This window comes from Anomaloglossus baeobatrachus, chromosome 3, assembly GCF_048569485.1.
Source record: "Anomaloglossus baeobatrachus isolate aAnoBae1 chromosome 3, aAnoBae1.hap1, whole genome shotgun sequence".
NCBI classification, from domain to species: Eukaryota; Metazoa; Chordata; class Amphibia; order Anura; family Aromobatidae; genus Anomaloglossus; species Anomaloglossus baeobatrachus.
The window spans coordinates 135938917-136213251 of NC_134355.1; the positions used below are offsets into that span (position 1 = coordinate 135938917).

Consider the following 274335-nt stretch of genomic DNA (forward strand, 5'->3'; position numbering starts at 1 on the left):
TTAATGTGGTAAATGACTATTCTAGTTTCAAACGTCTGGTTTTGAATGCAATATCTACATAGGTGTATAGAGGCCCATTTCCAACAACCACCACTCCAGTTTTCTAATGGTACATTGTATTTGCTAACTGTGATAGAAGGCTAATGGATGTTTAGAAATCACTTGAAAACCCTCGTGCAAGTATGTTAGCACAGCTGAAAACAGTTTTGCTGATTAGAGAAGCTAAAAACTAACCTTCCTTTGAGCTAGTTGAGAATCTGGAGCATTACATTTGTTGGTTCCATTAAATTCTCAAAATGGCCAGAAAAAGAGAACTTTCATGTGAAATTCGACAGTCTATTCTTGTTCTTGGAAATTAAGGATATTCCATGCGAGAAATTGCCAAGAAACTGAAGATTTCCTACAATGGTGTGTTCTACTCCCTTCGGAGCAGAGCACAAACAGAGTCAGAGTAGAAAGAGAAGTGGGAGGCCCGGCTACACAACTGAGCAACAAGACAAGTACATTAGAGTCTCTAGTTTGAGAAATCGACGCCTCACAGGTCCTCAACTGGCAGCTTCTTTAAATAGTACCATCAAAACGCCAGTGTCAACGTCTACAGTGAAGAGGTGACTCCAGGATGCTGGCCTTCAGGGCAGAGTGGCAAAGAAAAAGCCATATCTGAGACTGGCTAATAAAAGGAAAAGATTAACATGAGCAAAAGAACACAGACATTGGACAGAGGAAGATTGGAAAAATGTGTTATGGACAGATGAATCAAAGTTTGAGGTGTTTGGATCACACAGAAGAACATTTGTGAGACGCAGAACTACCGAAAAGGTGCTGGAAGAGTGCCTGACACCATTTTTCAAGCATGGTGGAGGTAATGTGATGGTCTGGGGTTGCTATGCTGCTGGTAAAGTAGGTGATTTGTACAATGTAAAAGGGATTTTGAATAAGGAAGGCTACCACTCCATTTTGCAACGCCATGCCATACCTTGTGGACAGCGCTTGATCCTACAACAGGACAATGACCCAAAGCACACCTCCAAATTCTGCATGAACTATTTAGGGAAGAAACAGGCAGCTGGTATTCTATCTGTAATGGAGTGGCCAGCCCAGTCATCAGATCTCAACCCTATTGAGCTGTTGTGGGAGCAGCTTGACCATATGATACGCAAAAAGTGCCCATCAAGCCAATCCAACTTGTGGGAGGGGCTTCTGGAAGCATGGGGTGAAATATCTCCAGATTACCTCCGCAAATTAACAGCTAGAATGCCAAAGGTCTGCGAAGCTGGAATTGCTATAAAGGGAGCATTCTTTGACAAAAGCAAAGTTTGAAGGAGAAAATTATTATTTCAAGTAAAAATCATTATTTCTAATCTAGTCAATGTCTGGACTATATTTTCTATTCATTATGCAACTCATTTGATAAAAAAAGTATGATTTTTCATGGAAAAGACAATTGTCGGGGAGACCCCAAACTTTTGAACTGTAGTGTAAGTAAAAAAGAAATGACACAAAACAGAGAAAAATCCTTTATTTTAAAAAAAAACAAAAAAACACTTTTTCTCAAATTTATTAGCCCCCACAACATCCCTGCAGGTCCGACGTAATCCACACAAGGACATCCCATGATGATCTCAACTCTGCTACATCCTGAGGTCACAATGCGTGCTCATATTAGAAAATATGACCAATCACTGCGGTGTCCAGGAAACACTGACCAAGCTGCAGCTGTGTGAGAGCAGTGATGTCAGTGAGTTCACTTGAGGTCTCAGCTTGTAGTTCCCATGGTACCCCAGCTGTTATCTCATGTGAACTCTTTGAACTCTGTTCTAGGTTACCAGATTAGGCTATGTGCGCACATTTACTATTTGATTGTAGAAATGTCTGCACCAAATCTGCATCTGGCATAAAAACTCATTAAAAGCAATGCATTTTTTACCTGTTTTCGATGCCTTTTTCAGCCAAGAAATGCAGATTTGGTGGAGAAATTTCTGTGACCAGTTACTCAATGTGCACATAGCCTTATTCGGTAATCCGGTTTTGAGTTAACCGGAGGTCACAGCTGATGGTTCCTACAGTACCCAAGCTGTGACCTCAACTTAACTTGCCTTAGTTGAACTTAGTTGAACTCCATGCCGGATTACCGGATTAGGCTATGTTGAGTATTTGGTTGGAGAAATTTCTGCACCAAATCTCCATCTCCTGGATGAAAACCACACTGGAAACGAGATGCATTTGTGAAATGTGCTCAGCGCGTTTTTCTGCCAGGAGATGCAGATATTTCTGCAACCAAATACTCAAATACTCACATAGCCTAATCTGGTAATCGGGCATTGAATCCAATTTGCTGCCCCGTCAATGTGTCCCAGATGCCACAGTGATCGGTCACATTTTTTAATGTGACCACGCACTACGACCTCAGGATGTAGAAGAGACGTGATCGTTGTGGGACGTCATTGCATGGATTAAATCGGACCTGCAGAGGGTGTTTTGGGGGTTAAAAAATTGGAGAAAGAGGGTGTTTGTTTTTCTAAATAAAGGATTTTTCTATGTGTTTTGTGTTTATTGTTACTTACATGATTAGTAATCCAGGGCTTCTTGGTAGCGATGATTTTTTTTTTTTGACAAATCACAGCTGTCATTAAACCCTTATTTTACCCTGATTACCAGATCAATTGGGATGTGCCGGGCAAAGTGTCAGGATTGGCACATCTAATGGCTGCGGATTGCTATTTTTAGGCTGTAGAGGGCCTAATAAACATGGGCTTCCCCATCCTGAGAATACCAGCTCACAACTGTTTGCTTTATCTTGGCTAGGTGTCAAAATTGAGAGAGGGACTGCATGCCGTTTTTCTACAAATTATTTAATAAATAATTAAAAAAAACTCTTAAGTGGAGTTCCTCGAATTTTGATACGCAGCCAAGCACACAGCTGGGGGCTGCAACCTCCAGCTGTCTGCTTTATCTGCACTGGGTATCAAAATACGGGGGACCCTACGTCATTTTTTTCCAATTATTTATTTATTTTTACACTCCATTTTGGAGACCGAGACAGCTAGTATGAAGGCAATCAATCATAGACGCTGTCACAGATGGTGGGTGAGGGACGCAGTGAATATTCATAAATGTTGTGTGACAGCCGCACGGAAACTCAGTAAGTATAATTGTCCTGCTTTAATCCCCGTTTTGCTTCCTTTTTTTTGGGTTTTCTTTTATTTATTTTTATCCAGGCATCTGATCCCGAATCTCTTAAGAAAAATCCAGCATTTCTAAAAAGTTAACTTTTATTACTCCAATTAAAAAACGGGGTACATTACAAATAGTGGTTTACGTGTTTCGAAGCTAAGTGGCTCTTAATTATAAACGTTATCATTAAGAGGCACTTATACTAGAAATGCATAAACCTCTATTTGTAATGTCCTTTTTTACCTTATTTATTAACTTGGAGTAATAAAAGTTCACTTTTTAGAAGTGCTGAATTTTTTCTTGTGGATTATCTATCTGGAACTTTTCATCCGGCACACTCTCATGGACAGGTGACCTGGACTTTTCCTTATTGTTTTAGACTTCATCTTTCCCCAACCACACAGGTTGACACTGCTGGATTGACAGGGAAGAGAGAATGTTGTCTGCAGATAATGTCACAGATAATAGCCTCTGTCACAGCTGGCAGTGAAGTAGCTGAGGGCAGCACAAAGTGGGGAGATCTGTAAAGGAGAAGAAAATAGACTGCAGGGGCACTTGCATTCTAATTAACAAATTAATATAAATAAGCATTTGTCTATAATGAATTGGGTCGATATCGGTATTGTTTTAATTGCTGTACAATGACCTTATACATAACTACTGCTCGTTGCTATTAAAAATATATGTCATCAATGTGAATCCTGGAAAACCTTTATAGCCTTCTTACACACACACTTTTATATCCATACTTTATTCACAATAGAAAACGCATCAGAAGCTGAACATCAGACATTTTCCATTTTATTTTAAAAAATTAACTCATTTAAAAACTGATGGCAGCAACACCGCAAAAAGTTTAGACAGGGCCATGTTTACCATTATGTAGCATTCCTTCTTATTTTTACAACAGTTTAAAAATGTCTGGAAAGTGAGGAGACGAATAGGCAGAGTTTAGGGAGAAGATTGTCTCATTCTTGTCTAATGTAATATTCTATCTGCTCAACAGTCCTGATTCGTCTTTGCTGGATTTTTAATTTTATAATGTGCTTACCCGATCTATTCTTTGAAGCCATGTTAAAGTGATAGAAGCCCTTCCCTGAAATAGACATTGTCTGCATGGGAGCATATGATGTTCTAAAACAACCTCTATATAATGATCACCATTGGTAAAGTTTTCAAAATGTGTAAGCTGACCATGCCGTTGGCACTAATGCAACCAAACACCATCAGAGATTCAGGATTTTGAACTGTGCTCTGATAACAAGCTGGATGGTCCCTGTCCTCTTCAGTCTCCAGGCAAAGGTCTGTGGTTTCTATAAACAATTTCAAATTTTGATTTATCTCACCACAGATGTGATTTTCCGGTTTTTATCAGTTCATTTAAAATGAGCTTTGGGAAGGGAAGACGACAGCATTTGTGGATTGTGTTGATTTATGGCTTCTTCTTTGCTTAATACAGTTCTAACTTTCATTTGTGGATTATATGGAAAATGGTGTTCACAGACCTTGATTTCTGGAGGTGTTCCTGAGCCAATGCAGTGATTAGTATAATTGAATCATTCCTGTTTTAATACAGCACCACCTGAGGGCCCAGAGATCATGAGCATCGACTATAGACCGTTGGCCTCGTACACGTGGATTTTTTCAGAATCTCGGAGTACAAGGTCTTGGCAATTTTTATGTTGAGGAACATTTTTCTGAAATTATTCCACAATTTTTAGATGCAGTTGTCCACAGATTGGTGAACCTCTGACCATCTTTGCTGCTGAAAGACTCTGCCTCTCTAATATGTTCTTTTTGTAGTCATGAGACTTAGTTGAAAATTTACCCTCCAGCGGTCTGTCATTAGTACTTCTTAATTTGCCAGCCTTTTGTTAACCTTGTCCCAACTTAGCTGCCATCAATTTCTAAATGTGTTCATTTTTTCAAATGAAATAGAAAAATGTCTAAATATTCAACTTCTGATCTATGTTCTGTTGTGAATAAAATATGGTTGTAAGAGAATTAAGAATCTTTGCATTCTTGTTTTTACATTTTATACAGTTTGTCAACGTTTTTGGAATTGTGGTTTTGTGTGCGTATATGTAACATTCATATTTTCCATAGAGAGGTCATTGGGGGAAAAAATACATACTAAAAAGTCAATTACAGAACACTATATAATAGTTTATGTTACACTACAGACTTTAGTGTAAAAACTGTCTAATATTTTAAGAACTCGGAAAAAAAACGCCATGCAAACAAAAATGCTTTGTAAAACAGGACAATTTTTGGGGAAAAACTGTGTGAAACCAGCTTTGAGGCACAATATTCCTAGACAACTAATAATAACCTAATTGATAACATGCAAAGGCGAGTTCTGCGTGTGGTATTCATACTTGATACTGAATAGATCAAGATGTTTTTGAAATTTTGTTCCCATTTTTTCGTCAAAAGCAGTAATGGAAGATACTATATCAGCATTTAAAAAAGGACTGGATGCTCTTTTCACAAAAAATTCACTTTGAGTTGTACATTCATCCATAGATCACCATGTACCAAATGGAGGACAAAAGATTATCCTTGTGATCTTATTCAAGCCACTATTCATCGCCATACCTTTTTTCTTTCCAACTGTATAAGAAAGTGTAGCATACTTAACTTGTCCATGACAAAAAAAAACCCAAAAACAAAAACTTGTAATATGTGTGGTTTTTTTTTTTTTTTTACTCTTTTTACAATGGAACTTTTTGGGTAATGTATATCTATAATGTGGCACATGGAAGGAAAGAGAGCTTCAACTAGCTCAAAAACTGCATAAAGTTTAAAAGGTTATTCCCATCTTCAAGATCCTATCCCAATACGAAGTAAGTGAAATAATATTAACAAATACTTCCAATTAGAAATATAGTATATTTCTTCTGATATAGCCATGCTTCTTACCTCATGTGCAGGGCATTGCAGCTTAGTTGCGCGTGGTCATAACCATTGATGCCTAACTGTCACTATATGAATGGATGTAACTATGGATACCTAAGCTGCAATGCCTTAAGGGGGCTTTACACCCTACGCTAGTGAGCGTACCCATCCCAGTCGTTTGTGCGTCATGGGCAAATCGCTGCCCGTGGCGCACAATATCGTTAGGAGCCGTCACACGGACTTACCTGCCTAGCGACGTTGCTGTGGCCGGCGAACCGCCTCTTTTCTAAGGGGGAGGTTCGTGCGGCGTCACTAAGCGGCCGCCCAATAGAAGCGGAGGGGCGGAGATGAGCGGCTGTAACATCCCGCCCACCTCCTTCTTCATTGCCGGCGGCCGCAAGTAAGCTGTAGTTCATCGTTCCCGAGGTGTCACACATAGCGATGTGTGCTGCCTCGGGAACAATGAACAACCTGCGTCCTCAACAATCAACGATTTTTTGAAAATGAACGACGTGTCAACGAAGGACGATTTGGTATTTTCCATCGTTAATGGCCGCTCGTTGGTGTCACACGCAACGACCTTGCTAAAGATGCCGGATGGGCGTCACAGAATCCGTGACCCCGGCAATATATCGTTAGATATGTCATTGCGTGTAACGGGGCCTTTAGATATGAGGTAAGATACATATCAGGAAAACTATATTAAATTTATAATTAGAAGTATTTGCTATTATTATTATTATTATTATTATTATTAGACCTACTACATATTGGGATAGGATCTTGTCACTGGGAATTCCCCTTTAAGGGTGGTCGTAACAAGTTATACCCATTTCAGTAGTAAATCCATTATTCTGACTTAAAGGAATAAATATTTTTATAAAGCAGCAGTGTTGACAGCATATTTCACTGTGGTTCATCATGCCAACCATATGTCTTAGAATGTAGAATTTGAAAAATGTTGCAGTAACTGTTTAATTGCAGTGTTTGATGACAAGTGTGATGTATTAAATGCCTAATCATGATAAATGTGATCAAAATTAATTGTTAATAAAAGCATTCTATAAAATGTGTGTCATTTTTGCTTATAAAAAAGGAAAACCCTGCTAAAAGAGAAACTTTCAGCACATTTTTTTTAATGTAAGGACATGGCTGTAATGGCTTTGGTATATTAATCAAATGGATACCTTTGATGAAGAAATTTACTTTCTTGCTCTTTTTTAACCCCTTCCGAGATATGATGTTACTGTATGTCATGATTGGCAAATTGTCATGATCCTGCAAATTGACATATACGGTATGGTGATTGCGCGGGCACATGAGCTCTGCCCACACAATCTGTGCTGAGAGCTTAGCGTAAGCGATAGCAGTGCTCTGCCTTTTCTAGTCAGGACTTTTTCCTGTACTACCTCTAGCTGTTTAACCCTCTAAATGTTACAATCCATAGTGATCGCATAGCAAGCTTCCTCTCTCACCAGATAGGCCCCCTTGCAACGCAATCAGGTGGACCCGATCGCTGTCATGGCAGACTGAGGTCAAATAATGACCTCCCAGTATGCCACCCACAGTAGCCTGTTAGACTATGCCAGGAACAAGGTCTAAAAGGCATTCCATCAGTGTTAGTGTCACTTCTCATTTGCGCAGCCTTCTTATCCGGGCGTTCACTTGCCGACTTTAGACGCGCACTGCGCATGGTCGGAACCGCAGAAGTCTTCTAATCATACACAGTGCGCTTGTGAAACTGACAAGCAAACACCCGGATAAGAAGGCTGCGCAAATGGCAAGCTAGCACGTTCGGGATCTCCAGGAGTTGACGGTGACGTCTCATGTAAATCCACAGGGGCGTGATACCACGGAAAGCATGCAAACACTCACGGGGTGAAGCGACGCTCACGGGCCTAGACCCTCTGCTCATTTACATAGGGAACATGTAAGTTATAAAAATTTTTTTATAAATTCATATTACACAATATTACAACATAGGGCTTGGTAGGAAGGGGTTTCTAGGCCACACAGCACCCTGCTTGTAGGTTCGAACGCATATGGGACCTGACAGGTTCCCTTTAATAGAATATGTGGAGATACTGTTTCCAAAATTATTGGGAATTTTGGAGGAGGCCGCATAGGTAAGAACATTACCCATATCTATGAATGAAGCAACTTTTGTTCTAATCTTGAAAGCGGGAAAACCCCCTGAGTACCCAGACTCGTATTAGCCAAAATCCCTACTCCCTGTAGATATTAGCAAAAGTACTTGCCAATAGGTTAAATAAAATGTGGGGCCAATTACGGAAGAACAATGGAAGGAGGTGTTTGAACTCAGCTCTAGACTGTCCCCATGTGAATCACAGATGCTGTCACAGATATACCTCATTCATAGAGTATAGAGAACATTGAGCGTTCTCTTTGGAGTTGGGGGTATGTCCAAATGTAGAGTGCCTAAGACGTGGAACAGGAGAAACGAATTTATTATATGTGTGTTTGGGGCGCAATAGATTGTTCTCTTATTTGAAAAACACTTTCTTTAATAAAATGTGTATTCGATGTGCAAATCCCCGGTGGCTATAGGTATTTTGCGAACATTGTATCAGGCACGCAAACCTATTGCACACCATTGGTTAGACACTCAACCTTCAACAGTTAATGAGTAGTGATGGGCAAACGGGCAGGTACTCGTGATCAGTCAGTCCAACCGGATTTCTTTAATTCTAGATATCAGGCTGGCTCTGATTCCCATATAAGTCTAAGGTAACCCAAATCAGGAGCTTTAAAATGGTTGTAGAAGAGATCGGGGGAATAGAGCAGGCACACTACTTACCAGTCTCACTTGTGGCTGTAACACTACTTCCAGGGCTACTCATTAACCTCGTAGGTATGCACTTCTTCCTCATTGGCAGTCCTGGTGTCTGTGATTGGTTGCAGTCACATTGCTCCTCCACTCTGTATGAGTGTGTCTGACTGCTTGCAATTGCACACGCTGTGCGTTCTTATTGTGCCGCCCCCGTGTCAGCAGCCGGGCTGCTCGGATCCGGATCCGCAGTGACTCGAGGGGCGTCCGGACCCGGGAGTCATGCAGCCACTCAAATGAAGGGGGGTATTTACAGGGGATTATATTTAGAGTTCGTGACGCCACCCGTGGTGTGTGGTAAGGTGGAGTACCACCGCTGCATTTGGGAGTACCCGGGGGCGATGGAGTGGGGCAGCTATGTGTTGGAACCCTCCACGGGTACCAGGAATGCCCCGGGCCTCGGTGATGATGCGTGGGGAGTGCCGTTGGGAGTGAAGGGGTTACTTGCGTACTCAGTCCATAAAGCTGACACCGACAACTGTATAAACCAAAGTTCTGGACACCGCTGCTGCTGAGGGGAGCTAGATTGGGTCCCGTCCCCACTGGTGTTGCCTGGTGATCTATGACCTTCTTCCTGGCACTAAGTTCTCTTGTCAGTTGGTCCCGGTAGTATAGAACTAGTCGGGTCCCGCTCCCCAGTGTGGCTAACGGAGGAAGCTAGCTCTCAAGGTTCACGTTTGGGATTTTCTGGACCGTTTTAGTGGAAAGTCCTATCCCCCCTCTTTGCGCTAGTACCCCGATTTTGGAGCGGGTGGAGAGTGGATCTTGAAGGCTCCGTTCTCGTCGGGTCAATTGTCAGGTTGCCTGAAGCTACTCCCTGACCTAGGGTCCACGTACCCAGTCGTGCCCTGGTCCCAGCCCGGTGATGGTACAAGGCCACCGGCTTTCCTCCTCGACAGTTCTGTGCCCCTTGTCACGATCCCCTGAGACCGGGGGTCCAGCTCCTACTAGGCCCAGACCACCGTCTGCTACCTAGTTGCTTCCAAGGAGCCCGGTCCTGACCTCTCTCCTTCACTTCCTACACTTCACTCTCCTACTGACCTACTCCTGACACTCCTGACCTCCCCTTACCAACCCAAGTGGGTGACCCTTTTCCACTCAGGCTGTCCACTGGTGGGTGTGGTGCAGAGTGCTCCTAGGATTTTAATTGGCTGATGTTGGCAACACCATAAGTTGTGGACCCGTAACCAAGGAGGAGGTGGATATTGCACAGAAGGTCAGATTGCACAATGCCCAGTGACGACCTGATAGGCCAGGGCGTCACACTACCATGGTGTAAAAATTAATTTAAAAAAATTCCCCCATATTATGATACCCAGCACAGATAAAGCATACAGCTACAGGCTGTAGCCCTTCAGCCGTGTGCTTATCTTGATAGTGTATCAAAATAAGAGAGACCCCATGTGGCTTTTTTAAAATAACTAATTTAAAAAAAATGGTGTGTGGTCCCCCCCCAATTTCGATACCCAGCCAATATAAAGCCAACATCTGGGGTCTGGTATTCTCAGGCTGGGACAGGTATACTGCCTATGTAGACAGGTATATAGACAGGTATACTGCCTATGTAATCTGACAGTTCTAATGCATTGCAATACATGTGTATTGCAATGAATTAGACCAGTGATCAGACAAATAAAAGTTCAAGTCCCATAGAGGTACTAAGTTATAAAGTAAGGAAAGTTAAGAAAAAAGTGAACACACACCCCCCAAAAAAATAAAATAAAAATAAAGGTACAAAAATGTTACACCAATAGCTGTACAGTACAGACCAAAAGTTTGGACACACCTTTTCATTCAAAGAGTTTTCTTTATTTTCATGACTCTAAAAATTGTAGATTCACATTAAAGGCATTAAAACTATGAATTAAAACATGTGGAATGAAATACTTAAAAAATGTGCAACAACTGAAAATATGTCTTATATTCTAGGTTCTTCAAAGTAGCCACCTTTTGCTTTCATTACTACTTTGAACACTCTTGGCATTCTCTTGATGAGCTTCAAGAGGTAGTCACCGGAAATGGTTTTCCAACAGTCTTGAAGGCGTTGCCAGAGATGCTTAGCACTTGTTGGCCCTTTTGCCTTCACTCTGCGGTCCAGCTCACCCCAAACAATCTCGATTAGGTTCAGGTCTGGTGACTGTGGAGACCAGGTCATCTGGCGTAGCACCCCATCACTCTTCTTAGTCAAAGAGCCCTTACACAGCCTGGAGGTCTGTTTGGGGTCAATGTCCGGTTGAAAAATACATTATTGTCCAACTAAACACAAACCGGATGGAATAGCACACCGCTGCAAGATGCTGTGGTAGGCATGCTGGTTCTGTATGCTTTCAATTTTGAATAAATCCCCAACAGTGTCAGCAGCAAAGCACCCCCACACCATCACACCTCCTCCTCCATGCTTCACAGTGGGAACCAGGCATGTAGAGTCCATCCGTTCACCTTTTCTACAAAGACACGGTGGTTGGATCCAAAGATCTCAAATTTGGACTCATCAGACCAAAGCACAGATTTCCACTGGTCTAATGTCCATTCCTTGTGTTCTTTAGCCCAAAGAAGTCTCTTCTGCTTGTTGCCTGTCCTTAGCAGTGGTGTCCTAGCAGCTATTTTACCATGAAGGTCTGCTGCACAAAGTCTCCTCTTAACAGTTGTTCTAGAGATGAGGTGTGTCCAAACGTTTGGTCTGTACTGTATATGTATACAGTGTGTCCACCCATATCCTGTCCACCGCCAATAACTTGAGAATGGCAGCAGCTATAGGCATAGAAGTGGTGTCTTGGTTATAGTAAAGCAATGAAACCACCTATATCGCCACCTGGTGGAAAACAACGGAGTTAGCATTTTTATCTCTAAAACCACCTCATGGAGACCTTCCTACAAGTCATTGGGTATGGTGGCTGCGTGGAGTGGCCTCCATGCTCACCTGACCTGACCCCATTGGACTTCTTTCTGTGAGGTCACATCAAACAGCAGGTGTATGCAACCCCTCCACCAACATTTCAGGACCTACGACGACGTATCACAGATGCTTGTGCAAATGTGTCACCTACCATATTGCACAACGTGCAGCAAGATACAGTATGCTGTCCAGAGTCCAGATGTGCATTGCAGCTGACGGTGACCACTTTGAGCATCAAAGTTAAATGAGCGCCATATGCGTCACCAGCATTCAATGTTTTGGGGAGTCATGGGTTTTATTTCATGGCATTTCTGTATGGAAGGTGTTGATTCGTATTGAATTGATGATGCCCTACAATTTTTTAATTCACTTTTTTTGTCTATCTCATTCCGTTATGGAGATAAAAATGCTAACTCCGTTGTTTTCCACTAGGTGGCGCTATAGGTGGTTTCATTGCGTAGCGCATGGCTACTTTACTATACCTAGACACCACTTCTATGCTGTTCTCAAGTTAATGGCGGTTGACAGGATATGGATGGACACACTGTATTTATGTAAAAGCACACATAAAAAATGTTTTTTAGTATTGCTACATTTGGAACAACCTGCTCTATAAACTGTCACACTATATAACTCCTATAATGAAGGCTGCAAAAAAATAAAAATTGGCAAAATGTTTTTGCATTATTCTGCAGAACAAAAAGTGAAATAAAATACGATCAAAAAGTCATATGTGAATAGGAATGGGAATTGTGAAGTTATCATCTTGTCCTGCAAAAAATACAACCCCAACTCTGCTCAGTCAATGGAAAAATACAAAAGTGATAGCGATTTCTTTTTCTATAAAATTTTTGTGTACAAGCAGCAAAACCTAAAACCAACATAGATGTTGTATAATAAAGCGCTCATTTTTACCTCATTGTGAACAGCATAAAAAAAAAGAAAATACAAAAATATTCCCGACTTGCTGTTTTTTGTTTATGTTGTCTCCAAAAATCAGATCAGAAATTTATCAAAAGTGTTAGGCATCCCAAAATGGTAATAAAAACTCACCCAGGAAAAAAAGAAGCCTTCACATGACTCAGGAAAATGGAAAAATTATAGCTCTCAAAATTTGGTCATTTAAAAAAACAAAAAAAAAAGGCATTTTTTTAGTGTGAGATAGTATCAAAACCTAAAAATAACTATATAAATGCAGTATCGTAATCATATTGACCTGAGACAAATAGCCATCTTATCACTTACCGTATATCACACAGGAAATTACATAAAAAATCAGATAAAAGCAATTCTTGAACTCCTATTGATTTTGGCTCACATTTATCTTGTGCTCTATACTAAGCACTCACATTGGTATTTATATGTAAATTTCTGAAATACATGATTCAGACAAAACCCTCGACGGAACATAGTGAGGCTGATGGAGTCACTTTGGTGAATCATCTGACAGTCTCCGTTTTTTTGGGCCAGCACAAAAGTAGGGTTAGTCATAGTTTTGTGCACCATTGAAAGAAGGGAATTTTGTTACTTACCGTAAATTCCTTTTCTTCTAGCTCTTATTGGGAGACCCAGACGATTGGGGTATAGCTACTGCCCTCTGGAGGCCACACAAAGCACTACATCAAAAGTGCAAGGCCCCTCCCCCTCTGGCTATACCCCCCCCGTGATATCACGGGTTCTCCAGTTTTAGTGCCAAAGCAAGAAGGAGGAAGCCAATAACTGGTTTAAACAAATTAACTCCGAATAACATCGGAGAACTGAAAAACCGTTCAACATGAACAACATGTGTACCCGCAAACAACAAAAAAAAACATCCCGAAGGACAACAGGGCGGGTGCTGGGTCTCCCAATAAGAGCTAGAAGAAAAGGAATTTACGGTAACAAAATTCCCTTCTTCTTCAGCGCTCTATTGGGAGACCCAGACGATTGGGACGTCCAAAAGCTGTCCCTGGGTGGGTAAAGAAATACCTCATGTTAGAGCTGCAAAACAGCCCTCCCCTACGGGGGTGTCACTGCCGCCTGCAGGACTCTTCTACCTAAGCTGGCATCCGCCGAAGCATAGGTATGCACCTGATAATGCTTGGTGAAAGTGTGCAGACTGGACCAGGTAGCTGCCTGGCACACCTGTTGAGCCGAAGCCTGGTGACGAAATGCCCAGGACGCACCCACGGCTCTGGTTGAGTGGGCTTTTAGCCCTGAAGGAACCGGAAGCCCCGCAGAACGGTAGGCCTCTAGAATTGGTTCTTTGATCCATCGAGCCAGGGTGGCTTTAGAAGCCTGCAACCCCTTGCGCGGACCAGCGACAAGGACAAAAAGTGCATCGGCACGGCGCATGGGCGCCGTGCGGGAAATGTAGATTCTGAGTGCTCTCACCAGATCTAGCAAACGTAAGTCCTTTTCATACCGGTGAACCGGATGAGGACAAAAAGAAGGCAAGGATATATCCTGATTAAGATGAAAAGAGGATACGACCTTAGGGAGAAACTCCGGAATAGGGCGCAGCACTACCTTGTCCTGGTGGAACACCAGGAAGGGAGCCTTGGATGACAGAGCTGCCAGCTCAGACACTCGCCGAAGCGATGTGATCGCAACAAGAAACGCCACTTTCTGTGACAGCCGAGAAAAGGAAACTTCCTTCAGAGGCTCGAAGGGCGGCTTCTGGAGAGCAACTAGTACCCTGTTCAGATCCCATGGATCTAACGGCCGCTTGTACGGGGGCACAATATGACAGACCCCCTGCAGGAACGTGCGCACCTTAGAAAGACGTGCTAGACGCTTCTGAAAAAACACGGATAGTGCCGAAACTTGCCCTTTAAGGGAGCTGAGCGACAAGCCCTTTTCTAACCCCGATTGCAGGAAGGAAAGAAACTTGGGCAATGCAAATGGCCAGGGAGACACTCCCTGAGCAGAGCACCAGGATAAGAAAATCTTCCACGTTCTGTGGTAGATCTTAGCCGAATTCGACTTTCTAGCTTGTCTCATTGTGGCAACGACTCCTTGAGATAATCCTGCAGATGCTAGGATCCAGGACTCAATGGCCACACAGTCAGGTTCAGGGCCGCAGAATTCTGATGGAAAAACGGCCCTTGGGACAGTAAGTCTGGTCGGTCTGGCAGTGACCACGGTCGACCGATCGTGAGATGCCACAGATCCGGATACCACGACCTCCTCGGCCAGTCTGGAGCGACGAGTATGATGCGGCTGCACTCGGATCTGATCTTGCGTAGCACTCTGGGCAAGAGCGCCAGAGGCGGAAACACGTATGGGAGCTGAAACTGCGACCAATCTTGAACCAAGGCGTCTGCCGCCAGAGCTCTTTGATCGCGCGACCTCGCCATGAATGCCGGGACCTTGTTGTTGTGCCGGGATGCCATTAGGTCGACGTCCGGCACTCCCCAGCGGCGACAGATTTCCTGAAACACGTCCGGGTGAAGGGACCATTCCCCTGCGTCCATGCCCTGGGCGACTGAGGAAGTCTGCTTCCCAGTTTTCTACGCCTGGGATGTGAACCGCGGATATGGTGGATGCTGTGTCCTCCACCCACATTAGAATGCGCCGGACTTCTTGGAAGGCTTGCCGACTGCGCGTCCCTCCTTGGTGGTTGATGTATGCCACCGCTGTGGAGTTGTCCGATTGGATTCGGATCTGCTTCCCTTCCAGCCACTGTTGGAAGGCCAGTAGAGCAAGATACACTGCTCTGATCTCCAGAACATTGATCTGAAGGGTGGACTCCTGCGGAGTCCACGTCCCCTGAGCCCTGTGGTGGAGAAATACCGCTCCCCACCCTGACAGACTCGCATCTGTCGTGACTACTGCCCAGGATGGGGGCAGGAAGGATCTTCCCTGAGACAATGAGGTGGGAAGGAGCCACCATTGTAGGGAGTCCTTGGCCGTCTGGGAAAGCGAGACTTTCCTGTCCAGTGACGTTGACTTCCCGTCCCATTGGCGGAGAATGTCCCATTGAAGTGGGCGCAGATGAAATTGCGCAAAGGGAACTGCTTCCATGGCTGCCACCATCTTCCCTAGGAAATGCATGAGGCGCCGCAAGGGATGCAACTGGCCCTGCAGAAGAGATTGCACCCCTGTCTGTAGTGACCGCTGCTTGTTCAGCGGAAGCTTCACTATCGCTGCTAGAGTATGAAACTCCATGCCAAGATACGTTAGTGATTGAGTCGGTGATAGGATCGACTTTGGAAAGTTGATGATCCATCCGAAAGACTGTAGGGTCTCCAGCGTAGCATTCAGGCTGTGCTGACATGCCTCTTGAGAGGGAGCTTTGACCAATAAATCGTCTAGGTAAGGGATCACCGAGTGTCCCTGAGAGTGCAAGACTGCTACCACCGCCGCCATGACCTTGGTGAAGACCCGTGGGGCTGTCGCCAGACCAAATGGCAGAGCTACGAACTGAAAATGGTCGTCTCCTATCACAAAACGTAGAAAACGTTGATGTTCTGTAGCAATTGGCACGTGGAGATAAGCATCTTTGATGTCTATTGAGGCAAGGAAGTCTCCTCTGGACATTGAGGCAATGACAGAACGCAGGGTTTCCATCCGGAACTTCCTGGCGTGCACATGTTTGTTGAGCCGTTTTAGGTCCAGAACAGGACGGAACGAGCCGTCCTTTTTTGGAACCACAAAGAGATTGGAGTAAAACCCTTGCCCTTGTTCCTGAGGAGGGACTGGGATCACCACTCCTTCCGCTCTTAGGGAGTCCACCGCCTGCAGCAGAGCATCTGCTCGGTCTGGATGTGGGGAGGTTCTGAAGAACCGAGCTGGAGGACGAGAATTGAACTCGATTCTGTACCCGCGAGACAAAATGTCCGTCACCCACCGGTCTTTGACCTGTGACATCCAAATGCCGGAAAAGCGGGAGAGCCTGCCCCCGACCGGCGATGCGGAGGGAGGGGGCTGGAAGTCATGAGGTAGCCGCTTTGGAAGCGGTACCTCCATTTGCTTTCTTGGGGCGCGTGTGAGCCCGCCACGAATCTGAGTTTCTTTGCGTCCTCTGAGTCCCTTTGGACGAGGTAAATGGTGTCTTGCCCGAACCTCGAAAGGACTGAAACCTCTGCTGCCACTTTTTCTGCTGAGGTTTGGTTGTTCTGGGTTGTGGTAAAGAGGAGTCTTTACCCTTGGACTGCTTAATGATATCAGCCAATGGCTCGCCAAACAGTCTATCTCTAGATAAAGGCAAACTGGTTAAACATTTTTTGGAACCAGCATCTGCTTTCCAGTCCTTTAACCACAAGGCTCTGCGCAAAACTACCGAATTGGCGGACGCCATTGAGGTGCGACTGGTAGATTCTAGGACCGCATTGATAGCGTAAGACGCAAACGCCGACATCTGCGTGGTAAGATGCGCCACTTGCGGCACTGCTGGATGTATGATAGCATCCACTTTTGCTAAGCCAGCTGAAATAGCCTGGAGTGCCCATACGGCTGCGAATGCCGGAGCAAACGACGCGCCGATAGCTTCATAGACAGATTTTAACCAAAGGTCCATCTGTCTGTCATTGGCATCTTTAAGTGAAGCGCCATCCTCCACTGCCACTATGGACCTAGCTGCGAGTTTGGAAATCGGGGGGTCTACCTTTGGACACTGTGTCCAGCGCTTGACCACCTCAGGGGGGAAAGGGAAACGCGTATCTTTAGATCGTTTAGAGAAACGCCTTTCTGGGTGAGCGTCGTGCTTCTGGATTGATTCTCTGAAGTCAGAGTGATCCAAGAAAGCACTCAATTTACGCTTGGGATAAAGGAAACGAAACTTCTCCTGCTCTGCCGCTGCCTCTTCTGCTGAAGGGGCTGGGGGAGAAATATCCAACAGCCTATTGATGGCTGAGATAAGGTCGTTTACCATGGCATCCCCATCAGGGGTATCCAGGTTGAGAGGGGTTCCAGGAATGGATTCCTGATCACTCTCATCAGACACATCACAGGGAGACTGATTGCGCTGAGACCCTGAGCAGTGTGATGACGTCGAGGGTCTTTCCCAGCGAGCTCGCTTAGGGTGGCTGGGGCTATCATCTGAGTCATAATCCTCGGCCTGTGAAGCCGGGGACCCCCCTGTGTGCTGGATTAATTCCAAGTGAGGGGGACCTGAGGACAGAGGCCTCGCCGTGCCCAAAGACTGAGCCCCATGCATAGATTGCAAGGTTTCAAGGATTTTTGCCATAGACAGAGACATATTATCAGCAAAAACTGCAAAGTCTGTCCCTGTCACCGGGGCAGAACTTACAAGCGTCTCAGCCTGGGTCACTACCTCTCCTGACTCCGGCTGGCGAAGCAGCACAGGGTCGGAGCATTGCACACAATGGGAGCCTGCTGGTAGATCAGCCCCACATGCAGCACACGCAGTATACACAGCCCTGGCCTTGGCAGCCTTGCGTTTTGAGGATGGCATGTTGCTGCTTCCACAGAGTGATCTGGGAGAGCAGCCAGAAGCGACCTCACAGTGCAAGAAAAACAATATCTATATATCTGTACACAGTACACCGATACACCGTGAGGCACTAGAGGGACCAGCACAGAAAAATCGCTTACCGCCCGCTTAAAAAGCGGGTGTGTGGTCGCCAGATAGCCCCTAGTCCAGGTCTCCCAGAGCCTTGCGTCCTTCCTCCAGCCAGACTGTATGTAATGGCTGCCGGCGTCCTGAGAGGAAGGGGGGCGGGCCCTGGGCGTTCCTGGCTAAGAGCGGGAAGCCTGCTTCCCTCTGTGCCTAGTGTGAGGGCTGGAGCATGTAAATCAGGCTCCAGCCCTCGTCGCTGCTAGCGAACAGCGTCTCTCCCCTACCCTGAATGACAGGGTGGGGGCGGGAACAAATCGGAGCTGCCGGCGTCCTAGGCCCAAAAAGCCGGGGACTCAATTTATAACCGCCGCCGCCGTAAAAGCGCGGACGGCGGATCCCCGGCGCACCACAAGTCACAGCAGCGCCGCCCGGTCCAGAGGGGGTCGGCGCTGCGTTCCCATACACAAAAAATCCCCCAGTAATCTGTAGGGACACTAACTCCAACGTTGCGGTCCCCGGCGCACTACAACACCCAGCCAGCCCGGAGTGTGTCTGTGCCTGCCGGGGACACAGAGTACCTGTATGATGCAGGGCCTGTCCCTGATCGTACTCCTGCTCCGTCTCCATCAGGTTCTAATGGGTCTGTGGATGGAGCCCGGCGTCAGAGCTGAGAGGCCGGCAGGATCCCACTTCCACAGAGCCCTACCAGGGGATGTGGAAGGAAAACAGCATGTCAGGCTCCAGCCCCTGTACCAGCAATAGGTACCTCAACCTTACAACACCATCCAGGGGTGAGAAGGGAGCATGCTGGGGACACTATATGTGTCCTCTTTTCTTCCATCCGAAATAGTCAGCAGCTACTGCTGACTAAAATCTGTGGAGCTATGCATGGAATGTCTGACCTCCTTCGCACACAAAGCTAAAACTGGAGAACCCGTGATATCACGGGGGGGGTATAGCCAGAGGGGGAGGGGCCTTGCACTTTTGATGTAGTGCTTTGTGTGGCCTCCAGAGGGCAGTAGCTATACCCCAATCGTCTGGGTCTCCCAATAGAGCGCTGAAGAAATACATACTGTATGTAGTGTGCTTTGGATCATGAGCTGTTACAAGCCTTCTCCATACTTTCTTCGCATTATGTTGGTACAGATTCTTCATCAACATTAATTTAAATATAACATTTCCTTTTCACCACACAGTAGATAAATTCCTTGAGGGGTGTAGTTTCTAAAATGATATAACTTATGAAGGGGGAGTTCTGCTGTAATGGCAAGTCTATTTCAGGCAATTTTGCAATCCAAAAAAATCAAATAGCGCTCCTTCCGTTCTGAGCGCTGCCATATTCCCAAACAGTAGATTGCAACCACATTATTGAACTAAGAAAAATTACACAACAAATTGTTGGGTACATTTTCTCCTGCTACCCTTGTCAGGATGAGAAATTTGGAGCTAAAACAGCATTTTCATAAAAAAACCCAAAAACAAACCAAAAAAACAATGGCTCATTCCCAAGGTTCAATGTTATAGAATTATGTGAATCACCTGTTTGTTTACATAAACAAAGTGTTTGCCAAAATGTAGTTACTTGTAGGGTTTTCTACTATTTTGGCACCTCAGGGTAGAGATGAGTGAACCCGAGGTTCAGTTTTCGAACCGAACACAGACATAAAAAACAGAGTTCTGGTTCGGAGTTCGGATGCTTTACTTGCGAACTCCACTCACGCGAGCAATGCTGTGCTCAGGTACGCTTGGTGCTCAGCCCTGAGCGAGCCTCTTACAGAGTTTGAATGATGCACACTGGGGTAACAACAGCGTGATGACATGTGGTATGCGACAAAAAATTTTTTTTTTAAAAAGCCCACCCACGTCTACCCCAGAAGTAATCTGCTTATGGTTGGCTATATGTGGGCGGAGACTTAAACTGACAGTCAGTGTTTTTGAACCGGGCTCGGGCCATGTTCGAACCAGTGGAAGTTCGGTTCGGTAGCTGCTAGCGAACCGAATCTCCAAAGGTTCACTCACCTCTACTCAGGGGCTCTCTAAATGAAATGCGACATGGCGTCCAGAATCTGTTCCAGCAAGAATAGTACTCCAAAAGTTAAGTGGTGCTCATTTTTTCCTTCCATGCGCCCAAACAGTAGTTTCCAACCACATGTGAGGTATTGTTGTATTCAGGAGAAAATGGATCTACTAATCTATTGTGCAATCCCTTTGCTACCCTTTTGAAAATGGGAATTTGAGGGCTAAAGCAACATTTTCGTGGAAGGAAAAAATCATAGTTAATTTTTACACATTATTATAAAATTCTGTGAATCACCTAGAGATTCAAGATGGACATCATAACCCTCTATGACTTTCTTGAGAGGTGGAGTTTCCAAATTGGGGTCACATGTGACGGGTGTCTGCTGTTTTGACACCTGTGGGGCTCTGTAAATGCAACATGGCATTTGCAATCTATTCTAGTCACATTTACTCTCCAAATATCATACAGTGCTACTGTAGTTTTCTAACACATATAGGGTATTCGTGAACTCAGGAAAACTTGCACAGCAGACTGTGGTGTCCACTTTCCCCTTTTACCCTTGTAAAAATGAAAATTGTGGTGAAATACTTTGAAAGGTGCAGATTTTAAAATTGGGTTTTGTTTGCTGGTTTTCTGATATATAGCCCCCTCAGCATCTCTAGTCCCTGAAAATATAGATTTTGTAAATTTTTGAAAAAAATTGCTGATAAACATTTTAATCCTTCTAACAATTTCGTTTCCAGGTAATTGATCATGTGGACACAATTCGTAGAGGGGGTGATAGAATTAAACGCTTACGAGAGTTGGAAGCTAGGTGGATTTTTACATTAGATACGATGGAACCCCATGGGTTGAATCGTAGGTATGAGTCAGGACTGTATTAGGGGTGATTCTATAGTATTTGCTCAGTTTGAAAAAAACCTGTTTAAAATATGAAATAAACCTTTTTGTATAACTCGTGTTGACACCCCTCATCAACCGATAGGTATTCGTTGTATCTCTCTATGTTAAACCATTGTCATTGCCTCCGTAGCATGTTCTATTAACTTCGGAGTTCTATTTACACTTCTTATGGAATGCTTGAGGCTATCTGGATAACTGTCTATTTGTTGTTCTAACTAACTATCCTTATTGTTCACATCAGTTATATCACTTTTGGGACAAGTGATATGGATTTAAATAGGTTTTACTAGTACAGTGTCAATTATTAATAGATTAATGATTACGCTATTTTTCTTTTTTCCAGAACTATTGAACACATATTGCACTTGAGCACTATCACTTATCCAGGAACCACGAAAATCACTGGAATATCACTGGTATAGCAATGTAATATTCACTTTACATATACATCAGGAGCACCGATACAGGAATTGTGCTTTCTTCATATAGCTATGTCTTCAGGATAATTGGAGGTGGTGGTGTTACGGCTTGCTATCATTACGCACACTTGCGGTCACATGACATCTAGAACGGGGATCTCCTCATAGTTACGTAACGGAGTTTGCATTCTGAATACGTCACTTCCTCTGTTACTGTGACGCTCACAGGAAGTGACGCTACGCGAGATATCCCCGAGCATCTCATTGGATTACGAGGACGTCACTCCAATGATGTACTTCCTACATTCAATTAGGGCGGCACTTATGTGATTGGCCAGTGGTTAAAAACTCCCTCTGCAGCCATATGCTCTCAGTGGAGTCCCACGGAGCGTTCCCCTACACACACGTCTACCTTGGTAAGTGCCTTTGGAGATGCAGCGAGTTAACTAGAGTTTCTTAGACTTTGAATTGTATTTCTTTTCTTTTCTTTCACATGCAGCGATATAACCGTGAGGGATTTCCTTTTTTTGATTAATATTGCCTAATCCGACCTCACTGCAGGTAGGCAATGATTTTGAAGTGTCCTACACTTAGAGACACTGGTGATTCTCTCTGTAATAGTTTCTTTTCCACATTGTTCCTTTATAGACATCCAATTCTGGCTAACTATAGGATGGCATTCTGAATATATATCATTGAATGACCTCATAGACAATTGATCTTTATATCTATGACGATACCGTGGCGGTAGGTTATATTGTTATTTTGACAACGGTCTTTGATCACTTTCATACTATAATTTTCCCTCTTTATAATAGATGAGCTGATTGATCTAAAGACTTGGTGTAGTCATTTCCTTGTGAGGCCATTAAGACGTCCGATAGAAATAATTAATAAAACCTTCATTGAATTTTTTTCCACATAACAGGTAATTTATCCATATTAGTGACTTGATGTTTTATATTGATTGAGTCAATTTTTCATACAGAATTATAGTCCGTCCGTTGTAAAATATTTCTTGTATAGACATGGATTTTTTTCTGTGATATCAGGTCTATTTGATACAGTGGATCCAGATAGGAGGATCTTATCCAGGAGGACCATAGTTTTGTCCTGCATCTCCATCGGTACATAGGGTAATCATACGTATTATTCCATCTAGTCACTTATCCCTTTGGTTTTTGGATTCTTATTTACACAATTCTTCACGTTCTTCCACAACACTAGTCTCCCTTACCAAATGATCGTAAGGGTATTTCATGTTATTATATGACAATCTCTATGTATATGATAATTTATGTTTTGCTTTCCTGTTTGTATCTCGGATATAGATAAGTCCTTTCAGAAGAAGACCGAATTAGGTCGAAACGTTTTATTTATGGACTTTTTTTGCAATTGAATAAAAAATCACTTTTTTGAACATTCTATACTTTTGAGTCTCTTATTGGGGTAACTAAGAGTGCCGGAGTTCTCTCCTACCTATAATTATTTTTCTCCAGAGCACCAGGTTGGTGAAGCAGGGTCCTACTCTAGTTGACTTTAATGTAAAAAGTGGCTGAGTTCTTATGAGGACAATAGTGTGCATTGTGTGTATTGAAAATCCTGTGATAAATCCACATTAAGTTAAAATCAATTTGAATGATGAGTTTTCAATTGCTGAGAGTTTTGAGGGAGCGTGCAATTGGCATGTGACTGCAGGAAGATCCACCAGAGCTGTTTCTCGCGAACTGAATGTTCATTTCTCTACCATAAGATGTCTCCAAAGATTTTTCCGAGTATTTGGCAGTACATGCAACCGGCCTCACAACCGCAGACCACGTGTAACCACACCAGCCCAGGACCTCCACATCCAGTATCTTCACCTCCAAGATCATCTGAGACCGGCCACCTGGACAGCTGCTACAACAATTGGTTTGCATAAGTCTCAGGGAGTCTGGTTGTGTGCTGTTCATGGATAAATCCCAGGTTTCACTCTAGAGGGCAGACTGGTGAATCGTGGTCACACCAGATACAGACTAGTTTACCAATTTGCTCCTGCACCCTCTCAATACTGTAAAACTGCACATTTTAGAGTGGCCTTTTATTGTGGCCAGCCTAAAGGTACCGTCACACTAAGCAACATCGCTAGCAACATCGCTGCTGAGGCACAACTTGCTAGTGATGTTGCTGTGTGTGACATCCAGCAACAACCTGGCCCCTGGTGTGAGGTCGCTGGTTGTTGCTGAATGTCCTGGACCATTTTTTAGTTGTTGCTCTCCCGCTGTGAAGCACAGATCGCTGTGTGTGACAGCGACAGAGCAACAACTGAATGTGCAGTGAGCAGGGAGCCGGCTTCTGCTGACGCTGGTAACCAATGTAAATATCGGGTAACCAAGAAGCCCTTCCCTTGGTTACCCGATATTTACCTTCGTTACCAGCATCCGCCGCTCTCAGCTGTCAGTGCCGGCTCCCTGCACACGTAGCTGGAGTACACATCGGGTAATTAACCCGATGTGTACTGTGGCTAGGAGTGCAGGGAACAGGGAGCCGGCACTGGCAGTGTGAGAGTGGCGGACGCTGGCAACGAAGGTAAATATCGGGTAACCAAGGGAAGGGCTTCTTGGTTACCCGATGTTTACCGTGGTTACCAGCGTCCGCAGAAGCCGGCTCCCTGCTGCCTGCACACGTAGTAGCAGAGTATACATCGGGTAATTAACCCGATGTGTACTGTGGCTAGGTGTGCAGGGAGCCAGCGCTAAGCGGTGTGCGCTGGTAACCAAGGTAAATATCGGGTTGGTTACCCGATATTTACCTTAGTTACCAAGCGCAGCATGCTTCCATGTGTAGCGACGCTCCAGCGATCCCTGCCAGGTCAGGTTGCTGGTGGGATCGCTGGAGCGTCGCTTAGTGTGACATCTCACCAGCGACCTCCTAGCAACTTACCAGCGATCCCTATCAGGTTGTATCGTTGTTGGGATCGCTGGTAAGTTGTTTAGTGTGACTGGGCCTTAAGGCACACCTGTGCAATAATCATGCTGTCTAATCAGCATCTTGATATGCCACACCTGTGAGGTGGATGGATTATCTTGGAAATGGAGAAGCGCTCACCAACACAGATTTAGCCAAATTTATAAACAATATTTAAGAGAAAAAGGCCTTTTGTACATAATAAAAATCTTAGATATTTGACTTTAGCTCATGAAAAATGGGAGCAAAAACAAAAGTGTGGTGTTTATATTTTTGTTCATTAAATTTAGATCTTTTTCAGTGAACGATATTCCATGTGAATGAGCTGGCAGCAAGACTCTCTATAGACAGTGATCTGCATTTCTAGATGTATAAAAGTAAAAGAAAACACTTGTAATTTTTGCTTGTTATTATTCATTTTTGCTTGAGTAAATTCAGCTAAATACAAAAAGCCATAGAAGTGTGTTAAAATAAAAGTACAAAAAAAAAATGCCACACAGGCCTGACAGCTTACTTATTTCCCTGTCCGTGGTACAATAGCAAATAATGATCGCACTTGGGAATCTCACTTATGTTTTACAATATCAGCAATTTCTAGATTCCATTATAGAGTTCATATGGTGAAACACCATTCAAAATAGAACTGCATGATACGTATTTTGATGTCCGTGGCGGCAGAGCATATCTAGAAGAAAAAAAAAACAAAGATACATTTTTAAACGTGGACATTTCTCTAGCATTTAGCTACATGAAATTTAAACAAAACAACAAAAAAGTGTGCGTGTGTAATATTATATATACAGCTCTGGCAAAAAAAAAAAAATTAAGAGACCACTGCAAAATGTTAAGTTTTTCTGATCTTTCTCTTTATAGGTACAGTGGGGAAAAATAAGTATTTAGTCAGCCACCAATTGTGCAAGTTCTCCCACTTAAAAAGATGAGAGAGGCCTGTAATTAACATCATAGGTAGACCACAACCATGAGAGACAAAATGAGATAAAAATTCCAAAAAAATCACCTTGTCTGATTTGGCAAGATTTTTGTTTTGCAAATTATGGTGAGAAATAAGTATTGATTCACCTAAAAACATGCAAGATTTCTGGCTCTCACAGACCTGTAACTTCTTCTTTAAGAAGCTCCTCTGTCCTCCACTCATAACCTGTAGTAAATGGCACCTGTTTGAACTTATGAGTATAACAGACACCTGTCCACAACCTGTCACACTCCAAACTCCACTACAGTTAAGACCAAAAAGCTGTCAAAGGACACCAGAAACAAAATTGTAGCCCTGCACCAGGCTGGGAAGACTATATCTGCAATATGCAAGCAGCTTAGTGTGATGAAACTGTGGGAGCAATAATAAGAAAATGGAAGACATACAAGTCCACTGATAATCTCCCTCGATCTGGGGCTCCACGTAAGATCTCACCCTGTGGGGTCAAAATGATCCCAAGAACAGTGAGCAAAAATTCCAGAACCATATAGGAGGACCTAGTAGATAACCTGCATATAGCAGACGTGTTCCCCTGTTTAAGCCAGCACATGTCCGGTCCCGTCTGAAGTTTGCTAGAGAGCATTTGGATTATCCAGAAGAGTATTGGGAGAATGTCATATGGTCTGATGAAACCAAAGTAGAACTGTTTGGTAGAAACGCAACTCATCATGTTTGAAGGAGACAGAATACTGAGTTGCATCCAGAGAGCACCATACCTACTGTGAAGAAAGTGGGTGGCAACATCATGCTTTGGGGCTGTTTCTCTGGAAAGGGACCAGGACGACTGATCCGTGTACACAAACGAATAAATGGGCCATGTATCGTGAGATTTTGAGTGCAAACCTCCTTCCATCAGCAAGTGCATTGAAGATGAAACGTGGCTGGGTCTTTCAGCATGATAATGATCCCAAGCACACCACCAGGGCAACAAAGGAGTGGCTTCGTAAGAAGCATATGAAGGTCCTGGAGTGGCCTAGCCAGTCTCTAGATCTCAACCCTATAGAAAACCTTTGGAGGGAGTTGAAAGTCCGTGTTGCCCAACGACTGGCCCAAAACATCACTGCTCTAGAGGAGATCTGCATGGAGGAATGGCCCAACATACCACCAACAGTGTGTGTCAACCTGATGAAGACTTACAGAAAAAGTTTGACCTCTGTCATTGCCAACAAAGGATATATAACAAAATATTGAGATGAACTTTTGTTATTGACCTAATACTTATTTTCCACCATAACGTGCAAAAAAATCTTGCCAAATCAGACAAAGTGATTTTCTGGATTTGTGTTCTCATATTTTCTCTCATAGTTGTGGTCTACCTATGATATCAATTACTGGAAAATCTCATCTTTTTAAGTGGGAGAACTTGCACAATTGGTGGCTGACTAAACTTTTTTTCCCCGCTGTATATTTTTGAGTAAAACGTAAATTGTTCTTTTCGATAAACTACTGACAACATGAGTCCAAATTTCCAAGCAATACATTTTGTATTTATTTTCTGAAAATGGGAAATGGTCAAGATAACAAAAAAAATGCATTGCTTTCAGACCTCAAATAATGCAAAGAAAACAAGTTCATAATCATAAAATCATAATTTTAACTCAGGAAGAGTTCAGAAATCAATATTTTGTGGAATAGCCATGATTTTTAATCACAGCTTTCATGCATCTTGGCATGCTTTCCACCAGTCTTTCACACAGCTTTGGGTGACCTTATGCCACTCCTGGCTCAAAAATTTAAGCAGTTCTTTGTTTGATAGCTTGTGACTATCCATCTTCCTCTTGATTACATTCCAGAGGTTTTCAATGGGGTTCAGGTCTGGAGATTGGGCTGGCCATGATAGGGTTTTGATGTGGTGGTCCTTCATCCACACATTGATTGACTATGCTGTGTGGCATGGCGCATTGTCCTGCTGGAAAAAAACAGTCCTCAGAGTGAGCAGAAGGAAGCAACTGCCTGAGCAGAAGGAAGCAACGGTTTTTTCCAGGATAATCTTGTATGCGGCTCTGGAATGTAATCAAGAGGAAAATGGATAGTCACATAGAATAAAAAACAATTTACATTTTACTCAAAGAGAAAAAACAGAAAACTAACAATTTTGCAGTCATCTCTTAATTTTTGCCAGAGTTGTATATATACACACATTTTTTAAATGCAGCAACATCAAGTATCCAAATTCTAAAACTCTCAATCAATTCATAATTAAAGATATTGTCATGAAAAAACATCTCTGCCAATATACAGGTGCATCTCAATAACTTAGAATATCATCAAAAAGTTAATTTCAGTAATTCAGTACAAAAAGGGAAACGCATATATTATAGAGTCATTACACACAGAGGGATCTATTTCAAGTGTTTATTTCTGTTAATGTTGATGGTTATAGCTTACAGCCAATGAAAACCCAAAATTCATTATCTCAGAAAATTAGAATAATGACCACAAAACACCTGCAAAGGCTTCCTGAGTGTTTAAAATGCTCCCTTAGTCTGGTTCAGTAGGCTACACAATCATGGCGAAGACCGCTAACTTGACAGTGTGAAATTTCCACAATCAGTGATGGTTTGGGGAGCCATGTCATCTGCTGGTGTAGGTCCACTGTGTTTTATCAAGACCAAAGTCAGCGCAGCTGTCTACTAGGACATTTTAGAGCACTTCATGCCTCTCTCTGCCAACAAGCTTTTTGGAGATGGAAATTTCATTTTCCAGCAGGGCTTGGCACTTGTCCACACTGCCAAAAGTACCAATACCTGGTATAATAACCACAGTATCACTGTGCTTGATTGGTCACCAAACTCACCTGACCTAAACCCCATAGAAAATCTATGGGGTATTGTCAAGAGGAAGATGATTGACACCAGACCCAACAATGCAGATGAGCTGAAGGCTGCTACCAATGCTATCAAAGCAACCTGGGCTTCCATAACACCTCAGCAGTGTCACAGGCTGATCGCCTCCGTGCCACGCCGCATTGATGCAGTAATTAATGCAAAAGGAGCCCCGACCAGGTATTGAGGCATTTGCTGTACAGACTTTTCAGTAGGCGCCAACATTTATGAGTTTAAAATATTTTTTTCAGTCAGTCTTATATAATATTCTAATTTTCTGAGATAATGACTTTTGGGTTTTCATTGGCTGTAAGCCATAATCATCAACATTAACAGAAATAAACACTTGAAATAGATCACTGTGTAATGACTCTATATAATATATGCATTTCCCTTTTTGTACTGCATTACTGAAATAAAATAACTTTTTGATGATATTCTAATTTATTGAAATGCACTTGTATTAGTTGAAGGTTTTATCCCGCTGCACAGGAAGATCAGACAATGAAGTATATCCATAAGGGTTACTACAATGGTCCTTGAGTTTTTGTGAACCCTTCAGAATATTCCCTATTTCTGCATAAATTTGACTCTATCGGATAACTAATGAGCCAAAAATAAAAATAATTTGACTTTATAATTTCTTGTGTTGTAATAACTGCACGTCAGCTTGGAACAATTATAGCCCATTCCTCCTTATAAAATAGCTTCATCTTATGTTGATGGTCATTACAGAACATTTCTATAGTATTAGGCAGGGGTCACACTATTGTATAACATCTGATGCAAGAAAATCGGATCTGATATGTTAACGACACTTGGCTCTGACTCTGCTGCCAGCGTGACCGAACGTCATTCACTGTGATTCAATTCTCTCACATGTGAGAATAGGGAGAAGATGTAGAGATTAATTTCTCCATCTTCTCCACTGCCTCTCTCTGCATATATCACACTGCGCTTCGATGGCATCAGTGCACTACGATGTTTCGTTTGCACCCATAGACTTGTGTGGGAGCACGCGACACATTACCAATTGCAGCATGCTTCCATTTTTTCCTAAGTCCGATTCAAGTTGAAGAAATACTCTTAGATTAGATCGGCATTGAGTGCAATACGAGAATTTCTCACATTGAGGTTGTCCAATTTATACGCTCATGTGAGTGAGCCCTTAGGGTCAGGACATTGACTTGGCTATATGCCAACTTTAACTTTATTTTTGTTTGAAGGGAATCTGTCACCAGATTTTTGCTACCCAATGTGAAAGCAGAATGACTTAGGCGCAGAGAGTGTCCTTGATTTTGTCACTTGCTGGGCTACTTGCTGCAGTTTGGATAAAAAAGTGATTTTATCTGCTCCAGACTTACCAGTTCTTGTAATGTTGAACTCTGTATAACCCTGCTAACACCACTGATTGGCAGCTTGCTTTGTACACTGTGCATAGGCAGAAAGCTGCCAATCAGAGGTGGCGGCGGGGCTATATAAAGCTTATGAATATGGAGGACTACATGGCAGCAGATTGAGGAGTCCTCTCATAATAATTTCCTGCTGACAAAACAATGATTTTATCAAAACTATAGCAAGCAGTCCAGAAAGTGACACATCGCTGGAATCAGGGTCTTTATCTCTACTTTATGCTTCTCTTGGATTAGGGAGCAAAAATATGGTAACAAATTTTCTTTTACCATGCCTTGCTGCATGACCCACATTGTTTTGAGATTTAGTATATGGACAGATGTCCTGAAATTTTCCTTTAGATTTTTCTATTAAAATTCAGAATTCATTAATGAATGCAAGTTGTCCTGGCTTGCAGCCCCTGCACCTGCCGCGATCACCAAGGGGTCTATTGTGCCTGCGATCGGTTCACAAGAAGCAGGTAAGAAGGCACCACGGGAAAGGAGGACAGGCGAGAATAATTTTTCGTGGGTCATGCCTTAAGGCCCTGTCACACACAGATAAATCTGCGGCAGATCTGTGGTTGCAGTGAAATTGTGGACAATCAGTGCCAGGTTTGTGGCTGTGTACAAATGGAACAATATGTCCATGATTTCACTGCAACCACAGATCTGCCAAAGATTTATCTCTGTGTGTGACGGGGCCTTTAGTTGCAGATACCTAAAGAGAAATTATGTCTGGGGACTTGATAAAGTTGTTGACATTGATAAAGGGAAATAAGAATACCCTGGATATAAACCTGTGCCAGTGCATTGACCCCTAAGTATGACTAAAACTGAGCATCTTTGGAATATAGCAATTTGTGAAGAGCACAGTTAGGCTATGTGCGCACAGTGCGTTTTTCGCGTCGTTTTTGCGCGTTTTTCGGGTGCGTTTTTGGCCTCAAAACTGCAGGACTTTGCTTCCCCAGCAAAGTCTATGAGTTTTCATTTTTGCTGTCCGCACACATCTGTTTTTTTTACCTGCGTTTTTGAGTTAAAAAAAAAATGGACATGTCAATTCTTTCCTGCGTTTTTCTGCGTTTTCCGCCCATGCAATGCATTTGAAAAACGCAGAGATCAAAAACGCAGCAAAACGCAGCTAAAAATGCACCAAATCGCAGCAAAAACTCATGCGTTTTTTTTATGTGTTTTTTCGACGCAGGTGCGTTTTTAGCGGCCAAAAACGCACAAAAACGCAGCGTCAAAAAGACGCAGTGTGCGCACAGAGCCTTATGCCATAAGGAGGACTTGGATGCTGTGTGTTTGAATTGAAAAATCTTTTTGGTGGCTCTCCACACTTGAACCGCAAGTCTGTGAATTAGCAAGAAGTGGTTTGAGTATTGCTCTGGAGCTTCCAAGAACCTCCATAGACTTGGAAGACTCAAATAAGGTGGTGTTCAGAATTAGGCAAATAATTATCTGCTATATGCATCTGTTGCAGAAAGCAAAGATGGCCAGCTAAGTAGTATAAGAAGTCTGGGATTTCCGGACTTGCCTCATCCTGGGCCTCTGAAGAGTGGTCAGTGTCAGTTTGTGGCAGTTTGAAGGATGCTAAATGGGAGATGATCATGGCAAAGATGTTTTTGGGACTATGGACGCAATATGTTCTAGAACAGTCATGGCGAACCTTTTACAGGCCGAGGGCCCAAACTATATCCCTAAACCCATTTTTTTTTCTGAAGTGCCAACCAATCCTATTATGTAAATAATTGATGTTAATCTTACCTTTGCCGTCTTCTCTTCTCTTCAGCAGGGGGCATCACCCTCATTCGTGCTTACCACACACTGAAGCTGAGCCCCTGCCCTTTCCAGACACAGCAGTTGGATTGATCTTTCTGGAAAAAAATTGCAGCATATTAGACACAAGGGATTTTAGCACGGAATGCAATCAGATGTCACCCTGTAATCCACATCTACATTTCAAAGTCTGAATATCCTGAAAACCCATACAAACGTACGAGTTGCTACCCTCCCCTTCATTGTGTAGTTATGTCCCCCTTCCTGGCCACTTCCTGGTAAACATGTCCCCCATCCTGATATATATTTCCTACATTCTGGTATATTTGTCCCCATCCTGGTAAATATTCCTCATCCTGGTAAATGTACCCCATCCTGGTAAATGTACCCCATCCTGGTAAATGTACCCCATCCAGGCAAATGTACCCCATCCAGGCAAATGTACCCCATCCAGGCAAATGTACCCCATCCAGGCAAATGTACCCCATCCAGGCAAATGTACCCCATCCAGGCATGTACCTCATTCCTGGTAAATGTACCTCATCCAGGCATGTTCCCTTATCCTGGTAAATGTCCCCTTTCCTGGTAAATGTACCCCATCCTGGAAAAATATACCCCATCCTGATAAATGTCACCCTTCCTGCTAAATGTTCCCCATCCTGGCAATTTTCCTCATCCTGGCATGTTCATGTACCCCCATCCTTTCATGTTTCCCCCCATCCTGGTAAATGTGTACCCCATCCTGGCATGTTCCCCTTCCTGCTAAATGTACCCTATCCTGGCATGTCTCCCTCCATCCTTGCAGTCATGTTTCCCCCCATTCTTGCAGTCATGTTTCCCCCCATTCTTGCAGTCATGTTTCCCCCCATCTTTGCAGTCATGTTTCCCCCCCATCATTGCAGTCATGTTTCCCCCCCATCTTTGCAGCCATGTTTGCCCCGTGCTCTGTATGCCCCCGTGCTCTCTGTATGCCCCCGTGCTTTCTGTATGCCCCCGTGCTCTTTGCCCCCGTGCTCTGAAGGTTTGCCCCCGTCCTGGCACAGCCGCACACAGCTTGAAAATCAAAATAAAGAAAAAAAAACTCACCTTGCAGCCCCTGCTCCTCCGCTGCGCGCCGCCCTCAGTCAGTTCAGAAAGATCCCGCGCGCCCACAGGACGCCGGCGCCGCCTACTGACACCCCTCCGTCTCCTAGGCAACAGGCCTGCGGCTCAGGAGAGGAGGCGTGTCAGAGGCAGGAGAAATGTCTCCTCCGCTCCAACACCAGTTTGTACTGTCGGCGCGACCACACCGACAGTACAAAGTGGCTCAGTGTGGCGACAGTGCGCGTGCCAACACAAAAGGCTCTGCGTGCCCAGTGTGGCATGCAGGGCCATAGGTTCGCCATCACTGTTCTAGAACATGACATGGATTCTCCCAGCTATTGACAGGGAGGGCACCCCATATTCTAATTTCCTACCGCAGGTATGACAAAAGGGAGGATATATATTAAAATAACAGAGTAGCCTTCAGAAATCATGCCCTATTTTCCATCCCATAGTGCTTACAGGTAACAACATGGATTTCTGCCATTTTATTTTTAGACTAGAGAACTCAGATCCTTTACCAAAGGCAGTATAACTCTTGGACTGATCACTATCATAATGAAATCATCGTCATATAACACCAAGGGGTCCTCACAGGAGCTCACTTTAATCCCTTCATACCCTGCAGGCTGAAGTTTACCAACAGCCAGTGGTTTCATGGCAATGGCTAAAGCTGGTGTCACACATAGCGACAACGACGTCGCTGCTACGTCACCATTTTCTGTGACGTTGCAGCGACGTCCCGTCGCTGTCGCTGTGTGTGACATCCAGCAACGACCTGGCCCCTGCTGTGAGGTCGCCGGTCGTTGCTGAATGTCCAGCTTCATTTTTTGGTCGTCACTCTCCCGCTGTGACACACACATCGCTGTGTGTGACAGCGAGAGAGCGACGAAATGAAGCGATCAGGAGCCGGCACTGGCAGCTGCGGTAAGCTGTAACCAGCGTAAACATCGGGTAACCAAGGGAAGACCTTTCCCTGGTTACCCGATGTTTACGCTGGTTACCAGCCTCCGCTCTTGCTGCCAGCGCCGGCTCCTGCACTGGGACATGTGGCTGCAGTACGCATCGGGTAATTAACCCGATGTATACTGTAGCAAGGAGAGCAAGGAGCCAGCGCTAAGCAGTGTGCGCGGCTCCTTGCTCTCTGCACTGTGACATGTAGCTGCAGCACACATCGGGTTAATTAACCCGATGTGTGCTGCAGGAGAGCAAGGAGCCAGCGCTAAGCGCGGCTCCCTGCTCTCTGAACTGTGACATGTAGCTGCAGCACACATCGGGTTAATTAACCCGATGTGTGCTGCAGGAGAGCAAAGAGCCAGCGCTAAGCGTGGCTCCCTGCTCTCTGAACATGTAGCACAGCGACCTTATGATCGCTGCTTCTGCTGTGTTTGACAGCTAAGCAGCGATCATAACAGCGACTTACAAGGTCGCTGTTACGTCACCGAAAATGGTGACGTAACAGCGACGTCGTTGTCGCTGTCGTTTAGTGTGACACCAGCTTAACAAAAGGAAGGACAGAGGGCACCCCTGTCTGGTCCCTGTCTCCAAGGGAATCAACGAGGACATAAAACCATTAATCATTACCTTGGCGTTTGGAGATCGATACAAGACAGCAATCGATCTACTGAAGCCTGGCCCAATGCCAAATTGTCAAATATCCTTCAGAAGGTAGGCCCACTCAACTGAATCCAATGCCTCAGCAGCAACTGGAGACATCAAGGCTCAATCTTCCTTTATTTTCCAACCCAACTGTGCAATTACCTGTGCTCTCCTTATATTATTGGATGTAGACTGACTCAGAATAAATCTGCACTAGTCTGGTTAAATAATTTTATGAATTACTTTATTTAGTCTATTTGCTAGAAATTTGCTTAATATTTTATAATCTATATGATGCACAATTTTCAAGAGGCTTATTGTCATGGGTGTGTCACAATTGACAGACGACCTTGCAGAAGGTCAATGCGTTTGGCTGCACACCCTGCTCCTTGATATTCCATCCTTTCCTCTGTGGTGTGAATGGAATCTTGTGTGTCTTCTCTGTTAGTGTTTACTTTTTTTTCCCCCCTTTAGGACCCTGCTGAGATCTTTTCCTTTTAGCTGCTAATCATTATTCCTCACCCTCTGTGTCTTTATATACCTGCATTTCCCCTTGGTATGTTGCTGGTGATACAGTTAAGTTTCTATACGGTCTTGATTGCAAGAAGTTGGCATGTAATCATCTGGTAAAACATTGTATGTTGCTGTTCCTTTCACCAAGTCATCTTGGAGATAAGGCATTTGTTTACTTCCCCTGTTTTTTCTTTAGGACTTAGTAGGGTTTACTAGTGCTCATCCCACCAGTTCATTACTTAGGGCCCTGTTCAGGGTGAGGAAGGGCCAGGAATCCTGTTCGATGCATAAGTGCAGAACCTATCTAGGGATATTAGGGGAGTCAGCTGAAGTTTTTATCAGGGGTCACCATCTCCCCCTCCCATGGACACAGGGTTTCTCTATTCCCTCACATCCCTTTGCCCATACTTAGCGTGACCCTTATCTGGATTAGTATTACTAAAATAAATGGCATCACAGAAAGATTTCGGAAGAAAGCCCTTTTTCCAGTGAGGAATTATATACTTTAAGAAAAAGAGGAGCCAGTTGGTCGAAATATCCTAGATAGAGTTCTAAAGGGAGTCCATCTAGACCAAAGTCTAATATTTTTTTTACTAATTTATTGGATTTGGTTCTGTACAGTCCATTGTGCAAACAGTCTTATGCCTGCTTTACACGCTTCAATAAATCTTTCAATCCGTCGTCGGGGTCAAGTTGTAAGTGACGCACATCCTGCATCGTTCGTGACGTATTTGCGTGTGACACCTACGTGCAATCAAGATTGAACGCAAATACGTTGATCGCATACACGTCGTTTATTCCTCATACATTGGACGTTTTGTTGTATGAACCTAGTCAATTGTAACGTGTGACATCCCTCATACGATTTTTGGTGTCTGAAGCTATGTGCGCAGGTGTGCGCTCTGCACCGCAGCTTAAAAAAGGTCCGCTTCAGAGCGCAGCTGAAAAGCTGCGTTCTGAAGCGCCTCACAATGTCTGTCATTCACTAATCTCTGTCAGTCGGTCACTATCTCTGTCCCTCTCTCTCTGTCCATGTCAGTCTATCCCTCTTACCCCCTCTCTCATACTCACCGATCCCCGACTCTGCACGGCATTCACACTGCTCCGGCGGCTTTTACTGTTTTGAAAAAGCCGGCCGCCCATTAAACAATCTCGTATTCCCTGCTTTCCCCGCCCACCGGCGCCTATGATTGGTTACAGTGTGACACCTGTCACTCAGCGTGGGGGCGTGTCTCACTGTAACCAATCATAGGCGCCGGTGGGCGGGGAAAGCAGGGAATACGAGATTGTTTAATGGCTATAGTATTCTCTACATTTGTCCTGAGAAAGAGGACGGATATGTCCTTGAAACGCGTAGACCTGTGAAAATAAAGAAAAGAGATTTACTAATTTCATCTTGATTCCTGTGGTTTGGCGCGGTATTTAAACCTGCTTCTCCCCCATCATCTGAAATTACTCTGTTTTGCGGGACTGCTGCCTTCCACGTTCCTTTCATGCTGTCAAAGGGGTTGTGACTGGCACAACCTCATCAGGTGAGTGTTCCTATTGCACATTCACTTCCCATTGTTATACCGGGTAAGACCCTATTTGCGCCTTTCTTCCCACAGTTTATTTCGAGATTGTTTAATGGGCGGCCGGCTTTTTCAAAACAGTAAAAGCCGCCGGAGCAGTGTGAATGCCGTGCAGAGCCGGGGATCGGGGATCGGTGAGTATGAGAGAGGGCTGCTCAATTCAGTTACTCAGGAGTTTAGCGGTCACCGGTGAGTCCTTCACTGGTGACCGCTAATCAGGACGCGATACAGACAGAGCCGCAGCATGACAATGAAGTCGGGTGAGGTTCACCCGAGTTCATTCTGACAGTGCGGCTCTGTCTGTGTCTGCTGTCATCTGCCATTCAGCGCTGCTACATGGCTGTCTGTGGCTGCTGTCAGCGACCATGTAGCAGAGCTGAATGGCAGATGACATAGTAAAACCGCATCCCTACACATTACACACGCTTGGCAAGTCAATAAATAAAAAAAAAAAAAAAGGGTGCCCAATGCATACGTCACAGAACACATGATCTAAAGGATCGCACACAAAATTGATCAATTTAACATAGACTACTAACGCACGTGTGACAGCAAATGAACGACCTATGTGCAATCTCATTCAATCGCATATGCGACCTGGGCGTGTCACATCGCATACGAGATCGCACACCTAATTGTAAGGTGTAAAGCTGGCTTTAATCTAAGTCCTAATTTTGTCACTATGAATCCAAACGCTTAATGTAGCACCCAAATGTATGCAACTATTTGTTATGCAGCTGTATATAGAGCCCCGCAAAAAGAGGCACACTAAGAGCCCGATTTATCAAGGTGTTCATGGCAGTTTTCTGAAAAGTTGCAACGTTTTTGCATAACTTGGAGTTGTGAAATTTTTTTGCGACTCTTAGTATTTTTATTTCAATCTTGTGCCAGCTCCACCAAAGCGGGCGACATACTCAAAAGGATAGGGAGTGGCTAAGCCCACCCACCACTTTAGTGGCGCACATTTTACTAGTATCTGACTAGAGTAACATTTCTGACAGAAGTGCATCCCAATTGTAAAGATGTGTTTTATCATTAATCAGAGTTTGCCTCTAAATTAAGTAAACTTCACTCCAACGTTCACTTCAATAAGAATAACGTGCAACAAGACAGTTTTAAGGAACTGGGCAGTAGGTCTTTAAAAAGAAATTGAATGGGAAAAATGTCTACAAAGACACTGTGTAGGACCAATGCCAACATGGTTAGGACAAGTTTGTTCCTTCTGACCTTTTTAAAATATTTGTCAGGGCAGTATGTAAAGAAACCCATAGTGAAGCAGTGAGTTGTGTAGCGCCGGCGTCTCACCAACGGGTTGCATCCTTCCCCGCAGCTCCACAATCACGCAGGATGTGTCTTCCTCTCCCCCGGGGCGTGTGGATGCTGCACAGGCTCCTTGGGAATGCACTTAGGACGCATGTGCGCGCACCGGACTTCATCTTAAAAGGGCTGGAGTGCCATTTCCCAGAAATGGCTGAGAGACACCATTTATTTAAAGGGAACCTGTCAGCAGAAATTTCGACTTAAACCTAACAGATTCCCCCTCTGCAGCTCCTGGGCTGCATTCTAGCAAGGTCCCTGTTAGTATTGTGGCCCCTTTCTGACCCAAAAAAGAGTTTATATCGAGGTACCTTTTTGGCTTCTGAATCTCTAAATCTGTCACGGGGGCGGGCTGCCTGATGGCCGTTATTCTGCCCCCTGTTCCTGTATGCCGCCCCATCGCCGATTTCTATACTTCTGAACGCCGCCCACTGCTCCAGCCATCCCCGCGCATGCCCAGTGCTCATCTCTCGTGGATGAGCACTGTGCCCAGTGTCACCGGTGGTGACGTGCGCGCAGGGTTTAGATTATGGGCGGTGCTGTGATGTTAATTACCAAGCAACCGCCCATAATCGCGGGACCGCGCATTCCCCCTCGGCCTGCTTTCTGCGCAAGCGCGCTGCAGCTGAACTCACGTCACCTCCTTCCCATCTTGCCCTGAGGCAGGAAATAGATGGGAGGAGCGCGGAGCAGTGACTACACTGATCAGGAGGAGTTCAGCTGCAGCGCGCTTGCGCAGAAAGAAGCAGGCCGAGGGGGAATGCGCGGTCCCGCGATTATGGGCGGTTGCTTGGTAATTAACATCACAGCACCGCCCATAATCTAAACCCTGCGCGCACGTCACCACCGGTGACACTGGGCACAGTGCTCATCCACGAGAGATGAGCACTGGGCATGCGCGGGGATGGCTGGAGCAGTGGGCGGCGTCCAGAAGTATAGAAATCGGCGATGGGGGCGGCATACAGGAACAGGGGGCAGAATAACGGCCATCAGGCAGCCCGCCCCCGTGACAGATTTAGAGATTCAGAAGCCAAAAAGGTACCTCGATATAAACTCTTTTTTTGGGTCAGAAAGGGGCCACAATACTAACAGGGACCTTGCTAGAATGCAGCCCAGGAGCTGCAGAGGGGGAATCTGTTAGGTTTAAGTCGAAATTTCTGCTGACAGGTTCCCTTTAAGGCACCCTTTTATTGTGGGAGGTGCCTGCACAACACCTTCAGTTAGTCAGTGTCTTGTCTGTCTAGCTAGTTGTCAGGTCCCGTTATCCGTCACCTGTACCTGAGTCTGCCATCCCTTACCTATCTGTTCCAGCCGTGCCCACCATAACCTGTCTGTACCCACCTGCCGGTCTGCATTGGTCATTCCACCTGTACCTGCCTGCATTTGTATCCGTACCAGAATTCTTCTCCTGTCCTGGGGGTCAGCTGCCGCAGTCCCAGTCACTGCCTTGTGAGTGGTACCTAATGTCCGCCTTGCGGTGGTTGCTTATTTAAGCCCCTCCCACTACAGGGTAAGCCTGGGTCCACTAATCCAACTCGCTGCCCCTACACCAGCCTCGAGCATTACAAGTTGTACTTTCAGACACAATGTAAGTGATCACCTTTTACAGCCATTGTTTTTCATCAGATGATATTATGAGATGGGAAGACTCTCAATGTTCCAGTTATCCATGTACAGATGGCAGGATGACCATGACTGATGAGCACGGTTACACTGCCGTACTGGTGTCCGATATTCAGATCTGACCAAAAAGCAACACCTGCGAGGAGTTTATGGTCTCCCCGTTTTTGTGTGGGTTTGACGATGGTACAAGCCTTGGAACATAAATACATAGATTTACACACATCTGTACACTGTAAAAAGGTATAGAAAATACAAAACTTACTATTTCCTATTTGTCTCCCATATTAAAGCATCTCGTTCCCGGATTCCTTGTACACCGGCCCATTCATTGGACTTATAGTAAACTGTTCACAAACCAAATAAGAAAGATGCAGAAAATCTGTTACTATTACCATGCTGATCTGCATCAATAAAAATCTAGCATAGCAGGGAAAAATTCAGTGCTTAGGTATAGACAATAGCATTTTTTTTTTTTTACACCCCTTCACTCCTGAATGATTTTCAGTTGCCGTTCTTCTGTTTTTTTCTCACCTTCCTCCAAGATCCATAACATTTTTGTTTCCCCCACCATAACCATATGAGAACTTGTAGGACGAGTTATAGGTTTAAAGAACACCGTTCATTTTATTATATAATGAATGTACTGGAAAATGGGGGAAAAAATTGAAGTGTGATGAAATGGTGATAAAAATTCCCCTTGATTCCAGCAGATTTTTTATTTTTCATTGATCAACATGATTCTCCATGTTAGTATGATTATCTTGACACCACATTTTTAAAATAACACTTTTTAATTTTTCATTGGAGTTATTTTATGGATTTTTCTTTTTACGTGGCAAGATGACATTTTTGTTATGTTTTTATTGAGACATTATTTTGATTAGTTTTTGTTGCAATTTCTTTTAGTGGTGTATCTACACCTAAGAGCGGCGACTGGCACTAGGGCCGATGGCTCATGTTAATCCTTTAAAGGGGTACTCCAGGGACATTAAAAAATTTTCTACTGTCCCTGCCCTCAAACTATAAAAGGTAAGTGCACCATATTGTTCCTGTACCTCATAGACAAATCAAAAAGGTCCGTGGAGCCTCTGTTAGGAGTCTCAACACAGAAACCAGCCAGATATCCCTCCGGGAAGGGCCCAGCCAAGGGGTGACTCTTTTTAGGAGACCACCATAACCACCATATTAAGTGGCCCTTTTAGTCAATATCCAACTTTTTGACAAGTTTAAAGATATGACAAGGGAAATACCAAGGCCAGGTATCCATCCACAGACAGCTGTTTCAGGGTATTGCCCCTCATCAGTGTGGAGTAGGATTCTGGCTAGGTGGGAGCAATGCCTAGTAGACCAACAAAACAAAACAATCAATGATCTCGGGGAGACCAGCCAGAGAAAACACTGCCGGCAGCCAGCGAGGGCGTTCAAGACAGTGAAATCCTAGGTACCTCATAGAATCATAGAATGGTAGAGTTGGAAGGGACCTCAAATTGCCATCGGGTGCAAACCCCTGTGAGTGCAGGCTTTAATTCAATGTTATGCTGGAGATGTCAATATAAAAAATTATGGCTTTTGAAAAGAAGGGAATTTTGTTTACTTACCGTAAATTCCTTTTCTTCTAGCTCCAATTGGGAGACCCAGACAATTGGGTGTATAGCTTCTGCCTCCGGAGGCCACACAAAGTATTACACTTAAAAGTGTAAAGCCCCTCCCCTTCTGCCTATACACCCCCCGTGCCTCACGGGCTCCTCAGTTTTGGTGCAAAAGCAAGAAGGAGGAAAAGTTATAAATTGGTTTAAAGTAAATTCAATCCGAAGAAATTTCGGAGAACTGAAACCATTCAACATGAACAACATGTGTACACAAAGAACAACAGCCCGAAGGGAACAGGGGCGGGTGCTGGGTCTCCCAATTGGAGCTAGAAGAAAAGGAATTTACGGTAAGTAAACAAAATTCCCTTCTTCTTTGTCGCTCCATTGGGAGACCCAGACAATTGGGACGTCCAAAAGCAGTCCCTGGGTGGGTAAAGTAAAACCTCGTAATAGAGCCGTAAAACGGCCCCTTCCTACAGGTGGGCAACCGCCGCCTGAAGGACTCGCCTACCTAGGCTGGCATCTGCCGAAGCATAGGTATGCACCTGATAGTGTTTCGTGAAAGTGTGCAGGCTCGACCAGGTAGCTGCCTGACACACCTGCTGAGCCGTAGCCTGGTGCCGCAAAGCCCAGGACGCACCCACGGCTCTGGTAGAATGGGCCCTCAGCCCTGAGGGAACCGGAAGCCCAGAAGATCGGTAAGCTTCGAGAATTGGTTCCTTGATCCACCGAGCCAGGGTTGATTTGGAAGCCTGTGACCCTTTACGCTGGCCAGCGACAAGGACAAAGAGTGCATCCGAGCAGCGCAGGGGCGCCGTACGAGAAATGTAGAGTCTGAGTGCTCTCACCAGATCTAACAAGTGCAAATCCCTTTCACATTGGTGAACTGGATGAGGACAAAAAGAGGGTAAGGAGATATCCTGATTGAGATGAAAGGGGGATACCACCTTAGGGAGAAATTCCGGAACCGGACGCAGAACCACCTTGTCCTGGTGAAACACCAGGAAAGGGGCTTTGCATGACCGCGCTGCTAGCTCAGACACTCTCCGAAGTGATGTGACTGCTACTAGGAAGGCCACTTTCTGCGAAAGGCGTGAGAGAGAAATATCCCTCATTGGCTCGAAAGGTGGTTTCTGAAGAGCCATCAGCACCCTGTTCAGATCCCAGGGTTCTAACGGCCGCTTGTAAGGAGGGACTATGTGACAAACCCCCTGCAGGAACGTGCGTACCTGTGGAAGTCTGGCTAGGCGCTTCTGAAAGAACACAGAGAGCGCTGAGACTTGTCCCTTAAGGGAGCCGAGCGACAAACCTTTTTCCAATCCGGATTGAAGGAAGGAAAGAAAAGTGGGCAAGGCAAATGGCCAGGGAGAAAAACCCTGATCAGAGCACCAAGATAAGAATATCCTCCACGTCCTGTGGTAGATCTTGGCGGACGTTGGTTTCCTAGCCTGTCTCATAGTGGCAATGACCTCTTGAGATAACCCTGAAGACGCTAGGATCCAGGACTCAATGGCCACACAGTCAGGTTGAGGGCCACAGAATTCAGATGGAAAAACGGTCCTTGAGACAGCAAGTCTGGTCGGTCTGGTAGTGCCCACGGTTGGCCCACCGTGAGATGCCACAGATCCGGGTACCACGACCTCCTCGGCCAGTCTGGAGCGACGAGGATGGCGCGGCGACAGTCGGACCTGATCTTGCGTAACACTCTGGGCAACAGTGCCAGAGGAGGAAACACATAAGGGAGTTGAAACTGCGACCAATCCTGAACTAAGGCGTCTGCCGCCAGAGCTCTGTGATCTTGAGACCGTGCCATGAATGTCGGGACCTTGTTGTTGTGCCGGGACGCCATTAGGTCGACGTCCGGCATCCCCCAGCGGCAACAGATCTCCTGAAACACGTCCGGGTGAAGGGACCATTCCCCTGCGTCCATGCCCTGGCGACTGAGAAAGTCTGCTTCCCAGTTTTCTACGCCCGGGATGTGAACTGCGGATATGGTGGAGGCTGTGGCTTCCACCCATAGCAGAATCCGCCGGACTTCCTGGAAGGCTTGCCGACTGCGTGTTCCGCCATGGTGGTTGATGTATGCCACCGCTGTGGAGTTGTCCGACTGAATTCGGATCTGCTTGCCTTCCAGCCACGGCTGGAACGCCTTTAGGGCAAGATACACTGCCCTTATCTCCAGAACATTGATCTGAAGGGAGGACTCTGGCTGAGTCCAAGTACCCTGAGCCCTGTGGTGGAGAAAGACCGCTCCCCACCCTGACAGGCTCGCGTCCGTCGTGACCACAGCCCAGGATGGGGGCAGGAAGGATTTCCCCTTCGACAGAGAAGTGGGAAGAAGCCACCACTGAAGGGAAGCCTTGGCTGCCCGAGAAAGGGAGACGTTCCTGTCGAGGGACGTCGACTTCCTGTCCCATTTGCGGAGAATGTCCCATTGAAGTGGACGCAGATGAAACTGCGCAAAAGGAACTGCCTCCATTGCTGCTACCATCTTCCCTAGGAAGTGCATGAGGCGCCTCAAGGGGTGTGACTGGCCTTGAAGGAGAGATTGCACCCCTGTCTGTAGTGAACGCTGTTTGTCCAGCGGAAGCTTCACTATCGCTGAGAGAGTATGAAACTCCATGCCAAGATATGTCAGTGATTGGGCCGGTGTCAGATTTGACTTTGGAAAATTGATGATCCACCCGAAACTCTGGAGAGTCTCCAGAGCAATGTTCAGGCTGTGTTGGCATGCCACTTGAGAGGGTGCCTTGACAAGCAGATCGTCTAAGTAAGGGATCACCGAGTGTCCCTGAGAGTGCAGAACTGCTACTACTGTTGCCATGACCTTGGTGAAGACCCGTGGGGCTGTCGCCAGGCCGAAAGGCAGTGCCACGAACTGAAGGTGTTCGTCCCCTATGGCGAAACGCAGGAAGCGCTGATGCTCTGGAGCAATCGGTACGTGGAGATAAGCATCTTTGATGTCGATTGATGCTAGGAAATCTCCTTGGGACATTGAGGCGATGACGGAGCGGAGCGATTCCATCCGGAACCGCCTGGTTTTTACGTGTTTGTTGAGCAGTTTTAGGTCCAGAACAGGACGGAAGGATCCGTCCTTTTTCGGCACCACGAACAAGTTGGAGTAAAAACCGTGACCCTGTTGCTGAAAAGGAACAGGGATCACCACTCCTTCTGCCTTCAGAGTGCACACCGCCTGAAGAAGAGCATCGGCTCGCTCGGGGGGCGGAGATGTTCTGAAGAATCGAGTCGGAGGACGAGAGCTGAACTCTATCCTGTAACCGTGAGACAGAATGTCTCTCACCCAACGGTCTTTTACCTGTGGCAGCCAGGCGTCGCAAAAGCGGGAAAGCCTGCCACCGACCGAGGATGCGGTGTGAGGAGGCCGAAAGTCATGAGGAGGCCGCTTTGGGAGCGGTTCCTCCGGCAGTCTTTTTAGGACGTGACTTAGACCGCCATGAATCGGAGTTCCTCTGATCCTTCTGAGGCCTTTTGGACGAGGAGAATTGAGACCTGCCAGCGGACCGAAAGGACCGAAACCTCGATTGTACCTTCCGTGGTTGAGGTCTGTTTGGTTTGGACTGGGGTAAGGATGAGTCCTTTCCCTTGGATTGTTTAATGATTTCATCCAATCGCTCACCAAACAGGCGGTCGCCAGAAAATGGCAAACCGGTTAAGAACTTTTTGGAAGCAGAGTCTGCCTTCCATTCACGTAGCCACATGGCCCTGCGGACTGCCACCGAATTGGCGGATGCTACCGCCGTACGGCTCGCAGAGTCCAGGACAGCATTAATGGCGTAGGACGCAAACGCCGACGCCTGAGAGGTTAAGGACACCACTTGCGGAGCAGACGTACGTGTGACTGCATTAATCTGCGCATGACAAGCTGAGATAGCTTGGAGTGCCCATACGGCTGCGAATGCTGGAGCAAAAGACGCGCCGATAGCTTCATAGATGGATTTCAACCAGAGCTCCATCTGTCTGTCAGTGGCATCTTTGAGTGAAGCCCCATCTTCCACTGCAACTATGGATCTAGCCGCCAGTCTGGAGACTGGAGGATCCACCTTGGGACACTGAGCCCAGCCCTTGACAACGTCAGGGGGGAAGGGATAACGTGTATCCTTAAGGCGCTTGGAAAAACGCTTATCTGGACAAGCTCGGTGTTTCTGGACTGCCTCTCTGAAGTCAGAGTGATCCAGAAACGTACTCAATGTACGCTTGGGAAACCTGAAACGGAATTTCTCCTGCTGAGAAGCTGACTCCTCAATTGGAGGAGCTGGGGGAGAAATATCCAACACCTGATTGATGGTCGCTATAAGGTCATTCACTATGGCGTCACCTTCAGGTGTATCTAGGTTGAGAGCGGCCTCAGGATCAGAATCCTGATCTGCTACCTCCGCTTCATCATCCAGAGAGTCCTCCTGCTGAGACCCTGAACAGTGTGATGAAGTCGAGGGAATTTCCCAGCGAGCCCACTTAGGCGGCCTGGGACTGCGGTCCGTGTCAGAGACCTCACCCTGGGACCTATGGGTCACCCCAGGAGCACTTTGCTGCTCCAACTGAGGGGGGCCTGGGGTCAATGATTCAACAGTGCCCGGGGCCTGAGTCACCGGTCTGGACTGTAAGGCTTCTAGTATCTTAGCAGACCATTTATCCATACTCTCAGACAGTTTGTCAGCAAATACTGCAAACTCCGTCCCTGTCACCTGGACAGTGGTAGCAGGTGGTTCCACCTGGGCCACCAGTAGCAGAGGCTCCGGCTGAGTAAGTGCCACAGGGGCCGAGCATTGCACACAATGAGGATCGGTGGAACCTGCCGGTAGTATAGCCGCACATGAGGTACAGGTTGCAAAGTAAGCCTGTGCTTTGGCACCCTTGCTTTTTGCGGACGACATGCTGTTGTCTCCTCTGAGTACAATCCAGGAGGGTATATAGCCAAAAATCAACAGTGCGACCGTACAGTGTAAATGTATAGCATATATATATATATATATATATATATATATATATATATATATATATATATATATATATATATATATATATATATATATATATATATATATATATATATATATATATATATATATATATATATATGTACACTTCGGCACTCAGTGGGGCCAGCACCACAGGTGCTGCTTACCGACCGCTCAAAGCGGTTGTGTGATCACCAGATTCCCTGCCTGGGCCTCCCAGAGCTGTGTTGTCTCTCCTCTCCAGCGTCAGAAGTGCTGACAGGAATGGCTGCCGGCGTTCTGTGGGGAGGAGGGGGCCGTGGGCGTGCCCTAGAAAGTGCGGGAATCTGATGCCCCACTGTGCTGAGTGAGGGGGGAGGAGGATACAAAGTATGCTCCAGCCCTCAGCGCTGACGTCCTGTGCAGCGTCCCGCCCTTCCCCTGACTGGCAGGCCTGGGGGCGGGAATATGCGATACTAGGCCGCAAAAGCCGGGGACTAAAGTTATAAGCGCGGCCGGCAAATAAGCGCGGTCGGCGCGGTAGTCCCCGGCGCACTAACACACCCAGCAGTGCTGCAGTGTGTATGGCACAAGCGCTCCATGCGCGGTCCCCCAAGGGGACACAGAGTACCTCACAGTAGCAGGGCCTTGTCCCTGACGATACCCGGCTCCTGTCCAGCAGATTCCCCAGGGGCTGCGGAGGGAGCACGGTCCCAGTGCCTGGAGACCGATTAGGATCCCACTTCACCCAGAGCCCATTAAGGGATGGGGAAGGAAAACAGCATGTGGCTCCTGCCTATGTACCCGCAATGGGTACCTCAACCTTAACAGCACCGCCGACCAGAGTGGGGTGAGAAGGGAGCATGCTGGGGGCCCTGTTATGGGCCCTCTTTTCTTCCATCCGACATAGTCAGCAGCTGCTGCTGACTAAGATGTGGAGCTATGCGTGCATGTGTGCCTCCTTCGCACAAAGCATAAAAACTGAGGAGCCCGTGAGGCACGGGGGGTGTATAGGCAGAAGGGGAGGGGCTTTACACTTTTAAGTGTAATACTTTGTGTGGCCTCCGGAGGCAGAAGCTATACACCCAATTGTCTGGGTCTCCCAATGGAGCGACAAAGAAAATAGGAAAAACTAAAGGGCAAAAACAACAATTGGCAGTGCCCTTAACGGGTAACCATCATTTTAATTTTTATTTCATAAATGAATAGTACACTTGAAAATAAGCAACTGTGTAATATATCTGATCAGAGACTTAGGGGTACTTTGCACGCTGCGACATCGCTAGCCGATGATAGCGATGCCAAGCGCGATAGTACCCGCCCCCGTCGCACATGCGATATCTTGTGATAGCTGCCGTAGCGAACACTATTGCTACGGCAGCTTCACACGCACTTACCAGCCCTGCGATGTCGCTCTGGCCGGCGACCCGCTTCCTTCCTAAGGGGGCGGGCGTGCGGCTTCACAGCGACGTCACACAGCAGGCGGCCAATAGAAGCGGAGGGGCGGATATGAGTGGGACGTAAACTTCCCGCCCACCTCCTTCCTTCCGCATAGCCGGTGGAGGCAGGTAAGGAGATGTTCCTCGCTCCTGCGGCTTCATACACAGCGATGTGTGCTGCCACAGGAACGAGGAACAACATCGTACCTGTCGCTGCAGCGAAATTATGAAAATGACCGACACTACACAGATCACTGATTTCCGACGCTTTTGCGATCATTTATCGGTGCTTCTAGGCTTTACACGTTGCGACGTCGTTATTGGCGCCGGATGTGCGTCACTTTCGGAGTAGCGATGTCGCAACGTGCAAAGTACCCCATATCCTTCTTTCTCTGACAGAATTGATCAGTTGTTATCAAAGTTCTAAATTCTGAGGTAAAATCTGTATTCAGTGAAGACTTTCCCATTACTGAGATAGATGGCAGCTGTTACTGGTGAGATACTATGTAGATAGAAGAGGGAGGAAGTGGTGGAGCTCTGCATCTATCTCCTACCTCTTGCTCCCTCCCTCTTTCCTTTGCCTCCCTCCCTCCCTTGCCTCTGGCTCCCTCCCTCTGCCTCCGGATCCCTCACTCCCTCAGCCTCTGTCTCCCTCTGCCTCCGGGCTCCCTCTCTACTGCTTGCTCCTCCGCTTTGCCGCTTGCTCCCTCCCTCAGCTGCTTGCTCCATCCCTCAGCCGCCAACTCCTCCCTCTGCCTCTAGCTTCTCCCTCTGCTACATAAAATCTCATCAGTAACAGCGGCCATCTCCTATCTCAGTAATGGGAAAGTCTTCACTGAATACAGATTTTACCTCAGAATTGAGAATGTTGATAATGACTGATCAATTCTGCCAGAGACAGAAGGAAATGTGTCTGAAAAAGATATATTACAATGTTTCTTATTTTCATGTGCACTATTGATTTATGGACTAAAAATTAAAATGACAGTTACTGTTTAAAGGGATTGATTTTATATTGTGATAGATGAGATGATGCCATAAATGTTTTTATATTATTTCTATTATTACAGGAGAAAGAAGCATTGGGGATTCAAAATGTTATTGTCTTCATTTTATTAAAAACCTTTTCATTTTACCTTATTTTTATTCCCCTTGGGGGACTTAAGCCTGTGATCACTTGCCTGCATGTTCTACATACTGCAATGCAACAATATATGATCAGAATTATGTTCTTCTATGAAGCGCAGCTCCATGCTGAGCTTCACAGAATGATAAATATAACAGTGATAACCATTGGTATCTGGTGCAATGGCGATTGGTGAGGAGACTGAATGGGGAAAGCAGAGTGGAATTGCTGGGGTCTGACAGGTATGTTTTTATTTTTGCTTTTAAGACAACCATTGGTCCGTTTTTTTAACTAAAAATGGGGGTCCAACCTCTTTAACATTATTTAGTATATCTCTGGATAGTACTTGATCAGAAGAAATAAATTATAATTATTACCTTCTAAAACGGAAGGAAATCTTCTGTTCATTGTATGCCGGAAATCTGACAGGCAAGCACAAGATTAATCAGATAGTATACAGACTGCAGAAGTATATAAAGACTTTTAATCATATAGTAAGCATGTAAATAAAATGGAATTAACTATGTCATTGTATGGCGTATACTATTTTTCTTTAAATGTATATTTCATCTACACAGTGCTTTCCATGGACAGCCCAGTGGCTCAGTGGTTAGCAATGTATACACCCTACAGTGATCAATGGTCCTGGATTCTAATCCCACTAAGAACATCTGTATGTTCTCCTGATGTTTGCATGGGATTCAACCTGGTCTCTTCCTACATGCCAAAGACATTAATAGGGAATTTATATAGCGAGTCCCAATGGGGACAGTGGTGGTAATATCTGTAAAGTACTACGGAATATGATGGTGATATATAAGTGAGTATAATAGGTGCAATTAAGGAATGCATCATGGTAGACGATGAGTTCATTGTATGCAGGAGATGAATGGATGTACAGCACATAAAAGAAGAAGTATTGAACATGTCACATTTTTTAAATATATTTCTAAAGGTGCTATTGACATGAATTTCTCACCAGTTGTCGGTAACAACCCATCCAATCCACACAGACAAAGGAATCAAATTATAGATGTCCATAAATTTGATGATGTGTAATTATGGGAAATGACACAGGGAAACATTTAAAACCCTCTGTTGATTATGACAGTTTCAAGACGCCTCCTGTATGGACACACTAGTTGCCTGCATTGCTCAGGTGTTATTTTAGACCATTCTCCCACACAAACACTCCATAACGTATCTGTGGGCTGCTTCTATGAACTCTGAGCTTTAGTTTCTTCCATAAATTTTCTATTGGATTCAGGTCAGATGATTGGCTGGACCGTTATAGTAGCTTTATTTTCTTTTTCTGGAACCAATTGAGAGTTTCCTTGGCTGTGTGTTTGGGATTATTGTCTTGCTGAAATGGCCATCCTTTCTTCATCTTCATCATCCTGGTAGATGGCAGCAGAGATTTATCAAGAATGACTTATTACATTTTTCCATTCCTCCTTCTTTCAATTACATGAAGTTTGCCAGTGCTATACACTGTGTGCAGAATTATTAGGCAAATTAGTATTTTGATCACGTCATACTTTGTATACATGTTGTGCTACTCCAAGCTGTATAGGCTTGAGAGCCAACTACCAATTAAGTAAATCAGGTGATGTGCATCTCTGTAATGAGGAGGGGTGTGGTGTAATGACATCAACACCGTATATAAGGTGTGCTTAATTATTAGGCAACTTCCTTTCCTTTGGCAAAATGGGTCAGAAGAGAGATTTGACGGGTTCTGAAAAGTCCAAAATTGTGAGATGTCCTGCAGAGGGATGCAGAAGTCTTGAAATTGCCACAATTTGAAGCGTGATCACCGAACAATCAAGCATTGGCAAATAGCCAACAGGGTCGCAAGAACCGTGTTGGTCAAAAAAGGCGCAAAATAACTGCCCATGAATTGAGGAAAATCAAGCGTGAAGCTACCAAGATGCCATATGCCACCAGTTTGGCCACATTTCAGAGCTGCAACGTTACTGGAGTATCAAAAAGCACAAGGTGTGCCATACTCAGGGACATGGCCAAGGTAAGGAAGGCTGAAAAACGACCACCTTTGAACAAGAAATATAAGATAAGACGTCAAGACTGGGCCAAGAAATATCTTAAGACTAATTTTTCAAAGGTTTTATGGACTGATGAAATGAGAGCGACTCTTGATGGACCAGATGGATGGGCCAGAGGCTGGATCAGTAAAGGGCAGAGAGCTCCACTCCGGCTCAGACGCCAGCAAGGTGGAGGTGGGGTACTGGTATGGGCTGGTATCATCAAAGATGAACTTGTGGGACATTTTCGGGTTGAGGATGGAGTGAAGCTCAACTCCCAGACCTACTGCCAGTTTCTGGAAGACAACTTCTTCAAGCAGCGGTACAGGAAGAAGTCGGTATTGTTCAAGAAAAACATGATTTTCATGCAGGACAATGCTCCATCACATGCATCCAACTACTCCACAGCCTGGCTAGCCAGTAAAGGTCTAAAAGATGAAAAAATAATGACATGGCCCCCTTGTTCACCTGATCTGAACCCCATAGAGAACCTGTGGTCCCTCATAAAATGTGAGATCTACAGGGAGGGAAAACAGTACACCTCTTGGAACAGTGTCTGGAGGCTGTGGTGGCTGCTGCACGCAATGTTGATCGTAAACAGATCAAGCAACTGACAGAATCTATGGATGGTAGGCTGTTGAGTGTCATCATAAAGCAAGGTGGCTATATCGGTCACTAATTGGGGTTTTGTTTTTGCATGTTAGAAATGTTTATTTCTAAATTTTGTGCAGTTATATTGGTTTACCTGGTGAAAATAAACAAGTAAGATGGGAATATATTTGTTTTTTATTAAGTTGTCTAATAATTCTGCACAGTAATAGTAACTTGCATAGACAGATATCCTCCTAAGATATCCAAATCTAAAAAAAAAAACCACTCCAACTTCCAAAAATATTAAGCTTTGACATTTATGAGTCTTTTGGGTTGATTGAGAACATAGTTGTTGATCAATAATAAAAAAATCCTCTAAAATACAACTTTCCTATTAATTCAGCACACAGTGTATATCTAAAAACAGCCCTACACCATGTTGTTCCCACCTCCAAAACGTCACTTTTGGTATGCTGTGTTGGGGTGATATGCAGTTCCTTTTGGCCTCCAAACATGGGGTGTATTATGGCATCTAAACAGTTCAATTTTGGTGTCATATGACCAGACTATATTTTCCCAGTATTTCACAGACTTGTCTAAATGTTGCGGAGCAAACTTTAATAGTACTTGAACATGCTTTTTGTTCAGCAATAAAATCTTCATGGTGATCGTGCATACCGGTCATGGAGGTTAAGTGCATTACTTATTGTTTTGTTTGAAACTATTGTACCTGCTGATTCCAGTGCTCACTGGAACCTTCAGTAGTTTAGAAATTCTTCTGTAACCAATACCATCACAATATGTTTGCAACAATAAGGTCGTGAAGATCTTGATCACTGGTTTTACCCACCATGAGATGTTTCTTGTGTGGAACTTTGGTAATGAGACACCTTTTTATATGCCATGAGTTGAGCCAGCTGATATTTTTCATTAAGTGGCAGGATTGCTTTCTAATTACTGATAGATTTCAGCTGGTCTCATGACATCCATGGCTTTTGCAAAAAGGTATTTCTAAAGATCGTTTCTTATATGATAATGAGGCAAGCGACTAGTCGCAAGGGCGTTAATTTCCTTGCGTAGTCGGCCCACATAGCATGTTAGCACGCCCCTGTGGGCGTACCAAGATGCTAATGAATGCGCAGCGACGCCACACATACCTCACTACTGATGGCGGCCGGCAGAGGCTGAATGCGTACTGCACATGATTTGGAGTCCTCAGCACTTCCGGTCATGCGCACTATACCTCACTGAATCCGGGAAACTTACACCCAGCATCAGTTTAGTGCGCATGATCGGAAGTCCTGGGGTCTCTGGATCATGCCCAGTGCGCATCCATCCTCCTCCGGCTGCCGTCAATAGTAAGGTATGTGCGGCGTCGCTGCGCATTCATTAGCATGTTAGTACACCCACAGGGGCATGCTAACATGCTACGTGGGCCGACTAGCCAAGGGAAGTAACGCCCTTGCGACTAGTCGCTGGCCTCATAAGCATACCATATGTGATCTTTAGAAATAATTTTTCTAAAGCTCTCTTTATCTAGTGTATACAGGGACGGTTAGGCAGGGATTAGCAATATACACCCAGAACTGCTTGTGGTTCTGCCTGCATATTGCACCTGACAGGTTCCCTTTTAATGCTTTTTCACTGTGTCATTTCTCATTATTACACTTGACTAAATTTATGGACATTTATGGTTTGACTTCTTTGCCTGTGTGGTGTGGATTGGATGGATTCTTTCCAACATCTGATGATGAATTCATGGCAATGGCACATTTAGGCCTCTTTCACATGTCCGTGCAAAATACTAACTTTTTGCATGGTCAGTGTTAAAGGTGCGTATGTGTGTATTTTACATGTGCTGTCCTTTTTGCTATCAGGGTGGTATCTGGATAGCACACGGACAGTATGAGCTGGTATACTTACCTGTCGCCGGTGCTGCTGTTACTTCTGAGTCAGCGGTGAGTACAGTGAATATGCAATGAGCATAATGAGCGGGACCCGGAAGCAAGTGACAGCAGCGCCAGAGACCGCAGCAGCGGAGAGAGGTACGTATAAAAATGCTTTACTTTTATGTCACTTGTGTTTTCTCTGGTACGTGTCACACTGATGTCACATGGATCACATCAATGTGCAGTCTGTGTGACATCCGTGCTAATGGAGAAAAACGGACATGTCGCCATGTAGATAACAAGGACATACATTGCTCCACACGGACCATGTCACAACATGGACGTGTGCGCAGACCCATTGATTTTAATTGGTCTACGTGAGTCTGTGTCGGAAACACGGATGTATGAAGGAAACGTTAGAAATATATTTAGTTACCAACCTGGTGACGTGTTCAATACTTATTTCACCCGTTGTACATGCATCAGTCTATCAGTCCCTGCAGAATAAGGAGGCGAGAGGAAGGAACACAAAAATCCACCCGACACACAGGTATGGGCAGATTGTATTCTCTCATCACTCGTTAGCTTATAGCGTAAAATGTTTTAGTACAGTTTTGGTCCATTGGTGAGTGCACTTATGCGCCTTGTAAGCTGCCTTTGCTGACAGATCCATTTCAAATACTGTCGAAACACCCATATGACAGCTAAAATACACCCGGAAATTCTGGCTGACATAACGCAGTTGTACTATCATGAACAAAGCAAAACAGAGTGTCCAGGCGCAGGCGCAGTGGGTTCTGTGTAGGACTTAGAAAATATAAGAGTCAGTGGAATCGCGCAGGCGCAGTGGGTTCTGTATCAGACTTAAAGAATATATGAGTCTGACACAGAACCCACTGCGTCTGCGCGATTCCACGACTTATATTTTTTCTAAGTCACACACAGAACACAGTGCGCATGCGCCGGTTTCCGTCGTATAGGTTGTGTGACGTTTGCTCACCATGAGACCACGTTTGCGCGGCTCTTACAATAATCCCCATGCCTGCGCACACTGCATTGCCAGGTGTCCATCCCCCCCTCTCATCCAGGAGGCCAGCTATTTAAACTCCAATTTCACGCTGTATACAGCTCACAGACAGATCAGCTGGGACACAGGCGCGGGAGCCCCCTTGCTACAACACACCAGAGGTAAACCTTTATATTCACAGCATACTTCTCTCTTGGCACCATATATAATCTTATAGTATATTGACTCTAACCCTTACATAGATCTATGGGTTACCATGATTAGATGCTTGCTCCTATTTATTATTGTTCAATTATTTTGCGTATACATCTGTTTATATATGTATATATGTACCGTATATATATCAACTCTAATGCTTGCACAGTGTCTATATTAATGTTTATATTTTTTTTTACTTTCAGCGACTTTTTTGGAAAAAGACCAAATAGATGGAAACGTCCCTGTGTCTCTATTTCCTGTACCCTCAACTATCCATCACCTGTCTATGTAACTAAATAAATACTATTGCATGAAGTCCTTTGAAGAGTGCGGTGAACTTTATAATTGAGTAGTATTGGGGATTCAACATCCCGTCTACCAGCACCTACATACAGGGCTGTGTGCACACTAACTATTCCTGAAACTAGTGTTCATCAGTCACTTTGAAATATGGAAAAATAAATATAAATTCTAAAGCTTTTCCTATATATTGCAATGTTCATCACGGACTGCATATGGATGACGTGTGCTGCCAGTGATTTTTCAGGGACCCATAGATGTGAATGAGTTATTTTGATCCATGACTCATTAAAATCTATGGATTCATTTTGATCCATGATCCATTACATAAGGATATGTGAACAGCCCCATAGATTATAATGGGTGCACGTTCTATTTGTGAGAAGCAGGTACATAAAAAACAGACGTCTGAATGAGGCCTATGGACGTATAATGAGACAGGAGGCCTCAGTATTTGACCAGTTTAGCATCATCTTGATATCCTTTGGATTTATGCGTACCGCCCCTGCAGCAGTCGAACTGCTCAGATCCGGGGTTGCTGTGGCTCAAGGGTCTCCGAACCCGGGGGCTTGTGGCCACTTCGAAAAGTAAAAGGGGAATATTTACAAAAGAGAGTTTGTGAAGCCACCCGTGGTTCGTGGTAAGGGGAGTACTGCGGCTGCCCAGGGGAGATGGAGCGGGGCAGCCAGATGATGTTCCCTCCACGGGCAGGGGAGACCCCAAGACTCTACAGAATAGGTAAGAGGATGGCGTGGTGCGGGCTGTGTGGGCAGGCAGGACGCAGGGGAGAGCAGCGTACTCACGCAGGCCGTGTGGATGTTGATGCAATTATTAAGCAGACCCTGACACAGGAGTAAACCAAGTCTCTGGGTGCCGCTGCCACTCTGGGGAGCTCGTCCGGGAATCCGTCCCCGTTGGTATTGCTGATGGTTCTGGACCTACCTCCATGAACTATGTTTAGATGTTTCTGAGTGACCCCTTGTTAGGGCCAGATGGACGGGTAGACCCTGGAGGTGGATCCACTGGGCCGAACTCCCGGATGAGGGAAAGGAGTCCGGTAGCCGGAGCACTGTAGGTATTAGGACAGTCCGTGCACTGGGAGAAAACGGAGAAGTCCCTGGGATCACGAGGTCACTGATGGTGGTCCGGGTGACGGAGCTCTGGTTCGGAAGCCGTGATGGTGTCAGGCGGGGTCCGGAACCGATGGAGCGAGATGACAGGTCACCGCAGGGATCCGAGATGGTACGGACTGTCAGGATGGCAGATGGGCAGCGTTCGGGGTTCGAGGTACCGCAGGACCGGATGGCGATGCAGGATCGGCTCTAGGAGACAGAGAGGTAAGTATCTCACAGAACACAAGGAGACCTGACTCCTCGCTTGGGAAAACACGAAGAACAGGCCCCGCTCCCTTGGACATTAACCCCCTATATACCCTGTACCTGTGTGCATCATTTCCTGTTAATTGACACTGGCCCTTTAAGAAAGTGTCAGTGACCGCGCGCGCGCCCTAATGCGCATGCGCGCGGCCCGGGTGCCAGAAGCCAGGGCAGGAAGCTGAGAAGAGGACGCAGGGAAGCCGGCCAGGGACTGGGAAGCCGTCGGGCGCCGGGAGCGGAGACCAGGGGGCCTGGGAAGTACGGGCACCGGAGGCTGGAGAGCGGGGAGCGTGGCAGGTGAGCCGGGGAACGGAGCAGAGGACCCGGGGAGCGTGACAGTACCCCCCCACCCCACGCCCCCCTCCCCGCAACCGGGACAGGAAGGCACGGATCAGAGGAGTGCCCACGTTCTCCTTGGGCTCCCAGGACCTATCCTCAGGACCATACCCTTCCCAGTCCACCAGGAAGAACTGCCGACCACGTACGGTCTTCATGGCCACGATATCTCTTACCGCATAGATGTCGTCCTCAGCAATAGGAGGAGGAGCCGGACTGGCGGCAGCGGAGAAGGGACCAAGGACAACCGGCTTGAGCAGAGAGACGTGGAAGGAGTTGGGTATTCTCATCGTGGCCGGGAGCTGCAGTTTGTAGGAGACCTCATTGATCTTGCCGAGGACTTTAAACGGTCCGATGTAGCGATGTCCCAGCTTGTAGGATGGTATCTTCAGTCGGATGTACTTGGAAGCAAGCCAGACGAGATCTCCCGGAGAGAAACACGGAGGATCCAGGCGTCTCTTGTCCGCGTGTCTCTTCATCCGCAGGGTTGCCCGTGCAAGGGACGCCTTAACTGAGTCCCAAATGGTTGTAAAGTCACGGAGTACTGCATCAGCAGCAGGGATGTCCGAGGATGAGGATACAGGCAATGGGACAGACGGCTGAAGTCCGTAGACGACATGGAAGGGAGAACTGGAGGAGGACTCACTGACGTGGTGATTATGGGAGAATTCAGCCCAAGGAAGAAGCGTGGACCAATCGTCATGATGGGCGTTGACGTAGTGTCGTAAGAAAGAGGTCAATATCTGATTGACCCGTTCCACTTGGCCGTTCGACTGAGGGTGGTAGGCCGAAGAAAAGTCCAGAGTCACTCCCAGATGTTTGCAGAGAGCCCTCCAGAAGCGGGAGGTGAACTGAGTTCCTCTGTCGGACACAATGTGTGATGGAAAGCCATGCAAGCGGAAGATGTGTTGTATATATGCGTCCGCGAGTTCCTGAGCAGAGGGCAGTCCAGCCATAGGAACGAAATGGGCCATTTTAGAGAACCGATCCACCACGACCCATATGACTGTGTGTCCGGAGGACAATGGCAAGTCTGTAATAAAGTCCATCGCTATGTGTTGCCAGGGAACTGAGGGTATGGGCAGAGGCAGAAGACGGCCGTATGGCAGGTGTTTGGGTGTCTTGTTCCGGGCACAGGAGGAGCAGGCAGAGACAAAAGAGGCGACGTCCGTGCGAAGGGATGGCCACCAGTAATGACGTACAATAGCAGTCCATGTTTTCTTCTGACCTGCATGACCGGCTGTTTTCGAGGCATGGCCCCAGTGTAACACTTTTTGCCTATCAGTCTCAGAGACATAGGTCTTCCCGGGCGGTATCTGGGCCAGGGTGACAGGAGCCACCGGAATAATCTTACTTGGACAGATGATAGGTTGAGATGTCTCTTCCTCCTGTTCCACGGGCACGAAAGACCTAGACAAGGCATCAGCGCGTACATTCTTGTTCGCGGGTCGGAAATGAAGCTGGAAGTCGAACAGGGCAAAGAACAAGGACCACCTGGCTTGCCGTGGGTTCAGTCGCTGAGCAGTCCGCAGGTATTCCAGGTTTTTGTGGTCCGTGTACACAATGACAGGGTACACTGCCCCTTCCAGAAGATAGCGCCATTCCTCCAGAGCCAGTTTGACTGCCAATAGCTCTCGGTCACTGATGGTGTAATTGCGTTCAGGCGCGGAGAAGCTCTTGGAGAAGAAACCGCACGTCACCATCTTCCCGGAGGAGGACTTCTGCATGAGCACTGCTCCGGCTCCCGAGGAGGAGGCATCCACCTCCAAGATGAACTGGCGGTTTAACTCTGGACGGTGGAGTACAGGAGAGGAGGCAAAGGCTTGCTTAAGAGCGCCAAACGCGGCGTCGGCCGCAGGTGACCAGTCCTTTGGATTAGCCCCCTTCTTGGTCAAGGCGGAGAGAGGAGCAGTCAGAGCCGAGAAGTGAGGAATGAACTGGCGGTAATAGTTAGCGAATCCCAGAAAGCGTTGGATTGCCTTCAGTCCAGAAGGGGGAGGCCAGTTGAGAATGGAGGAGACCTTCTTTGGATCCATCTGTAGTCCGGTATCGGTGATGAGGTACCCCAGGAAGGGGAGAGAAGACTGTTCGAAGACGCACTTCTCGTACTTGGCGTACAGACGATTCTCTCTCAGTCTTTGTAGAACCAGTTGCACGTTCTCTCGGTGGGTCTGGAGGTCCGGAGAGAAGACAAGGATGTCATCCAGATATACCACCACACAGACGTAGAGAAGGTCTCGAAACACATCGTTCACTAATTCTTGGAAGACTGCTGGTGCGTTACACAGGCCGAAGGGCATCACGCAGTATTCATAGTGCCCATCGCGAGTGTTGAACGCGGTCTTCCATTCATCCCCTGAGCGGATACGGACCAGGTTGTAGGCACCCCGAAGATCCAACTTGGTGAACACACGAGCTCCTCTGAGCCAATCAAACAATTCGGGGATGAGCGGCAGGGGGTACTTGTTTTTCACGGTGATTAGGTTCAATCCCCGGTAGTCTATACATGGGCGTAGGTCACCCTCTTTCTTCTTTACGAAGAAAAAGCCTGCTCCAGCAGGAGAGGAGGATCTCCGGATGAATCCCTTAGCCAGGCTCTCTGTGATGTACGTAGACATGGCCCTTGTTTCGGCTGGAGACAGTGGATATATCCGTCCTCGAGGTGGTGTAGTTCCCGGGAGCAGGTCAATGGCACAATCATAAGGACGATGTGGCGGAAGTACTTCGGACTCCTTCTTATCAAATACGTCCACGAAGGACCAATAGGCTGAGGGCAGTCCCGGTAGGGACTCGGGAACCGGAGGTCGCCGGATGGGTTGTATGGTCTTCAGACATCTCTCATGGCAAGAAGACCCCCATCGAGTGATATCGCCAGTGCCCCAGCTGACTGAAGGCTCGTGTGTCCGCAACCAGGGAAGGCCCAGAAGGATTGGATGTGACATATGTGGGAGGACATAGAGAGCGATGTTCTCGGTGTGCAGAGCACCGATACGCAGTTCAAGCGGCTTGGTGATCCAGGAGATGGTGTCAGAGAGGGGTCTCCCATCCACAGAGGCTATCACGAGGGGTTTGTCAAGTGGAGTAACAGGCACCTGGTACTTGTCCACCGTGGCCTGCTGGATGAAATTGCCTGCTGCCCCAGAATCGAGGTACGCCTCAGCCGTAAACCGCGTCTCTCCCGTTGTCACTTGCACAGTCCATGTAACTGGGTCTGAGAGAGTCCCAGCACCTAGGGTGGCCTCTCCTACCAACCCTAGGCTTTGGAGTTTCCCGGTCTCTCTGGACAGGCGCGTAGCAGGTGTGTGCCCTCTCCGCAGTAAAAGCAAAGACCCTTGGCGAGCCGCTCTGCTCGACGTTGTTCAGACTGTCGCACACGGTCGATCTGCATGGGCTCATGGACGGAGACACCAGAGGCCGTTGACTGGAGTACGGCGGGCTTCTGAGGAGGAGAGGAATGCCGAACCGGACGTCTCTCACGGGATACCTCTTTAGACCGCTCCTGAAAGCGTATGTCTACTCGAGTCGCTAGGGTAATCAGGGCGTCCAGGGTGGACGGTACATCACGTCCAGCCAGCTCATCTTTGATTCGACCTGATAGTCCTTCCCAGAAGGCGGCGGTTAGGGCCTCGTTATTCCACCCGAGTTCTGAAGCCAAGGTGCGGAAACGGATGGCGTATTGACCCACCGTCAGTGTTCCCTGACGTAACCGGAGAAGTGATGACGCAGACGCGGAGGCGCGTCCGGGTTCGTCAAAGGTGCTGCGAAAGGCCTGCAGGAACTCCTGGAGGTTCTTGGTCATAGGTTCCTCCTTCTCCCACAAGGGGTTCATCCACGCCAGTGCCTCGCCCTCTAGGTGAGACATGATGAAGGCGACCTTGGCTTGGTCGGAGGCAAACAGATGTGGCAGCTGCGTGAAATGGAGGGAGCATTGGTTTATAAACCCCCTGAAGGTCTTGGGATCTCCAGCGTACCGGGGTGGTGAGGCCAGACGCAGTCTGGAAGCATCCGAAGAGGCAGCCACGGGAGCGGGGGTCGTGGCTTGACTAGTGGAGGCTCGGGATGTTGAAGACGTGACTGCCGCTTGTAGCGTGGTCAGGCGGGTGTCCACGGAAGTCATAAAGTTCAGCATGCGGGTCTGGACTTCACGCTGGCGTTGGAGTTCCTCTTGCAAGGCCGCTAGTGCTTCGGCGGGATCCATGGCCTGTTCTTACTGTTAGGGCCAGATGGACGGGTAGACCCTGGAGGTGGATCCACTGGGCCGAAATCCCGGATGAGGGAAAGGAGTCCGGTAGCCGGAGCACTGTAGGTATTAGGACAGTCCGTGCACTGGGAGAAAACGGAGAAGTCCCTGGGATCACGAGGTCACTGATGGTGGTCCGGGTGACGGAGCTCTGGTTCGGAAGCCGTGATGGTGTCAGGCGGGGTCCGGAACCGATGGAGCGAGATGACAGGTCACCGCAGGGATCCGAGATGGTACAGACTGTCAGGATGGCAGATGGGCAGCGTTCGGGGTTCGAGGTACCGCAGGACCGGATGGCGATGCAGGATCGGCTCTAGGAGACAGAGAGGTAAGTATCTCACAGAACACAAGGAGACCTGACTCCTAGCTTGGGAAAACACGAAGAACAGGCCCTGCTCCCTTGGACATTAACCCCCTATATACCCTGTACCTGTGTGCATCATTTCCTGTTAATTGACACTGGCCCTTTAAGAAAGTGTCAGTGACCGCGCGCGCGCCCTAATGCGCATGCGCGCGGCCCGGGTGCCAGAAGCCAGGGCAGGAAGCTGAGAAGAGGACGCAGGGGAGCCGGCCAGGGACTGGGAAGCCGTCGGGCGCCGGGAGCGGAGACCAGGGGGCCTGGGAAGTACGGGCACCGGAGGCTGGAGAGCGGGGAGCGTGGCAGGTGAGCCGGGGAACGGAGCAGAGGACCCGGGGAGCGTGACACCCCTCAGCCTGAAGCTTTCGGGGTCTCGCTCCCTACAATTAAATAAAGGAGCTGTGCTCTCGATGGCTGACACTTGGGATTTCAGTGGGCCGTATAAGCTGGAAAGCCCTAGCCCCCTCGTTGTGTTGGTGCCTTCAATCTAGGAGCTCTTGGGGAAAGTTCATAAAGAGACTATCCTCCACAGGTTAAATATCAGGTGGGGTAAAGCTACTCCCTGATCTAGCGTTCAGTACCTTGCCGTGCTCGGTACCGGTCCAGTTACTGGACTTTCAGGTGCCAACCGTTCTCCAAAACTAAGTCTGGGCACCCTCTTTCAATACCCTGCGACCGGGTCTCTGACTCCTCCAGTCCCAGACCACCTTCTGCGACCTAACCAAAGTCTCCCAGGGAGCTACAACTCCCCCAGCTCCTCACTCTCTGAGGGCTCCTACTCAACTGACTATGTCCCTCCCACCAGTCTGCCTGACCCCTGGGCGGGTGGCCTTTTTCCAGCTAGACCACCCACTTTTGTGCCTGAGAGGGTGTGGTGTGAGGTGTGTCTAGGATTTGTGTGCTGATGGGAACAATACCAGAGTTAGGATCCCGGAACCATGGAGGATGAGTTCTGCACCATAAGAAAAAGGAGTGCAGTTCCCTGTGACACCCAGATAAGGTCAGGGGCGTCACATATGCAATAACTAAGATCTATTTTTTGGTTCTGTGTAATAAATATATTTAAGTATCAAGTAATCCATATCTATCTATCTATCTATCTATCTATCTATATATATACACACATATACATACATACACACACACACATCTCTCTATCCATCTATGTCTAATATAATATATATATTATATATATATATATATATATATATATATATATATATATATAATATAAATATATATATATTTTTTTTTCAAACAAACCTTAACTAATTGTATTTTTTGCACAACAGTGACCTCTAGTGGTAGATTCTACAAACTTCCATTTCTGGAATCTTTCACTTCAGTTAATGATTTCAGTGAATATTCTTCCCTGCCTTTTGCATTTTTCAGTATATGTGGTATACACACACGTATTTACTATGTGGATGGCATGTTGAAGAGCAATGTTCTTAGCTTATCCCCTAATTATTTTCTTAATGTATTATCTGCTTACTTATTGTAATTGTTCTCAAATAAAAATATATTTTTAATCAAAATTGATGTTTTGGCTATTAACGCTATACACGTTCTGTAGGTGTTATCAGTATTTGCACCTGTGTTTTCATTCATTATATGTTTGTTAGGAAAAATTGATCAATTTTTACACTTTAGAAAATAATAGCAATAAATGTAAATATAAATGCAAAACAAATGCATTTCTATTTAAAGCATTGCACATAGACACGGGCGCATTCTATGTGTAAAATGGATGGAAAAAGCGCATGCTGTATTTTAAAAAATGGATTTGAGAAAATGTTTATAAGAACAGCCCTGTATTTCAATCTGGGTAAAATGAATGAGATGTGGATGACAAATGTGCTTGTGTGAAACAAGTCTTAGGCTGCTTTCACACATCCGTTTTTTGCCGTCGGGCACAACCCGGCGAAAAAACTGATGTGACGAAAAAACGGATCCGTCACATCAGTTCTTTCCATGTGTTCCTTCCGTTTTTCGACGTTGGATTCAGTCATATGCCGGATGACGACGGATCCGGTGCACATAGGCTTCCATTATAGAACATGCCGGACGTCACAGAATCCGGCGTGGTACGTTTTTTTGCCGGAGACAAAAAATGTTGCATGCTGGACGGCAACTGGACGAAAAAATTACGCCGGATGACGCATGCAACGCAAGGCTATCCGGCACAATCTGGCGCTCATATAAGTCTATGGGGAATAAAACGGATCTGACGCCGGATCCGTTTTATCCACAATTTGCCGGATTGTGCCTGATGGCAAAAAACGGATGTGTGAAAGCAGCCTTAGGCTTTGTTCACATGTCCGTTTATTTTTTTTTCATTTGTCTGTTCCCTTTAGAAATGACAAATGGAATTAGCGTCCTGTGCACTCCTGCTTGAAACGGAAGCAGAGGGTCCATAGATTTCTATTAGGGATCAGTCTGTTTTTCGTTTATTTTTAGAACAAAGAAAAAAAAAAGTTCTGTTTGTAGGATTTTTTTTTCCCAGAAAAAAACCCTAAGAACACAACAACAAACAGAAACTAGATTGAGCCGCATAGAAATAAATGGGCCCCTCTGCTTCCACTTGAAACAGAAATGTACATGACGTTAATTCTGTTTATGTTTTCTAAAAAGAAAAGACAAATGGAAAACATAAATGGACATGTGAACAGATATTAAATTATATATTTGTAAATTGAGAAAACCTGTAATCAGCCGAACCTTGGCTTGAATCCATTTTGAAGTACAGCAGATATGCGCCAATGACACCAGCAAGTTCAAGGGCCAGCACCCCCTTCACAAGGTTGGTATTAAGCTTCACCTGTTAGCAAGAAAATAGTAGAAGTGACCATTTTTGTTTTTTATCATTCTTTTGAAAAGCACAAGTATGGGGGCATCTGTGGTGGGCAGACACTGCTACGGGGGCATCAATGGTGGGCAGACACTGCTACGGGGGACCTGAGGTGGGCAGACACTGCTACGGGGGACCTGAGGTGGGCAGACACTGCTACGGGGGACCTGAGGTGGGCAGACACTGCTACGGGGGACCTGAGGTGGGCAGACACTGCTATGGGGGACCTGCGGTGGGCAGACACTGCTACGGGGGACCTGCGGTGGGCAGACACTGCTACGGGGGACCTGCGGTGGGCAGACACTGCTACATGGGGACCTGCGGTGGGCAGACACTGCTACGGGGGACCTGCGGTGGGCAGACACTGCTACGGGGGACCTGAGGTGGGCAGACACTGCTACGGGGGACCTGAGGTGGGCAGACACTGCTACGGGGGACCTGAGGTGGGCAGACACTGCTACGGTTGACCTGCGGTGGGCAGACACTGCTACGGGGGACCTGCGGTGGGCAGACACTGCTACGGGAGACCTGTGATGGGCAGACACTGCTACGGGGAACCTGCGGTGGGCAGACACTGCTACGGGGGACCTGCGGTGGGCAGACACTGCTACGGGGGACCTGCGGTGGGCAGACACTGCTACGGGGGTCCTGCGGTGGGCAGACACTGCTACGGGGGTCCTGCGGTGGGCAGACACTGCTACGGGGGTCTTGCGGTGGGCAGACACTGCTACGGGGGACCTGCGGTGGGCAGACACTGCTACGGGGGACCTGCGGTGGGCAGACACTGCTACGGGGGACCTGCGGTGGGCAGACACTGCTACGGGGGTCCTGCGGTGGGCAGACACTGCTACGGGGGTCCTGCGGTGGGCAGACACTACTACAGGGGTCTTGCGGTGGGCAGACACTGCTACGGGGGACCTGCGGTGGGCAGACACTGCTACGGGGGACCTGCAGTGGGCAGACACTGCTACGGGGGACCTGCGGTGAGCAGACACTGCTACGGCAGACCTGTGATGGATAGACACTGCTACAGGGGAGCTGTGGTGGGCACACACTAATACGGGGGACCTGTGGCAGCCATAATGCCTGCTGGTATATTTCTTTGTAATTGACAAGAGATTATTGAAATTGTTCAGTTTAAGTGAGAAGTCTTTGGTCCTGGATCTCATTACTCTTCTATGCCCTGGGAGCAGCTACAAGGGGTAGAGGAGAAGGGGAGAGCTTCCTTTTTATTTGGAGTATGCAAAAAGGCGCATTTTCCCGGTGATCAGACCCTGCACACTCACCATTATACACCAGTGACTCCCTCTAGATGGTGCATCTCGGTCACATTAGTACATGTTGCCTCCTGCAACCACCATTACAGTTACTGGCAATTAAATTGCTCTTCAGAACTTGCTAGGGGATCCATAGCTACAGCGCAGGAAGGTGAAGTTGAGCTGTCGTCAGGATGTGCTTTACTTATAGTTACACTTCGTAGTTTTCAACCAGACAGCTACAGTCTCCAGCCTTGCCCATATCTAAGATGGCTACTTGGAGCACGGACGCAGAGGTTACGGCTGCTTGTCGCGATCTATTGACGTCATCAAATGCTTGGAAACGCTGCTTCCGGGAGGAGGGGGCTATGTGTGACAGCAGAAGTGTAAGCAGAGGCTGAGGGGCTTATTGCTGTGCACCCAGGTAATGACTGCCTGAGGGAGGGCAGTGAGGGGACATACGGGGACGGGAGTGTGGGCTCCAGGTCTGCCATGTCACTGCCCTAGGATATAATGACACTGAGACCTGGTGACATGGCTGCTCCATTGTACAAGCTCCACTGTCATTACACGGGTGAATGAGAAATGAGCTGGGACGGATTATGAGAGCCGAGGTCCTAAAGGCCCCGTGAGAATGAAGTGGTATTGGCCGTGTGTGACCCCGCTCCATTCACTGCTATAGGTGACACCAGCTCCATTCACTGCTATAGGTGACACCAGCTCCATTCACTTCTATAGATGACACCAGCTCCATTCACGTCTATAGGTGACACCAGCTCCATTCAGTTCTATAGGTGACACCAGCTCCATTCACTGCTATAGGTGACACCAGCTCCATTCACTGCTATAGGTGACACCAGCTCCATTCACGTCTATAGATGACACCAGCTCCATTCACTGCTATAGGTGACACCAGCTCCATTCACTGCTATAGGTGACACCAGCTCCATTCACGTCTATAGGTGACACCAGCTCCATTCAGTTCTATAGGTGACACCAGCTCCATTCACTGCTATAGGTGACACCAGTTCCATTCACGTCTATAGGTGACACCAGCTCCATTCACTGCTATGGGTGACACCAGCTCCATTCACTGCTATGGGTGACACCAGCTCCATTCACTGCTATGGGTGACACCAGCTCCATTCACTGCTATGGGTGACACCAGCTCCATTCACTGCTGTGGGTGACACCGGCTCCATTCACTGCTGTGGGTGACACCGGCTCCATTCACTGCTGTGGGTGACACCGGCTCCATTCACTGCTGTGGGTGACACCGGCTCCACTCACTGCTATAGGTGACACCGGCTCCACTCACTGCTGTAGGTGACACCGGCTCCATTCACCGCTATAGGTGACACCGGCTCCATTCACCGCTATAGGTGACACCGGCTCCATTCAGTTCTATAGGTGACCCCCTGCTCCATTCAGTTCTATAGGTGACCCCCTGCTCCATTCACTGCTATAGGTGACACCGGCTCCATTCACTGCTATAGGTGACACCGGCTCCATTCACTGCTATAGGTGACACCGGCTCCATTCACTGCTATAGGTGACACCGGCTCCATTCACTGCTATAGGTGACACTGGCTCCATTCACTGCTATAGGTGACACCGGCTCCATCCACTGCTATAGGTGACACCGGCTCCATTCACTGCTATAAGTGACCCCCCTGCTCCATTCACTGCTATAGGTGACACCGGCTCCATTCACTGCTATAAGTGACCCCCCTGCTCCATTCACTGCTATAGGTGACACCGGCTCCATTCACTGCTATAGGTGACCCCCTGCTCCATTCACTTTTATAGGTGACTGCACAATTTTTTCTATAGGTGACCTCACACGTCATTCACTTTTATAGATAACCCCTGCTCCATTCACTCCACTATATCCATTTCTATAGGTGACCCTTCCATTTAGTTATATAGGTGACCCCACACGTCATTCACTTCTATAGGCCACTCAGCTCCATTCACTTCTGTAGGTGACCGCAGCTCCATCGGTGGGTTTGGTCAACTGTAGTATAATGCCTTTACTACCATTAATGCTCTGATTTTCCCCATGCTTTACACTGCAGCTTTGCTAGTTTGGCTGCTGGCTATAAATACTAGCCCACCAGAAAGCCAGTACATAGAAAGGTGAAAGAAAATATCTACATTAGGAGCTGTCAGTCTAGCATTGTCCGCAGACCTGCGCTAAAAGCTTCTCATAGCACACAAAGGTATGATTTATTGTTAGGAAATGCTGACTCTGTGATTATTGGGGATGTCTGCCAGAAATCCCACCGATCCGGAGGGTGAAGGGGCTACGACTGTTACATAATGTGTGGTTTTAGTTTAATTGAATCTCAATTTGCATATACTTATGCAGAAAGCACTCATGTGAGAAGAATTATTTGTTTTTAAAGGACTGAGTGCTGACAGTTATAGGTATAGGGTCACGGTGCGGAGAGCTATTGGTATAGGGTCACGGTGCAGAGAGCTATTGGTATAGGGTCATAGTGCGGAGAGTTATCACTATAAGGGCACTGGGCAGTGTGGTTTCTATATTGGTGCATGTAATATGGCACTTTTGGGTTACTACTCCGGGCCTCTGTGATGTTTTTTCTATGGCAATCTTCTTGGGCAGTGTCCTACCCTGGGCTATAGGTCACTAATGACTGTGTTTTGTGCCCAGGTTGTGCATTTATATGTATGGGTCTATCTGTATACATTTCTAATGGCCCTTATGTATAATATATCCATCTCTATCCATGACACTGTGTAATGTTTTGTATAATTGTACATGCTGCCATCATGTTATATGCCGATAGCATCCACACTGCCTTGTTTTATGGGTTGTTGGGTGATTTTATGGGATATCTAGGCAGGGTTGTGTTGTTTGTCTGATTACGAATAAAGTATTTATATTTTTGAATTCATTATTGTTGACTTGATTTACTGGAAGTTCATAGGTTTTTCAAAGTAATCACTATAGGGTCACGGTGCGGAGAGTTATTAGTATAGGGTCAGGGTGTGGACAGTTATCGGTATAGGGTCAGTTATCGGTATAGGGTCAGGATGGGGTCAGTTATCGGTATAGGGTCAGGATGGGGACAGTTATCGGTATAGGGTCAGGGTGGGGACAGTTATCGGTATAGGGTCAGGGTGGGGACAGTTATCGGTATAGGGTCAGGGTGGGGACAGTTATCGGTATAGGGTCAGGATGGGGACAGTTATCGGTATAGGGTCAGGGTGGGGACAGTTATCGGTATAGGGTTCTGGACACCCGGGAGCAGAGATCGCCATTATTCTGCACACCTGGGAGCATAGATGGCCATTATTCTGCACACCTGGGAGCATAGATGGCCATTATTCTGCACACCCGGAGCATAGATGATGGCCATTATTCTGCATACCCGGAGCATAGATGATGGCCATTATTCTGCATACCCGGAGCATAGATGATGGCCATTATTCTGCACACCCGGGAACATAGATGATGGCCATTATTCTGCACACCCGGGAACATAGATGATGGCCATTATTCTGCACACCCGGGAACATAGATGGCCATTATTCTGCACACCCGGGAACATAGATGGCCATTATTCTGCACACCCGGAGCAGAGATCTCATGAGAATCCTAATAATTCTCCTATTTCTCCTTACAGTGGTTTTCCGCACCTACTATTCCACGGACATGGAGCTCGCACACAGTTTGCTACTGAAGGAGGATGCTCTGGCTCAGGTTACAGAGGCTAAAAAATCAGTCTTTATTTTTGAATGGCTTCGCTTCCTGGACAAAGTGCTCATCGCAGCAAACAAGGTAACAGTGCGATTCAGCAGTAGACAGTTCCATTTTTGTATGTCATAAAGGGTGTATGTGCGGAGGGTGAAGTGAAAAACCATCAGTATACTGATAAGTGGAGATGTTTTATCAATTTATGTTGCCTCATTTTATATAGAAAAATCCCTCTAATGGCCGCTTTACACGCAGCGACATCGCTAACGAGATATCGTTGGGGTCATGGAATTCGTGACGCACATCCGGTGTCGTTAGCGACGTAGTTGCGTGTGACACCTACGAGCGACCGCTAACGATCCGAAAAACGGCAAAAAAACGTTGATTGTTGACACTTCGTTCCTTTCCCAAATATCGTTGCTCATTTTGGACGCAGGTTGTTTGTTGTTCCTGAGGCAGCACACATTGCTACGTGTGACACCCCGGGAACGACGAACAACAGCGTTCCTGCGTCCTCCGGCAACGAGGTTGGAGTGACGTTAATGCGGCTGCTCTCCGCTCCTCCGCTTCTATTGGTGGCCCGCTGTGGGACATCGCTGTGACGCCGCACGAACTGCCCCCTTAAAAAAGAGTTTGTTCGCCGGCCACAGCGGCGTCGCTAGGAAGGTATGTGCGTGTGACGCGTACTAGCGATATTGTTCGCCATGGGCAGCGATTTTCCTATGACGCACACACGACGGGGGCGTGTGCAATCGCTAGCGATGTCGCAGCGTGTAAAGCGGCCTTAACACTCACATGTTGCATCTAGGGTTAGTAGCTTTACAACAGTTTTTGTTTTTAATCATCCTTGTAGGAATAGAAGGGAACAGGACCACTGATTTTATGCAGCTTATTTTTTTTTTATAAATCTGTCAACAACCACAAAATGTCTCATCATTGTATTTACCCCTCATGTATAAGTCTGATGGCATAAAGTCATGTGATGTGGAACTATTCTTTTCATTATTATTTTCAAGGCTCTGTTCACTTCTGAGCTATTGATGGTCTATCCTTAGACCATTGGTATGAGATTGATTGGGCTCTGACCCCCTGCACCTTCACCGACCAGCTGTTTGCAGAGCCGGTGGCAATAGCGGCTCGATATACACTGAATACCTCAGAAAAATCAATGTCCTTTTAAGGACAAGGACAATTTTTGGGGCCTCTTTCTCTAGAGCCGAGGTCTCAAACACGCGGGTCGCATTCGGCCCATGAAGCTGCTTCTTATGGCCCACAGGTCCGTGGCTCCCTTGACATTCACAGGCGCTGCAGTCCAGCGCTTTATTTCGGGATGCATGTTTTGCGGGTTCTGCGCAAAGTCTAGCTTTTTGAGCAGCTGCTGCTGGCCTCTGATTGGCCAGCGGCTATCATAGGAATAGCTTTGCAAAGAGGTTGATTCTGCGCAGAACTGGAAATCATTCATCTGAAATAAAGTGCATCAGATGCGATCAACAAAGGGGCTATGGGCGCCTGCAGCGGAGAGGAAACCGTGGGAACGGAGGACGTGTGTGTGTGTGTGTGTGTGTGTGTGTGTGTGTGTGTGTGTGCGCGTGTGCGTGTAGAATGGCACAATAGGGGACATTACTACAGGATGGACCAGCATGAACATATTAGTGAAAGGGGACAAGGATGGGAACATTCCTACAAGAAGGAGAACTATAGAATGGACACCAGGATGTGCACATTACTATAGAATGGTGACCAGGATGGGGTACATTACTACAGAATGGGGACCATGATGGGCACATTACTACAAAGGGACAACGATGGGCACATTACTACTAAAAAAATGAGGACCAGCATGGGAATATGGTGCTAATTGCAATACAATATTACTTATAATAAGAGAATAAAATGAAAAAAAAAAATAAAAATAAAGCATACATTTTTTTTCACTACTAAAAATGTTTCTTTGTCGCTCCATTGGGAGACCCAGACAATTGGGTGTATAGCTTCTGCCTCTGGAGGCCACACAAAGTATTACACTTTAAAAAGTGTAACCCCTCCCCTCTGCCTATACACCCTCCCGTGGACCACGGGCTCCTCAGTTTTATGCTTTGTGTGGAAGGAGGCACACATCCACTCATGCATTCTCATACATAGTTATGTCGGATGGAAGAAAAGAGGACCCCGATGGGGCCCCCGGCATGTTCCCTTCTCACCCCACTATGTCGGCGGTGCTGTTAAGGTTGAGGTACCCATTGCGGGTACGGAGGCTGGAGCCACATGCCGTCTCCTTCACCATCCCTTATGCGGCTCTGGGAGAAGTGGGATCCTGAGCGGTCATCCATTTGCTGGGACCGTGCTCCATCCGCAGCCCCTGGTGGAACCTGTCGGACCGGAGCCTCTTCAACCCCAGGGACCGGGCCCTGCAACTTGAAGGTACTCTGTGTCCCCATGGGGGGACTGTACAGGGAGCGCACCTTCTTCCCGGAAGCCGCGGTAGTTGTAAAACTGAGGAGCCCGGCGGACTTCCGCGCCGACCGTGCCTGCTTGTCGGGCGCGGCCTCAAATTTAGTCCCCGGCTTCGCCGCGGCCTAGTCGCAAAAATCCCGCCCCCGGGCCTGCCTGTCAGGGGTAAGGGCGGGATTACCGACATGACGTCGGATGTGAGGGCTGGAGCATACTGCATGTCTCCCTCCCCCCTCATTGACCACTGTGGGGACCCCAGATTCCCGCTCTTTGCTGGCGCCGCCCTCGGCCCCACTCCTCCCCTGAGAGCTCCGGCGGCCATTTTTTGGCATTCTGCCGGTGGATGCTTCTCAGTGACACAGCTCTGCAGCTCCGGGGGATCCACGACAGGGAATCTGGAGGACACACTCCGCTCGTTAGCGGTCGGTAAGCCACACCGGTCACCCGGTGCTGGTCCCCCTAGGGTGCCGGAATAGATACATATATATATATATATAATAGATATATATATCTGTTCGGTCAGGCTGTATACCCTTTTCCCATATACCCTCAGTGGTCACTCTCCTAGGAGACAACAGCATGTCGTCCACAAGGAGCAAAGCTACTAAGGCACAGGTTTTTTTTTCGCGGCCTGTACCTCTTGTGGGGCTATGTTGCCTGCGGGTTCCACCTACCCTCACTGTGAGCAATGCTCGACTCCTGCCACGCTTGCTCAGCCGGAGCCTCGGGCACTTGTGGGCCCCTCGGCTCATGTAGATCCCCCTGCTCCCCCTGAGCAGGCTGCAGGGACAGAGTCACCGGTGTTGGCCTCTTTCGCTGAGAAACTCTCTCAGTCACTGTCTCAATCCATTGCACAGTCTATGGACAAATGGTCAACTAAGCTCCTTGAGGCATTGCAGTCCAGACCGGGCCCTTCACAGGCCCCGGCCCCGGTTAGCGTGTCTCCTCCAGGCCCCTCTCGGTCCGCGCCGCAGCGCGCTCCCAGAGCCCCTAGGTCTCAGGCGGAAGACTCCTGCCCGGACCGCAGTCCCAGACCGGCTAAGCGGTCTCGCTGGGACTCTTCCCCGGCCTCCTCACGCTGCTCGGGATCCCAGCTTGAGGACTCTCAGGAAGACGAGGCGGACGTGGGAGCTCAGGGCTCTGACCCTGACTTCGCCCTTAACCTTGATACACCTGAGGGGGACGCCTTAGTAAACGATCTTATCTCGTCCATCAACCAGGTGTTGGATCTCTCACCCCCGCCTCCTCCTGTAGAAGAGTCGGCTTCTCAGCAGGAGAAACACCAATTTCGGTTCCCCAAACGTACGCGCAATACGTTTTTTGATCACTCTAACTTCAGGGATGCTGTCCAGAAGCCCAGAGCGGTCCCGGACAAGCGCTTTGCTAAAAGGCACACTGACACGCGTTATCCCTTTCCATCTGAAGTCGTTAAGGGCTGGGCACACTCTCCCAAGGTGGATCCTCCAGTCTCCAGATTGGCTGCTAGGTCCGTTGTGTCTGTTGCCGATGGCTCATCCCTGAAGGATGCCACTGACAGACAGAGCTCTTGGTGAAGTCTATTTATGAGGCTACGGGCGCGTCTTTCGCCCCGGCCTTTGCGGCTGTGTGGGCTCTCCAAGCAATCTCGGCTTGTCTGACTGAGATTAATGCTGTCACACGGAATTCTGCTCCGCATGTTTCCTCTTTGACCTCTCAGGCATCAGCCTTTTCGTCCTACGCCATGAACGCCGTCCTGGACTCCACTAGCCGTACGGCTGTAGCATCTGCTAACTCCGTGGCAGTCCGCAGGGCCATGTGGCTGCTCGAATGGAAAGCAGACTCGGCTTCCAAAAGGTTCTTAACTGGTTTGCCTTTTTCTGGCGACCGTTTATTTGGCGAACGATTGGATGAGATTATTAAGGAATCCAAGGGAAAGGACTCCTCCTTACCCCAGTCCAAACCTAAGAGACCTCAGCAGAGAAAAATCCAATCGAGGTTTCGGTCCTTTCGTCCCTCCGCCAAGCCCCAATCCTCTTCCTCCAACAGGCCGGAGAAAGGCCAGAGGAACTCCTATGCAAGGCGGTCCAAGTCACGCCCCCAAAAGGCCGCGGGAGGCACTGCCTCCAAGACGGCCTCCTCATGACTCTCGGCCTCCCCTAGCCACATCCTCGGTCGGTGGCAGGCTCTCCCGCTTTGGCAACGCCTGGTGGCCACATGTTCAAGACCGATGGGTGAGAGACATTCTGTCTCATGGTTACAGGATAGAGTTCAGCTCTCGTCCTGCGGCTCGTTTCTTCAAAACCTCTCCGCCCCCCGCACAGGCTGACACACTTTTTCAGGCAGTGGACGCTCTGAAGATGGAAGGAGTTGTGATTCCCGTTCCCCTTCAGGAACGTGGTCGCGGATTTTACTCCAACTTGTTCGTGGTGCCAAAAAAGGACTGGTCATTCCGTCCCGTTCTGGACCTCAAGCTACTCAACAGACATGTGAGAACCAGACGGTTTCGAATGGAATCTCTCCGCTCGGTCATCGCCTCGATGTCACAAGGAGACTTTCTAGCATCGATCGACATCAAGGATGCTTATCTCCATGTGCCGATCGCACCCGAACATCGTTTCCTGCGTTTCGCCATCGGAGACGAACACCTCCAGTTCGTGGCATTGCCTTTCGGCCTGGCGACAGCCCCACGGGTTTTCACCAAAGTCATGGCATCCGTCGTGGCGGTCCTGCACTCTCAGGGCCACTCGGTGATCCCCTACTTAGACGATCTCCTAGTCAGGGCCCCTTCTCGGGTGGTGTGTCAACAAAGCCTTACCGTCGCTCTGGCGACTCTCCAGCAGTTCAAGTGGATCATCAATTTCCCGAAATCCAAGTTGACACCGACCCAATCACTGACTTACCTCTGGATGGAGTTTCATACCCAGCCAGCGTTAGTCAAGCTACCGCGGGACAAACAGCTTTCTCTGCAGGCGGGGGTGCAATCACTTCTTCGGAGTCATTCACACCCCTTAAGGTGCCTCATGCACTTCCTGGGGAAGATGGTTGCAGCTATGGAGGCAGTGCCGTTCGCGCAATTCCATCTACGGCCACTCCAATGGGACATTCTTCGCAAATAGGACAAGAGTGCGGCTTCCCTCGACAAGAACATCTCTCTTTCCCTTGCAACCAAAACATCACTTCAGTGGTGGCTCCTACCCACATCTCTGTCTCGGGGAAAATCCTTCCTACCCCCAACCTGGGCCGTGGTCACCACGGACGCGAGCCTGTCAGGTTGGGGAGCGGTTTTTCTCCACCACAGGGCTCAAGGAACCTGGACTCCGATAGATCGTCCCTTCAGATCAATATCCTGGAGATAAGGGCAGTATATCTAGCCCTATTGGCTTTCCATCGGTGGCTGGAGGGCAGGCAGATCCGAATACAGTCGGACAACGCCACTGCCGTCACCTACATCAACCACCAAGGCGGCACTCGCAGTCGTCAAGCCTTCCAGGAAGTCCGGCGGATTCTGCAGTGGGTGGAAGCCACAGGCTCCACCATCTCCGCAGTTCACATCCCGGGCGTAGAAAACTGGGAAGCAGATTTTCTCAGTCGTCAGGGCATGGACGCGGGGGAATGGTCTCTGCACCCAGACGTGTTTCGAGAGATCTGTCGCCGCTGGGGAACGCCGGACGTCGATCTCATGGCGTCACGGCACAACAACAAGGTCCCGGCCTTCATGGCACGGTCTTAGGATCACAGAGCTCTGGCAGTGGACGCTTTAGTCCAGGATTGGTCGCAGTTTCGACTGCCTTATGTGTTTCCCCCTCTGGCGATGCTGCCCAGAGTACTACGCAAGATCAGGTCCGACTGCCGTCGCGCCATTCTAGTCGCTCCAGACTGGCCAAGGCGGTCGTGGTATCCGGATCTGTGGCATCTCACGGTGGGTCAACCGTGGGCACTTCCAGACCGCCAAGACTTGCTGTCTCAAGGCCCGTTTTTCCATCTGAATTCTGTGGCCCTCAACCTGACTGTGTGGCCATTGAGTCCTGGCTCCTAGCGTCTTCAGGGTTATCTCAGGATGTCATTGCTACCATGAGACAAGCCAGGAAGCCAACGTCCGCCAAGATCTATTACAGGTCTTGGCAAATCTTCCTATCCTGGTGCGCTGATAACGTTTTTCCTCCATGGCCGTTTGCCTTACCCACTTTTCTTTCATTCCTACAATCTGGAATGGACAAGGGTTTGTCCCTCGGCTCTCTCAAGGGCCAAGTATCGGCGCTCTCCGTGTTTTTTCAAAAGCGTCTAGCCAGGCTTCTGCAGGTCCGCACGTTCCTGCAGGGGGTCTGCCACATGGTCCCACCTTACAAACGTCCGTTGGAACCCTGGGATCTTAACAGGGTCCTGACGGCTCTTCAAAAACCACCTTTTGAGCCGCTGCGGGATGTTTCTCTCTCACGTCTTTCGCAGAAGGTGGCCTTCCTGGTGGCAGTCACATCACTTCGGAGAGTGTCTGAGCTTGCAGCGCTGTCATGCAAAGCCCCCTTCCTGGTTTTTCACCAGGATAAGGTGGTTCTGCGTCCTGTCCCGGAATTTCTCCCTAAGGTGGTATCCCCTTTTCATCTAAATCAGGATATCTCCTTGCCTTCCTTTTGCCCTAATCCAATTCACCAGTGTGAAAAGGATTTGCACTCTTTGGATCTAGTGAGAGCACTCCGGTTCTACGTGTCTCGCACGGCGCCCCTGCGCCGTTCAGATGCGCTCTTTGTCCTTGTCGCTGGCCAGCGTAAGGGCTCTCAGGCCTCCAAGTCAACCTTGGCTCGGTGGATCAAGGAACCGATTCTCGAGGCCTACCGTTCTTCCGGGCTTCCGCTCCCTTCAGGGCTGAAAGCCCATTCTACCAGAGCCGTAGGTGCGTCCTGGGCATTGCGGCATCGGGCGACGGCTCAGCAGGTGTGTCAGGCAGCTACATGGTCTAGTCTGCACACTTTCATGAAACACTATCAAGTGCATACCTATGCTTCGGCAGACGCCAGTCTAGGTAGGCGAGTCCTTCAGGCGGCGGTTGCCCACCTGTAAGAGGGGGCCGTTTTCGGCTCTTTCTATTGAGGTATTCTTTTACCCACCCAGGGACTGCTCTTGGACGTCCCAATTGTCTGGGTCTCCCAATGGAGCGACAAAGAAAAAGGGAATTTTGTTTACTTACCGTAAATTCCTTTTCTTCTAGCTCCTATTGGGAGACCCAGCACCCGCCCCTGTGCCCTTTGGGCTGGTTGTTCTTTTGTGTACACATGTTGTTCATGTTGAATTGTTCTTTTGGTTCATGGTCTTCAGTTCTCCGAACATCCTTCGGATTGAATTTACCCTAGACCAATTTATAAGTTTTCTCCTTCCTGCTTTTGCACCAAAACTGAGGAGCCCGTGGTCCACGGGAGGGTGTATAGGCAGAGGGGAGGGGTTACACTTTTTAAAGTGTAATACTTAGTGTGGCCTCCAGAGGCAGAAGCTATACACCCAATTGTATGGGTCTCCCAATAGGAGCTAGAAGAAAAGGAATTTACGGTAAGTAAACAAAATTCCCTTTTTTGTTTTTTATATATATACAGTATATATTTATTTAAACAAAAAAGAGCACATTTGTTATAATAAACAAGCAAAAAATGTTTAAAAATAGTGATCAAAAGTGTCTAAAAAAAATAAATGGTATCAATAAAAACGTCACTTGGTCCTGCAAAGAATGCAGCCTCCCAAATTATTTTTTTTCTGTGTGGCCCGTACACCCAGCCGCGTTTGAGACCCCTTCTCTAGAGACACATATTGGTGCCCATGTATTGCATTGTACACTGAATTTTTTAGGGTATTTTGCGCTGCAGTTAGACTATTCATGGTATTCTTGTATAGTCAGTGTCTGTCCCCTTTAAATATGTTTTTTTTTCTCTATCAAAAGTAATTAAAAAAAGAAAAGTATTGTGAAAATCGGATAAATCTATGAATATCAATGAATTAAGTTGAAAATAACTAACTACTTTCATAGCACAAGAATGATGGCCGAAAAACGGATTTTTGTGTACTCACCGTAAAATCGTTTTCTCTTAGCCATCATTGGAGGACACAGGACCATGGGTGTTATGCTGCTTATCCATAGGAGGACACTAAATAGATGCAAAGATGTTAGCTCCTCCCCTGCAGTATACACCCCCTGGCCCAGCCAGGCTACTTCAGTTTTAGTACACAAGCAGTAGGAGAACAAGTAACAAAAAAACGTGAGTGAATACTCATAACAAAAAAGTACTGAGACAGAAAAAAGCTAAGGCCCAACAGGGCAAAAGGGAGGGTGCTGTGTCCCCCAATGATGGCTAAGAGAAAACGATTTTACGGTGAGTACACAAAAATCCGTTTTTCTTTGACGCCTCATTGGGGGACACAGGACCATGGGACGTCCTAAAGCAGTCCATGGGTGGGTAAACAATAAACAACGCAACCCAAGGACTAGGAACCAGTCCCAGATAGCCAGGAGCGCCTACTGAGATAGGTACTCCACTATCGTTTGCAGAATTTTCCTACCTAGGTTCGACTAAGCCGAAGCCTGGGTATGGACTCAGTAATGCTTTGAAACAGTATGTAGGCAAGACCAGGTCGCAGTCTTACACCTCTGTTCCACTGAAGCCTGATGCCTAATGGCCCAAGAGGCGCCAACTGCTCGCGTGGAATGAGTCCGCAGCCCACTAGGAATGGGCTTGAGTTGCAAGTGGTAGACCACCTGGATCGCAGAGCGAATCCAGCGAGCCAGCATTGCCTATGAAGCTGCCTCTGCTTTCTTAGGCCTTTCAAGAATGACGAACAAAGAGTCTATGTTCCTAAAGGGGCTGTCCTGGGTACGTAATATCTGAGAGCCCTCACAAGGTCTAGCGAATATAGAACCCTTTCCACCCTATGGACTGGGTGTGGACAAAAGGAAGGCAGAACAATGTCCTCGTTCATATGAAACGGGGAAGTAACCTTCGGAAGAAAATCCGGAAGGGGGCGTAGAACCACCTTGTCCTGATGAAAGATCAGAAAGGGTTCGCGGCAAGAGAGTGCTGCCAGTTCCGAAACGTATCTGATGGACGTAATCGCCACTAAGAATGTTACCTTCCAGGAGAGAAGAGCAGGAGAAGATTCCTTAAGAGGTTCAAAAGGAGACCTCTGGATACCGTCCAAAACTAGATTGAGGTCCCATGGGTCCAGCGATCGTTTATACAGGGAAACTAGATGGGAAACACCCTTGAGGAAGGTCTTGACTTGCGGATTGCAAGCTAGGCGGTATTGATAGAATATTGAGAGAGATGAAACCTGCCCCTTAAGGGAGCTGAGGGCCAACCCCTTTTGCAACCTGACTGCAAAAAAAAACCAAAACAAGAATTCTGGGGATCGCCAGAGGCATAGGTTGGACATTAGATTCCCTGCACTGGGAAAGGAAAGTTTTCCACGTACGGTGGTAAATACGGGATGAAGGCCGGCTTTCGGGCACTGTACATGGTGGAGATGACCGCGGGAGACAATCTCGCTCTTGTTAAAGTCCAGGTCTCAATGGCCAGGCCGTCAGCTTCAGGGCTTTGGAGTTCTGATGGGAAATGGGCCCTTGGGTCAGCAGGTCTGGGATGCTTACGAGGCACCATGAGCAATTGTACTAATTCATCATACCAGGCGCACCTGGGCTAGTCCGGTGCTAGTAGTATCACCGGGACTCCTTCTGCCTTGATCTTCCTGATTACTCGCGGCAGCAGGGGCAGAGGCGAAAAACATGTAAGGCAGACAGAAACGACTTCAGGAGACTAGAGCATCCGCGCCAATGGACTGTGGATCACGTGACCTGGCTAAGATCGCGGTTACCTTTGCGTTCAACCTTGAGGCTATTAGATCCACGTCTGGTGTACTCCAGAGAGTGCAGATGTGTGGGAACACTTCTGGGTGGAGAAACCACTCTCCGGCGGCCAGGCCTTGACGACTTAGAAGGTCCGCCGCCCAGTTCTCTACTCCCGGTATGTGTAACACTGAAAAACACGGTCCCCCGTCGATTAGGCCCAGGTGAGGATCCTGAGGACCTCGAGATAAGCTGTCTTGCTGCTGGTACCTCCTTGCCGATTGACATAGGCCACAGCTGTTGCATTGTCCAATTGGACCCGAATCAAACGACCTGTTAGCAGAAGGGGGGAATGACCTGAGCGCGAGAAGATCGCGCTGATTTTCAGGATGATTTATGGGAAGGGAAGACTCCTGAGGTGTCCAACATCCCGAAGCAGTGTGGAGCCAGTACGCTGCTCCCCAGACTAAGAGGCTGGCGTCCATGGTCACGAGTAGCCAGTCCACTTGGGGGAAAAAAACTCCTTCTCGATATGGAAGAGGACTGAAGCCACCAGCAAAGCGCATACCTGACTGAAGGTGTCAGGTGAAAAGTTCGTCCAAGGAAAAAGGGGCTCTTGTCCCAGGCAGCTAGAAGCGCAAGCTGCAGTGGGCGGTGGTGTGGCTAAGCGAGCAGCACTGCCTCTATAGCCGCCGCTATCCTACCTAGCACTCTCATACTGAATCGTATGGAGCGAGAGGAGTATGTAGAGGGCAGTGTACTGCTTGTTGTAGAGAGGTCGCCTTGTCTTGAGGGGAAAATATCAAGCCCCGAAGAGTGTCCAGGGACATGCCCAGGGAGGTGACGGATTTTGATGGGACCGGGGATGATTTGACTGGAGTGAGAAGCCGCCCTAAGTGGGATAGGGATAGCTGCACGCTGGTTGAGCCCTTGATGAAGAGGTCATCCAAACAAGGCAGAACAGCCACTCTTCTGGTGTGAAGGACACTCATGGCGGCCGCCATGACCTTAGTTAAGACCCTTGGTGCTGTGACAGAGCCGAGGGTAGGGCCACAAATGAAAAAAAGGAAGTCCTGAACAGCGAAGTGGAGGAACGTTTGGTGAGCTGGAGCGATGGGTATGTGCAGGTACGCGTCCCTAATTGCTAGGGAGGCAAGGAATTCTCCTTCGACCATAAAGGTAATAATGGACCCTAGGAAGTCCATTCTGAATCTCCTTACGTGCACATGTTTGCTCAGGTGTTAGAGGTCCAGGATGGGACGAACTGACCCGTCCTTTTTTGGGGACTACGAGAGGTTAGAATAGAAGGCCTTGAACCTCTCGCCGTCCGGAACAGGTACCATCACCCCTGCCGTTTAGAGGGAGTGGATTGCTGAGGAGAAGGCCTCGTGGTGTTTTGGAGCCTTTGGGGGGGGTGAGAGAAAAGACTGACCAGGGGATCGGGTCCAGAATTCAATGTGGTAACCGGAAGACACAAGGTATCACACCCATTTGTGGTCTGAGGCGGCGGCCCAGATGGAGGAGGACGAGACTCCTCGGTCTTTGTCTAGACTGCCAGGACGAGGACTCGGGGAGGGCTGAGAAGGTCGGGCCCTGCGTGTCTAGTAAAAAAACATCCTGGCCTAGAGTTGGGGGAGGGAGGTACTCTTTTCCTCCCGTGGCGTCAGACAAAAAAAAAAAAGAGCCTGTCTAGACGATCGGCAAACCATCGGTCTGGAAAAAGAGTACTGTGAGAGGCTTCTTAGAGACCGAGTCTGCTCTCCATTATCGGAACCAGAGGGCCTTACAGATGGCTATTGTATTTGAGGCGGGAATAACTGCGCAGGTAGCAGCGCCGAGGGAGGCCTGCATGAGGTACTCTGCCGCAGCAGCAAAGTGAACTGTTACATCTGTGAGGGTCTGAGGGAAACTGGTAGTCCCGGTGCCTGTGCGACCCACACGGAAGGGGAGAGGGACCCGCGGCCTCGAGGCAGAGCGATCAAGCTGCTCCACTTGTCTATCTGTCGGGTCCTTGAAGGAGGATTCATCAAGTAAAAGACAGGAGTGGTCCTTCAGGCAGGCGGAAGCCGGGTGAGGGTCCACCGAGGCCGGATCGGCCCAGCCCTTAGAGACAGCTAAGCCAAAGGGGTACCGGGACTCCATGAGTTTACGGATACCGAAGCGGCATCAAAATTTTTTTTTTTTTTTTTGTTTGTTTGAGGTTTCTTCACCCTTTTAAAGGAGACCGCAGGGTCAGTAGTAGTGGATGAGAGATCTTCCACATGCAGAGTTTTGGTTGATTGCTGCAATAAGGGAGTCCATCGCAGCTTGATCGCTCAGGGAGGTTGAAACCAAGGAATCATACCGATACAAACATCATTCCCCTTCCTCCGGCTCTTGAGAGACCGCGGAACATGTGGGAGAACTCCATCTGTGTACCCCAGAGGGAGAACCATGGGGGTCCTGCCCTTTTTCTGATCTGCAACCGGTGAAGCAGAGGGCTGATGCTTATCAGAAGGACCCTCTATAGAGGTGTCATCAGGCTGCGTTCTGTCCAGGGGCCCCGAGGGGTGTGAGGACGATGTTGCATAGCCAGCACCAGGTTCTGGGAACTGTGCCTATTCCGGGGGACTGGGAGCCATAGGCTCTGGGCTGGCAGCGGTTGCTGCGGTGGTGGCGGGGGGAAGCTACAGGGGCACCGGACTCGCAGAAGGAAGAGGTGCTATCATCCCCTAGTAGCTCAGCGTCTTATAGTTGTTGCTGTAGTTGTGCAGGGCATAAAACATGTGACTGCAGCCCCTGTCTGATGAGCCACAAACTGATTGTAATGAGGGAGCAATGCTCTGCACAGCTAATGTGCAAGTGAGGCTATAACTCACCCAGAACCCTGATGACCCCTCCCCCCCTCCTCCTGTGTCCCAGTTCTGGGAAGGAGGAAGCCAGCTCTGAGAGACGCCCACAGGCTCTGATCACAACAAGAGGGAGCAATGCTCTGCAGATCCTATGTGCGGAGGGTTACGTGCGCTTTCTTATCGAGTGTCGGAGGGGACGGGGCTTAGCTCTGACAAGACGGCATGAGAAAATATAATAAACAAAAAAAAAAAATGGTGGGAAGGGACTCTCCTTTCCCCCCCCCTCCAGTCCTGCACAATAATGGTGGACAGAAAAAACTCTATAAGTGTACCGCAGCTGCGGGTGCACTGAGTCCTGGGGGCTCTCCCCCTCCCCCCGCCACAGGTGGAATGCTATGCAGGAGTCTGCAATCACAGCTCATGTGCATCCAGTCAGTGTGACCTTTGCTCCAAATCAGTGTGGAGAGTCTGACGCTTACTGGCAGAACTTGTATCAACTCAGAGCCTGCCAGAGGGACTGAGAAAGTTTTCATCTGCTGTGAAAAAATCGGAATGATCTCACCTCAGCTCCTGTGGAGATGGCAGTCTCTGCCTGGTCACACTTGGTGCAGAACGTGTATCAACTCAGAGCCTGCAAGAGGGGCTGAGAAAGTTTTCATCTGCTCTGGGCTCTGGAAAATCAGTGCCATGAGACCTGTCGTCCAGTGAGTAACAGCCCAGGATCCAGCGTCGCAGGAGGGGGTACGGGGAGGCAATATCCGCGTTCCTGCCTGTTGATGGTTTTGGGAAATCGGTCCCCGAAGGAAACTGTCGCCCTCTAAAAACAAAAAATTCTTGCTGCAGTAGTCTGCAGAGATGTGCCTCCTATAGACACTAAGCTAAAACTGAAGTAGCCTGGCTGGGCCAGGGGGTGTATACTGCAGGGGAGGAGCTAACATCTTTGCATCTACTTAGTGTCCTCCTATGGATAAGCAGCATAACACCCATGGTCCTGTGTCCCCCCAATGAGGCGTCAGAGAAATGGTGTTTTAATCAAAACACAAAATATTGAAACTTCTCGATACAGATGAAGTGCTGAGCATTGTGTAAGGCTGCTTTCACACATCCGGTTTTAGCAGTGCGTCTCAATCCGGCTCAAAAACCTATGCAACGGATGCGGCGAAAAAAATGGATCCGTTGCATAAGTTTTTCCATGTGGCCCATCCATTTTTTGACGGATATGGCTTGATACTGAGCATGCGCAGTGCAAAAAAACACATCCGGCGGCCGGATGCGGTTTTTGCCGCAGGACGCCGCATCCGGCGTCCACAGGCTTGCATTGTAAATCGCGTCGCATCGCGCCGGATCTGACGCGATGCGTTTTTTTTCGGCGCCCAAAAAAAGTGCCAGGCAACGTTCCATCCGGCCGCTGCATGGACTAAATATGCCGCATCTGGCAAAAACTGGACGCAACGCAAGGCCATGCGGCACAATACGGCGCTAATGCAAGTCTATTCAGAAAAAACCTCAACCAGCGGCAAAAAAAACGGTTGCGTTTTTTCTGCAAAGCGCCCTATTGTGCCGCTCAGCATAAGCTGGATGTGTGAAAGCAGCCTTAGAGGGATCTGGAGACAGGATCCATAGAGGACCCATAGCACATACTGTAGCAAAAGGACTTATTCAGCCTGATTGTATGTTTCGGTTCTGCATTTACTTACAATGTGTTCTCTATAATGTTTCTTTTTCTTACAGACCGACATCAAGGAAAACCAGAAAAAACTTGTGGAGCAGCTGACTGGGCTCATAAGTAGTTCCCCTGGGCCACCTACACGCAAACTACTAGCCAAGAATCTTGCCACTCTCTACAGCATTGGAGACACCTACACTGTGTTTCAGACACTAGACAAGTGCAATGAAATGATCAAGAGCAAGGATGACACTGCTGCCTATCTGCCAACCAAACTGTAAGGCTTCCAGCATTGGCTGTGACTTGTGAAATCCATATAGTGTCAGTGGTGGTCATTTTGGGGGATTGTTTTCTTTTTCCATCTTTGGTTCGTGTCTGCTATTGTAGGACAATTCTATCGATGTGTAGGAGACTCCGCTGCAGTACCACACATAACCCGTGGACAGGTGTGGCGTTGGGCTGCTTTAACACCTCCGGTTTTAGCAGAGCCGGCCAATCCGGCTCTAAAACCTATGCAACAGATGCGGCGACAATACCGCATCCTTTGCATACGTTTTTTACATGCGGCCCGTCCGGTTTTTGCCGTTTGCGGCAGGCTACTGAGCATGCGCAGTGGAAATAACCGCATGCGGCGGCCGGATGCGGTATTTGCCGCAAGACGCTGCATGCGGCGTCCATAGGCATTCATTGCAAATCGCGCTGCATTGGCCGGATGCGGTGCGATGCGTTTTTTTTTTTTTTGCCAGACAAAAAAACGTGCCAGGCAACGTTCCATCCGGCCGCCGCATCGGCTAAATCTGCCGCATGCGGCAAAAAACGGATGGAGCGCAAGGCCATGCGGCACAATACGGCACTAATGTAAGTCTATGCAAAAAAAAACGCAACCGGCGGCAAAAAAAAGGTTGCAGTTTTTCTGCAAAGCGCCGGATTGTGCCGCACAGGAAAAAACGGATGTGTGAAAGCAGCCTTAGTTTTCAAGGAAAGAAAACCTCTTTTCTAACCCAATCTCATCCTTTTAACCCCTTCAGCCCCCAGCCTGTTTTCACCTTAAAGACCCGGCCATTTTTTGCAATTTTGACCAGTGTCACTTTGACAGGTTATAACTCTGGAACACTTCAACGGATCCTGGCGATTCTGAGATTGTTTTTTCGTGACATATTGTACTTCATGTCAGTGGTAAATTTAGGCCGATATGTTTTGCGTTTATTTGTGAAAATTTCGGAAATTTGGCGAAAATTTTGAAAATTTTGCAATTTTGAAAATTTGAAATTTTATGCCCATAAATCTGAGAGATATGTCACACAAAAAAGTTACTAAATAACATTTCCCACATGTCTACTTTACACCAGCGCAATTTTTGAAAAAAAAAAAATTTCCGTTAGGAAGTTAGAAGGGTTCAAAGTTCATCACCAATTTCTCATTTTTCCAACAAAATTTACAAAAAAAAATTTTTTAGGTACCACATCACATTTGGAGTGATTTGAGAAACCTAGGCGACAGAAAATACCCAAAAGTGACCCAATTCTAAAATCTGCACCCCTCACTCTGCTCAAAACCACATCCAAGAAGTTTATTAACCCTTTAGGAGCTTCACAGCAACCAAAGTAATGTAGACGAAAAAATGAAAATTTTACTTTTTTAACACAAAAATGTTACTTTAGCCATAAAAATTAGTATTTTCACAAGGGTATCAGGAAAATTGCATCATAAAATGTATTGTGCATTTTCTCCTGAGTACGCAGATACCCCATATGTGGTGGTAATCAAATGTTTGGGCACACAGCAGGACTCGGAAGGCAAGGATCGCCATTTGAATTTTTGAGTGCAAAATTAGCTGCACTCATTAGCGGACGCCATGTCGGGTTTGAAGACCCCCTGAGGTGCCTAAACAATGGAGCTCCCCCATAAGTGACCCCATTTTGGAAACTAGAGCCCTCAAATATTTTTTCTAGATGTTTGATGTGCACTTTGAACCCCTGGGGGCTTCACAGAAGTTTATAATGTTGAGCCGTGAAAAGAAAAAATTTTTTTTTTACCACAAAACGGTTGCTTCAACCAGGTAGCTTTTTTTATCACAAGGGTATCAGGAAAAAATGCACCATAAAATGTATTGTGCATTTTCTCCTGAGTACGCAGATACCCCATATGTGGTGGTAATCAAATGTTTGGACACACGGCAGGGCTCGGAAGGCAAGGAGCGCCATTTGAAATTTGAGTCCAAAATTAGCTGCACTCATTAGCGGACGCCATGTCGGGTTTGAAGACTCCCCGAGGTGCCTAAAAAATGGAGCTCCCCCATAAGTGACCCCATTTTGGAAACTAGAGCCCTCAAATATTTTTTCTAGATGTTTGATGTGCACTTTGAACCCCTGGGGGCTTCACAGAAGTTTATAACGTTGAGCCATGAAAAGAAAAAAAAAATTTTTTACCACAAAACTGTTGCTTCAACCAGGTAGCTTTTTTTATCACAAGGGTATCAGGAAAAAATGCACCATAAAATGTATTGTGCATTTTCTCCTGAGTACGCAGATACCTCATATGTGGTGGAAATCAAATGTTTGGGCGCACGGCAGGACTCGGAAGGCAAGGAGCGCCATTTCACAGCAAAATTGGTTGGAATTATTAGCGGACGCCATGTTGCGTTTGGAGACCCCCCTGAAGTGCCTAAACAATGGAGCTCCCCCACAATTGACCCCATTTTGGAAACTAGACCCCTCATGGAATTTATCTAGCTGTTTAGTGAGCACTTTGAACCCCTGGAGGCTTCACAAACGTTTGTAATGTTCAGCCGTGAAAATATTTTATTCTTTTTTTTACCACAAAATTGTTTTTTCAAACAGGTAGCTTTTTTTTCCACAAGGGTATCAGGAAAAAGTGCACCATAAAATGTATTGTGCAATTTCTCCTGAGTACGACGATACCTCATATGTGGTGGAAATCAATTGTTTGGGCGTACGGCGGGGCTCAAGAGAAGGAGCGCCATTTCACAGTAAAATTGATTGGAATTATTAGCAGACGCCATGTTTCATTTGGAGACCCCCTGAGGTGCCTAAACAATAGAGCTCCCCCACATGTGATCCCATTTTGGAAATTAGACCCCCCCCATACAAAAAAAATTAGTTTGGCGAAATAAAAAATACAGACATCAGTAAAAAAAAAAAAAAAAAGGAGCGCCTGCCACTAAGACCAGTGCCAAACGTGAGAGCAATGCACGAGTCTCGCATCGCATCATCCACTGCAGTCTGGAAGCGAGCAACTGTGCTGGATAATGCGATGCGAGAGGGCGGGGTGGCAGATGAGAAAGGGCGCAGCGGATGGAAGATGGGAAAGGGCGCAGCGGGTGGAGGAGCGGCAGAGGATGGGAAAGGGCGCAGCGGATGGATGATGGGAAATGGCGCAGCGGATGGATGGGAAATGGCGCAGCGGATGGATGGGAAATGGCGCAGCGGATGGAGGAGCGGCAGAGGATGGGGGGGGGAGGTGAGATGGGGATACCTACCTTACAGGATGGATCTAGGCAGCAGGATCACAGCAGACAGAAGAGGCAGCAGATGAAGGAGGCAACAGATCGAGGAGGGTGAGAGGGGGCAGTAGATGGAAAATGGGAGAGAGCAGGCAGCAGATCGGGGAGGGGGGCAGAGTCTGATGGGAGAGAGAGATGGCACATGGAGGAGGGGGGGCCCCGGGGGGAGGGTGGCTTGCAGCACATGTAGGGGGAGGGTGGCTTGCAGCACATGTGGGGGGAGGGTGGCTTGCAGCACATGTGGAGGGAGGGTGGCTTGCAGCACATGTGGGGGGAGGGTGGCTTGCAGCACATGTAGGGGGAGGGTGGCTTGCAGCACATGTAGGGGGAGGGTGGCTTGCAGCACATGTGGGGGGAGGGTGGCTTGCAGCACATGTGGGGGGAGGGTGGCTTGCAGCACATGTGGGGGGAGGGTGGCTTGCAGCACATGTGCTGCAAGCCAGCCACCCTCCCCCCACATGTGCTGCAAGCCAGCCACCCTCCCCCCACATGTGCTGCAAGCCAGCCACCCTCCCCCCACATGTGCTGCAAGCCACCCTCCCCCCACATGTGCTGCAAGCCAGCCACCCTCCCCCCACATGTGCTGCAAGCCAGCCACCCTCCCCCCACATGTGCTGCAAGCCACCCTCCCCCCACGTGGGGGGAGGGTGGCTTGCAGCACATGGAGGGATAGGAGGTGTGGCGATGGAGAAGGGGCAGCCGATGAAGGAGGCGGCGGCGGCCGCCGATCGGGAACAGTGGGGGCCGATTCGGGGGCAGCAGCGGCTGAAAAAGGTGGGTGCGACGGCGGCGGGGACAGTGGCGAGCATGGCGGCGGGGACAGCGGTGGATCGGGAGCGGCGGCGGGGACAGCGGTGGATCGGGAGCATGGCGCCGGGGACAGCGGTGCATCGGGAGCAGCGGCGGGGACAGCGGTGGAGCGCGTGCAGCGGCGGGGCGATCGGAGACAGCGGCGGGGACAGCGGTGCATCGGGAGCAGCGGCGGGGACAGCGGTGGAGCGCGTGCAGCGGCGGGGCGATCGGAGACAGCGGCGGGGACAGCGGTGCATCGGGAGCAGCGGCGGGGACAGCGGTGGAGCGCGTGCAGCGGCGGGGCGATCGGAGACAGCGGCGGGGACAGCGGTGCATCGGGAGCAGCGGCGGGGACAGCGGTGGAGCGGGAGCATGGCGCCGGGGACAGCGGTGGAGCGGGAGCATGGCGCCGGGGACAGCGGTGGAGCGGGAGCATGGCGGGGGGGACAGCGGTGCATCGGGAGCATGGCGCCGGGGACAGCGGTGGAGCGGGAGCATGGCGCCGGGGACAGCGGTGGAGCGGGAGCATGGCGCCGGGGACAGCGGTGGAGCGGGAGCAGCGGCGGGGCGATCGGACACAGCGGCGGGGACAGCGGTGGTTTGGGAGCAGCGGCGGGGCGATCGGGGACAGGGGCGGGCGGCGGGGACAGCAACTTACCGCTCTCCTCGGCTTCCAGGGACGGTCACAGGCCGCAGATCCACATTGATTGGAGAGAGCGGTCACAAGACCGGTCTCTCCAATCAGAGCTGGGGGCGGGTGAAGCATCGATCACCCAGCTCCAGCCAATGGCCAGTGCTACAGCAGCACTGATCAGGGCTGGATTTCAATGTTCCAGCCATTTTCAATGGCTGGAACATTACAGTGGCTGTAATTGGCTGAGCGGCGTTCGTCAGCCAATCACAGCCTCTGTAGGTTCGGGGAGGAGGCACCACCCCTCCTGAGGTCAGGCAGAGGTCCCCTCCTTCCCGAATCTACCGTTTAATAAAACAACTTTCACTCCCCGGGGCTCCGGGACCGCGATTTCGCCATGACGTACTGAGTACGTCATGGGTCGTTTAGCACCATGTCACCATGACGTACTCAGTACGTCAAAGGTCGTTAAGGGGTTAAAGGGGTTGTCTAGAATTATCAGAGAGTGGTTTAAGGGCAGGACATGATATTAACTGTTAAATGTCCCACCAGTCCTTCTTGATGACATTACAGTTATCATTCGATTCTGCAGCCACTTGATGGCCTCAGTGGTAATGATTGCTTGTTCAACACTTGGCCATATTGTCATGTAATTGATGTACATGCCATGATAGCTGCTAAATTCTCAGGGGCCATCAGAGTAGTGGTGGTACAGCAGGGGATTTCATAACTTTGTTATAGTGGTTATCACTTAAAGGGAACCCATCACGTAGGAAAAATACTATAACCCTATATCTGAATGTATAATGTGCAGGCATATAGCGTTACAATGCTGCCTGGACTTGGTTAAAGTGTGGCTATCAGAAGAAAATTACCTTATTTCCTCCTGGCAGCCGCCGGCTCTCAGTCATGGGAGCATCCATGGAGTGGCTACAGTCACAGCTCACAATGGCTCACTATACTGTGAGTAGCAGCTGAAAACACGTCCTGGCACATTGATAGCTCTTTGCACAGATGCTCTGCAGGGCCAGCTGTCAATCAAAGTGCTGGATGTATTTACAGTCGCCACTCACAGTATAGGGATTAGTCCTGTGAGTGACTGTAACCGTGCTTCATGCATGACCCCATGACTGAAAGCTGGCAGCTCATAGGGGAAATAAGTTTATTTACTCTCAGTAGCTGCACTTTTAGTGTGGCGGCTGGGCAGTATTGTAACCCTGCTTTCCAAGGTGACAGGTTCCCTTTAATTTTGTTACATTTTTTTTGTTGCTAGGCCACTTTCTTACCATCCCATCACTTTTAGTCCTGTAGTAAAGTTAAAACAAGCCCTCTAATATTAATAGGTCTATTTTTGTTTTTATTTAAATTGGGACAGCCTGGTTTTAAGTAGAAGGATGATGTGCCTTGATGAGAAGCTGATTACACTGCATTGTCTTGCCCGGAGCTCTGTAAGAAACCTGCATCACTTTAGGGGAATTATAGTATTGCACAGTTCCTATTGAAATCGGAGTGCTGCCTTTAAAGGGAATCTGTCACCAGGTTTTTGCCACCTAATCTGAGAGCAGTTTATCGTAGTTGTCAGAGACCCTGATTCCAGCGATGTGTCACTTACTGGGCTGCTTAGTGTAGTTATGATAAAATCACTGTTTAATCAGCAGTAGATTATCAGTAGAGGACTACTTGTCGTGCTGCAGATAGTCCAACATATTTAGGTGCTCTGTGTAACTGCTAGATCTGCAGCAGAGAAAACATTGATTTTATTAAAATGACAGCAAACTGTTTAGTAAGTGACACATCGCTGGAATCAGGGTCTCGGTCTCTACATTATGCTGCTCTCAGATGAGGTAGAAAAAAACCTGGTGACAGATTCCCTTTAATGCATGGACATGCCGCGTCCTTCACAGAATATTTACAACCTCCTCCATCCCCCAGAGGATAACATTCACTATGTGTGCCATTTTGTAAGGAGTCTCATTTTAGATCCAGCTTCTTCTAGTGACCTAAAAGCTTTGAAAGTTGATAACTTTCCAAAGAAAGGATAAAGTGTCCACTGAAAACAATCTGCCATATCAGGTTTGTCAATCGGCAGCCAAGAGAATTTCCATTTGAGAAAAGGGAACAAAAACAATCTTAAGCAATGAAGAATCTTTAACCCATTAAAGATGCAAAAATGATTATGCCCTAAAACAGCACAGACACATGTGAGCTGAAGCTGCGCTGGTTACGTATTTCTGTCTTTGTACTTGCTCACCATTTACTGTACATTATTAGCTATTTAGTATGTGAATCTGATCAGGCAACTGCCAATAAGGTAGGATGTCCCAAAGCTTTATCAACATAAAACCAAAAAAATGAAATGTAGGACAAATGTTTATTGAAAATCTAAAACCATGTTTAATTAAAACATTTAAAAAGCATCCATGAGTACATCAGACACACAGAGAGCACACGGTGGGTGCGACATGAACAGACTAGTCATAGCGAATAGAATAAGTATTCCCATCCAAAGCAAACCCGATGTGTGTTTTGGAAATACTTTATCTGGGGCCTTATTCCTTATGACATTTTGAGCTATACAGTCATGGTGTTGGCACCTTGAAATTGTTCCTGAAAATGAAGTATTTCTTCGGAAAAAGTATTTCAGTTACACGTTTTGTCATACACAAGATTATTTCCTTTGTGTGTATTGAAACAATACAAAAAAACCTCGGAAAAATGGCAAATTGGACATAATTGCACACAAAACCCCCAAAATGGTCAGACAAAGTTGTTGGCACCCTCAACTTAATATTTGATTGCACACCCTTTGGATTAAAGAAATAAAATCAATCGCTTCCTATAACCATCAGTAAACTTCTTATACTTCTCAGCTGGAGTTCAGACCACTCTTTTACAAACTTCTCCAGGTCTCTCATATTTGAAGGCGCCTTCTCCCAACAGCGATTTTAATATATCTCCACAGATCTTCAATGGGATTTAGCTCCAGACTCATTGTTGCCACTTCAGGACTCTCTAATGCATTGTTTCCATCCATTTCTGGGGGCTTCTTTAAGTATGTTTGGGGTCATTTTCCTGCTGGAAGACCCCTGACCTAGGCCACAAACCCACCTTTCTAACACTGGGCACTACATTGCCACCCAAAATCCTTTGGTAATACTCAGATTTCATGATGCCTTACACACACAGTCAAGGCACCTAGTGCCAGAGAAAGCAAAGCAACCCTAAATCTTCAACCATATTTGACTGGTACTGTGTTTTTTTTCTTTGTAGGCCCTATTGTATTTTCGGTAAACAGTAGAATGATGTGCTTTACCAAAAAGCTGTATTTTGGTCTCATCAGTCCACAAGACCCTTTCCCAGAACGATTTTGGCTTACTTACATACATTTTGGCAAATTGCAGTCTAACTTTTTTATGTGTGTATCAGCAGTGAGGTCCTCCTGGGTCTCCTGCGATAGCGTTTCATTTCATTCAAATGTCGACAGTTCGTGCTGACACTGTTGCACTCTGAGCCTGCAGAACAGCTTGAATTTCTTTGGAATTTGATTGGGGCAGCTCATCCACCATCCGGACTATTCTATGTTGCAATCTTTCATCAGTTTTTCTTTGCTGTCCACATCCAGGGAGATTAGCTACAGTGCCATGGGTTGTAAACTTCTTATGTTGCGCACTGTGAACAAAAGAACATCATGAGCTCTAGATATGGACTTGTAACCTTAAAATTGTTGATATTGTTGATATTTCTCAACTACTTTGGTTCTTAAAGGCCCCGTTACACTCAACGACGTAAGATATATCGCCGGGGTCACGGATTCAGTGACGCACATCCGGCATCGTTGGCGACGTCGTTGCATGTGACACCAACAAGCGGCCGTTAACGATGGAAAATACTCACCAAATCGTCCATCGTTGACACATCGTTTATTTTCAAAAAATCGGTTGTTGAGGACGCAGGTTGTTCGTCGTTCCCGTGGCAGCACACATCGCTATGTGTGACACCTCGGGAACGACAAACTACAGCGTACCTGTGTCCTCAACGAGCACCGAGGTGGGAGTGACAGAGATGCGGCTGCTCTCTGCCTCTCCGCTTCTATTGGCTGCCCGCTCTGTGACGTCGCTGTGACGCCGAACGAACCTGCCCCTTTCAGGGAAGGTTGTTCACCGCCCACAGTGTCGTCGTTAGGGAGGGCTGTACGTGTGACACGGACAAGCGAGATTGTGCGCCACGGGCAGAACAGCGATGTCACTCCGTGTAAAGCCCCCTTAAGCCTTTTTCTCCTCTTTCTCTTCTGCATGCTTAGTGTGGCACACACAGACAGACAATGCAAACATTGAGTCAACGTCTCCCCTTTTTATCTTGTTTCAGGTGTGATTTTCATATTTCCCCTGCCTGTTACTTGCCACGGGTTAGTTTGGATGAACATCACACTCTTGAAACAAAGTTGTTTACCCAGAATTTCGCAAATGTGCCAACAATTTTGGGCTTTTGTGTGAAATTATGTCCAATTTGCCTGTTGTTTTCCTGTTTTTGTTTTTTTTTGTTTTTTTTCCGGTTATTCCAATACACACAAAGGAAATAAATTTGTATGAAAAAATCATGTGTAACTGCAATAATTTTCTTGGAGAAATATTTCATTTTCCAGAACAATTTCAAAGGTGCCAGCACTTTCGGCCATGACTGTATTTTTATATGTTAGATTAATATTTGTTCTGCATTTCCATTTTTTTTATTTAGTATATCATAATCTTGGGTTGCGCAGCATGACACTAATGGCAACTGATCAGGGAAGTAAAATGCTGATTCCTAGCAGTCTGTTACATCCAGTGGAGATGTAGTCCTCATTTTTACATCATGTAAACTTTTTGGCAATGTTTCATGTCTACTTTAGGGCTGCAGTTGCTTGTGTGGGAGCATTTTATGAAAAGATGGGACGGATGTTGGGAAGCTCCTTTCATGAAACTGTGAATAATCTTCTAAAATCTCTAAAGAGTGCAGAGGTAAGTGCTATGCACCTGTTTAGCGGTATAGTGTCCTAACTTATAAAGGCGCAAGCTCCATACTTTGCCATGTGTGGTCAATGCCTCAGTATGCTATTGTGAATGCACCAGCCCAGCAGTGACGGCTGGTGCATGAGATTTCAGACGGCAGGAGGGATGGCAACCGGGGATATGAAGCTAGTACTAAAGATCAGGGTTGCTGATTGCGCCTTATTTTTTTTTTCAGTTGGTTTATTCTAGTTTTCCAAAGTGTTCCTAAAAAATAGTTGGCTGTCCATATTTTTTTGGGTAAGTTGCCCAGAAAAAATGAAAACTCAAGTTGACCTTTGGGTGAAGTGCATCCACACACCTCCAATACACTCGTTATCTAATTAGCTCATGGAGGCAAGGCTTGATTTCTTTGCAGCTATACATAAAGGCCCTGTCACACACAGAGTTAAATCTGCGGCAGATCTGTGGTTGCAGTGAAATTGTGGACAATCAGTGCCAGGTTTGTGGCTGTGTACAAATGGAACAATATGTCCATGATCTCACTGCAACCACAGATCTGCCAAAGATTTATCTCTGCGTGTGACGGGGCCTTAAGACCTCTATAAAAGAGATATCATTTTAAAGAAAACCCATCACCTCGCAAAATGCTATGTATCTGCAGATATAGGGTTAATCTGCAGGTAAATATCATTACAATGCTGCTTGGCTGCCTTTCTGAAAGAGCGCCTATTGGGGGATAATTAACCTATTTCTTCCTGAAGCTGCTGGCTTCTGGTCTCTGGAGTGTGCATAGAGTGGCTAGTCACCATTTACTATACTGTGAGTGGCACTTTGATTGACAGCTTGCTCTGCACAGAGGCGTTGCATTTTTTTTTATTTTTATTTATAAGGGTCTATATTCGTTCTAGTCTAGTACATTTTCACTGACTTTTGGTTGAAACCATACAGTGCAGCAGACCGTACTGCCGGAACTACCCATCAGCAGGGACCAAAAGCATCACCATTTTGGTCCAAATCTGTGCGACCATTGGCCACCGCATGCAGTGAGCATAGTGACCTCTATGTGTGATCTGCCCCACCGTGTGATCTCACCTTTGGAAACGGCTAAAAAATAGATTTCCTTCTACTTGTTGTTCAGAACCTGATGTTAATTATCAGTGTTTAACCTTTATTTTGGCAAATTCCAGGGGCGAAGTGAAATCCTAATGAGTCTTCAAAAAGTTCTCAATGGTCTTGGAGGGGCTGCAGCTTCCAGTCACAGAGACATTTACAAAAATTCACGGTCCCTTTTGACAGACAGATCGATGGCTGTTAGATGTGCAGTCGCCAAGGTAAGTCAGTGTATATTCTTTTCTTGTGATGCCAAATACAGTCCTGGGTTTTCCCATCTAAATACAAGTGAATAGCGATATTAGGAGCACTCTTTGGTGACTGTGGCACTAAATTGCCTCGGAACCAACAGTATAATTCTATCCGACCGTAGTCAAGTGAAGGGGGTGAAGTACAAAATGGGACTCAGACAGTTTGCGGATACTGGCAGATAAGTCCTTGCTGGAAATTAACATTCTAATATCCGTATATATGATAATATTCATCTGATGTTTTTCTCTTTGAGCAATTGTCTAATCTGTTAATTTAGGCAGTCTGAGTTTGAGTTCCCAATAATTAGGAGGACTTAACCTTTTGCCTTTTCTGACCTCTGACAGATTTTTGGGCACAAACGATCTTAACATTATTATTTCTTTGTCGCTCCATTGGGAGACCCAGACAATTGGGTGTATAGCTTCTGCCTCCGGAGGCCACACAAAGTATTACACTTTAAAAAGTGTAACCCCTCCCCTCTGCCTATACACCCTCCCGTGGATCACGGGCTCCTCAGTTTTATGCTTTGTGTGGAAGGAGGCACACATCCACTCATGCATTCTCATATTAGTTATGTCGGTTGGAAGAAAAGAGGGCTCCCACGGGGCCCCCGGCATGTTCCCTTCTCACCCCACTACGTCGGCGGTGTTGTTATTGTTATTATTTTTGGTAAATATCAAACTAGGGTAAGATAGGCTACAGCCGACGAGGAGCGGGGGGGCACCCTAAACATTATGGTGCAACTCTGCTGGTAGGCAGGTGACAGTGAGGGCTAATTGACAGCAGATATATTGCCCCTGATTACTAGTATTATCTCTATAGGTATCAGTGAACACTGTCACCCCTTCTTTATCACTTTATCATACCCTATCTTGCATTTTGTACTTCACCCCCTTCACTTGACTACGGTCGGATAGAATTATACTGTTGGTTCTGAGGCATACCGTTTTAATCTGTTGAAATAAAGTATTGTTTTAGGGGATTTTTTTCTTTGGTCTTTATATTATTTATTCCTCTTTTTGATTATTGATTTGATTTTGACTGTGGCACTAAGTAAAAATTATATACAGTGGGAAAAATAAGCATTTGATGAACTGTTGATTTTGCAAGTTTTCCCACCTACGAAGAAGGAAGGGGTCTGTAATTTTTGTAGGTACACTTCAACTGTGACAGGCAGAAAATCACATTGGATGATTTTTAAATAATTTTAATTTTATTGCATGAAATAAGTATTTGATCACCAACCAACCAGCAAGAATTCTGGCTCACAGACCTGATATTTTTTTCTTAAGAAGCTTCTACTCTGCACTCCTTATCTGTATTAATTGCACCTGTTTGAACTCGTTACCTGTATAATAGACACAGATCCACATAATCAATCACACTCCAACCTCTCCACCATGACCAAAACCAAAGAACTGTCTGAGGACACCAGGAACAAAATTGTAGACCTGCACAAGGTTGGGATAGGCTACAGGACAATAGACAAGCAGCTCGGTGAGAAGGCAAGAACTGTTGGCATAATTATGAGCAAATGGAAGAAATACAAGATCTTGCTTGGTCTTGGGCTCCATGCGAGATCTCGCCTTGTTGGGTAGGAGGATTCTGAGAAAGGTCAGTGATCAGACCAGAATTGCACAGGAGGACCTGTTCAATGACCTGAATAGAGCTAGGACCACAGTCTCAAAGATTACCGTTGGTAACGCACTATATCGTCATGAATTAAAATTCTGCAGGACATGCAAGGTCCCCCTGCTCACACAAACACACGTCCTGGCCCGTTTGAAGTTTGCTATTGATTATCCAGAGGACACATGGGCGAAGGCTATATGGTCAGATGAGGCAAAATAGAACTTTTTGGTATTGACTCCAATTGCTGTGTTTGGAGGAAGAAGGATGAGTACAATCCCAAGCATACCATAGCACCATGAAGCATGGGGTGGAAGCATAATACTTTGGGGGTGCTTTTCTGCAATAGAGACAAGATGACTGCACCGTATTGAAGGGAAGATGGATGGGGGGTCATATATTGCGAGATTTTGGCCAACAACTGCCTTCCCTCAGTAAGAACATTGAAGCTGGGTCGTGGCTGTGTCTTCCGGCATGACAATGACCCGAAACACACAGCCAGGACAACTAAGGAGTGGCTCTGTAGGAAGCATTTCATGGTCCTGGAGTGGCCTAGCCAGTTTCCACACCTGAACCCAATAGAAAATCTTTGAAGGTTGCTGAAAATCAATGTTGCCCAGTAACCGCCTCGAAACCTGAAAGATCTGGAAAAGATCTTTATGGAGGAGTGGGCCAAAATCCCTGCTACAGTGTGTTCAAACTTGGCAAAGGACTACAGAAATTGTGTGACGTCTGTACTTGCAAACAAAGGTTTCTGTACCAAATATTTAGTATTCTATCAAATACTTATTTCTTGCAGTAAAATGCAAATTAATTATTTAAAAATCATAGTGTCTTTTTCTGGATTTATTTTTTTTTTTGGTAGGATTATGTATGTCACAGTTGAAGCGTACCTACGATAAATATTACAGACCTCTCCATTCTTTGTGGGTGAGAAAAATCGGCAGTGTATCAAATACTTATTTTCCCCACTGTATACAGTAGAAGACCCAGAAATACACTAGCGCTGTGCATACATGAATAATAGGCAAGTTTACTGAGATACAAAAAGCCCCAAAAAATTATTAAAAACATTAAAAATGACTCATAAGTCAATACTGACCTCTACCAATTGCACTATAATAGAGAACAGGAGAAAAACACACGACCATTATCCAAGGTGCAAAAGGTGAAGTCTTTATTGACGAGGAGTAGGTGCAGGGCGGCACAGAACAAGTGAGGGCACGGACATAAATCAATGACCAATAAAAACAGACAATTATCAGAAGTGATAGATAGTCACATTGATCAGGTCATAATATAGTGTAACTATATGATATCAACCATTTATTATACCCACAAACATATCAGAGTAGTGGATATATGGGCAAAGATGTCAGCAAACCAATGTAAAAAGTCCCATTAAGTAGGGAACAAGATCTATACCTATTCCATTAGTCTCATTCACCAATACTGGCTGGGAATTACTGGGAATATTGGTGGTCAGGGAGTGATGTCCGTGTCCCTCGGGAAGGACACGGACATCACTCCCTGACCACCAATATTCCCAGGTTAGTGTAACACTATAACAATTAGCTACATAGCTTTGGAGTTCCCTCTCCTTATTTTCCTATGGGCCACTACGGCTATACACCCGATATGAGATTGGCTATGGTTTGTTAATCTATGGACCCATATGGAGGGAATATGAGGAAAAATTTCCTCTTGCATCATTTAGTATTATAGTTGACCTGACAGACATTTATATCTTCTCTACCACAGCAGAATGTGATTGCTATTATATGACTTGGATGTCAGCTTGCAAATGTGTGATAATATTCACTTTTTGTGCTACCAGACCTAGTCATTGTTACTTAGGCCTGAATTCTTTCCAACCCCCATATGTTATCTATAAACTCCTCTGGTTTTGGTAATTCCCAGCCAGTATTGGTGAATGAGACTAATGGAATAGGTATAGATCTTGTTCCCTACTTAATGGGACTTTTTACATTGGTTTGCTGACATCTTTGCCCATATATCCACTACTCTGATATGTTTGTGGGTATAATAAATGGTTGATATCATATAGTTACACTATATTATGACCTGATCAATGTGACTATCTATCACTTCTGATAATTGTCTGTTTTTATTGGTCATTGATTTATGTCCGTGCCCTCACTTGTTCTGTGCCGCCCTGCACCTACTCCTCGTCAATAAAGACTTCACCTTTTGCACCTTGGATAATGGTCGTGTGTTTTTCTCCTGTTCTGCATTAATTACGACCCATCCTCAGTCCCCATCCAGCTCCCTATACATAATATGAAGGTTTATGTTCATATATGTGTCTGGTAAATCATGGTGTGGCTGCGGCTCTCTTTGTACAATTGCACTATAATAGCATATGAGAAATGACATGTATCATCAGCATAGTACTACAGTGGAACCTTGGTTTACAAGAACAATCCTTTCTGGGAGTGTGCTTGTAAGCAAAGTTACTCTTCTAGCAAAGCAAAATTTCCCAAAGGAAATAATGCAAGCTCAGACAATTCGTTCCACAACTTATGCAATATCCCATCTGGTCCCCCTATTGTGCCATTGCACACACGAACACACACATACACACACATTATGCTCACCTTACCTTCCGTTCCATCGCCGGCCTCCCGGTTCTTGTAGTTCACCGATGCAGGATGTGTATCGGGTAACCATCGCGACCAATGCTGGAGCTTCCACTACCAGAGTGCTGACGTCAAAGGCATGAGCATCTTGCCTCTGATTGGCCAGCGCGCTGCCTTTGAGAAGCAGCTAACAGCGGAAGTTCCTCCATCGTCGCGACTGTTACCCAATACACATCCTGTACCGGCGAACTACAAGAACCAGGAGGCCGGCGATGGAACGGAAGGTAAGGTGAGCATAATGTGTGTGTGTGTTTGTGCGGACTGCAAGAGCAGGTTAGAGCGAGGTTAAAGTATGGAACCGGAAGTGTGTGCGGTGAGTATTTGCTCATACAGCAAAGCTTGCTCGTAAACTGAGTTACAAATTTACAGCAAGCTTTGCTCGTATAGCGAAATACTCGCACACCAGATTACTTGTAAACCGAGGTTCCACTGTATATCAATCAAGACTAAATGCTAATATGTATTATATAATGCCAGACAATAAAACCCTTAAGTGACAATATATGGGGTACAAAAAATACAAGACATAGTCATCAGACTAGTTGCAGAATTAGAAAGAAAGCGTAAGTAATCCATGAATATTGATAAAGCCAAAAGAGTTAAAGTAATCCCCAGGGCAAGTTAAATGTAGCTGGCATGAAGCACAGTCTGAACATGCTGAAGGTACAAGAGTAAACCCTGGGTGTCGGGAAGCATGAACTCCATGCATGTTGCTGTTCATAACAGCTTCATCAGGGAAAGTAAAGAGACTGAGACACGTGATCATTAAATGCATATGTAATTAAAATAATACATTACTGGTGGTTGTGGCACTTTAGTGGAATGAGAAGTGACCTTCAAACATATGAAGCACATCCGGTATATCAATCGATGTGTGCACACGCATAAGCATGATTAGTCATGACAACATATCTCATAAGTGCACATGTGTGAGGCGGCCATGATCAGACCAGAAAAGCATAGAAGTATAGTCTGCAAAGCGTGTGTGTAGGGAAAAAGTGTAGGTACGCATGCACTGTGGTCACAGAGGAATAAACACGCGTTGTTATATTGTAGCGGATTGACACATGTCTGTATAGCAAAGAGAATGAGCGGCGAATACGCACTTGCACAGGCCGACCGACCGGCCTTATGACAATCTGAATATCCATAAACCAGGAAATTAAAACTATGCAGTATAATCAGAATCAACATGAAGAAGACAGAATAATAAGAAAGCTATGAATAATACCATCTCTTATATCATTGTAATGTTTTCCCCTAGCTCCCTTTGCCTTGGGAAGGGGGGGAGGGTGTTGCATAGGGTAGTATGGCACTTATTTTGAGTCTATATTGTCTATTTTGTGTACCTGTTGTAATTTTCACTATGGACTGTGTGAGTGACATACACTCCTCCTCTGCCTCTTGATCTCCAAATTAATAAGATTTGATTTAGGAGTGCTCAGGAAATCAATACAGCACACACAGCTTAATATGGTGTACCCGAAGAAATCTCCTTTATTAGTACATGTGACTAGTTTATATAGGGTCACAGAAAATGGACGAGGTCCCTCTGAACTATGCACCAATAAAAGCAGTAGGGGCGTGAACAGAAATGTGTAACTTCCCCGCCCTTCAGTGCTAGCTGATCCCTTTGACATCATTAGTTAAGATGGGATGGACACATTAACACTAGAAGTCCCAGAGAGGGGTCATTTAACATTTCTACCTTTGGAACCCGGAGAACGGTCGAATGACCTGAAGGATTTTAGCTAACATCCTATAACTATTCTGTTCTCCAGTCCCGTTGTGACACCGCGCGTGCTCCCACGGTCACAACAGATCTGAAGAAGTGAGGGCGCATGCGCTGCCCTCTCATGCACAATAATACTGTGGGCTTCAGAAACACGGCGCCGGAGATGAGCGCTATGCGCAGGCGCGAACGCCGACGCCGTGTAACAGAAGAGTAGAAATTTACATACATCCAGAGGAAGGGAGGAACAGGCGGCGGGGGGGGCGGGAATCCACATGCATAACCCGCCCGGACATTAGCAGCAGAGGTTCATACGTCAATCAAAAACATGATGAATTTTCAAACTTTATAAACTTGGATTTCACAGCCTACATATCCGAGCTGCCCACTAATGGTATGTACACAATGTGCCTGATAGTACCAGTACTGCACTGGCTGCACCTTATACACCAAAATCCTGATGTTTGGTTCCCATTAAGGACTTGGAATTGAGACTTTCAAAATTTGCTCACACTCAGATGATACCAACTTTCTAGGCCAAGCTCAAAGAGACTTTGGATAAATGTGAACAGGAAATCATCCAGGGCAAAATGAAAAAAATTCACAGGGATTGACAAGATTTTGGCAACAAAACTGCATTTAAATAGAAGCATAGGGATAATTTCCGTCATACATACAACCATAGATGTGTCACATGCCCTTCTCAGGTGTCCTCGATTTCCAGGGACATAAGTGTTAGTGAATTTTTTAAGCTCAGCCAGTAGCTACATAGGCATCGGACCAGAAAAATAATACAGGAAAAGAGAAGTACCAGATACGAGGCCATGTCACCATTGTACCTTATAAAGAGCTGGACAGATGTACATAATGCTTAATGTTCCCCTATTGGACACTCAGGATCAAGGCACCTCACCTACTGATACCTTACAGGTCATTACTGTGTCCCACCATGTTTTGACCCCATCTGAAATCTGTTCTTAAAAACCTCTGTAGAAGAGGAGGATCGGTCTAGTAGAAATAACCACTAATACTGTGTGATCGGTCACGTGTATGTGTTGTCTGTATCCTGTTTCTGCAGTGTTTGCTGGAGCTTCAGAGTGAGGCCGTGTTCATGTGGACAGCGGAGCTGGAGAACGTAGCCACACTGTGCTTCAAGGCTCTGGAAGGCTCGAACTATGGGGTCCGGGTCGCAGTATCAAAACTCCTGGGAACAGTAATGGCTACTGCTTTAATGCCAAAACAGGCAGCAGGTAGGTTTTGCATTAAATTGTTATTCCTATCCCATTATGTAGATGTAGTAGGTGCAATAATAATATTAGCAAATACCCCCAATTAGAAATGTAGTTTAGTTTTCCTGATATAGCCATGTCACTTACCTCATGTGCAGGGCATTGCAGCTTATGTATCTATGGTTACGACCACTCAGATAGTGACAGGTAGTTAATCGTGGTCCTAACATAGATCCCTGCCCTGCTCAGGGCAGATCAAAGTGCGCCTGCAAGACCTCAATGCCAGCGCGTCTGCATGACATAGGACGCTTCATGCACCCCGGCTTCAGAAGAAGGAGGATAAAGATGGCCGAAAGAGGAGGCGCCACACCTGGAGAACAAAGACACCCATCTGCACCCTACCAACCGTTTAGGTAAGTATAATAGTCATTTTTATGTTCGACACAGAGGCCTGGGCTCTTATATTCAGCATGTAGGCCGCAGCTTTTAGTCACCAAATCTGGTGACAGGTTCCCTTTAATTAATAGCTGAAGACATTTCTGTTATCTTGATTATTTTGTTTAATAAAATAGTACATTTTTTTTCTATTGATATAATTAAAACAAAAGTTTGTGTCTGTAGCTTGCATGAATTACATTACACTACAAGCTGCTTCATTCAGTCTCAACCCAAAAAACTGTTTCCCTTTCGACCCAAACCTTTCTCCTATACATTTGATAAGAGAACCATATGAAAACCAGTTGTAGTTATATGTTATAGAATACATACAATACACTATATAATATATATGGGAAGCTTTTTAGCCTTTACAAACTTATGATGAATATATAAATATAGCCACTGCCCCCCGAGGAAGAAACACGAAACTTGCGCGTCGGGGAACGTTACACAGGGTGTCTAACCTGACATTGGTGAGTTATTGCAGATGTTTACTCAGTTGATTAGAGGTTTCACTTCCTGATTGTGCTTTATTAATGGGCTTATTGCTACAGTATACTGGGTGATATCTTTAATAATATATTCTTGTGGGATGACGTTTACACACTGTGTGGTCATTTAATCATAATATGATTTGGGTTTTGGACCATATACAGGATTCATCTTGTTGTATTGGATCATATGTGATTCTCTGTGATCCAGCATATGATGCACCCACTTTATGCCAACTGATGAAATATCGCTCACACCTGTCATGTTTTACACCTAGTGTCTTTCCTAGGGACTCGCTATGTAAACCTGATCCTTAGTGAGTGGATTTTACTTATTGTATTTTACCTCTTGCTGTGAAAAATATTTTCTCTAAAAACTTTTTCTATTTTATGCAAGAAGGTTTGGTGTGAATTAATCATTTGAGTCATGTTTATGGCTCTGAATACTTTAACCCATATTTCGCTCATTTTCAAACAAACTTATGATGGCAGATTTTATGTTGCATATGATATATTTGTAGATTTGCTTACCATTTACATCTAAGGTTATGTGCCCACGGGGAAAGTGTCTTGTGGATATATCCGCAGGACATTCCGCAGGAGCTCCCAGAAAACCGCAGCACAACTTTGTCTGTTTACATGCTGCGGTTGTAATGTGGAATGCCCTGCGGATATGCTGCGGGCATTCTGCATTGAGGATACAGTACCATGGCTTCGGCACGGCATCCTCAATGCAGAACAAGTGCTGGAGTGATCGGTGAGTTCATACTTACCTCCATCATGCAGCACTTCACTTTCCGGCCGTGTCTGCACTGTGCAGGAGAAGGTGGGTAGGCCTGAACTAGCTCCGGCTGTCACATGTCCGGAGCTTGTGCAGGCCCCGCCCACCTCCCGCTTCCTGTTATTGGCTCCACTGCGCTCCTCTGCACCGGAGGAAGTGACTCCGGTGTCTTCTATCAAGACAGGTAAGTAAGGGATCCTGCGGGAAAATTCGCAGGAATAATTCACATGCTGCAGATTTTTCCGCAGGGAAATCCGCATTATTTCCGCTGCGGAAAAAACCGCAGCATGGGCACAGCAGTTCCAAAATGCCATAGAAATGGCTGGGGACTCGCTGTACTGCGGATTTTTGAAAAATCTACGGAATTTCCACAAAAAAATCGCGGCAAATTGCACAAATTTTCCGCAAAGTGGGCACATAGCCTCAGGCTATGTGCCCATGCTGCAGAAAATTTGTGGAATTTGCCGCTATTTTTTCGCGAAAATTCAGCGGATTTTTCAAAAATCCGCAGTACAGCGAGTCCCCAGCCATTTCTATGGCATTTAGGGAGTGCTGTGCCCATGCTGCGTTTTTTTACGCAGTGGAAATAATGCGGATTTCCCTGCGGAAAAATCTGCAGCATGTAAATTATTCCTGCGGATTTCTCCGCAGGATCCCATACTTACCTGCCTTGATAGAAGACACCGGAGTCACTTTCCTCCGGTGCAGAGGAGCGCAGTGGAGCCAGGAGCGGGCAGCAGGAGGTGGGCGGGGCCTGCACAAGCTCCGGTCATGTGACAGCCGGAGCTAGTTCAGGCTCGCTGACTTTCTCCTGCACAGTGCAGACATGGCCGGAAAGTGAAGTGCTGCGTGATGGAGGCAAGTATGAACTCACCGATCACTCCAGCACTTGTTCTGCATTGAGGATGCAGTGCTGAAGCCATGGTACTGTATCCTCAATGCAGAATGCCCGCAGCATATCCGCAGGGCATTCCACATTACAACCGCAGCATGTAAACAGACAAAGTTGTGCTGCGGTTTTCTGGGAGCTCCTGCAGAATGTCCTGCGGATATATCCACAAGACACTTTCCCCGTGGGCACATAGCCTAAGTGTGCAGGTGTAATCCAGTTTTTAAGATTATCAAAATAATATTTTCTTTATCGTTCCTTTGGGAGACCCAGACCATGGGTGTTTAGCTTCTGCCTCCGGAGGACACACAAAGTACTACACTTAAAAGTGTAGCTCCTCCCTCTGAGCTTATACACCCCCCGGTAGCCAGTCCTAGCCAGTTTATCGCTTTGTGTTCAGGAGGCATACATCCACACATGCATTCTCATCTGATTTGTTTGACTTTTGGAAAGAGTTTGAAGAAAAGCGGGTCCATGTCTGGACTCCCGGCATGTCCCTTCTCACCCCACTGTGTCGGTGGTGTTGTTGAGGTTGATTTACAAGGCTGAAGCCTTACATGCCGCGCTCCTTCACCATGCCTTCTGGGCTCTGGCTTGAAGTGGGAGCCAGCACGGTCTCCATGCCTGGCAGGAGTCCAGTCTCCATCCACAGCCCCTTGAGGATTCTGTTGGACCGGAGCACTCATCCCCAGGGACATGGCCCTGCGTCTCAGCAGCGAAGTACCTGAGACGTTTATGTTGGGGGTCCCGGTTCTTTATTGTAAGGGGAGAGTATGCTGTATGTGATTGTTTTTAACTTTTCCGGCGGGTTCTCTAGCTTTTGCCCGAGAACCGCGCCGATGGTGCCTGCTTGTCGGCCTCGCCGCTTAAATTTAGGCCCCGGCTTCGCCGAAGGCCTAGTTTCGTTTTCTTGCCCTCGCATGTCACTCATGCAGAGGGACAGGTTTGGCTCCTCCCGGCGGCCGTTCTACACAGGGGAGGGACACTCCCCACTGCTGGGGTGTCTCTCCTTCCCTGCAGGTCTCTATAGCCCTCCAGTTCCCGCTCTTTTATAGGAACGCCCCCTAGTCCCGCCCCCTCTCCGCTCCGGCGGCCATTTCTCAGGCAGAGTTCACTCTGCTCTGGGACATCCTGCATTCTGCATCTCTGCTGAGGTGCTGCGCACTGGGGGACCGGGCTTCGGGATCTGGAGGGCACACAACACCGCGCTCAGCGGTCTGGTAAGCCACAGCCGGTCTCCGGTTGTGGACTTCTGTATATTCTCCCTGGGGTTCATTCTCTGCAAAGCCCCCACTCCAGCAGCATGTCTCACACAAGGAGCAAGGCTCCAAAGCTTTATTCTGCATGCACTGCATGTAAGCTCCTGCTGCCTGAGCCGAGCATTTATCCACACTGTGATGGTTGCTCTAATTTGGCGGTGCCACAGCCTGGAGTCTCACCCCCAGTGGTCTCTCAGGCTGCTGCTGCACCTGTGACTGAACCCCCGGCCTGGGTAGAGTCCTTTTCTAGGTCCATATCCCAGTCATTTGCTGAGTCCATGGGACTTTTGTCCAGGACTTTGATGAATATGCATCAGCCGCCCTTACAGGGTGCCTCTAATACTCTTGACAGAGGACTCCTATCCTCTGACCTCCGTCCATCGGAGCTCACGGAGGATTCATCATCTGATCCCAGACCCCGTCCTTCTAAGAGAAGGCGCAGGGTTTCCTCCCCCTCCCCATCCCACGGCTCTGTCTCAAGAGCTGACTCTCAAGATGAGGAGGATGCCCTCACTGGGGGCTCGGAGGCTATGTATCCCATCGATTTCTCTTGAGGATGACTCAGATCTTAGTGATTTGATTGCTTCTATTAATTCTGTGCTGGATCTCAACCCGCCAGTGTCAGAGGAGCAACTCTCTTTGGCAGAAAAACATCAGTTTACCTCGCCTAAGAGAGTGAAGAGTGTGTTCTTTAACCACTCCAGTTTTCAGACCGCTGTGATCAAACCCAGGGCCTGCCCTGACAAACTCTTTTCAAAGCGTGGTTCTGATGACCGGTTTCCATTTCCACCTGAGGTGGTCAAGGAGTGGTCTCACTCCCCAAAGGTAGACCCTCCGGTGTCTAGGCTATCAGCCCGGACCGTTGTGTCGGTGGCTGACGGCACCTCACTTAAGGATTCCACTGACTGTCAGATTGACCTTCTGGCCAAATCTGTGTATGAAGCTGCGGGGGCCGCGTTTTCCCCGACTTTTGCAGCAGTGTGGGCTCTCAAAGCCATCTCTGCTTCTCTAGAGGAGATGCATTCCCTCACCAAGGAATCTATGCCTGAGATGGTTACCTTAACTGCTCAGGCTTCAGCTTTTTCATCTTATGCCATGTCTGCCATGCTTTAGGCTGCTCACCGCACTGCGGTAGCTTCAGCTAATTCTCTTGTTATCCGCAGGATTTTGTGGCTTCGAGAGTGGAAGGCAGATGCTTCTTCCAAGAAGTTTCTTGCTGGGCTCCCTTTTGCTGGTTCACGGCTGTTTGGTGAACAGCTGAATGAAATCATTAAAGAAGCTACTGGCGGGAAGAGTACTTCCATGCCACAAACCAAGACCAGGAAACCCGCCCAGGGTAGGAATCAATCGAGGTTTCGTTCCTTTCGTTCCTCCAACTGGTCATCCTCTAAGCCTTCCGCCTCGTCCGCTAACTCAGCCAAGGATCAGAAATCCAACTGGCGCCCAAAAGCGCGTCCGCAGAAGACCGCAGGAGGTTCTGCCACTAAGGCAGCTTCCTCATGACTCTCGGCCCGCTCCAGCCACGTCCTTAGTCGGTGGCAGGCTCTCCCACTTTGGCGACGCTTGGTTAAAGCAAGTCTCCGATCAGTGGGTGAGAGACATCATATCTCACGGCTACAGGATAGAATTCTCTTCCAGCCCTCCAAACAGATTTTTTCTCTCAACTCCCCCCTGCTCCAAGGCCGCCGCCTTCTCGCAGGCCGTGGCGTCCTTGCAGGCAAATGGAGTGATTGTCCCAGTTCCCGCTCAGGAACGGTTCAGAGGTTTTTACTCAAATCTCTTCCTAGTTCCAAAAAAGGACGGTACCTTCCGGCCCATGCTGGATCTCAAGCTTCTCAACAAGCATGTCCGGGTGCGGCATTTTCGCATGGAGTCTCTGCGATCAGTCATTGCCTTTATGACCCAAGGGGAGTTTCTGGCGTCCATCGACATCAGAGATGCCTATCTACATGTGCCAATCGCAGTGTCACATCAGCGTTGGTTACGTTTTGCGATAGGAGAGGATCATTTCCAATTCGTGGCTCTCCCCTTCGGGTTAGCCACGGCCCCTCGGGTATTCACCAAGGTCATGGCGGCAGTGATTGCGGTCCTGCACCTCCAGGGGTTAGCAGTGCTTCCTTATCTGGACGACCTTCTGGTCAAGGGTCCATCCAGCGCAGACTGTCAGCGGAGTGTTTCGCTCACTCTCGCCACCTTAGCCCAATTCGGGTGGATTGTCAATCTTCCCAAATCCACTCTGACTCCGACCCAGAGTCTCACGTACCTAGGGATGCAGTTCGAGACTTTGCCGGCACTTGTGAAGTTGCCCTTAATCAAACAGCAGTCTCTCCGGCTAGCGGTGCGCTCTCTCCTGAGGCCCCGCCGTTATTCCCTCAGGCGCCTTATGCAGGTGCTGGGTCAAATGGTGGCTTCCATGGAGGCGGTTCCCTTTGCCCAGTTCCATCTGCGTCCTCTGCAGCTGGACATTCTCCGCTGTTGGGACAAGCGGCCTTCCTCCTTACAGAGGTTAGTAGCTCTGTCGCCACGGACCAGGAGCTCTCTTCAGTGGTGGCTTCGACCCCTCTCCCTGTCCCAAGGGCGCTCCTTCCTGACTCCGTCCTGGATGATTCTCACCACGGATGCCAGCCTATCCGGCTGTGGAGCGGTACATCTCCACCACAGAGCACAGGGCACTTGCACTCCGTCCGAGTCAGCCCTTTCAATCAATGTGCTGGAAACCAGAGCTGTGCTTCTAGCTCTCCTAGCCTTTCACCACCTGTTGGCGGGCAGGCACATTCGAGTCCAGTCAGACAACGCGACAGCGGTTGCCTACATCAATCACCAAGGCGGGACACGCAGCCGCCTGGCAATGTTGGAGGTCCAATGCATTCTTCAATGGGCGGAGGACTCCAAGTCCACCATATCCGCAGTCCACATCCCAGGCGTAGAAAACTGGGAGGCAGATTATCTCAGCCGTCAATCCGTGGACGGTGGCGAGTGGTCCCTGCACCCGGCAGTGTTTCAGTCAATCTGCCGCAAGTGGGGCACTCCGGACGTGGACCTAATGGCATCCCGTCACAAGAACAAGGTTCCGGTTTACGTGGCTCGCTCCCACGATCCTCAGGCCTTCGCCGCGGACGCTCTGGTTCAAGACTGGTCCCAGTTTCGTCTGTCCTACGTGTTTCCCCCTCTAGCTCTCTTGCCCAGAGTCCTGCGCAAGATCAGAATGGAGGGCCGTCGAGTCATCCTCATTGCACCGGACTGGCCCAGGCGAGCTTGGTATCCGGACCTGCTCCAACTGTCCGTGGAGATGCTGTGGCATCTTCCGGACCGTCCAGACCTGCTATCGCAAGGTCTGTTTTTCCGCCCTAATTCTGCGGCACTCAAATTGACGGCGTGGCTCTTGAGTCCTGGATTTTGACGGCTTCTGGTATTCCTCCTGAAGTCATCTCCACTATGACTCGGGCCCGTAAGTCTTCCTCCGTCAAGATCTATCACAGGACTTGGAAAATTTTCCTGTCCTGGTGTCGCTCTTCCGGCCATTCTCCTTGGCCATTCTCGTTGCCGACCCTTCTGTCTTTTTTACAGTCCGGTCTGCAGCTAGGACTGTCCCTCAACTCTCTCAAGGGACAAGTCTCAGCTCTATCAGTGCTGTTCCAGCGGCGTCTCGCCCGGCTGGCTCAGGTCCGCACCTTCATGCAAGGTGCGTCTCACATCATTCCGCCTTATCAGCGGCCCTTGGATCCCTGGGACCTTAACTTGGTCCTCACGGTATTGCAGAAACCCCCCTTTGAGCCTCTTAGGGAGGTTTCTTTGTATCGTCTTTCTCAAAAGGTGGCCTTTCTAGTTGCCATAACTTCTCTCAGGAGAGTCTCTGATTTGGCTGCGCTCTCCTCGGAGTTACCTTTTTTGGTTTTTCACCAAGACAAGGTAGTTCTCCATCCGACCCCGGACTTTCTTCCTAAGGTGGTCTCTCCCTTCCACCTTAACCAGGATATTTCCTTGCCTTTCTTCTGTCCGGCCCCTGTTCATCGCTTTGAGAAAGCGCTGCATACTCTAGATCTGGTGCGTGCTCTTCGGATTTATGTGGCTCGCACCGCTGCGCTTAGGCGGTGCACCTCTCTTTTTGTGCTAACCACAGGGCGGCGCAAGGGTCTCTCTGCTTCTAAGCCGACCTTGGCCCGTTGGATTAGATCGACCATTTCGGACGCCTACCAGAGTACTCAGGTGCCTCCCCCGCCGGGGATCAAAGCACACTCGACCAGAGCTGTCGGTGCCTCTTGGGCTTTTAGGCACCAGGCTACGGCTCAACAAGTCTGTCAGGCTGCCACTTGGACTAGCCTTCATACCTTTTCGAAGCACTACCAAGTGCATGCTCATGCTTCGGCAGACGCGAGCTTGGGCAGACGCATCCTTCAGGCGGCTGTCGCCCACTTGTGAAGTTAGGCTCCGCCTACTTCTTAGTTTTTTCTGTTTATTCCCACCCAGGGACAGCTTTGGAACGTCCCATGGTCTGGGTCTCCCAAAGGAACGATAAAGAAAAAGAGAATTTTGTTACTTACCGTAAATTCTTTTTCTTATAGTTCCGTATTGGGAGACCCAGCTCCCTCCCTGTTGCCTGTTGGCAATTTTCTTGTTCCGTGTGTTATCACCGGCTGTTGTCGTGGACAGAGTCTCCGGTTGTTCCGGTTCTTACTCGGTTCTACTTGTGGGTGGCTATTCTCCTTCAGCTTTTGCACTAAACTGGCTAGGACTGGCTACCAGGGGGTGTATAAGCTCAGAGGGAGGAGCTACACTTTTAAGTGTAGTACTTTGTGTGTCCTCCGGAGGCAGAAGCTAAACACCCATGGTCTGGGTCTCCCAATACGGAACTATAAGAAAAAGAATTTACGGTAAGTAACAAAATTCTCTTTTTTGCTACAAAAATATAGTTTTTGTTTGAGTTATTTTTTTTTAGCCTTCTTGGTTGTGCATCTTGGTTAAATTATCACATTGTGACTGCTTAGGAGAGCTAACAATTACCATTATAGAGAAACATTTTTTTTTTTTTAAGTTTCATGTTGTTAGGTCAGGTCAGGTCTGTGTCATGATGGCCCATGCCGTCTTCTAAGGTTTTGTGTAAAATTTTACCAGTGATCACTCTTCATCTGTCTGTTGCCTCCACCCTATATTTCTTTATTGTTTTGTTTCATTACTAAAGTCATGCGCCAGAATGTGAAGAAAGCCACATTAGAGGAGGTGCTGGAGCTTATGGCAACCGGATTTCTGCGTGGAGGTTCTGGATTTCTTAAAAGTGGCGGAGAAATGCTGAAGGGTGGAGGATCTATTAGTAGAGAAGTCCGAGTTGGCGTTACACAGGTTAGAATTTCTGTGTTAGGAACCAGAAGCACATATCTGTACGATTGGTCAATATTTGACCTCTAAGGGCACATTACACGCTACAATAAATCTTACGATGTGTCGGCGGGGTCACGTCGGAAGTGACACACATCCGGCATCGTAAGTATGATTGTAGCGTGTAAAACCTCCGTGCAATTGCAATTGAACGAAAATCCGTTCATCGCATGCACGTCGTTCATTCCTGAAAAATTGAACGTGCGGTTGTGCAATGTTCCTGAGGCAGCACACATCGCAGTGTGTGACACCCCGGGAACATTGAACGACAGCTTACCTCCGTCCGCGGCTCCCGCCAACAATGCGGAAGGAAGGAGGTGGGCGGGATGTTTAAGTCTCACTCATCTCCGCCCCTCCGCTTCTATTGGCCGGCTGCCGCGTGATGTCACTGTGACGCCGAACGTCCCTCCCACTCCAGGAAGTGGATGTTCGCCGCCCACAGCGAGGTCGTATGGACGGGTAAGTACGTGTGACAGCTTTTAATCGATTGTGCGGCACGGTCAACAAATTGAACGTGCCGCACATACGATGGGGGCGGGTCACATCACATACGATATCGTATACGAAATTGAAAGGTGTAATGCAGGCTTTAGACCAGGGATGCACAATCTTTTTCAGCTCAGATGGCCACATTGTCATATGAATCTTTTCCAAAGGCCACAAAAATCGAAATGGCTAATATCACTTGAGATATTTATATCATATCAAATGTACAAGCTATACATGTTTAATAGGTGGGAGTTCTTTAATGGAACCTGTACGTGTCAGGAGAATTGGAGTCATCTTCAACACCAATCATTACTCTAGAGATGAGGGGGCAATGCAAGTATGTCTTTCCATTAAAGCTTTCAACCAAAAAGCTATGGTGCAGACTACCACCTCTAACCTGTATACCTCTTTTTGGAGAGCAAAAACTGGGTCCGAGAACTTCACCCTCCCAATATACCGGCTGCCCAGAGATGACAGCACAGTGCACCATTAATGCCTGCTCCGACTTCTGGGCTATGTGTCTCTCCTCATGTCTCTAACATGGAAACTACAAATAAAGTATCGCACACACAAGCATTCTATGCCGAGATTGGTGGGGGTCAAATTAAATGGCGCCCCTAGGCTGTGGGATGTGCACATTTGAGTTTGGCAAACTTTCCAACTCTCGGACTATTATGTCACATCCACTAGGTGTGTACATTAAAGGAAGACTGAAATGATAAGAGTATGCCCTATTATTGCTGATGTTCTCTTCTCCTTTATTCATAGGCATATGTGGTGTTTGTCACCGCATTAGGAGGGCAATGGCTGGAGCGCAATTTTGCCACGTTCCTCTCTCATGTACTTGACCTTGTGTCACATCCTCGGGCTACACAGACACATGTGGAGGCAGTCTACTCCAGGAGATGCGTGTCCTTTATCCTAAGAGCCACGGTTGGCAGTTTGCTGGGAGAGAAAGCTCAAAATGCAGCAGCTAAAGAAATCTGTCAGGCTATCGCCAAGCAAATGAAATCTGTGGGTAAGAAATCTAATTATCTTTGTCTAAAGATGGCTTTTTTTATTAAGGGATCAAAAAGGTCAACTCTTTTAGTACAGTGTTTCATCCACCATACCTAATAAAACTACACAGTAAACATAGAATATTGATTTATTTGTATATTTACCTTTCTTTGCAGAGGCTGTAGTAAATGATGCCAACAATGAGAATAAAGTTGGTACTGCAGATGTGTCTGCCAGCCAGCATGTTATGGTATGTGCCCTTCAGGAGCTGGGAAGCCTTGTGCAAAGTCTGAATTCTACAGCATCTCCTCTGATACAGGAGCCGTCCATAGGTAACTGATCAGCCCCGTTTCATACATATGTCCTTTGTATCATGCATGCATAACCATGTTTGCTATATCTCTGTTTTATACATAGGGCTCCTGGATACTGTCACCTCTGTGCTGCTTCACCCAAGCATGGCGGCAAGGCTGGCAGCAGCATGGTGCTTACGTTGTGTTGCTGTGGCACTGCCCTTTCAGCTCACTCCACTCTTGGACAGATGTGCAGAGAGACTTAATAACCTTAAAAATTCACCAGAAGCCGTTAGTGGGTACAGCTTTGCCATGGCTGCTCTGCTTGGAGGGGTGCATCAGTGCCCCTTGGGCATTCCTCACTCCAAAGGAAAGGTAAGAAAACTGCATCTTACCCATTACATCGGTTTAGGTCCTAAATTCTTGTTGGTATAATTAGTAGAATAATTTCAATTTATAGATCCTAGAAGTTGTTGTATGGTCCCTGATAATGGTATGAGAGCAAGAAGAACATCTTTACTCCTATTAGTGACCCTATTTGCCAATAACCCTCAGCCCTATTGAATAACCAAGCATTTTTGATTTTGCCGATTGTGCCTGGCTATGGCATGGCACATTCAGCCAATAGCATTTTGTTGTGTAACCTGTTTATCAAAATAGTCATTAAAGGAAATCTGTCAGCAGGTTTTTGCTAAGATAAGGTGAAGCAAACATATTGTTGGTGTTAAAAAAACAAAAATAAACTGTACCTCACTTATCAGGTGCTGTGCTGTTGTTTACTTACATTAAAGGCTTTATCACGTGGTGATTATCATTGTTAGGTCTAGTTGGCAAGTATGTAAGTCTGGCATGTCCCCTCCTCTGAATTACACCTCACTGTCAATGTACAATCTCTATAGAGAGCTCTGCTACATGACTAAAGCTAAAACAGATATCAGCAAGGCTGCAGCAAGTAATCCAAGTGATACATTAGATTCATGGTTTCTTTGCCTACATCATACTGCTCTCAGATGAGGTCGCAAAAACCTGCTGACAGATTCCCTTTATCAATGCTTACGATGTATGGACTGATTGCTTTTTTTGACTACTTAATGCAAGGATCATCATGGTCCTTATGAAAGGATAGAAAACTGCTACCATCTGAGGTTATTCTACATGACGGGATCGGGTGGATTCATTGAAATTAGTGGAGGGTAAAGGAGATTTAATCTAATTGATTTGGACAATTGCTCGTATGTTCTTTGCTCTAGCTAGGACATCTCCAACATTGTACCTCAAATTGTTAACAGTTTAATGTATATTCTTTATATATGTGTTTTTTTTATACAGAATGTGTCAATACATGGCTGTATATGGGATGTAACAATGATCTAATATAGGAGTATGCCTTTCTTTATCGTTCCTATGGGAGACCCAGACCATGGGTGTATAGCTACTGCCCCCGGAGGACACACAAAGTTACTACACTCAAAAACGTGTAGCTCCTCCCTCCTAGCATATACACCCCCTGCTAGCCAGATCTAGCCAGTTTCTTGCTTTGTGTCAGGAGGATCCACACACACACATGCATCCTTTTTTGATTTTTTATTTTTTCTAAAGATTTGGAAGAAAAGCGGGTCCACTGGACTCCCGGCATGTCCCTTCACACTCCCCTGGCGGCAGTGCTGTTAAGGTTGACTTCAGGGCAGGAGCCCTTCATGCCGCGCTCCTTCAACATCCCTTAGGGGCTCTGGTTTGAAGTGGGAGCCAACTCGGTTCTCACTGCCTTGCAGGAGACCGGCCTCCATCCGCAGCCCTTGTGCAGGACCCTGCTGGACGGAGCACTGACCCCCACCCCACAGGGAATGGACCCTGCGTCTCAAAGCTAAGTATAGAGACGCTTATTCAGAGGGTCTTTCTGCAATGTGGGGCACTTTTATTGGGGGGGACAGTGATTGCTTGATAATGCTGCTTGTTTACTGTGTTTCCGGCCGGTTCCACAGTTTTTACTGAGAACCGCGCCGACGATGCCTGATTTTCGGCCGCATGCATAACTCTAGGCCCCGGCTTCAGCCGCGGCCTAGTTTCGTTTCGTTCCCCTGCATGTCAGGCATGCAGGGGGACGCTGCAGAGCCGCCCGCCGGCCGCTCTGCACAGGGGAGGACGCTCCTCTTTGAGGAGATGATTCCCTCCCCTGTACATCTCCCTCGCCCTCCGATTCCCGCTCCTGGGTTAACCCCCGCCTCCCCCCCTCACTCTGGCGCCATTTTCTCAGCGTCTTAGACACTGGTCGGCGTTGGCTGCTCTGCAGCAGAGGGAGGGAATACTAGCTGAGGGTCCAGGCTTGGAATCCGGAGGGCACTCATAATATGGCCTGATAAGTCACAACCTCTGGTTGTGCACTTTTTATACACTCTCAGGCATTCTGAAGGAGTTAATTCTTTATCATAGAATCTCCTCCTCAGCAGCATGTCTCACTCTAGCAGCAAAGCTCCAAGGCTGTACACTACATGTTCTGCATGTAACCTCATATTGCCTGAACCGGCACACTGTAATGGTTCTTAGGTGGGAGTCTCCCCAGGCTGAACCCCTGTCTTGGGTATTCTAGGCATTCTAGACAGAGCCCCCACCTCTGCAGCATGTCTCACAGAGCGAGCCTGCAGGCTGTTTTTTATTATCCACTGCAGGTAGTCTCGTACGGCTATACCGAGCTCCTAACCACTGTGGCCCCTCAGCATGGGGGCTCATTAATGGTCCCTCCAGCTGCTCCGGTTTCGGTGGCTGACCCCCATGGGAATCCTATTTCCAGGGGTCGGCTGTCCCGGCATCTGCTGAGCATGCCAGCCCCCTTCTCAGGGCGTTCTCTGCTCGCTCGGCTAAGCTCACAAGGGACTCTCCTTCGGGGCTCAGACCCCGTTCTCCTGACAGGGAGACGCAGGGTCCCCTGTCCTCCCCGTCCCGCAGCTCCGATTACGAGCTGATTCACCGGACGAGGAAGATGTCTCTACCACGGACACGGTCGCTACTTTATGTACATTGATCCGTCCGTAGGTGACGCAGATGCGAATGATGGCTTGCGTCCATTATTCTTGTGTCCGCCTGATCAGGGGAGTATTCCCCGCTGGCAGAAAGGCACAGTTTACCTTTAGCAGGTCAAGGAGTGTGTTACTTAACCACTCCAGTTTTCAGCCCGCTGCGTCCAAGCCCACAGCCTATCCTGCAGACCCCACAGCGGGGTTTTGTGCCTGTCTCCCCCTCCCATCGAGAGGGTAGCCACTCCGGTCTAGACTGCCCGGTTAGTTGTATCAGTGGCTGACGGCACCTCTATAGGATTCTACCGTACATTAATTTTGTACTGGACCTCAATCCGCTCTGAGCTTCCCCGAAGCGTGTTTCTGAGGACTGTGTTTCCCCTGTCCACCAATGGTGGTCAAGAAGTGGGCTCATTCACTTCAGGTGGCTCAGCCCGGACCGTTATGTCAGTGGCTGATGGCTCCTCACTTAAGGTTCTGCGGTCCGCCCGGTTGTCCTTTGGGCCAAGTCGGTATGGGAACGGCAGGAGCTTCTTTCTCCTCAGCTTACAGCAGTGCGGTTTTTTTGTACCTTCTCTGCTTCTCTGGAGGAGATGCATTCTCTCACATGCCCAAAACGGTTCCCTGAACTTCCAGACTTCAGTCTTTTCATCCTCTGCCAGGTCTGCCATGCTGGACGCCGCACGGCGGTGGTCTGGGCTACCTTCCTCGCTATCCGCAGGCTCCTGTGGCTTCGGAATTGGAAGGCAGATGCCTCTATGGAGGTTCCTGGCTGGGCTCCCCCTTGGTGGGACCAGTTTCCCCGGAACCAAGCTAAGTGAAATTATGGAGCTCTTGGCGGGGAGTGTTCTTCCTCGCCACAAACCTAAACCAGGGAACCTGTCCAGGGCAGGAATCAGTTGAGGTTTCGATGGTTTCCGTTCCTCCATCTGATCGTCCTCTAGCTCAGCCTAGGTTCATGGAACCAAATGGCTCGAAGCTGCGTCTTCAGAAGACCGCAGGAGATGCTGTCACTGAGTCAGCTTCCTCCGAGCTATTTAGCCACGCCAACAACCTCCTTGGTCGGTGGCAGGCTCTCTCCACTTGGCGACGTAGGGTTCTAACACGTCTCCGTTAAGTGGGGGCGAGATTATATCTCCCTTGGCTACAGGATGGACTTCTGTCCACCCGCCAAACAGATTTTTTCTGTCAACTCCTCCCGGCTCCAAGGCCGCCGCCTTCTCACAGGCTGTGGCATTTCTTGCTGGCCAATGGAGTAATTGTACCGCTTCCCGACTGGGAACGGTTCTGAGATTTTTGCTTAAATCTATTCCTAGTCCCCGAAGAGGGCGGTGCCTTCCGACCTGGATCCTTAGCTTTTCAAGCATAGCCAGGTGGGGCGTTTTCACAGGAGTCTCGGTTTTGTTCCGTGTGTTTTTCTCACCGGATCAATCAAGAGCCCAAGGAGATTCCTTAGCAGCCATCGGCATCAGAGCTGCCTATCGGCAGGAGTCAATCGCAGTTTCTCACCAGCGTTGACTACGTTTTGACAATCGGAGTGGTCCAATTCGTGGCTCTTCCCTTGGGATTAGCCAAGGCCCCTCAAGTATTATCATCCAGGCAGCTGTGATTACGGTCCTGCCCCCCTAGGGTTTGGCAGTGATCTTTTGCCCTGGTCAGCCTTCTTGTTGGGGCTTCATCCAGTGCTCACCCTTAGCAGAGTGCTTCGCTCACTCTCGCCACTCTGGCCTATGCGGGTGGCTTGTCTTTCTGTCAAAGTCCACTCTGACTTCGAACCAGGGACGTCAATGGAAGCGGTTCCTTGCCCAGTTTCCCCTGCGTCCTCTGAGACTGGATGTTTTCCGCTGTACAAGCGAACTCAATCCTCCCACGGGGTGGTGGCTTCGCCACTGACCAGAGGCTCGTTTCAGTGGTGGCTTCGGCCACTCTGTCTCAGGGGCGCTCCTCTCTGGCCCGTCCCGGGTGATCCTCACCAGGATACTAGCCTATCCGCCTGGGGAGCAGGATATCTCCACCGTGGAGCGCAGGGCGCTTGGACTCTGTCCGAATCAGCCCTCTGGATCAATGTGCTGGAATTCACTGCTGTATTTCTGGCTCTCCAAGCCTTCACCATCTGTGGGCGGCTAGGCACATTCGAGTCCAGTCAGACAACGAGACAGCGTTTTCCTATTTCAGCTTCCAGGGCGGGACGCTCAGCCGCCTGGCAATCTTGGCGGCTCAACATTCTTCAGTGGACAAGGGACTCCTAGTCCACTGTATCCGCAGTCCACATCCTAGATGTGAAAACTACGAGGCAGGCTATTTCAGCTGTCCAACCGCGGTCCACAATCCCCCCTCTACCCCTTGTCCAGAGTCCTGCGCAGGATCGGTAAAGGGGGCCGTCGAGTCATTCTTCCAGACTGACTCAAGCGGGCTTGGTCCTCTGACCTGCTCCTTCTGTCCGTTGGGTTGCCATGGCATCTTCCGGACCGTTCAGACCTTTTCCCAAAAGGTCCGTTTTTCCCGTCAGAATTCTGGATCTCAGAATAACGGCATAGCTCTTGAGTCCTGGATCTTAGTGACTTCTGATATCCTTCCCGAAGTCATCTCTGCCTTGACTCGAGCTCCAAAGTGTCCTTTGACCTTTTTGGCCTAGCCGACCCTCCTGTCCCTTCCACAGTCCGGTCTACAGCTAGGACTATCCCTCATTAAGGGACAGGTCTCGGCCCTGTCAGTATGTGCCAGCGGCGTATCGTCCGGCTGGCTTCGGTGCGCTCCTTTAAGGGCGCATCTCACATCATTCCGCTTTTCCGGCGGCCTATGGAGACCTGGGACCTTAATCCGGTCCTCCCGGTTCCCGGAAACCCCCCTTTGCGCCTCTTGGGGAGGTTCCGTTGTTTCATCTTTCACAGAAAGGTACACCTTCTAGTGGCTATAATTTCCCGCCTGAGAGTTCTGGCTGCACTCTCTCGGAGTCGTCCCCCTTTTTTGGTCTTTTGCATCAAGACAAGGTGGTCTTCGTCCGACTCCGGACTTTTTTCCCTAGGTGGTTTCTGCCTCCACCTTATCCGGGGCAATTTTCCTGCCTTCCTTTTGTCCGGCTCCTGTTCATCGCTTGAGGAAGCGTTGCATATCCTGGATCTGGTGCGGGCGCTCCGGATCTATGTGTCTCGCACCGCCGTTATTAGGCGGTGCACCTCTCTAGTGCTGACTGGTCGTCAGCGTAATGGTCTCTCGGCATCTAAGCTGACCCTGATGTTGGCCTAGGTCGGCCATTTCCGAGACCTATGAGTGTACTCAGGTGCCTTCCCCGCTGGGGATCGGGGCACATTTGGTCAGACCTGTCGGCGCCTTTATTTTTGGGCTTTCAGGCACCAGGTTGCGGCTCAGTAGGTCTGTCAGACTGCAGCTCAAATTAGTCTGCATGCTTTTTCGAAGCACTCCCAAGGCATGCCCATGCTTTGGCAGACGTGGGCTTGGACAGACGCATTTTTCCGGTGTCTGTCGCCCATTTGTGAAGTTAGGTTTGCCTGCTTCTCAGTTGTCTGTTTATTCCCACCCATGGACTGCTTTGGAACGTCCCATGGTCTGGGTCTCCCATAGGAACGATAAAGAAAAAGAGAATTTTGTTTACTTACCGTAAATTCTTTTTCTTATAGTTCCGTCATGGGAGACCCAGCACCCTCCCTATGCCTATTGGCAGGTTTCTTGTTCCGAGTGTCTTCACCGGCTGTTATTGTTGTAGACAGAGGTTCCGGTTCTTCCGGGTTTTACTCTGTCTCTTCTTGTGGGTGGATGTCCTCCTTCAGCTTTTGCACTAAACTGGCTAGATCTGGCTAGCAGGGGGTGTATATGCTAGGAGGGAGGAGCTACACGTTTTTGAGTGTAGTAACTTTGTGTGTCCTCCGGGGGCAGTAGCTATACACCCATGGTCTGGGTCTCCCATGACGGAACTATAAGAAAAAGAATTTACGGTAAGTAAACAAAATTCTCTTTTTCTCCTTCTTTTTTTACAGATGGTAGTGAGTATAGCTGAGGACCTGCTCCGCACAGCATCACAGAACAGCCGGCTCTCTCTGCAGCGGACGCAGGCCGGCTGGTTGCTCCTTGGCTCTCTGATGACCTTAGGTAAATGCACTTCGGCTTCTATGCTATCATCACTTGTATTTTAACTAAAGTGACCCTCCACCCTTTGACTAGGAAAGGACTATACATCACTTGTGTATAATCATCCTCCCGCTGTTTCCTTTGCCCAGTTTGATGTTCCTAACCTGCTACCTCCAAGGTGGCCACAATAGTGGTAAGAGTAAACCACGACTTCAATGTCTTTTTCTATCCCACATCATAGGAAAGGCAGTAATTACCACTTCACTTAATGACCCTACCGGCAGCCATTAGGCCAACGGATATTGAGGAAGCAGGAGCAATGGAGTGCTAAACTGAGTGATGAAGGCAGTGGGAGGCAAATGGAGGTCATCAGATACTGCGACTACACATCAGACATATAAAGTCACTCCTCAGTGCCAGGATATGTGGTGTCTTTACTACTACTTAGCAGATTTTAAAATGAGCTAATTCGGGTTATGTAGTTTCTATTTTTGTGAACTGAAAAGGGCCGCAAGGCTATGTGCGCACGTGTGCGTATTACATGCAGTTACGCTGCGCTTTGTAGTGCAGCGTAACTGCTTGCGTCCTGCGTCCCCTGCATAATCTATGGAGATTGTGCAGGGGCCTTGCGCACGTGGCGTCTTAGAGCGCAGCGCTTCGGCTGCTGCCCGAAGCGCGAGTTCTAAGAAGTGACATGTCACTTCTTCCGTGCGCTTTGCCGGCAGCCCCTGCTCTGTCTATGGCAGGAGCTGCATGCAGAGCGCACGTTCTTTGCCGGCACCATGCGCTTCAGAACGGAGCTTTTTAGCTGCCTAAGCCTAAGCACATAGCCTAAGTGTTCGTGTCCTATATGTTTGTGTCACACAACTTTACAAAGGTTTCCTTAATTTTTAGCCAAAATGTATATTTTATTATATTGGCATCTATTTTGTATATCTGTAGCATGCAATAACAGAACCCGTTATTCTCCAGGTCCATCTGTTGTACGATATCATCTCCCTAAAATGCTTCTGCTGTGGAGGAATGTCTTCCCTCGTTCCTTGAAAGAGTTGGAGGCTGAAAAAGCACGAGGAGACTCTTTTACTTGGCAGGTGACCCTGGAAGGCCGTGCTGGAGCACTTTGTGGTAGGAATCTCTGCTTAAATGGCCGATTGCTTTATTACCACTAAGAACAACATTTTCTGAGGATTGATTACTGTAAATGTTTCCCTGATATACCCAGTTCATATCTCAATACCCTCTGCTGCTTCACCCTTTTGGGTTGCTGATTGACGGGAGTGCTGGGAGTCAGACCCATGCCAATCTGATATTAATGGTCTATTGAAATCATATGTATAGATCTATCCTTCTTTTTCTCTGGCTATCTGTCTGTATATCTTGTGTGTACAGTAACTTGTGAACACTGTTTTTCTCATCAGCTATGCGCAGTTTTGTTGCTCATTGCCCGGAGCTGCTTACAGAGGACGTGATTAGGAAGCTGATGACCCCCATTGAGTGCGCTATGACCATGATGTCTCAGTAAGTAAAGTATTGAATAGTGGCATGTTCATTATTGTTACATATTTTGTGTACAGGACATCTTTAAATTTTGGTTTCTTTGACCCAGACAATTGGGTGTATAGCTTCTGCCTCCGGAGGCCACACAAAGTATTACACTTTAAAAAGTGTAACCCCTCCCCTCTGCCTATACACCCTCCCGTGGATCACGGGCTCCTCAGTTTTATGCTTTGTGTGGAAGGAGGCACACATCCACTCATGCATTCTCATTTTAGTTATATCGGTTGGAAGAAAAGTGGGCCCCCACGGGGCCCCCGGCATGTTCCCTTCTCACCCCACTACGTCGGCGGTGCTGTTAAGGTTGAGGTACCCATTGCGGGTACAAAGGCCGGAGCCTCATGCCGTTTCCTTCACCATCCCTTAGCGGCTCTGGGAGAAGTGGGATCCTGAGCGGTCATCCATTCACTGGGACCGTGCTCCCTCCGCAGCCCCTGTGGGAATCTGTCGGACAGGAGTCTATTTATCCTCAGGGACCGGGCCCTGCATCACTAAGGTACTCTGTGTCCCCATGGGGGCTGTGCATGGAGCGCCTTCATCCCGGACGCTGCAGCAGCTGCTTATTTGTGACGGCCGGCGGACTTCCGCGCCGACCGCGCCTGCTTGTCGGCCGCGGTCTTAAATTTAGTCCCCGGCTTCAATTGCGGCCTAGTAGCAAAACTCCCGCCCCCGGGCCTGTCTATCAGGGGTAAGGGCGGGACTGCCGACCTGACGTCGGATGTGAGGGCCGGAGCATCCTGTATGTTTCCTCCCCCCTCACTGATCACTGTGGGGACTCCAGATTCCCGCACTTTTCTAGCGCCGCCCACGGCCCCACTCCTCCCCAGAGAGCTCCGGCAGCCATTTTTTTGGCATTCTGCCGGTGGAGGATTTCCAGGAAAGAGCTCTGCAACGCTGGGAGACCTAAGGCAGGGAATCTGGAGGACACACGCTCCGCTTTTTAGCGGTCGGTAAGCCACACCGGTCACCCGGTGCTGGTCCCCTTTGGGTGCCGGAATAGATACTATATATTTATATATTTCTGTTCGGTCGGGCTGTATACCCTTTCCCATATACCCTCAGTGATCACTCTTCTAGGAGACAACAGCATGTCGTCCACAAGGAGCAAGGGTGCCAAGGCACAGGGTTATTTTGCGACCTGTACCTGTACCTGTACCTCTTGTGCGGCTAAGTTACCTGCGGGTTCCACCTACCCTCACTGTGAGCAATGCTCAACCCCTGTTTTGCTTGCTCAGCCGGAGCCTCGGTCACTAGTGGGCCCCTCGGCTCAGGTAGACCCCCCTGCTCTCCCTGTCCAGGCGGCAGGGACAGAGTTTGCCGTTTTTGCTGAAAAACTCTCTGAGTCACTCTCACAATCCATGGCTCAGTCTATGGACAAATGGTCTGCCAAGCTGCTTGAAGCTTTGCAGTCCAGACCGGTCCTTACACAGGCCCCGGGCCCTGTTGGATCGTCGCCTCCAGGCCCCTCTCTGTCCGCGCCGCAGCGCGTTCCCAGGGGGGGCCCTAGGTCTCATCCTGCCCGGACCACAGTCCCAGACCGGCTAAGCGGGCCCGCTGGGAATCTTCCCCGACTTCTTCACGCTGCTCGGGTTCCCAGCTTGAGGACTCTCTGGAGGACGAGGCGGACGTCGCAGCTCAGGGCTCTGACCCTGACGTTGCTCTCAATCTTGATACACCTGAAGGGGACGCCATAGTAAATGACCTTATCTCGTCCATCAACCAGGTGTTAGATATATCTCCCCCGCCGCCACCTGTAGAGGAGTCGACTTCTCAGCAGGAGAAACACCAGTTTCGGTTCCCTAAACGTACACGGAGTGCGTTTTTCGATCACTCTAACTTCAGAGATGCTGTCCAGAAGCCCAGAGCGGTTCCGGACAAGCGCTTTACTAAGCGCCTTACTGACACACGTTACCCCTTCCCCTCTGACGTAATTAAGGGTTGGGCTCAATGTCCCAAGGTGGATCCCCCAGTCTCCAGATTGGCGGCTAGATCTGTGGTATCGGTTGCAGATGGCTCATCGCTAAAGGATGCCACTGACAGGCAGATAGAGCTCCTGGTGAAATCCATCTATGAAGCCACGGGCGCATCTTTTGCCCCGGCTTTTGCAGCCGTGTGGGCACTCCAAGCTATCTCAGCTTGTCTGGCTGAGATTAATGCGGTCACACGTAATTCTGCTCCGCAGGTTGCGTCTTTGACTTCTCAGGCGTCAGCTTTTTCTTCCTACGCCATGAACGCAGTTCTAGACTCTGCTAGCCGTACAGCGGTGGCATCCGCTAACTCTGTGGCAGTCCGCAGGGCCATGTGGCTGCGCGAATGGAAGGCAGAAGACCGATGGGTGAGAGACATTCTGTCTCACGGTTACAGGATAGAGTTCAGCTCTCGTCCCCCGACTCGTTTCTTCAGAACCTCTCCGCCCCCCGAGCGAGCCGATGCACTTTTTCAGGCGGTGAACGCTCTGAAGACAGAAGGAGTTGTGATCCCTGTTCCCCCCCCAGGAACATGGTCGCGGCTTTTACTCCAACTTGTTCGTGGTGCCAAAGAAGGACGGCTCGTTCCGTCCCGTTCTGGACCTCAAACTGCTCAACAGACATGTGAGCACCAGACAGTTTCGGATGGAATCTCTCCGCTCGGTCATCGCTTCGATGTCACAAGGAGACTTCCTAGCATCGATCGACATCAAGGATGCTTATCTCCATGTGCCGATCGCATCCGAACATCAACGCTTTTTGCGTTTCGCCTTCGGGGACGAACACCTTCAGTTCGTGGCATTGCCTTTCGGCCTGGCGACAGCCCCACGGGTGTTCACCAAGGTCATGGCATCTGTTGTGGCGGTCTTACACTCTCAGGGCCACTCGGTGATTCCCTACTTAGACGATCTTCTGGTCAGGGCACCCTCTCAGATGGCGTGTCAAAACAGCCTTTCCGTCGCTCTGGCGACTCTCCAGCAGTTCGGGTGGATCATCAACTTCCCAAAATCCAAGTTGACACCGACCCAATCACTGACGTACCTTGGGATGGAGTTTCATACTCAGTCAGCGGTAGTCATGCTACCGCTGGACAAACAGCTTCGCTGCAGGCAGGGGTGCAATCTCTTCTTCGGGGTCAGTCACACCCCTTGAGGCGCCTCATGCACTTCCTGGGGAAGATGGTGGCAGCGATGGAGGCAGTGCCCTTCGCGCAATTCCATCTGCGGCCACTCCAGTGGGACATTCTCCGCAAATGGGACAGGAGGTCGACTTCCCTCGACAGGAACGTCTCTCTTTCCCTTGCAACCAAGACGTCACTTCAGTGGTGGCTCCTTCCAATCTCTCTGTCGCAGGGAAAATCCTTCCTACCCCCCACCTGGGCTGTGGTCACCACGGACGCGAGCCTGTCAGGGTGGGGAGCGGTTTTTCTCCACCACAGGGCTCAGGGAACCTGGACTCCGATAGAGTCATCCCTTCAGATCAATATTCTGGAGATACAGAGTACTACGCAAGATCAGGTCCGACTGCCGTCGCGCCATTCTCGTCGCCCCAGACTGGCCGAGGCAGTCATGGTACCCGGATCTGTGGCATCTCACGGTGGGTCAGCCGTGGGCGCTGCCAGACCGCCCAGACTTGCTGTCGCAAGGGCCGTTTTTCCATCTGAATTCTGCGGCCCTCAACCTGACTGTGTGGCCATTGAGTCCTGGCTCCTAGCGTCTTCAGGGTTGTCTCAGGATGTCATTGCCACTATGAGACAGGCCAGGAAACCGACGTCCGCCAAGATCTATCACAGGACTTGGCGGATTTTCTTGTCCTGGTGTTCTGATAAGGGTTTTACTCCCTGGCCTTTTGCCTTACCCACTTTTCTTTCCTTCCTTCAATCCGGAATGGATAAGGGGTTGTCACTTAGTTCTCTCAAGGGGCAAGTTTCAGCACTCTCAATATTCTTTCAAAAGCGCCTGGCCAGGCTTCCGCAGGTCCGCACGTTCCTGCAGGGAGTTTGCCACATAGTCCCACCTTACAGGCGCCCGCTTGAACCCTGGGACCTTAACAGGGTGCTAACGGCTCTTCAGAAACCGCCTTTTGAACCGCTGCGGGATGTCTCCTTATCACGTCTTTCGCAGAAAGTGGCATTTCTAGTAGCAGTTACTTCACTCCGTAGAGTGTCGGAGCTTGCAGCACTGTCATGCAAAGCCCCCTTCCTGGTTTTTCACCAGGATAAGGTGGTTCTCCGTCCTGTTCCGGAATTTCTCCCTAAGGTGGTATCGCCTTTTCGTCTCAATCAGGATATCACCTTACCTTCATTTTGCCCTAATCCAATTCACCGCTTTGAAAAGGATTTGCACTCATTAGATCTAGTGAGAGCACTCCGTTTCTACGTGTCTCGCACAGCGCCCCTGCGCCGTTCAGATGCGCTTTTTGTCCTTGTGGCTGGTCAGCGTAAGGGTTCGCAAGCTTCCAGGTCAACCTTGGCTCGGTGGATCAAGGAACCGATTCTTGAAGCTTACCGTTCTTCGGGGCTTCCGATTCCTTCGGGGCTGAAAGCCCATTCTACCAGAGCCGTGGGGGCGTCCTGGGCATTGCGGCACCAGGCAACGGCTCTACAAGTGTGTCAGGCAGCTACGTGGTCTAGTCTGCACACTTTCACAAAGCACTATCAAGTGCATGCCTATGCTTCGGCAGATGCCAGTCTAGGTAGGCAAGTCCTTCAGGCGGCGGTGGCCCACCTGTAAGAGGGAGTCGTGTCGGCTCTTGTTATCGAGGTATTCTTTTACCCACCCAGGGACTGCTTTTGGACGTCCCAATTGTCTGGGTCTCCCAATGGAGCGACAAAGAAGAAGGGAATTTTGTTTACTTACCGTAAATTCCTTTTCTTCTAGCTCCTATTGGGAGACCCAGCACCCGCCCCTGTTTTCCTTCGGGCTAGTTGTTCTTTTGTGTACACATGTTGTTCATGTTCAATTGTTTCATGGTTTTCAGTTCTCCGAACATCCTTCGGATTGAATTTACCTTAAACCAATTTATAAGTTTCCTCCTTCCTGCTTTTGCACCAAAACTGAGGAGCCCGTGATGCACGGGGGGGTGTATAGGCAGAGGGGAGGGGTTACACTTTTGAGTGTAATACTTTGTGTGGCCTCCGGAGGCAGAAGCTATACACCCAATTGTCTGGGTCTCCCAATAGGAGCTAGAAGAAAAGGAATTTACGGTAAGTAAACAAAATTCCCTTCTTTTGCTCCGCATGCAATGACATAGCATTGGATCACACTCAGATCAATGTTATTCATTGACTCAGTGTAAATGTTAGATTTTCGCTTCGAATTGAGTGGTCCAAGGTAAATAAAATTGTAACATGCACGATTTGCCTCTGAAAATTGGATCACATTCGGCGATTCAAGTTTATTGGTCCATGAAAAAAACAGGACCGCGCTCAGACGACATCCAAGTGCCGTCTGATTTTCATAGATTGACAGCATGGAGAAGATGGAGATTTATTTCTTTATTCTTCTCCATATCTGAGAAAAATGGATCCCACTCAGATCAATCTCTGATCAGAGTCTGATTAGCACATTCTGGCCATTTTTCTCTGTGTGACCATAGCCTAAAGATCACCACAAGGAGTTAAGGATGAGAATTCTTAGATGAGCTCCATTACAGTGGGTAATGTATGTGCATTTTACCAGCCAATCTGCTGCAGAAATTCAAGTTTCCCCTGTAGATTTTTTTTTTTTTATTTTTTTTTTTAACCCCTTCAGCCCCCAGCCTGTTTTCACCTTAAAGACCCGGCCATTTTTTGCAATTTTGACCAGTGTCACTTTGACAGGTTATAACTCTGGAACACTTCAACGGATCCTGGCGATTCTGACATTGTTTTTTCGTGACATATTGTACTTCATGTCAGTGGTAAATTTAGGCCAATATGTTTTGCGTTTATTTGTGAAAATTTCGGAAATTTAGCGAAAATTTTGAAAATTTTGCAATTTTCAAAATTTGAAATTTTATGCCCATAAATCTGAGAGAAATGTCACACAAAAAAGTTACTAAATAACATTTCCCACATGTCTACTTTACACCAGCGCAATTTTTGAAAAAAAAAAAATTTCCGTTAGGAAGTTAGAAGGGTTCAAAGTTCATCACCAATTTCTCATTTTTCCAACAAAATTTACAAAAAAAAATTGTTTAGGTACCACATCACATTTGGAGTGATTTGAGAAACCTAGGCGACAGAAAATACCCAAAAGTGACCCAATTCTAAAATCTGCACCCCTCACTCTGCTCAAAACCACATCCAAGAAGTTTATTAACCCTTTAGGAGCTTCACAGCAACCAAAGCAATGTAGACGAAAAAATGAAAATTTTACTTTTTTAACACAAAAATGTTACTTTAGCCATAAAAATTAGTATTTTCACAAGGGTATCAGGAAAAATGCATCATAAAATGTATCGTGCATTTTCTCCTGAGTACGCAGATACTCCATATGTGGTGGTAATCAAATGTTTGGGCGCACGGCAGGACTCGGAAGGCAAGGAGCGCAATTTGAATTTTTGAGTGCAAAATTAGCTGCACTCATTAGCGGATGCCATGTCGGGTTTGAAGACCCCCTGAGGTGCCTAAACAATGGAGCTCCCCCACAAATGACCCCATTTTGGAAACTAGAGCCCTCAAATATTTTTTCTAGATGTTTGATGTGCACTTTGAACCCCTGGGGGCTTCACAGAAGTTTATAACGTTGAGCCGTGAAAAGAAAAAAAAAATTTTTTACCACAAAACTGTTGCTTCAACCAGGTAGCTTTTTTTATCACAAGGGTATCAGGAAAAAATGCACCATAAAATTTATGGTGCATTTTCTCCTGAGTACGCAGATACCCCATATGTGGTGGAAATCAAATGTTTGGGCGCACGGCAGGACTCGGAAGGCAAGGAGCGCCATTTCACAGCAAAATTGGTTGGAATTATTAGCGGACGCCATGTTTCATTTGGAGACCCCCCTGAAGTGCCTAAACAATGGAGCTCCCCCACAATTGACCCCATTTTGGAAACTAGACCCCTCATGGAATTTATCTAGCTGTTTAGTGAGCACTTTGAACCCCTGGAGGCTTCACAAACGTTTGTAATGTTCAGCCGTGAAAATATTTTATTCTTTTTTTTTACCACAAAATTGTTTTTTCAAACAGGTAGCTTTTTTTTCCACAAGGGTATCAGGAAAAAATGCACCATAAAATGTATTGTGCAATTTCTCCTGAGTACGACGATACCTCATATGTGGTGGAAATCAATTGTTTGGGCGTACGGCGGGGCTCAGAAGAGAAGGAGCGCCATTTCACAGTAAAATTGATTGGAATTATTAGCAGACGCCATGTTTCATTTGGAGACCCCCCTGAGGTGCCTAAACAATGGCGCTCCCCCACATGTGATCCCATTTTGGAAACTAGCCCCCCCCCCCCATACAAAAAAAATTAGTTTGGCAAAATAAAAAATACAGACATCAGTAAAAAAAAAAAAAAAGGAGCGCCTGCCACTAAGACCAGTGCCAAACGTGAGAGCAATGCACGAGTCTCGCATCGCATCATCCACTGCAGTCTGGAAGCGAGCAACTGCGCTGGATAATGCGATGCGAGAGGGCGGGGCGGCAGATGAGAAAGAGCGCAGCGGATGGAAGATGGGAAAGGGCGCAGCGGGTGGAGGAGCGGCAGAGGATGGGAAAGGGCGCAGCGGATGGATGATGGGAAATGGCGCAGCGGATGGAGGAGCGGCAGAGGATGGGGGGGTGAGATGGGGATACCTACCTTACAGGATGGATCTAGGCAGCAGAATCACAGCAGACAGAAGAGGCAGCAGATGAAGGAGGGTGAAAAGGATGGGAGAGAGCAGGCAGCAGATCAGGGAGGGGGGCAGAGTCTGATGGGAGGGGGAGGCAGCACATGGAGTGGAGGCAGCACATGGAGGGAGGGGGGAGGCAGCACATGGGGGGGAGGCAGCACATGGGGGGGAGGCAGCACATGGGGGGGAAGCAGCACATGGGGGGGAAGCAGCACATGGGGGGGAAGCAGCACATGGAGGGAGGGGGGAGGCAGCACATGGGGGGGGAGGCAGCACATGGGGGGGAGGCAGCACATGGGGGGGGAGGCAGCACATGGGGGGGAGGCAGCACATGGGGGGGAGGCAGCACATGGGGGGGGAGGCAGCACATGGGGGGGGAGGCAGCACATGGGGGGGGAGGCAGCACATGGGGGGGAGGCAGCACATGGGGGGGAGGCAGCACATGGGGGGGAGGCAGCACATGGGGGGGGGAGGCAGCACATGGGGGGGAGAGGCAGCACATGGGGGGGAGGCAGCACATGGGGGGGGAGGCAGCACATGGGGGGGGAGGCAGCACATGGGGGGGAGGCAGCACATGGGGGGGGAGGCAGCACATGGGGGGGGAGGCAGCACATGGGAGGAGGCAGCACATGGGGGGGAGGCAGCACATGGGGGGAGGCAGCACATGGAGGGAGGCAGCACATGGAGGGGGGGGAAGGCAGCACATGGGAGGAGGCAGCACATGGGGGGAGGCAGCACATGGGGGAGCAGCACATGGAGGGGGGGGGGAGGCAGCACATGGAGGGGGGGGAAGGCAGCACATGGAGGGGGGGAAGGCAGCACATGGAGGGGGGGAGGGAGGGGGGAAGGGGAGGGGGGGGAGGGGGGGGGAGCACATGGAGGGGGGGAGGGGAGGGAGTCACATGGAGGGGGGGGCAGCACATGGAGGGGGGAGGCAGCACATGGAGGGGGGGAGGCAGCACATGGAGGGGGGGGAGGCAGCACATGGAGGGGGGGAGCCGATTAGGTGCAGTGGCAGCCGATGGAGGCGGCGGCCGATCGGGGTGCAGCGGCGGCTGAAAAAGGTGGGTGCGACTGAAAGGGGACGGTGGCGACCAGGGACAGCGGCGTGGCGGGCAGCAGAGGTGGATCGGCGGGCAGGGACAGCGGCGGGAACAGCGGCGTGGCGGGCAGGGACAGCAGCGTGGATCTCGGCGGGGAGCGGCGGTGGATCTCGGCGGGGAGCGGCGGTGGATCTCGGCTGGGAGCGGCGGTGGATCTCGGCGGGGAGCGGCGGTGGATCTTGGCGGGGAGCGGCGGTGGATCTCGGGCGGGGAGCGGCGGTGGATCTCGGCGGGGAGCGGCGGTGGATCTCGGCGGGGAGCGGCGGTGGATCTCGGCGGTGGATCTCGGCGGGGAGCGGCGGTGGATCTCGGCGGGGGAGCGGCGGTGGATCTCGGCGGGGAGCGGCGGTGGATCTCGGCGGGGAGGCGGCGGTGGATCTCGGCGGGGGAGCGCGGGGGGGGCGGTGGATCTCGGCGGGGAGCGGCGGTGGATCTCGGCGGGGAGCGGCGGTGGATCTCGGCGGGGAGCGGCGGTGGATCTCGGCGGGGAGCGGCGGTGGATCTCGGCGGGGAGCGGCGGTGGATCTCGGCGGGGAGCGGCGGTGGATCTCGGCGGGGAGCGGCGGGGGATCTCGGCGGGGAGCGGCGGGGGATCTCGGCGGGGAGCGGCGGGGGATCTCGGCGGGGAGCGGCGGGGGATCTCGGCGGGGGATCTCGGCGGGGAGCGGCGGGGGATCTCGGCGGGGAGCGGCGGGGGATCGGGGGGGGGGGGGTGCTATAACTTACCGATGGGCACCTGCAGCGACCGCTCTCATCAGCTTTCACGGACGGAGTGAAGCTGAGGGTAGCGGTGACGGCACAAGATCCACAGTGATTGGGAGAGATCGGTCACAAGGCCGGTCTCTCCAATCAGAGCTGGGGGCGGGTGAAACAAAGTTCACCCAGCTCCAGCCAGTCATCAGTGCTACAGCAGCACTGATTATGGCTGGATTGCAATGTGTTAGCCATTTTCAATGGCTGACACATTACAGTGACTGTAATTGGCTGAGCGGCGTTCGTCAGCCAATCACAGCCTCTGTAGGTTCGGGGGAGGAGGCACCACCCCTCCTGAGGTCAGGCAGAGGTCCCCTCCTTCCCGAATCCACCGTTTAGGTAAACAAATTTCACTCCCCGGGGCTCCGGGACCGCGATTTCGCCAGGACGTACTGAGTACGTCATGGGTCGTTTAGCACCATGTGACCATGACGTACTCAGTACGTCCAAGGTCGTTAAGGGGTTAAATCCACTCTTAGGCATATCCAAATGCTTTGTTCTTATTCGATTGTGACATGTTTTTGATATTGTACCACTTTTCTCCCGACTTGCAGCATCCTGACTGTGATTAAAGCTCACGGCGCCCACCTAAAGGCGAGTGCTGCTATGGTCCGGCTCCGACTGTATGACATTTTGGCTCTGTTACCCCCAAAGACATATGAAGGTAAGGATACTTGAATGCTTCTTTTGGCCTGTTTGTAGGCAAAGGCCCAAATTCATGACAATGTTTTGTGATAACAAATAAAATTCATCAATGTGTTTTTGGCATTGAACATTTTTGGTTTGCAGCATCTTAAAAATGAGAAAATGTATTCATAGGAAAATGGCACAAATTATATGTACAGCAGAAAGCTTCTTTTGCCCATGTAAGATAGATTGTTTTGCCTGTTACAATAAAGAATATTTTAGACAGAAGGACATCGAATCAGAGTGCCTTTGCTTTTCTGCACTAGTAGTTTGTGATGAAAAATTCTGTTTCTCTGTCGCTCCATTGGGAGACCCAGACAATTGGGTGTATAGCTTCTGCCTCCGGAGGCCACACAAAGTATTACACTTTAAAAAGTGTAACCCCTCCCCTCTGCCTATACACCCTCCCGTGGACCACGGGCTCCTCAGTTTTAAGCTTTGTGTGGAAGGAGGCACACATCCACTCATGCATTCTCATAACTTAGTTGTCAGTTGGAAGAAAAGAGGACACCCATGGGTCCCCGGCATGTTCCCTTCTCACCCCACTATGTCGGCGGTGTTGTTAAGGTTGAGGTACCCATTGCGGGTACAAAGGCTGGAGCCACATGCCGTCTCCTTCACCATCCCTTAGCGGCTCTGGGGGAAGTGGGATCCTGAGCGGTCATCCATTTACTGGGACCGTGCTCCATCCGCAGCCCCTGCTGGAACCTGCCGGACCGGAGCCTCTTCAACCCCAGGGACTGGGCCCTGCTACTTAAAGGTACTCTGTGTCCCCATTGGGGACTGTACAGGGAGCGCACCTTCTTCCCGGAAGCCGCGGTAGTTGTAAAACTGAGGAGGCAGGTGGACTTCCGCGCCGACCGGGCCTGCTGGTCGGGCGCGGCCTCAAATTTAGTCCCCGGCTTCACCGCGGCCTAGTCGCGAAAATCCCGCCCCCGGGCCTGCCTGTCAGGGGTAAGGACGGGATTACCGACATGATGTCGGATGTGACGGCTGGAGCATCCTGCATGTCTTCCTCCCCCCTCACTGACCACTGTGGAGACCCCAGACGGTACCCATTGAGGGTACGGAGGCTGGGCCCACAGGCCGTCTCCTTCACCATCCCTTATGCGGCTGGGAGAAGTGGGATCCTGAGCGGTCATCCATTTGCTGGGACCGTGCTCCATCCGCAGCCCCTGGTGGACCCTGCCGGACCGGAGCCTCTTCAACCCCAGGGACCCGGGCCCTGCTACTTAAAGGTACTCTGTGTCCCCATTGGGGACTGTACAGGGAGCGCACCTTCTTCCCGGAAGCCGCGGTAGTTGTAAAACTGAGGAGGCAGGTGGACTTCCGCGCCGACCGGGCCTGCTGGTCGGGCGCGGCCTCAAATTTAGTCCCCAGCTTCACCGCGGCCTAGTCGCGAAAATCCCGCCCCCGGGCCTGCCTGTCAGGGGTAAGGGCGGGATTACCGACATGACGTCGGATGTGAGGGCTGGACCATCCTGCATGTCTTCCTCCCCCCTCACTGACCACTATGGGGAACCCAGACTCCCGCTCTTTGCTGGCGCCGCCCTCGTCCCCACTCCTCCCCTGAGAGCTCCGGCGGCCATTTTCTGGCATTCTGCCGGTGGGTGCTTCTCAGGGTAGCTCAGGGTGAACACAGCACCCGGTGCTGGTCCCCCTAGGGTGCCGGATACACATGTATATATTATATATATTTCTGTTCGAACATTTACCTTCAGTGGTCACTCTCCTAGGAGACAACAGCATGTCGTCCCAAGGAGCTAAGCTACTAAGGCACAGGTTTTTCTTGCGGTCTATACCTCTTGTGGGGCTATGTTATCTGCGGGATCCACTACCCTCACTGTGAGCAATGCTCAACTCCTGCCTCGCTTGCTCAGCCGGAGCCTCGGGCACTGGTGGGCCCCTCGGCTCATGTAGACCCCCCTGCTCCCCCTGAGCAGGCTGCAGGGACAGAGTCACCGGTGTTGGCCCTCAGTCATTTTCATATGAACAAATGGTCTTCTAAGCCCCTTGAGGCATTGCAGTCCAGACCGGACCTTTCACAGGCCCTGGCCCTGTTAGCTTGTCTCATCCAGGCCCCGCTTGGTTAGCGCCGCAGCGCACTCCCAGGTTGAGCCCTAGGTCTCAGGCGGAGGACTCCTGCCCGGACCGCAGTCCCAGACCGGCTAAGCGGTCTCGCTGGGACTCTTCCCCGACTTCCTCACGCTGCTAGGGATCCCAGCTTGAGGACTCTCAGGAAGACGATGAGCTCAGGGCTCTGGCCCTGACTTCACCCTTAACCTTGATACTCCCGAGGGGGATGCCTTAGTAAATGATCTTATCTCGTCCATCAACCAGGTGCTGGATCGCTCTCCTCCGCCTCCTCCTGTGGAGGAGTCGGCTTCTCAGCAGGAGAAACACCAGTTTCGGTTTCCCAAACGTACACTCAATACGTTTTTTGATCACTCTACCTTCAGGGATGCTGTCCAGAAACCCGAAGCGGTCCCGGACAAGCGCTGGGTTAAACGTCACACTGACACGCGTTACCCCTTTCCATCTGAAGTCGTTGGGCTCATTCTCCCAAGATGGATCCTCCAGTCTCCAAATTGGCTGCTAGGTCCGTTGTGTCTGTTGCAAATGGCTCATCCCTGAAGGATGCCACTGACAGACAGATAGAGCTCTTGGTGAAGTCCATCTATGAGGCCACGGCCGCGTCTTTCGCCCCGGCCTTTGCAGCCGTGTGGGCTCTCCAAGCAATCTCGGCTTGTCTGAAGGAATTTAATGCTGTCACATGGAATTTTGCTCCGCATCTTCCGTCTTCGACTCTCGGGCATCAGCCTTTTCGTCCTACGCCATGAACGCCGTCCTAGACTCCACTAGCCGCACAGCTGTAGCATATGGTTACTCCGTGGCAGTTCGCAGGGCCATGTGGCTGCGCGAATGGGAACCAGATTCGGCTTCAAAAAGGTTCTTAACTGGTTTGCCCTTTTCTGGTGACCGTTTATTTGACGAACGATTGGATGATATTATTAAGGAATCCAAGGGAAAGGACTCCTCCTTACCCCAGTCTAAACCTAAGAGACCTCAGCAAAGAAAAATGTCCAATCGAGGTTTCGGTCCTTTAGTCCCTCCGCCAAGCCACATTCTTCTTCGTCCAACAGGCCGGAGAAAGGCCAGAGGAACTCATATGCGTGGCGGCCCACGTCACGACCCCAAAAGGCCGCAGGGGGCACTGCCTCCAAAACGGCCTCCTCATGACTCTCGGCCTTCCCTAGCCGCATCCTCGGTCGGTGGCAGGCTCTCCCGCTTTGGCGGCGCCTGGTGGCCACAAGTTCAAGACCGATGGGTGAGAGACATTCTGTCTCATGGTTACAGGATAGAGTTCAGTTCTCGTCTTGCGGCTCGTTTCTTTAGAACCTCTGGGTCCCTTCTCAGGTGGCGTGTCAACAAAGCCTTGCCGTCGCTCTGGCGACTCTCCAGGGACAAATAGTTTTCTCTGTAGGCGGGGGTGCAATCACTTCTTCGGAGTCAGTCACACCCCTTAAGGCGCCTCATGCACTTCCTGGGGAAGATGGCTGCAGCTATGGAGGCTGTGCCGTTCGTGAACCAAGGCGGCACTCGCAGTCGTCAAGCCTTCCAGGAAGTCCGGCGGATTCTGCAGTGGGTGGAAACCACAGGCTCCACCATCTCCGCAGTTCACATCCCGGGCGTAGAAAACTGGGAAGCAGATTTTTTCAGTCGTCAGCGCATGGACGCGGGGGAATGGTCTCTGCACCCAGAAGTGCTTCGAGAGATCCATCGCCGCTGGGGAACGCCGGACGTCGATCTCTCAAGGTCCCGGCTTTCATGGCACGGTCTCAGTACCACAGACCTCTGGCAGCGGACGCTTTAGTCCAGGATTGGTCGCAGTTTCGACTTCCTTGTGTGTTTCCCCCTCTGGCGATGCTGTCCAGGGTACTACGCAGGATCAGGTCCGACTGCCGTCGCGCCATTCTCGTCGCTCCAGACGGGCCGAGACGGTCGTGGTATCCGGATCTGTGGCATCTCACGGTGGGTCAACCGTGGGCACTTCCAGACCGCCCAGATTTGCTGTCACAAGGCCCGTTTTTTCCATCTGAATTCGGTGGCCCTCAACTTGACTAGGTGGTCATTGGTCCCTGACTCCTTCAGTCTTCAGGGTTATCTCAGGATGTCATTGCCACCATGAGACAGGCCAGGAAGCCAACGGCCGCCAAGATCTATTACAGGTCTTGGCAAGGCTTTCTATCCTGGTGCGCTAATAACGGCTTACTCCATGGCCGTTTGCCTTACCCACATTCCTTTCATTCCTACAATTTGGAATGCACAAGGGTTTGTCCCTCGGCTCTCTCTCTAGGGCCAAGTATCCACGCTCTCCGTGTTTTTCTTTCAAAAGCGTCTAGCCAGGCTTCCGCAGGTCCGCACGTTCCTGCAGGGGGTCTGCCACATGGTCCCACCTTAGAAACGTCCGTTGGAACCCTGGGATCTTAGCAGAGTCCTGACGGCTCTTCAAAAGCCGCCTTTTGAGCTGCTGCAGGAGTTCTCTCTCTCCCGTCTTTCGCAGAAGGTGGCCTTCCTGGTGGCAGTCACATCACTTCAGAGAGTGTCTGACCGGGCAGCGCTGTCATGCAAGGCTCCCTTCCTGGTTTTCCCCCAGGATAAGGTGGTTCTTCGTCCTGTCCCGGAATTTCTCTCTAAGGTGGTATCTCCTTTTCATCTAAATCAGGATATCTCCTTGCCTTCTTGTTGCCCTAATCCAATTCACCAGTGGGAAAAGGTTTTGAACTCTTTGGATCTAGTGAGAGCACTCCGGTTCTATGTGTCTCGCATGGCGCCCCTGCGCCGTTCAGATGCGCTTTTTTGTCCTTGTCGCTGGCCAGCGTATGGACTCTCAGGCCTCCAAGTCAACCTTGGCTCGGTGGATCAAGGAACCGATTCTCGAGGCCTACCGTTCTTCCGGGCTTCCGCTCCCTTCAGGGCTGAAAGCCCATTCTACCAGAGCTGTAGGTGCGTCCTGGGCTTTGCGGCACCGGGCGACGGCTCAGCAGGTGTGTCAGGCAGCTACGTGGTCTAGTCTGCACACTTTCACGAAGCACTATCAAGTGCATACCTATGCTTTGGCAGACTCCAGTCTAGGTAGGCGTGTCCTTCAGACGGCGGTTGCCCACCTGTAAGAAGGGGCCGTTTTCGGCTCTTTTTATTGAGGTATTCTTTTACCCACCCAGGGACTGCTTTTGGACGTCCCAATTGTCTGGGTCTCCCAATGGAGCGACAAAGAAGAAGGGAATTTTGTTTACTTACCGTAAATTCCTTTTCTTCTAGCTCCTATTGGGAGACCCAGCACCCACCCCTGTGCCCTTTGGGCTGGTTGTTCTTTTGGGTTATGGTCTTAGGTTCTCCGAACATCCTTCGGATTGAATTTACCCTAGACCAATTTATAAGTTTCCTCCTTCCTGCTTTTGCACCAAAACTGAGGAGCCCGTGGTCCACGGGAGGGTGTATAGGCAGAGGGGAGGGGTTACACTTTTTAAAGTGTAATACTTTGTGTGGCCTCCGGAGGCAGAAGCTATACACCCAATTGTCTGGGTCTCCCAATAGGAGCTAGAAGAAAAGGAATTAACGGTAAGTAAACAAAATTCCCTTCTTCTTTGTCGCTCCATTGGGAGACCCAGACAATTGGGTGTATAGCTTCTGCCTCTGGAGGCCACACAAAGTATTACACTTTAAAAAGTGTAACCACTCCCCTCTGCCTATACACCCTCCCGTGGATCACGGGCTCCTCAGTTTTATTCTTTGTGTGGAAGGAGGCACACATCCACTCATGCATTCTCATACTTAGTTATGTCGGTTGGAAGAAAAGAGGGGCCCCCGGCATGTTCCCTTCTCACCCCACTATGTCGGCGGTGTTGTTAAGGTTGAGGTACCCATTGCGGGTACAGAGGCTGGAGCCACATGCTGTCTCCTTCACCATCCCTTATGCGGCTCTGGGAGAAGTGGGATCCTGAGCGGTCATCCATTTGCTGGGACCGTGCTCCATCTGCAGCCCCTGGTGGAACCTGTCGGACCGGAGCCTCTTCAACCTCAGGGACCGGGCCCTGCAACTTAAAGGTACTCTGTGTCCCCATAGGGGACTGTGCAGGGAGCGCACCTTCTTCCCGGAAGCCGCGGTAGTTGTGAAATTGAGGAGGCCGGTGGACTTCCGCGCCGACCGTGCCTGCTTGTCGGGCGCGGCCTCAAATTTAGTCCTCGGCTTCACCGCGGCCTAGTCGCGAAAATCCCGCCCCCGGGCCTGCCTGTCAGGTGTAAGGGCGGGATTACCGACATGACGTCGGATGTGAGGGCTGGAGCATCCTGCATGTCTTCCTCCCCCCTCACTGACCACTGTGGGGACCCCAGATTCCCGCTCTTTGCTGGCGCCGCCCTCGGCCCCACTCCTCCCCTGAGAGCTCCGGCGGCCATTTTCTATCATTCTGCCGGTGGATGCTTCTCAGTGAACAGCTCTGCAGCTCCGGGGGATCCACGGCAGGGAATCTGGAGGACACACTCCGCTCGTTAGCGGTCGGTAAGCCACACATCATGGTTATATATATATATAAAATAGATATATATATATATATATATATAATATATATATATAATAGATATATATATCTGGTCGGTCAGGCTGTATACCCTTTTCCCATATACCCTCAGTGGTCACTCTCCTAGGAGACAACAGCATGTCGTCCACAAGGAGCAAAGCTACTAAGGCACAGGTTTTTTTCGCGGCCTGTACCTCTTGTGGGGCTATGTTACCTGCGTGTTCCACCTACCCTCACTGTGAGCAATGCTCGACTCCTGCCTCGCTTGCTCAGCCGGAGCCTCGGGCACTGGTGGGCCCCTCGGCTCATGTAGACCCCCCTGCTCCCCCTGAGCAGGCTGCAGGGACAGAGTCACCGGTGTTGGCCTCTTTTGCTGAGAAACTCTCTCAGTCACTTTCTCAATCCATTGCACTGTCTATGGACAAATGGTCTTCTAAACTCCTTGAGGCATTGCAGTCCAGACCGGACCTTCCACAGGCCCCGGCCCCTGTTAGCTCGTCTCCTCCAGGCCCCTCTCGGTCCGCGCCGCAGCGCGCTCCCAGGTTGGCCCCTAGGTCTCAGGCGGAGGACTCCTGCCCGGACCGCAGTCCCAGACCGGCTAAGCGGTCTCGCTGGGACTCTTCCCCGACTTCCTCACGCTGCTCGGCATCCCAGCTTGAGGACTCTCTGGAAGACGAGGCGGACGTGGGAGCTCAGGGCTCTGACCCTGACTTCGCCCTTAACCTTGATACACCTGAGGGGGACGCCTTAGTAAATGATCTTATCTCGTCCATCAACCAGGTGTTGGATCTCTCACCCCCGCCTCCTCCTGTAGAGGAGTCGGCGTCTCAGCAGGAGAAACACCAGTTTCGGTTCCCCAAACGTACGCGCAATACGTTTTTTGATCACTCTAACTTCAGGGATGCTGTCCAGAAGCCCAGAGCGGTCCCGGACAAGCGCTTTGCTAAACGGCACACTGACACGCGTTACCCCTTTCCATCTGAAGTCGTTAAGGGTTGGGCTCACTGTCCCAAGGTAGATCCTCCAGTCTCCAGATTGGCTGCTAGGTCCGTTGTGTCTGTTGCAGATGGCTCATCCCTGAAGGATGCCACTGACAGACAGACAGCGCTCTTGGTGAAGTCCATCTATGAGGCCACGGGCGCGTCTTTCACCCCGGCCTTTGCAGCCGTGTGGGCTCTCCAAGCAATCTCTGCTTGTCTGACTGAGATTAATGCTGTCACACGGAATTCTGCTCCGCATGTTTTGTCTTTGACCTCTCAGGCGTCAGCCTTTTCGTCCTACGCCATGAACGCCGTCCTGGACTCCACTAGCCGTACGGCGGTAGCCTCTGCTAACTCCGTGGCAGTCCGCAGGGCCATGTGGCTGCGCGAATGGAAAGCAGACTCGGCTTCCAAGAGGTTCCTAACCGGCTTGCCCTTTTCTGGCGACCGTTTGTTTGGCGAACGATTGGATGAGATTATTAAGGAATCCAAGGGAAAGGACTCCTCCTTACCCCAGTCCAAACCTAAGAGACCTCAGCAGAGAAAAATCCAATCGAGGTTTCGGTCCTTTCGTCCCTCCGCCAAGCCCCAATCCTCTTCGTCCAACAGGCCGGAGAAAGGCCAGAGGAACTCCTATGCGTGGCGGTCCAAGTCACGCCCCCAAAAGGCCGCAGGAGGCACTGCCTCCAAGACGGCCTCCTCATGACTCTCGGCTTCCCCTAGCCGCATCCTCGGTCGGTGGCAGGCTCTCCCGCTATGGCGACGCCTGGTGGCCACATGTTCAAGACCGATGGGTGAGCGACATTCTGTCTCATGGTTACAGGATAGAGTTCAGCTCTCGTCCTGCGGCTCGTTTCTTCAGAACCTCTCCGCCCCCCGCTCAGGCCGACGCACTTTTTCAGGCAGTGGACGCTCTAAAGATAGAAGGAGTTGTGATCCCCGTTCCCCTTCAGGAACGTGGTCGCGGATTTTACTCCAACTTGTTCGTGGTGCCAAAAAAGGACGGGTCATTCCGTCCCGTTCTGGACCTCAAGCTACTCAACAGACATGTGAGAATCAGACGGTTTCGGATGGAATCTCTCCGCTCGGTCATCGCCTCGATGTCACAAGGAGACTTCCTAGCATTGATCGAACGGCCACTCCAATGGGACATTCTCCGCAAATGGGACAAGAGTGCGGCTTCCCTCGACAAGAACGTCTCTCTTTCCCTTGCAACCAAAACATCACTTCAGTGGTGGCTCCTACCCTCTTCTCTGTCGCGGGGAAAATCCTTCCTACCCCCAACCTGGGCTGTGGTCACCACGGACGCGAGCCTGTCAGGTTGGGGAGCGGTTTTTCTCCACCACAGGGCTCAGGGAACCTGGACTCCGATAGAATCATCCCTTCAGATCAATATCCTGGAGATAAGAGCAGTATATCTAGCCCTATTGGCTTTCCATCGGTGGCTGGAGGGCAGGCAGATCCGTATCCAGTCGGACAACGCCACTGCCGTCGCCTACATCAACCACCAAGGCGGCACTCGCAGTCGTCAAGCCTTCCAGGAAGTCCGACGGATTCTGCAGTGGGTGGAAGCCACAGGCTCCACCATCTCCGCAGTTCACATCCCCGGCGTAGAAAACTGGGAAGCAGATTTTCTCAGTCGTCAGGGCATGGACGCGGGGGAATGGTCTCTGCACCCAGACGTGCTTCGAGAGATCTGTCGCCGCTGGGGAACGCCGGACGTCGATCTCATGGCGTCACGGCACAACAACAAGGTCCCGGCCTTCATGGCACGGTCTCAGGATCACAGAGCTCTGGCGGCGGACGCGTTAGTCCAGGATTGGTCGCAGTTTCGACTACCTTATGTGTTTCCTCCTCTGGCGATGCTGCCCAGAGTACTACGCAAGATCAGGTCCGACTGCCGTCGCGCCATTCTCGTCGCTCCAGACTGGCCAAGGCGGTCGTGGTATCCGGATCTGTGGCATCTCACGGTGGGTCAACCGTGGGCGCTTCCAGACCGCCCAGACTTGCTGTCACAAGGCCCGTTTTTCCATCTGAATTCTGTGGCCCTCAACCTGACTGTGTGGCCATTGAGTCCTGGCTCCTAGCATCTTCAGGGTTATCTCAGGATGTCATTGCCACCATGAGACAGGCCAGGAAGCCAACGTCCGCCAAGATCTATTACAGGTCTTGGCAAATCTTCCTATCCTGGTGCGCTAATAACGGTTTTCCTCCATGGCCGTTTGCCTTACCCACTTTTCTTTCATTCCTTCAATCTGGAATGGACAAGGGTTTGTCCCTCGGCTCTCTCAAGGGCCAAGTATTGGCGCTCTCCGTGTTTTTTCAAAAGCGTCTAGTCAGGCTTCCGCAGGTCCGCACGTTCCTGCAGGGGGTTTGCCACATGGTCCCACCTTACAAACGTCCGCTGGAACCCTGGGATCTTAACAGGGTTCTGACGGCTCTTCAAAAACCACCTTTCGAGCCGCTGCGGGATGTCTCTCTCTCACGTCTTTCGCAGAAGGTGGCCTTCCTAGTGGCAGTCTCATCACTTCGGAGAGTGTCTGAGCTCGCAGCGCTGTCATGCAAAGCCCCCTTTTTGGTTTTTCACCAGGATAAGGTGGTTCTGCGTCCTGTCCCGGAATTCCTCCCTAAGGTGGTATCCCCTTTTCATCTCAATCAGGATATCTCCTTGCCTTCCTTTTGCCCTAATCCAATTCACCAGTGTGAAAAGGATTTGAACTCTTTGGATCTAGTGAGAGCACTCCGGTTCTACGTGTCTCGCACGGCGCCCCTGCGCCGTTCAGATGCGCGCTTTGTCCTTGTCGCTGGCCAGCGTAAGGGCTCTCAGGCCTCCAAGTCAACCTTGGCTCGGTGGATCAAGGAACCGATTCTCGAGGCCTACCGTTCTTCCGGGCTTCCGCTCCCTTCAGGGCTGAAAGCCCATTCTACCAGAGCCGTAGGTGCGTCCTGGGCATTGCGGCACCGGGCTATGGCTCAGCAGGTGTGTCAGGCAGCTACGTGGTCTAGTCTGCACACTTTCACGAAACACTATCAAGTGCATACCTATGCTTCGGCAGACGCCAGTCTAGGTAGGCGAGTCCTTCAGGCGGCGGTTGCCCACCTGTAAGAGGGGGCCGTTTTCGGCTCTTTTTATCGAGGTATTCTTTTACCCACCCAGGGACTGCTCTTGGACGTCCCAATTGTCTGGGTCTCCCAATGGAGCGACAAAGAAGAAGGGAATTTTGTTTACTTACCGTAAATTCCTTTTCTTCTAGCTCCTATTGGGAGACCCAGCACCCGCCCCTGTGCCCTTCGGGCTGGTTGTTCTTTTGTGTACACATGTTGTTCATGTTGAATTGTTCTTATGGTTCATGGTCTTCAGTTCTCCGAACATCCTTCGGATTGAATTTACCCTAGACCAATTTATAAGTTTTCTCCTTCCTGCTTTTGCACCAAAACTGAGGAGCCCGTGATCCACGGGAGGGTGTATAGGCAGAGGGGAGGGGTTACACTTTTTAAAGTGTAATACTTTGTGTGGCTTCCAGAGGCAGAAGCTATACACCCAATTGTCTGGGTCTCCCAATAGGAGCTAGAAGAAAAGGAATTTACGGTAAGTAAACAAAATTCCCTTTTTGTGATGCCATTAGATTGTATGGGGTGTAAATGCTGGTCCTGGAGTGTTCAGCTCTAACATGGTAAATCCAGACCCTAAGATTTTCTCTATCCTTTCTGATTTTTCAGATTTATTTTAGACAATCATTATTATGTAACTAAACTTTGCAATTTTTCCAACCTACTGCTTCACCTTTAAAAGCCCTGATAATCTAATCAGAATCATGAGATCCTCACCACTCACACAGTGCACAAGCAGTCAGCTCCTGCATGAGCATCTACACAGTGGCCCATACACTTTCTACTAAGTCCATCCACTGCTGTGTCCATGCTTATGCAGGATCAAAGCACTTGGCCTGTTACTTAAAGAGGACCAACCACCAGGATTTTCCTATATAAACTAAATCCAGTGCTATACTGGCACTATCATGCTGATTCTAAACATACCTTTAGTTGTGAGATCGAATGTATACTTTCTGAAATACAAGCAAGTAAAGTTTGTGAAATGCACTATTATTTGATTGATAGGTGCTGCAGAATATCCAGTAGGTGGGTTGGGTTTTGCTAGTTATTCCCAACCCTGTCTGTCTGCCTGTCCTTCCTCCCCACTGTCTGTGTTATTACAGGGTGAGGAAGGAAAGGCAGGCAGACCGGGGTGGGAATAGCTAGCAAAACTCGACTCACCTGTTAGATATTCTGTACATCTATAATAAAATAACAGTGCATTTTACAAACTTTACTTGCCTGTATTTCAGAAACTATACATCTGATTTCACAACTAAAGGTTTGTATAGAATCGGCATGATAGCACCAGTATAGCCCTGGCTTTAGTTTAAATAGGAAAATCCTCCTTTTAAGTGAGCAGTGAAGGTCTTGGGAGCCAGATACCCACCAATTTGAATTTTATTTTTTTAAAGTGAAGCAATCTATAAACTATGAAGAAAAGTCTAGTTCCCATTGAAATTATGAGACTTATTCTGCGACAGTAGGAATCATTTGGGCATTGGTTTTTGTTTAATGCTGTAATACATAGAATTCCAAATAAGACTTGTAGTATGATTTTCTACTGCTTTATTTCAATCTAATGTCAAAGACTTTCTGATTGTAACGTTTAGGAAACTTTAATGTGCTTCTGCGTGAACTTGTGGCTGAATTTACCCTGACGGACAACTCTTCTAACACCACCACGTCCTTACTGCGCTCCCTGTGTCATTACGATGACAGTGTTCTGCTGGGCTCTTGGCTGCAGGAGACAGATCACAAGTCAATTGAAGATCAGGTAAGGGAATTAATCTTTTTTTAATAGTTGTAAATAATTCTGAAAACCAAGAAAACTGTATACAGATTCTTAACTAAAAAGTTCAATACATGACAATACTTACCCACTACATATTGTGTCTGGGAACCCTTGATCAGCACATAGAGTACCTGTACAGGACTTGGTGTGGGGCCACTATCATATAGGGATGATCATATTATAATAGATTCATAGTGTTTATAAGTACATTATGTTTGAAATTCTGAAGTTTCTGGAATCTCTTTGTGCAGCTTCAACCCAACAGTGCATCTGGAAGTGGTGCTCTTGAGCATGACCCCTCCTCCATCTACCTCCGTATCCCAGCCGGCGAGGCGGTGCCAGGACCGCTGCCTCTTGGTGTTTCGGTCATTGACGCCTCAGTAGCTCTCTTTGGTGTTGTTTTCCCTCATGTTTCATTTAAGCATAGGTTAGTATGGCAGTAGAAGTCTCTATACCATTAATGTCTGACATCTGTAGGAGGTTTATGTAAATCCTGTGGTCTGTAATGTCTATTAGAGGGGTCAGTCCAGCACCTAAAATGTGTTTTCTAAATATCTATTCTTACATTTTAAGATCTCTTGTAGCTATCTTTATTACATAATACCATACGCTTATCTCTAACTGCTAATCTCTAAATGTGTGTTTTGCTTTTTTTTTACTGCACTTTTGTGATGTTTCATTTGAGAGACGTCTCAAACATGATTTCACAGAAGACTAGGGCTACATTCACTCCTCGCAGCATATATCTTCCCTCCAGTAACAGGACGTCAGCGGAGCGCGGTGCTACAACTACTTAGAAGTTTCATACATCTCTGTTCCCGTCTGAAGACATCCTCCTGCATCCATTATGATAAATGCTATGGGGGGAGGGTAGGTGCAGCATTCGCTCTTGGCTTTATCTCCGCCACCATTTCTTCTGAGGAAGTAGTTGTCAGGGGGTGGAGATAGAAACCGAGAGTTATGTCAACGCCACCCCACAGCTTCTAGCACTGCCCTCAAACAAATCGTCATAAGTGCTGGGTTCACACTAAGCGACAACGACGTCGCTGTTACGTCACCATTTTCTGTGACGTAACAGCGACCTTGTAAGTCGCTGTTATGATCGCTGCTTAGCTGTCAAACACAGCAGAAGCAGCGATCATAACGTCGCTGTGCTACATGTGCAGAGAGCAGGGAGCCGCGCTTAGCGCTGGCTCCTTGCTCTCCTAGGTACAGTACACATCGGGTTAATTAACCCGATGTGTACTGCAGCTACATGTCACAGTGCAGAGAGCAGGGAGCTGCGCACACTGCTTAGCGCTGGCTCCTTGCTCTCCTTGCTACAGTACACATCGGGTTAATTACCCGATGTGTACTGCAGACACATGTGCACAGAGCAGGAGCCGGCACTGGCAGCAAGGGCGGAGGCTGGTAACGAAGGTAAATATCGGGTAACCAGGGAAAGGCCTTCCCTTGGTTACCCGATGTTTACGCTGGTTACAGCTTACCGCAGCTGCCAGACGCCGGCTCCTGCTCCCTGCTCGCTTCATTTCTTTGTCGCTCCATTGGGAGACCCAGACAATTGGGTGTATAGCTTCTGCCTCCGGAGGCCACACAAAGTATTACACTTAAAAGTGTAAACCCCTCCCCTCTGCCTATACACCCCCCCGTGCATCACGGGCTCCTCAGTTTTTATGCTTTGTGTTGAAGGAGGCACACATGCACGCAAGCTCCACAATTTAGTCAGCAGCAGCTGCTGATTTTATCGGATGGAAGAAAAGAGGGCCCATAACAGGGCCCCCGGCATGCTCCCTTCTCACCCCACTCTGGTCGGCGGTGCTGTTAAGGTTGAGGTACCCATTGCGGGTACACAGGCAGGAGACACATGCCGTTTTTCCTTCCCCATCCCTTAGGGGCTCTGGGTGAAGTGGGATCCTAACCGGTCACCAGGCACTGGGACCGTGCTCCCTCCGCAGCCCCTGGGGGAATCTGCTGGACAGGAGACCGGGTATCGTCAGGGACAGGCCCTGCTCCTCTGAGGTACTCTGTGTCCCCTTGGGGACGGCGCATAGAGCGCCTGTCTAATGGACGCTGCAGCAGCTGCTGGTTGTGTTTGTGCGCCGGGACTACCGCGCTGACCGCGCTTGTTTGCCGGCCGCGCTTATAACTTTAGTCCCCGGCTTTTTCGGCCTAGTACCGCATATTCCCGCCCCCAGGCCTGCCAGTCAGGGGTAAGGGCGGGACGCTGCACTGGACGTCAGCGCTGAGGGCTGGAGCATACTTTGTATCCTCCTCCCCCCTCACTGAGCACCGTGGGGCACCAGATTCCCACACTTTCTAAGGCACGCCCACGGCTCCCTCCTCCTCTCAGAACGCTGGCAGCCATTCCTATCAGCACTTCTGACGCTGGAGAACTTCAGAGACGAGCTCCAACAGCTCTGGGAGGCCCAGGCAGGGAATCTGGTGATCACACAAACGCTGAGGGCGGTCGGTAAGTAGCACCTGTTACTAGGTGCTTGCCCCCCTGGGTGCCGAAGTGTATATTTATATGCTTATATTGTATACATTTACGCTGTACGGCCGCACTATTGCTTTGGCTATATACCCTCTCTGATTGCTCTAAGAGGAGACAACAGCATGTCGTCCGCAAAAAGCAAGGGTGCCAAGGCACAGGCTTACTTTGCAACCTGTACCTCATGTGCGGCTATGCTACCTGCAGGTTTCACCTACCCTCATTGTGTGCAATGCTCGGCCCCTGTGACACTCACTCAGCCGGAGCCTCTGCCACTGGTGGGGCCCTCGGCCCAGGTGGAACCACCTGCTGCCACTGTCCAGGTGACAGGGACAGAGTTTGCAGTATTCGCTGACAAACTTTCTGAGTCTATGGATAAATGGTCTGCTAAGATACTAGAAGCTTTGCAGTCCAGACCTGTAACACAAGCCCCGGGCACTGTTGAACCTTTTCCCTCAGACCCCCCTCGGTCGGCGCAGCAAAGTGCTCCTGGGGCGACTCATAGGTCCCACGGTGAGGACTCCGACACGGACCGCAGTCCCAGACCGGCTAAGCGGGCTCGCAGGGAGCTTCCCTCGACTTCATCACACTGTTCAGGGTCTCAGCAGGAGGACTCTCTGGATGATGAAACGGAGGTGGCAGATCAGGGCTCTGATTCTGACGCCGCTCTCAACCTTGATACACCTGAAGGGGATGCCATAGTGAACGACCTTATAGCGTCCATCAATCAGGTGTTGGATCTTTCTCCTCCAACTCCTCAGATTGAGGAGTCAGCTTCTCAGCAGGAGAAGTTCCATTTTAGGTTTCCCAAACGTACACGGAGTGCGTTTCTTGATCACTCCGACTTCAGAGATACAGTCCAGAAACACCGTGCTTATCCAGATAAGCGCTTTACTAAGCGCCTTAATGACACACGTTATCCCTTCCCCCCTGACGTAGTCAAGGGTTGGGCTCAGTGTCCCAAGGTGGATCCTCCAATCTCTAGACTGGCGGCTAGATCCATAGTTGCAGTGGCAGACGGTGCATCACTCAAGGATGCCACTGACAGGCAGATAGAGCTCCTGATGAAATCCATCTATGAAGCTATCGGCGCGTCCTTTGCTCCGGCATTCGCAGCCGTATGGGCACTCCAAGCTATCTCAACCTGTCAGTCTGAGATTAATGCAGTCACACGTGCCTCTACTTCGCAGGTTGTGTCCTTAACCTCTCAGGCGTCGGCATTTGCGTCCTACGCCATGAATGCTGTCCTGGACTCTGCGAGCCGTACGGCGGTAGCATCCGCCAATTCGGTGGCAGTCCGCAGGGCCATGTGGCTACGTGAATGGAAGGCAGACTCTGCTTCCAAAAAGTTCTTAACCGGTTTGCCATTTTCTGGCGACCGCCTGTTTGGCGAGCAATTGGATGAAATCATTAAACAATCCAAGGGAAAGGACTCGTCCTTACCCCAGTCCAAACCAAACAGACCTCAACAACGGAAGGTACAATCGAGGTTTCGGTCCTTTCGGCCCGCAGCCAGGTCTCAATTCTCCTCGTCCAACAGGCCACAGAAGGGTCAGAAGAACTCTGATTCATGGCGGTCTAAGTCACGTCCTAAAAAGACCGCCGGAGGAACCGCTCCCAAAGCGGCCTCCTCATGACTTTCGGCCTCCCTAAACTGCATCCTCGGTCGGTGGCAGGCTCTCCCGCTTTTGCGACGCCTGGTTGCCACATGTCCAAGACCGATGGGTGAGAGACATTCTGTCTCACGGTTACAGGATAGAGTTCCGCTCTCGTCCTCCGACTCGTTTCTTCAGAACATCTCCGCCCCCCGAGCGAGCCGATGCTCTTCTTCAGGCGGTGAGCACTCTGAAGGCAGAAGGAGTGGTGATCCCTGTTCCCCTTCAGCAATGGGATCACGGTTTTTACTCCAACTTGTTTGTGGTGCCAAAAAAGGACGGATCTTTCCGTCCCGTTCTGGACCTCAAACTGCTCAACAGACACGTAAAAACCAGGCGGTTCCGGATGGAATCCCTCCGCTCCGTCATCGCCTCGATGTCCCAAGGAGACTTCCTAGCATCAATCGACATCAGGGATGCTTATCTCCACGTGCCGATTGCACCAGAGCATCAGCGCTTCCTGCGTTTCGCCATCGGGGACGAACACCTTCAGTTCGTGGCACTGCCTTTCGGCCTGGCGACAGCCCCACGGGTCTTCACCAAGGTCATGGCATCCGTGGTGGCGGTCCTACACTCTCAGGGACACTCGGTGATCCCTTACTTAGACGATCTCCTTGTCAAGGCCCCCTCTCGGGTGGCATGCCAACACAGCCTGAACATTGCTCTGGAGACTCTCCAGAGATTCGGGTGGATCATCAATTTCCAAAAGTCAAAATTGACACCGACCCAATCGCTGACATATCTCGGGATGGAGTTTCATACTCTCTCAGCGATAGTGAAACTTCCGCTGGACAAACAGCGTTCACTACGGACAGGGGTGCAATCTCTCCTTCGAGCCCAGTCGCACCCCTTGAGGCGCCTCATGCACTTCCTAGGGAAGATGGTGGCAGCAATGGAGGCAGTTCCATTTGCGCAGTTTCATCTGCGTCCACTTCAATGGGACATTCTCCGCAAATGGGACAGGAAGTCGACGTCCCTCGACAGGAACGTCTCCCTTTCTCGGGCAGCCAAGGCCTCCCTTCAGTGGTGGCTTCTTCCCACTTCTTTGTCGAAGGGGAAATCATTCCTACCCCCATCCTGGGCTGTGGTCACGACGGACGCGAGTCTGTCAGGGTGGGGAGCGGTGTTCCTCCACCACAGGGCTCAGGGTACCTGGACTCAGCCAGAGTCCTCCCTTCAGATCAATGTTCTGGAGATAAGGGCAGTGTATCTAGCCCTAAAGGCGTTCCAGCCGTGGCTGGAAGGCAGGCAGATCCGAATTCAGTCGGACAACGCCACGGCGGTGGCATACATCAACCACCAAGGCGGCACACGCAGTCGGCAAGCCTTCCAGGAAGTTCGGCGGATTCTGCTGTGGGTGGAAACCACAGCCTCCACCATCTCCGCAGTTCACATCCCGGGCGTAGAAAACTGGGAAGCAGACTTTCTCAGTCGCCAGGGCATGGACGCAGGGGAATGGTCTCTTCACCCGGACGTGTTTCAAGAGATCTGTTGCCGCTGGGGGAAGCCGGACGTCGACCTAATGGCGTCCCGGCACAACAACAAGGTCCCGGCATTCATGGCACGGTCTCAAGATCACAGAGCTCTGGCGGCAGACGCATTAGTTCAGGATTGGTCGCAGTTTCGGCTGCCTTATGTATTTCCTCCTCTGGCACTGCTACCCAGAGTATTACGCAAGATCAGGTCCGAATGCCGCCGCGCCATCCTCATCGCCCCAGACTGGCCGAGGAGGTCGTGGTACCCGGATCTGTGGCATCTCACGGTGGGTCAACCGTGGGCACTACCAGACCGTCCAGACTTACTGTCTCAAGGGCCATTTTTCCATCTGAATTCTGCGGCCCTCAACCTGACTGTGTGGCCATTGAGTCCTGGATCCTAGTGTCTTCAGGGTTATCTCAAGAGGTCATTGCCACTATGAGACAGGCCAGGAAACCAACGTCCGCCAAGATCCACCACAGGAAGTGGAGGATCTTCTTATCCTGGTGCTCTGATCAGGGTTTTACTCCCTGGCCATTTGCCTTGCCCACTTTTCTGTCCTTCCTTCAATCCGGAATGGAAAAGGGTTTGTCTCTCGGCTCTCTTAAGGGACAAGTCTCGGCGCTCTCTGTGTTTTTTCAAAAGCGTCTAGCCAGGCTTCCGCAGGTACGCACGTTCCTGCAGGGGGTTTGCCACATTGTCCCTCCTTACAAGCGCCCGTTAGAACCCTGGGATCTGAACAAGGTGCTAACGGCTCTTCAGAAACCACCTTTCGAGCCAATGAGAGATATTTCTCTTTCACGCCTTTCACAGAAGGTGGTCTTCCTAGTGGCAGTCACATCACTTCGGAGAGTGTCTGAGCTAGCTGCACTGTCATGCAAAGCCCCCTTCCTGGTGTTTCACCAGGACAAGGTGGTTCTGCGTCCGGTTCCGGAATTTCTCCCTAAGGTGGTATCCCCTTTTCATCTCAATCAGGATATCTCCTTACCTTCTTTTTGCCCTCATCCAGTTCACCAATGTGAAAAGGATTTGCACTTGTTAGATCTTGTGAGAGCACTTAGACTCTACATTTCTCGTACGGCGCCCCTGCGCCGCTCGGATGCGCTCTTTGTCCTTGTCGCTGGCCAGCGTAAAGGGTCGCAGGCTTCCAAGTGAACCTTGGCTCGGTGGATCAAGGAACCAATTCTTGAAGCTTACCGTTCTTCGGGACTTCCGGTTCCTTCAGGGCTGAAAGCCCATTCTACCAGAGCCGTGGGTGCGTCCTGGGCATTGCGGCACCAGGCTACGGCTCAGCAGGTGTGTCAGGCGGCTACCTGGTCGAGTCTGCACACTTTCACGAAACACTATCAGGTGCATACCTACGCTTCGGCAGATGCCAGCCTAGGTAGGCGAGTCCTTCAGGCGGCGGTAGCCCACCTGTAGGAAGGGGCCGTTTTACGGCTCTATTACCGAGGTATTCTTTTACCCACCCAGGGACTGCTTTTGGACGTCCCAATTGTCTGGGTCTCCCAATGGAGCGACAAAGAAGAAGGGAATTTTGTTTACTTACCGTAAATTCCTTTTCTTCTAGCTCCTATTGGGAGACCCAGCACCCGCCCCTGTTCCCTTCGGGCTGTTGTTCTTTTGTGTACACATGTTGTTCATGTTGAATTGTTCTGGGTTCATGGTTTTCAGTTCTCCGAACATCCTTCGGATTGAATTTACCTTAGACCAATTTATAAGTTTCCTCCTTCCTGCTTTTGCACCAAAACTGAGGAGCCCGTGATGCACGGGGGGGTGTATAGGCAGAGGGGAGGGGTTTACACTTTTAAGTGTAATACTTTGTGTGGCCTCCGGAGGCAGAAGCTATACACCCAATTGTCTGGGTCTCCCAATAGGAGCTAGAAGAAAAGGAATTTACGGTAAGTAAACAAAATTCCCTTCTTCGTCGCTCTCTCGCTGTCACACACAGCGATGTGTGTGTCACAGCGGGAGAGTGACGACCAAAAAATGAAGCTGGACATTCAGCAACGACCGGCGACCTCACAGCAGGGGCCAGGTCGTTGCTGGATGTCACACACAGCGACAGCGACGGGACGTCGCTGCAACGTCACAGAAAATGGTGACGTACCAGCGACGTCGTTGTCGTTGTCGCTGTGTGTGACACCAGCTTAAGGCTTTCACTGATATCACTTACTGCTTTTAGCACTGCCCCCTGGCGATGTGTTCTTTCACTGAAGCAACGGCGCCGGATATAGTGGCATGGAGCAGGCGCTGCACTCACCTCTCCCACAGCGTCTATCTTCATGGATGCAGCATGTCATCAGTGGGGGCGGCAATGCAAGAAACTAGTAAGTAATTGCATTGCTGTCCCCTGGTGATGTCCTGTTCCAGGAGGGGAGACTCCTTTCAAATAAAACGTCACAGAAAGTGCAGTAAATAAAACACATTTAGGGTTTACAATAACAAAAAAAAGACAGTTGCACTCTATAATGCTAAAGCATGCAAACCGTGAGTGTAAGAATATACTCATGCATTACTGCTAAAGGAAATCTAAGAATCAATTGAGATATTTAGTATAAAAAATGGCTATTTCTATATCATCCCAGTAACCACGTCAAGACAATCTCATATTACCCATTACACCTAAATACAGAAGTACGAGACTTGGTCTCTTTTATTTTTTATTTTTTTAAAACCACTCTTCACGACATCACAACTTATCTGTTGTTTTCCGTAGTTTGCAGGTAAAATTATTCTCTCACTGTGGTGTAGCATTAACACAGCCTTAGGTGAGCATAGATACAGAGCCATACATTGAGGTATTGTTCAGTCAGCTGTAATACCGCGCTGTGCAGAAATGGTATATTTAATGTAAGGAATGAGATTAGATCTTGTCCAAACAAAGCAGGAGAACCTAATCTAACAAAATATTTGAGAAAGGTTTTCATATTCTGGACTTCATGCTTTTTTTTGGTATCTGGAAGAAGTGAATTATGTGCATGTGAATGCAGCGTTAGACCAAGGTCACAGTGGTAAATAGCCTCCCATGTGAGAGAATCGGATGTGATATGCTAATAACACTTGGCTCAAACTCTGCTGCAGGCGTGACTGAGTGTCCTTCACTGTGCTCCGATTCTCTCATATGATAGAATCATATCACAGGTGTCAAGAAGATGGAGATATTAATCTCTCCATCTTCTCCTTTACCTTTCTCTGCATATACCAGACTGAAGTCTAATGAAATCCGAGGGCAGTCTGATTTTTCACTTGCAGCCAGTCACAATGTGCAGCAGTTTTGCTTCTTATGCTGAATCGCCATGAGCAAAAAAATTGCTGATTGGCACTGCTCCATAGTATAACATTGGAGCCAGTGCTCTCCAAGAAAACATTGGATAGCACTCATCCATGCTTTATGGTGGTGTGTGCGAACCCTTACCCAAACACTCTTTATTTCCTGAAAGCATCAGGGATTTTGGATATTTAAAAATACAATGTGGTAATTTCTGTACCAGGATTCTGATTTATAAGAAAACTATTGGCTTTAATTTTTAGATTACAAATGCTGGACCATTTTGCAGAGTGTGTGAAGCAGGCGAAGGGCGTCCGCCAGCAGTCCGTGCAGCTCAACATCTTCACAGCAGTGCTCAGCGCTCTCAAGGTATAGACTTGTGTAGTAGTGACATGAAATATCCTAATTATCTACCATAAAACTATTCTGTTTGATTTGCCGTGTTATAATTGGGCTTGAAAGGGACTTTTCATACCAAGCAGCACAGTTGCTCGGTGCACCCTTGATGTGGCCAAACAATCCAGTGCACCTTCCCACCTACTTGTTTGACATCTTTTGGGAGATAGAATACAAGTAGGTGGAAGAAACAGTTAACTGTTTGGCCAGAGAAGGCTGCACCTAGTACCTGTGCTTGGTATGAACAGTCATTTAGTGCTGACAGAATCCCTTTAACCTCTTCACCCTGGCGATTTTCGTTTTTTCGGGGGGTTTTTTGCTACCCTTTTTCTGAGAGCCGTAACTTTTTTTTATTTTTGTGTCAATATTGCCATATGAGGGCTTATTTTTTGCGGGACGAGTTGTACTTTTAAATGAAACCAAAAGTTTTACCATACTTTTGATTTGGAACATAAAAAAACATGCCAAAAAAGTATTGCGGAAAAATTGCAAAAATAGTGCGATTGCACAATTGTTTTGGGGTATTTTATGCATTGTGTTTACTATTTGGTAAAACTGATGTGTCAGTGTGATGCCTTCAGGTCTGTATGAGCTCGTAGACACCAAACATGAATAGGTTTTCTTTTATATAAGGGGTTAAAACAAATTCAAATGTTTGTACATAAAAAGTGGCGTACTTTTTGGGCTCAGTGACTGATTATTGTTTGCGTCTTGCGTCTCGAGCTGACGTTTTTGCCATTTTTGCACAGATGCTACTTTTTGATCGCATGTTATTGCATTTTGCACAAAATTTGCGATGACCAAAAAATGTAATTTCTTTAGCGCTCCATTGGGAGACCCAGACAATTGGGTGTATAGCTATGCCTCCGGAGGCCACACAAAGTATTACACTAAAAGTGTAAAGCCCCTCCCCTTCAGCCTATACACCCCCCGTGCTGCCACGGGCTCCTCGGTTTTTATGCTTTGTGCGAAGGAGGCAGACATCCACGCATAGCTCCACAGCTTAGTCAGCAGCAGCTGCTGACTATGTCGGATGGAAGAAAAGAGGGCCCATAACAGGGCCCCCAGCATGCTCCCTTCTCACCCCACTCTTGTCGGCGGTGTTGTTAAGGTTGAGGTATCCATTGCGGGTACGGAGGCTGGAGCCCACATGCTGTTTTCCTTCCCCATCCCCCTTAGGGCTCTGGGTGAAGTGGGATCCTATCGGTCTCCAGGCACATGAGACCGTGCTCCATCCACAGCTCCCGAGGACTCTGCTGGATAGGAGCCGAGTATCGTTCAGGGACATGGCCCTGCTACTTTGAGGTACTCTGTGTCCCCGTGGGGACCGCGCACAGCAACACTCCAGCATTGCTGGGTGTGCTAGTGCAACGGGGACCGCGGCGCTGACTGCGTTTGTGCCTTTACACACTGCAGCGTCGCTGCGTGTGTTAGTGTATGGGGACTGCCGCGCTGACCGCCGCTGCCATTGTTGTCACTGCGGCGCGGCTGGGACTGTTAGTGCGCCGGGGACTTCCGCGCCGACCGCGCTTATACGGCGGCCGCGCTTATAACTTTAGTCCCCGGCTTTTGCGGCCTAGTCTCATTCTTTTCCCGCCCCCAGGCCTGCCAGTCAGGGGAAGGGCGGGACGCTGTAAAGGACGTCAGCAACTGAGGCTGGAGCATGCTTTGCATACTCCACCCCCCTCACTGTGCACAGTGGGGCACCAGATTCCCGCACTTTCTAGGGCACGCCCACGGCCCCCTCCTCTCCTCAGGACGCCGGCAGCCATTCCTGTCAGCTCTGCTAACGCTGGAGAGGGGAGACAAGCTCAGGGAGACCCAGGCAGGAATTCTGGTGACCACACAACCGCCTTGCGCGGGCGGTAAGCAGCACCTGAGGTGCTGGCCCCACTAGTGCAGAAGTGTACTTATAGATTATATGATTATAGGCTATACTTTACACTGTATGGTGCACGGTTGTTTTTTTGGCTATATACCCTCCTGTATTGCTCAGAGGAGACAACAGCATGTCGTCCACAAATGGCAAGGGTGCCAAAGCACAGACTTACTATGCTGCCTGTGCAGCATGTACGGCTATACTGCCGGCAGGTTCCACTGACCCTCATTGTGTGCAATGCTCGGCCCCTGTGGCACTTACTCAGCCGGAGCCTCTGCTAAGCGTGGCCCAGGGAGAACCACCTGTTAACACTGTCCAGGTGACAGGGACGGAGTTTTCAGTTTTTACTGAAAGACTTTCTGAGACTATGGCTAAGATATTAGAAGCCTTGCAGTCCAGGCCGGCATCTCAAGCCATGGGCACTGTGGTATCATTGCCCCCTGGTCCCCCTCAGTTGGAACAACATTGTTCTCCCGGGGTGTCTCATGGATCCCAGGGTGAGGTCTCTGACATGGAACGCAGTCCCAGACAGACTAAGCGAGCTCGCTATGAAATCCCCTCGACATCATCACATTGTTCAGGGTCTCAGCGAGAGGACTCTCTGTATGATGAAGCGGAGCTAGCTGATCAGGATTCTGATCCTGAAGCCGCTCTCAACCTTGATACTCCTGATGGGGACGCCATAGTGAATGATCTTATTGCGTCCATCAATCAAATGTTGGATATTTCTCCCTCAGCTCCTCCAGTGGAGGAGTCAGCTTCTCAGCAGGAGAAATTCCGTTTCAGGTTTCCTAAGCGTACAACGAGTATGTTTCTGGACCACTCTGACTTCAGAGAGGCAGTCCAGAAACACCGAGCTTGTCCAGATAAGCGTTTTTCCAAGCGCCTTAAGGATACACGTTACCCCTTCCCCCCTGACGTGGTCAAGGGCTGGACTCAGTGTCCCAAGGTGGATCCTCCAATCTCCAGACTGGCGGCTAGATCCATAGTTGCAGTGGAAGATGGAGCTTCACTCAAGGATGCCACTGACAGACAGATGGAGCTCTGGTTGAAATCCATCTATGAAGCTATCGGCGCGTCTTTTGCTCCAGCATTCGCAGCCGTATGGGCACTCCAAGCTATCTGAGCTGGTCAGGCGCAAATTGACGCACTCACACGTACGTCTGCGCCGCAGGTGGCGTCCATAACCTCTCAAACGTCGGCATTTGCGTCCTACGCTATTAATGCTGTCCTGGACTCTGCGAGCCGTACGGCGGTTGCAGCCGCCAATTCAGTGGCAATACGCAGGGCCTTGTGGCTACGGGAATGGAAGGCAGATTCGGCTTCCAAAAAGTGCTTAACTGGTTTGCCATTTTCTGGCGACCGTTTGTTTGGTGAGAGATTGGATGAAATCATCAAACAATCCAAGGGAAAGGAAAGATCCTTACCCCAGGCCAAACCAAAAACACCCCAACAGAGGAGGGGACAGTCGAGGTTTCGGTCCTTTCGGGGGGCGGGCAGGTCCCAATTCTCCTCGTCCAAAAGGCCTCAGAAGGATCAGAGGAACTCTGACGCATGGCGGTCTAAATCACGCCCTAAAAAGACCGCCGGAGGTGCCGCTACCAAGGCGGCTTCCTCATGACTTACGGCCTCCTCACACCGCATCCTCGGTCGGTGGCAGGCTCTCCCGCTTTTGCGACACCTGGCTGCCACAAGTAAAAGACCGTTGGGTGAGAGACATTTTGTCTCACGGTTACAGGATAGAGTTCAGCTCTCGTCCTCCGACTCGATTCTTCAGAACATCTCCGCCTCCCGAGCGAGCCGAGGCTCTTCTGCAGGCGGTGGGCATTCTGAAGGCAGAAGGAGTGGTGGTCCCGGTTCCTCTTCAGCAACAGGGTCACGGTTTCTACTCCAACCTGTTTGTGGTTCCAAAGAAGGACGGGTCTTTCCGTCCTGTTTTGGATCTAAAACTGCTCAACAAACACGTAATGACCAGGCGGTTCCGGATGGAATCCCTCCGCTCCGTCATCGCCTCAATGTCCCAAGGAGATTTCCTAGCATCGATCGATATCAAAGATGCTTATCTCCACGTACCGATTGCTCCAGAGCATCAGCGCTTCCTGCGCTTCGCCATAGGAGACGAACACCTTCAGTTCGCGGCACTGCCGTTCGGCCTGGCGACAGCCCCAAGGGTTTTCACCAAGGTCATGGCTACAGTAGTTGCGGTCCTCCACTCTCAGGGTCACTCGGTGATACCTTACTTAGACGATCTGCTGGTCAAGGCACCCTCTCAAGAGGCATGCCAACACAGCCTCAACGTTACTCTGGAGACTCTCCAGAGTTTCGGGTGGATCATCAATTTTCCAAAGTCAAATCTGACACCGGTCCAATCGCTGACATATCTTGGCATGGAGTTTCATACTCTTCCAGCGATAGTGAAGCTTCCGCTGGACAAACAGCGTTCACTACAGACAGGGGTGCAATCTCTCCTTCAAGGTCGGTCACACCCCTTGAGGCGCCTCATGCACTTCCTGGGGAAGATGGTGGCAGCAATGGAGGCAGTCCCTTTCGCGCAGTTTCACCTGCGTCCTCTTCAATGGGACATCCTACGCAAATGGGACAGGATGCCGACGTCCCTAGACAGGAACGTCTCCCTCTCTCAGGCAACCAAAGCTTCCCTTCGGTGGTGGCTTCTTCCCACCTCATTATCGAAGGGGAAATCCTTCCTACCCCCATCCTGGGCGGTGGTCACGACGGACGCGAGTCTGTCAGGGTGGGGAGCAGTCTTTCTGCACCACAGGGCTCAGGGTACGTGGACTCAGCAAGAGTCCTCACTTCAGATCAATGTTCTGGAGATCAGGGCAGTGTATCTTGCCCTAAAAGCGTTCCAGCAGTGGCTGGAAGGCAAGCAGATCCGAATTCAGTCGGACAACTCCACAGCGGTGGCTTACATCAACCACCAAGGTGGAACACGCAGTCGGCAAGCCTTCCAAGAAGTCCGGCGGATTTTGATGTGGGTGGAAGCCACGGCCTCCACCATCTCCGCAGTTCACATCCCGGGCGTGGAAAACTGGGAAGCAGACTTTCTCAGTCGCCAGGGCATGGACGCAGGGGAATGGTCCCTTCACCCGGACGTGTTTCAGGAGATCTGTTGCCGCTGGGGGATGCCGGACGTCGACCTAATGGCGTCACGGCACAACAACAAGGTCCCAACATTCATGGCTCGATCTCAAGATCACAGAGCTCTGGCGGCAGACGCCTTGGTTCAGGATTGGTCGCAGTTTCAGCTTCCTTATGTGTTTCCTCCTCTGGCACTGTTGCCCAGAGTGTTACGCAAGAATAGGGCCGACTGCCGCCGCGCCATCCTCGTCGCTCCAGACTGGCCGAGGAGGTCGTGGTACCCGGATCTGTGGCATCTCACGGTCGGCCAACCGTGGGCACTGCCAGACCGACCAGACTTGCTGTCTCAAGGGCCGTTTTTCCATCTGAATTCTGCGGCCCTCAACCTGACTGTGTGGCCATTGAGTCCTGGATCTTAGCGTCTTCAGGATTATCTCAAGAGGTCATTGCCACTATGAGACAGGCTAGGAAACCAACGTCCGCCAAGATCTACCACAGGACGTGGAAAATATTCCTGTCGTGGTGCTCTGCTCAGGGTTTCTCTCCCTGGCCATTTGCCTTGCCCACTTTTCTGTCCTTTCTTCAATCCGGATTGGAAAAGGGTTTGTCGCTAGGCTCCCTTAAGGGACAAGTCTCTGCGCTCTCTGTGTTTTTTCAGAAGCGCCTGGCCAGACTCCCACAGGTACGCACGTTCCTGCAAGGGGTTTGTCACATCGTCCCTCCTTACAAGCGTCCGTTAGAACCCTGGGATCTGAACAGGGTGCTGATGGTTCTTCAGAAACCACCGTTCGAGCCAATGAGGGATATTTCGCTCGAACGCCTTTCGCAGAAAGTGGTTTTTCTAGTAGCAGTCACTTCACTTCGGAGAGTGTCTGAGCTAGCAGCGTTGTCATGCAAAGCCCCTTTCCTGGTGTTTCACCAGGACAAGGTGGTTCTGCGTCCGGTTCCGGAATTCCTCCCTAAGGTGGTATCCTCCTTTCATCTCAATCAGGATATCTCCTTACCTTCTTTTTGCCCTCATCCAGTTCACCAGTGTGAAAAGGATTTGCACTTGTTAGATCTGGTGAGAGCACTCAGACTCTACATTTCTCGTACGGCGCCCCTGCGCCGCTCGGATGCACTCTTTGTCCTTGTCGCTGGCCAGCGTAAAGGGACACAAGCTTCCAAATCAACCCTGGCTCGGTGGATCAAGGAACCAATTCTCGAAGCTTATCGTTCCTCGGGGCTTCCGGTTCCCTCAGGGCTGAAGGCCCATTCTACCAGGGCCGTGGGAGCGTCCTGGGCCTTGCGACACCAGGCTACGGCTCAGCAGGTGTGTCAGGCAGCTACCTGGTCGAGCCTGCACACTTTCACGAAACACTATCAGGTGCATACCTATGCTTCGGCAGATGCCAGCCTAGGTAGGCAAGTCCTTCAGGCGGCGGTTGCCCACCTGTAGGACGGAGCCGTTACGGCTCTATTATGAGGTATTATTTACCCACCCAGGGACTGCTTTTGGACGTCCCAATTGTCTGGGTCTCCCAATGGAGCGCCAAAGAAGAAGGGAATTTTGTTTACTTACCGTAAATTCCTTTTCTTCTAGCTCCAATTGGGAGACCCAGCACCCGCCCCTGTTTTTGTGTGCACATGTTGTTCACGTTGAATGGTTTCAGTTCTCCGATATTCCTTCGGATTGAATTTACTTTAAACCAGTTTATAATTTTTTCCTCCTTCTTGCTTTTGCACCAAAACTGAGGAGCCCGTGGCAGCACGGGGGTGTATAGGCTGAAGGGGAGGGGCTTTACACTTTTAGTGTAATACTTTGTGTGGCCTCCGGAGGCATAGCTATACACCCAATTGTCTGGGTCTCCCAATTGGAGCTAGAAGAAAAGGAATTTACGGTAAGTAAACAAAATTCCCTTCTTCTCTGACGCCTCATTGGAGGACACAGGACCATGGGTGTTATGCTGCCTATCCATAGGAGGACACTAAGTAGATGCAAAAGCATAGCTCCTCCTCTACAGTATACACCCCCTGGCCTGGCCAGGCAAGCTCAGTTTTAGCTTAGTGTTTGTAGGAGGCACTTCCTTTCAAGGTTTGTTATTTTTTGAGGGCGACTGTTTCCTTTTGGGACCGATCTCCCACTACCATCAATGGGCGGGAACGTGAAGCGTTGCCTACACGTACCCCTTCCCGCGACGCTGGATCCTGGGCTGGACGACGGGTTCCACAGACACCGATTTTCCAAAGCCCAGGGTAGAGGCCTGTGCCCTATAGCCCAATTCCTCAGCCCCTCTGTGCAGGCTCTGAGATGAAGATGGCACTGATTCCTCAGCCCCTCTGTGCAGGCTCTGAGTTGAATATGACAACGACACAACAAGCTGGCTCTGCTATTTTCACTGCCTGGAAAGCAGCGTTTTAAGGTGAGATCCCCCCTGACTGGTTTCCCAGACAAAGGGAGAAAGGACGCTGCAGAAGGCTCCCAGGCTATTTACAGTATTTATGTGCAAGGAGCAAGGATCCTGCACACACAGTGTTAACTTTCTCTAGCTTGCTGGCTGGAGGAGGGGGAAGTTCTGCTGTTTGCAGAAAGTATTGCAGATAACTTCCCCGTGGCAGGGGGAGGGCCCAGGGCTCAGGGACTCACTGTGTATTATCTGCTCTGTTTATTTGCTCCAGCAAAAGCTGGCTGATAACCACCGCTGACAAGCTGTGTGCTGACTGTAGAGAGAGGGAGGATAACTATCAGAAGCTCCCTTCCCGTCGTTTTTTTTTTTTACTACCTACAGCAGGGGGGCGCACTGACTCATCTTCCTGCTCTTTTAGCGCTAAGCCCCGCCCCCCCCAGGGAAGTGTGCAAGATCTTCATAGAGCTTAAGCCTTCCTGAGGACAGGGTCATCGGCTGATTCTGGTGAGGTGCTTGCTATCAATTGTAGCTCTGCTGAGCATTGCTCCCCCTCCTAGCATACTCCTATTAGGAACATGCAGAATTCAAAAGGCACTAAGAGGGCTAAGGCTCACATAGTCTATTATTCAGCCTGCACTGCCTGCCACGTTGAGTTACCACGTAAACACACCTCTTCTCTCTGTGCGTCCTGTGCCCCTATAGGCCCCCCAAGACCCACCTGCCACCACCGCCGCAACCGGCAGCCCAGAGCCTAGGGCCTCCAGCCCACCGGAATGGGCACAGTTTCTGTCCCAATCCATGGAAAAACTGTCACAGAACCTGGTTCTGGCTATGCAATGTCGTCCTCCACACCCTTCTGGGTCCCTGGACGGAACGCAGCCCGAGTATACCCCTATGGAGGATCCTTCTGAGGTAATCCGGGCACATGCTTCACCGGTTGCAGGGATCAGGAAAAGGGCACACGACCGGGTGTCTCCAGCGGGCTCTCACTCGGGAGCACACAGGGCAGGCTCTCCCACACGCTCCACGGCTTCTGAAGAGCTGGAGGAGGGAGAATGCTGTTTGTGCCAGGAGGATTCCTGGGTTTCATCACCCCCAGATGATCAAACTGCAATAGACTCCCTTATAGCAGCAATCAACCAAACTCTGCATGTGGAGGATCCCCCATCCACTACCACTGACCATGCGGTCTCCTTTTAAGAGGGCAAGGAAACCCCAAAAGGTTTTCGCTGATCACCCAGATTTGCAGGACATCCTCACAAATCAAAGGGAGAAGCCTGACAGATGCTTCGGTAACCGAAAACTCATGGAGTCTAGATACCCTTTTGCCTTACCTGCCCCTAAGGGCTGGGCCGATCCGCCCTCGGTCGACCCCGGTCTCTCGCCTTACCACAAAGACACTCCTGTCTTTATCCGATGGTTCTTCCATTAAGGACCCGACAGACAGACAGGTGGAGCACCTCGCCCGCTCTGCTTTTGAGGCTGCGGGTTCCTCCCTCTCGCCCTCCTTTGCCTCTGTGTGGGTTGCAAAGGCGATCTCGGTCTGGGTAGAATCCCTTAACACTTCGCTTGAGGAATCCCAGTTCACTCAGACCTTCACAGAGGTAACAGCTCAAATTGCCGCTGCGGCGGAGTACCTCATCCAGGCCTCCATGGACGCTGCTACCTGCGCAGCGTTTGCCGCCTCAAATACCATAGCCATCCGTAGAGCTCTCTGGCTCCGACAATGGCGAGCGGACTCTGCCTCCAAGAAGTCATTTGGTTGGTCGACATCCCGTGCTGTCCCCGCCACCAGCCGCGGACTACGCAGGGACCGACCTTCTCAGCCCTCCCCAAAACCCACTTTGTCATGGCAACCTAGACCGAAACAGTCCAGGACTAGGGAGACTCGGCCACGATGTTTTCCCCCCTCATGACTCCTTCGGCGCCCTGGAAGACACACTCATTGTAGGAGGTCGACTGCGGCTCTTTCAACACATCTGGGCTGCTGCCTCAGACGACAAATGGGTGCGAGACCTTGTGTCTTCCGGTTACCACATAGAATTTCGGACCCGACCCCCGAGTCAGTTCTTTCTCTCAAACCCCCCAAAGATTCGAAAACGACGCGAAGATTTTTTCTCAGCAATCCACTCGCTCCAAACAGCAGGAGTGATAATGCCTGTCCCAGACGACGAGAAGTTCGGGGGTTTTTATTCCAACCTCTTTGTGGTCCCCAAAAAGGATGGGTCAGTTCGACCCATCCTGGACCTCAAACACTAAACAAACATGTGCACGTACGGAGATTCAGAATGGCGTCCCTAAGGTCCTGTGAGACTCATGTGGGATTAGTGGATGAGGGCAGGTATATCTCACCCCGGTATCGGTCCTATGTGACTTAGCCTGGCCAGGATCACCTGGCTACTAATGGATTAATGGGAGGTGAAGGACGGAGGTAAAAGGAATCTGGGAAGTTGGGGGAGGGTCTCCATCTGGGAACACAGTAAGCCTGGCTGTGTGGGAGACACTTGTGAGGAGCAGTGCCTGATGTTTGTAAGGTTTAGCTGGAAGGGAGAAGCCCTCCAGTTGGTAGTTAGGATAACACTGTGTATAGTTAGTGCCGGACAGGCAAGGATTTATTTTGTTGGTGTTTTTTTTCTTTTTGTTTATGCTTCACTGCAATAAACCTGACCAAGCGTCAGTTACACCTTGAATTCGGCTGTCTGCCTGAGGTGAATACGTGCCCTTTGAACCCAGCAAAGGCGATCCCGGAGCGTGTTATCACATTGTGGTGGAGAACGCGGGCAGCACGTTACAGCGCATCATAATGGATGACGTGGTGAAAGCGCTGGTACAATCCGCAGCTGTGCAGCAGGAGGCTAATCGCTTGATGTCGGCACAGTTGAAGGAACTGGTGGAATCGACGGTTAAAGACCGCCAACTTTTGCAGCAGGTGGCGCAGCGTCTGGCGACCGTACCGGAGAATAATGCGGAGGCTGACCAGAGGGTGATTCATGTGAGTCGGTGCTGGCAGAAATTAACCACAGAGGACGATGTGGAAGCTTACCTGACCACGTTTGAACGGACGGCGGAGCGGGAAAAGTGGCCAAAGGAGCGATGGGCCGACTTGCTTGCACCGTTTCTGGCAGGTGAGGCCCAAAAAGCCTACTTTGATCTTGAGCCTGAAGCAGCGCATGACTTTGATAAACTAAAAGCCGAGATCCTTGCCCGGCTGGGAGTGACGACGGCCGTGCGAGCACAGAGAGTTCATCAATGGACTTATCAGCCCGATAAACCACCGCGGTCACAGATGTTTGACCTCATTCACTTGACCAAGAAATGGCTACAGCCCGAGGTTTTGACGGCGCCAGAGATGGTACAAAGAATCGTTCTGGATAAATACCTAAGAGCTCTACCGCCATCTCTGAAGAGGTGGGTAAGCCATGGAAACCCCACGACAGCGGATCAGCTAGTGGATCTAGTGGAGCGTTATTCCTTGGCAGAAGGACTTATGGACGATGCTACACATCCTCGCTCTTCCCCTTCTCGACGAGGATCTGGTAAGACTGTTCCAGGGTCATGGGGAGGAGGAAAATATCCTAAGGCAGTGGAGGAGGAAAACAGGACTGCTGGCCCTGTGAGGGCTAAGGTGCCAAACTATGGTCTCAGCAAGGGGCCCGTGAGGTGTTTCCGCTGCCAGGAGTTGGGCCACATTGCTGCAAACTGTCCAGTAACTGCAGAACCGATGCAGTGTGATGTCACGGACTTTGAAAAACGCAGGGCTATGGTTGCACGGGTAGTGTGTGTTGCTGCATGTCAAGGCGATATGAAAAAACACCTGTGTGAAGTGTCCATTGATGGCAATACTGTTGTTGCGCTGTTGGACTCGGGGAGTGTGGTGACTCTGGTAAAGGCCAGTCTGGTAACAGTCCCGATGGGACCGTCAGATAAATTTTCTGTGACATGTGTGCATGGAGACACCTGCTCGTACCTCACAACGGTCTCCTGCATTACTACGCCCTATGGGTCTGTGCATCATAAGGTGGGACTAGTACCAGCACTATTGCATGATATCATTTTGGGCAGGGATTTTCCCCACTTCTGGCAGTTGTGGGAGAACCAATTAGTACCCCAGGGTAGCCGCACGGATGATCCTTCTCCCACACCTTGTGTGGGCCCGGAGCCACTAGAGGATGCCCCACAAGAGGGTTCAGAGGAGGAATCCGCTGAAAACAACCCCCAGTTCCCCTTTTCAGTTCTGGCGGGTGATTCCGATGAACCCGGGGCAGAGGCGGACACGGGTGGCTGTCCCCCTTCCTCTTGGCTGAATTTGGAAGTCCAGAAAGATGACTTCCAAAGTGAGCAGATGAGAGATCCTACCCTTACTCAGGCTATAAAAAATGTTAAAATGATAAACGGGGTGCAGGTGGATGCAGGTACTAGGCTGGCTTACCCCTACATGGCCCTGGAGAATGACTTTCTCTATCAGATAGAGAAGAAGGGGGATGACACAGTACAACGATTGGTTGTGCCGAGAGCCTACAGGCGGAGAGTGCTGGACCTGGCACACGGACACATGATGGGGGGACACCTGGGGGTCCAGAAAACTACCGAAAGGATATTACACTGTTTTGTTTGGCCCGGCATGCATCACGATATTCGCACCTATTGCGAGTCTTGTCCCGACTGCCAAATGTCTGCGCCTAGGCCCCGTTTCTGTAGCCCCTTAGTACCTCTGCCTATCATCGAGATCCCATTTGAGAGAATTGGGATGGATTTAGTTGGACCCCTCCCCAAGTCTGCACGAGGACACCAGCACATCCTTGTCATCTTGGATTATGCCACTCGTTACCCCGAGGCCATCCCTTTGCGTAACACGGCCACCAAGACCATTGCCAAGGAGCTGGTCCATGTGTTTAGTCGGGTTGGTGTCCCAAAACAAATACTCACAGACCAAGGAACCCCCTTTATGTCTAAAGTAATGAAAGAACTCTGCAGGCTGTTACAAATAGCACAGTTACGCACCTCCGTGTATCACCCTCAAACGGACGGACTGGTCGAACGGTTTAACAAAACTTTGAAACAGATGCTCCGTAAGGCGATAGACAAGGACGGGAAGAACTGGGACTACTTACTCCCGTATTTGCTTTTTGCCATCCGGGAGGTGCCCCAGTCTTCCACCGGGTTCTCTCCTTTCGAGCTTCTGTACGCCCGACGTCCCCGTGGACTGTTAGATGTCGCTAAAGAAACCTGGGAGGGACAGGTCACCCCGTTCAAAAGCGTAATAGACCATGTAACCCAAATGCAGGACCGTATTGCGGCGGTGATGCCCATCGTTAAAGAGCATATGATACAGGCTCAAGGAGCACAGAAAAGGATTTATGATAGGGGGGCCAAGATCCGTACTTTTGCACCCGGAGATAGGGTGTTGATCCTGGTCCCCACGGCAGAAAGCAAATTTCTGGCAAAGTGGCAAGGCCCCTTTGAAATTAAGGAACGGGTGGGTGAGGTAAACTACAAAGTGTACCAGGCTGGTAAAAGGAAGCCTGAACAGATTTATCACGTGAATCTGATAAAACCCTGGAAGGACCGTCCAGCTCTGTCAGCAGGTCTGGCCCTTCCGGTCTGCAAGCAGACCATACCGGATGTCGGGACGGCGGAGACTCTGTCGGAGCGGCAAAAGACCGACGTCAAGCAGTTTGTAATCAACAATCACGAGTTTTTCTCGGAAAAGCCCGGGCAGACCACTCTCATTAAACATGACATCATAACAGAGCCTGGGGTAACAGTTCAGGTAAAGCCCTACCGAATACCGGAGGCTCGGCGGGAAGCTGTCTCCCGAGAAGTGAAGACCATGTTAGAGTTAGGTGTAATCGAGGAATCGCATAGCGCCTGGTCGAGTCCGATTGTGTTAATACCGAAACCAGACGGCTCCATTAGATTCTGCAATGACTTCAGGAGATTAAATGCGGTCTCCAAATTTGATGCATACCCTATGCCACGGGTCGACGAATTAATAGATCGGCTTGGAAAAGCCCGGTATATCACGACCCTAGACTTAACGAAGGGCTATTGGCAGATCCCGCTAACAGAGGCCGCTAAAGAGAAAACCGCGTTTTCTACACCGGAAGGTTTATACCAGTATGTGTATATGCCGTTTGGACTACACGGGGCACCGGCAACCTTTCAAAGGTTGATGGACCGAGTCCTGAGGCCCCATAGGCACTATGCTTCTGCGTATTTGGATGACATAGTCATATACAGCCTGGACTGGGAGACGCACCTCCAGAAACTAGAGGCTGTGATTGAGGACCTGCGGGAGGCGGGTCTAACAGCAAACCCCAAGAAATGTCATATCGGGCTGGAAGAAGCCCGGTATTTGGGATACGTAATTGGGAGGGGAATTGTTAAACCCCAGATTGACAAGATACAAGCCATTCAGAAATGGCCGCAACCAGTCAACAAGAAGCAGGTGAGAGCGTTTTTGGGAATAGCCGGCTACTACCGACGGTTCATTCCCAATTTTGCGGCTACCGCTGTTCCCCTGACGGACCTTACCAAAGGGAAAGACTCTGTCATGATCAAATGGACCACGGCAGCCGAAGAAGCCTTCCATAACTTAAAACTAGCTCTTTGCTCTCAACCTGTGCTAATGACTCCTGACTTCCGCAGCGAGTTCGTGGTCCAAACGGACGCTTCTGATGCCGGTATCGGGGCTGTATTGTCACAACTGAAGGACGGAGAGGAACATCCGGTCCTTTATCTTAGTCGGAAACTTAATAAGCATGAACGCAACTATGCCATTGTGGAAAAAGAATGCTTAGCCATTAAGTGGGCTCTAGAGTCCCTTAAATATTACTTGATTGGAAGGAAGTTCCGGCTGATCACTGACCATGCCCCTCTCAAGTGGATGCACTTGAATAGGGAACGGAATGGCCGAGTGACCCGGTGGTTCCTTGCACTTCAGGCCTACCGTTTTACAGTGGAGCACCGCCCGGGGGTGCGGATGGGGAATGCTGATGCCCTGTCTCGTGTGCACTGTTTTGTGGGTGCCGTTGCTCAGCCGCGGTGGTCTGAGCAGAGGGGGGGGATATGTGAGACTCATGTGGGATTAGTGGATGAGGGCAGGTATATCTCACCCCGGTATCGGTCCTATGTGACTTAGCCTGGCCAGGATCACCTGGCTACTAATGGATTAATGGGAGGTGAAGGACGGAGGTAAAAGGAATCTGGGAAGTTGGGGGAGGGTCTCCATCTGGGAACACAGTAAGCCTGGCTGTGTGGGAGACACTTGTGAGGAGCAGTGCCTGATGTTTGTAAGGTTTAGCTGGAAGGGAGAAGCCCTCCAGTTGGTAGTTAGGATAACACTGTGTATAGTTAGTGCCGGACAGGCAAGGATTTATTTTGTTGGTGTTTTTTTTCTTTTTGTTTATGCTTCACTGCAATAAACCTGACCAAGCGTCAGTTACACCTTGAATTCGGCTGTCTGCCTGAGGTGAATACGTGCCCTTTGAACCCAGCAAAGGCGATCCCGGAGCGTGTTATCACAGGTCCATTATTGCATCCATGGTCGAAGGGGAATTCCTCGCCTCCATAGACATCAAGGACGCGTACCTGCACATACCCATCGCCCCAGATCACCAAAAGTTCCTACGCTTCGCAATTCAGGACTCCCACTTTCAATTCGTAGCTCTACCCTTCGGCCTTGCCACCGCACCAAGGGTCTTCACCAAAGTCATGGCGGCCGCCATGAGCGTCCTTCTCGCCAGGGGAGTAGTCGTTCTCCCTTACTTGGACGACCTCCTCATCAAGGCCCCCTCCTTCCGCGACTGCTCAACCAGCGTACAGATCACTGTGGACACCCTATCCCGCTTAGGGTGGCTAGTGAATCTGGACAAATCATCCCCGATCCCATCACGATCCATCACCTTCCTGGGCATGTCCCTGGACACCCGTCGGAGCTTGATCCTTCTCCCTCAGGACAAGGCGTTCGCTCTTCAACGAGCGGTACGCTGCCTTCTACGTCCTCCGTCTCGCTCCATTCGATTCAGCATGAAAGTGCTCGGCAGGATGGTGGCGGCTATGGAAGCAGTACCCTTTGCTCAACTTCACCTCCGCCCACTGCAGCTAGCCCTTCTAGCGGCCTGAGACAAGAGCCCCTTCTCCCTGGACAGACATCTTCACCTGACGCCTTCAGTCAGGTACGCACTCCGCTGGTGGCTTCGGTCCTCATCCCTATCGAAGGGGAGATCTTTTCTCCCAGTGAACTGGCTGGTCCTGACCACGGACGCCAGCCTCCTAGGCTGGGGAGCAGTGTACCTGCACCACACTGCTCAAGGACGTTGGACGCCCCAGGAGTCTTTCCTCCCCATCAACATCCTGGAACTCCGCGCGATCTTCCTCGCGCTCAGAGCGTTCAGCCCTCTGCTAGCTTGTCGTCAGATTCGAGTCCAATCGGACAATTCGACAGCTTTAGCCTATATCAATCGGCAGGGGGGCACCCGCAGCAAAGCGGCTTATCTCGAGGCCCACAAGATCCTCAGCTGGGCCGAATCGACGGGATCATTGATATCAGCGGTACACATACCGGTGGTAGAGAACTGGGCAGCAGACTTTCTGAGTCGCCAAGGCCTGGCTGCCGGAGAATGGTCCCTCCACCCAGATGTGTTTCTACACATCTGCACTTGCTGGGGCACACCAGACGTGGACCTAATGGCCTCAAGGTTGAATGCAAAGGTACCCGCGTTCATAGCCAGGTCACGCGACCCGCAGTCCATCGGCGCGGATGCTCTAGTCTGCTCCTGGCACCACTTCCGCCTGCCTTACATATTTCCACCTCTACCCCTGCTGCCGCGGGTAATCAGGAAGATCAAGGCAGGGGGAGTCCCGGTGATACTGATAGCAACGGACTGGCCCAGGCGCGCCTGGTACGCCGAATTAGTACAAATGCTCACAGACGCACCGTGGCGCCTTCCAGACATCCCAGACTTGCTGACTCAAGGGCCCATTTCCCATCAGAACTCCAGAGCCCTGAAGCTGACGGCATGGCCATTGAGACCTGAATATTAACAAGAGCGGGATTCTCCCCCGCGGTTATTGCCACCATGATCAGCGCCCGAAAGCCTGCTTCAGCCCGCATTTACCACCGTACGTGGAAAATCTTCCTTTCATGGTGCAGGGAAACTAACGTCCAGCTTATGCCTCTGGCCATCCCCAGAATTCTCGATTTTATACAGTCTGGCTTGCAAGCGGGGTTGGCTCTCAGTTCCCTTAAAGGGCAGGTCTCAGCGCTCTCAATCTTCTACCAATGCCGCCTGGCTCAAAAACCGCAAGTCAAGACCTTCCTCCAGGGCATTTCCCATCTAGTTCCCCCGTACAAACGGCCGCTGGAACCATGGGACCTCAACCTCGTTCTGGACGGTCTCCAGAGGTCTCCCACTTGAACCTCTCAAGGAATCCTCCCTTGCTCTTCTGTCCTGGAAGGTAACATTCTTAGTGGCAATTACGTCCATCAGACGGGTTTCGGAGCTGGCAGCACTCTCTTGCCGCGAGCCTTTTCTGATCTTTCACCAGGACAAGGTGGTTCTGCGCCCTCTCCCGGATTTCCTTCCAAAGGTTCTTACCCCGTTTCATTTGAACGAGGACATTGTCCTGCCTTCCTTTTGTCCACACCCAGTTCATAGGGTGGAAAGGTCTCTGAATTCGTTAGACCTCGTCAGAGCTCTCAGATATTACATATCCAGGACAGCCCCATTTAGGAAAACGGACTCTTTGTTTGTCATTCCTGAGGGGCCTAAGAAGGGACAGGCAGCTTCAAAGGCGACGCTGGCTCGCTGGATTCGCTCTGCGATCCAGGAAGTCTACCGCTTGCAACTCAAGCCCATTCCTAGTGGGCTGTGGGCTCATTCCACGCGAGCAGTTGGCGCTTCGTGGGCCATTCGGCATCAGGCTTCAGTGGAACAGGTGTGTAAGGCTGCGACCTGGTCTAGCCTACATACGTTTTCAAAGCATTACAGTGTCCATACCCAGGCTTCAGCTGAGTCAAATCTGGGTAGGAAAATTCTGCAAACGGCAGTAGAGCACCTCTCTCAGTAGGTGCTCCAGGCTGTCCGGGACTGGTTCCTAGTCCTTGGGTTGTGTTGTCTTCTTTTATGTTTCCCACCCAATGGACTGCTTTAGGACGTCCCATGGTCCTGTGTCCCCCAATGAGGCGTCAGAGAAAAATGGATTTTTGTGTACTCACCGTAAAATCGTTTTCTCTTAGCCATCATTGGGGGGCACAGCACCCACCCTGTTGCCCTGTTGGGCCTTGGTTCTCTCAGTACCTTATTTGGTTATGACTCTTCTTTTCTCATGTTCCTCTGTTGAGAAGTTTTTACTGTTTTTTTCTCTTACTGCTTGTGTACTAAAACTGAGGTTGCCTGGCCCGGCCAGGGGGTGTATACTGCAGAGGAGGAGCTATGCTTTTGCATCTACTTAGTGTCCTCCTATGGATAGGCAACATAACACCCATGGTCCTGTGTCCCCCAATGATGGCTAAGAGAAAACGATTTTACGATGAGTACACAAAAATCCGTTTTTTTGACGCTATGCCATTTATCGATCAGAATAATTGATTTTATATTTTGATAGATCAGGTATTTCTGAACGCGGCAACACCAAATGTGTATATATTTTTTAAACCCTTTACTTTTCAATGGGGCAGATGGGAGTGATTTGAACTTTTAGATTCTTTTTTTTTTTTTTTTTTTAAATTTTTAAACCTTTTTTTTTACTTATTTTATTAGTCCCCGTAGTGGCCTATGAGGATCAGCTCTCTGATCGCTCGTTCATTTCTCCTGGTCAGAGATGCACAGCTCAGGTCAGCAGAAATGCTCATCTTCTGTTACAGCCAGCGCTCTGCCCGTTGTAACAAGAAGTGAGTCATGATAGTGACAGGAGTTATCACATGACCCAGTGCTACCATGGCAACCTCCAATAGCGTTGGGTAAGTGCACATTACCCGCTCTAGGTATTTAAATTGCGCTGTTAGGTTTTGACAGCGCGATTTAAGGGTGTTAACAGGTGCGGTGGATTGTGGATCCACCTGTGCCTATGAGGCACATGTGTGTGCTGTATAAATCAGCAGACGTGTGGGATCACCACTGGCTCATTGCAGCAGCCAGCGGTGATCACCCCTTCATGATTTAGGACATACTGTTACGTCCTTGGTAGTGAAGGGGTTAATGATGGAGAATCTTTGTAGTGGGCCATTTAACCTCTTTCTGACATGGCCATTTTCTGTTTTTGCAGTTTAATTTTTTTCTTAATCTTCTTGTAAGAAGCATAATTTTTTCATTTTCCGTCCACATAGGTGTATGAGGCTTGTTTTTAGGAGTGTGAATTTCACTTTTGAATAACGCCATTTGTTTTACCCCACAGTGTACTGGAAAATGTGCCAAAAAAAATAATATAAAAATAAATAAAAAAATCCAAATCTTATTCTCTTATAATTAGGGTCTGGCAGAAAATAAAAGCTCATTAGGTCCAGAAGAAGTCCGAAAATCTGCTTTGACTTTGGTGATGGGTGCCTTGGATAATCCTAACCCTATCCTGAGATGTGCTGCCGGAGAGGCTTTAGGCCGAATGGCTCAAGTGGTTGGAGAAGGAACATTTATTGCCAGAATGGCCCAATACAGCTTTGATAAGTGAGTCTATGACCATACAGCTTTGATAAGTGAGTCTATGACCATACGGCTTTGATAAGTGAGTCTATGACCATACAGCTTAGATAAGTGAGTCTATGACCATACGGCTTTAATAGTGAGTCTATGACATCTGTGGGATCTGCAGTGAGCAATAGAACCAATTTTAGGAACTATTGAAGTAATTATTGACCCTGTGTTGCCTTTCATTTTCTTAAAGGTACTAAATATATTTAATATTACAACTACCCGCACCACCCCATTATTTATGGCTTAATGGTATTATGTAAATTGACGTGTTCAGCAGTTTATATTTTATACTAAATGTCTTCGATTTATTTTAGTGTTCTCAAAGTGTTAATATTAATACTTACTATAGGATTTGTCCTGTTTTTTATTTTTTTTCTCACTAATCTAGGCTGAAGTCTGCTCGGGATGTGGTATCCAGAACAGGCCACTCACTTGCGCTTGGCTGCTTGCACCGGTATGTTGGAGGAATTGGGTCAGGGCAACATCTGAAGACCAGCGTCAGCATTCTCCTGGCACTAGCTCAGGACGGCACTTCGCCAGAAGTCCAGGTAAGAAAATATATTAAAGTAGTATAAAAAAACAACTTGGTGTCCATTGTTTAGGAATGTGTTAATAATATGAGAGTTGCAGCTCTTCAGAGTAGATCTTTTTTCTTTCTAATTGCTTCTCAGACTTGGTCTCTCCATTCACTTGCACTCATCGTGGATTCTAGTGGCCCAATGTACCGAGGATATGTGGAGCCAACACTTTCCTTAGTGCTCACATTGCTGCTGACGGTTCCTCCATCACATACAGAAGTGCATCAATGTCTGGGTCGGTGTTTGGGTGCAATCATAACAACTGTTGGTCCGGAGCTGCAAGGCAAGTATAGTGTAGGAGGCCTGCAAATCAACGAGGCACATAGGGTTAATTCCATTTTAAAAAGTGATGCATTTCTCCATGATTGCTGAGTGTACAAGATCTGGGACCCCAAAACTCCAGAGAATTAAAGGGCCACAGCATTGGTGTAGTGCTGCGTCCAATTATGTTCCCCCATTATAGTTGTTTAGGGATATTTTAAAATGGGATGTGATGCTACACCACACTGCGGCCTCCTTATTCTTTGGATCAGTGGGGTCCTTGGGTCCCTCATCCTAGCAATAAGCTATCACTTTACAAGATGACAATACTCCTTGGGATGGCATGACCGTGGCATCTAATGGGATGTAAATGAAGAGGAATCACTTTACTGTTTATAGCTTTTTTTTTTTCCCCCCCATGCAGAATCCAACCATAGCGTGATAATTGGTTGTATTTTATCCAGTAACTGTATCATTGTATAGAATAATAAGCAATATTACTTTACAGGCAATGGACCAACAATATCTACTATCCGATCCTCATGTCTTGTGGGCTGTGCAATCATGCAGGATCACTCCGACTCACTAGTCCAGGCTGCTGCCATCTCCTGCCTGCAGCAGCTTCACATGTTTGCCCCTCGTCACGTCAATTTGTCCAGTCTGGTCCCTTGTCTCTGTGTAAGTTTACATCTTCAGAGCATGAAAACTGCATGATGGGTGAATTCTAGAGATAAAAGTTGTTCTTATATCTAATCTAAGTTCCATTACTTAAAATAGAGGGAACAATGTATTAAAGCTTTTTAGGGGAAAAGACTTTATTGTAAAGGTATATGAATGTATTGCAGTTAAATTGGGAATTTGCAAAACAAATGCATTTCTGGTTCAGTTTTTCAAAAAGATCTGTGAACGCAGTCTTAGATATAACAATTTGTGTTTCAGGTTCACTTGGGCAGTTCTCATCTTCTCCTGAGACGTGCGGCTGTAGCTTGTCTCAGGCAGCTGGCCCAGAGAGAAGCAGCAGAAGTGTGTGAATATGCTATGAATCTTGCCAAAAATGCCGGAGACAAGGAAAGCAGTGGCATCAGTAAGTAGAAATGTGCTAAATTATCAGTGTCTGTATTACTTTCATTCAAATGTGTGTTTAAAGGGCTATGCCAATCTCCGAGATCCTATCCCAATATGTAGTAGGCGTAATAATATTATATTATTAGCAAATGCCTTAAATTGGAAATGGAGCATAGTTTTCTTTGTCGCTCCATTGGGAGACCCAGACAATTGGGTGTATAGCTTCTGCCTCCGGAGGCCACACAAAGTATTACACTTAAAAGTGTAAAGCCCCTCCCCTACTGCCTATACACCCCCCCGTGTATCACGGGCTCCTCAGTTTTTATGCTTTGTGCGAAGGAGGCACACATGCACGCATAGCTCCACAATTTAGTCAGCAGCAGCTGCTGACTATTTCGGATGGAAGAAAAGTGGGCCCATATAGGGCCCCCAGCATGCTCCCTTCTCACCCCACTCTGGTCGGCGGTGCGGTTAAGGTTGAGGTACCCATTGCGGGTACATAGGCAGGAGCCAACATGCTGTTTTCCTTCCCCATCCCTGCAGGGCTCTGGGTGAAGTGGGATCCTAATCGGTCTCCAGACACTGGGACCGTGCTCCCTCCGCAGCCCCTGGGGAATCTGCTGGACAGGAGCTGGGTATCGTCAGGGACAAGGCCCTGCTACTGTGAGGTACTCTGTGTCCCCTTGGGGACAGCGCATGGAGCGCTTGTGTCATACACGCTGCAGCACTGCTGGGTGTGTTAGTGCGCCGGGACTACCGTGCTGACCGCGCTTGTTTGCCGGCCGCGCTTATAACTTTAGTCCCCGGCTTTTGCGGCCTAGTACTGCATATTCCCGCCCCCGGGCCTGTCAGTCAGGGGAAGGGAGGGACGCTGCACTGGACGTCAGCGCTGAGGGCTGGAGCATACTTTGTATCCTCCTCCCCCCTCACTGAGCACAGTGGGACACCAGATTCCCGCACTTTCTTGGGCACGCCCACGGCCCCCTCCTCCTCACAGAACGCTGGCAGCCATTCCTGTCAGCACTTCTGAAGCTAGAGAGGAGAGACAAACGGCTCTGGGAGATCCAGGCAGGGAATCTGGTGGTCACACAACCGCTTTGGGCGGTCGGTAAGCCGCACCTGTTTCTAGGTGCTGGCCCCCCTGGGTGCCGAAGTGTATATATATAGGTTTATATGCTATACATTTACTCTGTACGGTCGCACTGGTTTTTGGCTATATACCCTCCCAGATTGTACTCAGAGGAGACAACAGCATGTCGTCTGCAAATAGCAAGGGTGCCAAAGCACAGGCTTACTTTGCAACCTGTACCTCATGTGCGGCTATGCTACCTGCAGGTTCCACCTACCCTCATTGTGTGCAATGCTCGGCACCTATGGTACTTACTCAGCCGGAGCCTCAGCCACTAGTGGGACCCTCGGCCCAGGTAGAAACACCGGCTGCCACTGTCCAGGTGACAGGGACGGAGTTTGCAGTATTCGCTGACAAACTTTCTGAGACTATGGATAAATGGTCTGCTAAGATACTAGAAGCTTTGCAGTCCAGACCTGTAACACAGGCCCCGGGCACTGTTGAATCATTGACCCCAGGCCCCCCTCGGTTGGAGCAGCAAAGTGCTCCTGGGGTGACTCATAGGTCTCAAGGTGAGGTCTCTGACACAGACCGCAGTCCCAGACCACCTAAGCGGCGTCGCTGGGAGCTTCCCTCGACTTCATCACACTGCTCAGGGTCTCAGCAGGAGGACTCTCTAGAGGATGAAGCGGAGGGGGCAGATCAGGACTCTGATCCTGAAGCCGCTCTCAACCTAGATACACCAGAAGGGGACGCCATAGTGAACGACCTTATAGCGTCCATCAATCAGGTGTTGGATCTTTCTCCCCCAGCTCCTCCAATTGAGGAGTCAGCTTCTCAGCAGGAGAAATTCCGTTTTAGGTTTCCCAAGCGTACAATGAGTATGTTCCTGGATCACTCCGATTTCAGAGAGGCAGTCCAGAAACACCGAGCTTGTCCAGATAAGCGCTTTTCTAAGCGCCTTAAGGACACACGTTATCCCTTCCCCCCTGACGTTGTCAAGGGTTGGGCTCAGTGTCCCAAGGTGGATCCTCCAGTCTCCAGACTGGCGGCTAGATCCATAGTTGCAGTGGAAGATGGGGCTTCACTCAAAGATGCCACTGACAGACAGATGGAGCTCTGGTTGAAATCCATCTATGAGGCTATCGGCGCGTCCTTTGCTCCGGCATTCGCAGCCGTATGGTCGCTCCAAGCTATCTCAGCTTGTCACTCGCAGATTAATGCAGTCACACGTGCCTCTGCTCCGCAGGTGGTGTCATTAACCTCTCAGGCGTCGGCGTTTGCGTCCTACGCCATTAATGCTGTCCTGGACTCTACGAGCCGTACGGCGGTAGCATCCGCCAATTCGGTGGCAGTCCGCAGGGCCATGTGGCTACGTGAATGGAAGGCAGACTCTGCTTCCAAAAAGTTCTTAACCGGGTTGCCATTTTCTGGCGACCGCCTGTTTGGTGAGCGATTGGATGAAATCATTAAACAATCCAAGGGAAAGGACTCATCCTTACCCCAGTCCAAACCAAAAAGACCTCAACAACGGAAGGTACAATCGAGGTTTCGGTCCTTTCGGCCCGCGGGCAGGTCTCAATTCTCCTCGTCCAACAGGCCACAGAAGGGTCAGACGAACTCCGATTCATGGCGGTCTAAGTCACGTCCTAAAAAGACCGCCGGAGGAACCGCTCCCAAAGCGACCTCCTCATGACTTTCGGCCTCTTCACGCCGCATCCTCGGTGGGTGGCAGGCTCTCCCGCTTTTGCGACGCCTGGTTGCCACAGGTACAAGACCGTTGGGTGAGAGACATTCTGTCTCACGGTTACAGGATAGAGCTCAGCTCTCGTCCTCCGACTCGTTTCTTCAGAACATCTCCGCCCTCCGAGCGAGCCGATGCTCTTCTTCAGGCGGTGTGCACTCTGAAGGCAGAAGGAGTTGTGATCCCTGTTCCTCTTCAGCAACAGGGTCACGGTTTTTACTCCAACTTGTTTGTGGTGCCAAAAAAGGACGGATCTTTCCGTCCTGTTCTGGACCTAAAACTGCTCAACAAACACGTGAAAACCAGGCGGTTCCGGATGGAATCGCTCCGCTCCGTCATCGCCTCAATGTCCCAAGGAGATTTCCTAGCATCAATCGACATCAAAGATGCTTATCTCCACGTACCGATTGCACCAGAGCATCAGCGCTTCCTGCGTTTCGCCATAGGGGACGAACACCTTCAGTTCGTGGCACTGCCTTTCGGCCTGGCGACAGCACCACGGGTCTTCACCAAGGTCATGGCAGCAGTTGTAGCAGTCCTACACTCTCAGGGACACTCGGTGATCCCTTACTTAGACGATCTGCTTGTCAAGGCACCCTCCCGAGTGGCATGCCAACACAGCCTGGACATTGCTCTGGAGACTCTTCAGAGATTCGGGTGGATCATCAATTTCACAAAGTCAAATCTGACACCGGCCCAATCACTGACATATCTTGGCATGGAGTTTCATACTCTTCCAGCGATAGTGAAGCTTCCGCTGGACAAACAGCGTTCACTACAGACAGGGGTGCAATCTCTCCTTCAAGGCCAGTCACACCCCTTGAGGCGCCTCATGCACTTCCTAGGGAAGATGGTGGCAGCAATGGAGGCAGTTCCTTTTGCGCAGTTTCATCTGCGTCCACTTCAATGGGACATTCTCCGCAAGTGGGACAGGAAGTCGACGTCCCTCGACAGGAACGTCTCCCTTTCTCAGGCAGCCAAAGCCTCTCTTCGGTGGTGGCTTCTTCCCACTTCATTGTCGAAGGGGAAATCCTTCCTACCACCATCCTGGGAGGTGGTCACGACGGACGCGAGCCTGTCAGGGTGGGGAGCGGTCTTTCTCCACCACAGGGCCCAGGGTACCTGGACTCAGCCAGAGTCCTCCCTGCAGATCAATGTTCTGGAGATAAGGGCAGTGTATCTTGCCCTAAAAGCGTTCCAGCCGTGGCTGGAAGGCAAACAGATCCGAATTCAGTCGGACAACTCCACAGCGGTGGCATACATCAACCACCAAGGCGGCACATGCAGTCGGCAAGCCTTCCAGGAAGTCCGGCGGATTCTGCTGTGGGCGGAAGCCACAGCATCCGCCATATCCGCAGTTCACATCCCGGGCGTAGAAAACTGGGAAGCAGACTTTCTCAGTCACCAGGGCATGGACGCAGGGGAATGGTCCCTTCACCCGGACGTATTTCAAGAGATCTGTTGCCGCTGGGGGATGCCGGACGTCGACCTAATGGCGTCCCGGCACAACAACAAGGTCCCGGCATTCATGGCACGGTCTCAAGATCACAGAGCTCTGGCGGCAGACGCATTAGTTCAGGATTGGTCGCAGTTTCAACTGCCTTATGTGTTTCCCCCTCTGGCACTGTTGCCCAGAGTGTTACGCAAGATCAGGTCAGACTGCCGCCGCGCCATCCTCGTCGCTCCAGACTGGCCGAGGAGGTCGTGGTACCCGGATCTGTGGCATCTCACGGTGGGTCAACCGTGGGCACTACCAGACCGACCAGACTTGCTGTCTCAAGGGCCGTTTTTCCATCTGAATTCTGCGGCCCTCAACCTGACTGTGTGGCCATTGAGTCCTGGATCCTAGCATCTTCAGGGTTATCTCAAGAGGTCATTGCCACTATGAGACAGGCCAGGAAACCAACGTCCGCCAAGATCTACCACAGGACGTGGAGAATATTCTTTTTTTTTTAAACTCGTTTTATTGAAAGTTAAGTAAAACATTACATAAAGAATAAATCAGCAAATTGTTCAGTGAGACAGTGTACATGTAAACTGGTTGGTCATCAGGATAATAAAGTAACAACAATCAAATCAGCGTCCATTATTTTCAGCATATCCAAAGAGCATCAAACATAGCAAAGGTGTTAGCTCGCGAGACACATCCAACTTAAGGCAAAAGAACCCATATCGTCAAGGAGAGTGCAACCCAAGCTTCGGGGAACTCGTGGTATCCCTAATATAGTGTATCACGAATCACATGTGTCTCTCTTCTGCCTACCAGGGCACTACTGGCTATTATTGCGATAATACCGATTGTAGGTTATAAGCAAGAGAACCAGGAGATCCGCCAGTCAAGGGCGACCTCATCCATCTACCCCAGATTTTGTCAAATTTAGTTGAAGAGCCTCTTGACTTGTAAACAAATTGTTCTGACGGGATTATTGCATTTACCAATGCAATCCAAGAGGCTCTAGTTGGGGAATGAGTGCTCATCCAATTTAGTATAATGCCCTTCCGGGCCAGAAAAAGGACCTTCTTTATTAATAGATTCTCATCTTGGGACCAGGAGTGTGCATCTACCACCCCAAATAGACAGAGGACTGGGCACATAGCAACCGCTTTTTGAAATATGGCGGAAAGAGTCATTACAATCTCACTCCAATAGGAGAGAATGACCCGGCAATCCCATATCATGTGCCAGAAATCAGCACCATCTCTCCCGCATCTCGGACAGCCCATCCCCACCGAATTATTCAGCTTTTTCATTTTGTTCAATCTCTGGGGAGTAATATAACTTTGGTGTATTATATATAATTGGATCAATCTATTGTTAACAGCAGGAGAGACCAATGTGTGGGATTCGACAATGTCGTCCCACACTACATCATCAATTTCAGGGATCCTGGCACTCCACCTCTCACGGACAGAAAGAGGATTATTCATGGCCTTGGCCCGAATGAGGGAGGAGTATAGTTTAGAAATAAGACCACCAGGGCCCTGTAATCTAATAATTCCAATGACTGGGAAGGAAGAGAATCTAACCCCACGACCAGAGAACTGAGCTCGAAAGGCGTGCCTAATCTGGAGATACTGAAACCCATGAGATTCCGGCAAGTCGAATTCTGTCCGCAGTTGTGCAAAGGGGCGGAGTTCACCATCCCGGACCAGTGATCCCAGGGAGATTATTCCGCGATTCCTCCATTCACCAAACCCCGGCAACCCACAAAAATGTGGAAGGTCCAAGTTATCCCATAAGGGCATCTCAGTTGGTACATCATAAAATCCAAATACGGCTTTAGCCTCTTTCCAGATCCTGGCCCCCAATTTGTGTATCGGGAGGACACGACCCTCAGGGGACCTCCTGTGATCCGTCAGTAACGGCCACAGGAGATCCACACCTGTGAACTCTGCCAGGAGCCCCTCTGGAGAACCCCCAACTCGGGGAAGTGTCCATGGACCCAAATATTTCAATTGTCCGGCCAGATAGTAAATATAAAGATAAGGAAGGGCCATACCCCCCATATCCATGGGTCTTTGTAATTTGGCCAATTGGACCCTTGATCTGGACGAGCCCCAGACAAAGGTAATCATTAGAGATTCCAGGGACCGGAAGAAAGAGCGAGGAATCTGCACGAATACATGCTGGGTAATATAGAGACACTTTGGTTGCACTATCATTTTAAGGAGGTTAATCCTTCCCGCCACTGACAGTGGGAGTTGGCTCCATCTATTAAATTTCTCCCCGAAGTACGCTAGTAAGGGGGCTATATTTCTCGCTATCATCTCCGCAGGGCTTCCCGCCAGTATAATTCCGAGATATTTGAAATGATCCACCACCGGAACCCTGCATATGTGGTCGTACACCAGATCCTCTCTGTTCCGAGACAGAAAGAGGAGGTACGATTTTGACCAGTTTATTGACAGACCTGAGAACTCCCCAAATCGATCAATCAATTGCACGGCTCTGGGAATGGAGGAATCCGGATCAGATGCAAACAGTAACAAATCGTCTGCGTACAAAGATAAACGTTCATCTCCCTTACTATGTCTCACCCCCCGGTAGACTGGGTCCGCCCGAATGCGCACCGCCAGCGGTTCCATGGCAAGAGCGAACAGGAGAGGGGATAGGTGACATCCCTGTCTGGTTCCCCTCCCCAAAGAGAAAGTTTCCGACACACCACCGCCCACCTGAATATTAGCAGACGGAGCTTTATATATGATCTCAATCCATCTGATAAATTCGTTGCCGAAACCAAATGCCCGCAGCACCTCCAGCAGGTATGGCCATTCTATAGAGTCGAAGGCTTTGGCTGCATCCCGGGAGACCAGAGCCCAATCCTCCTCTAACTTGGTGCCCATCTGTAAGACCACCTGCGCCCTCCTCAGATTATCCGAGGTACTCCTACCCGGGATGAATCCTGACTGATCCTCATGTACTATAGAGGAGACCACTTTTTTGAGTCTATTTGCTAGAATTTTGGTGAGAATTTTGTAATCGGAGTTCAACAAAGAGATCGGTCTGTACGAGCCACAATCCAATGGGTCCTTATCTGGTTTCAATAGCAGGACAATGGTTGCCTCATAGAAGGAATCAGGCAACCGTCCCCTGCTGAACGAGGCTTCAACCGTTTCCAGGAGGGCTGGGGCCAGCTCCCCCTGATATTTGTCAAAGATCTCAATCGGGAGTCCGTCTGGCCCAGACGCCTTACCCTTATTGAGGGTCTTCATCGCCTCCACCATCTCTTCCATACTAATGGGCTCATCCAAGGCCGATCTCTGAGCCAAAGTCAACCTGGGAAACTCCAGATCTCGTAAGTACTCGGCAATCTCCTCCCTTGACACGGTCAGCCTGGACTCATACAGGTTCCTATAGAAGTCCAAAAATACCTCCAATATACCATTGACGGAAGTAACTGTTCCTCCACGGGGGTCTCTAATCTTAAGGACAGCAGGTGAGCTATTGGATTGACGCACCAGGAACGCCAGTAAGCTACTGGATTGGTTCCCTTGCTCAAAATACCTCTGGCTCATGAAGAATACATGTCTCTTAGCCTTGTCTTGCAAATACAAGAGATATTTCCTCCCAGCCTGAAGCCAATGAGATCTATTTTCCTCAGAGGGGTCCGAGGTGAATCTATGTTCACGCACTCTATTTTGGGTGGCCAATTCCTCCTCCTCTCTGGCCGCCTGTTTCTTGAGATAGGAAATAGAGGAGTGACAGCATCCCCTCAGATACGCCTTAAGCGCGTCCCAATAAGCCGAGTGATTCTCTTCCACGGAGTTCATTTCCGTGTATGCCCCAAGCTGATCAGGAATCCTGTCATTGGCTCCAAAGAGTGACAGCCACCAAGGGTTAATTTTCCTTGACAATTTATGAGATTTACATCCTTCCTATTTAATGCCTACAGATACCGGAGAGTGATCTGATACTGATCTGGGCAAATGACATACCGATTGTATATGGGCACAGACTCTTTCATTTCCACAGATATAATCAATTCGAGATAATGAGTTTTTCCCCGGAGTATAACATGTATATTCTCTCAGTGCTGGGTTAAAAAACCGCCACATATCGTACCATCCCACTTCCTGTAAGAATATACTCAATCTAGTTTGTATCGTAGGGGAGATCGGGACCTGTCGGGTGCTGAATCTATCCAGTCCCGTGTTATTAATCAAATTGAAGTCCCCCAAGCAGAGCACCAAGGCTTGTGGGAATTGTGAGGCGAACTTAGCCGCCTCATATAGAATCGAGATTCCCGTTGCAGGGGGAATGTATATGGCCAAGACCACTATCATGACCCCATCGATGTGAGCCTGGATAAACACATACCTCCCATCAGTGTCCTTTAAAATTTTACCCGGGTCCCACCGCAGAGCTTTGTGGACCAGTACCGATACTCCCCTAGAATATGATGAATAAACAGAGTGAGCTGACCATTGAACCCAAGGCTTCTGAAGCACTCTAGTGGTCTCCAACAATAAATGGGTCTCTTGTAAACATACAATCTGAGCTTTGGATCTTTTGATATGAGCAAATACTGCCGCCCGTTTCCTGGATGTGCCCAGTCCCCTAACATTCCATGTCATCAAGCTTAAAGCCATTGAGAGATGCCACTTGCTGAATTGCTAGAAAAATATCAAAAACTTAACCTACAGTAGAACTTGGGTAAACGTACCCTTAAATACAAAATGTCGGTTGCGCACACACAATCGACAAGAACTGGTCCAGTAGTGCGACCAGGAAAGATTTTCCCTAGCAACGACTAGGGTGAACCAACGTGGCTAGATGGTGTACTTGGTGTGGGGGTGTCCTCAAACAAGGACTTGAGCTTCTCCTGCAGTCCAATAAATGAATTACCCTGCAGCTTAGCCTTTAATCATGCATAAGTGAGGGGACCAAGAATAGATGGGAAGGAAGTGAGAGAGAGAGAGGGAGAAGAGAATAGAGGGAGAAGCAGAGAAGGGAGAGAAAAGGAGAGAGAAGAAGAGAAGAAGAGAGAAAGAAAGAGAAAAAAAAAAAAAAAAAAAGGGGGGGAGGGGGGGGAAGAGATGGTAAGAAGGGGGAAAGAGAAATAAGGTAGAAGAGAGAAAGAGAAAGGGGAGGGATTAGAATAGAAGATAAAGCGGGGACAAGAGAAAGAGTATAGAGATATGAGAGGTAGAAAAAGTGGGGGACTGAAGGGAGAGGAGAAAAGAGCAATGAAGAAGTAAGGGGGCGAGGTGAAGAGGGATGAGGAATAAGCTGATAGGGGTTAGAGGGGGAGAAGAGGTGGGAGTGTAAAGAAGATAGAAGAAGGAATGGCAGGAAATCTTAGACTGTAGAATATTATGACATATGGTAACCTCAGAACTTAATATAGCACTAATAGAGCAAAATACAACATTATGAACTGAAGTGCGTTGCCAAATACTGCGAGCCCACAGTAGAGTTCCAATTTGGATCCAAAAAGGTATAGGATAAAACAAGATCGCATGAAGGAGTTCAGAGCGTCGCAACAGCGGTCTGACCCATGTCCCGTCTGGTGTCACCTAGGTCCGGTCCCATCAGCGACGAGTGATCCGGAGCACAGGCTGGGCTAAGCAAAGATCCCGGAGAACGCAGCAGCCGTCCCATACGCAGGCGCGGCCCCAGGCCACCCGCCTTCGACGAGGGCCAAACCCGGAGGCCGGTTCATTGGGAAACCAATAATGGACGCATCCGGAAACTCTCATGCCTCCAGGAAGGCCACAGGCGCACCAGCGCCTCCAGATGAGATCACTAGCGGCTCAACCGACAGGGACCATAAGATCAGGATCAGGACGCGAACGCAATTGCGGTCCTGCTCCACCCACATGCCAGGAGGGATGAAACAAACAGGAATCTTTCGCGCCTCCAGAATCGAGGGACGCCGAGTACCTGCATAGGATGATCCTGAAGCGATCGCAACAGTGATTTCAAGCACAACGTCCCAAGGATTGGAGTCGCATCACCGACCTTGCTCCAAAGAGAATGAAATAAGTGAATCAGAACCGCGACGCTATCACAACCGCGACCCGTCAGGTAGCGCCCAGGACCGTGACGCATCAGCGTTTCCTCTTCAATGTGTTGATCCAGTCATCCGCTTCCGCAGGAGAAGTAAAGAACAGGGATCGCTCTTGATGAACCACTCTAAGACGGGCTGGGAAGATCATGGAGTAAGCAATTTGATGCTCTCTGAGACGTTTCTTCACCTGAATGAAGGAAGCCCTCGTTTTCTGGAGCGACGCAGAGAAATCAGGGAAGATCAATATGGTGGCGTTGTTGTGTAGGATCGGGCCCTTGCGCCGCGCCGCACCAAGGATCGCATCTCTATCCCTGCTGCTCAACAGTCGGGCCAGGAGAGGTCTAGGCTGCGCTCCCGGAGGAGGAGGCCTGGCCGGTACCCGGTGAGCTCTTTCTATAGCGAATGCCGTTGACAGCGTCGCATCAGGGAAAGTTTCGGAGAGCCACTTTTCCATGAACTTACATGGGTCACTCCCTTCTGCCCTCTCCGGCATCCCCAGAATTCTCAAATTATTGCGACGCAGGCGATTTTCCAGGTCATCTGCCCTCTGCGCCCAGTTGTTTGCCGCGCTTTCCAGAGAGGCCAGTCTGCCCGGCGTCGCTCTTGCGTCGTCTTCCAGCGTGGAGATCCGCTGCTCGGTCTCCTTTACCCGCTCTCTCAGGTTTTGCAAGTCCAGCCGGAGGAGACCCACATCGATCTTAACCTCCTCAATTTTACCCGTCAGCGACACCTTTGAATCCTGGATCGCTGCAAGTAACTGCGACGTAACCTGCTGTAAGGTTAGCTCCTGCGATTCCTTGGATCCGGCCTCCATGCTCTCCTCCTCCTCCGCCTCACTGGATTCCCGCTCTGCCTGCTTGCCGGCGCCATCTTGCTGGGAGTCCCGGGCAAACTTCTTCAGCTTCTCAGCCGCTGCTGCGCTGCGACCTCTGCTCATGGTACCGATCCAAATGCTCACCGCACCACAGGTAATCCAGAGGTGTATTTAGGCACCAATTTCGGCAGGATTAATAACGTATATCAGCTTTGAACTGCGGAGCTGCTCTCAGATGCGACCGCTCATGCTGCCTGCTGGCCACGCCCCCCGAGAATATTCTTATCCTGGTGCGCTGATCAGGGTTTTACTCCCTGGCCATTTGCCTTGCCCACTTTTCTTTCCTTCCTTCAATCTGGATTGGAAAAGGGTTTGTCGCTCGGTTCTCTGAAGGGACAAGTCTCAGCGCTCTCTGTGTTTTTCCAGAAGCGCCTAGCCAGACTTCCAAAGGTGCGCACGTTCCTGCAGGGGGTTTGTCACATAGTTCCTCCTTACAAGCGTCCATTAGAACCCTGGGATCTGAACAGGGTGCTGATGGCTCTTCTGAAACCACCTTTTGAGCCAATGAAGGATATGTCTCTTTCTCGCCTTTCGCAGAAAGTGGTCTTCCTAGTAGCAGTCACATCACTTCGGAGAGTGTCTGAACTAGCAGCGCTGTCATGCAAAGCTCCTTTCCTGGTGTGCTTTGCGGCACCAGGCTACGGCTCAGCAGGTGTGTCAGGCGGCTACCTGGTCGAGCCTGCACACTTTCACGAAACACTATCAGGTGCATACCTATGCTTCGGCAGATGCCAGCCTAGGTAGGCGAATCCTTCAGGCGGCGGTTGCCCACCTGTAGGAAGGGGCCGTTTTACGGCTCTATTACGAGGTATTATTTTACCCACCCAGGGACTGCTTTTGGACGTCCCAATTGTCTGGGTCTCCCAATGGAGCGACAAAGAAGAAGGGAATTTTATTTACTTACCGTAAATTCCTTTTCTTCTAGCTCCAATTGGGAGACCCAGCACCCGCCCCTGTTCCCTTCGGGCTGTTGTTCTTTGTGTACACATGTTGTTCATGTTGAATGGTTTTCAGTTTTCCGAACTTCCTTCGGATTGAATTACTTTAGACCAAATTATAAGTTTCCTCCTTCCTGCTTTTGCACCAAAACTGAGGAGCCCGTGATACACGGGGGGTGTATAGGCAGTAGGGGAGGGGCTTTACACTTTTAAGTGTAATACTTTGTGTGGCCTCCGGAGGCAGAAGCTATACACCCAATTGTCTGGGTCTCCCAATTGGAGCTAGAAGAAAAGGAATTTACGGTAAGTAAACAAAATTCCCTTCTTTCTGATTTAGCCATTTCTCTTACCTCATGTGCAGGGCATTGCAGCTTAAAATAAGCACAAGCAACTAACTGTTACTATATGAGTGCAAGATGGAATTGCAGCTGTATATTGCTCAGGCCAAAAAGACTACTACTACTCCAGCAGGATACAGCTAAACCCCCACTAGTGGAGACATCACAGGTGCAGGAGGAGCAAATCACACTCACTTCCAAAAATGGAGGAGCTGATTGCTGGATGGTAAAACTGCACACTAGTGGCTTGCATAGAACACTGTTCACACTAGCAGACACACAGTCACAAACCCGCAGCTTATTAGGTGACGCCCATACTATTAGATCAGGCGGGCTGCCAAGCCGTACCTTCACTGCGCGCTACACAGGGACAGAAACTCTATTATCAAGGCCTAACAAAAAGGGGCCTTGCTGTATCCTGTACAAAAAAATATGAGATTTTTTGTTAGCGTTATGGCCATAAGACGTATGCCTACAACCCCCGTCACTGGAATCTCATGCTTGTAGGGGGTTGTAGGCTTACGTCTTATGGCCATAACGCTAACAAAAAATCTCATATATATTTTTTTGTACAGGATACAGCCAGGCCCCTTTTTGTTAGGCCTTGCTATTAGAGTTTCTGTCCCTGTGTAGCGCGCAGTGAAGGTACGGCTTGGCAGTCCACCTGATCTAATAGTATGGGTGTCACCTAATAGGCTTCGGGTTTGCGACTGTGCGTCTGCTAGTGTGAACAGCGCTCTATGCAAGCCACTAGTGTGCAGTTTTACCATCCAGCAATTGCTTCGTCCATGTTTGGAAATGAGTGTGATTTGCTCCTCCTGCACCTGTGATGCCTCCACTAGTGGGGGTTTAGCTGTATCCTGCTGGAGTAGTAGTAGTCTTTTTGGCCTGAGCAATATACAGCTGCAATTCCATCTTGCTGTAAGTAATGATATTCTTTCTTTGTCGCTCCATTGGGAGACCCAGACAATTGGGTGTATAGCTTCTGCCTCCGGAGGCCACACAAAGTATTACACTTTAAAAAGTGTAACCCCTCCCCTCTGCCTATACACCCTCCCGTGCATCACGGGCCCATCAGTTTTATGCTTTGTGTTGAAGGAGGCACACATTCACGCAAGCTCCACATTTAGTCAGCAGTAGCTGCTGATTTTATCGGCTGGAAGAAAAGAGGGCCCCCCACAGGGCCCCCGGCATGCTCCCTTCTCACCCCACTAAGGTCGGCGGTGCTGTTAAGGTTGAGGTACCCATTGCGGGTACAAAGGCTGGAGCCACATGCCGTTTTCCTTCCCCATCCCTTAGAGGCTCTGGGAGAAGTGGGATCCTAACCGGTCACCATGCACTGGGACCGGGCTCCCTCCGCAGCCCCTGGGGGAATCTGACGGACAGGAGACTGGGTATCATCAGGGACAGGCCCTGCTTCTAAGAGGTACTCTGTGTCCCCTTGGGGACGGCGCATGGAGCGCCTGTGTAACAGACGCTGCAGCGGCTGCTGTGTTTTTTGTGACGCCGGGACTACCGCGCCGACCGCGCCTGTTTGCCGGCCGCGTTATTAAATTTAGTCCCCGGCTTCTGCGGCCTAGTACCATAACTCCCGCCCCCGGGCCTGCCAGTCAGGGGTAAGGGCGGGACGCTCGACTAGACGTCGGCAGTGAGGGCTGGAGCATACTTAGGTATCCTCCTCCCCCCTCACTGAGCACTGAGGGGCACCAGATTCCCGCACTTTATTAATCACGCCCACGGCTCCCTCCTCCTCTGAGAACGCTGGCAGCCATTGTTATAATCACTTCTGCCGGTGGAGGAATTCAGAACGAGCTCTACAGCTCTGGGAGGCCCAGGCAGGGAATCTGGTGGTCACACAACCGCTTTGGGCGGTCGGTAAGCCGCACCGGTTAAGGTGCTGGCCCCCTTGGGTGCCGAAGTGTATATATATATATTCATATATTGTATACATTTTCTCTGTTCGGCCGCATTATTTGCCTTTGGCTATAGACCCTCACTGATTACTCTAAGAGGAGACAACAGCATGTCGTCCGCAAAGAGCAAGGGTGCCAAGGCACAGGCTTATTTTGCAACCTGTACCTCTTGTGCGGCTATGTTACCTGCAGGTTCCACCTACCCTCATTGTGTGCAATGCTCGGCCCCTGTGGCACTCACTCAGCCGGAGCCTCAGGCACTGGTGGGACCCTCTGCTCAGGTAGAACCACCGGCTTCCACTGTCCAGGTGGCAGGGACAGAGTTTGCAGTTTTGGCTGAAAAACTCTCTGAGTCGCTTTCACAATCCATGGCTCAGTCTATGGACAGATGGTCTGCTAAGATACTAGAAGCCTTGCAGTCCAGACCGGTATCACAGGCCCAGGGCAGTTCATCACCCCCAGGCCCCCCTCGGTCGGCGCAGCAAAGTGCTCCTGGGGTGACACCTAGGTCCCACGGGGAGGACTCCGACACGGACCGCAGTCCCAGACCGCCTAAGCGGGCTCGCTGGGAACCTTCCTCACGCTGCTCAGGGTCTCAGCATGAGGACTCTCTGGAGGATGAAGCGGAGGTCGCAGCTCAGGGCTCTGACCCTGACGTTGCTCTCAATCTTGATACACCTGAAGGGGACGCCATAGTAAATGACCTTATAGCGTCCATCAACCAGGTGCTAGAACTTTCTCCTCCAACTCCACCTATAGAGGAGTCGGCTTCACAGCAGGAGAAACACCAGTTTAGGTTTCCCAAACGTACACGGAGTGCGTTTTTCGATCACTCTAACTTCAGAGATGCTGTCCAGAAGCACCGAGCATTTCCGGACAAGCGCTTTACTAAGCGCCTTAATGACACACGTTACCCCTTCCCCCCTGACGTAGTTAAGGGTTGGGCTCAGTGTCCCAAGGTGGATCCTCCAGTCTCTAGACTGGCGGCTAGATCCGTAGTATCAGTGGCAGATGGCTCATCGCTCAAGGATGCCACTGACAGGCAAATGGAGCTCCTGATGAAATCCATCTATGAAGCCATAGGCGCGTCTTTTGCTCCGGCATTCGCAGCCGTGTGGGCACTCCAAGCTATCTCAGCTTGTCTGTCTGAGATTAATGCGGTCACACGTACCTCTACTCCGCAGGTTGTGTCTTTGACTTCTCAGGCGTCGGCTTTTTCGTCCTACGCCATGAACGCCGTCCTGGACTCTGCGAGCCGTACAGCGGTAGCATCCGCCAATTCGGTGGCAGTCCGCAGGGCCATGTGGCTACGCGAATGGAAGGCAGACTCTGCTTCCAAGAAGTTCTTAACCGGTTTGCCATTTTCTGGCGACCGTTTGTTTGGCGAGCAATTGGACGAAATTATTAAACAATCCAAGGGAAAGGACTCGTCCTTACCCCAGTCCAAACCAAACAGGCCTCAGCAGCGAAAGATACAACCCAGGTTTCGGTCCTTTCGGCCCTCAGCCAAGTCCCATTCCTCCACGTCCAACAGGTCAGAGAAGGGCCAGAGGAACTCTTCTGCATGGCGGTCTAAGTCACGTCCTAAAAAGACCGCCGGAGGAGCCGCCCCAAAGGCGGCCTCCTCATGACTTTCGGCCTCCCCAAAACGCATCCTCGGTCGGTGGCAGGCTCTCCCGCTTTTGCGACGCCTGGTGGCCACATGTCCAAGACCGATGGGTGAGAGACATTCTGTCTCACGGTTACAGGATAGAGCTCAGCTCTCGTCCTCCGACTCGTTTCTTCAGAACATCTCCGCCCCCCGAGCGAGCCGATGCACTTTTTCAGGCGGTGAACACTCTGAAGGCAGAAGGAGTTGTGATCCCCGTTCCCCTTCAAGAACGTGGTCGCGGTTTTTACTCCAACTTGTTCGTGGTGCCAAAAAAGGACGGATCATTCCGTCCCGTTCTGGACCTCAAACTGCTCAACAGACACGTGAGAACCAGACGGTTCCGGATGGAATCTCTCCGCTCTGTCATCGCCTCGATGTCCCAAGGAGACTTCCTAGCATCAATCGACATCAGGGATGCTTATCTCCATGTGCCGATTGCACCAGAGCATCAACGCTTCCTGCGTTTCGCCATCGGGGACGAACACCTTCAGTTCGTGGCACTGCCTTTCGGCCTGGCGACAGCCCCACGGGTCTTCACCAAGGTCATGGCAGCAGTGGTGGCGGTCCTACACTCTCAGGGACACTCGGTGATCCCTTACTTAGACGATCTTCTAGTCAAGGCACCCTCCCGGGGGGCATGTCAACACAGCCTGACCATTGCTCTGGAGACTCTCCAGAGGTTCGGGTGGATCATCAATTTCCCAAAGTCAAAATTGACACCGACCCAATCACTGACTTACCTCGGGATGGAGTTTCATACTCTCTCAGCGATAGTGAAGCTTCCGCTGGACAAACAGCGTTCGCTGCAGACAGGGGTGCACTCTCTCCTTCGGGCCCAGTCACACCCCTTGAGGCGCCTCATGCACTTCCTAGGGAAGATGGTGGCAGCAATGGAGGCAGTTCCCTTTGCGCAGTTTCATCTGCGTCCACTTCAATGGGACATTCTCCGCAAATGGGACAGGAGGTCGACGTCCCTAGACAGGAACGTCTCTCTTTCACTGGCAGCCAAAACCTCTCTTCAGTGGTGGCTTCTTCCCACTTCTTTGTCGAAGGGAAAATCCTTCCTGCCCCCATCCTGGGCTGTGGTCACGACGGACGCGAGTCTGTCAGGGTGGGGAGCGGTCTTCCTCCACCACAGGGCTCAGGGAACCTGGACTCTGACAGAGTCCTCCCTTCAGATCAATGTTCTGGAAATAAGGGCAGTGTATCTAGCCCTAAGGGCGTTCCAGCGGTGGCTGGAGGGCAGGCAGATCCGAATACAGTCGGACAACGCCACGGCGGTCGCGTACATCAACCACCAGGGCGGCACACGCAGTCGTCAAGCCTTCCAAGAAGTTCGGCGGATTCTGCTGTGGGCGGAAGCCACAGCCTCCACCATCTCCGCAGTTCACATCCCGGGCGTAGAAAACTGGGAAGCAGACTTTCTCAGTCGCCAGGGCATGGACGCAAGGGAATGGTCTCTTCACCCGGACGTGTTTCAAGAGATCTGTTTCCGCTGGGGAATGCCGGACGTCGACCTCATGGCGTCTCGGCACAACAACAAAGTCCCGGCATTCATGGCACGGTCTCAAGATCACAGAGCTCTGGCGGCGGACGCATTAGTTCAGGATTGGTCGCAGTTTCGACTGCCTTATGTATTTCCTCCTCTGGCACTACTGCCCAGAGTGTTACGCAAGATCAGGTCCGACTGCCGCCGCGCCATCCTCGTCGCTCCAGACTGGCCGAGGAGGTCGTGGTACCCGGATCTGTGGCACCTCACGGTGGGTCAACCGTGGGCACTCCCAGACCGACCAGACTTGCTGTCTCAAGGGCCATTTTTCCATCTGAATTCTGCGGCCCTCAACCTGACTGTGTGGCCATTGAGTCCTGGCTCCTAGCGTCCTCAGGGTTATCTCTATCACGCCTTTCGCAGAAGGTTGCCTTCCTTGTGGCAGTCACATCACTTCGGAGAGTGTCTGAGCTAGCAGCGCTGTCATGCAAAGCCCCCTTCCTGGTGTTTCACCAGGATAAGGTGGTTCTGCGTCCGGTCCCGGAATTTCTCCATAAGGTGGTATCCCCTTTTCATCTCAATCAGGATATCTCCTTACCTTCTTTTTGCCCTCATCCAGTTCACCAATGTGAAAAGGATGTGCACTTGCTAGATCTGGTGAGAGCACTCCGGCTCTACATTTCTCGCACGGCGCCCCTGCGCCGTTCTGATGCGCTCTTTGTCCTTGTCGTTGGCCAGCGTAAGGGGTCGCAGGCTTCCAAGTCAACCTTAGCTCGGTGGATCAAGGAACCGATTCTTGAAGCCTACCGTTCTTCTGGGCTTCCGATTCCTTCACAGCTGAAAGCCCATTCTACCAGAGCCGTAGGTGCATCCTGGGCACTGCGGCACCAGGCTACGGCTCAGCAGGTGTGTCAGGCGGCTACCTGGTCGAGTCTGCACACTTTCACGAAACACTATCAGGTGCAGGCCTATGCTTCGGCAGATGCCAGCCTAGGTAGGCGAGTCCTTCAGGCGGCAGTTGCCCACCTGTAAGAGGGGGCCGTTTTCGGCTCTTTTTATCGAGGTATTCTTTTACCCACCCAGGGACTGCTTTTGGACGTCCCAATTGTCTGGGTCTCCCAATGGAGCGACAAAGAAGAAGGGAATTTTGTTTACTTACCGTAAATTCCTTTTCTTCTAGCTCCTATTGGGAGACCCAGCACCCGCCCCTGTTCCCTTCGGGCTGTTTGTTCTTTTGTGTACACATGTTGTTCATGTTGAATTGTTCTTTGGTTCATGGTTTCAGTTCTCTGAACATCCTTCGGATTGAATTTACCTTAGACCAATTTATAAGTTTCCTCCTTCCTGCTTTGGCACCAAAACTGATGGGCCCGTGATGCACGGGAGGGTGTATAGGCAGAGGGGAGGGGTTACACTTTTTAAAGTATAATACTTTGTGTGGCCTCCGGAGGCAGAAGCTATACACCCAATTGTCTGGGTCTCCCAATAGGAGCTAGAAGAAAAGGAATTTACGGTAAGTAAACAAAATTCCCTTCTTTTTGCTTTTTTATACACTATATAAGTGTACATAGCCATAGATACCTAAGCTGCAGTGATCTGCACATGAGGTAAGAGACATGGCTAGATCAGGAGAACTACATTACATTTCTGATTGGAGGTATTTACTAATACGGTATAATAATAACAATAAAAATAATAATAGAAAATACCTCTAATTAGAAATTAAGTGTACTTCTGCTTTTCCTGACATAGCCTCATGTGCAGGACATTGCAGCCTAGGTATCCATGACTACATCCACTCATATAGTGACATTTAGTTGCTTGTGGTTGCAATGCCCTGCACATGAGGTAAAAGACATAGCTAATAAAGAGAACTATACCACATTTCCAATTTGAGGTATTTGCTAATATAATATTATTATTATTATTACACCTATTACATATTGGGATAAGATCTTCAAGATGGGAATATCCCTTTAATGTTAAAATATAGGTTAGACCACATTCATTCCTCCATTATTTTTTTTCTTTGTACATGAAAAAAAACAGACTGATCGTCAGCAGTGTTCTTTTTTTATTTTATTTTATTGACAACTGTCTCTTAACAAATTACACAACAAATGTTCCAAGTTATTTCTGATTACAGCATATGGCAAGTTCAGTCACATATCAAAATGTCTCAGTAAAATATATGTATGAGAGTTCAGCTGTGGACAATCCCGCACAAAGTTACTACTTTTTATCAATTTGTATAAACTATACAAAATGATGTACCATTGACATCATAGGAATATTTACAATAAGACATAGTCATATGAAAAAGTTTGGGCACCCGTATTAATGTTCACCTTTTTATGTTTATAACAATTTGGGTTTTTCCAACATCTATTTGTTTCATATATCTAATAACTGATTGACTCAGTAATATTTCTGGATTGAAATGAGGTTTATTGTACTAACAGAAAATGTGCAATCTGCATTTAATCAAAATTTGACCGGTGCAAAAGTATGGGCACCCTTATCAATTTCTTGATTTGAACCCTCCTAACTACTTTTTTACTGACTTACTAAAGCACTAAATTGGTTTTGTAACCTCATTGAGCTTTGAACTTCATAGGCAGGTGTATCCAATCATGAGAAAAGGTATTTAAGGTGGCCACTTGCAAGTTGCTCTCCTATTTGAATCTCCTATGAAGAGTGGCATCATGGGCTCCTCAAAAACTCTCAAATGATCTGAAAACAAAGATTATTCAACATAGTTGTTCAGGGGAAGGATACAAAAAATCGTCTCAGAGATTTAAACTGTCAGTTTTTACTGTGAGGAACATAGTAAGGAAATGGAAGAACACAGGTACAGTTCTTGTTAAGCCCAGAAGTGGCAGGCCAAGAAAAATATCAGAAAGGCAGAGAAGAAGAATGGTGAGAACAGTCAAGGACAATCCACAGACCACCTCCAAAGACCTGCAGCTTCATCTTGCTGCAGATGGTGTCACTGTGCATCAGTCAAGAATACAGCGCACGTTGCACAAGGAGAAGCTGTATGGGAGAGTGATGCGAAAGAAGCAGTTTCTGCAAGCACGCCACAACAAGTCGCCTGAGGTATGCAAAAGCACATTTGGACAAGCCAGGTACATTTTGGAAGAAGGTCCTGTGGACTGATGAAACAAAGATTGAGTTGTTTGGTCATACAAAAAGGCGTTATGCATGGAGGCAAACAAACACGGCATTCCAAGAAAAGCACTTGCTACCCACAGTAAAATTTGGTGGAGGTTACATCATGCTTTGGGGCTGTGTGGCCAATGCCGGCACCGGGAATCTTGTTAAAGTTGAGGGTCGCATGGATTCAACTCAGTATCAGCAGATTCTTGACAATAATGTGCAAGAATCAGTGACGAAGTTGAAGTTACGCAGGGGATGGATATTTCAGCAAGACAATGATCCAAAGCACCGCTCCAAATCTACTCAGGCATTCATGCAGAGGACCAATTACAATGTTCTGGAGTGGCCATCCCAGTCCCCAGACCTGAATATCATTGAAAATCTGTGGGATGATTTGAAGCGTGCTGTCCATGCTCGGCGACTATCAAACTTAACTGAACTGGAATTGTTTTGTAAACAGGAATGGTCAAAGGAGGATCTACAAAATATTAATGTCACTTTTATGTTGAGGTGCCCATACTTTTGCATCGGTCAGATTTAGTTTAAATGCGGATTGCACATTTTCTGTTAGTACAATAAACCTCATTTCAATCCAGAAATATTACTGAGTCCATCAGTTATTAGATATATGAAACTGAAATAGCTGTTGCAAAAACCCAAAGTGTTATAAAGAAAAAAGGTTAACATTAATAGGGGTGCCCAAACTTTTTCATATGACTGTAAACCAGTGTCACGAACAAAATGCATTAAACAAAATTCAACAAGTCATCAGTGGTTGTTATCACATTTCATTATACGGTAGTTTTGTCAGATTTGTCTCAATTTTTACCATCGGGGTTTCATCAGTTTTTCTCGTATGCAAAAAAGAAAACTAATGTAGATTTCTCAAGGTTCTCCTATTAGCCAGTGAAAAACGGACAGCAGTAGGATGCAAATAGTGAGCTGTCGGAATTTTTTTGTGGACCGGTAAACTTAAATGAGGGACTATTGATCTGACAGGTCCCCATTTGTTGTTTTTTTTTTTTTGTGGACACTCTGCCTGCAAATGAAAATTAATGAATGTGTCAACAGTCGCATAGACTGTAAAACACAGTACAAGTATGTGAATCACGGAAGACTGAATGAGGACTTATTACAATGTTGTATTTTATGGTCACAATTATACAGTGGATATAAAAAGTCTACACACCCCTGTTAAAATGCCAGATTTCTCTCTGGAAAAAAAAAAAAAATCCAAGAAGAGTTGAAAATGTCTCTCCAGGAAGGAGACAAACTCTAGCGCCACCTATTGGAAGTAGCCATCCTAAAAGTCAAAGGTGGCATTTTAACAAGCCTTTTCATATGACTTAGGATTTATACCAGATCAGAACCCCAATTTGCAGACACGGTGTTTCGGGGTGATTGCCCCTCCTCAGTGCAACGTATGGGCTCTGATCTGGCTTATGAGAAGCTATAGTGGGGACCACAGGGAAGACTATTCTCCTTGCGGAGACATGACAAACCAGTCTGGCTGCCAGTGAGGGGTCTTATAGCTGCAAAGAAGAGTTGAGTTATTTTAAAACGTTTTCTACCTTTTAATCTTGTCTATAATCTGTGCAAATCCATCGAAATATAAACTGATATCAGGAGTGAGTGTCTCCGCTCATCATAAAACAAGTGAGTGAGTTAAGAACTCCGGCTGCCGCTAAGCTCATATGTCACTGACTTGAGCTAAGAGGGCTGGAGACAAGGCAGAAACACTTACTCCTCTGATAAAACAGGCAGGGAAATGTATTACCTCACAGAAAAGGAAAAAAAAAATCAGCTGTGATACCATACTGACTGTATAGTCACTTATCCTTCCTCCCCAGCCCAGGAGATAGGGTATGATCAGACCATGTCTCTGTACAGTCAGACACAGCCATTACACAGTACACAGCAGAGAGACATTATAAGATTATCTCAGCACAGGAACATTTTTTTTTAATCACATCCAATTGTGGAAATTATTATTATTCCAAGATCTATTGATTAAAATGAACTTTGTTTTTGAGCAACCCCTTTAGGACCGGTCATGCTGCCATTGTTTAGAGCCCACTTCGATCCTGTATTTCTTCACAGATATCAACATAACAGACACGGGTTTGGAAGGAGTATTGTTTGGAATGCTGGATCGGGAAACGGACCGCAAACTGTGCTCAGACATTCACGACACGTTGGGTCACATGCTGTCTTCTTTGGCAGTGGACAAATTGTCTCATTGGTTGCTGCTGTGCAAGGATGTGCTGGCAGCTACGAGCGGTACGTATGTGTCTTTGTGTTATGCATTGAGTCTGGCTTTCAGGCGATTGCCTTCATACAGCGATGATGACTCATTATTGCATAGAATTTCAGTGTTTTATTTCATCTTTTTATTTGAGAAACCTGTAAGACCTCTTGTGGTTGTCTTATACTTTGCATTCTTTGTGTTGATTTTTTTCTTTTTACTTAGATCTGAGCCTTTTTTTCACATTTGTCTCAACATTGTCGCTGTTTTTCATCCTAGATGTGGGCACTGCCAGCTTGGTAGCTGGTGGAAGAGATGAGGAGACTGAAAAAAAGGATGAAATGGATGATGACACTATGTTCACCACACTGGGAGAAGATGATAAATCCAAACCATTTGTAGCCCCTCGTTGGGCCACCCGCGTATTTGCAGCGGATTGTCTTTGCCGGATTATCATGCTTTGTGAAAATGCTAACAAACCACACTTTGATTTAGCTGCTGCTCGCACCTTAAGAATGAAAAATCCCAAAAGTAAGACTGCATTTTATGATTCTTTTATTTATTTTTAAAATCAAAGCGGATCTGTCACCAGAAAATACAATTTATATGCATTCTAGAATTCGATAACCGAGCCCTGATCAGGATGGTGTACTTACTTTGCAAATCCATCCCAGAATGACGCTATAATCCTTTGTAAACACTTAGGATATTTGGAGTCCAGCAATACATTGCCAGATATTTTGAGTTCACATGTATGAGGGGCTGCTGATAAGTCTTCGGCTTTACCCAGAGGGAAACGAGATAGGATGATGAAACTTTACATTTATTCCACATACTCTCCACTGATGTCAACACACTTCTTACATCAGTATTCTAAGTTGTGTAAGCCTAGGAAAAAGGATTTCAGCTGTGTCTCAAACCAGGCATCCGTAGCAGCCATGGCATCAGAAATGGTGTGACATTTGGTACCTTGAGGTGTTTCTTCAGGTTTGGAAACAGATGATATTCGGAGGGAGCTAGATCTGGTGAATAAGGTGGGTGGTCAACCAGCTGGAAGCCCAGCTCTGCCAGTTTTGCTGTGGTCGCTTGTGTAGTGTGAGCGGAAACGTGGTCTTGTAGGAACCCTGAATGTCTTTGGACGAGGAGAACCCCTGTGCCTCCACTCTTTTGACTGCTCCTTGTTTTCAGGGTCATACAAATAATCCATATGTCTCATCCATAGTGACCAGTCAATCTAGGAAGTTCTTATCAGTCCGGAAACGCTGACAAATGGAACGGGAAGTTTTCACTCGCATGCTTCTCTGATCTGTTGTCAAACATTTGGGGACCCTCTTTGCAGATCGCTTCCTCATATCCAAATATTCATGGAGAATGACACAAACACGTTCACGGGAAATCCCCATGATGTCTGCTATTGCTTTAGCTGAAATTTGTTGATTCTCCAGTATGAGGTTGTGCACAGCATTGACGATCTCCGGAACAACAACCTCTCTCGGTCGTCCAGGACGTTCCTAATCATTGGTGCTGAAGTGGCCCGTTTTCAATTTGACAACCCAGTTCTTAACTGTGGAATATGAAGGGCATCGATCCCCCAATGTCTGCGACATATCACCATGAATACCCTTTGTGGACTTTCCTTGCAGAAACAAAAATTTTATCACTCCTTTGCTCTCAGTTGCTGTGAATATCACATTAGAGTCAGTCATTTTGTTTTCCTGCGTGTGTAGAACACTGTTGCCATAAGCAACAAACAGAACATTTTGAAAAGCTATATTAGACAAATAAGGCTACATTCGTTACCATAAAAACAAAAAAGATCCCAAAGACTTATCAGCAGCCCCTAGTATTAAGGCTGCAAATCTGATCTCCACCTAGGTTGATTGACAAGCTCATTTCACTGTCCTCTTCCCTGCTCCTGCTGCGGAAATTTTGCACATGCTCAGAAGAAGCTGCAGCCTACAAGAGGAGGTAGCCGGTTTTCCAGCAGCACATTCAGTGTGTAATAACAGTCTCTAACAGTCAACTGCTGGATCAGCAGTGTGTAAGATGCTGTATATAATAGAATCACGTCCTCTATACATCAGAGGGAATTACTGGGAAATATCAGATCAGTGCCCCTTGTACCTGCTATGGCAGCTCTATCAAATATACAATATCCCATTAGAATTATTATTTGCAGGATACATAGCAGAAATAGAAAATCATCTATTCCAGCCTCTCCTGTAGCCTAGCCCTAGCCTTTATCCTTGTATTGTATTCCTCTGTAGAAATCTGTAGACATTTTCTGGTTATGAAAGGCAATCTGTTGGCAGGTTTTTGCCATTTAATTGTGAGAGCAGACTAATGTAGGCATTGAGACATTGATTCCAGGAATGTCACTTATTAGGCTATGTGTTGTAGTTTCCGTATAATCAGTGTTTTATCAGCAGCAGATAACTAGAGGACTGGGTGTCATATGCAAGACAGTCCAGATAATCTGTGCAATTACCCCCCCCCCTCCCCCGTGGACACCGGAATCTGCCAGTCAGTGATGTGGGCAGGGTCTCACTTAGCTCAGCAATTCGATCACTGCTACATCTACAGCAGAGAAAACAAGGATTCTATCAAAACTGCACCAGGCAGTCCAGTAATTGATATGTTGCTGGAATCCGGCACTCTACCACCACATTATATTGTTCTCAGATTCCATAGCAAAAGCCTGCTGACAGATTCCCTTTCAGGCTAAGTAAAACCTTTTTGTTTTTGATTTATTTGATAGGTGACTCTTTGGTGTTGCATCTTTCTGACCTTATTCGGATGGCTTTCATGGCTGCCACAGATCACAGCAATCAGCTGAGGATGGCTGGTTTGCAGGCTCTGGAGGATATTATTAAGAAGTTTGCTGCTGTTCCGGAGCCGGAGTTTCCAGGACATGTGATCTTGGAACAGTATCAGGCCAATGTAAGGCAGAACTAAAGTGTGTGTTGCTCTATTCCTCTTGTCAATCGGGTGTATCCCTGTAATATACAGGGTGGTCCAAAAGTAGGTGAACAGTATGTATAATAGGGTTATCAAACATGGTGTCAAGTGAAAGTGACTCAGTTGCCCTTAGCAACCAATCAGATCCCACTTTTCATTCTTCACAGACGCTTTGGAAAATGAAAGGTGGAATCTGATTGGTTGCTAAGGGCAACTGAGTCAGTTTCACTTTACACCATGTTTGATAAGCCTATTACACATACTGTCCACCTACGTTTGGACCACCCTGTATAGAAGGAGTCCAGCTCAAACAAGGCAAATGTATTTAATAGAAAATCCAAAGGGTAAAATTCAGACATCAAATGTCATATAAAAAATACATAAAAAAAACAATGTAGATCTACGCGTTTCAGAGAAGAACCATCCTTAGTCCTTGGTCATTTCCAAAATGGCAAGTTATCCCCTGTCCATTAGGTTCAGAGGTTCTGAAACTTGGCTCTGCAGAGCTCTGACGTAAATGGAGCGTAGATCCATGTGCTTGGAATCCACTGTATTTATTGTCTATGGGACTGCTGGAAATGGCCAATCTGTTCATCACATTGTGTAGTTTTCTTTTAAAATCTGGCTGCATGTGACCGGCCTACAGTCTGAAGAAACTACAGTGCATAAAATAGTAGTGGTAAAAGTGCAGTCTCTAAAAGAGTGATTGTCTTCTCCTCAGGTGGGTGCTGCGTTGCGACCAGCGTTTTCACAAGACACTCCCTCAGACATCATAGCGAAAGCCTGCCAGGTATGGAGATGCATTCTGTTTGCTGTATATGGAGGACTTGATATTTTGGGAATTACCACCGCAGCATGTTGTGCTTCTTTTGTTAGGTGTGTAGTGCCTGGATCGGGAGCAAAGTGGTCAGTGACCTGAATGATCTTCGCAGAGTGCATAACCTATTGGTTTCTTCACTGGATAAAGCACAGGCCGGAAAAGGGTCGTCCAGCCAGCTGTACCGTGAGAGCGCCATCACTATGGAGAAACTAGCCGTATTAAAGGCTTGGGCAGAGGTTGGTATTTCCTCAGTGTGTTTTGGAATTTTTCTTTTTCACGTTTTTTGGAGACACAGTAATTTTTTAACTTAATGTTGGAGATCATATTTAGGGGAAAATGGTCAAAAAGCAAAAAAAAAAAAATTGTTTGGCTAATAATTGTATGTTGCATTGTAAGGTAGTTTGGTCAGCGAATATTTGCATCCTAAAAGGAATCCTCTAATTCTCCCATGTGTATACATAATGTCCACATATATGGCAATATAGGAGCTGAGCTGTGTTCTCGGCAATGGGCGTTCCATGCACTGTTTACTTTCGCCAACACTGGGGCTTATAACATTAGATCGGTGGTGGTGGATGTTGGACCCCATCTGAGCTGATATTGATGATCTGTCCCAATGATAGGTCCTCAGTATCAAAGTAGTGGACAAACCCTTTAAATTAAATTTGTTGTTATTTTTTTATGTCCACGTCATGAAATTTTATTTATTTTGATTTTTAAATGGGCATAGACTGCTCTAAAAAACCATAGAAATAATAGGTCTCCTCATTAATTTACCACGTTTCCCGTTCCAACAGTTACCTAGTCCCTACGTCCCTGTCATGCCTATACACATTGGAAATGCGCTCTCAGCCAGGCACTGCAAATAAAGATGGGCTGAGAGGGCATTTCTGTTGTATTGAGACCAATGGGGAACCTGTAAGCATCAAAACAGGAGCCATTAAGGATTTCTGAAGACAAGTTACTATCCATTTATTTTTTTAAGTAGTCTGAGCCCTTGAAAAAATAATTTTTAGTCCCTGGACAAACCACTTTTAAAGGGAATCTGTCAGCAGGTTTTTGCTATGTAATCTGAAGCCAGCATACTGTAAGGGTTAAAAAGCAAATATCAACTATGCTTCTCTTATCATGCTCTGTGCTGTTGTTTACTTAAACTAACTGCTTTATCACTTGGTGATTATCATTGCTAGGTCTAGGTGGCAATGTGCACTGCAGTCCAGCACTCCTCTTCTTGTAATTGGCACCTCAGTGTCCATGTACAATCTCTATAGAGAGCTGGTGTGGGAGGTGACAGCTCCCTGAGCTCAGCTACATGACTAAAGCTAATAATTCAGATTGAGTCTACAGGTGCACCCAGTAATCTAAGTGATACATTGTTGGATTCAGAATCTCTTTGCCTACATCATGCTGCTCTCAGATGAGGTAGAAAAAACCTGCTGACAAATTCCCTTTTATAATACTGTAATATATAGTTGTACAGTAACCAAAACTCCTTGAGGGATACTTTAGGATTTTAATAGCATGCTGGAAATTCTCACATCGTTCACAGAGATCTGAAATTGACATGGTGATATTATCCTTTCAACTCTGTATCCTAGGTCTACGTTGTGGCTATGACTATTAAAAATGAAGGTGACAGTAAGCCTAACAAATCTATGAAGACAAATGATGATGAAGACGATGATTACGGTACCGCAGATGAACTTCCGCCAGATAGCCTGATCTCATTGGTTGAATCCGCTCTGCCGACTCTTAGTCGGTTGTGGCTGGCGGTGTTGAAAGACTATGCTCTGCTTACGTTACCACCGGAGTTTGCCAGCCAGCTCCCTCCTGACGGTGAGCACAATGCACGCACTGTTATTTAGTGTAAACATGGTGAGGACTTAGACCGTTCTATAAATTGGGTATATGAAGAATCGTAACACAGTAAGGTTATATGCAAATTAGCAGCATGTGAAATTGTTTTCATTGTGGATTTTGCTGCGGATTTGTGGTGAAAGCTGCACTGTGTGCACACATCCTTACTGTTAACTTGTATATATGTGTGTTTTTTTATCATTTTGTCTTGTTCTTTACTTTCTTTTGTTCAGGCTACTGCTTTATACCATAGCTGTAACTTAATTTCTTTATGGTAATAAACAGGAGGAGCATTTTACACCCCTGAAACCATTGATACAGCAAGGCTACATTACCGTAATTCCTGGGCACCCATTCTGCATGCTGTGACCCTCTGGCTCAACTCCACCGGCTTTAATAATTCAGAGATTACAGATGAGGCAGCCATGACCGGCTCTCAGAAACGTAACCCTACCATAGCGCTGAACCAGCCGCCGGGAACACCACCCAGCCCTAAGTCACTTATGGAGATTAACAAAGATAGAATGCATCTGATTTTAGGTGGGTGAAAACAAAAAGATGAAAGTTAAGAGCTGTATCGTGTTTATTGGTGCAATTTGTGGGTGGCACGGTGGCTCAGTGGTTAGCACTGCAGTCTTGTGAGGGTCCTGGGTTCAAATCCTACCAAGGACACCATCTGCAAGGAGTTTGTGTGATTTTCTCATGTTTGCGTGGGTGTCTTCCGACTTCTCCAGCTTCCACCAACACTCCAAAAACATACGGATAGATTGTGAGTCTCAATGGGGACAGTGATAGTGATGTCTTTAAAGAGAACCTGTCACCACTTTTTTTGGCCTATAAGCTGCGGCCACCAAAAGTGGGCTCTTATATACAGCATTCTAACATGCTTTATATAAGAGCCCAGGCCGGGGGTATAACAACATAAAAAACACTTTATAATACTTACCTAACAGTCGCGCAGTGGGCCTTATGGGCGTCTCCGTTGTCCGGTGCCGGCACCACCTCTTTTGGCCATCTTTGTGCTCCTTCTTCTCTAGCCACGGTGCATGATGGGTCCGACGTCATACACACTTGCCGCATTCAGGTCCTGAGCAGGCGCACTTTGATCTGTCCTGAGCAGGGCACATCAAAGTATTTTAGTGCGTCTGCGCAGGATCGGCTAGTCTGTATGACGTAGACTCGTCATGCACACAGGCTTCAGAAAGAGGATGAAGATGGCCGAAAGAGGAGGCGCCAGCACTGGAGAACGGAGACGCCCATAAGGCCAACCGTAGTGGTGGTGGCCGCAGCTTATAGGCCAAAAAAGTGGTGACAGGTAACCTTTAAAGTGCTATGGCATATGATGGTGCTATATAAACATGCATGATAAATAAAAATAATACATTTTTATAATTGATGTAAATCTACATTTACAAGAAAAAAACAAAAGGAAAAACCACTGCAAAAAAAAGTGAAATAATGACCAATATTGGCAATGGAAAACATATTTATGATCATTAACATCCTATGTATCCCATCAGGTATCAGCATTCAGTTCTTTTGTGCACCGCGTCCTGAGGAACCTGTTGAACATGTCACGGCTTGTCTTCAGGCTCTGCATATTCTCTTGGAGTCGTCTTTTGCCAGAAGTCACATAGCAGAAGACCAGGTATATTTCAGTAAACTACAAATCCATGTGTTTTCCCAGGAGCCACAAGCTGACGCCAGGCTACGTTCCCGCAATGAGCTTTTGTTGAGTTTTCAATGTTGCAGAGTTTTTGCACCTATTATGTAAATTGGGTTGCTCATGTTTTTCTGTGCTTTTATTTACAAGCGTTTGTTGCGATTTCGACTGTGGTTTTTTTTTTACTCTTTTTGATCTGTCATGTTTTAAACAAAGCTGATTTTAATATTTGTTAGCATTTGGCTGTGAAAGACATTTCTTGATATTCTTATATGCAGATTCATATTTGATGCACCAAAAAGAAAAAAAAATAAAATATATATATATATTTCTTTGTCGCTCCATTGGGAGACCCAGACAATTGGGGTGTATAGCTATGCCTCCGGAGGCCACACAAAGTATTACACTAAAAGTGTAAAGCCCCTCCCCTTCTGCCTATACACCCCCCGTGCTCCCACAGGCTCCTCAGTTTTCATGCTTTGTGCGAAGGAGGCAGACATGCACGCATAGCTCCACAGCTTAGTCAGCAGCAGCTGCTGACTATGTCGGATGGAAGAAAAGAGGGCCCATAACAGGGCCCCCAGCATGCTCCCTTCTCACCCCACTCTTGTCGGCGGTGTTGTTAAGGTTGAGGTATCCATTGCGGGTACGGAGGCTGGAGCCCACATGCTGTTTTCCTTCCCCATCCCCTTTAGGGCTCTGGGTGAAGTGGGATCCTAATCGGTCTCCAGGCACTGAGACCGTGCTCCATCCACAGCTCCTGGGGACTCTGCTGGATAAGGAGCCGAGTATCGTCAGGGACAAGGCCCTGCTACTTTAAGGTACTCTGTGTCCCCGTGGGGACCGCGCACAGAAACACTCCAGCATTGCTGGGTGTGTTAGTGCGCCGGGGACCGCAGCGCTGACCGCGCTTGTGCCATCACACACTGCAGCGTGCTGGGTGTGTTAGTTTATGGGGACTACCGCGCTGACCGCCGCTGCCATTTTTACACTGCGGCGCGGCTGGGACTGTTAGTGCGCCGGGGACTACCGCGCCGACCGGGCTTATACGCCGGCCGCGCTTATAACTTTAGTCCCCGGCTTTTGCGGCCTAGTCTCACTTTTTTCCCGCCCCCAGGCCTGCCAGTCAGGGGAAGGGCGGGACGCTGTACGTGAAGTCAGCACTGAGGGCTGGAACATGCTTTGCATACTCCACCCCCCTCACTGTGCACAGTGGGGCACCAGATTCCCGCACTTTCTAGGGCACGCCCACGGCCCCCTCCTCTCCTCAGGATGTCGGCAGCCATTCCTGTCAGCTCTTCTGACGCTGGAGAGGGGAGACCCAGGCAGGGATTCTGGTGACCACACAACCGCTTTGAGCGGGCGGTAAGCAGCACCTGAGGTGCTGGCCCCACTTGTGCAGAAGTGTACTTATAGATTATATGATTATAGGCTATACTTTACACTGTATGGTGCACGGTTGATTTTTGGCTATATACCCTCCTGGATTGCTCAGGGGAGACAACAGCATGGCGTCCACAAGAAGCAAGGGTGCCAAAGCACAGGCTTACTATGCTGCCTGCGCCGCATGTACGGCTATACTACCGGCAGGTTCCACTGACCCTCATTGTGTGCAATGCTCGGCTCCTGTAGCACTTACTCAGCCGGAGCCTCTGCTAAGGGTGGCCCAGGAGGAACCACCTGCTAACACTGTCCAGGTGACAGGGACGGAGTTTGCAGTTTTTACTGAAAGACTTTCTGAGACTATGGCTAAGATACTAGAAGCTTTGCAGTCCAGACCGGTATCTCAGACCATGGGCACTGTGGAATCATTGCTCCCTGGTTCCCCTCAGTTGGAACAACAATGTCCTCCCGGGGTGTCTCATAGATCCCAGGGTGAGGTCTCTGACACGGACCGCAGCCCCAGACCGCCTAAGCGAGCTCGCTGGGAAATTCCCTCGACATCATCACATTGTTCAGGGTCTCAGCGGGAGGACTCTCTGTATGATGAAGCGGAGGTAGCTGATCAGGATTCTGATCCTGAGGCCGCTCTCAATCTTGATACTCCGGATGGGGACGCCATAGTGAATGATCTTATCGCGTCCATCAATCAAATGTTGGATATTTCTCCCTCAGCTCCTCCAGTAGAGGAGTCAGCTTCTCAGCAGGAGAAATTCCGTTTCAGGTTTCCCAAGCGTACAACGAGTATGTTTCTGGATCACTCTGACTTCAGAGAGGCAGTCCAGAAACACCGAGCTTGTCCAGATAAGCGTTTTTCCAAGCGCCTTAAGGATACACGTTATCCCTTCCCCCCTGACGTGGTCAAGGGCTGGACTCAGTGTCCCAAGGTGGATCCTCCAATCTCCAGACTGGCGGCTAGATCCATAGTTGCAGTTGAAGATGGGGCTTCACTCAAGGATGCCACTGACAGACAGATGGAGCTCTGGTTGAAATCCATCTATGAAGCTATCGGCGCGTCTTTTGCTCCAGCATTCGCAGCCGTATGGGCACTCCAAGCTATCTCAGCGGGTCAAGCGCAAATTGACGCACTCACACGTACGTCTGCGCCGCAAGTGGCGTCCATAACCTCTCAAACGTCGGCATTTGCGTCCTACGCTATTAATGCTGTCCTGGACTCTGCGAGCCGTACGGCGGTTGCAGCCGACAATTCGGTGGCAATACGCAGGGCCTTGTGGCTACGGGAATGGAAGGCAGATTCGGCTTCCAAAAAGTGCTTAACCGGTTTGCCATTTTCTGGCGACCGTTTGTTTGGTGAGAGATTGGATGAAATCATCAAGCAATCCAAGGGAAAGGAAACATCCTTACCCCAGGCCAAACCAAACATACCCCAACAGAGGAGGGGACAGTCGAGGTTTCGGTCCTTTCGGGGTGCGGGCAGGTCCCAATTCTCCTCGTCCAAAAGGCCTCAGAAGGATCAGAGGAACGCCGATTCATGGCGGTCTAAGTCACGCCCTAAAAAGACCGCCGGAGGTGCCGCTACCAAGGCGGCTTCCTCATGACTTACGGCCTCCTCACACCGCATCCTCGGTCGGTGGCAGGCTCTCCCGCTTTTGCGACACCTGGCTGCCACAGGTAAAAGACCGTTGGGTGAGAGACATTCTGTCTCACGGTTACAGGATAGAGTTCAGCTCTCGTCCTCCGACTCGATTCTTCAGAACATCTCCGCCTCCCGAGCGGGCCGATGCTCTTCTGCAGGCGGTGGGCACTCTGTAGGCAGAAGGAGTGGTGGTCCCGGTTCCTCTTCAGCAACAGGGTCACGGTTTTTACTCCAACCTGTTTGTGGTTCCAAAGAAGGACGGGTCTTTCCGTCCTGTCCTGGACCTAAAACTGCTCAACAAACACGTAAAGGCCAGGCGGTTCCGGATGGAATCCCTCCGCTCCGTCATCGCCTCAATGTCCCAAGGAGATTTCCTTGCATCGATCGATATCAAAGATGCTTATCTCCACGTACCGATTGCTCCAGAGCATCAGCGCTGCCTGCGCTTCGCCATAGGAGACGAACACCTTCAGTTCGCGGCACTGCCGTTCGGCCTGGCGACAGCCCCACGGGTTTTCACCAAGGTCATGGCTACAGTAGTTGCGGTCCTCCACTCTCAGGGTCACTCGGTGATCCCTTACTTAGACGATCTGCTGGTCAAGGCACCCTCTCAAGAGGCATGCCAACACAGCCTCAACGCTACTCTGGAGACTCTCCAGAGTTTCGGGTGGATCATCAATTTTCCAAAGTCAAATCTGACACCGGTCCAATCGCTGACATATCTTGGCATGGAGTTTCATACCCTCTCAGCGATGGTGATGCTTCCGCTGAACAAACAGCGGTCACTGCAGACAGGGTTGCAATCTCTCCTTCAAGGTCAGTCACACCCCTTGAGGCGCCTCATGCACTTCCTGGGGAAGATGGTGGCAGCAATGGAGGCAGTCCCTTTCGCGCAGTTTCACCTGCGTCCTCTTCAATGGGACATCCTACGCAAATGGGACAGGAAGCCGACGTCTATCGACAGGAACGTCTCCCTCTCTCAGGCAACCAAAGCTTCCCTTCGGTGGTGGCTTCTTCCCACTTCTTTATCGAAGGGGAAATCCTTCCTACCCCCATCCTGGGAGGTGGTCACGACGGACGCGAGTCTGTCAGGGTGGGGAGCAGTCTTTCTCCACCACAGGGCTCAGGGTACGTGGACTCAGCAAGAGTCCTCACTTCAGATCAATGTTCTGGAGATCAGGGCAGTGTATCTTGCCCTAAAAGCGTTCCAGCAGTGGCTGGAAGGCAAGCAGATCCGAATTCAGTCGGACAACTCCACAGCGGTGGCTTACATCAACCACCAAGGCGGAACACGCAGTCGGCAAGCCTTCCAGGAAGTCCGGCGGATTTTGATGTGGGTGGAAGCCACGGCCTCCACCATCTCCGCAGTTCACATCCCGGGCGTGGAAAACTGGGAAGCAGACTTTCTCAGTCGCCAGGGCATGGACGCAGGGGAATGGTCCCTTCACCCGGACGTGTTTCAGGAGATCTGTTGCCGCTGGGGGATGCCGGACGTCGACCTAATGGCGTCCCGGCACAACAACAAGGTCACGGCATTCATGGCACGATCTCACGATCACAGAGCTCTGGCGGCAGACGCCTTAGTTCAGGATTGGTCGCAGTTTCAACTCCCTTATGTGTTTCCTCCTCTGGCACTGTTGCCCAGAGTGTTACGCAAGATCAGGGCCGACTGCCGCCGCGCCATCCTCGTCGCTCCAGACTGGCCGAGGAGGTCGTGGTACCCGGATCTGTGGCATCTCACGGTCGGCCAACCGTGGGCACTACCAGACCGACCAGACTTGCTGTCTCAAGGGCCGTTTTTCCATCTGAATTCTGCGGCCCTCAACCTGACTGTGTGGCCATTGAGTCCTGGATCTTAGCGTCTTCGGGATTATCTCAAGAGGTCATTGCCACTATGAGACAGGCTAGGAAACCAACGTCCGCCAAGATCTACCACAGGACGTGGAAAATATTCCTGTCGTGGTGCTCTGCTCAGGGTTTTTCTCCCTGGCCATTTGCCTTGCCCACTTTTCTGTCCTTTCTTCAATCCGGATTGGAAAAGCGTTTGTCGCTCGGCTCCCTTAAGGGACAAGTCTCTGCGCTCTCTGTGTTTTTTCAGAAGCGCCTGACCAGACTTCCACAGGTACGCACGTTCCTGCAGGGGGTTTGTCACATCGTCCCTCCTTACAAGCGTCCGTTAGAACCCTGGGATCTGAACAGGGTGCTGATGGTTCTTCAGAAACCACCGTTAGAGCCAATGAGGGATATTTCTCTCGCACGCCTTTCGCAGAAAGTGGTTTTCCTAGTAGCAGTCACTTCACTTCAGAGAGTGTCTGAGCTAGCAGCGTTGTCATGCAAAGCCCCTTTCCTGGTGTTTCACCAGGACAAGGTGGTTCTGCGTCCGGTTCCGGAATTTCTCCCTAAGGTGGTATCCCCCTTTCATCTCAATCAGGATATCTCCTTACCCTCTTTTTGTCCTCATCCAGTTCACCAATGTGAAAAGGATTTGCACTTGTTAGATCTGGTGAGAGCACTCAGACTCTACATTTCTCGTACGGCGCCCCTGCGCCGCTCGGATGCACTCTTTGTCCTTGTCGCTGGCCAGCGTAAAGGGACACAAGCTTCCAAATCAACCCTGGCTCGGTGGATCAAGGAACCAATTCTCGAAGCTTATCGTTCCTCGGGGCTTCCGGTTCCCTCAGGGCTGAAGGCCCATTCTACCAGGGCCGTGGGAGCGTCCTGGGCCTTGCGGCACCAGGCTACGGCTCAGCAGGTGTGTCAGGCAGCTACCTGGTCGAGCCTGCACACTTTCACGAAACACTATCAGGTGCATACCTATGCTTTGGCAGATGCCATCCTAGGTAGGCGAATCCTTCAGGCGGCGGTTGCCCACCTGTAGGACGGAGCCATTACGGCTCTATTATGAGGTATTATTTACCCACCCAGGGACTGCTTTTGGACGTCCCAATTGTCTGGGTCTCCCAATGGAGCGACAAAGAAGAAGGGAATTTTGTTTACTTACCGTAAATTCCTTTTCTTCTAGCTCCAATTGGGAGACCCAGCACCCGCCCCTATTTTTTTGTGTACACATGTTGTTCATGTTGAATGGTTTCAGTTCTCCGATATTCCTTCGGATTGAATTTACATTAAACCAGTTTATAATTTTTTCCTCCTTCTTGCTTTTGCACCAAAACTGAGGAGCCCGTGGGAGCACGGGGGGTGTATAGGCAGAAGGGGAGGGGCTTTACACTTTTAGTGTAATACTTTGTGTGGCCTCCGGAGGCATAGCTATACACCCCAATTGTCTGGGTCTCCCAATTGGAGCTAGAAGAAAAGGAATTTACGGTAAGTAAACAAAATTCCCTTCTTCTTTATCGTTCCTTTGGGAGACCCAGACCATGGGTGTTTAGCTTCTGCCTCCGGAGGACACACAAAGTACTACACTTAAAAGTGCAACTCCTCCCTCTGAGCTTATTCACCCCCTGGTAGCCAGTCCTAGCCAGTTTATTGCTTTGTGTCAGGAGGCATACATCCACACATGCATTCTCATCTGATTTGTATGACTTTTGGAAAGAGTTTGAAGAAAAGCGGGTCCATGTCTGGACTCCCGGCATGTCCCTTCTCACCCTACTGTGTCGGCGGTGTTGTTAAGGTTGATTTACAAGGCTGCAGCCTTACATGCCGCGCTCCTTCACCATCCCTTCTGGGCTCTGGCTTGAAGTGGGAGCCAGCACGGTCTCCATGCCTGGCAGGAGTCCGGTCTCCATCCACAGCCCCTTGAGGATTCTGTTGGACCGGAGCACTCATCCCCAGGGACATGGCCCTGCGTCTCAGCAGCTAAGTACCTGAGACGTTTATGTTGGGGGTCCCGGTTCTTTATTGTAAGAGGAGAGTATGCTGTATGTGATTGTTTTAACTTTTCCGGCGGGTTCTCTAGCTTTTGCCTGAGAACCGCGCCGATGGTGCCTGCTTGTCGGCCTCGCCGCTTAAATTTAGGCCCCGGCTTCGCCGGAGGCCTAGTTTCATTTTCCTGCCCTCACATGTCACTCATTCAGAGGGACAGGTTCGGCTCCTCCCGGCGGCCGTTCTACACAGGGGAGGGACACTCCCCACTGCTGGGGCGTCCCTCCTTCCCTGCAGGTCTCTATAGCCCTCCAGTTCCCGCTCTTTTATAGGAACGCCCCTAGTCCCGCCCCCTCTCTTCGCTCCAGTGGCCATTTCTCAGGCAGAGTTCACTCTGCTCTGGGACATCCTGTATTCTGCATCTCTGCTGAGGTGCTGCGCACTGGGGGACCGGGCTTCGGGATCTGGAGGGCACACAACACCGCGCTCAGCGGTCTGGTAAGCCAGAGCCGGTTGTGGACCTCTGTATATTCTCCCTGGGGTTCATTCTCTGCAAAGCCCCCACTCCAGCAGCATGTCTCACACAAGGAGCAAGGCTCCAAAGCTTTATTCTGCATGCACTGCATGTAAGCTCCTGCTGCCTGAGCCGAGCATTTATCCACACTGTGATGGTTGCTCTAACTTGGCGGTGCCACAGCCTGGAGTCTCACCCCCAGTGGTCTCTCAGGCTGCTGCTGCACCTGTGACTGAACCCCCGGCCTGGGTAGAGTCCTTTTCTAGGTCCATATCCCAGTCATTTGCTGAGTCCATGGGACTTTTGTCCAGGACTTTGATGAATATGCATCAGCCTCCCTCACAGGGTGCCTCTAATACTCTTGACAGAGGACTCCTATCTTCTGACCTCCGTCCATCGGAGCTCACGGAGGATTCATCATCTGATCCCAGACCCCGTCCTTCTAAGAGAAGGCGCATGGTTTCCCCCCCTCCCCATCCCACGGCTCTGTCTCAAGAGCTGACTCTCAAGATGAGGAGGATGCCCTCACTGGGGGCTCGGAGGCTATGTATCCCATCGATTTCTCTGAGGGTGACTCAGATCTTAGTGATTTGATTGCTTCTATTAATTCTGTGCTGGATCTCAATCCGCCAGTGTCAGAGGAGCAACTCTCTTTGGCAGAAAAACATCAGTTTACCTCGCCTAAGAGAGTGAAGAGTGTGTTCTTTAACCACTCCAGTTTTCAGACCGCTGTGACCAAACCCAGGGCCTGCCCTGACAAACGCTTTCCAAAGCATGGTTCTGATGACCGGTTTCCCTTTCCACCTGAGGTGGTCAAGGAGTGGTCTCACTCCCCAAAGGTAGACCCTCCGGTGTCTAGGCTATCAGCCCGGACCGTTGTGTCGGTGGCTGACGGCACCTCACTTAAGGATTCCACTGACCGTCAGATTGACCTTCTGGCCAAATCTGTGTATGAAGCTGCGGGGGCCGTGTTTTCCCCGACTTTTGCAGCAGTGTGGGCTCTCAAAGCCATCTCTGCTTCTCTAGAGGAGATGCATTCCCTCACCAAGGAATCTATGCCTGAGATGGTTACCTTAACTGCTCAGGCTTCAGCTTTTTCATCCTATGCCATGTCTGCCATGCTAGAGGCTGCTCACCGCACTGCGGTGGCTTCAGCTAATCCCCTTTTGCTGGTTCACGGCTGTTTGGTGAACAGCTGGATGAAATCATTAAAGAAGCTACTGGCGGGAAGAGTACTTACATGCCACAAACCAAGACCAGGAAACCCACCCTGTGTAGGAATCAATCGAGGTTTCGTTCCTCCAACTGGTCATCCTCTAAGCCTTCCGCCTCGTCCGCTAACTCCGCCAAGGATCAGAAATCCAACTGGCGCCCAAAAGCGCGTCCGCAGAAGACCGCAGGAGGTTCTGCCACCTAGGCAGCTTCCTCATGACTCTCGGCCCGCTCCAGCCACGTCCTTAGTCGGTGGCAGGCTCTCCCACTTTGGCGACGCTTGGTTAAAGCAAGTCTCCGATCAGTGGGTAAGAGACTTCATATCTCACGGCTACAGGATAGAATTCTCTTCCAGCCCTCCAAACAGATTTTTTCTCTCAACTCCCCCCTGCTCCAAGGCCGCCGCCTTCTCGCAGGCCGTGGCGTCCTTGCAGGCAAACGGAGTGATTGTCCCAGTTCCCGCTCAGGAACGGTTCAGAGGTTTTTACTCAAATCTCTTCCAAGTTCCAAAAAAGGATGGTACCTTCCGGCCCATCCTGGATCTCAAGCTTCTCAACAAGCATGTCCGGGTGCGGCATTTTCGCATGGAGTCTCTGCGATCAGTCATTGCCTCTATGACCCATGGGGAGTTCCTGGCGTCCATCGACATCAGAGATGCCTATCTACATGTGCCAATCGCAGTGTCACATCAGCGTTGGTTACGTTTTGCGATAGGAGAGGATCATTTCCAATTCGTGGCTCTCCCCTTCGGGTTAGCCACGGCCCCTCGGGTATTCACCAAGGTCATGGCGGCAGTGATTGCGGTCCTGCACCTCCAGGGGTTAGCAGTGCTTCCTTATCTGGACGACCTTCTGGTCAAGGGTACATCCAGCGCAGACTGTCAGCGGAGTGTTTCGCTCACTCTCGCCACCTTAGCCCAATTCGGGTGGATTGTTAATCTTCCCAAATCCACTCTGACTCCGACCCAGAGTCTCACGTACCTAGGGATGCAGTTCGAGACTTTGCCGGCACTTGTGAAGTTGCCCTTAATCAAACAGCAGTCTCTCCGGCTAGCGGTGCGCTCTCTCCTGAGGCCCCGCCGTTATTCCCTCAGGCGCCTGATGCAGGTGCTGGGTCAAATGGTGGCCTCCATAGAGGCGGTTCCCTTTGCCCAGTTCCATCTGCGTCCTCTGCAGCTGGACATTCTCCGCTGTTGGGACAAGCGGCTTTCCTCCTTACAGAGGTTAGTGGCTCTGTCGCCACGGACGAGGAGCTCTCTTCAGTGGTGGCTTCGACCCCTCTCCCTGTCCCAAGGGCGCTCCTTCCTGACTCCGTCCTGGGTTATTCTCACCACGGATGCCAGCCTATCCGGCTGGGGAGCGGTACATCTCCACCACAGAGCACAGGGCACTTGGACTCCGTCCGAGTCAGCCCTTTCAATCAATGTGCTGGAAACCAGAGCTGTGCTTCTAGCTCTCCTAGCCTTTCACCACCTGTTAGCGGGCAGGCACATTCGAGTCCAGTCAGACAACGCGACAGCGGTTGCCTACATCAATCACCAAGGCGGGACACGCAGCCGCCTGGCAATGTTGGAGGTCCAACGCATTCTTCAATGGGTGGAGGACTTCAAGTCCACCATATCCGCAGTCCACATCCCTGGCGTAGAAAACTCGGAGGCAGATTATCTCAGCCGTCAATCCGTGGGCGGTGGCGAGTGGTCCCTGCACCCGGCAGTGTTTCAGTCAATCTGCCGCAAGTGGGGCACTCCGGACGTGGACCTAATGGCATCCCGTCACAACAACAAGGTTCCGGTTTACGTGGCTCACTCCCACGATCCTCAGGCCTTCGCCGCGGACGCTCTGGTTCAAGACTGGTCCCAGTTTCGTCTGTCCTACGTGTTTCCCCCTCTAGCTCTCTTGCCCAGAGTCCTGCGCAAGATCAGAATGGGGGGCCGTCGAGTCATCCTCATTGCACCGGACTGGCCCAGGCGAGCTTGGTATCCGGACCTGCTCCAACTGTCCGTGGAGATGCCGTGGCATCTTCCGGACGGTCCAGACCTGCTCTCGCAAGGTCCGTTTTTCCGCCCGAATTCTGCGGCACTCAAATTGACGGCGTGGCTCTTGAGTCCTGGATTTTGACGGCTTCTGGTATTCCTCCTGAAGTCATCTCCACTATGACTCGGGCCCGTAAGTCTTCCTCCGTCAAGATCTATCACAGGACTTGGAAAATGTTCCTGTCCTGGTGTCGCTCTTCCGGCCATTCTCCTTGGCCATTCTCGTTGCCGACCCTTCTGTCTTTTTTACAGTCCGGTCTGCAGCTAGGACTGTCCCTCAACTCTCTCAAGGGACAAGTCTCAACTCTATCAGTGCTGTTCCAGCGGCGTCTCACCCGGCTGGCTCAGGTCCGCACCTTCATGCAAGGTGCGTCTCACATCATTCCGCCTTATCGGCGGCCCTTGGATCCCTGGGACTTTAACTTGGTCCTCACGGTATTGCAGAAACCCCCTTTCAAGCCCCTTAGGGAGGTTTCTTTGTATCGTCTTTCTCAAAAGGTGGCCTTTCTAGTTGCCATAACTTCTCTCAGGAGAGTCTCTGATTTGGCTGCGCTCTCCTCGGAGTCACCTTTTTTGTTTTTTTTACCAAGACAAGGTAGTTCTCCTTCCGACCCCGGACTTTCTTCCTAAGGTGGTCTCTCCCTTCCACCTTAACCAGGATATTTCCTTGCCTTCCTTCTGTCCGGCCCCTGTTCATCGCTTTGAGAAAGCGCTGCATACTCTAGATCTGGTGCGTGCTCTCCGGATCTGTGTGTCTTGCACCGCTGCGCTTAGGCGGTGCACCTCTCTTTTTGTGCTAACCACAGGGCGGCGCAAGGGTCTCTCTGCTTCTAAGCCGACCTTGGCCCGTTGGATTAGATCGACCATTTCGGACGCCTACCAGAGTACTCAGGTGCCTCCCCCGCCGGGGATCAAAGCACACTCGACCAGAGCTGTCGGTGCCTCTTGGGCTTTTAGGCACCAGGCTACGGCTCAACAAGTCTGTCAGGCTGCCACTTGGACTAGCCTGCATACCTTTTCGAAGCACTACCAAGTGCACGCTCACGCTTCGGCAGATGCGAGCTTGGGCAGACGCATCCTTCAGGCGGCTGTCGCCCACTTGTGAAGTTAGGCTCCGCCTACTTCTTAGTTTTTTTTCTGTTTATTCCCACCCAGGGACAGCTTTGGAACGTCCCACGGTCCGGGCCTCCCAAAGGAACAATAAAGAAAAAGAGAATTTTGTTACTTACCGTAAATTCTTTTTCTTATAGTTCCGTATTGGGAGACCCAGCTCCCTCCCTGTTGCCTGTTGGCAATTTTCTTGTTCCGTGTGTTATCACCGGCTGTTGTCGTGGACAGAGTCTTCGGTTGTTCCGGTTCTTACTCGGTTCTACTTGTGGGTGGCTATTCTCCTTCAGCTTTTGCATTAAACTGGCTAGGACTGGCTACCAGGGGGTGTATAAGCTCAGAGGGAGGAGCTGCACTTTTAAGTGTAGTACTTTGTGTGTCCTCCGGAGGCAGAAGCTATACACCCATGGTCTGGGTCTCCCAATACGGAACTATAAGAAAAAGAATTTACGGTAAGTAACAAAATTCTCTTTATATATATACACCGTGTTTTTCCAAAAATAAGACCTCCCCCAAAAATAAGCCCTAGCAGGGATTTTCAGCATTTTCGGAGAAAGGCTTCAATATAAGCCCTCCCCCGAAAATAAGCCCTAGTCCCGGATCAATAATTAAGTGTCCGTGCAGCTAAACAGGTTACAGATACTGCAGGACACTTCATTATAGACAGCGGCACCCGGCAATTACACTCACCAGACGCCGAGCAGCAGGACCTGCAGTGATCGCACACATCAGCACACACACACACACACACACACACACACACACACACACACACACACACACACACACACACACAATCAGATCACACACACAAACATCGGATCGCACACAGTCAGGTCGCACACATAATCAGATCGCACACGCAAACATCAAATCGCACACGCAAACATCGGATCGCACACACATCGGATCGCATACACACTCACCTCATCCGGTGACACCGATCTCTTCTCGCCGGGAGAATCCTGAGAGGCAGTGCGGTGCAGCGCGACGAACAGGACACGTGACTTGCTTCATTCCCTGCTGCCATAAGTGCTGGATGTGATGTGATGTGTGTGTGTGTGATCTGCTGTGTGTGTCTGCAATCGGCTGTGTGTGTCTGCAATCGGCTGTGTGTATCTGTGATCGGCTGTGTGTGCCTGTGATCGGATGTTTGTATCTGTGATCGGCTGTGTGTGCCTGTGATAGGATGTGTGTATCTGATCGGCTGTGTGTGCCTGCGATCAGATGTGTGTGAACGGCTGTGTATATCTGCGATCCGCTGTGTGTGTGTGCCTGTGATCGGCTGTGTGTATCTGTGATCGGCTGTGTGTGCCTGTGATCTGCTGTGTATATCTGTGATCTGCTGTGTGTGTCTGGGATCTGCTGTGTGTGTGTGATCTGCTGTGTGTGTCTGGGATCTGCTGTGTGTGTCAGTGTGTCAGCTAGCAGCAGGGTAGGACGGGTGCAGCACCGACCGGAGATCACAGGAGGACCTGGGAACCACGCAGACGTCCTGGTCTGGTGAGTATGAGTCTCCTGGAAAGTGGGGGGGGTCAGCTTTTTTGGGGGGTAAACTTACCCCCAACTGTTTCCCCAAGAATAAGACCTCCTCCAAAAATAAGCCCTAGTGCTTTTTTGGGGGGCATAAAAAATACAAGACAGTGTCTTATTTTTGGAAAAACACGGTGTGTATATATATATATATATATATATATATATATATATATATATATATATATATATATATATATATATATATATATATAATAATATAATATAATATATATATATATATATATATATATATATATATATATATATATATATATATATATATATAATAATATAATATATATATATATATATATATATATATATATATATAATCTCAAAACTAATTTGTAATAATTTGCAGTAGCTCGTCACTTTATGCTAGATTTTAGGGGACGCTGACTGTTGAAGGGTATGTACCGTCTGTAGGACATGTACTGTAGGTCATAGGGAGCTTGGGATTTCTACAAATCCCCTTTACTTTGTTGGAACTATAAGGTTATGTTAACACAGGGCATTTTTGCTGAGTTTTTTTAGCATGGTTTTTGCCTTGGTTTTATGTAAATCCATGCTAATAAAAGCTGCCTTCACAGTCCCCGCAAAGTCTATGAGATTCCTGAAATCTCATGCACACACACACCTGCGTTTTTTTCCCTGACTGTTCTGTCATCCTCCTTGGTTTTTACTGCATTTTTGAAAGAATGAGCTTGTCAATTCTTGTAGCATATTTACCGCGGTTTTGCTGTGATTTCACCGTATTTTTTTTTTTTTTTTGCCCATACAAATCAAAAAGGAAGTGCAAAACCACAGGTTATTTCCTGGCAAACCCTGAGGTTTTTGCTGCAGAAGAAACCTGAGCCAAAATACCTTGTGTGAACATAGCCTAATATGCTGCGTTTTTACCGCACTGAAAATACACAGTGTCAAAAACTTCCTAAAACCTCAGTGGGCACATAGCCTAAGGCCTATTTAATATTAGTAAATCTTTATTTCTATAGCGCCAACATATTCCTCAGCGCTTTACAATTCAGGAGGTCTCATACAAACAAATGACAGTTATAGAAAATACAATGATTAAAATAAGGAAAAAAAGAGACAACCCTGCTCGTGAGAGCTTACAATCTACAATGAGATGGGGGGTGGAAACAAGTGCAAGTGCTTATTTACAATGACAATCCCGAAATGGGGGATAGATAAGGGATCCCTTAACCAGTTGGCCAGAACTTTAAGATGCATTTGGGTGCAGTGGAGTTTGATGTGGAGTTATGCAAATTCAATTTGGCTAGGGAGTGTGATAGGCCACCCTAAAAAGATGCGTTTTTATGGAGCGTCTGAAGCTGATTAAGTTGTGATTCATCCTAGCTTCTTGGGGTAGAGTGTTCCAAAGGATTGGTGCAGCTCGGGAGAAGTCTTGGATGCGGGAGTGGGAGGTTCGGATTAGTGTGGATGTTAGTCGAAAGTCATTTGCAGAGCGTAGAGAACGGGTAGGGTGATAGACAGAGAAGAGGGTGGTGATGTAGGGGGGAGCCGCACTGTGGAGACCTTTGTGGGTATTTAAAACGTCTAACATTCAGGGACTGAGTAGCCGAGATGCCCAGATCAACCCCGAGTCTCCCGACTTGAACTCAACAGACTCAGGACTTAGCTTGATTTTTTTTTTTTTCTTTATGGTGGTTCACCATGATGTGAGAAGATCCACCTCCAATCTAACGTTTATGAGGACAGTCCAAAAGGCACTTTTCTTTTTGTTGAATGATCGCGGTCTCAGCCCCTGAACTTCCATTGATTAAAGTACTAACAATGCATCTCATTCCAGTGGGGTATTTGTTTGAGGCCGGTGTATGAAATGCTGTTTTTGATAAATTCTCCTAGTGTCTCGTATTATCCATGCTCATGGTATGTATAAATGTGATAGAAATATGCTTATGTCTCCTATGCTTCTTCTAGGTCATTGGAGTTGAACTTCTAAATGTCCTACATCGGTTACTACTGACCTGTAATCCAATTTCTGTCCAATTGCTTGTCACTACTGTGGTGCAGCAAATTGTACGAGCCGCACACGACAAACTACAGGAGCAAAGAAATGCTCAAAGTAAGATCATCGTTAGCTTTACTGTTCTGCCCAACTTTCCCTTTATACCGCTGATCACTCAGCATTGACTAGTGACATCCGTTATAGTGCTTGAATTATTTCTGATATTTCTCTACAGATAAAGATGACACAAGTGAAAAGGAAACACAGATACTTTTGGGTGAAGGTGAAGAAAGCGGAGCCTTAGTCCCAGGAAAGTCTCTGGTCTTTGCTGCCATGGAGCTGCTAATGTTCATCCTGGTACGACACATACCGCAGCTCAGCTCGAAAGTGTCAGACTCTCCGAGTCATGTCATCAATAGACATCAGCAGCTTTCAGAAGAGAGTGCTCGTCTCGTGGCATCTACAGTGACTATATTGGCTGATCTCCCTACTTTGTGCTCACCAGAAGGTATGTCTTCCAAGATACTGGACGAGATTGGTGACATATCAAATAGTTTAAGACTTGCCATGATATCTGGCTGAAAATGGGTATTTCTTTGTCGCTCCATTGGGAGACCCAGACAATTGGGTGTATAGCTTCTGCCTCCGGAGGCCACACAAAGTATTACACTTAAAAGTGTAAAGCCCCTCCCCTTCTGCCTATACACCCCCCGTGCATCACGGGCTCCTCAGTTTTTATGCTTTGTGCGAAGGAAAGACCGTTGGGTGAGAGACATTCTGTCTCACGGTTACAGGATAGAGTTCAGCTCTCGTCCTCCGACTCGATTCTTCAGAACATCTCCGCCCCCCGAGCGAGCCGATGCTCTTCTTCAGATGGTCAAGGGTTGGGCTCAGTGTCCCAAGGTGGATCCTCCTGTCTCCAGACTGGCGGCTAGATCCATAGTTGCCGTGGAAGATGGGGCTTCACTCAAAGATGCCACTGACAGACAGATGGAGCTCTGGTTGAAATCCATCTATGAAGCTATCGGCGCGTCCTTTGCTCCGGCATTCGCAGCCGTATGGGCACTCCAAGCTATCTCAGCGTGTCACTCGCAGATTAATGCAGTCACACATGCCTCTGCTCCGCAGGTGGTGTCCTTAACCTCTCAGGCGTCGGCGTTTGCGTCCTACGCCATTAATGCTGTCCTGGACTCTGCGAGCCGTACGGCGGTGGCTTCCGCCAATTCGGTAGCAGTCCGCAGGGCCATGTGGCTACGTGAATGGAAGGCAGACTCTGCTTCCAAAAAGTTCTTAACCGGTTTGCCATTTTCTGGCGACCGCCTGTTTGGTGAGCGATTGGATGAAATCATTAAACAATCCAAGGGAAAGGACTCTTCCTTACCCCAGTCCAAACCAAACAGACCTCAACAACGGAAGGTACAATCGAGGTTTCGGTCCTTTCGGCCCGCGGGCAGGTCTCAATTCTCCTCGTCCAACAGGCCACAGAAGGGTCAGAGGGACTCCGATTCATGGCGGTCTAAGCCACGTCCTAAAAAGACCGCCGGAGGAACCGCTCCCAAAGCGGCCTCCTCATGACTTTCGGCCTCTTCACACCGCATCCTCGGTCGGTGGCAGGCTCTCCCGCTTTTGCGACGCCTGGCTGCCACAGGTACTGACATATCTTGGCATGGAGTTTCATACTCTCTCAGCGATAGTGAAGCTTCCGCTGGACAAACAGCGTTCACTACAGACAGGGGTGCAATCTCTCCTTCAAGGTCAGTCACACCCCTTGAGGCGCCTCATGCACTTCCTAGGGAAGATGGTAGCAGCAATGGAGGCAGTTCCTTTTGCGCAGTTTCATCTGCGTCCACTTCAATGGGACATTCTCCGCAAATGGGACAGGAAGTCGGCGTCCCTCGACAGGAACGTCTCCCTCTCTCAGGCAGCCAAAACCTCCCTTCGGTGGTGGCTTCTTCCCACTTCATTGTCGAAGGGGAAATCATTCCTGCCCCCATCCTGGGCTGTGGTCACGACGGACGCGAGTCTGTCAGGGTGGGGAGCGGTCTTTCTCCACCACAGGGCTCAGGGTACCTGGACTCAGCCAGAGTCCTCCCTTCAGATCAATGTTCTGGAGATAAGGGCAGTGTATCTTGCCCTAAAGGCGTTCCAGCCATGGCTGGAAGGCAAGCAGATCCGAATTCAGTCGGACAACTCCACAGCGGTGGCATACATCAACCACCAAGGCGGAACACGCAGTCGGCAAGCCTTCCAGGAAGTCCGGCGGATTCTGCTATGGGTGGAAGCCACAGCCTCCACCATATCCGCAGTTCACATCCCGGGCGTAGAAAACTGGGAAGCAGACTTTCTCAGTCGCCAGGGCATGGACGCAGGGGAATGGTCCCTTCACCCGGACGTGTTTCAAGAGATCTGTTGCTGCTGGGGGATGCCGGACGTCGACCTAATGGCGTCCCGGCACAACAACAAGGTCCCGGCATTCATGGCACGGTCTCAAGATCACAGAGCTCTAGCGGCAGACGCCTTAGTTCAGGATTGGTCGCAGTTTCAACTCCCTTATGTGTTTCCTCCTCTGGCACTGTTGCCCAGAGTGTTACGCAAGATCAGGTCCGACTGCCGCCGCGCCATCCTCGTCGCTCCAGACTGGCCGAGGAGGTCGTGGTACCCGGATCTGTGGCATCTCACGGTGGGCCAACCGTGGGCACTACCAGACCGACCAGACTTGCTGTCTCAAGGGCCGTTTTTCCATCTGAATTCTGCGGCCCTCAACCTGACTGTGTGGCCATTGAGTCCTGGATCCTAGCGTCTTCAGGGTTATCTCAAGAGGTCATTGCCACTATGAGACAGGCTAGGAAACCAACGTCCGCCAAGATCTACCACAGGACGTGGAGGATATTCTTATCCTGGTGCTCTGATCAGGGTTTTACTCCCTGGCCATTTGCCTTGCCCACTTTTCTTTCGTTCCGTCAATCCGGATTGGAAAAGGGTTTGTCGCTCGGCTCCCTTAAGGGACAAGTCTCAGCGCTCTCTGTGTTTTTTCAGAAGCGCCTAGCCAGACTTCCACAGGTACGCACGTTCCTGCAGGGGGTTTGTCACATAGTCCCTCCTTACAAGCGTCCGTTAGAACCCTGGGATCTGAACAGGGTACTGATGGCTCTTCAGAAACCACCTTTTGAGCCAATGAAGGATATTTCTCTTTCACGCCTTTCGCAGAAAGTGGTCTTCCTAGTAGCAGTCACATCACTTCGGAGAGTGTCTGAGCTAGCAGCGCTGTCATGCAAAGCCCCTTTCCTGGTGTTTCACCAGGACAAGGTGGTTCTGCGTCCGGTTCCGGAATTTCTCCCTAAGGTGGTATCTCCCTTTCATCTCAATCAGGATATCTCCTTACCCTCTTTTTGTCCTCATCCAGTTCACCAATGTGAAAAGGATTTGCACTTGTTAGATCTGGTGAGAGCACTCAGACTCTACATTTCTCGTACGGCGCCCCTGCGCCGCTCGGATGCACTCTTTGTCCTTGTCGCTGGCCAGCGTAAAGGATCACAGGCTTCCAAATCAACCCTGGCTTGGTGGATCAAGGAACCAATTCTCGAAGCTTACCGATCTTCTGGGCTTCCGGTTCCCTCAGGGCTGAAGGCCCATTCTACCAGAGCCGTGGGTGCGTCCTGGGCTTTGCGGCACCAGGCTACGGCTCAGCAGGTGTGTCAGGCGGCTACCTGGTCGAGCCTGCACACTTTCACGAAACACTATCAGGTGCATACCTATGCTTCGGCAGATGCCAGCCTAGGTAGGCGAGTCCTTCAGGCGGCGGTTGCCCACCTGTAGGAAGGGGCCGTTTTACGGCTCTATTACGAGGTATTATTTTACCCACCCAGGGACTGCTTTTGGACGTCCCAATTGTCTGGGTCTCCCAATGGAGCGACAAAGAAGAAGGGAATTTTGTTTACTTACCGTAAATTCCTTTTCTTCTAGCTCCAATTGGGAGACCCAGCACCCGCCCCTGTTTCCTTCGGGCTGTTGTTATTTGTGTACACATGTTGTTCATGTTGAATGGTTTTCAGTTTTCTGAACTTCCTTCGGATTGAATTTACTTTAGACCAATTTATAAGTTTCCTCCTTCTTGCTTTTGCACCAAAACGGAGGAGCCCGTGATGCACGGGGGGTGTATAGGCAGAAGGGGAGGGGCTTTACACTTTTAAGTGTAATACTTTGTGTGGCCTCCGGAGGCAGAAGCTATACACCCAATTGTCTGGGTCTCCCAATTGGAGCTAGAAGAAAAGGAATTTATGGTAAGTAAACAAAATTCCCTTCTTCAGTACCCTTTAATGTTTATAGGCAAAAACAATGTTAACCCCCCCCCCCCCCCACCTGCTTTAGTACTGATGCACTCCACTGGGACAGGAAGTGATGACTTTCCGCCATCCATTTACCTGACCACTGATTGACTGCAGGGCCTGTGATTACTGGGCAGGGCATCATCACTTTGGTCATGTTGGAGTGGTAGCGCTGCGGCAGGGGACAGATTACAAGGGGAGTGTTGCTTTTGTCTTTATAAGGATCCATTACCCTCTGTAAATTTAAAAAAAGTAAAGAAAATACAATGTAATATATTTAGACATATATGTAATGTGTCTATTTGTTTTTTAATCGCTCTTTTTCAGGCTGTATGACAGTACTGCCTACCATCCTTTACTTGGTAACAAAGGTCTTGAGGGAGACTGCGATAAAATCTTCAGATAATCAGATGCCATTGCCAGTTAGTGCTTGCTTACAAGCTATAAAAACCATTGTGACTTCATCACTGGCCAAGACAGAAAAAACTCAGAAGAAGTGGACAGATCTGATCCGTAGCACTTTAGCATCTGTGCTGGAGCATCCACAGACTGGTAAGAAACGAGGGTCACCAGTGAAGGGAATTAAGCATCTCGGTAGATCACTTAGTTGATAACAGATAAGTAATTATTCATGGGTCAAGTCATAGAACTAAAATATGCCATCAATTTATCATCGATGGGGGTCTGCCCTCAGGGAGTCTCACTAGATTTAAGAATGAACGGTCTAGGTCTGTAGTCCCCTTTTACCCTACAATGCACCTCTCCAGCACTTGTTATACAGGAAACTGCAGCAGGCTCCATATAAGTGAATAGTGTCTACTGTAATTCTGTACACAGCCCAGTGGCCGAGAGCATCTATGAGTAAGGGCTAGGACACAAGGCGAGTAAATAAAACTGGCCGAGTGAAATGCGATAAAAAAATTTGCATTCCACGCGTACCCATGTTACTCTATGGGGTCATTTGCATCTGCGATTTTTTTTTTTTTTTTTCAGCCCTAATTGGACGAAGAGAACAATTGCAGCATGCTGTGGGTGGAATCCGATCCGTATTAACTCGCACCCATACAAGTCTATGGCTGCGAGTGAAACATCACACTGCACTCGGAAGACACCAGAGTGCAGTGCGATAATCACATCAGCTGATTATGGAGGAGATGGGGGGATTAGTCCCTCCTCTCCTCCCCAGCTGTGATTCAATCGCAGCATGGTATCACAATATAATGACTCTCGGCTCATGCTCACAGCAGGGCAGGGACTGAGGGTCATTAGCAGAACGCATCCGATTCTCTCACATCATATGTCATACACTCGTGTGTCCCCAGCCTTAGATGGAGGCGCAGTGCTGCAGGTCTTTTAGTTTCAGAATTTATGGAGTCCCAAAGGGACTATCAAGTTATGGCATAACCTAGCAACATACTATCACTTTACTAGAAAGGAATGCCCAATTAATTGGTAGCATCCCTAATTTTTTGTTTTTAGCTTTTGTGCTTTCTTTAGGTATATTTTTCTCCCATTTTTTTCTTGCTTTGTGCATTGTAGGTGACTCCAGCCATACATTGGATGAGATCAGCATACTGACATCTGTTGTACTTTTCCTGCTGTCTGCAAGCACAGAGATCATTGGTGTGCAGGCATTACAGACCGGGTGTATAAACAAGTTCAAAGCAGCCATTACATCCAGTGACCCGTTGGTGAGAGAACTTGAATCCTTCTCCTTTCACTATTTTACACATACTAATCATCACTTATGGGCTATTTATTACCTCTCTAAAATAATATGCTGTTTAAAGATGACCTATCTGCTCCTGGAAAACTTCATGGAGTAAAGGAGACCAAGCTATATTAAATATTAAAATGCTCTGTAATCCCAATCATGTCCCCCTGCTCCTTGACTGACATCCTGCTCTGCAGTGTGTGTGCACAGAGCTGTCTGTCAATCAAATCAAGATGCAGAGGGAGTGATTACAGAGCGCTGACTGCTACCATTCACAACACTGCTCTGATGACTGAATGTGAGCCGCTGCAGAGAGAATAAGACTACGGCCTAAGCCACATGGCATGAAAATCGGACTGAGTGGAATGCGATAAAATATCGCATTCCACTCGGACCAATATTAGCCTGTGTGTCAACACCCACGAGTGATTATTTTCTCTGCCCCAATCGGACCGAGAAAACAATCGCAGCATGCTGCGACTGTAATGCGAGACTTTCTCTCGCACCCATTCAATTCTAGGGGCGAGAGAAAGATCGCACTGCACTCGCGGTACATCGGTGTACTGCGAGTGCAGGGCGAGAATCACAAAAGCCGGCAATGGAGGAGAGTGGGAGATAAATCCCTCCCTTCCCTCCTCAGTGCCGGCCCGTCCCCTGCAGCTGAGGTCCGATTGCAAGATCGGACCTCAGTCGCAGGGACACTCGCATGACACTCGGCTCCTGCTGTACTGCCAGCGTGAGCTGAGTGTCATGCGAGGATCGCAGTAGTCCCCGTGTGGCCTCGGCCTTAAAGAGTAACCGTCATTTTAATTTTTTATTTCATAACTCAATAGTACACATTAAAATAAGCAACTTTGTAATAATTCATTTCACAGCAATCTGCCTCTTTTTCCTCCTGGACTGATCTTTCATTTTTAAAATTCTCAATTCACTGGTAAAATCTGTTCATTGAAGATAAAATGTTACCTTACTGAGATAGGAGATGATAGTGCTGATAAGATTCTGTATAAATGTGAGGAGCTCTGCATCTAGCTCCTCCTCCTTCACGGCTACTAAGAATCGTATAAGTAACCTAGGGCTGGGCAATTACTCAAATTGATTTTATTGATTCCCTTTTTCTGATTAGCTCAGTTGTAATTTTTGGTAAAATCAAATTGTAGCTCTGATCCCGGCATTGCTGTTTCTTCTCATTGGTATGCAGTATGTCCGTATCATCAGAAATCTACTCCAGCTATAATTTGCTCCACTTTCTGGTGTAGATTATAGTACATTTGATGTGACCGCGGATATGCATACTTCAGCCACATTCCCACTAGACGTGTGCAACCTTGCTCGAAACAAATGAATGTATGCAAGGATTCAGAAAGTCTGCAGTCACAAAATGACTGAAGACTTTTGTGATAAGCCTGGATAACCCCTTTAATATCATAAAAAAGTATATCACATTAAAAATGCACACGTATGACCTAGTTTGAAGGGGTTATGTAGCCTTTTAAAATGAAGACCAGTGGGAGGCCGACTCTTGGAGCCCTGGTCGCTCAAGCTCTGTAGGCTGTTCATTAGCTTACAGGCTGTAATGGACTGTCTACACTTTTCAAGTGAATGAAACAACACTACAATCCCCTGCACCACCACTAGGAAAAGGGCAGCACAGACTCTACGATTAAATCAGCTTGTCTATCAGTCTAGACAACTCCTCCTTATTGTCTTGCTTCATAAATATTAATTATAGCTATAGTAAATTAATACTTAAGTGCATTCTATTTCCCAGGTTCAGGCTAAAAGCTATCAGCTCCTGTTGTCAGTTTTTCAACATTCCAATCGAGCTATTTCTACTCCGTATATTCATGCACTGGCGCCCATCATGGTAGAGAATCTGAAAGCTGTAGAAAAGAAGAGACCAAACAACAGTTCTGAGCTGCTGGCAGTTCAAGAAGGCATAAAGGTCCTGGAAAAACTGGTCTCTTTGGGAGAAGAGAAAAACCGTGAGTACATCGCAGAGGAGATCTCATTTATATATATATATAAATACATGTGTGGCCAATACAGAGGACTGGCGCAAGACTTATTCCTTCCAAAGACAATACTAAGGACCAGGGGGCATTCACTTCAAGTGGAAGAAAAGCGATTCTGGCCGCTAATTAGGAAAGGGTTCTTTACAGTTAGAGCAGTCAGACTGTGGAATGCCCTACCACAAGAGGTAGTAATGGCAGATACTGTAACAACTTTTATAAAAGGGCTGGATGATTTCCTCAGTACACAACATTGTTGGTTATAAATGATTTAGTGACAAAATGTATAATTGGTGGAGGAAAGTTGGATTGGACCTAGATCTGTTTGCAACGCTTTTTGCCATCCTTATGTGTCATTAGTAGTAGACCGTGCACATTACTCACAATTTTAGATTTCTGTTTCAGCCGAGATTGATAAATAAAAAGAGTGGAAAAATATATAACTTATGGGCCTTGCCCACCTTTGGGATGAAAGTCTGCAGTCACTGAAGTCAACCCGCACACTGTCAGGATTCTCGGGTGCCGGTGGCGAGAGTGGGTGCAATTTCCTTACTGTGAGGATTCAGCAGACTGCAGTCACCTTAGAGACTGCTGACTTTCATCCCAAACTTGCACAACCACTTTAAAGTGTCTGTATACGGTAAAATTATTATTACAACTTACCAAAAAGAAAGGAAAAAATAGTTTCCTGTTTGTGTCACACAAAAATAGTGCAGTATATTGTATATTTGATAAACAAAAATTGCTTATTCAAGTCACCTTGGGGGAGTAATAAATATAAAAAATTTTTTTCTAGTGTTTTAAATAAAAAAATGTAAAAACACCCCTAAAATCCCCAATATTTCAATAACTGGTTTACCCAGAAAAAAATGCCACGAAAAGATACTTTGTATTATCGCATCGATTATGACCTGTACTGCACAAGTATAGCATCATTGCATTTTGATTATTAAGACAAAATTGGTCATTGTTAAGGGGTTAAAGAAAACTGATTTAAATCATCACAAGTACTCATTGGGTGAAATGTACTGATTACTGAGGCTCTGACTGCTGAGACCCCCACTGATTCCAAAATGGGGCTCTTACAGGGAACCTGTCACCAGGTTTTTGCAACCTAATCTGAGAGCAGTATAATGTAGGGGGAGAGGTCCTAATGCCAGCAATGTGTCACTTACTGGGCTGCTTAAGCTGGTGTCACACTAAGCGACAGCGACAACGACGTCGCTGTTACGTCACCATTTTCGGTGACGTAACAGCGACCTTGTAAGTCGCTGTTATGATCGCTGCTTAGCTGTCAAACACAGCAGAAGCAGCGATCATAACGTCGCTACATGTGCAGAGAGCAGGGAGCCGCGCTTAGCGCTGGCTCCTTGCTCTCCTAGGTACAGTACACATCGGGTTAATTAACCCGATGTGTGCTGCAGCTACATGTCACAGTGCAGAGAGCAGGGAGCCGCGCGCACTGCTTAGCGCTGGCTCCTTGCTCTCCTTGCTACAGTACACATCGGGTTAATTACCCGATGCATACTGCAGCCACATGTCACAGTGCAGGAGCCGGCACTGGCAGCAAGAGCGGAGGCTGGTAACCAGCGTAAACATCGGGTAACCAGGGAAAGGTCTTCCCTTGGTTACCCGATGTTTACGCTGGTTACAGCTTACCGCAGCTGCCAGTGCCGGCTCCTGATCGCTTCATTTCGTCGCTCTCTCGCTGTCACACACAGCGATGTGTGTCACAGCGGGAGAGTGACGACCAAAAAATGAAGCTGGACATTCAGCAACGACCGGCGACCTCACAGCAGGGGCCAGGTCGTTGCTGGATGTCACACACAGCGACAGCGACGGGACGTCGCTGCAACGTCACAGAAAATGGTGACGTAGCAGTGACGTCGTTGTCGTCGTCGTTATGTGTGACACCAGCTTAAGTGTAGTTTTGATAAAAATCACTATTTAACCAGCAGGAGATTATCATTAGAAGACTATGTGGTGTGCTGCCAGGTAGTCCAGCATATTCATGAACTCTGCATAACTGCTGCAGAGAAAACATTGATTTTATCAAAATGACAGCAAACAGCTCAGTAAGTGACACATCGCTGGAATCGGGGTCTCTGTCCCTACATTATGCTACTCTCAGATGGAGTAGCAAAAACCTGGTGACATTCCCTTTAAGTGTACTATTAGATTGGAACAGTGGCTAGTGTAATCTAAAAAAGCTTGGCAGATTTGAGAAACTAATGGTTAATGTAAACAAAAATGAGTATAACTGCATCAAATTAACTATTATCTATATCAATAAAAAGGGATCATCACCTCTCAGCAGAATAAGTGTGAACAGGTGCAAGCTGCAAAGACTAATTAATTTACAAACAGAAAAATATAGCAGCACTCTGGAAATGCTAAGATATATGCAAAAATTGAATATATGAAATATAGTCTGCATGGCTGCTATATAGAACATACTTCTAAAATAAAGTTACATAGCTCACAAAGTGGCCAATTCATGCCCCTCAGCCTCGGCAAGGCATACCTTTCTTTAATGGGACCCTTACCTAATGTTTATCAAACTAATCTGAGAACCAAGTACGTTAATTTTTAGAATTGTGTTCTATGTAGCAGTTATGCCATCTAAGTTTAATACGTTCAGTGTTTACATTCATCTTGGCACTGTATTGTTTAGCTTGTATTTTACAGACCAATGTTTGTTAATTGATTGATCTGTGACTGCAGACTTGTGAAACCTCACACCGCGCATGCTGTGAGGATTTCTTTATCGTTCCCATGGGAGACCCAGACCATGGGTGTATAGCTACTGCCCCCGGAGGACACACAAAGTTACTACACTCAAAACGTGTAGCTCCTCCCTCCTAGCATATACACCCCCTGCTAGCCAGTCCTAGCCAGTTCAATGCTTTGTGTTTCAGGAGGATCACACACACATGCATCTCTGATTTTGATTTTTGATTTTTTCCTTCTGGATCAAAGATTTGGAAGAAAAGCGGGTCCAGCTGGACTCTCGGCATGTCCCTTCTCACCCCACTGTGTCGGCGGTGCTGTTAAGGTTGATTTTCCAAGGCTGGAGCCTTCTCATGCCGCGCTCCTTCACCATCCCATGCTGGGGCTCTGGCTTGAAGTGGGAGCCAACACGGTTCTCACTGCTTTGCAGGAGACCGGTCTCCATCCGCAGCCCTTTTGCAGGATACTGCTGGACGGAGCTATCACCCCCCCAGGAACCTGGCATCCTGCGTCTCACAAGCTAAGTATATGAGACGTTATTACCACAGAAAGTGGTCTTTCCAGGGGTCCTTTATGTTTATTATTGGGGGAGTGTGTTTTATGTTTGGTGTTAACGTTTCCGGCCGGTTCTCCAGTTTTCACTGGAGAACCGCGCCGATGGTGCCTGCACGCCGGCCGCATGTTTTACTCTAGGCCCCGGCTTCGCCTGAGGCCTAGTTTCGGTTTCCACTGTCTCTGCATGTCAGTCAGGCAGAGGGACAGTGTGGCTCCGCCCAGCGGCTGTGCAGTACAAGGGAAGGGACACTCCTCACTGAGGAAAGATTCCCTCCCCTGGCTACCTCATTTGCCGCTCTCAGAGTAGGCCCCGCCCCCTCTCCTCGCTCCGGTCGCCATTTTCTCAGCGTTCTCTGTGCCTGCATGGGCACAGAGATTCCACATTGTGACAAGTGGGGGCCGGGGCTGAGGGACTAGAGGGCACAGACATGTCTGTTTAAATGATCTGCAGCCACGACCTCCGGTTTGTGCAGCTGCTTATTTTATCCGTTTATATATGCTGGGGGCCATTCTAGACAGAGCCCCCACCTCTGCAGCATGTCTCACAGAGCGAGGCTGCAGGCTGTTTTTATTATTCCACTGCAGGTAGTTTCGTACGGCTGTACCGAGCTCATAACCACTGTGGCCCCTCAGCTTGGAGGCTCATTAGTGGTCCCTCCAGCTGCTCCGGTTTCGGTGGCTGACCCCTGGGGGAATCTATTCCAGGGGTCGGCTGTCCCGGCATCTGCTGAGCATGCAGCCCCCTTCTCAGGGCGTTTGCTGCTTCAGCTCGCTCAGCAAAGCTCACAAGGGACTCCCCTTCTGGGCTCAGACCCCGTCCTCCTGACAGGGAGACGCAGGGTCCCCTGTCCTCCCCGTCCCGCAGCTCCGATTACGTGCTGACTCACTGAACGAGGAGGATGTCTCTACCAGGGGCTCGGACGCTACTTTATGTACATTGATCCGTCCGTAGGTGACGCAGATGTGAATGATTGGATTGCGTCCATTATACTTGTACTGGACCTCCATCCGCCTGTATCAGGGGAGTATTCCCCGTTGGCAGAAAGGCATCAGTATACCTTTAACAGGACGAGGAGTGTGTTCCTTAACCACTCCAGTTTTCAACCCGCTGCGTCCAAGCCCACAGCCTGTCCTGCAGACCCCACAGCGGGTTTCTGCTGCCTGTTTCCCCCTCCCATCAGAGGTGGTCAAGGAGTGTACTCATTCGCCAAGGGTGGCCACTCCGGTGTCTAGACTTTCAGCCCGGATAGTTGTATCAGTGGCTGACGGCACCTCTATAAGGATCCCACGGTACATTAATTTTGTACTGGACCTCAATCCGCCGGAGTTACCTCACCTAAGAGAACACAACGTGTGTTCCTTAACCACTCCAGTTTTCAGGCCCCTGTGACCAAGCCCAGGGTCCGTTCTGACAGTCGCTTCCCATGAAGCGTGATTCTGAGGACTGTGTTTCCCCTGTCCACCAATGGTGGTCAAGAAGTGGGCTCATTCACCTCAGGTGGCTCAGCCCGGACCGTTATGTCAGTGGCTGATGGCTCCTCACTTAAGGTTTTGCGGTCCGCCCGGTTGTCCTTTTGGCCAAGTCGGTATGGGGGCGGCAGGAGCTTCGTTCTCCTCAGTTTTACAGCAGTGCGGTTTTTTTGTACCTTCTCTGCTTCTCTGGAGGAGATGCATTCCCTCACAGGGACTCTATGCCCAAAACGGTTGCCTGAACTTCCAGACTTCAGTCTTTTCATCCTATGCCAGGTCTGCCATGCTGGACACCGCACGGCGGTGGTCTTGGCTACTTCCCTCGCTATCCGCAGGCTCCTGTGGCTTCGGAAATGGAAGGCAGATGCCTCTATAGAGGTTCCTTGCTGGGCTCCCCTTTGGTGGGACCAGTTTCTTCGGAACCAACTGGATGAAATTAAGGAAGCTCTTGGCGGGGAGTGTTCTTCCTTGCCACAAACCTAAACCAGGGAACCTGTCCAGGGCAGGAATCAGTTGAGGTTTCGGTGGTTTCCGTTCCTCCATCTGATCGTCCTCTAGCTCGGCCTAGGTTCATAGAACCAAATGGCTCGAAGCTGCGTCTTCAGAAGACCGCAGGAGATGCTGCCACTGAGTCAGCTTCCTCCGAGCTATCTAGCCACGCCAACAACCTCCTTGGTCGGTGGCAGGCTCTCTCCACTTGGCGACGTATGGTTCTAACACGTCTCCGTTCAGTGGGGGCGGGATTATATCTCCCATGGCTACAGGATGGAATTCTGTCCACCCGCCAAACAGATTTTTTCTGTCAACTCCTCCCGGCTCCAAGGCCGCCGCCTTCTCACAGGCCGTGGCATTTCTTGCAGGCCAATGGAGTAATTGTACCGGTTCCCGACTGGGAATGGTTCTGAGATTTTTGCTTAAATCTATTCCTAGTCCCCGAAGAGGGCGGTGCCTTCCGACCTGGATCTTTAGCTTTTCAAGCATAGTCAGGTGTGGCGTTTTCACATGGAGTCTCGGTCTTGTTCCGTGTGTTTTTCACCGGATCAATCAAGAACCCAAGGAGATTCCCTAGCAGCCATCGGCATCAGAGATGCCTATCTGCAGGGGTCAATCGCAGTTTCACACCAGCGTTGACTACGTTTTGACAATCGGAGTGGTCCAATTCGTGGCTCTTCCCTTGGGGTTAGCCACGGCCCCTCGAGTATTCTCATTGGGGCAGCTGTGATTAGGGTCCTGCACCCCTAGGGATTGGCAGTGATCTTTTGCCCTGGACGGCCTTCTTGTCGGGGCTTCATCCAGTGCTGACTCTTAGCAGAGTGCTTCGCTCACTCTCGCCACTCTAACCTATTCGGGTGGCTTGTCATTCTGTCCAAGTCCACTCTGACTTCGAACCAGAGGTTCTCAGGGACGCAATTCGAGACTCTGTCGGCACTTGTGAAGCTGCTCTTAGTCGATCAGTAGTCCTCCGCTGGCGGTCGACGTCGTTCTATCAGACACCATTTACAGGTGCTGCTCAGACGGTGGCGTCAATGGAAGCGATTCCTTGCCCAGTTTCTCCTGCGTCCTCTGAGACTGGATGTTTTCCGCTGTACAAGCGAACTCCCTCCTTCCACGGAATGGTGGCTTCGCCACTGACTAGGGGCTCGTTTCAGTGGTGGCTTCGGCCACTCTGTCTCAGGGACGCTCCTTCCTGGCCCCGTCCCGGGTGATCCTCACCAGGATGCTAGTCTATCCGCCTTGGGAGCAGTATATCTCCACTGTGGAGCGCAGTGCGCTTGGACTCTGTCCGAATCAGCCCTCTGGATCAATGTGCTGGAAATCAGAGCTGTATTTCTAGCTCTCTAAGCCTTCACCATCTGTTGGCGGCTAGGCACATTCGAGTCCAGTCGGACAACGTGACAGCGTTTTCCTACATCAGCTTCCAGGGCGGGTCACTCAGCCGCCTGGCAATCTTGGCGGCTCAACATTCTTCAGTGGACAAGGGACTCCTAGTCCACCGTATCCGCAGCCCACATCCCAGATGTGAAAACTGCGAGGCAGACTATTTCAGCTGTCCAACCGTGGTCCACAATCCTCAGGTTTTGCGGTAGACACACTGGTTCATGTTTGATCCCAGCTTCGTCTCTTTACGTATTTCACCCTCTACCTCTTGTCCAGAGTCCTGCGCAAGATCAGTAAAGGGGGCCGTCGGGTCATTCTCATACTCCAGACTGACCCAGGCAGGCTTGGTACTCTGACCTGCTCCTTCTGTCCGTTGGATTGCCATGGCATCTTCCGGACCGTCCAGACCTTTTCTCAAAAGGTCCGTTTTTTCCGTCAGACTTCTGGATTCTCAGATTGACGGCGTAGCTCTTGAGTCCTGGATCTTGGCGACTTCTGGTATCCTTCCTGAAGTCATCTCAGCTATGACTCGAGCTCCAAAGTGTCCTTTGACCTTTTTGGCCTTGCCGACCCTCCTGTCCCTTCCACAGTCCGGTCTACAGCTAGGACTATCCCTCATTAAGGGACAGGTCTCGGCTCTGTCAGTATGTGCCAGCGGCGTATCGTCCGGCTGGCTCCGGTGCGCTCCTTTAAGGGCGCATCTCACATCATTCCGCCTTTCCGGCGGCCTATGGAGCCCTGGGACCTTAATCCGGTCCTCCCGGTTCCCGGAAACCCCCCTTTGCGCCTCTTAGGGAGGTTTCTTTCTTTCATCTTTCACAGAAAGTAGTCTTTCTAGTGGCTATAATTTCCCGTCAGAGAGTTCTGGCTCTCTCGGAGTCACCCCCCTTTTTGGTCTTTTGCATCAAGACAAGGTGGTCTCCGTCCGACTCCGGACTTTTTTTCCCTAAGGTGGTTACTGCTTCCACCTTATCCGGGGCAATTTTCCTGCCTTCCTTTTGTCCGGCTCCTGTTCATCGCTTTGAGGAAGCGTTGCATATCCTGGATCTGGTGTGGGCGCTCCGGATCTATGTGTCTCGCACCGCCGTTATTAGGCGGTGCACCTCTCTCTGGTGCTGACTGCTAGTCAGCGTAGCGGTCTCTCGGCATCTAAGCCGACCCTGCTTCGTTGGCTTAGGTTGGCCATTTCCGAGACCTACAAGTGTACTCCAGTGCCTTCCCCGCCGGGGATCAGAGCACATTTGATCAGACCTGTCGGCGCCTTTTGGGCTTTCAGGCACCAGGCTACGGCTCAGTAGGTCTGTCAGACTGCAGCTCGAATTAGTCTGCATACTTTTTCGAAACACTACCCAAGGCATGCTCATGCTTTGGCAGACGCGGGCTTGGCCAGACGCATCTTTCCGGCGTCTGTCGCCCATTTGTGAAGTTAGGTTTTGCCTGCTTCTCAGTTGTCTGTTTATTCCCACCCATGGACTGCTTTAGAACGTCCCATGGTCTGGGTCTCCCATGGGAACGATAAAGAAAAAGAGAAGTTTGTTACTTACCGTAAATTCTTTTTCTTATAGTTCCGTCATGGGAGACCCAGCACCCTCCCTATTGCCTGTTGGCAGGTTTCTTGTTCCGTGTGTCTTCACCGGCTGTTGTTGTTGTAGACAGAGGTTCCGGTTCTTCCGGATTTAACTCTGTCTCTTCTTGTGGGTGGATGTCCTCCTTCAGCTTTTGCACTAAACTGGCTAGGACTGGCTAGCAGGGGGTGTATATGCTAGGAGGGAGGAGCTACACGTTTTGAGTGTAGTAACTTTGTGTGTCCTCCGGGGGCAGTAGCTATACACCCATGGTCTGGGTCTCCCATGACGGAACTATAAGAAAAAGAATTTACGGTAAGTAACAAAATTCTCTTTTTTCTGGTGTATGTGAGTTGCATACTGCTGTACATTCCCACTAGACTTGCATTGAGAGAGGCTGGATACAGACTAGTTCGTGTGTGACCACATGGTCAAAATTGTTGTTTCCCCTCATTTAATGAAAGAAAAACCCACAAATTACTTGAATTTGACAAAAGTAATAATCTATGAGTATGAACAAATAAAAGTCAGACATTGCTTTTCAACCATGCTTCCACAGAATTTAAAAAAAAAAAAAAAAATTAAACTCATGAACAGGCCTGGACAGAAATGATGGTACCACTGAAAATAATGTGACAAAAGGGACATGTTAAATCAAGGTATGTCCACTAATTAGCATCACCGCTGTCTATAAACTTGTAATCAGTCAGTGGGCTTGTATATAGGGCTACAGATACTCACTGTGCTGTTTGGTGACATGGTGTGTACCGCACACAATATGGACCAGAGGAAGCAAAGGAAAGAGTTGTCTCAGGAGATTAGAAAGGAAATTATAGACAAGCATATTAAAGGTCAAGGTTATAAGACCATCTCCAAGCAGCTTGATGTTCCTGTGACTACAGTTGCACATATTATTCAGAAATTTAAGATCCACGGGACTGTAGCCAACCTCCCTAGACGTGGCCACAAGAGGAAAATTGATGACAAATCAAAGTGACGGATAATACGAATGGTCACAAAAGAGCCCAGAAAAACGTTTAAAGAGATTAAAGGTGAACTTCAAGCTCAAGGAACATCAGTGTTCGATCGCACCATCCGTCGTTGTTTGAGAAAAAGTGGACTTCATGGGAGACGACCAAGGAGGACACCATTGTTGAAAAAAAACATAAAAAAGGCAGACTGGAATTTGCCAAACTATATGTTGACAAGCCACAAAGCTTCTGGGAGAATATCCTATGGACAGATGAGACAAAAATTAAACTTTTTGGCAAGGCACATCAGCTCTATTGTTCACAGACGGGAAAATGAAGCATATCAAGAAGAAAACACTGTCCCTACTGTGAAACATGAAGGAGGCTCTGTTATGTTCTGGGGCTGCTTTGCTGCATCTGGCACAGAGTGTCTTGAATCTGTGCAGGGTACAATGAAATCTCAAGACTATCAAGGGATTCTAAAGAGAAATGTGCTGCCCAGTGTCAGAAAGCTTGGTCTCAATCACAGGTCATGGATCTTGCAACAGGATAATGACCCAAAACACACAGCTAAAAACACCCAAGAATGGCTAAGAGGAAAACATTGGATTATTCTGAAGTGGCTTTCTATGAACCCTGACCTGAATCCTATTGAGCAACTTTGGAAAGTGCTGAAACATGCCGTCTGGAAAAGGCAACTTTCAAACACCAGACAACTGAAACTGTTTGATCTTGAGGAGTGGCCAAAATACCTGTCGAGAGGAGCAGAAGTCTCATTGACAGTTACAAGAATCATTTGATTGCAGTGAATGCCTCAAGAGGTTTTGCAACAAAATATTAAGTTAAGGGGAACATCATTTCTGTCCAGGCCTATTTCATGAGTTTTTTGTTTTTTTTTTTTTAAATTCTGTGGAAGCAGAAAAGCAGCAATGTCTGACTTTCATTTGTTCATTTTCATAGTTTTTTTTTTTTTAAATTTATTATTACTTTTGTCAAATTCAAGTTATTTTTGTGACCATTGTGGGTTTTTCTTTCATTAAACGAGAGGTACCAAAAATTTTGACCACGTGTGTATGCAGATCACATACTCCTCCTGTGCGGTGTGCTGATTCACAACTATGCAGACACATGGTGACTGCGCAGACATGTTGCTTAAGACTGGACACCCCCTTTACCAACTTTTTTTTTTTTTTTTTATAAACGTTTTGTTTTTATATAACATTAATACCTACATACAGTATATTCTAAAAACCGTGACATCGATCCCGTTCCCTTTAACAACTTTGATCTAATGTGTATTACCAGCTTTGATTTTATTAGGTTTATTTCTAATGCTTTTTTTTTTTTCTTTTACTTTTCCTACCAGGGGTCCAGCTCCTCGCTCTTCTTGTTCCTACTTTAATATCTTACTTGCTTGATGTCAACACATTTAGCTCTGCATCCCCCTCATCAAAGGATCTTCATGAGTTTGCACTGCAGGACTTGATGCGTATTGGGCCTCTGTATCCACATGCCTTTAAGACTGTAATGGGCGCTGCTCCCGAACTGAAGGCCCAGCTAGAAACTGCCATCAGAGCTAACCAAGCAAGCAAAGCCAAAGCTGCCTCTCGACAGCCTCCTCCCACCATCCAGAGTGCTCCCACCATAAAGCTGAAGACCAGCTTTTTCTGATCACGTTCTCCTTATGAACAAGAGGTTGGCACCGAGATCTAGACACAGGACTTACACTTGGCATATTACATGCTCCCTGGGATGAACAACATTGTAATATTTTTCAGGACCCAAATGATCCATTTTCCTGTCTTCACATGTGCACAGCTTGGGACATATAGCTAAAACATTCCTCGTTAGTAATTATTTTATATACTGATTTTCTTTGATGTGGAAATTGTAGTGTTGGAGACCTCTAAACAAACATGGACAGATTTCTCCCTCTGCAGGAGACTGGTCAAAGTGTTTTACTGAAAATGTAACATCTAATTTAATTGTATCCTGCTTATTTACAATAGTGCAAGGATGACCTAGACGAGGTGGCATCAATGACAGACTTCCCTGGAAGGGCGTTGTGAGGGTGCCTACTTCATGGGATCCATTTAATGTTGTGTTTATGCTTTTTTTCCTTTCAGATCCACATACACGATATTACTTATTCTGGTACAACTCAAGAGTAAAGTGGTTCTCCTTCCATACCGCCCATAGAGGAGAATGCAGAGACAGACACTTTACTTCTCTTTATTTTATATCTGTATGGATGTGGCGGCTATTGTCCAACTGGAAAGTTAGATTAATGGCCAAGGGTCCATGTTCTTCCTATGTTTGAAGGGCTAACAGGTGGGAACCCCACTTATTACGATATTTACATGGTTATACCACATTTTCGTAGGACGACACATTTACAGTAGGTCTATGCAGTATAGAAATGCTGCGGGTTTACTGTCTTTCTGGAATTTTTTGATTATCTCATGTACACTGCATAAAGAAATCCACATGGAGATTGACCTGCAGTGCAGAATTCACAGACACAGTGCGCCAACACATGATAGAAAGTGTGCAACGGTGAAATCTAACGCAAACTCTGCATGCACATTATGCTGATTTTCTTTCCGCTCAATTTAGGTCATGTGATCTCATTATTTTGACATTTGTCATACAATAAAATAGTTTTGGGTCCAGAAGGCCAGATCTGCACCTTCTCTTTATGGTCCTTGAATTTTAGGCTTTTCTCTCAACACCACAGCTTTACACATGCACCTTGTTCTGTGATGTGTTTTTTGGACATGTAATAGGTGAAGGCCCCCATAAAAGTCAGCTGAACCTGACAACTTTGGAGGGATTTGCTGCCCATCTTATTTGTATGGGGCTGTTCTGGCTGTTTACAGGTTTTTTGTTTGGTGGATAAGTAGCTGCCAAGAGTCTAGCAGCGGCTTTCCTAGAGAGCGGACAACCAAGCTGGGTATCACTGTGTATGCAGCAGTCCAGAGAGATAGTCGATAGCCGGACGTTGGCTGTGTCATTTGTTAGGCCAGACTAGATAGGTTTGTAAGGTACAATAAGCTTTTTTTTTTTTTTTTCTTCCCACATTTTACCATGAAAGCATGAATATAAAACGATGAGCAAACACAATGCATCGAAGGCCTATTCCATAGCTATGTGCACTACCATCACTTTACCCTTTCTGCGCAGGGGGGCTACAGTCGCCATCAGCTACTTCAGTTCAGTCATTCTCAGAATCACTGGTGGTCCTAGAGAATATTGAGAATATCAAATCACAACAGGTTACCTGAGGCTCGTATATTGCCCAGCCAGCACCATCCTATCCTGCCTACAGACGCTGCATACAACTGCATATATGTTTTTATTATAAATTTAATAAATCTGAACATCTCGTGTAAAGTAAAGGATAGCTGTTATTTCTAAAGCACTTTTCCCGCTAATCTGGAGCCTAAGTGACGACGGTCATTCTGGTTTGAAGGCGTTCAATTTTGTCTGTTACATCTGATTGTAGAGTCTGTCGTTTCCAGTTGTTGCTTATTTCACTAATGTGTGATTACTTATTTTACTGTATATTATGTTTTTTCTTAGGATCTTTCGATGCGTATGCAAAATGAATTAATTTTAAAATCTATTTTCAGCTTTCCGGTCCACTGTAGATATAACATGTACATTTAATTTCAGAGTTTATGCACAAATGAGCTATTATGGACACATGACATAACACTGAACCTTCCGCTTACTGTATTATGATGGACTCCAAAATAAAGAGATCTCCTCTCCGTCAAACCAGCAATATTAATCTGTGCGCTTGACAGTATTTCTAGTTCTAATAAACATTTAAAGGGGTTATCAGAAAACCCTTCTCCACGACGCATGGTGATTTAATAAAACAAACAGTGCTTTACTCACCCTACCCAGGTTCAATGCTTAATCTCTGCTCCCAGTGTCTGATATTGTCTGTAGCGCTGATGTCATGTAAACAGCACTGCAGGCAATCAGTAAGCTCAGTGGGTCTACCCAAGTAGACTGCACAAACCGCTGAGCTCACTGATTGCTTTCTGTGCTGTGGGCGTGATGAACAACAGACACCAAAAGCAGCGGTGGAGACTCTGAGCTGGACCAGGACAAGTGAGTAAAGCACAGTTTCTTGAAAACAAACCCTGGCTTTGGAAAGGATTTTTTAAAAGTGGAAAATCCCTTTTAAGGTATGAGATGGGAACAGCATCTGTTTAGTTACCATGCACAATTTATATTTCTCATCTTTTAGGCTGGTTTCACGCATCCAACTTTCATGATCCAAGTACGGACTGCAGTGGCCATACTAGCCCCGGGTCTCCTGACCCAAACTCAACAGCCTCATATACGTATGATATTCACAAGAGACAGCGTCCAAATCTCAGGGGTGAAAGTAAAACAAAATGAACTCTGCCAAACCGAAAAATGACGTTTAAGAAGGTCTTCATCAAGGAGGAATCGTTATTTTTATGTATGGCAGAATAAATTGTTTCACTTTCACACTTGAGATTTGGACACTGTCTCTTGTGTATATACTGGATCATCTTCAAGTGGGTTTCTTGGAGTTTTTTTTGACCTTGCGTCCCTTTAGAGAGTGATGCTGACTGACTTTTTTTTTTTTTTTTCTTTTCTTTTCTTATGATGTTCATAGGCATATGAGTTTGGTTTCTGGTCAGGAGACCCACATGTAATGTGGCCACTGCAGCCCATACTTGGACTATGAAAGTCCAATGTGCGAAACCAGCTTCACTAGAGTTAATAATTGTGTAAGCACTGATGGGTTTTTCTGAGTATTCCAGCTTAAAGGGGTTATCCAATGTTAGCGCATTACAACATGGCTGCTTTCTTCTAAACCCGTAGCCGTTCACCTCCATTTTCTGAAGTGAAGCTTAATCCCAACACCAAGCACAACCAATGAGCAGCGGTGGAGCTATTTAGAGATTAAAGCTTCTATGTTTTACTAGTCTTGGCTAACCCCTTTAAAGAAACCAAAATATTCTCTGCTCATTCAAATGCACATTGTAAGGTTTAGACCATACGGAGTAGCATTGAGGAGCCATACAGTGAGTGAGAACAGCTCCGAGATATGCTTTGGCACAATTTTTTTTTATTAAAAGCCCCACCATGATTTGCAAAACAGCATTTTCATTTAAAACTCTGCATAGTCAAAGGGATTATCCAACTTTTTTTTTTTTTGTCAAAGCTAGTGAATATTATAACATAAAAGAAGCTGTAGTCATTGGCTCGAACATAGTTGCTCTGCCTGGATGACATCCCCGCATCTGCCTCCAAACACAGGCCCCAGCTGTCTGGTGAGCGAAAAACGAGACTTTGTCACTAGTGATGAGCGAGCACTACCATGCTCGGGGGCTCGATACTTGGTAAGAGCAATTGAGCGTGACTTGAGCACCCGAGTATAATGGAAGTCAATGGAGGATCCCAGCATTTTTCTGGGAAATCTTTGAGTCCCCCCATTCACATCCGTTATACTCGGTACACACGCTGCCCCCATCTGAGCATCCAACTGCTCTTAACGATACCGAGCACCCGAGTATGGTAGTGCTCTCACTCATAAGTATCAGGTTAAAGAAGAGGTCACACATAATAGAGGTGCACATCCAATAAGAATAAGGTATAATTTTATTGAATTCACAGAAAACACAAACATGTAAAAACAATTATAAACATACAATCCATAACCAGGATCTCCACAAAGGTGAGTGTATATTGCTCAGGGACAATGGATAAACCAATATTGTAATCTTAGGGTATCGTTATAAGTATTCGTCACTTGGCCAAGTAGGGAGCGCCCGGGCGTCTGTGCTGGTGTAAAAGTTACTACTTCTATTAAAGTTGGACAGTACCTTCTAACCATCAGAAAAACACACCAAACCATTTTTCTGTTCCCTAAATTTTCCATAGTCTCTTACTCTTCTAAGGTAGAACACCAAGGATACTGAGGATACATATGAACTGCAGTTATCTCATTAATATGTCACATTTGTAGTGTTCATCTCACGGATTTACTGTAACTTTTGTTTCAAGGAAAAAAGTGCAAATAAAAAAAAAGAATGACCCAGGCGTCCAGTGTTCACACTGTGCATTTGTAGTCGTTTTTTGTAATTGTACTGTGCAGTTGTGATCAGATGGGTCCATACCTCAAAAAGACATAGTTGCTCCATAGACTAATGCATCCAAAAAAACCCCCAAAAAAACAACAAAAAAAAGTGGAAACCAAGATTTTCACTTGTCTGGCATGGCTCCTGCTTATCTGGTACCTGAGCTCCCACATGCAGAAAGCTCCCTTTAGTGGCAGCTACAGGCAACCAGGATTGTTATTAAAAACGGGAATGTAAAGCTCGATGTTCGATTGAGGGGTTGGAATGCCATTGTTCTACTATTAAATTAATTACTACAGAATTTTGGGCCAATTTAAATTAACACACTGTAACCCCTTTATTATTGATGAAATTTATAATATTTACTCATTTATATAGCGCTATTAAGTCCACAGAGCTTTACATACAATGGCAACACTGTCCCCATTGGGGCTCACAATCTAAGTTCCCTATTTGTATGTTTTTGGAGTGTGGGAGGAAACCAGTACCTGGAGGAAACCCACGCAAACACGGGGAGAACATACAAACTCCTTGCAGATGTTGTCCTTGGTGAGATTTGAACCCAGGACCCCAGCGCTGCAAGACTGCAGTGCTAACCACTGAGCCACCGTGCTGCCCATACAAATGTGTCTGAGCCCCCATAAGATTTATTATATCCTCACTGAAAAAGAATTTGAAAGTCAATTTCAGCGAGGCCTGTTGTGTTAAATTGGATTCCTGCGCTGCCTAAGAAATCCGGATCAGGCTGATAATTTTCATTGAGTGGAGTGTATACGCGATCAATTGCTGAAGCGTTTGCCTCGATCCTAGGGTGCCTTGCTGGGTGTCCCTCCTCACTAGAAGAGGAGGAGGAAGAAAAGAAGAAAAATAAAGGAATGTGGGATCTTCCTCACTGTCCAAATCTGTGTCTACTTACATTTTTTGGGGGAAGGTCACTTCTGGCATTTACCATATTGTGCAACCCATAAGGTGTTTACAGACAATTCTTTTCATACCTTTTTATGGTAGATATCACATTTTGATTGCTTATTGCATTATATGACGGAGTTTCTACGGTTGACAAAACGCAATTCTATCGGTTTGATTTTTTCTCTTTACAGCTTTCACTGTGTAGATTAATTAATTTTATAGATCGGACTTTTACAGATGAAGCGGTACCATCTATTTTTATGTTTGTATAAATGGGGGAATAAGGGAGGGTAATTAGCCTTTTATTTTTTTTACTTTATTTTTAGTCCCATTTGTGGACTTGAACCTGCACTACCATCGTGAGTTCCTGGCTGCCATGACAAGTGATCATCACCCGCGATGCTGGGAGACTGAATGCTTTATCGAAAGGCGCCCCACTGCCGCTGTGATGAAACACCGCTGGCATCTGGCGGGTATAATGCAGGCTCAGTTCCCGAGCCCACATAATGCATGGAAAAAAGGACAACCCCGGCACACTTCAACTCCCAGGAAAAGGCAAAAATGTGATGATTTAGTATGCAATTTCTTTTTATTAATCAAGTTTGCAGTGTCTTTTTGCGTATATGTATTTGGTCCAAAAACAATTGACGTTTCGGCCTCCTGGCCTTCGTCACACTGGACTATTATCATGTAATATCAAGTATATGAAGACACTCGGCTGAATGCCGGTAACTAGAAAGATGGAAGGAGTTTCATATAACCTTCACTGTGATTGCTTGCATACCATATGGTGATAAAGGTATATTGCATCAAAGGCACTTGTGCAGGCTCAAGGGCTCTATGTTGGGTGTGATAGTCGAATGTACTATGGAGTCCAAACCTATTAGTATGGTGTCATACAGGGCCAGCGTATGCTAGGTTACATTGACACAGGGCAATAACCATGACGCTTATTATTGGATCCTGCAGGATTGCAGTAGAATATGTGGACTGTGGCAGCTGGTAAGCAGACCAGTATATGATAGAGGAATAGGGCTACTCTGTTATGTCAGGCACAAATGGAGGAGTGAAGCCGGTGTAACCGGAGGAGCATGTGGCCGTGACCAAACCGCCGCTGGACGTGTGTTCTATGTGAAGGATCCTTCACATAGAATCTCCCGACCCTACTCAGCCTCATCCACACCTGAAATAATGTAAATGTACCTCAAGTCAGGAAGCGGTTAAACTCAATAAAGGAGTCAATGATTATCCTTCTATATTTTAATTCTATATTAATTGAAAACCATTTTAGTGTGAATAAGGTTAAGAGATAACACAGATTTTCATCTCACACCTGAACAAGCAAAATTATGCAGTGCAGCATGCCCAGTTCTTCCAGCATGTAATATACTCACCGTCAGGATTCGGCTCTACTTGCTGGTTCCAGCAGTCATCATGGCCACTCCACTCATGTGATTTTCATACTTGCATGTGGCAACAAGCTTTTCTTCATACACTTCTCATTGAATTATTAAGAGAAGCTCGTCATCACATAACTGCAAGTGTGCAAATCACTAATGAATGACCGGTCCCATGATGGCTACTCAAACCACTCGGGGGGGCAAACTGGATTCTTGCCCCGGGTCTGGAAAGTAGATACACCAAAAGTTCAAGGAGGACCTGATGTTTCTTGAAATATTGATCACTGGTTATGTGCACTAGAGACTGTGATCAGGGAAATGCTCTGCATAAAATGTTCCCCCTATTTTGGGGCAGGTGCCTGCTCCATGTGGTTTTGCCTTCCCGTGGAGCAATATGGGGTGCAGCTTAGATTCACATTGCTCTCAGCCTGATGTGCCCACATTGCCATTCACGGGACCTGTGCAAAGCCACAATACAGACTCTGCCATCCGCATGGCTTTTATATATATATATATATATATATATATATATATATATATATATATATATATATATATATGCCTTCTCCAATGTCGCCGGTGCTCCGCCTCCTGCCTCTACCTAATGGCTTATAATGGACGCAGAACTGTACCCAGCATGGCTGCCACACGGAAAACCGGTACAAGGAGCGGAGGAGCGATTACTCCGGTATCGGCAGCAGTAGGCACAGACCCGCCCGACGTCACGTGTCACAGCACCACCAGCAAATATGGAGAAATGAGCTGCTTCCGGCCGGAGGGAAATCCACAGAGAACTCCTGGTGCAGCCTGAGTAAGCTTCCGGGTCACTTCCGGTGTACGGCTCAGATAGGTTTACCGCATCAACAATGAGCAATATCGAGGAAGAAGAGGAGGAAGATTATATGTCCGATGCCTTCCTCAGCTCCATGTAAGCAGTGGCATATGTCCTCCATTGTGTGTGCTTCTTTCTGTCCCGTGTTACACTGGAGGGGAGAGTTGTGGGGAGATGGGGATATTACTGTTTGTTGTGGGGGACACTATTGTTAGGGAGTGTTTGGGGGGGGGTACTAGTGTTGGGGAGATTTGTGGGGAGACGTTAGTGTTGGGGACCTTTGCATGGTGTGGAGGGGGAAGTAGAGATCCTAGTGTTGGGGACCCTTGTGGGGGTGCTAGTCTTTGGGAGAGTTGTGGGGGGATACTAGTGTTGGGGGACCATTGCTTGGAGTGGTTGATAAAGATTCTAGTGCTAGGGACCCCTGTGTGGAATATTAGTGTTGGTGAAAACTGCATAATTGACTATTAAAGCCGGCTTCGCACTTCTGAACCCCTATGGACCATAATGTCTGGAGCGGACGCAGGTCTCCTGACTCAAAGGCCTCAGAAAGGATTGTGAGGCGTTAGCTTTAAGTTCAGTAAACCCACCGCCCTTCCGGCCAGAATGTCCCATGGAGACCCCTAATAGAAGCTCCAACACAGCTTAGCCCTAAGAAACTCTAACAAAACCTACATTGGTTACATTAAAGGGTGCTTTACACGCTGCGTGATAGCACCCGCACCCACCGTTCGTGCAACATTTGGTGATCGCTCCCGTAGCGAACATTATCGCTACGGCAGCATCACGCGCACATACCTGGTCAGCGACGTCGCTGTGACCGCCGAACAATCCCTCCTTCAAGGGGGAGGTGCGTTCGGCGTCACTAAGTGGCCGCCCAATAGCAGAGGAGGGGCGGAGATGAGCGGCCGGAACATGCCGCCCACCTCCTTCCTCATTGCCGGTGGTGCGTCGTTCCCGCGGTGTCACACATAGCGATGTGTGGTGCTGCAGGAACGACGAACAACATCGCACCGCTGGCAGCAACGATATTATGAAAAGGAGCGACGTGTCAACGATTTTTTTTTACGCTTTTTGATCGTTGATCATCGCTCCTAGGTGTCACACACAACGATATGGCTAACGGCACTAACGATGTGACCCCGACGATATATCGTTAGCGATGTCGCATCATGTAAAGCACCTTTTAGTGTTGGTGCAAATTGCTCTGCAGATCCCAGCCATTGGTCGCGTCAGTCATATACAGTGGGTACAGAAAGTATTCAGACCCCTTTAAATTTTTCAATCTTTGTTTCATTGCAGCCATTTGGTAAATTCAAAAAAGTTCATTTTTTTTCTCATTAATGTACACTCTGCACCCCATCTTGTCAGAATAAAAACAGAAATGTAGAAATTTTTGCAGATTTATTAAAGGGAACATCAGGATTTTCGTGTATAAGGTGCAGCCAGTGCAGCACTGGCACTCTCAGGCACATTATGTACATACCATTAGGGTGCAGCTTGGGTGTTTAGTCAGTGAAATCCAACATTATAAAGTTTGAAAATTCGTGCACTTTTTGATTGACGTGTGCACCTCTCTCCTAATGTCCGGGCGGGTTATGCACGTTTATCCTTTAGCCGTAAAGGTCCGACTGGTGGAGGGCTGCAGTGATAGCTGACTTTGTGGAACTTTCCCTTATCTACTGCATCTCTGTAGCTCATCCACAGTGATCTTGGGGTTCTTCTGTACCTCTCTCACCAAGGCTCTTCTCCCACGATTGCTCAGTTTGGCTGGACGGTCAGGTTTAGGAAGAGTTCTGGTGGTCCCAAACTTCTTCCATTTAAGGATTATGGAGGCCACTGTGCTCTTAGGAACCTTGAGTACTGTAGAAATTCTTTTGTAACCTTGGCCAGATCTGTGCCTTGCCACAATTCTGTCTCTGAGCTCCTTGGACAGTTCTTTTGACCTCATGATTGTCATTTGGTCTGACTTGCACTGTGAGCTGTGAGGTCTTATATAGACATGTGTGTGCCTTTCCAAATCAAGTCCTATCAGTTTAATTAAACGCAGCTGGACTCCAATGAAGGAGTAGAACCATCTCAAGGAGGATCACAAGGAAATGGACAGCATGTGACTTAAATAGGAGTGTCTGAATACTTATGACCATGTGATATTTCAGTTTTCTTGTTTAATAAATTTGCAAAATTTTCTACATTTCTGTTTTTTTTTTCTGTCAAGATGGGGTGCAGAGTGTACATTAATGAGAAAAAATGAACTTTTTTGAATTTACCAAATGGCTGCAATAAAACAAAGAGTGAAAAATGTAAAGGGGTCTGAATACTTTCCGTACCCACTGTATGGTTGCTAAAAGATCCAACAGGTGATCGGCACTCCACGCTCAAACTTTAGTGCACATGGAAAGAAGTCCATGAAAGAAGAAAAAACCTGGCTCGCAAATACATTGAATCCGTTTTTTTGCTTTACTCACTCTTGAACATTTCAGCTCCATCCTGAGCTTTTAACAGCAGTGCTGGGATAAATATTTGTTGGTTTGGACATTTGGGTACACAGTGATAACTAATATAATTTTATTTTTTAACATGTTAGGTTTCACTTTGTACGTTTGGGGAAAAAGGAAGGTGATTTCATCTTTTATATTTATATATTTTATAAATATATATTTTTTACATTTTGATACTTTTGGCATATGTCACGGTCTGTTTTGCTGGGCATCCTTTGTCTTCTTTCTGTGTTGCTTCTTGATCTTGTTCCTCCTGGCTTGATTGAGATAGATGACATGCCCTATATCATCCACAGATCGCCGTGAATCTGATACCTGCGCAATTTAGGCATTGACTTGTGCAAGCGCTCCATGCTCTGCATTAGTAAGGGCAGAGCAAACACCTGTAAGGACTAGGGATGGGTGGACCTGGACTGTAAAAGTTCGGATCTGTTCGGTTTCGAACATACTCAGGTGCTGGGTGTGTTACGGTTGCTGTGGCACTGGAGACTATGTTCGGATTTCTTGCTACTGCACATGTTAAAGCGCTGGAGACTAAGTCCTATCTTTGACCCATTGTACATGTGCGGGTGACATCATCGCTGACACGAGGTCACATGTCTCTGACACCTTCTAAGCTGATTGGCCGCTGGTCATGTGCTTGTGACATGTGGTCACATGTCTCTCACACCTTCTATGCCGATTGGTCGCTGGTCATGTGTTTGTGACGCTTTGCTCGGTGATAGGCCAGTGTGACGTCATTGCTGTCGTTCTGGCAGCGGATTGGCTCTGGTGTCCTCCATCTTGGATGAGGCACAGAGTCTATATAAGACCCTGACGCACGCCGCCCGGCGCTCAGTCCTCTTGGTTCATGCATGAGAGTAGACGGTCTGTGCACGTCCCTCTAGGCATCTCTCTGTCTATGCTAGGTGAGCGCTACCAGCAGGGTAGCGTTCTTGTACCTTACAGCTTCGGCTGCGGTCCGTATCCTTACATCTTAGTGGAGCGGACATAGGCAGGTGCCTGAGGCACATGGTCTGGCTGGGCCTTGTGATTCTACTCGTAGGTGGACGTTGCCGCTAGGGTAACGTTCCTTATACTGCGTCTGGCAGTTGTTCGTATCCTCGCACACTAGGGGAGCGAACAGAGGTAGGAGCTTTGTGCGGCTTGTGCTGCTGTCCGTCTCTTTTGCACCACTAGAAGAGCGGACCTAGACAGGAGCCATATCTAGTGGTTCGTGTCCTTGCACATTAGTGGAGCGAACGCAGGTAGGAGCTTTGTGCGGCTTACGCTGCTGTCCGTCTCCTGGCACCACTAGAGGAACGGACCTAGGTAGGTGCCATTTCACACTCACTGCTTTTGTCTCTGTGATCATTAACAGAGACCATTCCACACACCCTCCGAGTAAGGGAGGAATTGCTTTATTTCCTAACTATATGCCTCTGTGAGTTTAACCCCTTCACCCCCGGCCACTAAAATACCCTAATGACCGGGCCATTTTTTGCAATTCTGACCAGTGTCACTTTCACAGGTTATAACTCTGGAACGCTTCAACGGATCCTGGCGATTCTGAGATTGTTTTTTCATGACATATTGTACTTCATGTCAGTGGTAAATTTAGGCTGATATTTTTTGCGTTTATTTGTGAAAATTTAGGAAATTTTGCGAAAATTATGAAAATTTTGCAATTTTCAAACTTTGAAAATTTATGCCCATAAATCTGAGAGATATGTCACACAAAATAGTTAATAAATAAACTTTCCCACTTGTCTACTTTCCATCAGCGCAATTTTCGAAACAAATTTTTTTTTCGTTAGGAAGTTAGAAGGGGTCAAAGGCCATCAGCAATTTCTCATTTTTCCAACAAAATTTACAAAAGAATTTTTTTTAGGGACCACGTCACATTTGAAGTGACTTTGAGAGGCCGAGGTGACAGAAAATACCCAAAAGTGACACCATTCTCAAAACTGCACCCCTCATACTGCTCAAAACCACATCCAAGAAGTTTATTAACCCTTTAGGTGCTTCACAGGAACCAAAGCAATGTGGAAGGAAAAAATGAAAATTTTACTTTTTAACACAAAAATGTTACTTTAGCCATAAAATTTTCATTTTTACAAGGGAGAAAAAGAGAAAGTGCACCCTACAATTTATTGTGCATTTTCTCCTGAGTACGCTGATACCCCATATGTGGTAAAAATAAATTGTTTGGGCGCATGGCAGAGGTCGAAAGGGAAGGAGCGCCATTTGAATTTTTGAACGCAAAATTAGCTGCACTCATTAGTGGACGCCATGTCGGGTTTGAAGACCCCCTGAGGTGCCTAAACAATGGAGCTCCCCCACAAGTGACCCCATTTTGGAAACTAGAGCCCTCAAATAATTTTTCTAGATGTTTGGTGAGCACTTTGAACACCTGGGGGCTTCACAGAACTTTATATCGTTGAGCCGTGAAAATAATTTTTTTTTTTTTTTTACCACAAAACGGTTGCTTCAACTAGGTAGCTTTTTTTTCACAAGGGTATCAGGAAAAAATGCACCATAAAATGTATTGTGCATTTTCTCCTGAGTACGCAGATACCTCATATGTGGTGGAAATCAAATGTTTGGACACACGGCAGGGCTCGGAAGGCAAGGAGCGCCATTTGAATTTTTGAGTGCAAAATTAGCTGCACTCATTAGCGGACGCCATGTCGGGTTTGAAGACCCCCTGAGATGCCTAAAGAATGGAGCTCCCCTACAAGTGACCCCATTTTGGAAACTAGAGCCCTCAAATAATTTTTCTAGATGTTTGATGTGCACTTTGAACCCCTGGGGGCTTCACAGAAGTTTATAACGTTGAGCCGTGAAAAGAAAATTTTTTTTTTTACCACAAAACGGTTGCTTCAACTAGCTTTTTTTTTCACAAGGGTATCAGGAAAAAATTCACCATGAAATTTATAGTGCATTTTTTCCTGAGTACGGCGATACCTCATATGTGGTGGAAAGTAATTGTTAGGGTGCATGGCGGGGCTCAGAAGAGAAGGAACGCCATTTGACAGCAAAATTGGTTGGAATCATTAGCGGACGCCATGTCACGTTTGGAGACCCCCCCATCCCGAGGTGCCTAAACAGTGGAGCTCCCCCACAAGTGACCCCATTTTGGAAACTAGACCCCTCAAGGAGTTTATGTAGATGTTTAGCTTGCCCTAAGGGGCTCCACAGAAGTTAATAATGTTGAGCCAGGAATACAATTTTTTTTTTTCACTACAAAACTGTCACTTGAACCAGGTAGCTTTTTTTTCCACAAGGGTATCAGGAAAAAATGCACCATAAAATGTTCTGTCCCCACTTAAAGGCGATGGAAGGTGCGTAGTTGTGAGAATCTTACCTTCGTTTTTGCTATAGGTGGGGCAGACAGGACCAGAGCGCTCCAGAGTGAAACATGCACATGCTGAGATGAAACAATGGTGGTTTATTTTCTCCAAAGGTTAGGACATGCAGAGTGCAGTAATCCAAGTACTTGGCATTGTAATTCTCCAGTGATGCTTGCCTCTGAAGCTACTACGTGGTCAGAAGACTTTGCTCCTAGTAGCTCCAATCCAATAAGGGATGTTGTTCTCACAAACTCTGGTTTGGAATGAACATACCAGGATGTGATGCAAGAGGGTCATCAGACACTCCCATGGGCTGGGCAAAAGAAACAGGAGCCGAAAGGTCTGACCAGTAGATGGCAGCAGAGACAAGCATGAAAAACATTAAATAACAGTGTTAACTAAAACAAATAGAAACAGCACATAAAACGTATTGTGCAATTTCTCCTGAGTACGCAGATACCTCATATGTGGTGGAAAGTAATTGTTTGGGCGCATGGCGGGACTCAGAAGAGAAGGAACGCCATTTGACAGCAAAATTGGTTGAAATCATTAGTGGACACCATGTCACGTTTGGAGACCCCCTATGGTGCCTAAACAGTGGAGCTCCTCCACAAATTACCCCATTTTGGAACTAGACCCCCTCAAGGAATTTATCTAGATATTTGGTGAGCCCCTTGTACCCCCAGGGGCTCCACAGAAGTTGATAACGTTGAACCGTGAAAATTATTTTATTTTTTTTTAACCACAAATTTTTTGCATCAATCAGGTATTTTTTTTTTTTTTACAAAGGTATCAGGAAAAACTGCGCCATAAAACGTATTGTGCAATTTTTCCTGAGTACGTAGATACCTCATATGTGGTGGAAAGTAATTGTTTGGGCGCATGGCAGGGCTCAGAAGAGAAGGAACGCCATTTGACTTTTCAAACGCACAGACGCGGTGCACTGATCGGCCGCTGCAGGACGCATGGTCGGATGAAATACAAAAACCGTCGGGGATACGTAAAAAAAAAGTCACGCCAAAAATTGACCATGGATGCAGATACGTTATGTGCATCCCTGATCAGCACTTGGCGGGACGCACGGACGGATGAGATACAAAAAGCGTCGGGGATACGGAAAAAAAAAGTCACGCCAAAAATTGAGCAGGGATGCCGATACGTTATGTGCATCCCTGATCAGCGCTCGGTGGGACGCACGGACGGATGAGGTGTAAAAATGGACGGGGGATACAGAAAAAAAAAAAAAAGTCATACTCCCAGTACCCAGAGGATCACTGACCAGAAGTGCTGCAGGAGGAACAGCTTTACAGGAGCAGCAGGCAGGACGTTGGGCAGATCAGCAGAATGCCCAGGAAGGACCCAGCGATAGAGGCAGATGTGATCGGACCAGTTAAGACCTCGGACGACGGTGAAGACAGGTAAAAGGACGGAGGGGGAGAGCAGGGGGGGGGGGGGGAGAGCAGGGGGGGAGAGAGCAGATGGGGAGAGGGGGAGAGCAGAGGGGGAGGGGGGGAGAGCAGAGGGGGAGACCGGAGAGGGAGCTGCAGAAGCAGAATAGAGATAATGGGGGAGGCAGTCAGAATGCGGGGGGCACGGGCAGGGGCCAACACGGGAGCACGCACGGGCTGCAAGGTGAGCACAGTACTCACGTGCAGCAGGAGCGGTGACCTCCGCTACGGCGGCGGCAGCAGCAGCGGTGGCGTGGTACCACAAGTACCAGCCACTGCACGCTGCAGACATGTTGGGGGAGGGCTCGCAGGCCAGCACAGGCCTGGGGAGGGCGGCCACCGGCAGATCAGACCGCCCCACTGCACACTGATTGGAGCGATTGATGGGGGCGACATTTTAGAGCTCCGGCTATGATTTGTTGAAGCTGCTAGAGCAGATCATAGCCGTATCTCACAGTATCGCAGTAATTCTGGCATTATTTTTGCCGAAATTAGTGCGAACGATGTGGTTGGTGGTTCAGATTTGAACAGCCAATCACATCGATAGGGGGTGGCGATGCCACCCCCCCTGGGGTCAAGCAAAGGTCCCCTGCTGTAAGAAACAGCAGGGGACATCATTTGAAAGCCGTTGCTATGGCCACGGCAATCAAATGAAGTTTAGGCAGTAAAATTACGTCCCTGTTAGTTAAGTCACGTTAAAATAGGACGTAATTTTACTGCCCGCGGTCGTGAAGGGGTTAACAGAGGTATTACACTCTGCACTTGTGCTACTACTATTTACAGCGGCACACTTATATACTCTTCCTCACTTATTAACCTATCCCTTTTTTACGTTAATGCTAAATATGGTAGTCGCTGTAACTTTAACAGTACACGCCGTTATTGGCTCTAGTGTCACTGAGACGTATCAGTGTCAGTACTGCTTCCATAGTACAAGATACCCCTTATCCTCTGCCATAGTCTGCAGCAGAGACTTTGCACGGTGGACCCTGACTGTCTGATATCCCTTTTGGTTTTTATAATCAGACAGCCCCCGTAACAGGGTGTTTGTTCCGGCACTCGAGAAATTAAAGGGGAAAAAAAAGGAAAAACAAAGAAAAAAAGAATTAAGCAAGCGCATCATACCTACCAAGGCTCCGTCATGGCGGCAAACTGCTTCCAGGTCGCGCAATCACTTCCTGTGCCGAGCATTAGGCTTATTTCATATGTACTGCTTTCCCAGTCCAGCGGCCATCCTGTCGTCTGGAATTGGTTGCAGTCAGACGCACTCCCAGCCTGTGTGATAACGTCTGCCTGCAACCACTGACAGGCACTGTGCGCGGGTCAGTATCATGGTATAAAAATAAATAAAATAATTGGCGTAGGGTCCCCCACAGTCTGATACCCAGCACAGATAAAGCCCATGGCTACAGGCTACCGACACAGTCCTGTGCTTTTCTTGGCTGTGTATCAAAAGAAGTGGAACCGCATGTGGCTTTTTTTTTTTTTTTATTTTTAATTATTTAAATAAATAATTTAAAAAAAAACAAAACGTGTGGTCCCCCTTAATTTTGATACCTAACCAAGATAAAGCCAGCGGAGTGCTGGTATTCTCAGGTTGGCGAGACCCAGCCTAAAAATATCAGCCTCCAGCTGCCTGGAATTGTTGCATCCATTGTCGGATTTTTGTATCACTATACTGAAAGTATATGCTAGTGTATGGGCTCCTACCAGGTATAACGTCATTTAAACACGCCGCCTATCACATGATATGGGCGTGCTCAAAATGCCGTTTGACATTTGCAGCCAGAAAAAAAATTATTTGTCTAAGTCCACATGGGCATGGAGTTGTGTATAATAGAAGCAGGGGTGTAGGCTAAAACACCCAAATAGGAGGGTGCAGGGGGCGAAGCCCCTCTTGCATGATTATGGTGGACGAGAGGAAACATCGTGACGACCACCAACCAAGCGAGTCACGTCCACTAACCTGGAATGAGCCAATACATTTTAGGCTCACGGTAGATGCTAGAGTGTACGGGCTCCTTCAGTTACACTGCTTTGCCCGCCCAATGGCCATTCTGGCTCCTGTGATTGGTTGCAGCCAGCTGACGCGCTGCCACTCAGGTTGGGGGCGCGTCTGACTTCAACCAGTCACAGGTGCCGGTGGGCGGGGAAAGCAATGCATATGCATGAGCAGTAATTAGAGGCACAGGAAGTGAATGCGAGGCTTGGGAGCAGCGCACAGCCATGCCAGAACCTTGGTAAGTGAGCACGCTTGCTCCCATGCCCCCATCCCTTCTACCACCATTTTTAATCTCCAGATTTTGATCCCCATAAACTTATATGGGGGTAGATTCCGGACCGGATCCTGATTTAAAAAAATAAATAAATTAAAAAAAAATAAAAAGAGAAAACAGGGACCTGCCGGTCCCGCTTGTCTGCGAGTCCGCCTATCTCTAATAAGGACCTTTTAGCCTGGAAATGAAATCCGTGCCAGTGCACAGTACAGGACTTTGCTCTGCCCCTATGTGCCCACGGGAGCTTGCAGCTGCGGAAAACCTGCAGATTTTTCTGGATTTTCCAGATAAATCCGCAGGTTTTAGCATGTATAGTCACTCCCCATGTTATCCTATGGGACATGGGGAGTGCTGTGTCCATGCTGCGGAAAGTGCGGCTGCCGAACATGCTGCGGATGTAGGCATCCGCATGTATAATTGCATGTCAATTATTCATGCGGAATTACCTGCGGATGTCCCGGCCCTCCGCTATGGAGATAAGAGGCCGGGACGTCCGCAGGTAAGCCGCATGAATCTCCGCATGTTTCCCGCAGCTATACCGCTGTAATCTAGCAGCTAAAAATAGCCGCAGACGCCGGCGGGCAGCTGCGGGAAACATGCGCTCGTACCTGCGGATACATCCGCAGGTACGAGCGCCCGTGGGCACATAGCCTTAGAGTGTACTGAGCAGAGCACACCTGCGTAGGCCTTCACTTCAACCAAGTAGGTACAAGGCTCACTACGATCTGTGCATGACGTAGGGTGCTTCATCCACATCAACCAAGCTAGGAGGAGGTGGATTCTGCACATAGAGGAGGTGCTGAGAAAGAAAAAAGACGACTATTGAACCGGACTGCGCCATATGCTAGATGTATATAAGGTAATCTTTGCCATATGCAGTGGAAATTCCGGGCTTTGATACAGGTCAATCGACTGTAGTAATAGAGCAAATGAAAAAAAATCTGATGACCGGTTCCCCTTAACAGCAGCATCTAACAGGGTAAACTGCTCCAATCTCAGCCGTTACTATCTGGTGCCTGCTCCGTACAAGCTGTGCACCCATCAGTGGTATATGGCCGATGTCGCCAATTTACTTATTTTATTTAATAGAACTCCCAAAACTTATGTTTTGAATATCAATACCTTATGTTCCCTAGTAAGATAATTGTGCTTGTTATTTATCCAGTCAGGATGTTAAACCAGGCATCCCGGTGCCAAGGAGAGTCAAAGAATTGTACCAGAAGGAAGAAAAGCATAGGGAAAATAACATCAAGAACCGACAAAAAAGCCTGAAAGAGGTGGAAAAGGAGAGAAGAGATTCCGTGCTGAACGAGGCTCTGACCAAAAACAACAAGGGCTTTGCGTTACTTCAGAAGATGGGGTATCAAAAAGGTCAAGCACTGGGCAAGAAAGGTAGAGGTCTAATGTTTTATGTCTGTTCCTATTATTATTATTATTATTATATGAATATTACATACATGATGTATAATCACATCTGATAAGAAACACAAAAGTGAACACCTCGATACCCTGAGAGGTGATGCCCAAATCTTTATCTTTGGCTTTACCACTTATCTTGTGTTCTTATAAGTCCATAATTCCTTTTTTATTAATGCATTGTATTATAAAATGGAACCAAATGCCTCTTAATTATATAGGTTGTCTGTTAAAACAAGTTATCTCCTCTCTGCGGTGATCAGCAGGACAAGGAACTTTTATCCCCAGTAGTGTGGAGCTGCAGTGCGCATGCTCGACCATTGCTCCATTCATTCCCTGCGGGGCTGCCAAGTGCTATGTTCGGCTTTTTCCAGCAGCCACAACAAGAATAAATGGAGTTGCAATTGGGCGTCCAAGCTGCTCCACCGTCTAGTAACTGATAAAAATTCCCTGTTTGCAGTGGGACATCCAGCGGCCAGCAAGTTATCCCCTATCCTACAGGTAAGTGATGGCTTGTTTTCAACCGATACACCCTTTTAGGCCACATTCCAGCTTTTGCTGAGTTTTTGAAGTTGCAGAATTTCTCACTTATTAAATTAGTTTACTTGTGTTTTTTACATGCATTTTGATCGTGTTTTTGGTGCTGTGATTTTTGTCTCTTTTTGGTATGTCGTTCTTTAAATAAAGCCGCTTTGTTTTTGATCCTTCCTGGTATTTGACAAAACTTTATTACCTGCTCTTGGCATGGTGTAACAGGCCACCGTAGCTGACAAACCGGGAGGTCATTATTTCACCTCTGATTGCCATCACAATCATCTTGTCTCCATGATGGCATCGCGGGGATGTCGTTGGGGTGAGAGAAGGAGCCCTCTTCCTCTCCTAATCTTCTAAATACTGCAATTAGTATTGATCGCAGCATATAGATGATTAAACAGCCTGGGACAGTGTGAGCACCAGCCCTGGCTGTTACAGCAGAAGATTGGCTGTCATGGCGGAAATCCCAACGGGCACAGCGCGTACTGCAAAGTATGATTTATCGGTATCTTCGTAACTCAGGAAGAGGTTAAAGTATAAAGTAAAGTGTTACCCGCCTTCTGTGACTCAGCATGAGTATGGTGATGCAAGTTTACAAATCTTGTACAATAAATACACTGTTGGATAAAAAATATTTGTTTATGTATCACCATATTCTGAGAGCTGTAAGTTTATAATTTTTCTGTCCATGCAGCTACAGTGCCTTGTGAAAGAATTCACCTCCTTGGCATTTTTCGTGTTTTTGCTAACACACAACCTGGCATTTCAGGTTTTTTTTTTTTTTTTTTTTTTTTTTCAGGGTTTATATCCGTTCCTGTAAAGAACATGCCTACATTTGTGAACATTTTAGTTTTCTTTTTATTGTGAAGCAATAAATAGGACAGAATTATTGAAAACTTCGGTGTGCATAACTACTCACCCCCCTGTAAAGTCAGTGATTTGTACAGCCTCCTTTTGTGGAAATTACAGCTACAAGGTACTTTGGAGAATCTTCTATGAGGTTTCCACATCTTGAAAATGTGATTTTCTGCCTACTTCTCAAGGCAAAACTGCTCCAGCTCCTTCAAGTTTGATGGTTTCCTCTGGTGAACAGCAATCTTCAAGTCTGACCATAGATTCTCAATTGAATTAAGGTCTGGGCTTTGGTTAGGCCACTCCAATACTTTTACACGTTTTCCCTTAAACTAATCGATTGTTGCTTTAACAGTATGTTTTGGGTCATTGCCTTATTGGAAGATGAACCTCCATCCCAGTCTCAAATCACAGACCGACTGAAACTGGTTTTGCTAAAGAATATCTGTTTTTCGCACCATCCATCTTCCCTTCGATTCGGACCATTTTCCCTGTCCCTGCCACCGTTAAACATCCCCACAGCATGATGGTGCCACCACCATGTTTCACTTGGGGGATGGTGTTCTTGGGGTGATGAGCTGTGTTAGTTTAGCGCCAGACATAGCATTTACCTTGGTAGCCAAAAAGTTCAGTTTTGGTCTCATCTGACTACAGCACCTTACCCCGTACATTTGGGGAGTCTCACACGGCTTTTGTCAAAATCAAAAAGAGCCTTAGAATTTTTCAATAAGTGAAGTTTTTTTTGTTTTTTTTTTTTCTGGCCACTTTTCCATAAAGGCGGGCTCTATGAAGTGTACGGTTATTACGATTATTATTATGGTCGTATGGACAGATACTCCAGTCTCTGCTTGGGAATCCTGTAGCTCCTGCAGGGGTACCTTTTAGTTCCTGTGCTGCCTCTCTAAATAATGCCCTCCTTGCATGGGCTGAGAGTTTTGGTGGGAGCCTCTCTCTTGGCAGGTTTATTGTGGTACCGATTCTTTCCATTTAATGATAATGGATTTGATGGTGCTCTGGGGAATCATCAGAGACTAGGATATTTTTTTAGAACCCAGCCCTGACTTGTACTTCTCAACAACTTTGTCTCTGACTTGTTTGGAGAGGTCTTTGGTCTTCATGGTGTTTGGTTAGTAGTGCCTCTTGCTTAATGGTGTTGCAGCTTCTGTGGCTTTTCAGAAAAGGTGTATATACTGACAGACCACGAGACACTTACATTACACACAGGTGGACTTCCTGTCACTAGGTGGACTTACATTACACACAGGTGGACTTCCTGTCACTAAGCATGTGACTTATGAAGGCAGTTGCTTGCATAGGAAAATATTGGGGGTTTCATAGCAAAAGGGGTGAATACATATGCACATGGAAATATTTATTTATTCAATCCCATATATTTAATTTCTACCTATATTTTTCCTCACTTCACTTCCCCAACTTAGACTATTTGGTGCTGATGCATCACACAAATCGGATTACAAAATATTTAAACACAGGTTTTAATGTAAGAAAATAGCTAAAAATTGAAGGGGGGGGGGTGTTGATAGTTTTGCAAGGCACTGTATATCAGGGCTTATTTTTTCATTGGTCCCATTTGCGTTTACATGATCTTTTTGATCACTTTTATTCCAGAATGCTGTCTATAACAGCCCAGGCCGTGCTGTATAACATAAAAACACCTTTATAATACTCACCTAGGGGGTGGTCCGGTCCGATGGGTGTCGCTGCTCTCCGGTCCAGCGCCTCCCCCATCTTGTGAGATCGCCGTCCTTCTGCCCAGCCCTGTTTTTTTTTGTTGTTTTTTTTTTTAACTTAGTTTTATTAACAATTTTAAACATGGTACAACTGACATTTGCCATATAAAGATAGCTCCGTATATAGATAGTAATATTTAAATATAACAATAAACAGTCATATAAAGTCCATAATATCTTTAGCAGTTAAGATAGAACAATGTTATTATCCATACTACTTATCATTTGCATATATATCTAATTTTATATTGAGCATAAGAACAGCTCTAACTATCAGCATGACCATATTTTGAAAACAAGATAGAAAGAGGAATAGAAAAAGGAAGAAAGAAAGAACAACAACAACAGCCACATTGCATTATTATACCTCAATATACCATTGGACAGTGTTTCATATCCCAACATCTAGCGGGAACCACCATTATCCGCATAATCTCCCTCAAACCTCCGCAAGTGTGTCTGGAGAAGAATTCCACAAACCCCAGATTTTGTTAAATTTTCCCGGGCACCCCCTATTATAATATACCACCCGCTCATAGACTATGGTTGCATTGACTAGTTTAACCCAGGACCGCACAGTTGGATTCGAATCTCCCATCCACCTCAGAGCTATTAATTTCCTAGCCAGAAACAATGCCTCTCTGAGGAATATTGTCATGTAATGATCCCAGGACTCTTCCTCCACTACCCCAAACAGGCATATCAAAGGGTCACACAAAACAGGAATCAACACAATCAATGTCAGCAGAGATGTCACTCCCCACCAGTACGAAGATATATTGGGACAGCTCCAGATCATATGTATGAAATTTGCCCCTGAGAGATGACACCTCGGGCACTCCGATGTACGAGAACGGCCCATACTAAATAATCGAGTTGGAGTAAGGTATGCCTGGTGGACAATGTAGCATTGAATCAACTTATTATTAACCGAAGGAGATACCGCAGTCGGAGATTCCAATATCTCTTCCCATTCCTCTCCCTGTAGAGAGGGAATTAGAGATTTCCATCTATCCTGGGCTGGCAAGGGGTCCGACTCCACCCCCACCGACAACAGGTAAGTATATATAGCTGAGATGAGGCCTCGAGGTCCTTGTGATTTTAGAATACCTATCATAGGAAGTGATGATATCAATTTCCTCACTCCAATTTTCTGTATGTGGGATTGAATCGCTGTGCGAATCTGCAGGTATCTAAAAAACTGTGATCTTGGAACATTATATTCAATCTGGACTTGTTCAAAGGACTTGAAGGTTGTGGTTCCCGGGACAAAAAAATCACCTAATGCACTGACGCTGTGAGTGGCCCAGAATTGCGCCGAGGGGTGATCTCTCAGAGTATGGAAGTAGCTATTCCCCATAATGGGAGTTCCGCCACCACCCCTTCGAAGTGTACCACCCTCTTGGCTTGTCGCCAGACTAATCTTGCCAGCCTGAGGAGGGGTAATTGCCGTGGTGTTCTCAGTCCTTCTGATTCGAGAAAACCCATTAAACAATCAGTCCCAGCTGCGTGTGCCAAGTGACTCTCAGAGTTTGGCAGCTGACATCCAGGCATCCAAGTCTCTAGTGCCCTAAGCTGTCCCGCGAGGTAGTAGAGGAAGAAATCCGGTAAAACCATGCCTCCCAGTCTCTTGGATCTCTGTAAAATGGATAACCGAAGTTTGGGTCTGGATTTCCCCCATATGAAAGAGGTAGTAAGAGAGTTCAACATTGAGAAGAAGGATTTGGGTACTGATACTGCACTATGTTGTAGTGTATAACTAAGCTTTGGAAGTAATATCATTTTGATTAAATTTATTCTGCCAACCACTGACAGGGGTAGCTTGCTCCACAAGTTATATTTAAGTTTAATGTGCTCCAGAAGTGGTGTTATACTCGTCTGCAGGTCTAGTGTATGGTCTTTCTGTATGTGTATTCCCAGGTATTTAAAGCTAGTTACCACTTGCAAAGGTGACCTACCCTCCATTGAAATTCCAGACCCATGCATTAATGGCATCAAAGCCGACTTATCCCAGTTGATGCGTAGTCCCGAAAACTCCCCAAATGTATCTATAGTATCTATAACCACCGGTAGAGTCTCTTGCACTCGATCTAAGAAGACAACCATGTCATCCGCATACAATCCTATTTGATCTGTTCGGTCGGCTATAGTGATTCCAGTGATCTGTGGATGAGAGCGGATTCTAATTGCCAAAGCTTCAATAACTAGTGCAAACAATGCTGGAGACAGAGGGCATCCCTGTCTTGTGCCCCGATTCAATGCGAAGGGTGTAGACATAGCACCATTGACTAGTATCCTGGCTGTCGGGGACCTATACAACATATGAATCCAGTTACTGAATTTAGGCCCAAAAGCGAATCTCTGGAGGCAGGCATGCCCAGCCCTGTTTGCATTATGCATTCTGCGTCATTCACAGAGAGGCCTCCGTTGCGCTCCTGCGCAGGCGCACTTTTATCCACCCTACTGAGGGCAGCTCAAAGTACTGTAGTGCACATGCTCGGGCGTTCTTTCACTTTTTCTCATGCCTGCACATTACAGTACTTTCCTACTAAGCTCTGCCCTTATTGCTGTGAAAACATTTTCATACCCTGGGAAATTTTCCTCATTTTTTCACGGTACACCCACAAACTTAAAGGGAACCTGTCACCGGGTTTTTTCCCTATAAGCTGCGGCCATCAGCAGTGAGCTCTTATATACAGCATTCCAGAAATCTGTATATAAGAGCCCAGGCCACTCTGTATAACTTAAAGAACACCTTTATAATACTTGGGGCGGCTGGGGCTAATGAGCATTGCTGCTCGTGGGTCCGGTTCCTCCTCTCTGCGGCGATTGCTGACCTCCTTCTTCTGAGCCTAGTGTGGATGACATGTCCGTCATCCACAAAGGTTGGCATTGCGGTCCTGTAATACGCAGGTGCAAAGACAACTCAACATCAGTCCTGGCAGATAAGTACTGGGACTCTCAGGCCTATCAATTAAATGTAGATTAGGACCCTAACCTCACGTATCCCCCATTTATCATAGCCAGATAGCATTCTGTGCAATTGGGGATTGATATTCTTTACATGGGATCAGGGTCTAACCTTGAATTATGATCTATGACATGTGGCTGTATAATCACTCCAGCACACTGCCCCTGGTGGTGGTGTAGGTTATGTGATAGTGACAGGGGCAAATAGGGCTAGCCGCCGAGGAACGGGGGCACCCAAAACATTAAGGTGAATCTAACCTCCGTTGTTAGGAAGGGAGCAACATTAGGGAATATTAGGCCCCTTATCCTGAATGTCGTGATAGCTTGTATATATTTGACCGCCTAAATAGGAGCCACACAATCGCACGCCTATATTGCCCACTGCCCTATTCAGGACCTCACCTGTTTTATGCACGTGACGACATTCGTCAGTGACTTCACAATTGGGTATGGCCCTAGTGTTCATATTTGGGATAAACTATTTTTAATGGATATAATAAATGTGATGTTTTAGAGACTTTTCTTTGGTCTAATATACCGTAGTTTGATCCTCTTTACTATACACTATATGATTTATGGTCTTGATTATAAGGGAAAAACCTGGTTATAGGTTCCCTTTTTATTAGGATTTTATTGGATATACCAACACGGAATAGAAAGTATTTGTGAAGAATAAATGAAATGATATCTAAATATTTTAAAAATATGAATCTGAAAATGATGGTGTGTATTTGTATTCAGTCCCCTGTAGTTTGATACCCCTAATTAAAATAGTCACACAAACAATGGGTATAGGGGATGCCACTAGTAGGCGGTCACTAAGTGGTTCTGCTGTCAGCTTTATCCCTTCTGCAGGCTCTGAGTAAATCAGTTTTAGCCTTGTGTCTGAAGGAAGCAGACCTCCTTGCTTCTCTGCTTTTATTATTTTAGGTTCTTATATTCTCCTCACTATGCTTATGATGCAGCCTCTCTGCTTAGCCCTAATTTGAGGAGGAAAAGCAGTGATCAATAATCAGACTGTTCTGTGCTCCTCCATGAAGGCAAAGTGGAACAAGGCAGATACACACTCTCTGCTTCCCGCAAGCCAGAAGGTCACCTGACGTTCCTGCCTGCTCCCCACCATTTCAGCCTAGTTTCCTATCCGAGGGACAGTTGCTGAAGGATCTATCCCTGTTGGTACATTAGGGGAGCCAAAGCAGAGAATGAAGGTTTCACCCCCCCCCACCCCCCAAGTAAAAACCACTACTGAAGCCGGAGCTTTTTTTTTGCTTTGTTTTTGTGACAACAAAGTGGTTCCACAGTTCTCATACTGTGACATCACTGTGTGTCTTATCCCTGTACTGTGACATCACTGTGTGTATTATCCCTGTACTGTGAGATCACTGTGTGTCTTATCCCTGTACTGTGACATCACTGTGTGTCTTATCCCTGTACTGTGACATCACTGTGTGTATTATCCCTGTACTGTGACATCACTGTGTGTATTATCCCTGTACTGTGACATCACTGTGTGTGTTATCCCTGTACTGTGACATCACTGTCTGTCTTATCCCTGTACTGTGACATCACTATGTGTCTTATCCCTGTACTGTGAGATCACTGTGTGTATTATCCCTGTACTGTGACATCACTGTGTGTCTTATCCCTGTACTGTGACATCACTGTGTGTATTATCCCTGTACTGTGAGATCACTGTGTGTCTTATCCCTGTACTGTGACATCACTGTGTGTATTATCCCTGTACTGTGACATCACTGTGTGTATTATCCCTGTACTGTGACATCACTGTGTGTGTTATCCCTGTACTGTGACATCACTGTCTGTCTTATCCCTGTACTGTGACATCACTATGTGTCTTATCCCTGTACTGTGACATCACTGTGTGTCTTATCCCTGTACTGTGACATCGCTGTGTGTATTATCCCTGTACTGTGACATCACTGTGTGTATTATCCCTGTACTGTGACATCACTATGTGTCTTATCCCTGTACTGTGACATCACTGTGTGTCTTATCCCTGTACTGTGACATCACTGTGTGTATTATCCCTGTACTGTGACATCACTGTGTGTATTATCCCTGTACTGTGACATCACTGTGTGTGTTATCCCTGTACTGTGACATCACTGTGTGCGTTATCCCTGTACGGTGACATCACTGTGTATTATCCCTGTACAGTGACATCACTGTGTATTATCCCTGTTCGGTGATATCACTGTGTATTATCCCTGTACGGTGACATCACTGTGTGTATTATCCCTGTACGGTGACATCACTGTGTATTATCCCTGTACTGTGAGATCACTGTGTGTCTTATCCCTGTACTGTGACATCACTGTGTGTATTATCCCTGTACTGTGACATCACTGTGTGTATTATCCCTGTACTGTGACATCACTGTGTGTGTTATCCCTGTACTGTGACATCACTGTCTGTCTTATCCCTGTACTGTGACATCACTATGTGTCTTATCCCTGTACTGTGACATCACTGTGTGTCTTATCCCTGTACTGTGACATCACTGTGTGTATTATCCCTGTACTGTGACATCACTGTGTGTATTATCCCTGTACTGTGACATCACTATGTGTCTTATCCCTGTACTGTGACATCACTGTGTGTCTTATCCCTGTACTGTGACATCACTGTGTGTATTATCCCTGTACTGTGACATCACTGTGTGTATTATCCCTGTACTGTGACATCACTGTGTGTGTTATCCCTGTACTGTGACATCACTGTGTGTCTTATCCCTGTACTGTGACATCACTATGTGTCTTATCCCTGTACTGTGACATCACTGTGTGTCTTATCCCTGTACTGTGACATCACTGTGTGTATTATCCCTGTACTGTGACATCACTGTGTGTATTATCCCTGTACTGTGACATCACTGTGTGCGTTATCCCTGTACGGTGACATCACTGTGTATTATCCCTGTACGGTGATATCACTGTGTATTATCCCTGTACGGTGACATCACTGTGTGTATTATCCCTGTACTGTGACATCACTGTGTGTGTTATCCCTGTACTGTGACATCACTGTCTGTCTTATCCCTGTACTGTGACATCACTGTGTGTATTATCCCTGTACTGTGAGATCACTGTGTGTATTATCCCTGTACTGTGACATCACTGTGTGTATTATCCCTGTACTGTGACATCACTGTGTGTGTTATCCCTGTACTGTGACATCACTGTCTGTCTTATCCCTGTACTGTGACATCACTATGTGTCTTATCCCTGTACTGTGACATCACTGTGTGTCTTATCCCTGTACTGTGACATCGCTGTGTGTATTATCCCTGTACTGTGACATCACTGTGTGTATTATCCCTGTACTGTGACATCACTATGTGTCTTATCCCTGTACTGTGACATCACTGTGTGTCTTATCCCTGTACTGTGACATCACTGTGTGTATTATCCCTGTACTGTGACATCACTGTGTGTATTATCCCTGTACTGTGACATCACTGTGTGTGTTATCCCTGTACTGTGACATCACTGTGTGCGTTATCCCTGTACGGTGACATCACTGTGTATTATCCCTGTACGGTGACATCACTGTGTATTATCCCTGTTCGGTGATATCACTGTGTATTATCCCTGTACGGTGACATCACTGTGTGTATTATCCCTGTACGGTGACATCACTGTGTATTATCCCTGTACTGTGAGATCACTGTGTGTCTTATCCCTGTACTGTGACATCACTGTGTGTATTATCCCTGTACTGTGACATCACTGTGTGTATTATCCCTGTACTGTGACATCACTGTGTGTATTATCCCTGTACTGTGACATCACTGTGTGTGTTATCCCTGTACTGTGACATCACTGTCTGTCTTATCCCTGTACTGTGACATCACTATGTGTCTTATCCCTGTACTGTGACATCACTGTGTGTCTTATCCCTGTACTGTGACATCACTGTGTGTATTATCCCTGTACTGTGACATCACTGTGTGTATTATCCCTGTACTGTGACATCACTATGTGTCTTATCCCTGTACTGTGACATCACTGTGTGTCTTATCCCTGTACTGTGACATCACTGTGTGTATTATCCCTGTACTGTGACATCACTGTGTGTATTATCCCTGTACTGTGACATCACTGTGTGTGTTATCCCTGTACTGTGACATCACTGTGTGTCTTATCCCTGTACTGTGACATCACTATGTGTCTTATCCCTGTACTGTGACATCACTGTGTGTCTTATCCCTGTACTGTGACATCACTGTGTGTATTATCCCTGTACTGTGACATCACTGTGTGTATTATCCCTGTACTGTGACATCACTGTGTGCGTTATCCCTGTACGGTGACATCACTGTGTATTATCCCTGTACGGTGATATCACTGTGTATTATCCCTGTACGGTGACATCACTGTGTGTATTATCCCTGTACTGTGACATCACTGTGTGCGTTATACCTGCAATGTGACATCACTGTGTGTGTTATCCCTGTACTGTGACATCACTGTGTGCGTTATCCCTGTACGGTGACATCACTGTGTATTATCCTTGTACGGTGATATCACTGTGTATTATCCCTGTACGGTGACATCACTGTGTGCATTACCCCTGTACGGTGACATCACTGTGTATTATCCCCCTCGCAAGGTCCCCAACACTAGCATCTTTCATAAGGGTCCCTAATACTTGTATTCCCACACAATGCTTCCCGACACTAGGATCCCCCCCGCCTTCCATATATTAGAAGCTAATGTGATTGGGATGTTCAGGTGTCCACATACTTTTGGCCATGGCATGTCCTAATACATAGTGTTTGTACACTGGCATAAAGGTTAGTAGCCAGACAAATCTGTGCTCTGAAGATGACTTATAAACGTTATTGCTGGCCACCTATAACACAGGAGTGTTTGTTCTAGAGCTGTAAAGCGAGGGCAGCCCTGTGAAGTCCCGATTCTGGTTGTACAATAGTTCATATAAAGTTTTTAAGAACGAAGAAGGGGAAAAGCTGAAGTTACTGTAACATTTTATTGCTCTATTATAGTCTGTATGCGCTGCCAATCTGTCACCCGCCTGGCACTGCTCCGTTTTCTCGAGCAGTAAACATCCTACTTTTCCCATTTTGCCCTTTCTGTAGCTTTTCTTTGGGGCTTTCTGGGCACTGAACGCAGCAGTTACTGTTGTTAAGGTTAAGCTGAGCAAGTGTTATTTATGTTCTTGATGCTTTCTATTGATCACTGCGGCGGTCCTCAGTGCATTATAGCTATTATTTATTGCTGAGGGGCTACAATATTTTTTACTTTATGTCCATTTATATAAAGACAGATAAATGGGTGCTTTGCAGTTCCAACAGACAATGTGCAATCCATTCCACAAAGAGGCAAATAAAAATTGCTGTGTAATTAGTATGGAGAAGGCGCTGCGCTACTGTCCACCTAGCAAAATGTAAAATAAGAATAGAGGCCGCCAAGATATTTCACCGGTAAGACAGACCAGTACCTGGATGAACAGCCTGTCCTGCGTATTTCTCCATCTATAAATTTGGATCTCCGGAAAGTGTGGAATGTGGATTTTCTCTGGTCTCCAGTGTGCGGTCTCCTGATATTTCATTGTTATACAGAACCATGTATTGTCAAGAAATAAAGGACTAAACAATTGATGAGCTATCTGAAGGTCACTAATTGATGAGTCCCATCTATAGTGAATGGGAGATAAAGTGCAACTGTGGCCACCGTCCATGTACTGTCCACATCCTATTGCTTACATATGGTTGTTGCCAAGGAAGAATTAAGGCTGCTTTCACACCTCCGGTTTTAGCAGAGCCGGCCAATCCGGCTCTAAAACCTATGCAACGGATGCGGCGACAATACCTCATCCTTTGCATACGTTTTTTACATGCGGCCCGTCCGCTTTTTGCCGCTTGCGGCAGGCTACCGAGCATGCGCAGTGGAAAAAACCGTATGCGGCGGCCGGATGCGTTTTTTGACGCATGCGGTGTCCATAGGCATGCATTGCAAATCGCACCGCATTGGATGGATGCGGCGCGATGCGTTTTTGTTTTTTTTGCCAGACAAAAAAACGTACCAGACAACGTTCCATCCGGCCGCTGCTTCGGCTAAATCTGCCGCATGCGGCAAAAAAAGGACGGAATGCAAGCCCATGCGGCACAATCTGGCACTAATGTAAGTCTATGCAAAAAAACCGCAACTGGCGACAAAAAAAAAAACGGTTGCGTTTTTTCTGCAAAGCGCCGGATTGTGCCGCACAGGAAAAAACGGATGTGTGAAAGCAGCCTTAGCTGACCTGTGGGGGCACTGGGTGTCGGACCCCCCAGCAATCATTACCTTTCCAAAGGATAGCTCATCAGTTGTCTTGTGCTGGGCAACCGTTTTAATCCTGTATCCTTTACAAAAGCTATACCTGGTATTTTATAAATTACTTTTTGCCGTACTCTATGTGTAATGTAAACATTACATTTATTTATCTGGTTTAAAATAATATATTTTTTTCCATTTCTGTTTTTCTTGCTGCATCTCTCCGTTCCTGATATATATTGCCCCCTCTTCCCTTTTTGCATTGTGTTTGATCTATTCTTGTTATCCAAGGGGGTGTGATATTCAGCATTTATCTGTGGATGTCTTCTTCAGGATCACGCCTCCTTGAAACCAACCTTATCATGAGGCAATACTAGGCTCCTGCTTTGGCTGATTGTAGGGAGATTTTATTTAAAACAATTACGGAATAGTTCCAATAACTCTATATTTTCTCCATTTTTGTGCAGGTGACGGTATTGTTGAACCAATTCCACTTCATATTAAAACAGGTAATTATCATCCCTCCTATTCTTCTCCAGTTGTACTTGCTCTATTTAATTTTGGAATACATGCACCTAATGCTTTCACTTTTTTTTTTTTTGATGAAGAGATTCTTGGTTCATAGCATTTTCCTGGCCAAGAATGAGATCTAACAATATGTGGACGATTTGTATAAAATTGTGAAGTAAAATTTGTAAATATGCTTAATTTGGGGTGAGTCCATTTTACGGGGTCTTCACAAGTGTCAGCATTGCTGTGTTTTTTTGCAAAACTATAGCTTTTTTAATTACAATTACAGCATTTTCTTTAAGACTGGAAACATTTTGCATGTCTGTTACTGCAAAACTAGCACATGGCAATACATGGGTATAGTGTGTTATGTTTGTTTGTCTTAGCGTTTCCTTTAATGGAATTTGTCACCACGTTTTGATGTATCAAAAGTATTAACCCCTTAACGACCGCGGGCCGTAAAATTACGTCCTTGCGGTCATAATGTTACTGCCCACGGTCTGCCGGCAGCATCATGCTGCGATCGGCGCACATCTCAGCTGATTTTCACAGCTGAGATGTGTGCCTGCTAGGCACGAGCAGAATCGTTATCTGCTCGTGCCGTTTAACCCCTTATATGGCGCTGTCAATATGTGACAGCGCCATTATAAGCGCGATCGCGGTAAACATTTACTTACCGCCCGATACCGGAAGTCACGTGACGCGATCACGTGACTTCCGATAGTTGTCATGGTAGCACAGGGTCATGTGATGACTCCTGTACTACACCTGACTTGCTTTCACTTTCGCTGTGCCAGCGGCACAGCAGAAGAGAAAGAGAGCGTATCTGCTGTTTACAGCCTTGTAGCTGTGATCAGCAGATACTGCAGAGCGATCGGATTGCTGATCGCAATAGCCCCCTAGGGGGACTAGTAAAATTAAAAAAAAAAAAAAGTTAAAAAAAAGTTTTAAAAAATTAAAAAAAAACAAAAAAACCTAAAAGTTCAAATCACCCCCCATTCGCCCCATTGAAAATTAAAGGGTTAAAAAAATAAAAAATATACACACATTTGGTATCGCCGCGTTCAGAAACGCCCAATCTATCAAAATATAAAATCAATTAATCTTATCAGTATACGGCGTAGTGGCAAAAAAATTCCAAACGCCAAAACGATGTTTTTTTTTGTCGCCACAACTTTTGCGCAAAATGCAATAAGAGGCGATCAAAACGTAGCATCTGCGCAAAAATGGTACCGTTATATAAAAGTAAACCTATACATGTTTGGTGTCTACGAACTCGCACTGACCTGAGGCATCACACCCACACATCAGTTTTACCATATAGTGAACACAGTGAATAAAATATCTCAAAAACCATAGTGCTATCGCACTTTTTTTGCAATTTTTCTGCATTTGGAATTTTTTTGCCGTTTTCTAGTACACTATATGGTAAAATTGATGGTTTCATTTAAAAGTACAGCTCGTTCCGCAAAAAATGAGCCCTCACATGACAATATTGACTGAAAAATAAAAATGTTACGTCTCAGAAAAAGAAATGCGAAAAAAAAACGGAAAGCGAAAAATCAGCCGGTCGTGAAGGGGTTAATATGGGCATACAGGTTATAGAATGCTGAAAAGTCCTACCTGTATGTCTCATATCAGATGGCTTGTGGATAAATTCTGGTGGGTATGAAAATTGGGTGACCGCACTTCATTTTTTTTTTTGTTTTAAAATTATTTATTTAAATACACGCACATACGGTTCCTCTTAGGCCGGAGTCACACTTGCACGAGTCACGCATCACATCACCCAGCACGGCTGCACGCTCTCCTGACAGGAGAGGGTCGGCTGCATGTATCTCTATGCAGGTGCACGCTGGGTGATGTGCTGCGAGACTCGCACAAGTGTGTGAGTCCGTTATTATTCTGATGCACAGCCATGATAAAGTCCGACAGCTGGGGGCTGCAGCCGTGGGCTTTATCTGTGCTGGCATCAGAATACGGGGGACCCTGCACCAAATATTTTATTTATTAATTTATTTTTATACCACGATACTCACCCGCAGACAGCTGCACTGCTTTCTCCGCCCACCGGCCGTCCTGGCGCCTGTGATTGGTTGCAGTCAGCTGACATGCTGCCACTCAGGGTGGGGGCGTGTCTAACTGCAACCAATGACACACACCACTGGGCAGGGAAAGCAGTGAATATTCAATGAGGCTTAATTGTCTGCTTCGGAAGGGAAAGCGTGACCTGGCGGTAGCTTGCCGTCATGACGAATCTTCGGTGAGTACACCCCGCACTCTCCTACCCCCCTATCCCCTTCTACCAACATTTTTAATCTCCGGACTCTGGTTCCCATAGACTTATATGGCTACCAGATTCCGGACCGGATCTGGTTTTTGGTTTTTTTTTTAATTCAGCAGGGACCCGCCGGTCTTGGTTTTCTGCCAGTTCGACCAGCCCTATTCATAAATAAACGCCAATCACATTTGTCAAAATTTACCACTAACATGAAGTATAATGTGTCATGAAAAAACATGCTTATGATTAAGGACTTATCCATATTCCAACTGTCCGAAACGCGTCAAGCCATGATGTTTTCATGGAACCGATGATGTTTTCTTGGATTTTTAATCATTGAATAAAGTTTCTACATTTTTATATATTTTTCGTTGGATTTATATTTTTGCTATCCTGGAATTGGTGCTGAGTCCCATCCTGTCTTCTTGCTATTGTCATGAAAAAACAGTCTGAGAATCCCCGGGATCTGTTGAGGCATTCGAGAGTTATTAACTCTTAAGGCGACCCTGGTCAGAATAGTAAACGTGGCCTGGTCAGGAAGGGGAAAACCGGCTCTGCTGCAAAATGGTGAAAATGAGCAAGTTTATGATGGCATTAAAATGTACATTACTTTATTTTTCCATCTGAAAACTTTGCTTTTAGTGGTTTATTTTGTGATATTTCTTAAGGCTTAAAGTTTGAACAGTTATTAGAGATAAACAACCTCAAATAGCTGAAATTATTTTATTGTGGGCAATTTTTGCCATATTTTGAACTTTATGTGAAGTAATAATCATTTAATATAGGGCATGCTTTGATGAGGAGGGATTTCACTTCAATCTTACCCACTTAAAGTACATTTTCTGTCTCTAGTGCATGTACCTAATGGTACTAGATAAACTGCAAATCAAAATACAAAATCAGAGTTGAGGTTTTGCATTTCATATATTCATAACATAGTACTATGATGTAATTGGAAATGTGGCTAAATTATTTCCATTGTTAACTGGGAGGGCCGATTCGTCAAATCTTTTACTCAGTTACACAAAAAATGTTGCAAATTATGGCATTTTCACGCCATTGGATCAGCTATGCCAAAATGGGAGGAGGCGGTACGAGGGCATGGCTATGTCCTCTATTGAATTAATCCAATCTGCTAGTATTTTCTATGCCAGAAATGCTACTCCAGTTACTGGACTTGAGTAACATTTCTGGAGCACTGAACGAAGAGCATGCCACTTACTAGAGGCGTAAAATCCAATAAGCGTTGTGCTTAGTGAATCCAGCACCATGTACTTTGTCAAAATTGGCATAGGGCGAACAGGCGTTTTCCCATTCCTGATGAATTGACCTTTGTTTTTCAAACTACGGGATGGTTTTCATTATTTGAAATGTTCAAGTGACCACTTTCAAATGGGCACTCTTAAGTCTTCTTCATTTTAACAGAGATGTGCAGCCACCCTAAATGGAACCTGTCCAGGTCCTGTATGTACTCAGAACCACGAGCAGTTCTGGGTGCATATTAGTAATCCCTGTCTAACTGTCCCTGTATCTAGTAGATAAAAGGATCTGTAGAAAAAGTATTTCTAAAGATCGTTTATTATATGCTAATGAGGCCAGGGACTAGTCGCAAGGGCGTTACTTCCCTCGGCTAGCTGGCTCCC

General features: G+C 48.2%; 3 protein-coding genes across 3 annotated transcripts in view; 2 read left to right on the plus strand and 1 right to left on the minus strand.

Annotated features, from left to right (window-relative positions):
* Nucleotides 1-26980: 26980 nt before the first annotated feature.
* On the minus strand, nt 26981-65134 carry CEBPZOS (CEBPZ opposite strand). Its single transcript, XM_075338142.1, has 5 exons — nt 64902-65134; nt 63486-63585; nt 48788-48832; nt 39564-39645; nt 26981-27603 (listed from the first exon to the last, which is right to left on the minus strand). Coding segments are annotated over exons 1-5 (231 nt in total). The 5' UTR covers nt 64905-65134; the 3' UTR covers nt 26981-27602.
* Nucleotides 65135-65206: 72 nt separating this feature from the next.
* HEATR5B (HEAT repeat containing 5B) lies at nt 65207-243346 on the plus strand. Its single transcript, XM_075339495.1, has 36 exons — nt 65207-65295; nt 68525-68679; nt 83407-83618; nt 93176-93284; nt 94463-94606; nt 101737-101908; nt 110925-111082; nt 112376-112625; nt 112783-112938; nt 113024-113274; nt 119906-120017; nt 120969-121121; nt 121415-121514; nt 131746-131855; nt 144146-144309; nt 144579-144754; nt 153484-153589; nt 172454-172644; nt 173060-173219; nt 173343-173532; nt 174019-174188; nt 174450-174594; nt 197362-197541; nt 197786-198037; nt 200265-200446; nt 201186-201254; nt 201341-201520; nt 202883-203120; nt 203427-203681; nt 204662-204789; nt 220009-220153; nt 220272-220544; nt 224689-224913; nt 225901-226052; nt 227847-228060; nt 238623-243346. The coding sequence occupies exons 2-36, from the start codon at nt 68554-68556 to the stop codon at nt 238925-238927; spliced, it is 6153 nt and encodes a 2050-aa protein (XP_075195610.1). The 5' UTR covers nt 65207-65295; nt 68525-68553; the 3' UTR covers nt 238928-243346.
* A 3116-nt stretch (nt 243347-246462) lies between these two features.
* Nucleotides 246463-274335, plus strand: part of GPATCH11 (G-patch domain containing 11) — a 63657-nt gene continuing 35784 nt past the window's right edge. The window contains exons 1-3 of the mRNA XM_075338143.1: nt 246463-246621; nt 257248-257474; nt 270369-270410. Of these exons, the coding sequence (XP_075194258.1) occupies nt 246560-246621; nt 257248-257474; nt 270369-270410 (331 nt within the window). The 5' untranslated portion in view covers nt 246463-246559. The remainder of the gene's footprint in view (nt 246622-257247; nt 257475-270368; nt 270411-274335) is intronic.

What these genes read in the sequence shown, in the direction of transcription:
- CEBPZOS (XM_075338142.1), bottom strand. An exon ending in CAAAATGGATTCAAGCCAAG is followed by an intron (nt 48,833 to 63,485) that starts GTTCGGCTGATT and finishes CTTGCCTGTCAG; the next exon opens with ATTTCCGGCATACAATGAAC. An exon ending in ATTTCCTTCCGTTTTAGAAG is followed by an intron (nt 39,646 to 48,787) that starts GTAATAATTATA and finishes GTTTGTGAACAG; the next exon opens with TTTACTATAAGTCCAATGAA.
- HEATR5B (XM_075339495.1), top strand. Translation starts at nt 68,554, where the DNA reads ATGGAGCTCGCACACAGTTTGCTACTGAAGGAGGATGCTCTGGCTCAG. An exon ending in TCCGAGTTGGCGTTACACAG is followed by an intron (nt 111,083 to 112,375) that starts GTTAGAATTTCT and finishes CTTTATTCATAG; the next exon opens with GCATATGTGGTGTTTGTCAC. An exon ending in GTCTGGTCCCTTGTCTCTGT is followed by an intron (nt 174,189 to 174,449) that starts GTAAGTTTACAT and finishes TTTGTGTTTCAG; the next exon opens with GTTCACTTGGGCAGTTCTCA.